Below are 252,892 nucleotides of genomic sequence, written 5' to 3'. Positions count from 1 at the left end.
TTCCACTACCTTCTGAGAGCAAAAATTTCATCTCATCTCTGCATTAGATGGGCGACCCCTTATTTTTAAACAGTGACCCTTAGTTCTAGATTCTCCCACAAGAGGAAATATCCTCACCACATTCACCCTGTCGAGAGCCCTCAAGATCTTAAAGATTTCAATTAAGTCACCCCTTAGTCTTCTAAACTCCAGTGGATATAAGCCTAGCCTGTCCAACCTTTCCTCATAAGACAATCTGCCTGGTATTAGTCAACTAAAGCTTCTCTGATCTGCTTCTAATTCATTTTCATCCTCTCTCAAATAAGGAGACCAATACTGTACACAGTACTCCAGATGTGGTCTCACCAGTGTCCTGTACAACTGAAGCATAACCCTCCCTACTTTTATATTCAATTCCCCTTGCAATAACCGATAACATTTTATTAGGTTTCCTAATTACTGTACCTGCAGACTAGCCTTTTGTGATTCATGCACTAGGACACCCAGATCCCTCTGAATATCAGAGCTCTGCTATCTCTCACCATTTAGATAATATACTTCTTTTTTATTCTTCCTGCTAAAATGGACAATTTTACATTTTCCTACATTATATTCCATTTGCCAGATCTTTGCCCACTCACTTAACCTATCCATGTTCCCTTGTACCTCCTTATATCCTTTTCACAACCTATTTTCCTACCTATCTTTGTATCATCAGCAAATTGTACAACCATATCTTTGGTCCATCCAAGTCATTTATATAAATTGTAAAAAGTTGAGGCCACAGCACTGATCCTTGTGGCAAACCACTCATTACATCCCACCAACCAGATAAAGACCCATTTATGGCTACCCTCTGTTTCCTGTTAGCTAGCCAAACTTTGCTCCATGCCAATATGTTAGCCCCTATACCATGAGCTTTTATTTTCTGCAATATCCTTTGATGTGGCACTTTATCAAATGCCTTCTGGAAATCTAAGTACAGTACATCCACCTTTATCCACAGCACATGTGACTCCTTCAAAGAACTCCAATACATTAGTTAAACACTATTTCCCTTTCACAAAACCATGTTGACTCTGCCTGATTGCCTTGAATTTATCTAAGTGCCCTGCCACATCATATTTAATATTAGCTTCCAACATTTCCCCTATTACAGGTGTTAGGCTAACTGGCCTGTAGTTTCCTGCTTTTTGTCTCCCTCTCTTTTCAAATAAAAGAGTTACATTTGCTATTTTCCAATCTAATGGCACCTTCCCAAATCCAGGGAATTTTGGAAACCAATGCATCAACTTTCTCACTTGCCACTTCCTTTAAGACCCTAGAATGAAGTCCATGAGGACTCACAGATTTGTTGGCCCACAGGTCCAGCAATTTGCTAAGTACCATTTCCCTGGTGATTGTAATTTTCCTGAGTTCCTCCCTCCCTTCCAGTTCTTGATTTACAGCTATTTCTGGGATGTTACTTGCATGAAGACCAATGCAAAATACCTGCACAATTCATCTGCCAACTCCTTATTTTCCATTATTAATTCCCCAGATTCACTTTCTATAGGACCGATGCTCACTTTGTTAACTCTTTTCTTGTTTACGTATCTATAGAAACTCTTACTGTTTGTCTTTATATTTCTAGCTAGCTTTCTCTTGTACTCTAATTTTACCCTTCTTATTAATCTTTTTGTTATTCTTTGCTGTTCTTTATATTCTGTCCAATCTTCTGACTTGTCACCCATCTTTATATGCTTATTATGTGCCTTTTTAAAAGTTTGATACTATCTTTAACTTTTTAGTTAACCACTGATGATGGATCCTGCCCTTGAAATGTTTCTTTTTCATTGGAATGTACCTATTCTGTGTATTCTGAAATATCACTTTAAATATCTGCCACTACGTCTCTATTGACCTATCCCTTAACCTCATTTGCCAGTTCACTTCAGCTGGCTCTGTTTTCATTCCCACATAATTGCCTTTATTTAAATTTTAAATACTAGTTTTGGACCCACTCCTCTCTACCTCAAATTGAATGTAAAATTCAATCATATTAAGATCACTGCTACTGAGGGGTGCCTTCACTATGAGGTTATCAATTAATCCTATCTCATTGCACAATACTAGGTCCAGTATAGCTTGCTTTCTGGTAGGTGTCAAAATTTGCTGTTCTAAGAAACCATCCTAAAAATATTCTATGAACTCCCCATCTAGGCTACTTTTGCCCATCTGATTTTTTTCGGTCTATATGTACATTAAAATCCCCCTGATTATCACCCCAACACACTTCTTTGGGTTGAATTCCAGTTGTCACTTTTCTGCCCACTTGACCAGTCCATTGATGTCTTCCTGCAGTTATCCTCCTGACTATCAACCAGGCAGCCAATTTTTGTGTTGTTTGCAAACTCTTGATCATTCCCCCTGCACTTATGTCCAAATCATTAATATATACCACAAAAAGCAGGGGACCTAGTATTGAGTATTGCAGAACTCCACTGGAAACAGCCTTCCAGTCACAAAAATACCCATCAACAAGCCTTGCTAAAATCCATGTAGACCACATGAACTGCACTACCCTCATCAATCCTCCTTGTTACATCATCAAAAAATTCAATCAAGTTAGTCAGACACGACCTTCTCTTAACAAATCCATGCTGACTGTCATTGATTAATCCATGCTTTTCTAAATGGCAGTTTATTCTGTCTCTCAGAATCGATTCCAGTAATTTGCCCACTACCGAGGTTAGACTGACTGGCCTGTAGTTATTAAGTCTACCCTTTCTCCCATTTCAAACAAAGGTGTAATGTTAACAGACTTCCAATCCTCTGGCACCACCCCTGTATCCAGTGAGGATTGGAAAATGATGGTCTGCTATCTCGTCCCTGGCTTCTTTTAACAGTCTGGGGTACATTTCATCTGGCCCTGGTGATTTATCCATTTTTAAGGATGCTAATCCCATTAATATTTCCCCTCTCCCTATGTTTATCACATCCAATAATTCACAGTCCTCCTTAACTACAATATCTGCATCGTCCTCCTCTTTTGTGAAGACAGACACAATGTATTCATTAAGAACCATACCAATGTCTTCGGCCTCTACACGTAGGTTACCTTTTTGGTCTTTTATGGGCCCTACTTTCCCTTAGTTATCCTCTTACTTTTAATGTATTTATAAAACATCTTTGTGTTCACCTTGATTTTGCTCGCCAATATTCTTTCATGCCCTCTGCTTTCCTAATCTCCCTTTTGATTTCACCCCTCCACTTTCTATATTCGTCCTGGCTTTCTGTAGTATTGCGTTCTCAGTGTCTGGCATAAGCTTTCCTTTTATGCCTTATCTTACCCTGTAAGCTCCTTGACATCCAGGAGGCTCTAGATTTGGCCTTCCCATCCTTTAGTTTGTGGGAATATGTTTACTCTGAATCCTTTGAATCTCCCCTTTTAATGTCTCCCGCTGCTCTGATGCTGATTTACCTTCAATTAGCTGTTACTAGCCCACTTTTGCTAAATCAGTTCTCAGCTTATTAAAGTCAGCCATACCCCAATTTGGAACTTTAACTCCTGTACTATCTTTGTGCTTTTCCATAATTATGTTAAAATGAACTAAATTATGACCACTATCAAAATTCTCCTCCACTGCCACTCCTTCCATCTGCCCAACTTCATTATCTAAAACTAAGTCCAGAAACATGCCCTCTCTTGTTGGACTTGCTACGTACTGGCCAAAAAGGTCCTACTGAATGCACCTTAAGAATTCTGTTCCCTCTATTCCTTTCACACTAAAATTAAGGTCATGGACTGTGGTGTGAGCACAGATTGTGAAGTTGGGAGTTTGTTGAGTGAGGAAGTTCGGTGAAGAGGGAAAGGTGGTGCTTCTTTCTTTGTCAACCTTTTTCAGCCTCCAGTAGTGGGTGAGTTTCCTTCCCTTGTCTCCAAGCTACTCAAGCTGCAACTCAACTCGTAATCTGATTGGTCAGTGAGTGAGGGAAACATGACTTTTGAACTGAATGGTAAGAAGTTTATCTGTGCTCACTCTGATAATGCTGCAAATAATTTTAAATGATTTTACAGCCAGGCTTAGTAACAGAGACTATTCGCAATGACCTGGAAGGTTTCTACAAGAAATGTGAGAAAATATCTGCTACAATCTTCTGTACAAGCGGTGGAATGGGAGGTATACATGCAGTTTAAACTATGGTGAGTAACATCCCACTGCACTTTCAATGTAACAACGCTGTCGTAATCCTATATTCAGGGTGTTTTTTTAGTTGTCCAATTGTTCAGGGGGTCAACCTTCTTTAATTTGTTAGTCAACCTTTGCTACTTTCCTTGATTGGTTTGCTACTCCTGACTGCTAAACATACGTTGTCCTTAGACCTCATTTCTCACTCCAAGTAGGAATTCCTGGTCTCTTGATAAATTAGAATTGCACCTGCAGCAGAGTACAATCCAACAATGAAGCAACAACACCAGCTAAAATCTGCAGCCATGACAGGGCAGTGTGGAATAAGTTCGGGAGGTAGAATGTCTCTGTGAGCTGGGGGGATTTGCAGAGAGAAAGATTGACGAGGAACTGAGGAGACAGAAGCAGCTGGGGAATTCCTTTTTGTGGGGGAAGCATGATTCTCGAAGTTGTTTTTGGGAAAGTGATGTCTGTTTGTGGCGCTGGATGTGAATAAAACCAAATGTCACTTCTTCTTTTCAATAACATTCAGAGATTAAAAATCTCTTGATTATTAAGTGACTGTGTTTAAATTAGATTAAAATGTTACCATTTTCCCTGGATTCCTAGAAATTTGTGCACCAGTGGATGTAGACAACAGCATTTGGAAGAATTATGTACAATTTAAATTTCCTGCTTACACCTCACCGTAATGTGCACAGTTTTACTGGTAAAATGATTGGTTTTGTTTAGTCTATTGCTTTACACTAAGAATGAACAACTGCATTGAATGATTCAGCATGTTCTGGATGGAATATGAGACCTGATGCAGGTTGAAACACTTGTATTTTACATACACCAATGACTAATTCTCTGTCTTGCACTCCACTATCAGACCAGCAGTCTCATTTACCTCAGTATTTTCTCAATGACTCTGAAATCTGCTCCCGTTCAATTCTCTTCTGGTCCACAAACGCTACTGCAGGCCTCAGGCATTTCCATCAACAGAAAAAGGAGTTAAACAGTCACAAAGCGAACTATTAAAATCACTGGGATATTACATTAAATGTGTATTGGAAAAGGAGGATCTGTGAATTAATTAGTCAAAAAGCAGCATGCTACAGCAAACTTTGTACCCACAGCTCCCCCTGCTGATCATTTAAAGAACGCAAGCCCACAACTGTCATTACAAAGATTGGGATAAATGTGGTGTCAGTGAAAGTGAAATCACACATCACAGCAATAAAGTTTTTTTTTACTCATTCAGGCGATGTGGGTTTCACTGGCTGGGCCAGCATTTATTGCCCATTGCTGTAGGTACACCAACAGTGCTGTTAGGGAGGGAGTTCCAGGATTTTGACCCAACGACAGTGAAGGAACGGTGATATATTTCCAAGTCAGGATGGTGAATGATTTGGAGGGGAACTTCCAGGTGGTGGTGTTCCCATCTCTCTGCTGCTCTTGTCCTTCTAGATGGTAGTGGTTGTGGGTTTGGAAGGTGCTGTCTAAGGAGCCTTGGATTTTAATGAATTTTATCAAAATAGAAATGACACCATTTTGCAATTATATCACCCACACTTTCAGCTTTATAAACTGAATATCTTGGGGCATGCAGAGAGCTGGGAGGCGCATTGTTAGATGCACTCATAGGAAGTTCCAGGATTTTGATCAAGCAACAGTGAATGAACGGTGATATATTTCCAAGGCAGGATTGTGTGTGGCTTGGAGGAGAACTTGCAGATGGTGGTGCTCCCATACATCTGCTGCCCTTGTCCCTCTAGGTGGTACAGGTCAGGGGTTTGGAAGCTGCTGTTGGAGTAGGCTTTGCGAGTTGCAGTTTGGTAAACACTGCATGTTGCACTGGTGAGAGGAGGGTGCGAGAGGAGGACATGTTTCTATTTGTTGGAGCAGAGGTCAAAGGAAAACAGCTCGGTGATTGGTGGGTATCTCTTCCGTGTCTCTTTTGATAGGCCAAGTGGTTTAAATCAGGACATGTTATAGTTGAAGAGTACAGTTAAGAAATTCATCTTAAAATATTTAACATCCAGATTAATTAATTAAATAGAATGGAGATGGTGGGCCAGGCGATGTGTAGTAGCTGCAGTATGCGGGAGCTGGTGAACACTGGTGTGATCCACAGTGACCACATCTCCAGCAAGTGTTGGCTGCTTGAGGAACTTTGGCTCAGAGTTGATGAGCTGGAGTCCGAGGTGTGGACACTGCGACACATCAGGGAGAGTTACCTGGACACTGCGTTTCAGGAGACAGTCAAACCCCTTAGATTAATTACATCAAGTTTGGACCATGGTCAGGGACAGGAGGGTGTGACTGTGAGTGAGGCAGGTATGGGGATCCAGAATTTAATTTTGGAGGAGCCTCAGCCAGTGCCCTTGTCCAATAGGTACGAGGTTCATGCTCCCGGTGTGGATGAGGGCAGAGACTGCAGGGAGGATGAGCGATCTGATCACAGCATCTTTGGAGAAGAGCACCATTCAAGTGAAGGGAGAAAAGAGAAATGCAGTAAAAATAGGGGATAGCATTGTTAGGGGAATAGATACTGTTCTCTGCAGCAGAGACACAGAGTCCCAAAGGCTGTGTTGCCTACCTGGTGCCAAGGTCAATGACATCTCTTCTGGGTTGGAGAGGAACATGGAGTGGGAGGGGAAGGATTCAGTTGCTGTGGTCCACATAGATACCAACGACATAGGTAGGACTAGGAAAGAGGTTCTGCTGAGGGACTACGAGCAGCTTGGGGCTAAATTAAAAAGCAGAACCACAAAGGTAATAATCTCTGGATTACTACCTGAGCCATATGCAAATTGGCGTAGGGTAAATAGGATTAGGGAGGTAAACGCGTGGCTCAAAGATTGGTGTGGGAGAGATGGGTTCCAATTCATGGGGCACTGGCACCAGTACTGGGGAAAGAAGAAGCTGTTCCATTGGGATGGGCTTCATTGGAACTATGCTGGGGCCAGTGTCCTGGAGAATCGTATAACTGGGGTTGTAGATAGGACTTGAAACTCATCAGTGGGAGGGAGGGTTCAATGAAGGGAAGTTTAAAAAATCAAAAAGAAATGAGAAAACAGAGGTGCAGGGTAGTGAAGAGGTGAACAATACTCAAAGTGTGACAGGAAGGGGCAGAAAATATAAGTAGAAGAGTGCAGCAGAAATCAGAACCAGAATGAGTAATAATGGTTAAAAAGTCAAAGCTTAAGGCTCTTTATCTGATTGCACACAGTATTTGCAACAAGCTAACTGCACAAATAGAAATAGATGGATATGACTTGATAGCTAATACAGAGACATGGTTGCAGGGTGACTGAGACTGGGAATCAATATTCAAAGGTATTCGACATTCTGGAAAAATAGGCAAAAAGGAAAAGGAGGTGGGTAGCTTTGTTAATAAAGGAAGGTATCAGTGCAGTGGTGAGTAGTGATATAGGTGCAATAGATCATGATGTGGAATCAGTTTGGGTGGAAATAAGGAATAGCAAGGGGAAGAAGTTATGGGTGGGAGTCGTCTATCGGCCCCTGAAGAGTTGCCTCACTGTAGGACAAAGTATAAATCGGGAAATAATGGAGGCATTTAAGAAGGGTGCTATAATAGTCATGGGTGATTTTAATCTGCATATTGACTGGACAAATCAGATTGGCAGGGGTAACATGGAAGACAAATTTGTAGAGTGTATCAGGGACTATTTCTTTGAGCAATACATCGCAAAACCTACCCGGGAACAGGCTACTTTAGATCTAGTAATGCGTAAAGAGGTGGGATTAATAAGAGATGTTATAGTTAAGGATCCTGTAGGGGGTAACAATCAAAATATGATAGAATTTCAAATTCAGTTTGAGGGCGAGCAACTCGGGTCTCAAACCAGTGTCCTGGAGAATTGATAATGGGGAACAGGGAAATAGCAGATCCTTTAATCCAATATTTTGCATCAGTCTTCACTGTGGAGGGCACTATAAGCATCCCAAAGATATCAGATAAGCAAAGAGCTAACAGGAGGAAAGATCTTGTAACAGTATCACGAGGGACAAAGTATTTGACAAACTAATGGGACTAAAGGCAGACAAGTTGCCAGGACCTGATACAAAAACAAAAATAGCTGGAAAAACTCATCAGGTCTGACAGCATCTGCGGAGAGGAATACAGTTAATGTTTCGAGTCCGGACAATGTCACATGAGATGGGACATGTTAATAGGAAACACATTAACTTTATGAAACTTTTTAAAAACGGACATGAAACCTCATCCCGCCAGTGTTATTGTACAAGGTAGGAGCTCATGGTATTTGGCGTAATGTATTGGCATGGATTGAAGATTGGTTAACACACAGAAGACAGAGAGTTGGGATTAATGGGTCTTTATCAGGTTGGAAAGACGTAACTGGTAGAGCGCCACAAGAATCAGTCTTAGGTCCTTAATTCTTTACTATCTATATCAATGACTTGGAGGAAGGGGCAGAGTGTAATAGATGTGATAGACAGATTTTTAATTAGTAGCGGGTTGAAAGGTTATCGGGAGAGGGCAGGAAATTGGAGTTGAGGCCGAAATGAGATCAGTCATGATCATATTGAATGGCGGGGCAGGCTCGAGGGGCTGAATTGCCTACTCCTGCTCCTAGTTCTTATGTAATGTATCCAAATTTGCTGATGATACAAAAATAGGTGGGAGGGCATGTTGTGATGAGGACATAAGGAACCTGCAAGGGGATATATATACAGGTTGAGTGGGTGGGCAAAAACTTGGCAGGTGGAGTTTAATGTAGGAAAGTGAGATTATGTACTTTGGTAGGAAGAATCAAAAGGCAGACTATTATGTAAATGGAGGGAGATTCCAAAAAAGTGCAGCCCAGAGGGATCTGGGTGTTCTTGTGCATGAAACACAAAAATGTTAGCATGCGGGTACAGCAAGTAATTAAGAAGGCACATGGGATTTTGGCCTGAATTGCTCGGGGGTTGGAGTTTAAAATTAGGGAAGTCCTGTTACAACTGTACAGGGTGTTGGTGAGGCCTCACCTGGAGCACCGTGTACAGTTTTGGTCCCCGTATTTAAGGAAGGATATCCTGGCATTGGAGGCAGTTCAAAAGAGATTCACTAGGCTGATTCCTGGGATGAAGGGGTTGGTTTATCAAGAATGGCTAAACAGCTTAGGCCTTTATTTATTAGAGTTTAGAAGAATGAGGGGTGATCTTATTGAAACGTACAAGATTGTGAGGGGGCTTTGACAGGGTAGATGTTGAGAAGATGTTTCCACTAGTGGGAGAATCTCAAACTAGGGACATGGTTACAGAATAAGGGGACACTCATTTAAAACTGAGATGCGAAGGAATTTCTTCTCTCAGAGGGTACTGAACGTCTGGAATTCTCTACCCGAGAGAGTTTTGGAGGCTAGATCACTGAAAGTGTTTAAAGAGGAGGTAGATAGATTTTTGAAATATTGGAGAGTTGAAAGCTATGAGGAGCTGGCATAACAGAAGAGTTGAGGCCTGGGGCAGATCAGCCATGATCTTATTGAATGGGGGAGCAGGCTTGAGGTGCCGAATGGTCTACTCCCCCTCCTATTTCTTATGTTGGTGGAGGGAGTGAATGTTTAAGGTGGTGGGTAGGGTGCCGATCAAGTGGGCTGCTTTGACTTGGATGGTGTCGAGCTCCTTGAGTTTTGTTGGAACTGCGCTCATCCAGGCATGTGGAGAGTATTGCTTCACACTTATGACTTGTGCCTTGTAGATGGTGGAACAACTTTGGGGAATTACTCATCACAGATTTACCAGTCTCTGATCTGCTCTTGCAGCCCAGTATTTATATGACTGGCTAAATTCAGTTTCTGGTTATTGGTAACCACCAAGATGTTGACGGGTAAGGTGAGTTTTACTCTAAATTTTATCCCTGGTTTTAGAGTGTTTAATGTGGACCCAGAATAAAACCACTCACACCCCCTTAATTCAATGAATGCAAACATTTACCTTTTTCAATCTTAAACATAAAATTAATAAATGGGCCATGTAGCCTCTGCAAATGTGTTTGATAAATATATATAGATCACTCATGACTTGTGCCTCCAAGTTATCTTGTCAATCTTACATGTAGTGCACACTGTGACATATAATACTGGGGCAGTCTGTTCCTAATGAACTGTTTCTGTCGTGGTATTAAGAAGGTAATAAATTGAGAAGTTAAAATGTGAAGCTAATAATTGCCTCTTTGATCATAGAGAGACCTTGTGGATAGATGACAGTTTGACAATCCAGTTGGCAGGATCTGTTGACACAATAATCTATTACTGTTCAATGCTAGGAAAATTATAAGTAGAAGCACAATGAGGGAGACAGCTGGTCATCATGGGTTTACACACATTGTTTATCTTTAATTCATTGTCAGCCTACTTCTGTAGACTTGTTAGAAGTCAGCTGACAGACATGATGAAAAATACCATTTCTGTCTCTCTGCCAGCATCACACTCAAATGTCACTGTACTTTTCCCCTGGTCAATACAATCTCGTTGGCATATTTTAATGTGAAACATTCATGTAGTAAATGTCAAGTTGCTTTGAGAAATACAGGACCAGACCTGTCGCAGGTACACACACACACACAATGATTCCAGTTACACAGCAAAGGATCAGCGCTTTTAAAATGGATAATACTGTACCTGGGTCCCTCTGGTAAGAAATCTTCCTTTCCTCACATAAATGCTTCCTTTCGTTGATTTGAGTTATTGTGGGAGTGGGTTTGGATACTCACTCATAGGGTGACAGTAGTGAGGAGAAGGTTCAGGTATAATGTATTGCATTAATAAAATGACCCCTAATACATTGTGTCATACTACACTGCAGACATTTTTCAACAGTAACTTAATGATAACTACTATATATAAATTAACTTGTATGTAGCACACAGTTCCATCTTTACATGCTTTTAAAAGTGTGGCCTATATGTGATCTAATACAGTATGGTCTATTTTGTGTCATGTTATAAAATCAGGGACCAGTAGTGGCTGTTCGTTTGGGTTGTAAACATTTGAATCCTCAACTCTAGTACATGAGAATGTAGCCATTGCAGTGAAGACATTGCCAACAAGTCTATGGCAGCATTTAAAGGTCGAAGACACATTAGCTCAGATTTCTGGATGTTTCTCTACATAGATTCCTGGAGAGTGATCCAAATAATCAATGTCTATTCCAGTAATAGGTGTTTACAGCTTACCATGGTAACCTGAAATCATTCCATGTGCTCAAAAGATTGCATTATCCAATAACTTGAATTAAACAACATAAGTGATGCAGCAAAATGAAAAGTTAATGCCAAAATTCAAATTAAAAGACTTTGAATTGAAAGTATATAAAAATCAAATCTCATATATCTCAAAAAAGTCCACAGATCTGTCTCAAATCCTGGGCATGCCACTGTTTGAAAGTCATGAACACATTACCCTCATTCATCACTGTACTGAAGAAATCCTACAGACAAAAAAATCTGTATCCAATACAATTTGTTGTTAGTACTTTTTTTAAGCAAAAGTTCTCTTTTCATATATATGTTATATTCAGAAACTAAATTCAATATCACCTCCTATATTATCCCTTGTGACTGCAGTATGTCCTATATGCAGGGCACACTGCAGCAACTCAACAAGCTTGCTGTGAAAGAACTTCCCAGCCCTGAGAACTCCATCACTGATAAAGAAAAAAGCAGAAATATTGTGGCAGCACAACTTTCTCTCCAATTCACACACCAACCTGACGTCCACATAGGTAATTTCTTCATTATTACTGGGTCAAAATCATGGAATTGCCTACTTAACACTAGAAATAGAGTGGTTCCAGAAGAAGGGTTCCCACCACCTTCTTAGGGTAACTAGATCTTTCTGGGCACTGATCGACCTTAGCAGGTACCTAGGTTCCCACCGGAACCCTAATAACCACACAGATGATGACCATTTTCACCTTGAAGGATAAACAATAGGGTAACCAGGACTGGACAATGGATGGACACCTGCTGAAGTTACCCACAGCCAAAGAAAAAACAAACAGGAGGCCTTTATATTATCCACAGTATGATTTATTCAGGGAAATACATTTCCACAATCCTGCAAGTGGCTTTAGAGAGCTCCTGACACTAAGACTCAAAGGAGATAATCAAGATCTATAAATCTATAATGCCTGATGGCAAACTTGTCAGCAATTGAATAAATGAGCATTTTAGCCTTGAAAGAAGGAACTTGAGATGGGCTTCATAGAGGGATACGGAGTAGTAAATGTAACAAAAAGATAAATGCAGAACATAATTCAAATTAAAAGTGTGATAGCTGGACAATGGTTCACAGATTCATACTGGTGAAAGGCAAATTTAAGGCTGATTTAGGATTCCTTCACATAAAGTGTGATCAAAATATGCAATAGATTTGTGGGTAGGTTATTAGGACAACTTGGAATAATTTGAGAAAAAATTAGATGGTGTTTTTCTCTCTCTCTGGTATTTAAGGTAGCTGGTCTTGCACTTCTATATCTATCTTGCACTAAAATCATTTTCAGAAGATAGATTTGCAACCCATGTTTAACTTATAAAGGAATTTAAGTATATCACTAGTTGAATTCTGCTTCTCCCTGCTATTTAGGGAATCTGTTCTCTCATTTCATCTTCAACAAGACTTGGGAGCTGGGGGCTGACTGCATCTGTATCTGCAGACCAGTTGACTCAGCTCAGACTGCAGATGGGTATTGCTTTATCCTCTTTCCTTTTGCACTTTAATTATTCTTTCATTTTCTGCTAAACCACCCCCCCCCTGATCCTGCAGTTTTAGATGCACCCCAGGGTTCTCCTGTCTGCTCTGCTTCACTGCCTGGCCACAAAAATAAAGTAGATTCACACATGCACAGAGTTTTGCTCCACAGCATCCAAATTCTTGCTACATTTTTTAATGTCAGAAGTGGCGTAACTTGTAAAAATGAACGATTGCATTTTAAAAATTCCCCAAGGTCTACTTGCTGTTATAAGCTACAGCTGATGTGGAGTCAAACAAAAGTGAAGTTATCTCTCCCAGATGATCTTGCACTGCTTGACAAGAATCAATTTTGATTAGCTTAAACACGTTATACCATACATTCTGGGATAATCTTGAGTTTGTGTGGCTGGCAGGAAGCATTTTGTGCTCATGTAAATTAATGAACAGAAAACATAACTGCATTGTTACAAAGTTAACTTTTCCACTGATGTAGAAATTCATTTTCAAGGGATAATTCAATGGGCAGCAGCACGGTTGCAAGTCCTCCTTACCATCAACATGTACTCAGAAAATTACCTCTTCTCTATTGATCCAAAGCCAAAACACTTCACATTGATGAAAATATATGGTATAACTTGTCTCCCTTACATGTGAAATTGCTGTGTTCTTGCATGTTATGCTGCATATTAATCTCCATCAGACCATGACCAGTGATTATTGGAATTGCAGTGTCTTAACCATTGTCAGTGTGTAGAGACCCTTATTTGGGTTGTGTAATCTACTTCCCTTAATCTAGTCACTATGTGTTACAATAATATCTAACATTTATATAGCATCTCCATAAAATGTCCCAATGTGTTTTATAGGAGTGTAGTTAGACAAATATCCACATTAGTCAAAGGAGGAGACATTAGAATGGGTAACTAAAAGCTTGGGCAAATGTATAGGTTTTAAAAGAGTGTCTTGAAAAAGGAAGTCCAGGTAAGGTATTCCAAAGCTTTTAGGGTCTAGACAGCTGAAGGCAGAGTTGCCAACTGGGCAAAATGTGTGCAGGGTGCACAAAAGTAGGGGAGTGGGGTTAATTGGATAGCTCTGCTGAAGAGCCAACACTGTGCCAAATGGTGTCCTTTTGTGCTATAAAATTCTATAATTCTAAGAAGCTAAAGTTCAAGAAATGACAGATTCTGGAGGGTTACATAAAAACATAAGAAATAGGAGTTAGAGGGCCATATGGCCCTAGCTCTTACTCGACTATTCAACAAGATATTGGCAAATCTTCTATCTCAATTCCACCTTTGCACACATTCCTATATTCCTTAATATCCAAAAATCTATTGATCTGTCATAAATATACTCAACAACTGATCATCTACAGCTCCCTGGGATGGAGAATCCCAAAGATTCACAACCATTTGAGCAAAGAAGCCATTTAACATATTTTGTGTCAAGTCCTTATTTCAGAGCTAAATGGCCAAACCCTTATTTTGAGTGTGTGACCCCATGGTTTAGATTTCCCAGCCAGGGACATTTTTTCAGTATCTACCCTGCAAGTCTCTTTAGAATTTTATATGTTTCAATTGGATTATCTATCATTTTTTCTAAACTCCAGGAATAAATGCCTAATCTACTCTACCTCTCCTCATAGGACAATCCCCTCAATTTAGGAACCAATCATCGAACCTTCATTGCACTCCCTTTAGGCAAGTATATCCTTCCTCGGGTAAGGAGATCAAAACTGTGCACGGTGTGACCTCTCTAAAATTCATGCATAATTTTAGTAAGCCTTCACTCTTATACTCCAACCCCTTTGTAACCGAAGCTAACGTACCAGGATTGTGGGACTTGAGATTCCAGAAATAGCAAGGGATGAGGTTATGGGGGATCTGAACACAGGGATCAGAATTTTAAAATAATAAAGCACTAAATTTCTAGAATATTTGCATACCTTAATTCCAATAATTTGGATAATTTTCTTTAAGTGGAAAAATTGAATGGATTATCAGGAGTGGCTTCTACATCAGGCTCATGAATATGAACTTCCCGGTTTTGTTTCCCAACTCATCCCACTAGGCCAAACAAATCATTTGCTATCATGTCCCAATTTTAATAAACAAATCTTTCAGAATGAACAATTGATTAACAGATGTATTGTACTGGTATAAACGATGCCTCAAAATAAACGAGATCTTGAAACAGTTGTTGAATTAAAAGGAATATGTATTTACATACGTCTTGTGTAAATTCCACATGAATGCCATTTTCACATTATTTTTTGATTTTACTGTTTGCAGTTTGGAACAATACATGCCATTTAACATACTTTGTGTCAGCTCCTAATTACAAAAGTTGAATAATTTAGACAAATCACTTTGTGCCTAAAGTGTAATTTTTCATAGTAATGCTATGCAACAAATCTGGACAACTAGTAATTACATTTTACCAATGTTAATAAATTAATAGTTGACGATATTAACAACATATGGTTGGAGAGTGGAGTGACAACCTGATACATTCAAAATGACACAGTTGAGATTAGTTAGTAACATCTTTAATTTTCAACAATTTGATACTATATTCTTCTTATCTTACATTACATAATACACTTGAAGGCACGTACTCTAGAATCTAGTGCCTGATAATGCATCTCTAAAATATTCGGCCTCTTAGGAAAAGTAACTTCACCAAAGTCACATTGTGGCCAAGCGGTTAGGGACTTGCCCGTCCTTTCACGAGATGCTCTACACCCCTGGAATCTCGGCCACTCGCCCGAAGAACTGCATTGCTCGACATGAGCTGCTTTGACACCAGGATTTCCAAAGGATGATACAGCTTTCGGAAGTAAAAAAAAAACACCCTGAAGCAGATCCTCTTTCAAAATTGCATTTGCCTCCTTTCAAAAGTCTGAGATAAGTTTGTCCATGCACTTTATTTTTAAAAGAGAGAATCTTCAAACATCAGTTTAGTCCTGCTACCCTTGGAAATGTAGGAGAATTAAGACGAGATTTACAAACTCCAGTGCCTGGTCCCAATACCTCCAGGAGTGTCTACTTATATGAATAAAAAGTGAGGATTACATTCCCACGGATCTGTTGGGAGGACGAGGGCATTAAAGGCCGGGGTGATCCAATGCTGAATGGTTCCCACTCTCTTGTCTCTTGCACACCCACCTCCTCCTCCCTTGCACTCCCCTCCCCTCCCCTCTCCCTCTCCCTCTTCCTCCCCACCTCCCAAAGTTCGGTCCAAACGAGCCTCACGCCGACGAGTTAATGTTTCCTGAGGACATCAGGGTCTCGGGGGTGCCGCACTCGTCCTTGTGCTGGTGGGACGAGTTGTCCGACTTGCTGCGGCTGAACTCGTGGGTGGCCACCAGCGGCGGCTTGTGCTGCCGGAGCCTGTGGGCCGCCGCCCGGCGGCACAGGCCGCAGAGCAGGCGGAAGAAGGCCCGCCTCATCTCCCGGCTGGTCAGCGTGTAGATGATGGGGTTCATGGCCGAGTTGAGGACGGCCAGGGCCAGGAACCACTGGGCCCTGTAGAGGACCGGGCAGCCCCGCACCTGGCAGGCCACGTCGAGCAGCAGCAGGATGAAGAGGGGCGACCAGCAGGCGATGAAGGCGCTCAGCACGATCATCACCGTCTTGAGCAGCGCCAGCGACTTCTCGCAGCTCTTGCCGGGGCGCACCGAGTACTTGCGGAAGGTGAGGCGCCGGGGGCTGCGGGCGCGGACCAGGGCGTAGATCCGGGCGTAGAGCAGCACGATGGCCAGCAGGATGAAGCTGAAGGCGGTGGTGCAGAAGAGGATGTAGTGCTTGTGGTAGAGGGGCAGCACGGTGGAGCAGTGCGGGAAGCGCCGCAGGCAGTTCCAGCCCATGGCGGGCAGGCCGCCCAGCAGCACGGAGAGCAGCCAGCAGCCGCTGATGAGCAGGAAGACGCGGGAGCTGCCGCCCGCGCTGTGGGGCTTCATCTTCAGCATGGTCAGGTAGCGCTCGATGGCGATGGCCAGCAGGCTGAGCACCGAGGCGGCCAGCGCCACAAACATGCTGCCCTCCCGCAGGAACCACTGCGCCGGGGTCAGGCTGTAGGTGTTGGAGCCCGAGAGCAGGATGTTGGCGGTGTAGGCGGCGCCGGCCAGCAGGTCGGAGAGGGCCAGGTTGCCGATGAAGTAGTACATGGCCCGGTGGAACTTCTTGGTCTGCCAGATGGCCAGCAGCACCATGAGGTTCTCCAGCACGATGCAGCAGCAGACCACGATGAAGACGATGGAGGCGACGGTCAGGTCGGTGCCCGGGCCGCCGGCGCCCACCCTCAGCTTGCCGGTGTAGTTGTAATGCTGCCAGATGACCTCCGAGCCGCTGTGGGGCACGTGCCGCCCTGCGCCCGCCTCCATCGCTCGCTGCGCTTTTTTCTTGTTGCGACTTTCCCGCGCCTTTTTGTTTCCTTTTCTCTCCTCCTCCTCGCCCGTTGCCGGAGCCGCCCGGCAGAGGGCGCAGCGATCCCGGAGCGGGAGCGGGGGCGGGGGCGGGGGCGGGGTGGGGGGGGTGGTGGCGGTCCGGGTGTCGAGTCAGTGAGCAGCCGCGGGGAGAACAGCCAGCAGGGCTTCTTCACTCTGCAAAGAACAAGAGCCACAACTTCAGCAAACGCCACAAACCAAACCCCTGCCTTCCAAAAAAAAAAGGTACCTTATCAATTCAAATTTAATTGCCCCTTCAAGATCTTTAAAAGAATAAACTGACGCATTTTCTTCTCATTTTGGAAATGAATTAAAAATAAATAATAATAAATAAATAATTCATTTATGTCTACATAACTAAAAATAAATAATAATAAATAATTCATTTATGTCTACATAACTAAAAATAAATAATAATAAATAATTCATTTATGTCTACATAACTAAAAATAAATAATAAATAAATAATTCATTATGTCTACATAAATGAATTATTTATTATTTATTTTTAGTTATGTCTACAGCTGAAAAAAATTACTTAATTGGCTGTGGTCGTGAAGGACTCTTTAAAAATATACGTCCCTCTACTTTTGACTAAATTGATTTAACGTTCAAAACAACAAAAAATTAAGAGATTCCCCAAAACGGAACGTGAAATCTAATTTTGTTTAAGTAAGTTTCAAACTTGTAGAAATTAAACTGAAACTGAATGAAAGTCGAGAATAAAACAACACGTTGCAACTTTGGTTAAGTTTTAAACGTTTTGTCAGTGGAATGTTACCTTTATTTGTTGAAAACGCAACCAACAGCTTAGAGGAGCGAAACCGTGAGAACAGGATACTCTCTCTTCGATTGGAAACAATGGGAAGCGGCGGACCCTTCACAATACTGTACAGTTTGTGAAAAGGAACGCACTTCTGTCCCAGACTGATGTCTGTCGCCAACCCAGCAACATCAAAATAAACTAAATTGTGAGACTGGGTGGCAATAAATAGAAGATGCACACAGCTGATAAAAGTGCAAAACAGGAAAAAGGCTGACGCAAAGGATCCAGGCCAGGAGTAGCCAGACAACAGAAGTTCACACTCAACAGTTAGAACCGCCCCACCACATACTTAACACAAAAAAATTGTCTGCAATTTCTGATTTCCTTTTTTTTTCGCACAAGGGACTGTCAAATTGTTGTCCTGAATTTCAGATTTTGCATTTAAAGTTCTAATAAATGAACACCTTGAACCCGACAGCAGCTCAGACTCAGGACATTACATAATTCAGGAATGAATAAGTGACATCTATAAAAGGTTTATTTTTTTAAAAAAAAAGTTGTAATTTTAAGTATTAGATATACAACATTTATCCCATAGAAGGCATTGATTTTCCGTCAGTTTGAATAAGACAGTGAGCTGAAATGTATTTGGATTCCTTACCCAGTGCAGGCTATCGGATGTTGCTGTGCAGTTTCACACGTGTTGCCAGGCTAAGCTCTTAGTTGTCACTGAGACACCGAAGAATCGAACGGTCTTTTTCACCGCCAGTTCACAGAGGCGGCCCCTTTTTCCTATTTGCTTCAGCGGTCTGCACTAAGCCAGCGAGAGGTGGATTCACTTGGCAGCGACCGCGTTTTGTACTGCAAATCACCGAGAATAGCGGGACACACAAAAGTTATTTCTAGCACATACTTGAAGCGCATTCAATTCATTCCGCTTTCTCCATCAAGCGAATTAACATAAAGTGAATTGAAACACAGGGTAGATTTCCAGGACATCCAGACATTGCAAGCACTTTATAAACACAGACATGCCACAGACAGGTCTTTTCAAACCCTGTACTCTTGAGTTTTCAGGAGTTAATAATCTTAGACACGGGGCTGTTTTCTGTACTGCCAGTTGTATGTTATTTATGTTTTTAAAAAAAACTTTATGCAAATTGGCTGCCACTCCCTTACAAACCAAACTGCATAGGTTTGAGTGCGGTGGAAATGCTTTGCACGCAGCCTCGCATATTATCGTTGCATGGGCACCAAAACGGCAAGTCCATGTCTGAAACCTCAAGGACTGCCTCGTGTATTTGCAATTGATATAAAAGACAAGGGGGGTGGGGGGAAACCCTCCTGATTACACGACTGAATGCCACAATCAGGGGCACTATTGAAAGGCGGTGATTCAGTCTCCCGAGAACCCCGTGTCATTAGCTGTTGGCTACAATTCCGACCAGCCGATTTGCAGTTACAAGTGTTGAGTGAAATGCGCTGAGGGCGGGGGTGAGGGGGGAGGGAGTAGAACGAGGACGAATTACCTCCAACTGTAATGGTGAGCCTGATCCTCACTCACTCACTGCCCAGAGCAGCTTGTTTTTCAGTGTAACTTGGATGTCAGGGAACTGCGCCTTTGCCCCCTTCACTATGGTCTGGACAGTCCGCTGTTGTGCAGGAAGTGGCTGCCGGAATCATTTGTGGTGAATGTAAGGCCAAGTGGGAGGGGTGCGAGGGGAGGGGAGGGGAAGGGAGGGGGACGGGGGAGGGGTGTGAGTGGAGAGATGGTGGGGGAGGGGTGTGAGGGGGAGCGGGAGAGTTGGGGAGGGGGAGATTCCGGTAACCAGCATGTAAGGACGGGTGGTTAATAGTGCTGGGATCCCGCAGGCAGCAGCAGCTGGCTGTTTCAGCTTCCCTGGCGCTCCTCAGCTCAATTCCCGGCCTCTCCATTGAAAAAAAGGACTAACTCACGTTATAAGGGGGAAGAGCTAATTAAAGCCGTTTGGTGCTTGTTTTAAAGGCCAACCATGGGAAAGTGGTGCACACTCGCCTGCCATTGGAGACACCTGGAGAGCAGAATATTTAACCCAAGGTCAGAGCTGGCGCCCAGCAGGCTCAGGAAGAGAATATTCTCAAGGATCAGGAAAGCAGCCAGTGGAGTGGATTGGAAGGAGAACTTTGCAGGCCTACAGCATGGGTGCAGCAGCCATTGCTGGGTTTCTCCTTGCAGAGGAGGAGGAGGAAGAGGAGCAGCAGCAGCAGCAACAGAGGCAGACAGTCCAGGAACGCCGAGGGCACAGGAGGATAACCACACGCCGAACCAACTACCCCAGGCACAGGGTGTTTCGGAACAGAGTCAGTTACTTAGGCTTGACGGAAGAGCAGTGCCTGAAGAGGCTCCGGCTCAGCAGGGAGGCTGTGACTGAGGTCTGTCGCTTGGTCCAAGGCGACCTACATGGGGAATCGATCATTCGCACCGCGCTGCCAGTGGCGGTGAAGGTCACTGCTGCCCTTAACTTCTATGCCACAGGGACTTTCCAAGCACCCACAGCAAACATCACTGGGATCAGCCAGTTTGCTGTGTACCGTTCCATTAAGGAGGTCACTGATGCACTGGTTCGACATGCACCCACCTACCTAAACTTCAGGACTGATGAAGAGCAGCAGCGACAACGGTACTTTTTCGCCATTGCTGGCTTCCCCAAGGTGCAGGGCATCATTGATTGTATGCAAGTAGCCATTTGTGCACCTAATAACAATCCTATGGCCTACCTGAATGCAGAAGGCTATTACTCCCTCAATGTCCAAATTATATGTGATCATCGCCAGAAAATAATGAATGTCAATGCATGCTTCCCAGGAGGCATGCATGATTTTTACATTCTGAAGCAATCTGAGGTTCCCTTGATCTTTGAAGGGGAGGGAAAGCTAAATGGATGGCTCCTTGGAGATCTTGGCTATGTGCTGCAACCATGGCTGATGACACCACTGCATAACCCTTTCACCGCAGCAGAGAACAGATACAATGTTGTACACGCACAAACCAGAGTAATCATAAAACAGACATTTGGACTGCTGAAGAAACGCTTCAGGTGTTTGGATCGATCAGGGGGAGCCTTGCGATACGCCCCAGAAAAAGTCAGCAAAATTGTAACGGTATGCTGCATGCTACACAATATTGCCATGGACAGTGGCCTTTCCCTGGATTTAGATGAGCTTCAACCCATTGAAGATGAGGAGGATCATGGTCCACAGCAGCCACCAGCACTGGATCAGCCACTACAGGGAGCAAGACAGATGCGTGAGGAAATCATCGCTCAGTTCTTCAGCAGTTGAGGACTAATGCTGTTCTTCGGGCAGATTTATAATCGGACTTGGCTCTTGTTTTACTTTTGCATTTTTGATGTACAACAGTTTTTGATATCTTTGCTACTTTTGTCACTTCTGTTCTGCACAATAAAACAATGGAACTATCATAAAAGTGTGCACTTTATTAAATAAATGTGTTTTTATTGCGAGTTAGTGGACTTACCCCTCCCTGACCTATGAATCTTAGTATGCTGCCTTTCCAAAGGTCTCCACCTCAACACACTCCCTGGATAGGGAAAATAACAATAAAGGATGGCTGAGCCCAAAAATGACAGTAACTGCTCTTGAGAAAGCAATGGTAAGCTGCCTTCTTGAACCGCCACAGTCCATGTGGTCCAGCTACACCCATTTTGCTATTAGGGAAGGAGTTCCAGGATTTTGATACAGCAACAGTGAAAGAACAGTATATGGTTCTAAGTCGGGATGGTCTATGACATGGAAAACTTGGAGGTAGTAGCTGTCCTTGTTTTTCTAGGTGGTAGAGGTCATGGGTTTGGAAGGTGCTGTCGAAGGAGGCTTGGCAAGTTCCTGCAGTACATCTTGTGGAAGGTATACACTGTTGCCAGTGTGCGCCAGTGGTGAAGAGTGAATGTTTAAGGTGGTGGATGGAGTGCTAATCGAGCTTTGTTCTGGATGGTGTTGAGTTTCTTGAGTGTTGCTGGAGCTGCACTCATCCAGGCAAGTGGAAAGTATTTCATCACACTCCTGACTTGTACCTTGTAGCTGATGGACAGGCTTTGGAAAGTCAGGGGCTGAGGTACTACCACAGAATTCCCAGCCTCTGACCAATTCTTGTAGCCACAGTATTTATATGGCTGGTCCAGTTAAGTTTCTGGTCAATAATGGTAATGCCATTGAATGTCAAGGAGAGATGGTTAGATTCTCTCATTGCAGATGATCAATATCTGGTACTTGTGAGGCATGGATGTTACTTGCTCCTTATCAACCTAAGCCTGAATTACCAAGGTCTTGCTTCTTGTGGGTACAAACCGCTTCATTATTTGAGGAGTTGCAAATGGTACTGAACATTGTGCAATCATCAGTGAACATCCTTCTGACCTTTTGATGGAGGGAAGGTCATTGATGAAGCAGCTGAAGATGGTATGGCCAAAGGCACTAGCCTGAGGAACTCCTGCAGCAATATCCTGGTGATTGACCTCCAAAAACCACAATCATCTTCCTTTGTGCTAGGTATGGCTCCAATCACTGAAGAGATTGATTCTCAATTTTGATAAGGCTCCTTGATGCCACACTTGGTCAAATTCTGCCTTGTTATTAATGGCAATCACTCTCAGCTCACTACTGGAATTCAACAACTACATATACTTCTATAGCACTTTTAACATAATGAAACATCTGTTCATAGGAATATTATAAAACAAAGTATGACACTGAGCTGCATAAGGAAATTTTAGGTCAGATGGCCAAAAGCTTGGTTAAAGCAGTAAGTTTTAAGAAGTGTTCTAATGGGGTAGAGGGAGCAAATTCCAGAGGTTGAGGCCTAGGCAGCTTAAGGTACAGCCACCCATGGTGGAGCAATTATAATTGGGAATGTGTGAGAGGCAAGAATTAGATGAGGGCAGATACCTCGGAGGGTATGGGGTTGGGGAAGGTTACAGAGATAGGGGAAAGGCCATGAAGAGATTTGAAAACAAGAATGAGAATTTGAAAAATAAGACGTTGCTTGACCTGGAGCCAATGCAGTTCACCAAGGATAGGGGTGATAGGGGGACAGGACATGCTGCAAGTTAAGACATGGGCAGCAGAGCTTTGGATGACCTCAAGTTTGCAAAGGGTAGAATGTGGGAGACCAGCCTGGAGTTTATTGGAATTCGATTCTAGAGGTAATGAAGGCATGAGTGAAGGTTTCAGAGCGAAGAGAGGGGTGAAGTTGAGTGTTGTTATGAAGGTGGAAATAGCGCATCCTAAAGATGGCAATTGAGGTCAGAAGCTGGTCTCAGGATCAAGTGTGACATCAAGGCTGGGAGCAGACTGGCTTAACCTCAGACAGTTGCCAGGGAGAAGGATGGAGTCAGTTGTTAGGGAATGGAGTTCGGCGCAGAGAGCAAAAGCAATGGTTTCAGAATTCCCAGTGTTTAATTGGAGGAAATTTTTGCACATCCAGTTCTGGAAGTCAGATAAACAGTTTGATATTTAGCAACAGTGGAGGAGTCAATTAGCTCATTTGTTCATGTTTGGACAAAGGCTGCAATGAGGTCAGGATCCAAGTGGTCCTGGTGGAACCCAAACTGAACACCCATGAGCTGGTTATTGATGACTAAGTGTCAGTTGATACACTTTTTTGACACTTTCCATCACTTTTTGGATGTTTGATAGTAGATGGATAGGCCAGATTAGATTTATCTTGCTTTTTGTGGACTGGACATTAGGGGCAATTTTACATTTTGTTGGGTACATGCCAGTGATATTGCTGTACTGGAGCAGCTTGTCTAGAGATACAGTAAGTTCTGGAACACAAGTTTTCATCACCCTAGCCAAATGTTGTCAGGATCTCGTGCCTTAAGTCAATTCTTGATATCAGGTGGATTGAATAGAATTGGTTGAAGGCTAGCATATGTGAAGCTGGGGACCTCAGGTGAAGGTCAAAATGGATCATCCACTGACCACTTTGGGCTGAAGACGGTTACAAATGCTTTAGCCTTGTCTTTTGTGCTGATGTGCTGGGCTCTGCCATTGGTGAAGACGGAGATATTGTGAAGCTTCATTCGCCATTAGTTGTTTAATTGTCCACTAATATTCGCAACCAGATTTTAAAAAATTCATTTATGGAATGTGGGTGTCGCTGGCAATCCCTAATTTCCCTTGAGAAGGTGGTGGTGAGCTGCCTTTTTGAAACGCTGCAGTCCATGTGGTGTAGGTACACCCACAGTGCTATTAGGGAGCCATTTCCAGGATTTTTATCCAGCGGCAGTGAAGGAACGGCGATATATTTCCAAGTCAGGATGGTGAGTGACTTGAAGGGAAACTTCCAGGTGATGTTGTTTCCATGTGTCTGCTGCCCATGTCTTTCTTGATGGTAGCGATCATGGGTTTGGAAGGTTCTGTCTAGGGAGCCTTGGTGAATTCCTGCAGTGCATCTTGAAGATGGTACACACTGCTGCCACTGTGCATCGGTGGTGGAGGGAGTGAATGTGGATTTGGTGCCAATCAAGCGGCCTGCTTTGTCCTGGATGGTGTCCTGGATTGAGTGTTGAGGCAAGTGGAGAGTATTCCATCACACTCCTGATTTGTGCCTTGTGGGCAGGCTTTGGGGAGTCAGGAGGTGAGTTACCACAGGATTCCTAGCCTCCGACCTGCTCTTGTAGCCAGTGTATTTATATGGCTAGTTTAGTTCAGTTTCTGGACAATAATAACATCCAGGATATTGATAGTGGGTGATTTAACAATGGTAATGCCATTGAAAGTCAAACAGCGATGTTAGATTCTCTCTTGTTGGAGATGGCTATTGCCTGGCACTTGTGTGGCGTGGATGTTACTTGCCAATTGTCAGTCCAAGCCTGGATATTGACCAGGTCTTGCTGCATTTGGACATGGACTGCTTCAGTACCTGAGGAGTTGCGAATGGTGCTGAACATTGTGCAATCATCAGCGCACATCCCCACTTCTGACCTTATGATGGAAGGAAGGTCATTGATGAAGCAGCTGAAGATGGTTGGGTCTAGGACACTACCCTGAGGAACTCCTGCAGTGATGTCCTGGAGCTGAGATGAGTGATCTCCAACAACCACAACCATCTTCCTTTGTGCTGTGTATGACTCCAACCAGCAGAGAGTTATTCCCCTGATTCCCATTGACTCCAGTTTTGCTAGGGCTCCTTGATGCCACACTCGGTTAAATGCGGCCCTGATGTCATGGGCAGTCACTCTCACCTCACTTCAGGAGCTCAGCTCTTTTGTCCATGTTTAACCAAGACTGTAATGAGGTCAGGAGCTGAGTGGCCCTGGTGGAACCCAAAGACTGCCAGTGAACAGGTTATTGCTAAGTAAGTGTCCCTTGATAGCACTGTTGATGACCCCTTCCATTACTTTACTGATGATGGAGAGCAGACTGATGAGGCAGTAATTGGCTAGGTTGGATTTGTCCTGCTTTTTATATACAAGATGTACCTGGGCAATTTTTTCACATTTCTGAGTAGATGCCAGTGTTAAAGTTGTACTGGAGCAGCTTGGCTAGGGGTGGAGCACAATTTTTCAAGTGACTCGCAGCAAACTCTCTTTAGGGTTAAATTAGAAATATAGTTTATACACATTCACACCCAGAGAATGGTCAAAACCTCATACACACATATAAGCACATAATACGAAGATAGGAAAGAAGAGTTTCTGCAACTATGAATAACTTAAAGAAAAAGCACCACAGATGTGGATATCAGTTCATGTGATTGCCCGAGTGCGGAAAGTCAGAATCCAGTGAGGGTTCCTTCATGGAGGAACTACAGTTCAGCTGGCTGAAGTAGGGTTTTTGCAGAATTCCTTTAAAATTGATGGTGGTGTAGTGAGACCAGGTTGCTAGTAGAGAGACTTGATCTGCTCGGCAGGTGACAGCAGGAATCCTCCAGAGAAACAGGCTCCAAGGAGGCTCAGACTTGATGCAGGCTCGTAGTCAGCCTAGAGTTCTGCTTTGATGTTTGCAGGCTGGAGTTTAAACAGCAGACTGAGCTGTGAGTCTGGAAAGGTAATGTTAAACCTTTACAAAGGCCAGATGCTTAGGTCATGTGACATTGCCCATTAATGAGTCAGTTGCAGGCTAACAAGCAATTTCTATGCCTCTGGTCAAAATCCATCATTCACCTTAGGAGATAATAGCATAATAAGCCATAAAACCATAGGATGTAGGAGCAGAAGTAGGCCATTCAGCCCATTGAGTCTGTTCTGCCATTCAGTGAGATCATGGTTGATCTGATAACCCTCAACTCCACTTTCCTGACTTTTCCCCATAACCCTTGATGCCATTACTGATAAAAAAAAATCTATCTATAAACAGTGGCTTTTAGCACCTCTGCAGGTATAACAAGTTCCAATGGCTTCCCCTTTGTTTTAGGACCAGGCTGTGGAGATGGATTGTCTGTTGGTCCCTGGTTTCATTGTTTGTAAAGTGTTCTCACAGTGAGAGGTGTGAGATTCCACAAGGATGCGGGTTGAGCTTTTGTCCTGTCATTGTTATTGAAAATTTCCAGAAACTGTAGCCAACTTGCGAATCATGTGATATGTAGTAGCCATCTTTTGGTTCAGCAAAGTCCACTTCTTAACTAAGCAAAAAGATAAGGTTTGATTTAAACTGTTTATGATCTCTTCATTCTGTTAGAGGCATGACAGAGTGCTGCTTCTGCTGTTTAGCATGCACAGAGCTTGTGTTGTAGCTTCACCTGGTTGGAGCCTCAGTTTTAGGTAAGCCAGATGCTGCTCCTGGCATGCTCTTCTGCACTCTTCAATAAATCAGGGTTGGTCCCCTGGCTTAGTGGTAAGGGTAGAATGAAAGATATCCTGGACAATGTGGTTACAGATTTGCAGGTGGGTGGGGGGTGGAGGGGGGTGGTGGTGGTGGTGGTGGTCAGTTCAGTTGGCTAGTGTGATGCAGAATGAAGCCAACAGCATGGATTCAATCCCCATGCCAGCTGTGGTAGCTCATGGAGGCCTGCCTCCTCACCTTGCCCCCTGCTTGCAGAATGGTGCCTCTCAAGCTATACATAACCAATTGTCTCTTCTAATGGGGAGAGATACATATAGTCCTTTAAGGGTTATGGCTAACTACAAGGTTACAGATTGTAGTTAAATAAATTCTGCTGTTGTTGATGGCCCACAGCATCACATGGATGCCTATTTTTGAGCTGCTAGATCTGTTCTGAATCTATCCTATTTAGTATGGTGGTAATACCACACAGCACTGCCCTCAGTGTAAAAATGGGACTTCATCTACACAAGGACTGTATTGGTCACTCCTACCAATACTGTCATCGACAGTGTATCTGTGACAGCTACATTGGTGAGGATGAGGTCCAAAAGGTTTTTCATATGAATATACATATGAATTAGGAGCAAATGATTCCCTCACCATTTGCCACAGGCCCAGTCTGATAGATGCATCCTTCAGAACTCAACCAGCTCAGTCAGAAGTAGTGCTTCCCAGCCACTATTGGTGATGGATATTGAAGTCTCCCACCCAGAGTACATTCTGCACCCTTGCTACTCTCAGTGCTTCTTACAAGTGGTGTTCAATATGGAGGAGCACTGATTGATCAACTGAGGGAAGACAGTAGCTGTAATCACCAGAAGGTTTCCTTGCCCATGTTTGATTGATGTTATGAGACTTCATAGGGCCTGGAGTCAATGTTGAGGACTCCCGGCGCCACTTGCCTCTGATTGTATACCACAATGCCACCATCTCTGCTGGGTCTTTCCTGCCTGTGAGGCAGACTTGTCCAAGGATGGTGATGGGGAGGAGTTTGGAACATTAGCTATAAGTTTTGATTAGGTGAGTTTGACTATGTCAGGCTGTTTCTTGACTCATCTGTGGGTAGCTGTCCCAGTTTTGGCATGAGTCTGCAGTTAGTGAGGAGAGCTTGTCAAAAGGGAAGGGTGTGTCTTTGTTGTTTCCTGTGTTTAGGCCAATGTGGGGTGGTTAATTCAGCTTTATTCTTACTAAATTTTTCTGTAGCAGTATGATTCTTACTGAGTGGTTTGCTAGGCCATTTTGGAGGGTAGTTAAAAGACAACCACATTGCCTGTGGGTCTGGAGTCACATGTAAGCCAGACTGGGTAAGGACATTAGTTTTGTGAACTAGATAAGTTTTTACAACAATCTGGTAGTTTCATGATCATTATAACTGATAGTAGCTTTCTGTTCTAGATTTTTAATTAATTAATTGAATTTAAATTTCCCACCTGCCATGGTTTGATTTGAACTCATGTCTCCAGCCATTGGCTCAGACCTCTGGATCACTAGTCCACGAACATTACCGCCATCCTGTCCAGCATAGCTGACCTAAGGACCTAGGCATCATCTATGGCTCAGTGGGTAACATTGTCAGAATTTTGCGTGATCAAGTCTCACACCAAAAACTTGAGCATTTAAGCCATGAGGTGCCATTTTCACTTGCCCTTGAAAATGGATGTAAACGATCCCATGCCACTATTTGAACAAGAGCTGCAAGTTCTCCTAGCATATTGACCAATATTTATTTTCCAGCCAACATCACAAACAGGTTTTCTGGTTGTTAGTTGTTGTACTTGGGATCTATCTGTGTGCAAAGTGGCTACCATATTTCCTATTATAACGGTGACTACACTTCTACTTAATTGACTGCAAAATATTTTGGGATAACCTGTGGCCATGAAAGGCACTATATAAATGTTTTTCTAATACTACTTCCTGTGACGGGCCTTGGTGCATCAACATTTATATCAGGCCTGTGCTTCTGTGTTTATAGAATATTTGCTTGTGCAGCTGAGGGCATAGAGCTGCTCTTGCTGACATTAAGGCTCTCCAGCTAATGTTGGATTGTGTCACTTCTGGATCACCCAATGAACACCAGGAAGAATTAGAATTGTATTTACATAGCATCTTTCACATCCTCAGGATACCCCAAAGTGCTTCACTGCCAATTAACTACTTTTGATGTGCAGTCACTGTTAGTGGAGATAATATGGCAGTCAATTTATACACAGCAAGATCCCACAAACAGCAAAGAAATCGGCAGTCAATCTACAATTTGGAATGGTCTTGATTGAAGGATAAATATGCCCAGGACACTGGGAGAATTGACTCTCCTGCTAATCGTTTAAAAGATCTTATATGTTGAGCTGAAAAGAGAAAAAAGCCTCTGTCTAGCGTTGCTTCCAAAAGACAGATTTATGTGCAAGCAGGTGGGCTTAAAAGAAGTTCCTAAATTCCTCCTTAATGATTGCCTGCATAATGGACTGGAACTATTAACACTTCTTAGATGTTATAAAGCCTCCATTTCAGCAGTGAAAGAATTAACATGCAATGTTCAAGTCATATCAAGGTCTGAAAAAGAGTCAGAAGGACTTGAAACGTTAACTCTGTTTCCCTCTCCACAGATGCTGCCAGACTTGCTGAGCTTTCCCAGCATTTTCTGTTTTTATTTCAGATTTCCAGCATCTGCAAGCCATATCTATGGTCTGTATAACTGTGATCCCCATGACAGACTGGCATGCAAACAAATAGTCATCCATTACATCACTTGTGTGGGAGAAAACACCCTTGATCCAGCTGCTAGATTTGCGATGACTTAGCGTCAATTGTCCTACTTCAAGGGACAGTTCACTGCTTGATACAATTTGTTGTACCAGTTTAATTTTCAAGCCAGAGCCGTTGAGGTGATTGTGCCAGATTTGGGCACCATAATGTGTCCTGTTACAAAGTATATCTATATTGTTAGCTTCTTCTATCTTAAATTCTGACTAGGTCAAGTATGTCAGTTTTTAATGTGGTTTTGTCAGTTGCACTCTGGAGGTGTTTCTTTTTTCTTTGAATTGATGTGGAAGGGAGTAAAGAAAATTCTACTTTTTGCCCCAGTAGGTTTTGAACGATAGATATCAAAATATTGCATTGTTTGAAGGTGAGATAGCCAGGACCACACATGGCCACTGATCTCTGGCACCTGGCCCTGATCATTCAGAGAACTCAGCCCAATTTGATTTAATGTTTATTCACTCATCTGCCCAATTAGAGTTTTGAGTGGCAGAAGGCTGCCTTTAACCTCTTGTTATCAGAACTCCAAGGTCAACTGGAATTAGCAACTTGAGATATACGGTTTACAAAGAAAAATCTTGCACACCTTTGCCATGAATAACAACGGTGACTTCCTTTGTAGATTCTGTCAGACAAATGTGAGTTTACATATTTAGTCATCGCAAATGAATGAAGTTTGACCAAAGCAAAATACCGCGGATGCGAGAAATCTGAAACAAAAACTAAAATAGCTGGAAAAACTCAGCAGGTCTGACAGCATCTGCGGAGAGGAACACAGTTGACGTTTCGAGTCCGTATGACTCTTCATCAGAACTAAGGAAATAGAGAAATGAGGTGAAATATAAGCTGGTTGAGGGGGTGGGACAAGTAGAGCTGGATAGAGGGCCAGTGATAGGTGGAGGCAAAGAAGAGATTGCCAAAGATGTCAAAGACAAAAGGACAGTGGTGATTTTAGCTAAGGAATGTGCTAATGGTGACATTAAGGGTAGCAAGCAGGACAAACAAGTGGCAGATGGCCCTAGTGGGGGTGTAGGGGTGGGGTGGGGGGAAGGGATCGAAATGGGCTAAAAGATGGAGATGAAACAATAGATGGCAATAAATTTAAAAATAGGTGGGAAAAAAAATATTTTTTTAAATTATAAATTATTGGAAAAAGGGGGATCAGAAAGGGGGTGGGGTTTGGAGGAGAGAGTTCATGATCTGAAATTGTTGAACTCAATATTCAGTCCGGAAGGCTGTAAAGTGCCTAGTCGGAAGATGAGGTGCTGTTCCTCCAGTTTGTGTTGAGCTTCACTGGAACATTGCAGCAGGCCAAGGACGGACATGTGGGCATGAGAGCAGGGTGGAGTGTTGAAATGGCAAGTGACAGGGAGGTCTGGGTCAAGCTTGCGGACAGACCGAAGGTGTTCCTCAAAGCAGTCACCCAGTCTGCGTTTGGTGTCTCCAGTGTAGAGGAGACCGCATTGGGAGCAGCGAACGTAGTAGACTAAATTGAGGGAAGTGCAAGTGAAATGCTGCTTCACTTGAAAGGAGTGTTTGGGCCCTTGGACGGTGAGGAGGGGGGAAGTAAAGGGGCAGGTATTGCACCTTCTGCAGTTGCATGGGCAGGTGCTGTGGTACGACTTGTTTCCACTTCTGTTCATGATTTTCATGGACACGATATCAAGGCATAGCCAAGGTATGGGGAGTAAGGATGTCTTGTTGCAACTATATAGGGCCTTGCTGAGACCACACCTGGAATATTGTGTGCAGCTTTGGTCTCCTAATCTGAGGAAAGACGTTCTTGCTATAGAGGGAGTGCAGCGAAGGTTTACCAGACTGATTCCTGGGATGGCGGTTCTGACATATGAGGAGAGATTGAGTCGGTTAGGATTATATTCGCTGGAGTTCAGAAGAATGAGGGGGCATTTCATAGAAACTTATAAAATTCTAACAGGACTAGACAGGGTAGATGCAGGAAGGATGTTCCCGATGGTGGGGGAGCCCAGAACCAGGGGTCACAGTCTGAAGATACAGGGTAGACCATTTAGGACTGAGATGAGGAGAAATTTCTTCACCTAGAGAGTGGTGAGCCTGTGGAACTCGCTACCACAGAAAGTAGTTGAGGCCAAAACACTGTATGTTTTCAAGAAGGAGTTAGATATAGCTCTTGGGGTGAAAGCGATCAAAGGATATGGGGAGAAAGTAGGAGCAGGCTATTGAGTTGGATGATCAGCCATGATCATAATGAATGGCGGAGCAGGCTTGAAGGGCTGAATGGCCTTCTCCTGCTCCTAGTTTCTATGAGTATCCAGTTTGGGGACATGAGGGTGGCATCTCTGCTGTTTGCAGATTATGTTGTGTTTCTTGCCTCATCTGGCTGTGATCTCCAGCACGCACTCAAACGTTTCGCTGTCCAGTGTGACACGGCTGTGATGCGGACCAGCATCTCCAAACCTGAGGTCATGGTTCTCTCCCGGAAAAGAGTGGGTTGCTCTCTCCAGGTGAGGGGGGAACAGCTTCCCTTGGTGGAGGAGTCCAAGTATCTTGGGATCTTGTTCGCGAATGATAGCGGGTGAAGCCTGAGATTGATCGCAGTTCTGTAAGCGCTCTACCAGTCTGTGGTGGTGAAGCGGGAGCTGAGATTTAGGACGAAGCTCTCTGTTTACTGGTCGATCTATGTCCCCATCCTCACCTATGGTTATGAACTGTGGGTACAAGTGGCGGAAATGAGGTTTCTGCACAGGGTTGCTGGGCATACTGTCTGGGACAGGGTGCAGAGTTCGGAAATCCGGAAGAGCCTTGGAGTGGAGTCACTGCTCCTCTGGATCGAGAGGCGCCAGTTGAGGCGGTTTGGAATTCTGATAAGGATGCCCCTTGGTGGGCTCCTGCTGGAGCTGTACCAGGCATGGCCCATTGGGTGGAGACTTCGAGGCCGACCCGGAACACGCTGGAGGGGCTACATCTCTCGGCCAGCCTGGGAACTCCTGGGAATCCCCCAGGAGGAGCTGGAATCTGTGGCTGAGGAAAGGGAATTCTGGTCGGCCCTCCTCACCTTACTGCCGCTGCAACCCTCACCAGGAGAAGCGGTGCGAAAATGGATGGATGGATTGTGGGGTTTTACTTCCACTTCAAACAACTTCCATCCCAACTTGGACCCACCAATCACCACTCTCCCATCCATTTCACACTCCACAGCACAACATTCCCTTGCCCAACATTCAGCAATAAAAGCCACCAATAAATACCTTCACAAAACATTTTTCAGCAAAAACACATATAACAATACAAACAATAAACTTCCCTTAGTATCTGCTTCGTGATGCCTTTGTTTGGCTTCATGCTCCCATGCAGTGTCACCTCAGAGGCTGCAGCATGGCTGGCAGAAGACTACTGACTTTCACCGCAGGTGACATCAAATGGCCTTGCAGGACGACCTTGAGCAGCTCTGAGCCAAAAAGGCCCTACTTTGATCTGCATCACCTTGGTATGGGTAGTAGCAGTCTGGGCTGGCTGGCTGAGAGGCACCAGCAAGGACACTGGCAGTAGTGGGAGAAAGGACAGGAGATTTGTGCTCCATGGAGCCGCTGGCATTCCTCGGGATGACACCTCTGCAATCCTAGTAATCTGCAGAAGGACAGATTCCTGGACTGCTTTGAGAGCCTACATGTCCTGTCAAGCACTGATATCTGCACCCATAATAGCAACAGTCTGAACCTCCATGGCAGTAGCCAAGGATCTCATGACATCTGTCTGAGTTTCCACGACAGCATTTGAGAGGTTGGAAGGCATCTGCCTGTGTTGCAGTGGAAGTTGAGCCAGCAGCCGTCAGGTGCTCCTTCATGGGTCAGCCCAACAATACCTCATGGGGCTGGCCAGCACTTTTGCAATGGAAGGAATGGACTGCACTGGCTGTGCAGTAAGTTCTGCCATGTTGGAGTCAGACTCCTCCATGGTCCTAGAACATAATTGAAGGTTACCTGGGAGGCCTGCCAATGCACCAAGTGCCTTGGTGTGCTCTGTCATCACTGTTCCCCGATCAAAGTCCTCAGCTGAGTTTGTAGTGGCAGAATTTGTCTATGATCTTGTGCTCCAGGATGCTGACAAATGAACTAATCTGTCCTCCTGGCCTTGCTATAGCCCACTCATGCTTGGTGACTCACCAAATGCTATTTGTGACTCTATAATACCCTCGAAATACCAGTATCAAAGTGCCAGTATCTGAGCTGATGACTGCTAATATCAAGTGATGTTGCCTCCTCATCACTTTCGTAGGGTATCGTTCTCTTCACCTCTCTCTTTCTCCCTCCCTCCTACATCTGCTGAGGCTGACCAGGTAGCAGTTCTTCTCTACCTGAAAGCAGAAGGGGAAAGTTGGGGCGAGGGAAGGGGATGGGAAGGAAAGCAGATTTCCTTGGTCACACAAGCTGAAGTTTCCATTTGATGCCACATCTGAGGATGAGAATGAGGAGGGAGTTAAAAGATGATAAGGTTGTTGTTTACCGTTTACCTGGGCAGCCTCTCCTGCATCAGATGTCATGGGCCGTCTTGCCTCCATCCCCATGATGCAAAGCAACATTTCCTCTAGGCAGCTCAGGAGATGGAGCTGCGGTGTAACCCCCTCCCTCCACCCGGCCTCTACTGCTCCCTGGTGTTATGGGCAACCTTTGCCTGAAGGAGAGAGTGTAGAGTGTCAGTGATTGTGTGGTACTGTACTTAGGTGATGCGCCTGCCGTAGCTGACTAGTTAGAGGTGTGTGGGGGCAGGGAGATGTGGGTGTGATGTTGGCAGCATTTGTAGATGTGTGTGGGTGAGTTGGAGTTTGTGAATGTTAGGCAAGAGTCCTGAGTGCCAGGGAATGCAGCTGGGTGAGTAATGGGGTGTGATGCATTGAGCAAAGTGAGAGGTTGTTGATGTGGTGGGCATGAGATGTACTGTGAGGATGCATTCACTCATCTATGCCACCCATGTGAAGTTAATGTCTTTTTTTGCTGCATTGCTTCCACAGCCATGGTGCAAGACTCTGGGAATTCGTCCTCCGAGTGACAGGGTTCTTGTTTTTTTGATGACTTCTTTTCCACTGGGGAAACAGTACCTCCCTCCTGGAGTACACTTCGGTGACCAGAGATTTTAGTGTGGTGTCGCTAAAGTGGGGAACCCTCTCCTTTGCCAACTGAGGCATCCTTATAATCTTGTGAAATGATTTTTCATCACTTGTGATTTCAGGTGTGCAGTCTCCTGTAATTGACAACGAGCCTTTAAAAGGAGCAGGCAGTCTGGAGCACATGGTTGCCAAACATTGCTGCTGGGCTCCCCACTCTGTGCAGAGGCTGCAGGCAGCATGGAGAGCGACAAAGCAGCATGGGAGCCACTCGGCCCAATGCTACTATCAGTCAAATGAGGTGGGTAGATGAAAATTGATCTGATGTAGGCAGGTCGCAAATCATGTGTCCTGCGCCCAAAAATCAGGGCAACGCAGTTGTTTGCTGCACATACCTTCCAAAATCCCTGCAAAGGTTCAGTGATTTCCTCCGTGTATATTAGCAGAACTTTTGGGGTTTGAGATTCACCAGTTGTTGCTCCTTGTACATTAAACTTTTCAAATGTAAGAAAAGGGGAAATTAAAGTGGGCAGGCGATTGACCTCATCTTGAGAAATACCTACAAAATATTTCTCCCTCCTGTCATAACTCTTATACTCTGATGTGTTTTAAATTACACCATGTTTGCCACATTCTGATGAACATCTATCCATTAACAATGCACTTCTGCATTTTTATTAACAATGTAACATTTATCCTGTTCTAAATTACAGGAATATTCATGCATTGCCTTGATGGTTTTTCCCAGGAATCCCTTACTTGATTCGCTCCAGTCAGGTTCTTGCCCAAGACTGAAACAGTTTTTATCAAAGTCATGAGTGACTTCCTATGTAACTTTGACAAAGGTAAACTATTCCTCCTCATATTTTTGAACATTGATGATACTCAGCTCTACGTCACCACCACCTCTCTCAACTCCTTCACCATCTCTAAATTATCAGCATGTTTACCTGATATCCAGTACTGTATGAACAGACATTTCCTCCAGCTAAATATTGGGAAGACCAAAACCACGTTTTTGGTCTCTGCTACAAATTCCGTTCTCTAGCTACTGACTTCATCCTTCTCCCTGGAAACTGGCTGAAGTTGAACCAGAATGTTCACAATCCTGGTGACATATTTGACCCCAAGGTGAGCTTCTGACCACATACTGGCGCAATCTCTGAGAATGCTTATTTCCAACTTCTGCAACATTACTCGACTCTGGTCTGCTGCTGAAACCCTCATCCATGCCTTTGTTACCTCTACACTTGATTATCCCAATATCCCACATTCTACTCTCGGTAAACTTGAGGTCATCCAAAACTCTGCTGCTGTGTCCTTATTTGTATCAAGTCCTGTTCACCCATTACCCTCATGCTCACCATCCTACATTGGCTCCCGGTTAAGCAATGCTTCGATTTTAAAATTCTCACCTTTGGTTTCAAATCCCTCCATGGCCTTGCCCCTCCCTATCTCTGTAATCTATGCCAGCCCCACAGCCTTCCAAGATATCTGCAATCCTCTAATCCTGGCCTCCTGAGCATTCCCGATTTTAATTGCTGCACCATTGGTGGTGATGTCTTCAGCTACCTAGGCCCTAAGCTCTTCCCTCCCTAAACCTCTCCAACTCTATCTGTCTTCCTATAAGGTGCTCCTTAAAATCTACCTCTTTGACCAAACTTCCTTAATATCTCCTTCTGTGGCTTGCTGTCAAATTTTGCTTTATAGTGCTCCAGTGAAGTGCCTTGGGACATTTTATTTTAAAGGTGATATATAAATACAAGTTGTGGTTGGTCTTTGCAGTGTGTACAGTCATTCCCTTCATTTCCTGCCAAATCCTTTGCATTCTTGAAATTGTAATCATCCTTGCAGAAGGGTGACCCCTTGTAAACTGCTTCCTGTAGTCCATTTCATTCTGACTTCTATACTCATGTGTTTCTATACACGCCTCATTCTCTGCCATTGCATAGTCGTACATATGCCTCATTCTCTGGTTATTTGGAGCTCTTTTATGAATATCAAAGCTATCTTCTGATACTCCATTACAGCAATGACAAGAACTGTACAGCCATTATCTCCTCCGATTGTAGATTCACTCCACAGCTGCATTAGTGAACGTGGAGAGATTTATGTCAGTTAAGTGACTCACTGGTTGCCTGTAAAGTGTCAATGGGTCATTTCTGTGGGTGGGTCCTGATTGTTCGACAATACTGCCAGCATATTTATGCATTTTCAATAGAATTGTACATGCATTCCACGATTCCATTGTGTATTCATTAGTATTTTGTACTTAAGCATAAAAAGAGGTCTCCTCCATTTAATGCTAAGTAAGCTTCAGCCCTTGGTTGTTCTGCACAGGGTGAGGCTACAGGCTTCTCAGCATCAGCATCAATTTATATTTATATAGTACCTTTAATATAATGAAATGTTCCAAGGTGCTTCACAGGAGCATTATAAAATAAAATGTGATCCTGAGCCATAAAAGGAAATATTAGGTCAGATGAAGTAGAGTAGTGGAGAGTCTTAAGGGAATGTATTCCAAGAGTTTAGGGTTTAGGCAACTGAATGTGTGGCCACTGATGGTGGAACTGTTAAAATTGAGGATGTTCACAGGAGGCCAGAATTAGAGCAGCATAGATATCTTGGAGGGTTGCGGGCTGAAGGATATTACAGAGACAGGGAGGGGGATAAGTTTCAGAGGGATTTAAAATAAGGTTGAGAATTTTAAAATTGAGGTGTTGCTTGACTGGGAGCAGATGTAGCTGGATGTGAGCACAGGGGTGATAGGAGAATTTGACCTGATGCAAGTTAAGACAGGGGCAGCAGAGTTTAGGATGACTTCAAGTTTATCAAGGGTAGAATATGGGAGACCAGCAATGATAAAAGGTACCTTCTCTGCCTTTATACAAGGCTAAATATTAAAATTAACTGCAACACATGGTTACAACTAAGAATAATGACTAACCATTAAATTAAAAAAGCTTTGAATGTGGGTAATGATTTACAAAGTTGATGAGGAAAAGAGAGTGGGAGAGATCCTGCCAAGTACCACAGGGCCAGCCCAGCCTCATGGGATGCATTGTTCTTCCCTTTTCTTATATATAAAGTAATATAAAAAAATGAGGCAGTCCAGAAATAACCTAAAGATAACCTTTTCAGTTCAATGTAGAAAACCCCAGAGGGGTTGCAAATGAGGAGCTCAGTAGCACCACTGAGCACTCATTAGAAAACTGCCAACTGCACTAAGCCAATCATGTGGTGCTGACTGTCAAATGCACTGTATGAAGTGTATAGGACCAACTATACCATTTGTTTTACTGCAATAACAATTTTTTATTGCATTTTTAATAAACATCCTCACGCTTTTCACAGTGGAGAAACAGATAATGATTTAATGAGTAGAAGGTGAATGAAAGCATAGTTTAAATAGTAGGTTTTCAAAGGCAGAGAGGTTTAGGTGGGTCACTTAAGCTCTGTCACCATTAGTGGAATAAGAAGCACTGGAGGCCAGAGGCTAAAAGCCATAAGTAAAGATGTAGGATTGGAGAGATAGGATGGGGTCCATCCATGCAAGAAATGGGCCAACAGGATTTGGTGCAATGGTGGAGTTTTGAACACATTGGTGTTTGAGTAGAGGAAAGTTTAGGTGCTGAGGAGGGCATTGGGGATATCAATTTTGGGAGTGACAAAAGCCTGGATGAGTTTCAGGAGTGGTAAATAAGAACTTAAGAAATAGGAACAGGGGTAGACCATTTGGCCCCTCGGTCCTGCTCTGCCATTCAATGAGATCATGGCTGATCATGTGCTTCAATTTCCACATTCCCATCTAATCCCAATAACCTTTGATTCCCTTGCCTAACAAGAATTTAGCCACCTCTGCCTTAAAAATATTCTATGACCCCACCTCCACCACCTTCTGAGGCAGAGAATTCCAAAGTCATACAACCCTCAGAGAAAAAATTTCTCCACGTCTGTCCTAAAAGACGACCCCTAATTTTAAAACAGTGCCCCCCTAGTTCTGGACTCACCCACAAGAGGAAACATCCTTTTGACATCCGCCTTGTCAAGGCCATTCAGGATCTTGTATACTTCAACCAAATCACCCCTCACTCTTCTAAACTCCAGTGGAAAGAAGCCCAGTCTGTCTAACCTTTCCCCGTAAGGCAACCCACTCATTCCAGGTATCAATCTAGTAAACCTCCTTTGAACCGCCTCCAATGCATTTACATCCTTCCTTAAGTAAGGAGACGAAAGCTGCTCACAGTATTTGAGGTGCGGTCTCACCAATGCCCTGTATAACTGAAGTGTAACATCCCTACTTTTATGTTCAAACCCTCTCGTAATAAAGGATAGCATTCCATTACTTCCTGTAACTTTTTGTGACTCGTACTAGAACACCTGGATCCCTCTGCACCTCAGAATTATGCAGCTGTTCTCCATTTAAGTAATACCCTGCTTTTTGTTCTTCCTGCCAAAGTGAACAACTTCACATTTTCCCACATTAAACTCCATTTGCAAGATCTTTGCCCACTCAACCTCTGTTCATCTGCAACCTCCTCATGTCCTCTTCACAACATACTTTCCTACCTTTCCGTCATCTGCAAATTTAGCTACCATGTCTTCACTCCACTCATCAAAATCATTGACGTAAATCGTAAAAAGTTGAGGCCCCAGTACAGACCCCTGTAGGACTCCACTTGTCACATCCTGTCAATCAGAAAAAGACCCATTTATACATACTCACTGTTTTCTGCCAGCCAGCCAATTTTCTTTCCATGCTACCCCCTACACTTTTACTTTCCGTAATAATCTTATAAGGTAATGGAAGAGGCTTAATGATGTTATAAAGACATATGACAGATAGGATATGGGATTTAAAACTCAGCTCAGGATTGAACAGAATATTGAGGTCACGTGCTTGATGAGCAAGCAGCTGGGGTGTGATGAAGTCAGGGACTAGGATACAGAATTTTGACTAGGAGCTAAATAAGATGGCTTCAGTTTATACAATCTACAATTGGAGAAAGTTCTGGTTCTTCCATAACGATGGACTAAATATGCTATTTCATCTGTGCCAGCAGCAATGTAGCAAGCATTCATAACTGAATGCTTTGGCTCTACTGGGATAAAAATGCAGCCCTTGCAATTATATAGAACAGGCGCCAAGTTCAGTAGACTAGGCATGCAACATTGCATAGACCAGCTACAACGTAGAACCAATTAAGCTAAGTGCATCACAAGAGCAAATTTTCAGGGCTGGTAATGCCAGTCATTTCAAAGTTTTGCAAGTGTCTGATCAGCTGACTATTAACACAGTTCCAAAACCCCAGTGTCCTAAGTTTCAAACAATAGTATGGCTACACAAATTAAGCCTTAATAAGTATCAGCTAATACCACATAAACAGTTATATGGCATCAGCTAATACCACACAAGCAGTAATATAGTACTGTACCAGCTAATAATACTAAAATATTAGATAATACTGTGAAGCACTAATATCAGCTAATATCGCGCAGGCACTAACACATCAACCCCTTGTTGGACAATTATATAATCGTGGCAAATTAATTCATCCAATGAAACAGAAGCTTAAACTTTGGAACTGAATTGGTCTCATATGTTTTAAAAATACCTTAAATCAGCTAATACTTAATACTGGAATTCGGGAGGGAGATTCAAAACTGCGCCTTCCCCTTGCTTCATGCCTATTTACTTATTTTTTCACTGACTTTTTACTGCCAATTTGCTTTTTTTCTGTCCTCCCCCTTGGATTCATTATCTCCTTTTAGGCACTTTGCAGTACCTTGTTCAATGAGTCCACAGAGTGAGTGCTGGCAAGCACCACAGCTGAAACCAACCTTGTTCTTACTTCAAAACAAAAACAGAATTACCTGGAAAAGCTCAGCAGGTCTGGCAGCATCGGCGGAGAAGAAAAGAGTTGACGTTTCGAGTCCTCATGACCCTTCAACAGAACTAGGTGAATCCAAGGAGGGGGTTGAAATATAAGTTGGTTTAAATGGGGGGGGGGGGGGGGGGGGGGGGGGGGGGGGGTTGTTGGATGGGGGGAGAGAAGTGGAGGGGGGTGGTGTGGTTGTAGGGACAAGCAAGCAGTGATAAGAGCAGATAATCAAAAGATGTCACAGACAAAAGAACACAGAGGTATTGAAGTTGGTGATATTATCTAAACAAATGTGCTAATTAAGAATGGATGGTAGGGCACTCAAGGTATAGCTCTAGCGGGGGTGGGGGGGGCATAAGAGATTTAAAAATAATGGAAATAGGTGGGAAAAGAAAAATCTATATAAATTATTGGAAAAAACAAAAGGAAGGGGGAAGAAACAGAAAGGGGGTGGGGATGGAGGAGGGAGTTCAAGACCTAAAGTTGTTGAATTCAATATTCAGTCCGGAAGGCTGTAAAGTGCCTAGGGAAGATGAGGTGCTGTTCCTCCAGTTTGCGTTGGGCTTCACTGGAACAATGCAACAAGCCAAGGACAGACATGTGGGCAAGAGAGCAGGGTGGAGTGTTAAAATGGCAAGCAACAGGGAGGTTTGGGTCATTCTTGCGGACAGACCGCAGGTGTTCTGCAAAGCGGTCGCCCAGTTTACGTTTGGTCTCTCCAATGTAGAGGAGACCGCATTGGGAGCAACGAATGCAGTAGACTAAGTTGGGGGAAATGCAAGTGAAATGCTGCTTCACTTGAAAGGAGTGTTTGGGCCCTTGGACGGTGAGGAGAGAGGAAGTGAAGGGGCAGGTGTTACATCTTTTGTGTGGGCATGGGGAGGTGCCATAGGTGGGGGTTGAGGAGTAGAGGGTGATGGAGAAGTGGACCAGGGTGTCCGAAGGGAACGATCCCTATGGAATGCCAACATGGGGGGGTGAAGGGAAGATGTGCTTGGTGGTGGCATCATGCTGGAGTTGGCGGAAATAGCGGAGGATGATCATTTGAATGCAGAGGCTGGTGGGGTGATAAGTGAGGACAAGGTTTCTGGGAGGGAGGAGAAGGCGTGAGGGCGGATGCGCGGGAGATGGACCACACACAGTTAAGGGCCCTGTCAACAACCGTGGGTGGAAAACCTCGGTTAAGGAAGAAGGAGGACATGTCAGAGGAAGGTAGCATCATCAGAACAGATGCGACGGAGGCGAAGGAACTGAGAGAATGGGATGGAGTCTTTACAGGAAGCAGGGTGTGAGGAGCTGTAGTCGAGGTAGCTGTGGGAGTCGGTAGGCTTATAATGGATATTAGTGGACAGTCTATCACCAGAGATTGAGACAGAGAGGTCAAGGAAGGGAAGGGAAGTGTCAGAGATGGACCATGTGAAAATGATGGAGGGGTGGAGATTGGAAGCAAAATTAATAAATTTTTCCAAGTCCCGACGAGAGCATGAAGCAGCACTGAAGTAATCATCGATGTACCGGAGAAAGAGTTGTGGGAGGGGGCCGGAGTAGGACTGGAACAAGGAATGTTCCACATACCCCATAAAGAGACAGGCATAGCTGGGGCCCATGCGGGTACCCATAGCCACACCTTTTATTTGGAGGAAGTGAGAGGAGTTGAAGGAGGAATTGTTCAGTGTGAGAACAAGTTCAGCCAGATGGAGGAGAGTAGTGGTGGATGGGGTTGTTCGGGCCTCTGTTCGAGGAAGAAGCTAAGGGCCCTCAGACCATCCTGGTGGGGGATGGAGGTGTAGAACTTGCCATCTAAACATGAGCCTTTCCAGCAGGATTTGTTGGATTCTAATCCGAAACGGAAACCCTGGTCAACTTTCCTCTCCCTAATTTGGGGGTCTTGAGGCCAATTACAGGAGATTTACTACCTCTAGCTGAGATCAGTTAACTCAACACTGATAGGTGATTGAACCTCAAACTATCCTGATCCATACAGCTCCACATATTGGGGAATCTAGTAAAACAACTGATTTGATTCAGCCCTAATACTTTTTGTGATAATTCTTATGCTGCATATCAACACAAATTAACAAATAGATAACTAGTGCTCATTTCACCACAGTAAGTTTATTAAGTAATTCCCACCGTTCTTCTTAAACCCAGCTCTCGGCTAGCAACATCGGTTATATAAACCGAGTTAAATGTACCCTTTAGGGAGGTCTTCAGTCAGCACCAAAGCATCAAATTTGTTGTCTGGCGTCAGAGATTTCCTTCTAATAATTCTCAGATTTACTGAACTGTAACGATGAGAAGCTGCTTGCCAATTTTGCCAATTGCACCTGCTGTGCCAGCTTCCTGTGAACATGTTATTGAACAACACGTCACCTATTAGTACCTGAAAGAGGAAGTTCTGGAGGGACCAATAACTGAAGTTTCTCAGTTTCCATATCAATTACAGAATGCAAAAAATGTTTCATGCTTAAATTAGTGCCTCAAAAAATGCTTCAATATATTCTGTGGAAGGAAGACAGAAGTCATGCCTTATATTTCTACATATGTTGCTATTAGTGAAGCCTGACTTTCTGCAATGGTGTATCACCATTCATTGCAGGGTCTCCCCCTTTAAAATCCTTTCCTTCAAATTTTGTTTTATAATTGAATCAATGCATTTAAATGACCATGTGATGGACTATAGTTGAAGGGAATTCAAGGGAGGCTACAGTCAGAATTGCAGAGGATGCTCACAGGCACAAAGAACTAGAGGTGGTTACAAAGGGGGCGAATTCAAATTGGAGAGACTTATGAACAAGAACAAGGATTTTGAATTCAATCAATTGTGGGATGGGGAGCCAGTGAGTGTTAGTAAGGATGAGGTGATAGGGAAATGAAACTTAGTGAGGAGGAGGATGCAAATTTTGGACAAGTTATAGTTTATGTAAAATAAAATTTAGGAAGCCAGCCAAAAGATTGAAAGTCAATCCTAGATGGATGAAAGTTCTCAAACTGGACAGGGAAACCAGTGGATAGTGTATGGGATACGGTGGCAATCCTGCTGGATTCTGTTTTATGGGCACTCCCTCAACATTCTTCCATGGGTTATTTCCTTTGTAATGACGTAAGTAATAGGTCCAAGTAAAAGGCGCTGGAGGATGCATTGTTATTCTGAAGAAAACAAGTAAGAATTCATTGAAATTTGGATTTGGATTCATTTTTTAAAAAATTCTCGTTTCTGTCTCTTGAACTTGTGCAATTTGTTTTTTGAGCTTTAAACCACAGAGATAATGACAAAGTTGCCATTCCTGCATGTGTCCTATCAAGTGTTAAAATAGCAATTTGGTGATGTATTGGAAGAAAGACACAATGTAAATTTAATAAAGGTCTGCAGTTACAAGATAAGATAGAAGCATTAATTTTATTCCCATTAAATATTTTCATGTCAGTTGCAGTACCTTTATCAAGCATCTCAGATCAAGAATAGCAAGCTCCTTATTCTATACCCAACAATGCAATTTAACCTGAAATTCGGAAGTGCACCTCTGCCAAAAAATTATGTTGTACCAACAAATTTTCACTTCCTTGAATCAAACGCTGGATCCTGGCATTGGAAGGGGTAAATTTTCTAATACCCACCCACTTACAATTATCATAGTGATTCCTGAAATACACAGTTGTGTGTATGGAATTCAAGTTTAGGTGAGCGCAGATAAACGCAGCGTTTGCAGTGAGTGAGATTCAAACACACCTGGCAGAGTAGAGCTGATTTTCAGACTGCTAGCTGTGGATTCTTCAGTCTCAGGTATTGAAACTGCATGTTACACACTCAGTACCGCTTTACTTTCTAACACATTTATATTTACCACAGTTACAAATGCAGTCCATTCATCTACAGTTCAAAGATCAGGGAAAATTAATCACTGATAGGAAGTTTGATTAATGATTCTACCCAAAATGTGAGACCATCGATTTGAGATTACAGACGAGCTACAGTGGATGTATGATGATGGCGCAAGATAGATGAACGTGACATACCATAACAGCAGACCTGCTGGTAGGAGTAACTACAAGCAGCAGCAATTTCAGGTGCTGACTGACCAGCTACGCAGTTGCAGTGTTTTTTTAGTTTTTATCCCTAATTCTCGAGTCTTTATGTAACTCATTCTAGTGCTATGTAAAAATGGTGATTAACTCTGCTAAGAAAGTGTGGGAAGCAATGTTTGAGCTTTCAGTAATCAGCAGGACACCATTTTCAGGGTCATGAGCCTGTAACTCTGTTAAACAGCTTTGCTGATTAGCATTATTTGACTGCTGCTATTTCGATGGGTAGGCGCTTGGCACTGATTTGTCACCTTCCCTGGATGCGTCAACTGGGAGCAGGATTCCAGCATAAAGATCGTGTGGGCATTGGCCCCACAATCTATCATGATCTGGCACTGTGTGCTGATTCTGTCATAGGAGAAGCAGCTAGCAAAGAAATAAAAAGAATCTCACGTTATTTACTGTAAGAAAAGCATAGATCCAGGTGTCGAGACTATTTGTCATTGCAGGATACAGATGTCATTTAGACCTATGCATTGCTGTTGTATTTTAGTATCACATGAAATTAAGGCTGTCAAATTTCTAAAATTCAAACCTAACGAAAGTCTGGTTTTTAAAACAGAAGTCTATTTTTTTCCCCATTTATTTAGTGATGTGATCTCATGGTGTGGATGCACTAGCAAGATTTCTAATGAATTTCAATAGCAAGAGAAGTCATCAAAATGCAAGCTAAACCCCCAGCCCTAATCTATTCCTCAGTATGTTTTGGACTTTGGAAAAGGTGACCATCTGAATTGCTCAATGGCTTTGTCATCATGCCAAGGTATTCATTAAAAATTTGGTATAAACCATTTTTAATAGATGCAATTATTCTACAATTTGATTACGTACACAAACATTTTAATTAAATATAAACACTTGCAATTCAAGTAATCAGTCCAGGATATTGTTACAGGCACACAGGTTTTTTTTACATGATTTGCTGGTTACTTTAAATACTTATCAGGAGTTACTCTCAGGCTTATCTCAGAGCCATGCCCCAGAAATTCCTATGAAAAAATTACAAATAATAACAAATTTGGGTTTGTTACACTTAAACATTCTATGCCCTGTTGCATAATTCAGATCAGAACGCCAGGTTAACCATAAGTTTAAAATGATCATGCGTCTCTTATTTCACTTTTAATTTCTCAATGGCCAATCCACACATTGGGATAAATGTAGCAATTGTTCTTTGCTTGTATCTGTAAATGGCAGCATGGGTTTTGCATTAGTAGCTAAAAATAAGATGAAAAGAAATGGAAAATATAAACAAATCAGCCACTGATATGGCACTGAGTGCCTGAAATAGAATAATCTTCAATTCTCAATGCTAAAAAGTAAAATAAAAGATGTGGAATAATTAAGATTCAAGGTTAAATTAGAAATTGCTTGACATTAGGATGCAACAATTCTACAATTTGAGGGCACAAACTTGACTCCCATAACGTTTTCCTGGAGTACTCCTTTAATGGAAAAGATAAAACTAAACAACTGGGGCATTGAATTGCAACAAAGAAAATAAAAATCCTCAATAAATGTGTCAATTTTGTTATACAACACATTGTAGGCATAGACAAAAACTGTCTCAACACATTTAATGGACAATAGTTGGTTCTGATCGGAATTCCTGTTCCTTCCATAAAGGGTAATTCAGCATGATCAGCTTTTTGGTATTCTTCAGTGAGTTTAGAAATATCATGTCTTCTTTGCTGAGTGAAAAATCAAAGACCTGTAAAACAAATCACAGTCATCTGTCCCATTGTATCACGAAAATACAGTCTGGAGGTTTGAAAAATAGCATTATGTGGGGCAGATGCAATTATTCTTACAAAGGCAACTGTTATAATTTAGCCAAGATTATTGCACTGTTCAGCTTTCTCATGTAATGCAAGGAAAGACAATTAAACTTAAAACTCATAAAATTATAGCTCAACAATTATACTATAGATTTTTGTAGATCCACAAAATCAGAGCATTAAAAAAATAGAAAACCATTCACTTCACACAAGCTTTGGGTGGGTTGTCCTTTAAACACTACTCTCTATGCATGTCACCTCTGCTGACGATTTTTCCCATATTACCCTCTGAATATTATTATAATATTATGTCTCTCTACATCCCAGGGTACTAAAGGAGGTGGCTGTGGAAATAATGGATGTGTTGGTTGTCATCTTCCAAAATTTGGTAGATTCTGGAACAGTCCTGGCACATTGGAGGGAGGCAACTGTAACTCCACTATTTAAAAAAGGAGGGAGGGAGAAAATGGTGGATTACAGACCCGTTAGCCTAACCTCAGTAGTAGGGAAAATGTTAGAGTATTATAAAGCATGTGATAATAGGAATTTAGAAAATATCAATGGAATTCAAAGTCAATATGGATTTATGAAAGGGAAATCATGTTTGACAAACCTACAAGCATTCTTTGAGGACGTAACTAGCAGAATAGATAAGGGAGAATCATGGATGTGGTGTATTCGGATTTTCAGAAAGCTTTTGATAAAGTCCCACATAAGAGTATAGTGTGTAAAATTAAAGCACATGGGATTGGGGGTAATATATTGGGGAGAAGTCGCCGCAGACACTGCGACTCAGGAGGGGATCGAGGAGGACCTACTGTCAAAGAACGGAATAGCCCCAAACATTACATTGCTGTAGTGTTTCCATCCCTCCCTCCTCCTCAAACCTAAAAAAAAAAGAGGAAGAGGCAGTGCTTTCAGGAGTGCACCAGACCTGTGGGGGCACTCTTCTGAAAGTGGATTTTAAAGAAAAAGCAGCTGATTGGTGAGTAAATCCTGAGAGCAGACTCGGAGGGAGGAGCACCGGAGCGGTGAGTATAAATCTAGCTTACCTTGGGGATTCGCGGCCTTGTCTCCAGGGAGCAGACTTGGAGGGAGGAGCACCGGAGTGGTGACCTCGGGGCACAGAGTAACTAAAGCCAAAACTGAAAAAGTGATATCACAGGAAAGCTGTGACCTGACTGGTTGGTAGGAAATCTGCACCAAATTTGAAAAAAAAACCGCTGCAAGCTAATTAATAAATTAATTAACTAAGTAGAGATGGCTGGGCAGGTGATGTGCTGTAGCTGTATGATGTGGGAGCTGGCAGATCCCACTGCGAGCCGCAGTGACCACATCTGCAGCAAGTGTAGGTTGCTGGAGGAACTCCGGCTCAGAATTGATGAGCTAGAATCCGAGCTCCGGACGCTGCGGCACATCCGGGAGGGGGAGAGTTACTTGGACGCTTTGTTTCAGGAGGCGGTCACACCTGGTAGATTAAGTACCTCAAGTTCGGTCAGTGGTCAGGGTCAGCAGGGTGTGACTGCAAGTGAGGCAGGTAGAGGGATCCTGTGTTCAGGAACAGAGGACCCTCAGCTCTTGGCCTAGTCCAACAGGTACGAGGTACTTGCTCCCTGTGTGGATGAGGAACAGGGCTGTAGGGAGGATGAGCCAGCTGACCACAGCACTGTGGCACAGGAGGCCATTCAAGAGGGGGCAGCAAAAAGTGGTAATTGTAGGGGATTCTATAATTAGGGGAACTGATAGCATCTTTTGTAAGCAGGATTGAGAGTCCCACATAGTATGTTGCCTGCCCAGTGTCAGGGTGAGGGACATCTCTGACCGGCTTGAAAGGATATTGGAGAGGGAAGGGGAGGATCCAGTTCTTGTGGTCCACGTCGGGACAAATAACATAGGTAAGACTAGGAAACAGGACCTGTTTGGGGATTATCAGGAACTAGGAACTAAATTAAAGAGCAGGTCGTCAAGGGTTATAATCTCCGATTACTACCCGAGCCACATGCAAATTGGCATAGGGACGCGAGAATAAGGGAAGTAAACACGTGGCTAAAGGAGTGGTGCAGGAAAGAGGGGTTCCATTTCGTGGGGCACTGGCATCAGTATTGGAACAGGAGGGATCTGTACCATTGGGACGGTCTCCACCTGAACTGATCTGGGACCAATGTTCTAGCGCAAAGGGTAAATAGGGTGGTCAACAGGACTTTAAACTAGAAAGTGGGGGGAGGGAAGGGTAAAAATTCTGACTAATGGGAAACAAAGCAGCAGGTTAGCATGTGGGGGGGGGGGTGGGGTGGGTGGTGGATTCCACTTCATGGAAAATTATGAAAAAACTGAAAATAGAGAGCCCAGGAGAGGCTATTAAATTCTCCAGAACACAAAATAGGACAGAAAGGGCTCGGAATCTAACTTCAAGCACATCAGATAGAGGACGTCAATGAGAAAGGAGGTGGGAAATACAGGACTGAATGTGTTGTATCTGAATGCACGCAGTATACAAAATAAGGTAAATCAGCTTGTGACGCAGATTGAAATTGGCAGGTATGATGTGGTGGGCATCACGGAGACATGGCTGCAAGGGGATCAGGACTGGGAGCTAAATATCCAAGGGTATACATCCTATCAAAAAGATAGGCAGGTTGGCAGAGGGGGTGGGGTTGCTTTGTTAGTAAGAAGCTGCTCAGTAAGATAAGAGCCCATGGTGTTAGAGGCAAGGTACTAGCATGGATAGAAGATTGGCTGTCTGGCAGGAGGCGGAGAGTGGGTATAGGGGGGTCCTTCTCAGGATGGCGGCCGGTGACTAGTGGAGTTCCACAGGGGTCAGTGTTGGGACCACAACTTTTCACTTTATACATTAATGATCTAGATGAAGGAGGGCATTCTGGCTAAGTTTGCAGATGATACAAAGATAGGTGGAGGGACAGGTAGTATTGAGGAGGCTGGGAGGTTGCATAAGGATTTGGACAGGTTAGGAGAATGGGCAAAGAAGTGGCAGATGGAATACAATGTGGGGAAGTGTGACGTCATGCACTTTGGTAGGAAGAATAGAGGCATAGACTATTTTCTAAATGGGGAGAGAATTCAGAAATCTGGAGTGCAAAGGGACTTGGGAGTCCTAGTCCAAGATTATCTTAAGATTAACTTGCAGGTTGAGTCGGTAGTTAGGAAGGCAAATGCAATGTTGGCATTTATTTCAAGAGGACTACAATATGGATGTGCTGCTGAGGCTTTATAAGGCTCTGGTCAGACCACATTTAGAATATTGTGAGCAATTTTGGGCCCCGTATCTCAGGAAGGTTGTGCTGGCCCTGGAGAGGGTCCAGAGGAGGTTCATGAGAACGATTCCAGGAATGAAAGGCTTAACATATGAGGAACATTTGAGGACTCTTGGTCCATACTTGATAGCGTTTAGAAGGATGAGGGGGGGGATCTGATTGAAACTTACAGAATACTGAAAGGCCTGGATAGAGTGGATGTGGGGATGGGTTTGGATTGAGAATTGGTTAGCAGACAGGAAACAGAGATTAGGAATAAACAGGTCTTTTTTAGAGTGGCAGGTAGTGACTAGTAGGTTACCGCAGGGATCAGTGCTTGGGCCCTCGCTATTCACAATATATATCAATAATTTGGATGAGGGAACCAAATGTAATATTTCCAAGTTTGCTGACAACATGAAAATTGGTGGGAATGTGAGCAATGAAGAGGGTGTTACGAGGCTTCAAGGTGACTTAGACAGGTTAAGTGAATGGACAAATACATGGCAGATACAGTGTAACGTGGATAAGTGTTTGGCATGAAAAACAGAATGGCAGAGTATTATTTAAAAAGTGATAGATTGGGAAATGTTGATGTACAAAGGGACCTAGGTGTCCTTGTACACCAATCACTGAAAGCAAGCATGCAGGTGCAGCTTAAGAAGGCAAAAGGTGTGTTGGCCTTCATTGCAAGAGGACTTGAGTACAGGAGCAAGGATGTCTTACTGCAGCTGTGCAGGGCCTTGGTGAGACCACACCTGGAGTAGCGTGTGCAGTTTTGGTCTCCTTACCTAAGAAAGGATATACTTGCCACAGAGGGAGTGCAGGGAAGGTTCACCAGACTGATTCCTGGGATGGCAGGATCGTTGTATGAGGAGAGATTGGGCCGACTAGGCCTGTATTCACTGGAGTTTAGAAGAATGAGAGGCGATCTCATTGAAACATACAAAATTCTGGCAGGGCTGGACAGACTGGATGCAAGGATGATATTTCCTTTGGCTAGGGGGTCTAGAACAAGGGCTCACAGTCTCCAAATACGGGGTAGACCATTTAGGACTAAGATGCAGAGAAACTTCTTCACTCAGAGGGTGGTGAGCCTATGGAATTCTTTACCACAGAAGGCTGTGGAGGCCAAGTCACTGAATCTATTTAAGGAGGTAACAGATAGATTTCTGGACTCTAAAGGCATCAAGGGATATGGGGAGAGTGCAAGAGTATGGCGTTGAAATAGAGGATCAATCATGATCATATTGAATGGAGAAGCAGACTCGAAGGGCTGAATGACCTACTCCTGCTTCTATTTTCTATGTTTCTATAAAAACGATTCCATGAAGATTGGTTGAAATGGTTAAATTAATTCTACAGTATCTGTAGTGGCTCTTCAGATCATCATTGTTTTTTCAGTGTCATTTGCTGCAAATAAGGTCTGCATGAGGAATCCTTAGCTTCACAGAAGTTACTGGTGGAAGAAAGAGTTTAGACCAACTTTAAAGTCACACAGGACATCAGCAATCAGATCTGGCATAGTTCAATCTAGATTAGGAAGAATGGGACTGTAATTGTAGCTAAAGTTGAATTAGCCCAAATAATAAAAACAGGGCAACTGAATAAACCACGAGTAAATGCAGTATCTATGGAGTCTGATGTGCAGACAGCATACCCAAGTTACAAAACAAAAATAAAAATACTTGGAAAATCTCAGCAGGTCTGGCAGCATCTGCAGAGAGGAACACATGTTACTCAAGTTACAACTCCAGCTGCACCAAGTCCTCCAGTCTCAACTTAGATTTACACATTAAGAATTGTCACTTGGGTGATGTCATTGAAATGGTCGGAGAGTTGAGAGAAAATTGCACCCTTAACCTGGAGGTTGAGAACCAAGTGCTTAATTGTTTAAGTTACCACAATATCTTCATTTATTGTTTAAAACGTATTAATGCATAGCTTTTTGAGCAATCATCAATATATTTTATGTAGGTATAGTATTCCTTTTCCATGCAGTCTTTCCTTGTTAACTTCAGATTATCTTTGTGCGTTGTCAATAACCAGTGACCTCAATTTTCTTAAGCTAAACAAGATCAGTAAATATAACAATGGCAGATTGTATTTAAGATTCGCATGAGTATTGCCATTTGGGTATCCACAGGGTACAATAAATATATTAAACAATAAATGAATATATTGTGGTAACTTAAACAATTAAGCACTTGGTTCTCAACCTCCAGGTTAAACTTGCAACTTTCTCTCAACTCTCTTAACATTTCAAAGACATCACCCAAGTGACAATTCTTAATGTGCAAATCTAGGCTGAGACAGACCAAGATCTCTGGTTAATGAATTTACGTGGGGAATCATGGAGTTAACAAATAGACTGTTTTGGTAAAGGGATCCTGCAGTCTTATTTAGCAATTTATTCACTGTAGTTTTACAATACCTTCTTTACTGCAGTCAGATTTTTAAATTGTAATTTAACAACCTGGATATGGATGATTGCTGTACTTTTGCTATGTATTTTTTTTTTATTCGCTCATGGGATGTTGGCGTTGCTAGCTGGTCTAGCATTTATTGCCAATCACTAATTGCCCTTGAGAACTGAATGGCTGGCTAGGCCATTTAAGAGGGCATTTAAGAGCCAACCACATTGCTGTGGGTCTGGAGTCACATGTAGGCCGGACCAGGTAAGAACAGCAGGTTTCCTTCCTTAAACAACACTAGTGAACCAGATGGGTTTTTACAATAATCGACAATGGTTTCATGGTCATCATTAGGCTTTTAATTCCAAATTTTTTTTTATTGAATTCAGTAGTGGGATTGATAGTTTTTTTTATTTTTAAAGATTAGCTGATAGTTAAATCCTTTGGTTTAGTTAATTTCCATTAAACAAAAGTGTTGATGATGATTTAAAATAAAACAGTATCTGTTATAGAGTTTAAATGTTCCTGCTTTAATCTGTTCATAAAATGAAGTACCGTAAGTAAATAAATGTAATGTAAATCGATGACGTGTCTAATTTGAAAGAAGTATCTGGAAAGGGACTGGTATTATGTGAAGGATGTACTTTGGGCAATTATCTATGTCAGAGTAAGAGGAATTAATACATTGTTTTCAAAATAAGTTGAATTTTATTTCTTGAGTGGTGTTTACTAATATAAGTCTGAAGCTTAAATTTGTCTGAAAACACAACAAATATGCCTGCCTGAAATGAGAAAAGGTAGATTAATGTTTCAGGTTGAGAATTTTCATCAGGATATCAGAGTGTCAATTTGAAACACAGACAGTGAAGGATGCAAAAAGTCTATTCAAGAAGACAATCTGTTCAAGGTCAACCCACTAATACACTAAAGCTTCCATCTTTGCATTTAGCTGCATTTTGGGTATTCTCAATGCTTTTGGGCGGAATTTTACAGCAGCGGGATTTTACCTTCCCACCAAAGTCAGTGGAGTTTAGAATGGCTCGCCACACTTTACAGCTCTGGCCCCGCCTCAACAGGGCTGTAAACCTCCGGCCCTTGTCTCTACCACGTTGTTATCACAGGAGATGGATGTGTGTGTAAATAATTTACATCTTCTCGGGTCAAAAAGAAATGTAGCTTTGCCAACACTACATATATCCTGACAACCAAATCTAATATAAATCAAATATGAATTACTCTTGAGAAAATAAATTCTTGATTCAATCCATTTTAAATTTACTGTTCACCAACTTCAATCTTTTGTCCTACTTTCTTGGCTTACTGGGAAATCATGGATATAAGGGAGTTCTCCTGGTGTCCTGGTCAGCATTTATCCCTCAAACAAAGTCACCTTAGGCTGAATTTTCCCCCCATCGGTGGGGAGGGGCGAAGTTGATGGGTGGGCGCTTGCAGCCGCGCTTCCGATCGGCGCCCCCAATCAGAGGCATGGCGCCATTTTACGTGGGCGGGCCAATTAAGGCCCACGCAGCATGACGTCTGCAGAGATGTGCTATGCGATCCCTGTGCGGGTGGGGGGGGAAATACCTATATCGAGAGTGCGTTCTTTCGCACATGTTCACGAAAGAGCACATTCATCTCCCTGAGGCTAAGTACTGGCTCAGGGAGATCAGCTCTACTTCCAACAATATTAAAAATTGAAAAAAAAAATTCCCTTACATGTCCCCTCAGATGGATAATGGCACATGAGCTGGGACATGTTCATAATTTCCATAACAACTTCATTAAAATTTTTAATACCCTACATGAAAGCTCATCCCGCCGGTGGATGAGGTTTCATGTTTTTTCTAGTTGCCGCTGGGGCTCCTGGCCTGCCCTAATTGCTTAATTGATCCTGTCGATGGCCTCAATTGGCCATTGACAGGTCGGCGGGCGCACAGCTGATTTTGCTGCGCCCCCACCTACCTGAAAATTTAAATGGGGCGCAGTGACATCGGGAGTTCCGCCCGACATCATCCCGCGTCACTTTACGCGTCGGTGAGCAGGCCCCACCCCCACTCGCTGACAGTAAAATCCTGCCCCTTAAATAAATTTTCTGCTCATTTACTTCGTCACAGCTCGTGGTATCTTGCTGTGTGAAAATTTACCACTATATTTCTCTACAATACGACAATGATTATACTTCAAAAGTAATTAAACGGTCCTGAAGTGTTTTGGGATCTGCTGAGGTTGTTAGATGTACTTCATAAATGCAAATTCTTTATTCGTATTCTGCAATTGTATCGGACTTTAGTGAGGTCACACTTGGAATCTTGTGTACAGTTTTGGTCTCTTTACCTAAAGAAGGATATAGTTGCCTTAGAGGGCGTGCAAAGAAGATTCACGAGACTGACTTCTGGGATAAGAGGGCTCTCCTATGAGGAGCAATTGAGTGGACTAGGCCTATACTAGGCCAACATTCTCTGGAGTGTAGAAGAAATGAAAGCTGTTTTCACTGAAACATACATCATTCTTAGCAGATGTAACAGGGTAAATGCTGAAAGGTTGTTTCCCCTGGCTGGAGAGTGTAGAACTAGGGGCCATAGCCTCAGAGTAAGGGGTTGGCCATTTAGCATGGAGATGAGGAGAAATTTCTTCACTTTGGGGCTGTGAATCTTTGGAATTCTCTACACCAGATGCCGTGCACGTTCTGTCAATGAATATATTCAAGACTGAGATGGATAGGCGCTTGTGCACCAAGAGAATCAAAGGATATAGGTGTAAGACAGGTAAGTGGAGTTGATGAAGAAGTACATGATCTTACTGCATGGTGGGGCAGGCACGATGGGTCGTATGGTCTACTCCTACTCCTATTTCTTATGTTCTTATGCAAGAAATGTGCCATGGTGTCCTCCCAGACTGGTTAATTTGTTAGGCAGATGTAAATGGGAATAGATTCCCTCCTAACATTATGAAGTGCCCAGGATGGGGCTAATGACCAGTTCAAATGGCATAGGGTAGAATTTTCCAGATGCCCCCTCTCTCACGGCGGCAGGTTTAATGGTAGGTGGGGGGAACAATTCAATGGGAGCTGAAAAAATCTATTTCCCGCTGACGTTAAATGACGGCGGGAATGTTTGCTTCTGCCCATCATGGCAGGTCGCCATTCTTGCCAGAGGCTGGCATCAAACCGTTTTGCATCCTGTTAATGCAGATGAAGACCTGACTGGAAATCCCCCACCCCGCCCAATCATCTGTGCTGCCAGTAGGATTTCATGCCAGTCCAGAACATGTCTGGACCAACGTGGCATCCGCACTTCAGGATTTACCAGGAAGAAGGTCTGGGAGAATGGAAGGTCTCCAGCAACCGCAGACCCTGCAACACCAGGTGCAGCAGTGGGTGGGTGGAGCATCAACCACGTGGATCTTCTTGCTGCAGCAGCTTCCAAGGGGTGGATCACTTACTGCAGCAGCCTCCAGGAGGTGATCTTCTAGCTGCATGAGGTACTGTTGGGAGTGATGGTCTGTGCTAGAGGTGGGAGGTATTAGACAGGGACGAGAGGAATGAAGAGGTGGGGTGGGGAAGGTTGGGGGTGGTAGGGGAAAAGAGAGATGCTTGAGGGGGATGTAGAATGGGTGAGGTGGATTGGAGCAGCAGGGTGGGAAGGGCCATGGTGGAGTGTCAAGATGGGGGGTGTGCAGGTGTGAACAGACAAGGGGGGCGGGTGCAGGTGTGAACAGGTATGGGTGGGGAAGAGTAGTAGGGTTCAGAGGGAGGGGTCTGTGGTGTCAACTGATAAGTCCTGGGGGGAATTGGGGAAGGTATGGTGAGGGTTAAAGGGGGCAGTGGGAGCCGGTAGAGTGGGAGGGTGAGGGTTCGGCTATGATGGGTGAAGGGGCGCTGACGGCTGGTGAAGGGGATACGGAAAGAGGAGCAGATTCTGAGGTTCAGCAGAATGGGGAGGGGGGGCAAATCTACTGTCACGTAGGTGGGCTCCTCAAGAAGGTAGGCGATATGAACATTCACTTGCACGATGTGGAGGGTGACGGGGGCAGATTGAAAGGTAACCATGGGAAGGCCAAATATTATACCCGATGGGGGGGGTGGGGGGTCAATGGTTATGGCGGGGAGACAGTGTGGGTCACGGGGGGAGGGGTAAAGGTACTGGACCGGACATTGAAAGTTATACACACCATGGCCGATTGCAACTATCCAGAGCCTCGTGATCAAGACCTCAAGATGCTACATGGGAGTTAGGTCATCAGGGGTGGGCAGAGCAGCATGACATCCCAACTGGAGAACTGAAGGGGAACCCCAGCATGTAGTAGTTACAATGCTAGGGCATTGGAACAGATGTCTGATGGGCAAAGGCTCAGCGTGCACAGGAGGCTTCTTGCACATGACTTGCAAGGGCCCTGGCAAATACTTCTGCCTCCCTGCACATGCATGATTCTGGGGGACATAGGTCCAACCTGGGATGTCCCCCAAAGATGGTGTGGGGTTGGGGGGTGGAGGGGGGAAGGGGGCTTAAGGATTACGAATCACAAATAAACCACATTATACTTCATTAAAGTGCATGTGTACTCTAATTACAGAAGTGTCATAACATTAACAATCATAGTCCCCTGTGCAACCACATGTGAAATCGAAACTTCTAATCTTGTGTTCCCTACCACTTCTTCTAGGTGCTCCACCGACACACGCAGCAGGGGTGGAGGCAGCCTGCTGACCAGTTGGCGCTGTTTCCTTGGCTGGCCTTGATAGCCATCCTCTGGAGGCCTGGAGGGCCCCGGCTTACTTCGGCTGTCTTGCTGCGGGCAGCTGCTCCCTCTGTGGTCACAGAGGATGAGGCTGAAGGGGTCACAGGCAAGTGAAATTCTGAAGGGCCGGACTCCTCAGAAAGTCCTGAGTGGAGGTTCCAGGGGTGTCCAACAACCGCTCCTCCTCCCTTTGGGTGCCCGAGGGCCTCTGCCTGACCCCTTGAGGGGCCGGGACACCTGGAGGGAGGTCAAGGTGCCCACCCCCCTCTCACATAACCATTGCAAAAGATCACCCATGGCTATAGTGATGGAGTGCAGGTCTGCGCACATCCCTGGCAGAAACTGGACGTTCTGCTGGACCAGTTTCTCCATGGCGTCTGCCACCCTCCCCATGGAGACCTTGATGTGCACACGCAGCACCACTTCATCAGAAAGGAGGTGGATGGACTCTTCCACCTCACGTGCCACTCTGTTGAGGGCCTCTTCCTGATGTTCTCCCGCCTCTTACAGCATCTCCAACATCTCATGCAGGAACGATCCCAGAAGTCTCGTCATCCAACTTGGATGTCACTGGTGCCTCTTCCCCAGCAGTCCTCCGAGTGCTGGTGAGCTTGGCTGACACTGCCTCCTCCTGCTGTAGACACGTGGTTGGGTGGTGACCACCAGAATGTCAGACACTGCCTGAATTACATCTAGCATCCAAGTGAGGTGTGTGTCTCTGTGCTGGTGGAGGGTGCAGGTGACTGCTGTGATGCTTCTACTCCTCCCCAATGTCCCCTGTGAGCTGGAGGAACTGCTGGACAGGGCTTCCTCTTCTTCCCTTGCCCTTGCCCTCGCCCTCATCCTACTGGCACCTATAAGTGAGAGAGAAGAGAGTGAGTGACTGCATGAGCAGCCTCCAACATGGAGGAACGCGTGGCCCTTAGGTTTCTATGCTACATGCAGAGGATGGGGTTGACAGCAGTTGGGTTTCAGAGACACCCATACAAAAGACCCATTGGATTGTGTGCCATCTGATTGACGTACTGCAAGTTGTCCAGAAGGGTTCTTGGCCAGCACCCTCCAGAGCGGTGAGTCCATGCAAATAGAAGGATAAGGCTCATAGAGGCATTTCATTAGCACGGCTTGCTGGTGCCCTCAATGCTTAACTCCCTCCCCCCCAACCCCCCCACAATCCCCAGGCAGCATCTGAGCTCTCTGTATGGAAGGCTCAGGGACCTGCAGTGGCCTCTCCACCTGCAAACTACATGGACTGCAGTGAGGCTATAAGGCATTATCTTATCATGCTGAGTAGCTCTTTTATGCATGGGCCACACAGATGGTGCCCTTGTCACCGAGGTCCACCTCCCCTTTACCATTCGGTGAGATGAGTGTGAGCAGGTGAGGGTTCACTTACCCTGGTGGAGCACTGCAGGGCAGTCCCTCTGGTGGAGGCCCTAGGCACTGAGCACCCTGGAGACTTCCTCCCATTCAGGGTTGGTCACATGGCTCGGCCTCCTCCTTCCATCCTCTGGGTACAGGACACCCGCTCCCCCGGCTTCCACTGCATTGAGCAGAAACTTCCGAGGAAGCATCACTGAATCTGGGAACTGGAGGTCCCTGTGATCGGCGGGCTATTTCCTCCTTCAACGGTGGGTAAGTTGATGTCCTGCCTTTTAAAGATAGCACCAGGATATGACAGCGGGTCCTGCCCCCCCCGCGTGAAATGTCGTGAAACTCCTGACTGTGTAATTAATTTGGCCATCACTGAGCAATTCGGTGTGAATTCCCAACGGCTTCCGTGGCTGGAATCACTTCCGTTGTCCGTCCTCACTACGGGACTTAGTCCTGGAATGGAATATTCCACCCATAGAATGACAACATACAAACACAACATGAGGGGCCATCAAATGGAGCAAACAAAGTATTGCAGAATGGCATTATACCAATCTAAAGGGGAGAAAATGACAACTCACAAAAATAAGTGGTATAATGTGGCTTTACCCCAGAGAGGGGGCAAAAGGTATCAGCACAGAATCATAGGAAGGACAGAGAGAACAAACCAATACACTTACACAAAGTGGCTGCACAGTACAGAACGCGGCACGATAATCTCACCAACTGCACAAAGATACAGTGGCACAGAGCAGCAAGCACACCAGTACACTGTGGTGCAGAGTGGCATTTCACTAATATTCAAAGTGAAAACTGACCATAGCATCATATTCATTCAGGATTAAACTTCACTGATTCCAATCTTAAACTCCAGATGTAGCTCTGACACAAATTAAATTTGGTATTTCTTTGCAACATATTTTGGTACAAAAAATACAAAAGGCCTGATAGAGACCTCAATTCCTGTGGTGAAACTATTATTTACTTTGCAGCAAACATTAAAGTACTATTCCAGTTATGCCCTGTACTGGGAGGTACACATATTTTCAAAATAGGTCTCTCTCTTATTTGTACATTTACTTAATCCATTTTCTTCTTTTTCAATGCCACAAGCCACCACAGGCAAAAATAGCAGTGACACGATCAGCTCTCAACTCTCACTGGAGCTGGTCTGAATCTGTCCCTGGGAAGTGTGGATCCCCAACAATTTTCCATGTGAGATTATGTCTAGCCTCTGGACATGACCTCCTGTGATGGTTTGGCTGAGGAGACCAGGCATCCACTTATATGGTGTGATGGATAATGGATTCACATCCTAATGCTCTCGTAGAGAGCAATGAGCAATGGTGCTGATGCCGTGCTGCTATACCATGAGTCTTCTACTCTGCACTGATGTAAAATGCACAATTAGAAGCAATACATCCCATTTTCTCCTCCCTGCGTTGCAAAACTTCTGTGGGGGAAGTTGTCTGTCTCTGCTGCAATTGTTTTGGTGGCTTATGCTTCAGGGGGTGTGTGAACTTTGTTTTCTTTTGTTACACTCTAGGTGTGGCTTTTTTCGCTATTGTCTTGGTGATGACACAGGATACCAGTATTCATCCGAGCATTTGCATATTTTATTCTGCACAATGGAATAAACAGTGAATCAAGACAAGACATAATTGAAAAACAGTTATATCTTTAGGGGTGTGGATTACATGTGCATATTGCGTCACTGTTATCCTAACAAAGGTACGATAAAGAGCATATTATGCCAGTATTAGTTTATATAGATTCGAAAAGTTATTACATGCAGATTACTGAATAAGGAAGTAGCATCTATAGATGCATGAATAAAATATGCAATTTAGATGAAAAGAGTAGTGGTTTAAATGTGAAGCCCACTTCAGAGATCCTATATATCTAGAGAGCTTTTGGAGAAGGACTCACATAAAAAGCTACAGAGATGATTTCCATGTTTAATTTCTTAATAATATTCAAAATTGGAAAAAAAATCTTTAAGTTATATCATCTTCAAATAGTGTTAGGATGTTTCTGGTACAAACCGTTGACTGTTTGAAAGATATTACTGTGCTTTCAGTCTCACTCAGCTGCAATCTTTTTTTACCATCTGCTATTTGATTATATGATTAATCAGCAGAAGCAAATAAAGGTCAGTTGGAAATCTGACTGAAGAAAAATGATAATCCCTAGTAATTCCTAGGGTATCACACAAGGAAAAGGGTGTAATGAAAGAAATTTGTAAATTACAGATTAGGAAGATCTGAGCAGTTCCAGAACATCAGTAAGCAACACCGACTCTTCTGAGAAAAATAAGGGACTTGGTCTGTTTTAAAGTGATGTGCCTGTATGAGTGTAAAATTCCCCCAGTTGTGCTCTTTCTTCCTGCACAGTTCTCACTGGGATATGCACTTTCTGCTGCTGAGAGGACAAATGGAGGGATTCGCCCAGAGCATTTGGTAATACTGATCTTCAGCTGACTGCCTGGAATATTGCAATAGCCCCATCATTGAGCTTTCCTTTGATATTCTTGCTCTCACTGCATCTGGTAAACTAAAACAGAATGTTCCTCCATCAGGCTAATCTGAATATGTTCCCAGTCCAGTGCAGCTTCATGTCAAAGAATCATAGAGGTCTACATCACAGATGTCATTTTGGCTATTTGCTAGAGCAACTCAAAACAAACCTATTGACCTTGTCTTTCTCCATGGCTCTGTATCTCCTTCTGCTCTAAATGTTTATTCCCTTTCCTCTTAAAAGATTTAATGATCTCTGCCTCAATCATTCCCTTGTGGCAAAGCATGTGTAAAGAACTGTCCCCTAACCTCTCTTCTCAGAGTGACCATTTTAAATTTATGAATTTAAATTTTTAATTTTAATCTGCCGTCTTTACCCATCTAGCCTATATATGACAGTAATGTGGTTACTCTAACTTCCCTCCAAAATGGCCTAGCAAGCCACCCAGCTGCACCAAACTGCTACCGGAAAGTCGAATAAGAATAAAACCAAAAGAATCACCTGGCAACAACCATGGCACTGGAAGTGACATAGGCACACCCTCCTCACTAGCATCTGGGGGGGCTTGTGTCAAAACTGGGAGAGCCTCCCCACAGATTAGTCAAGGAACAGCCATATCACCTGATCGTACCTGACAGCCATAGTCCCAGACTCCTCCATCACCATTGCTGGGCATGTCCTATCCCACTGACAGGACAGACCCACTAGAGGTGGTAACAGAATGGTACAATTGGGTGGCTTGCCAGGCCATTTCAGAGAAAGTTAGAGTCAACCACATTAATGTCACATGAAGGCCAGACCAGGTAAAGATGGCAAATTTCTTTCCTTAAAGAACATTAGATGGATTTTTACGACAATCTGCTGGTTTCATAATCACCATCACTGAGACTAACTTTTTAAGTTGTGATTTATTAATTAATTGAATTGAAATTTCCCCTGTCTGCTGCAGTGGGATTTGAACTCATGTCTCCAGGGCGTTCGTCCAGGCCTCTGGATTACTAGGCCAATAACATTACCACTATGCTACTATCACTGTTGAAAATTCTCTCAACTTTCCTATCGTGTTGGTCAAAGGTGATGATGCCATCACATCCTTTCCTCCTTGTCCTTTCCTTGGTCTTTCTTCTTTGTGGCCCAGGTGAAGTCAGGGTCTCAATGGTACATTTATCATGGTATATTCCATTTTCTGGCACGGTTTCATGCCAGAGATAGAAACCTAGTTGTAAGGAAAGACTTCAGACTGGGAACTATTTTCATTCAAGCAAAGAAGGCTAAGAAGAGATTTAATAAAAGCTTTTTTAAAGTTATCAAATGATTTAAAAGACTGAATAGAGAAAGTCTATTTTCACAGTCAGGAGGGAGTGGCTCTATCAGCCCTCAACATTGAATCTGGGTCCCATGAAGTCTCTTGACATCAGATCAGACATGGACAAGGAAACCTCCTGCTGATTACCACCTCCCACCCTCCCTCTCAGCGCCACAAACATCCCCAACCTCAATGATTCCAATGCAAAAGACAAGGCTGAAGAATTTACAACCATCTTTAGCCAGAATTGCCAAGCAAATAACTCATCTCGGCTTCCATCCAAAGACCCCAGCATTGCAGATGCAAGTCTTCAGTCAATTCAATTCACTCCAAGTTATATCAATAAACAGTTGCAGGCTCTGGTTACGGCACAGGGTATGGGCCCTGACAGCAGCCTGGCTGTAGTGCTGATGAATTGTGCTCTAGGACGAGCTGCGCTCTAGCCAAGCTGTTCAGTGCACCTATAACACTGGCGTCTACCCAACATTATGGAAAATTAGCCCGTTATATCCTGCCCACAAAAATTGGACAGATCTAATCTGGCCAATCACTAGTCTACTCTCAATCGGTAAAGTGATGGAAGGTATCATTGACAGTGCTATCAAGTGGCACCTAGTTAGCCATAACCTGCTCACCAATGCTCAGTTTGGATTCCAGATCTCATTACAGTCTTGGTCCTAACAAGGACGAAAGAGCTGAATTTCAAAGGTGAAGTGAGAGTCACTGCCCTTGACATCAAGGCAGCATTTAACTGAGTGTGGCATCAAGGAGCCCTATCAAAACTGGAGTCAATGGAAATCAGGGAAAACTCTCCACTGGGTGGAGTTTTACCTAGCACAAAGGAAAATGTTGTGGTTGTTGGAAGTCAATCATCTCAGTTCCAGGACATCACTGCAGGTGTCCCGCAGGGTGGTGTCTTAGACCCAACCAGGTTCAGTGGCTTCATCAATGACGCTCCCTCCAACTTAAGGTCAGAAATAGGAATGTTTACTGATTGCAGTGTCCAATACCGTTTGCAATTCCTCAGATTCTGAACCAGTCTGTGTCTGCATGCTGCAAGGCCTGGGCAAATTTCAGGTTTGGGCCAATAAGTGGCAAGTAAGGTTTATGCCACATAATGCTAGGTAATGACCATCACCATTGCCAAACCCGCCACTTTCAACATCAGTGAGTTACCATTGACTAGAAACTTAACTGGACTAGCCATATAAATACTGTAGCTACAAGATAGGTCAGAGTTTTGGAATTCTCCTGACTCTCCAAAGACCATCTACAAGGCACAGTCAGGGGTGTGATGCAAATACTTGCCTGGAAGAGTGCAGCTCCAACAACACTCGTGAAGCTTGCCACCATCCAGAACAAAGCAGCCTGCTTGATCAGCATCCTACTTACCACCTTAAATATTCACTCTCTCCACCACTGGCTAAGACCTATTTAAATATGCCACTGTACCACAAGAAATCAAAAGTCCTCACTTATGACAACTAGTCCCAAAATTTGCATTTGACGTTTCTGAGGTGTTACTTCCTGATGTTATATTTGCAGAAAGTTGCTCAATGCATTTTCACAAAATCAACCGTTATAAACTTAAACTATAAAATGTTTAACACACATTTCAATAATGAATACACTCTTCTAATTTATAAACAAATGAGTGTGAATAAAATTTTGACATACATCATTCGATATTTGTAGGATCCCAGGACACATGCAGGCCATTATGCATTCCATTTAGAACTGCAACATCATCCTCCGTAAGAGAAAAATGCAATACCTATGAGGTATATATGGTGTAGACTTTCATTACTCCTTAAAGTTAGCAACTCAGTGGGGAAAAAAAACTATACGAAAACATCTGTTTATTTCATTAAAAATATTAATCTTTAATTGAGTTCAATAATTTTCATATAAGGTCATTAATGGATGTATTGATGTGGCTTATACTAAACACAGCCTCAAAATTATCTTGTTGCCATCAATTGGCAGACTTTCAAATGCAATTCGGAATATGTAGTAGTGCACTCTGTTGGAGGTCCACCACACTCAGAGGCAGGACCTAGCTTTGTGTCTGCTATTCCCAACACCAGTTCCTGATCTCGTGAGCCAGCCATCAGATGGAGGGAAATTCCAACATCAGCTCCTCACAGAGAATTGCTGGCTCATCCTAGCCTGCTCTCCTATGCCTACTCATGACTGAATCAAGAACAGATGCTAAGAGCAAGTCATGTGTCTCTCTGTGTAATGAAGAAATATGATGTTATCGGTGTGACTTAAATAGATATACAGAAAAAAATCCTTTGGTTGTGCAGTAACATAGCTTTTGTGGTACTGAATCCTGATGCCCTTTTTGGTACTATAACGGTGTGTCAATGATTCTGATTTGCTGTTGCTAACACTTTGCACCAGTAATTCTGTTACTGTACTGCACCAACATTTTGTGCCAATGATTCTATTACTCATTCACACTAAAATTCTGCGGCAGTTTGCTGGTACTAACACTTTGTGCCAGTGAATAGATAGGAACAGGAATAAGTTATTCAGACTCTTGAGTCTAATCCACCATTCAATTAGAACATGGATGACTGTGCCTAAACTCCTTTTACCCGCTTTTGATTCATATCCCTAGATCTCCTCACCTGATGAAAATACATTAACAAACAGCCTTAAAAATTTCAATCAAACCAGCATCCACAGTCTTCTGGAGCAATGAGTTCCAGATGCTCTTTACCTTTATAAGGAAAATATGTTTCCTAATTTCACTCCCAAATGGCCTAACTATCCTTACTGTTCTAGACCCCCCCGCCACTTTGCTACATCTACCCTATTGAATTCTATTATCATTTTAATCACCTCAATTAATTAATTCCCAAACCTTCTAAACTGGAGGGAATACAAGCCAGGTATATGCAACTTGTTCTTATAATTTGACCACTTAGGCCTCAGCACATTTCTGGTGAATCAATCTCTGTAGTCCCATCAAGGCCAATACATCCTTCCAGTGGTACGGTGCCCAAAACTGAACTCAATATTCCAGGTGAGGACTGACCAAAGCACTAAACAACTGAAGTATAATGTACTCACTTTTGAATTCCAATTCATCAGGATAAAAGCCAAAATTCTATTCGCCTTTTTGATTACTCATTGTACCTGTACACTAACTTTTATTGATTTGTGTGATAGAATTAGAGTAGGCAACAGTAAGTCATTAGATGCGGTCAGAATCAGAGGACAAGATAAAAAAGCCTAAATCAGGGTTAGTGTGCATGTACGTGAATGCAGGGAGTATGGTTAATAAGATTAGTGCACCACAGGCATAGGTTGTCAAATGGAATTATGATATTATTGCTATAACAGAAGGGCAGGACTGGTTGTTAAATATTCCAGGGAATAAGGTGTTTAGTGGAGACAGGAAAAGAAGAAAAGAAGGGGGGTGGGCAGTGGCAGCATTGATTAAAGATGCATTACAGTACTGGACAGAGAGGATGTTTCAGAGCGGTCAAGGACAGAATCTCCCTGGCGAGAGATACGGAATGAAAAAAGGTGCCATAACATTGATTTATGTAGTATATAGACCACCAACTATTGGAAGAGATGTAGAGAAACAGATTTGCAAATAAATTACAGAGAGGTACAAGAATTATAGAGTAATTATAATGGGGGACTTAAATTATCCAAATATAGACTGGAATAGGAATAGTGCAAAGGGACAACAGAGACGAGGAGTTCCTGGAATGGTTTCAACATAATTTTCTGCAGCAGTATTTTTCCTGTCCAACGAGAGGGCAGGTACTGTTGGAACTGGTTCTGGGGAATGAGTTGGCCCAAGTGGATCAAATATCAGTGGGAGAGCATTTAGGCGACAGTGACCATTGTATCATAAGGTTTAGGTTGGCCATCGAGAAGGACAAGGAACAATCCAGAGCAGGGAAAATGCCAACTTCAATGGAATGAGAATGCATCTGGGTCAAGTGAGTTGGAATCAAATGTTGGCAAAAAAAATGGTGGCTGAACAATGGACCACCTTCAAAGAAGTTAGTTAAACATTGCAGACAACGTAAGGCATATTCCCTTGAAGAGGAAAGGTGGGACAAAGAAATCCAGAGCACCCTCAAGGACGAGAGAGATGGAGGTGAAGGTGTAAAAGAAGAGGGCACATAAAACCGATGCCATGTAGAAAATACATTGGAGAATTAAGCTGAATACAGAAGGGCTAGAGGGGAAGTGAAGAAACATAAACAAAGAGAGAGCATGAAAAGAGACTGGCAGCTAACATAAAAGGGAATTCCAATGTCTTCTATAAGTATATAAATAATAAAAGGGTGGTAAAAGAAAGATAAAAAAGGGGACTTGCACATGGAAGCAGGAGAAATAGCGAAGGTGTAAACGAGTACTTTGCATCTGTCTTTACAAATGAAGAAGATGCTACCCAGGCTGAGGCGAGACAGGAGGTAACTGGTAGACTAGAAGAATTTACAATTGAGAAGGAGGAGGTGTTAGAAAGGCTAGGTTTACTTAAGATAGGTAAGGTAGCAGGACTGGATGAAATGCATCCAGAGTACTGAGGGAAGTGAGAGTGGAAATTGCAGTGATAATCTTCCAATCTTTCTTAGACACAGGGGTGGTGCCAGAAGATTGGAGAATTGTGAATGTCACATCCTTGTTCAAAAAGAGGTGCAAGGATAAAGCCGGCAACTGCAGATCAGTCAGTCTGACTTCAGTGATAGGGAAACTTGTAGAAACTATAGTTCTGGACAAAATCAATAGTCATTCAACAAGTGCAGGATAATTGAGGAAAGTCAGCATGGATTCATTAAAGGAAAATCATGTTTAACTAACTTGCTGGAGTTTTTTGAGGAGGTAACAGAGGTTGATAAAGGCAATGCTGTTGATGAGGTGTATATGGATTTTCAAAAGGCATTTGGTACAGTGCCCCACAACAGACTGGTGAGCAAAATTCTAGCTCATGGAATAAAAGGGAAAGTAGCCACTTGGATAAGAAATTGGCTGAATGACAGGAAACAGAGAGTCGTGATAAATGGTTGTTTTTCAGATTGAAGGAAGGTTTGTACTAGAGTTCCCCAGAAGTCAGTGTTGGAACCCTTGCTCTTCCTTATATATATTAATGACCAATCTGTGATGTTCAGGGCATGATTTCAAAGTGCGCAGATGATACGGAGATTGGAAATGTTGTCAACTGTGATGAGGATAGTCATGAACTTCAAAAGGACATGGACATGTCGGTGGATTGGGCAGAAAAGTGGCAGATGAAGTTCCATACAGAGAAGTGTGAGGTGATTCATTTTGGCAGGAAGAATATGGTGAGACAGTATAAAATAAAGGGAGAAACTCAAAATCAGGTGCAGGAACAGAGGGGCATCTGTATATATGCTATTGAAAATGGCAGGCTACGTTGAGAGAACAGTTAATAAAGCATATAGTATCTTAAGCTTTATTAATAGGGGCTGTTAGGGATGGGGAATGAATGATGGGACTTGCCAGTGACACCCACATCCATGAAAGAATAAAGAAAAATAAGTTGAGTACAAGAGAAAGGAGCTTATGTTCAATTTGTCTAAGACACAAGTTAGGCCTCATCCGGAGTACTGCGTCCAGTTCTGGGCACCATACTTGAGAAAGGATATGAAGGCATTGGAGAGAGTACAAAGGAAATTCACAAGAATGATTCCTGGGATAAAGAACTGTAGTTATGAGGATAGATTGGAGCGGTTGGGATTGTTTTCCTTGGAGAAAAGAAGGCTGAGAGGAGACTTGATAGAGGTATTCAAGATCCTGCGGGGTATGGACAGGGTAAAAAGTGAGAAACTGTTCCCAATCAAGAAAGCATCGAGAACTAGAGGGCAGTGATTCAAAATAATTGGTAAAAGGTGTAACAGCGACGTGAGGAAAGTTTTTTTCTAACCCAGAGGATGGTTGGAGTCTGGAACAAACTTCCTGAAAGGGTGGTGGAGACAGGTTCGATCAAGGCATTCAAAAGGGAATTTGATTGCTATCTGAAAAGAGAGACTGTGCAAGGTTACGGGAATAAGGCAGGGGAGTGGGACTAGGTAGAATGCTTTTTCAGAGAGCAAGTGTAGACTTGATGGACCAAATGGTCTCCTTCTGCACTGTAAAGTTTCTGTGATTGTGTGTGCCTGGACACTCAAAGTCCATCCCTCCTCCAAGGGCCCAATCTCTCCCCATAAGAAAATTCTATTGCTCACTGAGCACTAACATACTGGGTCAATGATTCAGTGACTAGCAGGTACTAATCTCCTGTGACAATGATTCAGATTTGTTGGTGCTGTATTTGTAACAGTAATTATCTGCTTTTCATTGTTTCTATGATACAGTTCTAAAGCTATCTGTTAATAATTCTGTCACTTATTGACATGAACACTCTGCGCTAGTGACTGCTAATCATCAAATTAATGCTCTTTCCCATTGATTACGTAACTTGTTGCTCTAATAATACTCTTTGCCTGTGATTCTGTGATAACCACTACTGTGCAAGTGATTCTGTGGCTCATTGATACTAATGCTAAGTCACTGAGTAATTACCCTATGTGCCATTGTTTTCATTCATAGCAAGGGTTCAGCAGGAGATACTGACTGTTAATGAGGCACTTTTTCTACAAGGATTGAGGAAAATTAGACTTTAGTTTGGGGAGTGGTGCAGAAGGACCTATTAAAGACAATCATGTGAAGTGATAACATTAAAAATATTAAATTTTATGAAAAAACACCTTACCTGACAGTTTTCCCAAATCCTTTCTTTCTTTGTAGACTTTGGAATGGTGACAACTCCATTCTTGGTTTTAAAAAAAGACAGTTAATCACAAAAGATCAAAATAATATTTTATCCTGAGTGAAGAGTAATGAAAGAAATCATTTTGCTTCTCAGTCTCCTTACTTTGGTATCATTTAAAGAATAGTCTTTTCTTCAGCTAGTAGAAAGGAAAAGGCCTACTGATAGTGGACACTTACAGAATATTGTACATAAATGGCCATGATGTTTTGAGAGGTTAAAGTTATAAAAAAATAGAAGTTCTCAATATTTTTGTGAAGGAACAAAGATGTAGGGTGCTCTTTCTGTTTAATTCTCAGGTTATTACACTGCTAACAGCAGGCTTAGTACATTATATACAGTGGTGATATGCAGCAGGTATAGTACATTATAAACATTATTTACATATAGCAGTGTTAATACATGATAAACATTAGTTACATACAGCAGGGTCAGTAGATTATATTCAGTAGTTATACTGGGGGAGACTCAGTGGGCAGAAAACGACGCTTGGCATGCGGGCATGCCCCTGATATGTCCGAGCATGAAATAAAGCGCATTAATGTTGGGCAAGCGTGCTGACATCAAAATGCACTCTCGCAATAGTTAGGTTGGTGGGTGCACGCTGGAGCCAAAAGCGCGCCTGCCAACAATTAAAAGGCCTATTAAGGCCATTAAGTAAATAATTATCCTTAATTTTTCACTGCCCGTTCAACCTAACAGTTGGCGGGCAGGCGAAAAGGCCAAGCGGCCTTTGTGTTTTTTTAGGAAACCTCATCCATGGGCGGGATGAAGTTTCCTAAGGCAAATAAAAGTTTAACACTTGAATTAAAAACATGTCCCTGTTCATGTGATAGAGTCACATGAGGGGGGCATGTTTTATGACATTTTTATTTTCTTGATTTTTTTAAACAGCGCTTCATCTCCCTGAGGCAGCTCCATGACTCAGCGAGATTGAAGCACTCTTTCATGCGCATGTGCAAAGTTGGCACTATGCCCGTTCGCCCTCATCCTCCCCCCCAGCACAGGCAGCGCTGAGTGCTGCTGCTCACATTCCACACTGCCTGGGCCTTAATTGGCCCACCTGCGTAAAATTGTGGTGTGGTGCCAATCGTGGGCAGCAGTTGGCTTCCTGACTGCCCCCAACTACTTCCACCGAGCACCCCCGCCAAGGGCAAAATTCTGCCCAGTAATGGTGACATGAAACTATCACTGATTGTTGTAAAAACCCATCTGGTTCGCCAATGCGTTTTAGGGAAGGAAATCTGCCATTCTTTTCTGTTCCAACCGACATGTGACTTCAGATCCACAGCAATGTGATTGACTCTTAATTGCCCTTGAAAATGGTCTAGCAAGCCACTCAGTTCAAGGGCAATTTGGGATGGGCAACAAATACTGACCTTGGCTGCAGTGCCCACATCCCATGAAAGAATAAAAAAAGCAAGTTTAATATATTATATACATGAGTTACCTAAGGCAGAGTTAGTATATTATGTACAATAGTTACATACAGCAGGGTTAGTGCATTACAAACATTAGTTACATACAGCAGAGTTAGTACATTATATTCAATAGTTACATGAAGCAAAGTTGGTACATTATATATGGTTATACACAGCAGGGTTGTTACATTATATACAGCAGGATTGTTGGAAAGTATGAAACAAATAGTGGAAATGCTGTAAGATGAGTCTGATCCAGTCATTTACCATTAAGTAATAGCATCTGGAGTTTAGGCTTTCATCTTCAAATAAAGATCTGGATTTGACAGTGTAATTTACTGAGATATTTTTATGTTTCCTGACAAATTGTACACACAGAGGAAGTATATTTTTGCTGTATAAACCTGATGACATTACATTTAAAAAATGAACAACCAATATTTCTGATGAGGTAATTTGCAATTCTGAGTTACTTTACCAAGTACAGCGTTTGATTGTCTCCCACATTCCTAAATACTGAAAAACTCTGTGTTGAAAGTATCCCAAATTCATTCAGGATACCTATGCCAAATACTGAGAAAAGTCACAGTGTCAGGTAACGTATCATTTCCTGCATAGGTCAATGGTCGCACAACAGAACAATGGGATTTTGCACTGGTCAACATCTGTCTACTACTAAATATCACTAAACTACCACTAAATATCAGCTTCATTACAACAGAATATCACTACACACGCAAGAATGTGTAACTCATTATTTAAAAAAATGTCAGATTCAGAGGATGAACAACACAAGTAATACTCGTCTTTATTATTTAGTGACTGTGGATTAAAGAACCCTACCAGAAAGTGGAAATTGGTAGACATTCCAATGTACTTTCCCCATTAGTTACGGAGATTTTCTTTGCAAGCTTCTGGCGGAATGATTTTTTAAAAAAATCTGTTCTCATACTTATCAAAGTGACTGATGTTAGTGCTGTGGAATTGAAGATTTTAAAACCGGAACATCCAGGGTTAGTTGCCCTATCGCAAATATAGTGCAGTTGAATCCAGCTAAAACCTCCACTTAACCTGCCCCAATTGCAAAACAACATTCTCTAATACACAAATGTAACATTTACCATTTGAATGCTAGCCCTTCTAAGTAAGATTGCTAATTTAATGCTAATTTATAGACAGATTTACGCTATTGGCTCTTAGCCAAATTGGGGTGAGGCATCCCAAACTAATTTCAAGTTGGATTGTTATTCCATGGCTTCTGCAGTAGTTCACTAGTTCCTGGGGCCTCTGGAAAGGATGATATTCAGCTTGTGTAACATACATATGAGACTAACTTGCCATATGGATCTGCATCCAAGTCCCACAGCTGAAAATATAACTCTCCGAGATATCTGAACTCATCTAATTCTGGCCTTCTGTGCTTCCCCAATTTTAATTGCTCCACCATTTGTGGATGTGCCTTCAGCTGCCAACTGGAAGATCTGGAATTCTCTCCTGAAATGTCTCCGCCTCTCTTTCCTCCATTAAGATGCTCCATAAAGCCTTTATAACCAAGCTTTTGGTCACATGTCCTAATATCTCCTTAATACCTTGTTACCTATAGACTTGATTATTCCAATGTACTCCTGGCTGGGCTACCACATTCTACCCTCCAGAATCTTGAGTTAACCAGAACTCTGTCATCCGGTATCCTTATTTACACTAAGTTCTGTTTCCCTATTACGCCTGTGCTTGCCAACCTACATTGAATCCTATTAAGCAACACCTCAATTTCAAAACTCTCATCCTTGTTTTCAAATCCATTCATAGTCTCACCACTCCCTACCTCTTTAATCTCCTACAGCCCCACAACCCTCTGAGATATATGCGCTCATCTAATTCTGGCCACTCAAGCATCCCCAAATTTAACTGCTCCAACATTGGCGGGCATGCCTTAAGCTGCATAGATGCTTAGCATTGGAATTCCCTCTCTAAACCTCTCCATCTCTCTTTCCTCCTTTAAGACGCCCCTTGAAACCTACCACCTTGACCAGCTTTCTAGTATTTCATGTGGTACAGTGTCAAATTTTGAGTTATAACACTCCTCTGAAGCACCTTGGGGTTGAAGGTGTTATGAAAATACAGGTTGCTATTGTTCTAATCGACTATATCATCTAGGCTCCAACATTTTCAAACACAAATCCACTGTACCATCCAGGTTCCAATTTTTTAAACACTAATACACACACACTCTCCCAACTCCAACATTTTGAATGTGAAAGGCAGTCAGCTACCCAGGTCATGTCTGTGATATGAAGCCAGCTTTAGCAGGATTAATCATAATTGCTGGCACTGGATATTTCCAACCTTGCAGCAGCACCCAATATTCTTTAAATAATTACTTATTTTGAGGAATATCCAAAATATTGTTAACATTAAATGCAATTGGAACATTAAAAAAAACATTTTTAGTATCACTAATATTCTTGTTAAAACAACCAATGAGTTTTAGGTTAAAAACAGAAAATACTGGAAAAACTCAACAGATCTGGCAGCATCTGTGGAGAGAGAAACAGAGTTAACGTTTCGAGTCTGTATGACTCTTCCTCAGTCATAGGAACTTGAAATGTTAACTTTGTTTCTCTCTCCACAGATGCTGCCAGATCTGTTGAGTTTTTCCAGCATTTTCTGTTTTTATTTCAGATTTCCAGCATCCACAGTATTTTGCTTTTATTATAATGAGTTTGGGGCTGTGATTAAACTCCAGATATGGTTCTATCAATCTGACAAAAAGTTAACTGATGATAAATCATGACAATGTATATTAGAATTCTGACTTACTTGTATGCTCCAACGTATACAGATTTGAGCGGGTGAGCAGTTATATTTCTCTGCCATCTTGATAATGTCAGGATGTGACAAAGCCTGTCCTTTAGCTAGTGGGCAATACCCTTCAAAGACTATTCCATGGCTTCTGCAGTAGTTCACTAGTTCCTGGGGCCTCTGGAAAGGATGATATTCAACCTGTGTAACATACAACAGTTGTACAGAATGATAATGTAAAGCACGATGCATTGTCACATAGCCAGAGTTCAGGTCTACAAGTTAAGCCCTTAACCTTTGCAGAAAGTTGTGCTAACTTTAAATTTTTGTGATAGAAGTACAGGCTCCAATTTAAGTACAGTATATGAAAATAACCTCAAAATCCAATACAAGGTTGGTATTTTAAAAATTGTTTGCACAGTATTTTGTTTAGGTTTGTTTATTTGTTGCATTTCATTAGGTGCCTCCTTGCCACACACCATGTACAAGTAAGTAGAGATTAACGGCCTAGTCGTCAACCCTTCAATCCTGGAACAGTTTTTCTGTAACTGATTGATAGGGTGGATTCAAATGTGGACACAGGCAACTCCTGTTCTCTCCATGCAGAAGCACCTCACTGCTGCTCAGCTGAGTTGAGTAACTTGCAATGAAAAACATCACCAGCCTGAATTTGAATTCAACATCACGTGGAAGGACCTGCTCAGCCACTGTTACATTTCGCTGTACTTTTAATCATGACTAAGTGAGGACTAAATCCACTAAAGTATCAACCAAAAAAGTCATGAGGTTTACAAACTACAACAATCCAATATTTATCTAAATATACAAGGTGGATCCCTCATGCTCACAGCAAATCGGGGCATATAGTCTCTTACTTGTCCGTGTCGTTCTCAGGTTGCTTCTCTACCTCCCTAACTCTTCTGCTTTTTTCTCTCTCTTTTCTCCTCCTGCTCCACCTTTCATGTTTCTTATCTGCTTTCATCACTATGATCTTCTTTTCATTAATTACATCAGATGGGTGGCATGGTGTGGGAGGGAGCTGCTGAGGATGCAAGCCACATTTTCCAAAGGCAGGCATGAGTGTGGGTGCAAGGACCATGTGATTTGCAGGCCTCATCATCTCCCCATTTTCATCCTTGTCCACACGCCACTCATGTCGCACCAATCTTTTACTTTTTAAGTATTCATGACAGTCTCCTCTACGTGACTCTGCACTGCACCCTCACCCTTATGCACCAGTCACACCTCTATCATGATGTACTATTTTCCTGGTGTTCACTTGTCCATTTTTTCACTCTCCTCCCCCATGAGCCCACATTGCCTCCGCTTCAGCCACATCCCCCAACTTCCCCCTATGTTCCATCCACTCTTCATTTCCCCTGCCTTCCTACTCCTCTTTCTCTCAGTTCCTCATTGCATATTCTCCCACTCCACTCACCCCCAATCCATCCCTTTCTCTGCCACTTGCTCTTTCCCCATCCTCTCCCTACCATCACAGGCCATCATTCTCCATCTTATCCATTCCACCTTTCAATCTTGACCTTGTATTCTTTTTTTCTCTAGCACCTCTTTGGCCCTCTGACTAATACAAACTCACAGCACAAAACAGGAAATTGGCAAGTTACTTTTTAGAACCCTAACATTGCTTTAATCCAAGTTTAGTTCTGGAAAGCGGTAAAGAGAGAGCAAACAGTGGTGTTGGCTGGTCTAGACAGGCGAGCAATTCCTCCTACAGCCCATCATATTGCCCCAAAATAACATTCCCAACATCCATTATATTCCTTGTGTACCTCCTCCCCTCCACTCCCAGGCAATGTCCTGGTAAGGAATACCAATGTAGATCTGTTAGTTTAGAAGCATATTTTAAAATTCAGGCATACTGCAAAGTATCAAAACTCTGAATGCGCATAAAATGCCACCACTTCATTTGTCATTAGAAAGCATTTTACAGAGGATTTTAAAACAGGAGCATTTCTACCAATAACAAGCACAATACAAGAGGAGAACTGCAGGTAGATGCTTTCACGTTATCTTCTGCAGTTAAAGTCAGACTAAGAGAATGTAGTTTCTGTTGTTTATATAGCATTCATTTATTTACTTAAATGAAAGGAAACCATAACAAACCGTTTTAACAGGGATTACTCATTTCGGTTTCCCGTAATCTAGAAGGTACACTTTTAACAGTTTGTACTTGTGGTACGTGCCCTAGTCAGACACAACACTACTCAGTTACCACCCAGTAAAATGTATTTGTGACTTGAACAGCTAAATGACACATGCCATAGGAAATGTAACAATTTTTTGCCACATCACAGAAGTGGAGCGCTTGGCCAGAGAAACATCCTGTTTCCCATCTACAAAACATACTGTTCATCCTGACTACAATAATCTGGTCAACATTCGGTTTTCACTTACTACAAATAAAGAATTGAACAGCCAAAGGCAGGCAAGAAACAGGAGCTCAAAAAATATGTGCAGAAAAATAATTACTGGCAGGAAAAGAGTTCACAAAGCAGGCAAATCCAGGACAATAACCTTCCCGTTATTATGACTGGATTTCAGTGCAATATCAGAACTGAAGCTTTGGGAATCGGAAAAATGCTTGCTGGTGTCAGAGATAGATTTCCTCCCTTCTCACCATCTTCAGATTTATTCTCTTTCAAACTACATTCTCCAGGAAAGACACTGAAAACCGCCCAGGAGATTACATAGCTTCCAAATTGGATGGGGAGTTTGGGCATTGTGGTGCACAAGACAATCATAATTATATGGGACAGGCTGGATAGACCAGTCGCTCTTTTTGTCTGTCATTTTTCATATATTTGTCTCCCCAATACAGAAGATTGACTACAGAAATATACTTGGTGAAACAGGTAACCTGTTTCACTAGGCTCCTCCCATAAATAAACTAATCTCAAATCTTGACGAGCTGCAGGCTGTGTGGGCGACCCAAAGCAAGAGTGGCCATACCAATGAGCCAAATGAAGACGCACCAACCCCTGAAGCTTCCCCTCTCTCCCAAAGAAACATCAAATGAAACTGTGTATGATAAAATAATAAGTGAATATGGCCGGGATTTTCTGTGCCTACCAGCGTCGGGAGTGAGCGGACAATTTGGGGTGATCGATTTCACGATGGCGTGAAACCTGTTCGCGATCGTCCGCTCGGCCTGCATCAGCATTTCACTATTAGGTCTGCCCACCGGAATCGTCAGCACCCCCCCCACAACCCCCCACCGTTGGAATCGTCTCCACCCCGCTGGATCATCCACCCATGTCGGCAGGAAAACACGCCAGTGCAGAACACGTCTCGACAACTGTCACATACAGAAGTCGGGACTTGGCCGCCAGGGCTTTGCTCACATCGTGGACATCCGAGGAGCAGAAGATGCCGGAGCCTGACATCAACACATCATCTGCTCTGAAGATGTTCCAACTGGAGGAACATCCATGGCATGCTGGGTGGATTCTCATGGACATGGCTCTGATCTGAAGCAGCTCACGGAATTTGGATAGTCACTGTTGATGTTCACAAAGGGTGATGGTCGAGGGGGTGGGAGAGGAAGGGCTAGGATCGGCTGGGAGAGGAAGAGGTGTCGGGAGGGGTGAGGTTGGGGGGGCAGACTGAAGGTGTCAGGATGGGTTGAGGTTGGAAAGGGGAGGGAGAACGGGGGGAGGCTGTAATGTGGGAGAACACGACAACTGGGGAGGTGGGTGTAAGGGGTGGTGAATGTGCAAGGGAAAAAGTGCAGAGAGGTGAGGTTGTCCAGGTGGAGGGGGGAGGGAGTAAGGGTGCAGGAAGAAATAAGAGTGGAGGAAAGAGTCAGGAAGAGGGTAGGAGTAAAGCTGGAGGAAGAATTTGGAGGGGGAGGGACTAAGGGTGGCAGACGAGATAAGGGTGGAGGAGGGAGTCAGGAAGCGGGAGGGAATAAGCAGGGGTGGGTGGGTGGCGGGGAGTCCGAGGGGTGCGGAAAGGGGAGTGTGTCGGGGGGGGTTTGGGGATGGGGGAAAGGAGTGTGAAGAGGGGATGTGCAGGTGAATATGCATGGGAAGGGCCAGATAGGTCTACATCTGCCTCATGGGGAGCAAACTGAGGGTAAGTGTGGTATGAAGGAAGGATGAGAATGACCAAGAGCAGAGAGAGGCGGTAGGGTGGGAGGGTGAGGGTTCAACAGTAGTGATAAAAGGGATGGTGAGGGTGGTTCGTGGGGTTCCGGAGGCAGACACAGACCCTGGGGTGGGAAGGAAGAGGTTGGGGAGATGAACGTGGATGAGGGTGGGATTTTCTGGAAGGAAGTATATTAGACAATATGGGTAGAGCTCTAGAATAGGAAGGGTGCAGTCACAATGTTGGGGGTTTACTATAGGCCTTCCAATTGCTGGTGGGAGATTGAGGAACAGTTATGTAGGCAGATTTTGGAAATCTGTAAAAGCAATAGGGTTGTTGTGGTGGGTGATTTTAACTTTCCCTATATTGACTGGGAATCACTTAGTGCTAGGGGTTTGGATGGTGCAGAATTTGTAAGGTGCATCCAGAAGGGCTTCCTGAGACAATATGTAGATAGTCCAACTAGGGAAGGGGCAATACTGGACCTGGTATTAGGGAATGAACCCGGCCAGGTGGTCGAAGTTTCAGTAGGGGAGTATTTCGGGAAAAGTGATCATAATTCAGTAAGTTTCAAGGTACTGGTGGACAAGGATAACAGGAGTCCTCAGGTTAAGGTGCTTAATTGGGGGAAGGCTAATTATAACAATATTGGGCAGGAACTGAGGAATCTAGACTGGAGGCAGATGTTTGAGGGCAAATCAACAACTGACATGTGGGGGGCTTTCAAACGTCAATTGATAAGAATTCAGGACCGGCATGTTCTTGCTAGAATGAAGGATAAGTATGGCAAGTTTCAGGAACCTTGGATAATGAAGGATATTGTGAAATTAGTCAAAAAGAAAAGGGAAGCATTCGTAAGGGCTAGAAGGTTGGAAACAGATGAAGCCCTGGAGAATATAAAGAAAGTAGGAAGAAGCTTAAGCAAGGAGACAGGAGGACTAAAAGGGGTCATGAAAAGTCATTGGCAACCAGGATTAAGGAAAATCCCAAGGCCTTTTACACATATGTAAAAAGCAAGAGGGTAGCCAGGGAAAAGGTCGGCCCACTCAGGGACAGAGGTGGGAATCTGTGTGTGGAGCCAGAAGAAATGGGCGAGATACTAAATGAGTACTTCTCATCAGTATTCACCAAAGAGAAGGACTTAGCGGTCAATTTGTCTAGGGAAGAGTGTGTAGATAGCCTGGATCATGTTGAGATCAAAAAGAGGTGTCTTGAAGAATATTAAGGTGGATAAGTCCCCAGGGCCAGATGGGATCTACCCCAGAGTACTGAGGGAGGCAAGGGAGGAGATTGCTGGGGCCTTGACAGAAATCTTTGTATCCTCACTGGCTACGGGTGAGGTCCCAGAGGACTGGAGAATGGCCAATGTTGTTCCATTGTTTAAGAAGGGTAGCAGGGATAATCCAGGATATTACAGGCCGGTGAGCCTTACATCAGTGGTAGGGAAATTATTGGAGAAGATTCTTTGTGACAGGATTTACTACCATTTGGAAGCAAATGGCGTATTAGTGAGAGGCAGCATGGTTTTGTGAAGGGGAGGTCGTGTCTCACTAACTTGATCAAGTTTTTTGAGGAAGTGACAAAGATGATCAATGATGGAAGGGCAGTGGATGTTATCTACATGGATTTCAGTGAGGCCTTTGATAAGGTCCCTCATGGCAGACTGGTACAGAAGGTAAAGTCATACGGGATCAGAAGTGTGCTGGCAAGATGAATACAGAATTGGCTTGGTCATAGAAGACAGAGGGTAGCAGTGGAAGGGTGCTTTTCTGAATGGAGAGCTGTGACTAGTGGTGTTCCACAGGGATCAGTGCTGGGACCTGTGCTCTTTGTAGTATACGTAAATGATTTGGAGGAAAATGTAACTGGGCTAATTAGTAAGTTTGCAGATGACACTAAGGTTGGAGGAGTTTCAGATAGTGAAGAGGATTGTCAAAGGATACAACGGGATATAGATCGGTTGGAGACTTGGGCGGAGAAATGGCAGATGGAGTTTAATCCATACAAATGCAAGGTAATGCATTTTGGAAGGTCTAGTACAGGTAGGAATTATACAGTAAATGGCAGAACCCTTAAGTGCATCGACGGGCAGAGGGATCTGGATGTACAGGTCCACAGGTCACTGAAAGTGGCAACGCAGGTGGATAAGGTAGTCAGGAAGGCATATGGCATGCTTGCCTTCATCAGCAGGGGTATTGAGTATTAAAGCTGGGAAGTCATGCTGCAGCTGTATAGAACCTTGGTTAGGCCACACTTGGAATATTGTTTGCTATTCTGCTCGCCCCATTACCAGAAGGATATGGAGGCGTTGGAGAGGGTGGAGAGGAGGTTTACCAGGATGCTGCCTGGTCTGGAGGTTATTAGCTATGAGGAGAGGTTGGAGAAACTCGGGTTGTTCTCACTAAAGCAATGGAGATTGAGGGGCGACTTGATAGAAGTTTACAAAATTATGAGTGCCATTGACAGAGTAGATAGTCAGAAGCTTTTTCCAGGGTGGAAGAGTCAATTACTAGGGGACATAGATTTAAGGTGAGGGGAGAAAACTTTAGAGGAGATGTGCGGGGCAAATTTTTTATGCAGAGAGTAGTGAGTGTCTGGAATTCGCTGCCAGAGAAGGTTGTGGAAGCAGGTAGGATAGTGGTGTTTAAGAAGCAACTTGACAAATACGTGAATAGAATGGGAATAGAGGGATATGGACCCCGGAAGTGCAAAATGTTTTAGTTTGAGAAGCAATATGATTGGCGCAGGCTTGGAAGGCCGAAGGGCCTGTTCCTGTGCTGTACTTTTCTTTCTTTGAAGGCAATGTGCATGTTCACCTGGACATCTCCGAAGGAAAAAGGTTGGGGCTGGTAGTTAACAAAGGGGAGGTGGAATGTGAAGCTGGGGAGTCAACTGTGATGGGGAAAGAAAGTGGGTGATTGGGGAGGATAAAGGGACAGGGGAACAAAAATAAAACTGAATTAGCAACATGCTGTCCAAATTGAAAGTGAAACGAGAGTCGTGGTGGGCGAGATCATGTGCTGCATGGGAATGTGATCAGTGGGTGGGCGGAGTTGCAGGTCAGATCAGATGAACAACTGAAAGCAAACCCCAGCAGGCAGCATTCAAAATGCTCAGGACATTGAGATGAGTGTGAAACGTGAAGGATCCGCGTGCGTGGAAGAGTGCTTGCACGAGGCTCTGAAAGGTCCTGTCACACACACACGCTTTTCCCTCCAGAATCAACTGTGTACCACTGCTCCCTCTGTGGTGATGGGTCTTCCAGGCTGCTTATTTCCACCTCTTCACTGGAGGAGGAGTCCTCTTGGCTGCAGATGAGGATGTGGATGTAGCTGAGGGGCAGAGCTCTCTGTGAACCAAAGTAGAGATAAGTAGTGCATGGCAGCAGAGTCAAAAGCAGGAGAGAGAGCACCCACAGTTGCATTGAGGGAGGGATGATGTGGTCCAGGATCCTCAGGTGGGTGTTCGCCGCCGACCTCACCATCGCCTCAGGCAGAGTCCACGTCCTCACCAGTCAGTATGTTAGCACGCTCCTCAAAGTGAGCAAGGGGCCTAATGTGGGCCACTCCACCTCGGGTCTGGGTACTCTCCATGCTGATGTGAGCAGGCTTCTCCTTCATGAAAACATATGGAGTGAGCATGAGCAGGATGCAAGGCACTCTGTAGAATGTTTGTGTGGTGGTGGAGCCATGGACAGGATGAGGATGCGAGCTCAAGAGGATATGAGCCTGATGGAGATGTGAGGGTGTGTGAGAGAGTTAGCAGTGTTCTCCCTTGAGGTGTGAGATCCCTGTGGGTGTGTGATGGGTTTGTGAGTGTGTGAGTTGAGAGTGATGAGAAGAGTGAGTTACCCTGATTTAACAGATGAGACCATTCATCCTCTTCCTGCAGTGGGTGGCTGTCCTCTTTTGCAGGGCATTGGCCCTGACCACCACTGCCAGCGCCTCCCAAGCTTGGTTGGTAACGCCACTCCCCATCATGTGGCCAGAGCCGGGGTAGAGGACATTGCGATGGGCCTCCATGGTATCCAAAAGGCGTTCCAGTGACAAGTCACTAAACCTGGGGGCTGCAGTTTCTTGCCTTTCCTGGACATCTTCCCCGCAGTGGCCATGTCGTGGCCTGGAAGCTCTGAGATGTGTGCCCGCGGCTGGACTTTAAATATCGCACCCGGCGTGATGAAGCAGCAAGGTGACGGTGGGCGGGTTCGCCCGCCCGCCATTGAAACGGCACGTTTCCTGGGCATGCATAAATAATGTGCTGGATTTGGAACAATACGGCGTGAAAACCCGCCATCGCGGCCAGCAGGTAAAACGTCGTTCTACCCAGCCGCTATCACACTTAGTGCAAATCTGGGACGATTCTGCCCTACATTAACAAATAATCTTAGAATCAAAAAACCATCTCTATTTCAGAAACAAAGAAACATAGAATTGGAATAGAAAATGTGGGAAATACACAGCAAGTTTGTCTACAACTGTAAAGAGAAAAGACAAGTTAACATTTTGGGTTAGGACCCTTCATCTATACCCAAAATATCAATCTGTCTCCTCTCTTTGGCTGGTTGACTGGCAGTTTATTTTCACTATTTTCAGCTCTTATTTTTGCTGCAGTTATAACGTTTATACAGAGGCTAAGCACTTTTGCCAACCTGGTGGTTAAATTATTTTCCTTTATTTTGGGAGGATTTGAAGGTCTGAATTGCTAACTTCAAGATTCTTACAGCATTTAGTACATTAATACACTTATTCTAAGCTTAACATCAATGACAAGCCCATGTGGTACAATTAACAAACAGTATACACAAAGTATTTTTTGTTACTGTATAGTCAGATTGGTATTGATTTGATGCAATTGGATATATCTACAGAAGAAATACTGGGGGAGAAATTTGTTTGCACAGTGCCACTTATAGCAGTGTTGCACAGACTTATTTCACCTCTCTTCTATTTTTCCTTAGTTCTGTTGAAGAGTCATACGGACTTGCAACGTTAACTGTGTTCCTCTCTGCAAATGCTGCCAGACCTGCTGAGTTTTTCCAGATATTTTTATTTTTATTTTTGTTTTTGTTTTGGATTTCCAGCATCCAATTTTTTGCTTTTATCTTTGCACAGACTTAGGTTGATACCCCTGGAGCAGGCTGTCTAGCACTACTCCAAGTGGTGTATGCAAACAAATTTCTCCCCACTATCTTTTAGCTGTTAAATTCACCAGGTTTCAATTGCTATTGTAGAAGCTAGTAAAGCAGTGCCTCTAACTCAAAACACATTCTCAGAATGCTGCAGGTTATAATTCTGAAGCTTTTCATATTTGTCTAAAGTAAAACTTTTCAAAGGAGATGGTTCAGATACGGTACTTCATTAATACATTGTGTTAATTAGAATCTTTGAATGTTTAACTTGCATAAAGCAGATAATATCTGCAGGTATCCTTTGGCAACACATCAGTGTGAAGCACCCCTCCCTTTCCTTTTCCTCTCACTGACTCACTCTAACTGACACTTTGGAGCACAATCAAATTAACATTTTCTAAACTGAACAAATCGTCAGAAAGGACCAGAGAAAAGAAATTTCCCCTCCCCACCAATGTTACTGGCATAATAAAAGCTGTCCTGAACATGGTTCATTAACAGCTGCTTATCAGGTTAATGAAAAATAAACTATTATTTTGTATCATTTTTGTATAGTATGGTGTTGCACATAAAGATTCCGAAACAAGTGGAGTCATCTCCAAGGTGGACCAGGGTGCACAGATGTAATTTAAAGTTATACATTTTGTTCTTGTTTTCATTCTTCTATTATAAATTCCTATGTCTACATTTATAATGACACTATTCATGCAAATTTGGCTGTTGTTATACCCTCCTGCTAACAATGGCATTAATCAACAACAACAACTTGCATTCATATGTCATATTATAATAGTCAAACCTCCCCAGGACTCTTTACACAAAACCTGACACCAAACCACATAAGGAAATATTAGGGCAGATGACAAAAAAGCTTGGCCAAAAGGGTAGGTTATAAGAAGCACCATAAAGTACCAGAGAGAAGTAATGAAGCAGAGATGTTTATGGATGGAATTCAAGAACTTAGGGCCTAGGCAGCTGAAGGTATGGCATCCAATGATAGAGTGATTGAAATCAAGGATGCACAAGGCCAGAAATGGAGGAGCATAGAATTCACTGTTGGTTGCAGGGCTGGAGAACGTTACATAGATATGGGGAGGAGCAAATACGAGAATTTTAAAATTCAAGCATTGCCGGACCAGGGGCAATTTTGGTCTGTGAGCACAGGGCTGTTGCTGAATGGGTCTTGATGCGAGCTAGCATCAGCAATAGAGGAATCAGGTGTTACACCCCTGCTTCAGGATCTTGCAATCAGATAGAGCAGAAACTAGTTGCAGCATGTGCCGTGCCTCATTCTGTGTTACAAGTGTTCTCAGGCTTACATTCCAGTCCTTAAAGTATCTGCTTGAGGCAGCTGAAGAGATAAGTTTAGATTTTTTTTTACAGAACTCATGTGCAACCAGTAGGAGCTGGAGTTCTCCACAGCAATATTGCTAAAACCCACCCCTATTTTCAATTTCCTCCTGTCCACTCTAGTATTTACAAGCAGACTGGCACAGTTAACTGCCTAAATCTGAGAAGTCCCTGACTGGACAGCTGCCTCAGAACATCCAATTAGTTCACTGGTTTAAGGAAATGAAACCTGAGACCCAGTTTGGAAGCAGCCTTGAGCCTCAGTATATTTACTGTGAGGCGGTATTGTCACTGACTAGTATTAAAGCTCTGGGGACCCGGGTTCAAATCTCACCACAGCAGATGGTGAAATTTGAATTCAATAAAAATCTGGAATTAAAAGTCTTACGGTGACCATGAAACCATTAATGAACCAGGAAGGAAATCTACCATCCTTACCTGGTCTGGCCTACATGTGACTCTAGATCCACAGCAATGTGGTTGACTCTTAAATGTCTTCTGAAATGGCCTAGCAAGCCACTCAGTTGGGCCTAGCCAGCAACATCCACATCCCATAAACGAATATAAAAAAAAAAATCAGACACGTGTTCCAGACTCAGCACTGGCTTTGCACAATTGCTGGTGTAAAATTAATTCCTCAATCTACACGTCTCTCAATTAGGATTAGTTAAGGTAATTAGAGGGTGTTTGTTTCAAAATTTAAATCCTCTTTTTAGAAAATGAACCAAAAAAGAGGCGGGTTCAGAGGTGAGAGAACGTCTCGAAAATTGACATTGGGTTGGGATCCTGATGTGATCCTGCCCACTGCAGATTTTTCTGGGGTGGAATTAAAGGAGAGCAGGAAACCCGCTTGGATCTGTCAGCTAAATAATTAAGAAATGGTTGAGATTGTTCAGAAGGCAATTATTAGCTATTACGTGATATCATTAAATGGAATCTTAATCCGATTTCTAACGTCCTTCAGTCCTACAACCTGCATACTGTATCACAAAATAGTACAAAATGTTTTTATTTTTACAAAGAAGGTTGTTAGGGTATGGAATGCTTGAGTAAAAATAGAGATACAACCTAAATCCATAATAGGTTTTTATAAGGGAGCTCAACAAACATTTGGTAAAATAACATTTTAAATGACTATGGGAAAAGGGCAGGAAATAGGGCTAAGTGGTTAGATATTTCACACTGGGTTGAATAACCTTCTTGAGTGCTATGAAATTCTATAAAATAAGGATGAGAGAATGGATCAAATAAAGACAAAGCATAGAACGAAATAAAATCCGTCAGACGTATTGCCCCCATAGACCATATATAGTCTATCACTGGCCCTATCAAACTCAATTAACCACCTGAGGAAAAGTTCAACAAAAATTCTCTGAGGCAAGGCAAGCGTTGAATATCATCTACATACAATATCTCTAAGGTTAGAAAAAGAATCCTTTGGCCTCAATATTATGGTGTATAAAGGTTAGCATACAAATAGTTAACATGTTTTTATGCAAACCCTTTGCCTGTTTTTTAACAGATGCATTAATCAGTTTATTACAGATAAACACCTGACATTTCAAAATGCCACCTCAATATGCCCAAAGCAATTGTCCTTTATAAAGAAATTAAACTGGATTAGGAATGAAAGGCAGTCATTTAATACTAAAAACAAAATTCAAGCTTCTGAGAATTTGCAAACCACCATGACCAACAATTCACCTCCAGCTGACCAGATCTCCTTTCAACAATTGTACTTTATGGCCTTAAGGAGACTGGTCCACTTATACACAAATGAAACGTATCTTGCGTTACATGATTTAACACTCTTGTCATTGTAAAAGAGTGTATTACCTGATTTAGGGCAAGCAAAACCACTGAGGAGCTGCTAGTGTTATAAGGAATACTGATAAATCTAAATAATTGAATGCACTTTAGGAGCACAGTTCTGTAAAACATCATGAAGTGCTATGTCTGTATAACCACTGGACTATGGTTGAAATTTATTTAAAAAGTACAATGTAAACAGTGATGGAAAATAGTATAGCAGATTTAATTTGTTTATAGAACTTTTGACTTACACCTCCTCAGGACACTTTACTAACTGCCTTAGCTCTACTAAAAGCTGACATAACTTATATGTGAGGTTTCATTTACAAACCCGGTGTCTCCAGTCTTTTTTGATAGGCTCAGAGGAACTGGGAGAAAGCTGTCACATATATCCTCAAAAATGGCAGGTCTTGGATGCCAATAGATCGGGACCCTTGCTCCTCAGAAACTGCAGTCTTTCACCTGGTCTCAGGACAAAGCCAAGTTGTGGGAGCCTTGCTAGCAGGACTCCCTGATGTAACAATCAAGCTGCTTTAGCTCAGTCTCTGCCAGCCAGGTTAACAATATTAAATAGACTTGGCAAATAACCCTGACTAAGATTTCCATCTAGACAGTTGTGACCATCTGCCTTGAAGTGACATTTTATATACCGTACCAGATAACAAAGCGTACCCTCTCCAACGTAGAAAAATACAAGCCTGCAAGGCGATACAGAGAGCTGAAATTTTCTCTCAGCCTTCAGTAACCAAATTTAAAGTGACTAACTAGGCATCCTAAAAATGGGATATTAAAAACAGATACTTTTTTAGTTGAAACCTAACTAAACTACCTATCCATCACAAGCCCATTCTACATAACCAATGGTGTTTTTTCTGCTTCAGCTGATGTATAGTGACCTTTTGGGTAATTTCAACTGAATGGCACAAATCCTAAAAGTTAGAAAGTGAGATATTCTTATTGGTGTAATATCTCTTTCCCAATGGGGTAGGAAAGTGATTAGAATTCTCCAAAACATATGCTAATACTGATATTCACAGAAATTCGTAACTTCGTTAAATCTACGTGCAGGGAACATTTCCTAGTGACTATAACATTGGTTGGCCTGGAGATCTGCAATGCAGAACAAGTGCAGAAATGTTTTGAGGAGACCTTAAATGATTTTACTCTTTTAAAATGTATATGTGACATCATTTTCAGGTGTAGTCTGTCGAGGACAATGGGTCAGGGCTGAATAATGGAGATTTAGGAAGAGATAAATATTCTGAAGTTTTGATTGAGGATCTGGGAATAGCTTCCTCCAGATATTAAATTGGCTGTATAATGGGATAGAATTTACATGTCTGTGAGAGGAGGAAACTTGACAGTGTGAGTAGCTTTCTCTCATTCCATTCTTGCTTATTGTTCTGTGTTTTATATATATTTAAAATGCTGCAGCCTCTCACCTGATTGACATGTGGGATGATGTCACAATCTTCCTTCAGCTGCTCTAAATGAGAAACGAGGAAATTGCTCACTCCAATGGATCGACATATCCCTATGAAAAGCAATATGCCAGAGAATTAGTTACATGTCAGAGGATATCCTGAATGTAAAGTACTTTTCAGGATGACAAAGATGCAGCTGGAGCAGTGTCCAGATAATAGGAGTTTTTCAGAGAAGAGCAGGAACTCCATTAGTGAAAGCCCGAGTATACATCATATCTTAAACCACTGCTCCATCTAAACCACATCAGGAAATGGTTTTCTAATACAAACATACTGCAGCTCCCTGATGAATAAAAGCCTCATGTTGAGTGCTGGGAAAATCTAATGAGGCATCAGCAAAAAAAACAATCAGAAATGCGTCAGCATCAAAAGAAGGAAACTGTTTTGTGCAGCTTGCCAAACTTATATGCAACTGTAAGAATGAGGAACAAATGAGCGGGTCACAAACAAGGACAAAGAGTTCCTAACAATCACAATCCAATTGGCTGTGTGACAGTACTGATAGTGCTGGAGTATTGTATAACGTACAGCACAATCTTAGTAAGACTAGCATTGACAGCCAAGTATTAAGGCTGAAAGTTTAAATATAAACAAAAAGACCAGAGATTATGAAGGTAAGACTTTTACTTTTACATCTTTTACAACTAATTAGTAATAATAAAGCCAAAATTACTTTTTTTTTCAAAAAATGGCCAAAATACATTTTTTGGTGGTATTAATGAACAATATAGGGGAGATGGTAGCATAGTCGTAATATCACTGGATTCGTAATCCTGAGGCCCAGGCTAATGCCCAGGGGAATGGGTTCAAATCTCACCACAGCAACTGGTGGAATTTAAATTCAATTAATAAAAAATCTGTAATATAAAGCAACTGGTTCACTAATGTCCTTTAGGGGAGGAAATCTGCTGTCCTAACCTGGTCTGGCCTACATGTGACTCCAGACCCACAGCAATGTGGTTGACTCCTAAATGCCCTCTGAACAAGGGCAATTAGGGATGGGGTTGTCAGCCGGGCTCTCAGTGTGGTGCATTTGTGTGTACTGGAAGCTACATATATTAAAACACAGGGTCCTGTCCTTTGGAGACAGAAAGAACATGTACATGCATTGCGCCTGCTTCAGCTGAACAAAATAAGTGATTACCATTCACTGGTTTAGTCCTCAGGGCAATGCCTTGACCAACCAGAGTCAAGTTGGTTTAAATTTCAACCAATGCTTGACAGTTAACTGTCAGTCACCATTAACTGTTGCATTCGCCATGGCAATGCCTCTACCAATCAGAATCCACTTGCCAACCAATCAGCACTCTCTTCTCATAAAGTTGTTTCTTCCCTTGACATTGGTATTCTTGCGATTGTCCTGAAGAGTGCAAGATGAAAAACTTTGACAAAATGCCTTTTTTTTCAGCAAGGTTGAAATTGGCCATTTCCATTGGCTGTGAGGGGCTTCTTCCATTAACGGTTCCCAAGGTTTCTGCTTGGCCATTTTATATGCCAGAAAAAAGTTCATTCTCAGCCTGTGAAATGACCTCCTCTATCTGCTCACAGTTGATTTTGTCTTCCAGCTTTTAAACATCATGCTCCAATTTTATCAAGATGATCCGCTCAGTATTCTTCCTACAGGCTGCATCCTGAAGGATGGATTGCAGGATAGTAAGAATTCTCGAGTATAAAATTCTCAACATTTGTTCTGATACCCAACACAGTAATAGATGTTGATTTCTACATTTTGCACATAATTTATTTTGCAACAAAAGTGAAAAAACTTTTTTGTGCTTTACATAACTAGTGATGACACATTTATAGTCCAAAGGAAAAATTATTTACAAACTTCCTAGAGCTTGAATTCTTACTCAAACCATTAACTTATTTTTGTCCTTCAGGTGCCTACAGCTTTCTAGTTTAAACTAAGATATTTAGATATCACAGCAAATCCTATTATTGCACAATATTCGCATGTTTTTCTTTCTGGATTAATATTGGCATCCATTTGTTGTGCATTGCACTGAGATAAACTCACAACAGGCAGCCATTATTGAACTAACTTTATTTACACTTGCCCAATAAAAGAGAGGGCAGTTATTACAATATACTACATTTCCTTCCTATTTAAAAAACAACTTATACATTAAAATGTAACATGGGACATGTACATAAGTTTTAGGAATACAATATCATGAAACCAACATCATCAATATCTGAAAATTTAACATATTGGGTTGGATATTTATTCTTAAACAGATATGACCAGAGTATTCCAGAGCAATTTACATTTGAAGAAGTATTTTCTTAAAAGCAGCATGTCTTTAATAAAATATCAATTGACAAGAAAGAATAAAAAGAACAATTTATTTCTTCTTCCTTCCTACGTACTTTCAATTAACCTATTTGGCTTCTGTCTCTTTCTGTCTGGATATCTCCTTTTTTTCCATTACCATGACTCTGCTCTCTCAACATCTCTGACTATGTCAAACTTTGACTTTGACTAACAACTCCACTTAATAGTTGGGAATGTGATGTTCCTAGACAAAGATCCTGATTCATTTTGCTCCACCAGTGGATTCTGTAATACCAGCAAATAAGTTTCTTTTGATTTTCATTTTCTTTCTGACTTTCATTTTGGGCTGTAGAGGGAATTTGGACTAGAGGAGCTTTCTCACACTTTCCCTTTGTCAGATTTCCTCTTTCAAGTAACTGATCTACATGACACTGACAGAGTCTCTCTCTCCAACTTCACTAGATATGTGAATACACCTAGTCTCTTTACAACAACTCCAAACAAATACTTCTCCTCGGTGGTTTTTCACCATGACCTTCTGACCAGCGCTGAACTTTCTAAGTTTCATGCCTGATGTATCGTGTGTCATCTTCACTTTGTGTTGCTTTTCTTTTACTTTGCTATTGATATCAGGTTTAAACAAACCAAACCTTGTCCTAGGTGCACATTTAAACTTGTCAGATGAGCAATCTGTTGAAGATTGTGGAGTTATTCTGTAAGAGAAGAGAAAATTGTCTAGCCAAGTCAAAGAGAAACATGGAAATTACTGCCTAACTTGTCACCTAGCAAATACTTCTGCAAAGAGCTCTTCACAATTTGGACACTTCATTCTGCAGCACCATTCAATGCTGGATGATATGGCAGTATGAGAGCATGTCTGACTCCATGCTTACTCAGAAGTATTTCCAACCCTTCTGACGTAAACTGTGGATCATTATCTGACATCAACACCTCTGGCAACTCACATATTACAAACTAACTTCTCAAAACCTCAACAGTTTTGGCACTTCTCATAATGATCATAGACTCAACATTTATTCACCTGCTGTAGCTAATTTTCAGATACTGATGATGTTGGTTTCATGATATTGTATTCTTAAAACTTATGTACATGTCCCATGTTACATTTTAATGTATAAGTTGTTTTTTAAATGGGAAGGACATTCCCAACAACCAAAACAAAATACTCTTTCCCTTTCACATCAAAGAAATCAACATTACTTGTTCCTGTGGTTTTCTTGTGTTTGACCATGGAATGAAAGGAACATTGGTTGGATCATTTCTCATTCTGAGACACGCTTGACAACTTTTCACCAACTCTTCAATATCTCTATCTACCTTTGGATATCAAAACAGCTTCTTGCTACTGCTTTCATACAGAGTGCACTCTCGCTGAAGTTCCTTTAAAAACCTCTCTTTAAACCTTGGTGGAACAATGACTCTTAAACTTCACAGGAGACTACCTTGATCTACACTCAATTCATTTCTACATGTGAAATACTCCTGCAATTTCTCATCATCACACTTTTTAGGCCAGCCAACATGATATAATTGAGCACTTTACTAAGCGCCATTCCTTGCAAGTTACTTCACTATTTTTTCTGGAAGCCACTGGAATGTCATTTGTGTAGAGAAACTAATTCACAGGTAACTCAGTGGCTAGAAATGAATCATTTTCATGAGAAATCTCGAAAGAATATTCACATTAGCTGATCTACTGACTTGCAATATTTAATATTGGTCTAATGTCTCATTTTATTATTAGGTCCTCCCTGTTCAAAGACCATTTTGTGCTCTCTTAGCACTTCCTCAATGATAGACGTACTCTTACTGATCCCTACCGTAAATAAGTCATTCCTGTTTAACCATATCTTCTTAAGTCAATTCCTTCCCTTCAGGTAGACTTTGCTTCCTTCCTCCTACAACTACCAATGGCAAGTAAAAAGCTGAATATGATGATACATCCTAACCCTAACATGGAATAGACTGGATACTGTTATTGCAATAACTAGTCAGTTTCATACCAGTTTTACGTAGGGGAATGTGACTTACAGGCTTCTTTGTGCTCTCCTTCCATGCTAACAGACATGGCTGCAGCTGTATCAGTGATGAAAAAAAAATGTGAATCTCTGACTTTCATTTTTACAGTATGCACAGGAATTTTATCTTCAGCCCTATTACTCTCACCTTTCATCTGCTGTTTTTCTTTCTCTCTGTCTGAATACAACTTTAGACTCTAGTCTAGAATCTAGACTAGACTCTAGTCTAGACAGACTATTCTGTCTGAATGTAACTCAGGAATACAAACTTCCTGTTTGATAACATCAAGTTCTGTTTCCATATCTATCGTATGTGCATTCAAGAATTTCCAGACCCCTGAACTAGCTTTAGATCTACCATGACCTTGACCTGGTGCATACCTGTGGCCTGGAATTTTACCATGACCTGAAGCATTACTGTTTCCTCCACTGCATGCCATCTGAAAATGACTGATTTTCCCACAGCCATAGCACTTTGACTGGAAATGGGGGCATTTAAATGGCTGGTGGCTCCCAAGGCAGTGATAGCATCTATATTTCTGAATCTGAGATTGTGAACTTGGCTGCCGTGGTCTGGATCTCACTGAAATCCTGTGGACCTCTCCTGCCAGCTGAGGAAATGAACTCCCTTGCAATGTGTAACTATTTCTATGGCTGTGGCTTTATCACAGGCTTCTTTACACATCAGATTATTGCTGTTGCTCAAAAGCTTGACCTGGATTTTATTGTTTTTTAGGTCTCCTATGAACGTGTCTCTAAGGTTGACTTCTAAGTTTGCACCATACCCACAGTGACGAGAGAATTTATTGAATTCAATATTGTAATTTGCAACAATCTCAATTGGGACTGCTTCCTTGCAACTCTCAGTGCAATCTGATTCTTAGTAGTGCCATAATATGAGTCCAGAATCTCATTAATTTCAGAATTGTTCATATTACTGGGGTCTTAAACACCACCTCAAAAGCATCTGACCCCATTATGGTCAGGAAAGCATTTACTTTATCCTCACCACCTACTTCATTCACTTTTAGCCAAATGTGTAACCGTTATTCGTAATCACACCGGTCCTCTTTGTTAGGGTTGAATTCCCCCATTGTCCCCAAATATGCCTTCAGTGCCATTTTTTCAATTATGTACCATGTTGGCTCACTATGTACCTGAATATGACGCACAGACAGCAATCTTTAAAATCGCTCAAACTTCCTGAAACCCAACTTCAGAAGTTCCAAAAAGTATGTCACAATGTTCTTCAGTCCTTAATTCATTTTAAATGAAAAATGTAACAGAAAATTTAATCTAAGCCTTGTCGCCATCTTTCTGTTGCGTACTGCACCGAGATAAACCTGAATTTTCAGCTCAGCGGGCGGGCGCCGTTGGTGGGCTCGGGAGCGGCCAGGAAATGGCCAGCCGCTCAGCGCTGCCAGGGTGGGGGCGGGAGGAGGGCGGGCAATGACGTCAATGCAGGCGCAGGCGAGCGCTGACAGAAAGCTCCCTGAAGGCAGAGAGCTGCCTCAGGGAACTGAAGACCCAAGACCCAGGAAATAAAGGGCAGAATTTAGTCCTTGGCTGGCGGTCGGGCCCCACTGGCTCGGCAGCGGGAGGGCAGCCGACCGAAACGGGGCCTGCCGCCATTTTGAGTGGGCGGGCCAATTAAGTCCCGCCCAGCGGCCTGCCCGACAGGAAGCGCTATGCACTTCCTGTGCGAAGGGGTGGGGGGAGGAAATCTCCAGCTGTCAAAGTGCGCTCTTTTGCGCATGTACGCGAAAGACCACACTGCTCCCAGAGGCAAAGTCCTGTCTCAGGGAGTTTAGTGAAAGGTAAGTAAAGTCAAAAAATAGAGACATTTCAAAATTATTAACATGTCCCACCTCATGTGACAATGTCACATGAGATGGGGCATGTTGATAACAAACTCATAAAATTTATTACATTTTTACAAAACGGTAATGAAACTTCATCCCGCCAGTGGATGAAGTTTCATTAATAATCTACAGGCCGCCGGGGGCTCCTGTCCTGCCCGCCAGCCTTAAGATTGGCCGGGCAGGGCATTTAACTATCTGAATGAGCCTGACAATGGCCTTAATTGGCCACTGACATTTCGGCAGGTGGACAGCTGATTTCGCTGTCCGCCCGCCTTCCTTAAGATCTAAATGGCCCGGGATGACGTTGGGGGTTCCTCCCGACATCATCCCGCGTCATTTTCCCCTCGGCGAGCGGGCCCCGCCCCCAAATCGCCGAGGGGAAAATCCTGGCCAAAGTTTTTTGAAATCAGGAAAAAAAGTCCAAGCATCGCAATCAGGCACCTGAACCTAGAGATTATAAAAATGATTTCTATTTTTATTTTATTTAATAACTGAAACCTCACCCCGTCCCTGGATCAGGTTTGATGAAAAACGTAAAGGCCGCCTGGCCAATTTGCCCGTCCGCCAACTGTAAGGTTGGATGGGCTACGTAAAATGACAGGCAATTGTGCCGTTAATGGGCTTAATTGTCCGCTTACTTGTCGGTGGGCGCGCTTCCGACTTTTGAGCGCACCCACTGACCAAAATATCACGCAAGCATGGGATGACATCGGGGCACTTGCCCAGTCAGCGTAAAATTCAGCCCGCTATGTGGATTCACAGCAGGCAGCCATTATGAACTAACTTTATTTACACCTCCCTGACAGGATAGAGAGGACAGTTCTTACAATATACCACACCAAATTCTTTGCATTTTTGATACATTCTGGACAGATGTGGGCCTCATTTTATTGAAGAAGTCTGACAGCCTCTTGCTGCTTTCTGTTGCTTTAGGTACCAGTAAAATCTTTACCAAAAAACACAATTTCTGGGGCTCCTCAGTGGCTCGGCAGGAAGTGTGCCATGTTGTGTGGTACTGAGATAGATAAAGTTAGGAGGAGTCAACGCTGAACAGCATTGCAGTGACTGATCTCAACCAACACAGACGTGTCGATGCTACATCAGACCTCGGTGTTCCTCAGGAAGAGAAAAACATACTGCTCGGTCTCCCACTCCTAATAGCCATCTAGTGACCTATGCTGGAAAACTTGTGTGTGATGGTGGGATTTGGATGTGAAGCTTTCGATGGTTGACTAGCACATCTTGGCTTTGGATAAAGAATGATTCAGCTGAGATGCCAAACAGATGCGGGTTCCCATGAAATCATGCCTCAGTGGGAATTAGGACTTTCCAGTGAGACAGAGAGAGTATTACATTCAATTTTCTTGGGCTGTTCTGGTTTGGCATTCATCTTTTCTGTTCCCCAGATGTTCAGCCGATGATCAAGGCACACCCTTGGAAGTTCTAAGGGTTTTTGATATGTTAATCTCTGTTTTCACTTATTATGACAAGCCGGTTTGATATCTTTGTGTGACTTGTGAAATGTGGCAGTCATGCCATTGATTAAATGTCAAGTGCCATGTTCGTCAGTTAGGAAGACCGCACTAATGAAAAACTACATTACAGGTACATCATGACATTATCATAATTTGGAAATTAAATCACAACAATATTCCCATTGAAGTTTCAGACAGCAACCCACAGGTAGCCAAATGAACAAAGTAAGGGGGAAAATCTGTACCTTGTTCATTTTGTTAATGAAATATTCTGAATACAACTGATTGCATGGGTGATCCAATAGACTTAATCATGCAGTCCTTCAAGGAATCCAGCCTTTCAAGTAATTCATCAAACAAGATAGTATAACAATATTTATATTTTGTCAAGAGTGTATAAATCTGCATAGTGTTACACATCATACAGCTGCAGTATACTTCAGTCAGTACTTAAAACTATCAGCAGGTCATGATAGCACCTGGGGTCCTTGCACTGGAGCTAGAAAAACTACATGAGAATTAGGTTTCTATGTGTTGTTACGCTGCTTTTAATATGAACGGTATATATTCATAGGTTCTGATATCTAGGGAGTATGAATCAAAATTTTTTAAAAATTAGGATCTGGATTTTGTCAGAGGTTCATCCCACATTGGTTCGTAGGTTCTCTCTCTGGAGACTAAAGCCTCAGGGTGAAATTCCATGAGTGAAGACTGCTTTGAAGGGGTCCCTGCAAAACAGCCAAATCACTAGCAATGAATGTGCAATGAATTCTGAGATTCTCAAGACAATTTTAACCCAATCTGACTGGCATGAACAGCCGCCACAGCAACTGTGGTAGCCTCCAAATATTTTCTATCCTGTTCCATTTCCACCTGCTACCATCTTAATTTTCAAATGGACATGATACTTGAACAAAAATAAAAATACCTAGAAAAACTCAGCAGGTCTGGCAGCATCTGCGGAGAGGAACACAGTTAACGTTTCGAGTGCATATGACTCTTCAACAGAACTAAGTAAAAATAGAAAAGAGGTGAAATATAAGCTGGTTTGGCGGCGGCGGCGATGGGGGGGGGAGCTGGATAGAGGGCCAGTGATAGGTGCAGATAACCAAAAGATGTCATAGACAAAAGGACAAAGAGGTGTTGAAGGTGGTGATATTATCTAAGGAATGTGCTAATTAAGGGTAGAAAGCAGAACAAGCAAGGTACAGATAGCCCTACTGGGGGTGCGATGGGGTGAAGGGAAGGGATCGAAATAGGCTAAAAGGTAGAGATAAAACAATGGATGGAAATACATTTAAAAATAATGGAAATAGGTGGGAAAAGAAAAAAAGTCTATATAAATTATTGGAAAAAAAAGGGAGGGATTGGAAAGGGGGTGGGGATGGAGGAGAGAGTTCATGATCTAAAATTGTTCAACTCAATATTCAGTCTGGAAGGCTGTACAGTGCCTAGCCGGAAGATGAGGTGCTGTTCCTCCAGTTTGCTTTGAGCTTCACTGGAACAATGCAGCAGGCCAAGGACGGACATGTGGGCATGAGAGCAGGGTGGAGTGTTGAAATGGCAAGCGACAGGGAGGTCTGGGTCATGCTTGCTGACAGACCGAAGGTGTTCTGCAAAGAGGTCACCCAGTCTGCGTTTGGTCTCTCCAATGTAGAGGAAACCGCATTGGGAGCAACAAATGCAGTAGACTAAATTGAGGGAAGTGCAAGTGAAATGCTGCTTCACTTGAAAGGAGTGTGTGGGCCCTTGGACGGTGAGGAGAGGGGAAGTAAAGGGGGCAGGTGCTTCACCTTCTGCGGTTGCATGGGAAGGTGCCTTGGGAGGGTGTTAAGGTGTAAGGGGTGATGAAGGAGTGGACCAGGGTGTCCCGGAGGGAACGACCCCACCTACATCCGTGATTCCTCTGACATCCCACATCATATCAACAATTTCCAGTTCCCTGGCCCCAACCGCCTCCTCTTCACCATGGACGTCCAATCCCTCTACACCTCCATCCCCCACCGGGATGGTCTGATGGCTCTCCGCTTCTTCCTCGAACAGAGGCCCAAACAATCCCCATCCACAGCTACTCTCCTCAGTCTGACTGAACTTGTTCTCACACAGAACAATTTCTCCTTAAACTCCTCTCACTTCCTCCAAATAAAAGGTGTGGCTATGGGTACCTGAATGGGCCCCAGCTATGCCTGTTTCTTTATGGGGTATGTGGAACATTCCTTGTTCCAGTCCTACTGTGGCCTCCTCCCACAACTCTTTCTCCGGTACATCGATGATTGCTTCGGTGCTGCTTCATGCTCTCGTCTGGACCTGGAAAAATTTATTAATTTTGCTTCCAATTTCCACCCCTCCATCATTTTTCACATGGTCCATCTCTGACACTTCCCTTCCCTTCCTTGACCCCTAATCTCAATTTCTGGTGATAGACTGTCCACCAATATCCATTACAAGCCTACCGACTCCCACAGCTACCTCGACTACAGCTCCTCACACCCCGCTTCCTGTAAAGACTCCATCCCATTCTCTCAGTTCCTTCGCCTCTGTTCTAATGATGCCACTTTCAAAAACAGTTCCTTTGACATGTCTTCCTTCTTCCTTAACCAAGGTTTTCCACCCACAGTGGTTGACAGGTGGTTGCTGTGTCCGGCCCATCTCCCACGCATCCACCTTCACACCTTCCTCTCCCTCCCAGAAACGTGACAGGGTCCCCCTTGTCCTCACTTATCACCCCACCAGCCTCCACATTCAAAGGATCATCCTCTGCCATTTCCGCCAACTGCAGCATGATGCCACCACCAAACACATCTTCCCTTCAACCCCTGGCGGCATTCCACAGGGATCGTTCCCTCCGGGACACCCTGGTCCACTCCTCCATCACCCCCTGCACCTCAACCCCCTCCCATGGCACCTTCCCATGCAACTGCAGAAGGTGAAACACCTGCCCCCTTTACTTCCCCTCTCCTCACCATCCAAGGGCCCATACACCCCTTTCAAGTGAAGCAGCATTTCATTTGCACATCCCTCAATTTAGTCTACTGCATTCGTTGCTCCCAATGCGGTTTCCTCTACATTGGAGAGACCAAACGCAGACTGGGTGACCGCTTTGCAGAACAGCTTTGGTCTGTCTGTAAGCATGAACCAGACCTCCCTGTCGCTTGCCATTTCAGCACTCCACCCTGCTCTCATGCCCACATGTCCGTCCTTGGCCTGCTGCATTGTTCTAGTGAAGCTCAACGCAAACTGGAGGAACAGCACCTCATCTTCCGACTAGGCACATTACAGCCTTCCAGACTGAATATTGAGTTGAACAATTTTAGATCATGAACTCTCTCCTCCATCCCCATCCCCTTTCCAATTCCCCCCTTTTCCCCCCAATAATTTATATAGATTTTTCTTCTAATTTTCTTTTCCCACCTATTTCCATTATTTTTAAATGTATTTCCATCCATTGTTTTATCTCTACCTTTTAGCCTATTTCGATCCCTTCACCCCACCCCCACTAGGGCTATCTGTACCTTGCTTGTCCTGCTTTCTACCCTTAATTAGCACATTCCTTAGATAATATCACCACCGTCAACACCTCTTTGTCCTTTTGTCTATGACATCTTTTGGTTATCTCCACCTATCACTGGCCCTCTATCCAGCTCTACCCCATGCCCCCCGCAACCAAAACCAGCTGAATATATTTCACCTCTTTTCTATTTTTACTTAGTTCTGTTGAAGAGTCATATAGACTCGAAACATTAATTGTGTTCCTCTCCGCAGATGCTGCCAGACCTGCTGAGCTTTTCCAGGTATTTTTATTTTTGTTTTGGATTTGCAGCATCCGAAGTTTTTTGCTTTTATGATACTGCTGGATTCAGGCGAGTTAATACTGGCAGCACGAGGTCCTATGGTATTAGGACTTAAGATATTTAACCTCCGACACAGCTGCCCTGGTGAGTGAATGAGTTTCTTTAGTGGGGCCCAAGAAGAGTAGGATGCTCCTTTGGCCTCACTAAGGAAGTTTGGAATTCTGCTGGCACAGCATTCCCTGCCCAACCCCTAGAGAGCCTGGACTGCAAAAGCTCTGGTGAGTGAACCATCCACCAGAACCAAATACAACTCTCAATTTATAAAGGCAACATGAACTGTGCCCATTGGATGTATTTATCCTTAAGGTATGTGGGTAATAGATCCCTTGTTGAGGTTAAATCTCCCTGATTAGGTTGTAATGCACAAGTGAACACTTGAACACTGAATAATAACTGGTTTACACTGATACCATGGCTGCAAAATTGGTTTCACACTGAAAACCAATATTCTGGCCATAATCTGAACGGCATCTTGATTCAGCTCACTTGCTGAAACCTTCTCAAAGTCACCCAGTTTGGACACACAGCCAGCACACGGATTGGTCCTGGTGGGAGAGCGAATGAAAGGGTTGACCAGGGGCCAGCTGCAACCCAGATCATTGCTTTGGAGACAGGAGGATCACTCTTGCCCCCATTAAAGTAAGTAAAATAACAAAGACTTACTTATCCTTCAGTGGCTTCCATCAGTGCTTTGACAGCCACTAGTCAGACTGCCATAGATCCAGAAATTCTAAATAAGCGTTTGCAGGGGTTTTTGCCAAATTTGGCACTGAGGTCCTGAAGTAGGAGTTAGCCATCTGATTAGCATATTCAAGGGGCCTAAATACCTGATTTAGCTGGGTGCCCCAGGCACAAGGGATCACGCCCAGAAATTGGTACTCAACTCATTTTTCACCAAAATATAGGGCATAACAGAGACAAATTTCTCCTCCTTTGGCTTCCCAGGCTAAGTCTTCATCTCATTACTTCTCTCCCTGCCTTTAGAAGGCTCCTGAAAACCTCTCTCACCTACCAAACATCTCCTCGGCTCGACTCTCCTGCAGACTTGGTGTCCATCCCTCCTTTTGGCTGTAAAACACCTTGGAATGTCTTTTTCTTTACATTAGAGGCCTGGATAAGTGTAACTTATTAATAATTTTGCCTTCTGTACACTTGCCATGGCAATCTGATCAGTAAAGCCAGACATTACATGTTCTGCAACCTTTGTCTGTTCTTTTAGATGCATAAACTGCTTTGACCAGGTGTTGGTCAAAAGGGAAAACTTGGTGATTAGCATTCTCTGATCAAATGAAAAACCTGAAACACAGCATAAATTAAATAAAAAACCTAAATATTTTCAACAAACACTAACAGATTATAAAGTCAATGTAATGTGCTGCACTGTTTTCTTCAGTGATACAGCAGACATCTCAACCATGCTTTAACTAGAAGAAAAATATAATCTCAAACAGGAGAGTCTTGTAGAGCTATTATGAAGTGCAGGAGGCAAAAGCTTCAAATGCTGCACTGCAAAAGTATCCCTGGGATTTTTCCTGGTTACCTAGGGGGGCAATCATGGCGTGTGAAATATATTTAATAGAGAAGTTTCGCTCCTTTGGACATGGTGTGCCTGTTTCAACTATAAGCATTACTTTATCTTAGTTTGATGTGCTTTGAACAAAGTAATAAATTTACCAGATGCAAAGTACTTTCCCACCCTCAAAGTTTTTTTTTAAACATCAAACATGAGTTCTTATCCACTTTGACTGTTTGAAAGGTTTAGCTAACCATACAGCTTTGCTCCAAATCATACACTTTGTTCTCAGAATATTCCATTCTAAGAATTGTATACTTTGGCAGCCTTCTGTTTAGTTAATGGAGAGACTGGGGATTCCCTCTTCGCTTTATAAAAATTTAACCTTGTGCTTCATAAATTCAATCTCTCAATGCTATCACCTAAGCTTCAGAAAAATCATTGCTGTCCAAAATGAAGTTGGAGACCGTTCATCAGAATCAAATTTATTCATACAAATTCTGGCTAACAAGAAAGACACATTTATATAGTGTCAAAGTCCAGAACACTTTACAGCCAATTAAGTACTTTTTGAAATGTAGTCACTGTTGCAATGTAGGAAACAATTTGAACAAAACAAGGTCACACAAACTGCAATGAATAATGACCACATAATCTGCATTTAGTGATATTGATTGAGAGATACATATTGGCAAAGACCAGCTTGCAGTCCTGAGTGTTTTTCTTTCCCAAAGGAGGGCAGGAATAACCTGTCTGTAATCTTTTTGCAGCCTCTGTGTCCTCCTCACAGCTTACATTCTCACCTGGCTTTGTATTGTCAGCAAACTTAGATACGTTGCTCTCTGTCTCTTCATCTAAGTCATTAATATAGATTGTAAATAGCTGAAGCCTCAGCACTGATCCTTGTCGTACTTCACCAGTCACAGTCTACCAACTTGAAAATGCCTTGTTTATCCCTGTCCTTTGTTTCCTGTCCATTAATCAATCCTCTTTCCATAATACATTACCCCCAACTCCATGAGCCCTTATCTAGCATATTAACCCTTTGTTGGCCCCTTATCGAATGCCTTTTGGAAATCCAAGTATGTTACATCCTCTGAATCTACCCTGCATCCTCAAAACACTACTAAATTTGTCAAACACAATTCCCTGTTGTAGAACCATGTTGACTTTGTCTGATCTTACTATGATTTTCTAGGTATGTTGTTAAGACTTCCTTAATAGATTCTAGCAATTTCCCACTGATAGATGTCAGGCTAACTGATCTGTAGTTCCCCGTTTTCTCTCTTCCTCTTTTTTTGAACAGCACTGTTACATTTGCTAACTTTTAATCTGCTGGGACTGTTCGGCGGTCTAGGGAATTTTGGAAAATCAGAACCAGTGCATCCACTGTCTCTGCAGCTACCTCTTTTAGAACCTGATGATGCAGGTCTCAGTGCCTAGGGATTAACTGGATTCCAGCCCTAAAGTTTCTCCTATAATTTTTTTTCTGCTGATATTAATGATCTTAAATTGGTGAATCTTATTAGCCTAGGTTACCCTCTATTTCTGATATCTAATTTGTGTCTTCTACTATGAAGACAGAAAGAAAATACTAGGTCAACGTCTCTGCCATTTCCTCATTCCCCATGACAATTTTTCCTTTAAGAGACAAACATTTACTTTAGCTCCTTTCCTCTCTTTTATTTACTTGTAAAAGCTCTTACAATCTGTTTTTATATTCCTGGCTAGTTTACACTCATTCTATTTTTTCCTTTTTTATCAACTTTTTGGCATCTCTTTGCTGGTTTCTAAAACACTCCCAATCCTCAATCTTACTGCTATTCTTTGCAACATTACTAGCCACTTCTTTTAATCCAATAGTATGTCTAACTCCCTTTGTAACCCACGGATGGATCTTTCATGATAAATTTTTATTTTTTAATGGAATGTATTTTTGTTGAACATTTTGAATTATTCCTTCAAATATTTCCCAATATTTATTTATCGCCATAACTTTTAGTCTATTTACTCAATCAACCTTAGCCAACTCTCCCCCATACCTGTATAATTGGCTTTGTTTAAATTTAAGATTATTGTTTGGGATTGGAGTAAGTCGTTTTCAAACCTAATATGGAATTCAATTGTATTATGATTGTTTTTTCCCAGCTGATCTTTCACTGTGAGATTACTAATTAACCCTACCTCATCACACAATCCAAAATAGTTTTGTCTCTAGTTGGTTCTAAAATGCATTCCAAGAAACCGTCATGAAAGCATCATACAAACTCATTTCCCAGGCCACCTTTGCCAATTTTATTGGTCCAGTCGATGGGAAAATTAAAATCCCCCACAATTATTACATTGTCTTTGTTACAAGCTTCAATTATTTCTTGCATAATTCTCTGTCCAACAGTATAACTACTACTAGGAGGCCTATAACCTACTCCCACCAGTATTTTCTGACCCTTGTTATCCAAGATCCTTTCTCAACACTCTCTCCATATCATCTTTTACCATCATGGCAACGCCTCCTTTCCAATTCTGCCTGCCTTTTCGAAATGTTGTGTAGCCTGGAATATTTATTTTGCAATCCTGTAACCAAGTCTCTCTAATGGTGACAAGATCTAAGCGATTTATCCCTACTTGTGCCACTAGTTCACCTGTCTTATTTGCAAATGTTTCATGTATTCAGATAAAGAGCCTTTAGTCTTTTTTACCATTATTAGCACGGACCTTATTCACTGATGCACTATTATTGTTAAACTCTTCCTGTTTTTCCTGAAATCCTACACTGTTCTATTGTCTCGACTATTATCTTTAGATTTCTAAATCTCCCTTCACCTGAACGCTGGCCCCGCTTTTTAATTTAAAGCCCTATCCACAGCCCTGATTCCATCCCAAGATGATCCCATCCCAGTTAAAACGTAGCACAACCGAATAGTTCCCTCTTTCTCCGAATACTGGTGCCAGTGTCCCATGAATTGGAACCTTTTCTTCTCAAACCATTCTGAGCCATGCATTTAATTTGCTAATCTGCTTCACTTTATGCCAGTTGGCGCATGGCTCAGGTAACAATCCAGAGATTATTATGTTTGAGGTTCTGCATTTTAATTTGGATCCTAACTTCTCAAACACTCTCAGCTGATCATCATTCCTGGTTGTACCTATGTCTTTGGTTCCTACATGGACCATAACAATTGTATTCTCCCCCTTCCATTCCAAGTTTATTACTAGACAAGAGGAGATGTCCTTAATCCTGGCACTGGGCAAGTAACAAAACCTTTGGAACTCTCAACAGAAGTTTCTATCCCCCTGACTATACTGTGCCCTGTCACCATCACTCCCTCCACTTGAATGGCATCCTGCACCATAGTGCCATGGTTAATTTGCTCATCCACCCTGCAGTCTTTATTTTCATACACATAGGTAGCAAGTACCTCGTACCTGTTGGGCAAAGATAACTACATGCTGGATCCCCATACCTGCCTGTCTTGCAGTCGCACATAGAAAATAGGAGGATTAGGCCATTCGGCCCTTCGAGCCTGCTCCACCATTCGTTATGATCATGGCTGATCATCCAACTGAATAGCCTGCTCACGCTTTCTCCCCATATCCCTTGTATAAATTTTGAGATGCGTGCCTTGAAATCGGTAGTAATAAGACCAGCAAGTCTTGTAGGTTTTTACCAAACTAGATTAAACATTTATTAACAGAAAAAATGACTTTAAATACATACTCAGATCTACAAATTACTACTGTGATAATTTCTAAATCCCCTAACTTAACTAACTCCCAGTTACACTTTCATTAAGCAAGACACACAGATTTTAAAAGATCCAGGCAAAGAAACATGCCACCCTGAACAAGGCAACTTCCAATTGAGTTTTCTTAACTTCAGTCCTTTAAAGACAGCAGCTTGAGGCATAGATGCTGAAGGCTTTCCACACACTTGTAAGATCTTAAAAATGCCTTTCCTTACACACTCCTTTTGCTCTTTCTTTGTACATATCTTTCTCTTTGAATACAAATCCCCATTAGTTCACTATGTCTTTGGCCTTTATCTCCCTGACAAAAAAAAACCCTCTCATAGCACTAAGTTTTACCAGCAATCTTTGGAAAAAATAAACACACCATTTCTAAACTTCACCTGGCTAGGTGACACATTTCACCCTTCCTTTGAAAACAATCTACTATGGTTTATTTCAAAATGCAGATATTCCCTTGACATCCACTTTTATCTAATTAACATTTCAAACCTAACTTCTTTTCTTAGATCAAAGCACCCAGACTAGCTGCTGCTAATTCAATTAAATCTCATTCATACACAGACACATATAGACACATACACATCCCACTATTACTCTATTTTACAATAAATCCCAATAACGTTGAGAATTATTATATCTTCTTGACAAAAGTAATAGCAAGTTACAGTCTCCCAGCTTGGAGACAAAAGGAGAACACTCACCAACTACTGGACGGAAGACAAAAAGAATAAAAAGCAGCACCTCCTTCTCCCTCTGCATCAAATTCCTGACTTGGCATTTGGTTCACAAGGCAGCCCTCTGTTCCCAAATCATTTTGTGCTCCCCAGTCTATAAGCTACCTCACCTGAGCAGTTTAGGAGACCCCTTCCTTATCATTGGTGGCTGTAGCTTCAGCCTCCTAGGTTCAAACTTTTGGTCATCTCACCTAACCTTCTTTGAACTGGTGTCCAATTTGCCTTGCACCTCTATGAAGCACTTTGGGATGTTGATCTACATTAAAGATGCTATATAAATGCATGTTATTACTGTAGAATGTATTCATGTTATGTTTACAACTGTATCCAACCCAGATCAAGACTTCACTTTTGCATTAGAAGTTATTCCTCCACCCCCACCCTTATGATCAAAAATGCATCAAATCTCTGTCTACTATCATCCTTGACTTGACATGCTCTTAGCTTTTAAAAAATATATTACATAGGTTGAATGATAGAATGCAACCAATGTTAACTCTCGTGAGAACAGATGTACTGACAGAAGTTAATGGGAACACGAGAAGACTTAGGAGGTCTTGCACTTGGGCAGCAACAGGCAAGTCACAGATAGTGCAAAATATGCTCCAGCAACCCTACTTCCACCAGTGGTGGTTAACTGGAAACATGGGCCTGGATTTTCACAACTATGGAGAGCTTCGGTGTCATTGTGAAAATGGCAGAGGTGGCTGAAATCCAAAATCCCCCCCACCACCCTCCGCCCCCCAAACATGCACCTAACATTTTCACGGGGGTGGAAATGGGGCCGAGTCGGGATGTGTGCATGCGAGTCTTGTTGAGCCAGTTGCCTATATAAAACAGCAGCTGCCTTCAGTCATGTCTGATTTTCATTAGCCAGGAGTGGGAAACACAACATATGCAGATTAGACCAGGTGGGAGCAGATCTAAACTTTGTGCAGTCCTTTGGAGATGTCAGGTTCCCCTTCGGATGTGGTCCCAGTGACCTTCCCTTTGGGAAGGTCAAGTGCCTTTTTGGAGAGGTAAGGTACCCCTTTGGGATTGTTAAAAATGGGCATGAATGTGTGTAAGAAGTGCATAACTCATTGGAACTCTCAAAAGTGTCAAAAGGAACTGTAAAAAGGAATTCTCAAATGCAACTGTCATGCTGTCAAGGCACTTAAAACTCCTGCTCTCTACATCTTTGAAAAATCCACTTGGAGTGTTTAGAAAAATTATTACCTGCTATTTCACTGTGTTGATATAAGTCTGGGGGTATCATTATTTGATTAGTGCTGCATGACTGATTTCAAAACCTTCCATTAACACAGTGGGGTGTCTGCCAATTCACAGTTCTATGGATGGCTACAAGTGGTCATAGACTCTCTCAACTGAGACAATGAATTCCAATGTTTGTTTTGGTAATGGATTATGTATTTGAATGAAATGTGTGTTTTTATAAAGGATTAAGCACTTGAATGAAATGTTTGTTTTTATAAGGGATTATATAGTTGAAGGAATGTAAATGTAGTGAATGGGTTTGTATGAATAAAAGTATTTTTAAAAAAAAGTATGCAATAGACACCCACACTTTCTTTTATTTAATCTCAGCATTGGACCTCAATATGTCCATGGCGGATGCTGTGAGAGTTGGCACAGGAGGTGTAAGGGCAAAGCATAGGAGATGGGGGACATGGGTTGGCACAAAGTTGGCATAGGAGCTATAAAGGACCATGTGGGGTGGGTAGAGGGGCATAGTTGGCATGGAGATATGAGGGACCATGGGGGATAGAGGGGTGTGGGTTGGCATGGACAGTATGAGGGGCCACAGGGTGTGTGTAGAGCGCATGGGGTGCCATGGAATTGGATGGTAAGTGTGTTGGGGATAGAGAGGATGTTGGGGGTGAGGGCTGAAGAGCTGTTTTTTATTTTATTGCTTTTTAAAAAGATTTCTTGGACAAATTGCTGGAGCACCAAGGCAGGCCTTCCGCCCAGCCTGCCTCCCCACCCGGCAGTCTCTGCACTGTTTCCGGAGTCTCCCACCACAGCTCCCATTTTCACAACACCCCCACCCCCCTCCCAACCCCAGGCCAGGGTACTTTCTCACAGGTGGGGATGGCGGAGCTGGGAATTTTCCCAACTTTCTGTTCAGGATCCGGAAGCGAAAATTCAGGCCATGGAGTGCCTGGTGATGGCAATGTCAGTGAGTGAGTTTCTGAAGTAGTGTGTGAACGTTTTCCAGAAGAGTGAAATCCCAGGGGAGCTGCCTTCACATTTGGGTTAAGCAGAGCTCCGCAATAGCCAAGGAGGCCCAATCTGCCACATGTATGCATCTATGTAATCTGATATGTCTAAAAATGCATATTTTTCTGAATCAAATGCAGAATAAAAAACACGGTATAAGTGTGAAAAAAATCTTTATTCTATTTGTCCACAATTTACACAGCGTTGGCCTTGAAAAAGACCGGGTGTTGGCCTTAGGATTTTGCACTGGAAAACTCTCTAAACTTTTTCTGTGTAGCGTGCTGTTTTCAGGCGTGTGATACAGTTCACCATGTTGTCAATGGAGTCAAACATGTTTTCGGTGTTTTCGTGCTGAAATCTGGTGCATCGCTATAGCCCTCACAACATTGGCCAGGGAAAGTGGCGAGTTTGCAGGTGGGTATTCATCTTCAGGGTCATTGGCTTCCTTGGCCTCCTCAACTGAAGAACATATGATGACATCATCTGTTAGCTCCATCATGAATTCTATGGCATCATCCACATCTGTGTAACTTTCCACTATTGTCTCTGCCGCAACCTATACCGGCCTCCCATTTGCGAATGAAAAGTGCCTATTCATCAAGTTGATTGGCATCAACCTGCTCTTCCTCACTCTGGTCACCTTGTGCAACCATAACCTGTTTGAGCCCAGCATGGTTGAAGCAGTTTGCGATTGTAGATTCGTTCACCATCTTCCACATCTTTTTCCACATCAGCATGACCTCTAGTGGGATTGTACTCCTGCTTCTTCTTGATTGCCTCTATAATCCGAGAGATCAGCTGCCATTGGTAGAGTTTTCAAGTTCCTAATCATGCCACAATCCATTGGCTGGAGCTTAGCTATGGTCTTGAGAGGCAATCATGAGGCCAGCGATGTCAGGGTGCTTGGGACAGTTGTCCACGATGACGGCAACCTTCCTTTTCTTTCAATGATGCATTTTATTCACTTTCCTGACCCATGCCTCAAAAATGCTGGTGGTCATCCAAGCAGTTTTAATTGCCTCACACTGCACGGGTAGTGTCTTGACTTTGGCCAAGCACAGTGGCTTCTTGGACTTCCCTATCACGAGAAGCGGCAGCTTTTCAGTGCCATCCATGTTAGTGCAGACCAAAGCAGTGACACACTCCTTGCTCTGCTTTCCACCATGACTTGTCCCCCTTTAGATTGCCAGAGCAATCTGGCAAAAGATGGCAAAACAATACGGTTTCAGCCACGTTACAAATGTCTCTTTGTGCATACCCATTCAAGATGTGGATGGGAGCATTTTGGAGCCAATCATCTGTCATGCTGTTTTAATAGCAGGACTCTCAATCCTTACGGAGAAGAACAGAATGTCGTGCCTTGTCTTGAATTGGTCCAGCCACCCAACGCGGCAGGTCTACTGCATGTGCCCTAGCTTCTTCGCCATGGCGACTCCCTTTCCTGCCGGAACTGGGCACGTACTCTGCTCGGGCTGCCTTGACCCACATTACCAGAGCTTCTTCAACCTTGGGATAGGCAGCCGTTCTCAACCTCTTCCTTGCTGGAGAGAATGCCTGCTTGTCGAACTGTTCCAAGATGTTCTGCTTGGCTCTCAGAATGGTGGACAAACTTCTTGGTGGAATGTCCCACTCTTTTGCGATGTCCACTTTCTGCTTCATGCCACAGTTTTCCACTTGCTCTATCAGCTTCAGCTTTCCTCCGATCGACAACACTTTTAACTTTCTCAAATGTTTTGCCACACTTGCACGCTTTGCCAGTCACTTCACAGAGAAATTTGAGCACACTTAGGTCCAATCACTCCACTCTGATTGATCGGCATGGTTACATGACCCCTGATTTCGGCATTATTTCTCTTGCTGACGTTTGGCTAATTGGGATTGACCACTGCAGAATTTCAGCTAATCATGGAAATTTTTCTATAGCTTTTGTTATTCTGCCAGTGAGAATGGCTGGTACCTTCGCCATAAGCAGGATTTTGTGCATCTAATTCTTTGAGATTTCACTGTATATATTTGTTTAAAATTCTGTCAGTTCTGAGCATGAACAAGTTCACTGAATTACAGTGAATCTCCAAACATTTACTTCCTTTGTTATTTATTTAGATTTTGCTAAAATGACTGAATTTTATTGGACTGCATCATTTTACTGAAAAGTCACAAAATAGTCCGGGAGATGAGTCGGACACCGCAGTGGGTGGGAAGCTTCGGTTAAGGAAGACGTGTCAGAAAGCGGAAAGTAGTATCATCAGAACAGATGCGATGGAGGCAAAGGAACTGAGAGAATGGGATGGAATCCTTACAAGAAGCAAGGTGTGAGGAGCTGTAATTGAGGTAGCTGTGGGAGTCGGTGGGCTTGTAATGAATATTGGTAAACAGTCTACATTGATGACTGTTTCAGTCCTGCTTCATGCTCTCATCTGGACCTGGTAAAACTTATCAATTTTGCTTCCAATTTCCACCCTCCATCCCTCCATCATCTTCACATGGTCCATCTCCGACACTTCCTTTCCCTTCCTTGACCTCTCTGCCTCAATTTCTGGTGATAGACGGTCCACCAATATTCATTACAAGCCCACTGACTCCCACAACTACCTTAACTACAGCTCCTCACATCCTGCTTCTTGTAAGAACTCCATCCTATTATCTCAGTTCCTTCGCCTCCGTTGCAACTGTTCCAATGATGCCACTTTCCAAACCTGTGCTTTTGACATGTCTTCCTTCCACCTTAACCGAGATTTCCCACCCACTGTGGTTGACAGGGCCCTCAACCGTGTCTGACCCATTTCCTGCACCTCTGACCTCACACCTTCTTCTCCCTATCAGAGCCATGATAGGGTCCACCTTGTCCTCACTTTTCACCCCACCAGCCTCTGAGTTCAAAGGATCATCCTCCGCCATTTCCACCAACTCCAGCATGATGCCACCACCAAACACATCTCCCCCCCCCCCCCCCCCCCCCCATTGGCATTCCGTAGGCACCATTCCCTCCAGGACACCCTGGTCCACTCCTCCATCAACTCCAACACCTCAACCCCCTCCCACGGCACCTTCCCAAGCAATCGCACACCTGCCCCTTTACCTCCACCTTTCTCACCATCCAAGAGCCCAAGCACTCCTTTCAGGTGAAGCAACACTTCACTTGCAACACCTTCAATTTGGTCTACTGCATCCGTTGCTCCCAATGCAGTCTCCTCTACATCGGAGAGACCAAATGCAGACTGAGTGACCGCTATGAGGAGCACCTTCAGTCTGCCCAGAAGCATGACCCAGACCTTCCTGTCACTTGCCATTTCAACACATGCCCACACATCCATCCTTGGCCTGCTGCAATGTTCCAGTGAAACCCAATGCAAACTGGAGGAACAGCACCTCATCTTCCGACTAGGCACTTTACAGCCTTCCAGACTGAATATTGAGTTCAACAATTTCAGACCATGAACTCTCCCCTCTATCCTCACCCTTTTTTTAATCCCTTTTTTCAATTTTTTTTTAAATTATTTCTTATTTTTATTATCTACTTCTTATCCACTTATTTTTATTTTTATTTATTTATCTTCATTTTTATACATTGTTTCACCCCCACCTTTTATCCTATTTTTGGTCTTTCTTCCCACCCCCACAAGGGCCATCTGTTACTTATTCATGTTGTTCTTTTCAGAGTACTTACCCTTGTCCTGCTATTATCACATTCTGCTTTCTTACCTTAGTGCCACTATCAACACCTCCTTTAGCCAGTACCACTACCATTAACACCCCCTTTGTCCTTTTGTTTATGGCATCTCTGTCAATCTCCACTTTGCCCCCATCTATCGCTGGCCTTCTATCCAGCTTCACCTGCTCCACCCCCCTCAAACAGTGTACATTTCATCACATTTTTACTTCTCTTTAGCTCTGAAGAAGAGTCATACAGACTCTAAACGTTAACTCTGTTTTTCTCTCCACAGATGCTGTTAGACCTGCTGAGTTTTTCCAGCATTTTCTGTTTGTGTTTCAGATTTCCAGCATCCAGAGTATATTGCTTTTATCTTAGTACTTATATTTATAAGGTGCCTTTAAAATAATAAAAGTCCCAAGATACTTCACAGAAGTATTATAAGACAAAATATGACACTGAGCCTCATAACGAGATATTACGTTAGATAACCAAAGGTTTGGTCCAAGTGGTAGGTTTTAATGATCATCCTAAAGGAGGAAAGTGAGGTAGAGAGGGATAGGGGTATAGAGCAGGAGTTCCTGATCTTATGGCTTAGGCAACTGAAAGCATGGCCAACCATGGTGGGCCAATTAAAATTGGGGATGTTCAATTGGCTAGAATTAGATGAGTGCAGCTATCCCGGTGGGTTGTAAGGCTTGAGGAGATTAGAGAGATAGGGAAGGGTGAGACCATGGAGGGATCTGAAAATGAGGATGAGCATTTCAAATATGATTTGTTGCTTGACTGCCAATGTAGGTCAGCGAAATATTGGGGTGATAGGTGAATGGGGCTTGGTGTGAGTTAGGACACAGGCAGCAGAGTTTTGAATGACCTCAAGTTTATGGAGGGTAAAATGCAGGATTGCATTTGAATAGCAAAGGCTAGAGGTTACAAAGGCATGAATGAGGGTTTCAGCAACAGATGAGCTGAGGCAGGGGCAAAATTGGGCAATATTACGGAGGTGGAAATAGCCAGGCTTAGTGATGACATGAATATAGTGGAAGGAAAGGCAGCTGGCTGTAAAACCACCTGCCAAATCCAAAAAATATTATGGTTAATGTGAATAACGATCAACCAGCATTGCAGCGACCCCATGTAACATGGGAAAAGCTGAAAGAGAAAGGAGGGAAAGAAAGAAAGCGATGGCGTGAATATGTTGATGGAAGTTCACCTTGGGGTCAAGGTTGTGAACAGTCTGGTTTAGTCTCAGACAGTTGCCAGGAAGAGGGATGGAGTCAGTACAAGACAACTGAGTTTGGAGTGGGGACCAAAAACAATGAATTTAGTCTTCAAAATATTTATTTGGAGGAAATTTCTGCTCACCCAGTGCTGAATGTTGGATAAATAGTCTGATAAGTTAGCGACTGTGGAGGAGTTGAGAGAGGTGATGGTGAGGTGGGGCTAGGTAACGTCAACGTACATGTGAAAATTAACATTGTGCTTTTAGATGATGTCACCAAGGGACAGGGTGTAGGTGAGAAATTGGTTAGCCAAGGAAATACCCTCCAACAATGATCGCTCTCTGCAGTGGCAAATCATCAGGCCATTTACAGAGGATTTTCCTCATGAACAAAATGCTAAATTTAAGAAGGTAGATTTAATTAATTTTGGCTGTCTCCTCATCCCTCAACATATTGGACTTTAAAGATCCTCAGCCTTATCTACAAATTTCTCCACAGCCTCAGCTTCTTCCTATGTGTAATTTCCTCCAACTCCAGCCTAGTGTGTGTTCCCTTCTCCCTATGTTCAATTACTGGTGGCAAGGCCTTCAGTTATATCTGGAATTCTGCTAAGCTACTCTGCCATACTGCATCATTTCCCATCTTCAAAAACATTCTTCAACTGCACTTCACCATTCCCTCCTATACCCCTACTACTGCTGCTGTTGCTGGATCCAACCCGGAACTGTGCAGCACCTCAGGATGTAAGATGGAGGAGTTATAGAAATACAAGTTAATCTTGTTTGTGTAATTTTCCTAGGATAAACTAGATCTAATTTCTGTTTGCTCTTTCAACTGAGTAGGAGTAGTTCGAATTTTGTTTTAGTAAATGGGCTTAGTATGCATTATGTAGTTTCACATTTCAGAGTCAGTATAAGTGCTATTCATTTGTTTCCTGTGTCTCTTTCCTGTCTCCTTATTAACTCCCTCTGCTTTCCAAATAATTCCCCACTGTTTATTTAATTGTAAAAAAGACTAAACATTCCTGTTAATGCGCACAGCAGGTTTTCTTTCTTGCTAGTATTAATGCCAAGAAGGTCCTTAAGAACAGCGGTTCCCAAAGTGTTGGTCATGACCCCCAATGGGGTTGCAGAAATAACATTTGGGATTTCAAGCTCCCTCTCCTCCAAAGCAGCAATGAAGACTGTGGAGAGAAGGCTCTGGTACAGCCCTGGATTCACTGAATCAATGCCGCCAATGAGCAAAGGGGTGTACGGTGAGCCTAAAGCATCCTTTAACCTTAAGCAGCACTACTAGCGGCAAGTGCTGTGCAGACCTAGGATATTTGTACATTGACTTGGCGCAGGCCAAGGGCAGCAAGCATAACTCAGTCACTCAGGGAGGTCATGTGGCTGAGCCAGGAAGGTGAGTGGCACCTCCAAACTCAATTGTTTCTGCTCCTGTCTGTCTGTTGTACAGGCTCCTTACCATGGGCTGGCAATTTTGCTTCATAGGCACCAGCAACATACACAAAAGGAGGCAGATGGTTGGGGGAGAGAAGAGGAGCCAATTATAGTGTGTGGGGGAGTGGAACTGATCAGTGTGTGTGTGGAGGCGGGGAAGGGGAGAGAGGCTATTACAGTGTATGGGGTGGGAGGAGAAGGCTTTTACTATCTTTTGTCACTGGGCAAATGGAGAAATTGGTTGAAATCTACATGAGTACCTACAGTATTTTTACAAAGTACTTTAAAAACATAGATTTTCACATTTATATGATGTATTAAATGTTGGTCAATAATAAACAAACTCTAATGATTATAAATTAATGTTACTGTGCTGTTTTATTGCTGTTTTGTTTTTGCTGACGTCTGGCATCACATTATTTCTCAAATGTTAAAAGAAATGGGATCACACTGGAAAATTGTTTGGGAAGCACTGATTTAGAAGCCAAGTCCTATCTGTATCACAGTATTACCAGTTAGCTCACTCAGCAAAAATCTAGTTATTCTTCAGTATGACTACTGAGATTGTCCCCTAATAAACCTTAATATTTCCACAGTTCACCTAAAACTCAAGCACAGGATTTAATATCAATGGTAAAGTGTGTCTACAGCACCAGAGTGAGATTGGATTTTACTACCTGAACAAATGTTATCATTTGACACTGTATTAAAATTAAGAATGGTCTTAATGTGAAAGTACCATCCTATGTACAGGACAATTGTTAATTAACAATTTTATGGAGTTTTGAAGCAAATTATATTCAGTATAAATCAAAACCAGCAGGGAAATAACAGTGTAAAAGTACTAAAATACAAAGCATCAAAGAAAATCAATGAGTAAAAGTACAAAAATAGTTTAGGCATTAGCCAGCTCCACTGGGACCTGGTTCAAATCCAGCCCAGACTGACTGAAGTCTCCTGTCCCTGGGTGTCCCCTAACACAGACTTCCTCACCTTCAGGAGCATGAAAGTTCAAAAAGAGTGCATTACACTGCATAAAGTGAGCTGAAAGTGATTTACTCTCGAGTTTGCTATCGTTTGCAGAGCTGACTTCAAGTGCTTACTCAATTTAAACAGCTACCTCACCACCCTCCACTCCATTCCTCTGGTCCCCAGCTGGGCAGAAAAAGGTCAGGTAAGGGGTTAAAGTTTGAAAATTGCATTCCCTTCTCCAACCCACCATGTTCCCAGCAGCCGGAGGCCTACTAAACAAGCAAAAGTCATGGCCCAATGACATCATAGTGAAATATTAACGTCAAGCCTGGGGAGTCCCACACTGTCTGCTGCCCAGCTGCAGAATCGCAGCAGGAGCAGCTAACTGGCCAGAAAAGGCCAAGGGAAGTGTAGGAAAAGTTCCTTCAGTTTGAACTCCTTATGGACCAGGATCAGTAGCAGTCCTTGGTCTTCTCAAGCTGGCCAGTCCCAGAACCCAAGGTACTCCCTCCCTTCTCTTCTGCTTGGGTGGATGTAAAAGATCCCATGACGTTACAGATATCCCCCATTTTAAGCATGTTCTGATAGTCATTTTTGTTTTAGTGCTATTTGTAAGTTAGGGAACTTACCAGAATAGCGCTGTCGGTCTTGACCTCCATTTTCGTTTTAGCGGTTACTGTGCCTGCACCAAAAATTGCATTGTAATTGCTCGTGCTCGGTCTGTTTTTTCCCTCAATGCTTCGCTTGCTACCCCTCTTCCAAGCTCCTCACTCGCTTCTGCTTGCTGCTTCTCCTGACTCCCTCACTCCCTCCTGTTCGCCCCTTCCCTCTCAAACCTCCTCACTTCCTCCTTCTTTACCGTATCCCTTTCCTGAATGCTTCACTGTGAGCAAGGGCTTGGGAGACGGGCAGCAAGAAGGCAGGAGCAAAGGGGTCAGGAGAGGCAAATGAGGTGGCAAGAGAGGCAGCATGCAAAAAGCAACGAGGGAAACAGTGAGCGTGAGGGAGTGTGCAGGTTGGGAGAGGTGACAAGCAGGAGGAAGTGAGCAGATCAGGAGAGGGAGAGTGAGCAGGAGAGCATGGGTCAGAAAGTGGGCAGTGAGCAGGAGGAAGTGAGGGACAGCAAGTGAGGCAGAGAAAGGGGCAGCAAGTGGGAGGGAGTGATGGAGTTGGGAGAGGGAAGTGGTCAGCGGCATGAAATGAGGGAGCAGCAGGGAGGTAAGCAGAAAAAGTAGTAAGAGTAGTAATAAGCAGGAAGAGTAGCAAGTAAAAAGGTGATTTTTGGGTCAGTTAGTTTCAAGGCAGCCAACAGGCTTTTGATGTAAAAATCACAGGTCAGCAATGTAACTCACCCTTATTACATACTTTCTTATGGGAAAGTGTTTTTCGTTTAGTGCACTGTTTTGTCGGAACACATGGGGAGGGCTAAACAAGAGACAGCTGTATTTTGAAGAAAAGCAGCCTGGTTTCTGGCCAACATTGATCCCTTAATTAACATCACATACAAAGAAAACAGATTATTTGGTCATTATCACATTGCTGATTGGGGGAGTTTGCTGAGTACAAATTAGATGTCATGTTGCCTACATTACAATAGCAACTACACTCAAAAAGCACTTAATTAGCTGTAAAGCACTCTCAGACTTCATGAAAAGTGCTATACAAATGTAAGTCTTTCTTTTTCATATTGTAAAAAAGAATATAAAGGCACTGGAAGGTGCAAAAATAAATATTACAATTACAGAACTGAAAGTTTATGCCTACCAGGAAAGATTGGACAGGCTGGGGCTCTTTTCTCTAGAAAAGAGAAGATTGAGCTGTGACCTGATAGAGGTTTTTAAGATTATAAAAGGGTTTGATGGGGCAGATGTTTAACAAAGAAATGTTTGCATTTGCAGAGGAGACCAGAACGAAAGGCCATAAATATAAGATGGTCATTAATAAATCCAATTGAGAATTCATGAGAAACGTCTTTACCTAGAGAATGACACAGCATTACCTGCTTCTGTGTTGTATATTCCACGAGTGGTTAGAATTTGGAATTCTGTACCATAAGGAGAGAAGCGATTAACATTGATGCATTTAAAGAGAAGTTTGATAAACATGAGGGAGAGGAAATAGAAAGATAAGGGATGGTGGTTAGGCATAGGGTGAAATCGTCCCAGAAATCGGCAGAGTCTGATATTGGGCAGGGAAAGTGCCATTTGACCCACCGGTGGCAATGAACGCTTTTTCCGCCAAATCATGCGGCACTTTGTTTAAAAAATGCAGAGGCATGGGTTTCACGTCAGACCGCTGGCAGGGCAGCCTCTGATTCGCCTGCTCTGCCATGACCTCAGGCCTTCAGTAATCTAAGCGCCATATTTACAAGGCGCCCCTAAACAGAGCCAGCACTCACTAAGGGATTGAAACCTACTGGAAATTCATGGCTGCCAAGGGGAGTAAACATGCTTTCCCCAAATTTAGCGATGTTTCTCTTGAGCACCTATGGGACGCAGCAAAGTCCTCTACCCCCACTCTGGGCTAAGAGGACAGACAGCAAGCAAAGTTACCCATCAAGTATGGGAGGCGGTGGTCAGCGCCAATGCCCTGTAAAAGAGGACAGTCACCCAGTGCCGAAAGAAATAAATGATCTCCTCTGTTCTAGGCTAAGTCACTCTTCTCATCACTCTCAACTCACATACCTCAGGGGACCTAGTTCTAGAGTAGCCTTGGGGTAACAATCTGGTGAACACATTGCACTGTCTGATCCACAGGAGGCAGGGGCAGAAGTCTATTCAGTCCGAATCAGTTGAGTAGTTTCTGGACAACTGGTCATACCTCAGTTGCTGGAGCTGCAAAGGCAAGCTTGGGAACATCAGAAAGGGATGTCCACTGCACTCCTCAGATTGCAAGGCGTAATGGAGGAGTTCTCTGCCTTCAGTCTAAGGTGATAGCGCTGGCATGCCAATGCACCGAGTTCAACACTGGTAGGATGGCAGCTGCCATTGGTCCAGAACATCATTCCTGCACTGCTGCAGGAGCAGCACTCCATCACTGAGGCACTTCAAGCATCCATCAGCGTCAACTCAAGAGGGGTGAGGCATCTCAAACTCACTGCAGCTGCCCCTTCCTCTCAAGGGGTCAGCCAGGGGTCCTCAGGCACTCATAGGGAGGAGGATCATCAGGTGCACACCCTGGGGCCATCCACCCAGCTGACTCCTGGAGTATTTGGCCCATTCGAATCCCCTTTTCCTATGAACCCAGCAGCTCCAGCTGTGCAGGCCGAGGAGGATGCCACTGCCTCACAGCAAGACCCCAAAAGCAGGCCGGGGCCCTATAGGTCTCGGCCCTCCAGAGGACGCCTGCTAAAGTCATCACAGACAACAGGACGTAGCAGTCAGCAGGCCACCTCCACCTCTGCTGTGGATGTCATGAGAGCACCAAGAAGTAGCGGCAGGGTTGGAAAGGTCAAGATTTAGTTGCACAACGTGGACATGGGTGTCAATCAATTGTACTTAATGTTGACCATTGTAAATACACTCCCAAGAATGTCTCCTTGTCTATGCTCCTTGTTACGTTGAGCAGTATTCATGTCAAATCAGTTGTGAAACCTTGATTCTTGCACAAAATGAAGGCTGCTGTCGCAGTCCAGGGCCTCTCCTCTGTGTAGAGTGTAACCTTCTGAGGACAGTGATTGTCCAGCTTCAAAGTCACTGTCCAGATTAATGATGCGTGCACCTGCATGTGGCTTGTGTTAGCTGTAAGAATCTCATACCCAAACATCACTGGGTTTGTGTCCTGGATTTATGTTCTCTGTGTTCTGTCAGCACCTTAGAGGCAGGGCCGTCCCCCCATCTCATCGCCATTCCTGACCAGCGGTGTGATGCTGAAGGAAACAGGTGATGAAGCCTGCCAAAGGATCAAGTTGTCTTAAAGTCCATGTGGCCACTGTAGCTCTGCATCGTCTCCATGATATGAGCCTCATCACATCGTCTATGTATGCTGTCCTCAGCCAGACAGCTATCAAACGTTCCCAGATGCAATGTGAAGATCGCAGGAGTGTCCTCACCGCATCTCGTCATCATGCTCCTGGAATTTTGTGGCAAAGAGGGCCTCACAGCTATGCCTGCCTCATCTGGCCAGCGCAACAGCCTCATCGCCTGCAATCTTGACTTTCAGGACCCCATCACCCTCATCCCTTTCAACTTCCTCATCATCAGACGTGTAGCTCTTGCAACTCCTCATCATCCAGGTCCTCCACACTTTGCATCACCAGGTTGTGTAGCATGCAGCAAGCCACCATGATGCGTGATACCCTCTGGGGCATGTACTGCAGTGATCCACCAGATCTGTCCGGGCACCAGAACCTCATTTTCAGGATGCCTATATGCACTCAACCAAAACTTCAAGTTGTGGCATGAGCCTCGTTGTACCTTCTCTCACCAGGACTCTGAGGCCATCATACGGGGGTCATCAGCCATGTCCTTTGTGGGTAGCCTTTATCTCCGAGCAGCCAACCCTGCATCCACTGCGGTCCCTGGAAGATGTCAGGGATCTGAGATCTGTTGATGATGTACGAGTTGTGGAAGCTTCCGGGGTGTCTTGTACACACCTGCATGATCCGTTTGTTATGGTCGCAGACCAGCTGAACACAGAAATGTGGAAGCCTTTGCGACTCATACTGGACTGCTTGTTGCCGGGGAGATTTAACAGTCATGTAGGTGCAGTTGGGAATCCGGATATATGAATAAATCTCAGCCCTTGCTTCCTGGCTTGCCTGATCCCTGTCAAAATTGACAAAGGTGTGTGCCTTGGCAAAAAGGGTGTCCGTGACCTCCAGGATACATGTGTGTGTTGAGATTTGCAAAATCCCGCAAAAGGTCCCCAGTGGAACTCTGGAAGGAGCCATGGCCATAGAAATTGAGGGCAGCAGTAACTTTAATTGTCAATGGCAGCAGATGCCCTGAGTCCCTGTGGTGCCAAATCCTACAGAAGGTGGCATATATGCATGACCTGTTCTCTTGACATATATTGGCGACACAGGTTCTCGCTAATCTGCAGGAAGCACATGCACCATCTGTAGACCCTGGGTCTAGCGATGCGCCAGGAAAGATGACTCTGTGGGGTTTATCCTCTGCATGTGGAGGAGGCCATGCTACCCCTTGGTCTTCAGGTTCTGCTCCTCCCTTTGGTGAGCCTCCCTTTCTCTCCTGCCTATAAGCAATCAGGCAGACAGGGAGATCACCAGACTCCATGTTCCTGATGGTCTTCTCACTGCAATGTGAAAGAGAGAGACGCAAGAGTCAGCAATTGTCTCCTTAAGACCACTCTTGGTCAAGTCATCGCCTGCGGCTGCCTCTCAAGGCCACTTAACGTTTGCCAGAGTCCAGGCCACCGCATGGATGTCCAGTGTTTAATGCGCATGATGGCTCACCATGTCCATACCCAGCACCGTCTCACATCACACAGCTGACTCAGCCACTCGACTGCATCCTGAATTCTCATTTAAAGCACAGGCTTTTTCCTAACCTGGACTTGAAGGCTTCGCGGCTTGTTTGTACCATAAGGGTGACTTTTCAATGTCAACTGAAACATATGCAAGGGACTAGGAGAGCACCTCTCCGTCAGTGTTTGATGATGATCAACTTTCCCAACAGGATCCTCAGGTTTACCCAGTCATGCAGTTTGAGTTTGAAGTGTACGTGTGAGGGGTTTACAGTAGAGGAGCAATCATTGACACTGTGAGGAATTAGTGCTGCTTAAGGGGGCAAAATTGCTTGATTAAGCTGACTCCAAGCATGTCAATTGATTTTAAGCTAAACGTTCTCAGCTGCGGTGAAGTGTTCATCTTTGACATGTTTTGCCATTAGCCCAGCTGTTTTCTTCCACCCCTGCCACTGCATGTGTTTGTGCTCAAACTTCAGTTGGTGATGCCATGACCAGCCCTTGCACTGTTGCCCTTGCACCGAGCTTGCCTTCGCCCCCTTCCCCTTTTGCACTGTCGTCCTTGCCCCAGCATCACAAGCCAGCCATAAAGAAGCCACTGCAGAGATTTGCCTGTGCCCACCCCGCATCCCCGGAGCTGCTGGGATCATCATGAGTGCTGTGCAAAATCGTGTGCACTCAACTCAGCATTCCCCTTGAAGTTGAGATTGCCAGGTTCATGTATTTTTTAAGGGCAGTTATAAATCACGCTGACGGGAAACCACTCTGGTGTGGGGTTTAATGTTGACATGGGGGGGATGATTCCGGCGTGTGGCCACAATAATTTATTACAATTAGTTTCCTGACGTTCAACTGCCGAAAATGCAGCCCACCACTGATTGGCGGGTGGGGAAAGAGGGGACAATCGCGTCCTGGATTTACGTCGTCAGGAAACACGACTAGGGCTGTCTCGCAACATTCGCCGATCGCACCACCAAACACGCCTGCCGCAAACGGGTGTGGGAAATCTCAGCCATAGGGTGGGAGGAGGTTCACATGGATCATAAAAACCACTTGGACCTGTTGGCCTGAATGGCCTGTTCCTGTGCTGTAAATATCATGAAATACTACGGAAATTTGCTAAATAAACCATAGCGTTTGGTGAGAGGTGCTCAGCCATAAATTTACAATGCTGGAGGAAATTGGATCTGGTTGAACCTCTGTTACACTATGAGGAGGGTGTGCGTCCTTGGATGGTGGTTGGGGGTGGGTGGCATTTACAGTTTTACTGTTACTGAAGTTGGTGTGCAGATGTAGCAAAAAAAAAATAGCATATTTTCAGGAGTTGAAACATGAAATATTCTGTGATGATATATTATCACTGTAAATGGCCAATTTATTTTCAAGTTTTTTTTCTGATACCAACAGAGATCTCAACAAACACCGAATATTAAAATTGACCAAGTATCACAAAAGATTCATTGTCAGATTTTCAGTCATTCTCACGCAGATAATTTAAAGACACCTCCCTCTATCTTTCATTATCGTTTTCCCTGTTCACTCCCAAATTACTTTTTAAATTAATTTATAGGATATGGGCAAAGCTGGTATTTGTTATTCAGCCCTACTTATACTAAGATGGACTGTGGGCAATATTCTTGAACTAGTGGTTTGATACAATCAAGAGGCTTGTTATGCCACTTCATAGAATTATCACAAGTAAACCACACTGATGTGGATCAGCAGTCTCATATGGGCCAGACCAGATAAGAATTGCAACTTTCCTTTGTCAAATGGGCATTCATGAACCAGTTGTGTTTTTATCACAATGTGATGACTTCATGGTCACTTTTACTGATTCCAGCTCTTTATTTTCAGATTATTGAAACCGAATTTGAATTCTCAAACTACCATGGTGGGATTTTTTTTATTCCTTCATGGGATGTAGCCATTATTGGCTGGGGCAGCATTTATTGCCCATCAACTGAGTGGCTTGCTAGGCTATTTCTGAAGGCATTTAAGAGTCAACCACATTGCTGTGGGTCTGGAGTTACCTGCAGGCCAGACCAGGTAAAAATGGCAGGTTTCCTTCCCTAAATGACAATAATGAACCAGATGGGTTTTTTTATGGTCATCATTTGACTTTTAAATCCAGATTTTTATTGAATTCAAATTCCACCATCTGCATTGTCCAGTGACGATACCTCTACACCATCACTTCCCCTTTTCACTCACTGCTAAATATAACTGGTCTCACTGACCCGTGCAGTGGGTTTGGATGGGAAGGTGAAATTAGCTCTTGATTCGCTGCTGGAACATGCTACACTACTGGATATGAATCATATAGTAGCTGCAGCTGAGAGATTGGAAAGGTGCCTTGTTGTCAGTCTTTCATAATTCTCCTCCGAGTTGGCTGCTTAGAGAAGCAAAAATGCAGGTGAGGGGCAGCTGCATATCCGATACTTCGCTGTCCCAGGATTTTCCTAAGGACTGGCTTTTTGATCACTTCTTGAAGGAATTTATTCACTACTCCACCCATCCATTTTCGCACCGCTTCTCCTGGTGAGGGTTGCAGTGGCAGTAAGGTGAGGAGGGCCGACCAGAATTCCCTTTCCTCAGCCACAGATTCCAGCTCCTCCTGGGGGATTCCCAGGATTAACCAGGCCGGCCGAGAGATGTAATGCCTCCAGCCAGTCCTGGATCGGCCTTGAGGTCTCCACCTAATGGGCCATGCCCAGTAAAGCAGCAACGGGAGCCTACCAGGGGGTATCCTTATCAGATGCCCGAACCAACTCAACTGACCCCTCTTGATCTGGAGGGGCGGTGACTCTACTCCAAGGCTCTCCCAGATTGCCAAATTCCTCACCCTGTCCCAGAGAGTACGCCCAGCACCTTTGTTGAGAAGCTTCATTTTTGCTGCTTGTACCCGCAATCTTATCCTTTTGGTCATTACCCACAGTTCATGACCAAAGGTGAGGATGGGGACATAGATCGACCGGTGAACAGAGAGCTTCGTCCTAAATCTCAGCTCCCGCTTCACCACCACAGAGCAGTAGAGTGCCCAGAAAAATGCAGCCACCACACCAATCCACTGATCAATCTCACGCTCCCCAAGCCATCATTCGCGAACAACATCCTGAGATACTTGAATTCCTCCACTAAGGGAAGCCGTTCCCTGCTCACCTGGAGAGAGCAACCCACTCTTTTCCCGGAGAGAACCATGACGTCAGATTTGGAGGTGCTGATCCGCATCCCAGCCATGTCACATTCGACAGCAAAACATTTTGAGTGCGCGCTGGAGATCTCAATCGGATGAGGCAAGGAGCACAATATCGTCTGCAAACAGCAGAGATGCCACCCTCAAGCCCCCAAGCTGGATACTCTCCATACATCAGCTGCACCTTGATATCCTGTCCATGAAAATCACTAACAGAAGTGGAGACAAGGTGCACCCTTGGTGGAGTCCAACGCCCACCTTGAGCGAATTCGACTTCACGGCGAGAATGCAGACACCACTTTCACTCCGCAAATAGAGGAACTTGTTGGCACACAGAGGCGGCACCTCTTATTCCTGTAGCACCTCCCACAAAATATCCTGAGGAACACGGTTGTATGTCAGAGGGCAAAGAGCTGGTCCACTGTTCCAAGACCAGGACGGAATCCCATTGTTCCTCCTGAATCTGAGGTTCGACTAACGGATGAAGTCTCCTCTCCAGCATTCTGGCATAGGCTTTCCCAGGGAGTCTGAGGAGTGTGATCCCTCTGTAATTGGGGCACACCCTCTGGTCTCCTTTCTTAAAGATGGGGACCACCACCCCAGTTTGCCAATCCAGTGGTACTGTCCCCGCCTTCCACGCAACATTGAAGAGGCACGTTAACTACGACACCCCAACATTGTCCAGTGCCTTCAACATCTCCAGACAAATCTCATCCACCCCTGCTGCCTTACCGCTATGACACTTACTTTCTCCTGGCCTGTCAAGGACCTTTAAACTTCAATGGGCCTTTAACTTACTTGGTTTATGGCAGCTAGTGCTGTAAAAAAGGGGGTGTGGCCTCCTTCCGTTCTACTCAGCTGCACGTCCATGCTAGGCCCCAGGGACACGCTGCACCACCTGGATCTCGCCTGGCCTCAGTTGGAAGGTTGGGCAACATAGGATCGAAAAAAAATTAAGGTAAGAAATTGGGAACGGAATGGCAACCCAACACTGAATGCCACTCCAAAGAAGTTCAGGCCCAATATGTTACATTTCCTCAAAATAGTGCATCACGAAAGCATCCAGACTGCTCAGCTACCTTTTCCTTCTATTGACTTGCTTCAGACTGTGTTGCATCCGAAAATGAATTGGGGCACTCTGAGAAACAGATAGCTCTTCTAATTAGTGATGTCACCAATGTAGGTCAAGTGGGAAGGGTAGTACATACCAAGCAGATTCAAAAGAGCAAGAAATATGACTTTCTTTAAAAAAACAGAAGGATAACAAATATCTTTATAACAATGTTTACGCAGATATAGGAAACATACAGAGACCTAGACTTTCCTTAATAAGCAATTGTGCTTGTTGCAAATGATAAATTTAACAACAATGTGAGAATGGAATAATGCACAAGTAGAGATAATTACCATCTTATTATGTCACATTAGGACATGATATATTGGAGCAGATTTATAGTATGTTTCAACTTTACAATAAGCATTTCTACTTATTTTAGATGAAGAAAATTAAATACTGTAATGTCATGTTGTTGACACACCAATGAGATTATGAATCCCACTGGCACTCATTTCTCTGCATAAGAATAATTTCAAAGAGCTCCATGTACACTACATAACTAAATACAGGAGCAGAGGAGAGATATCAACATCATGTATCTATCCATAAGATCTGCAATAAACCTCACACAATACTCCTTCTCTGTGCAGGAGTCCTGTCCCAAGGAAGATTTGTATCTCAAGACATCACTTCCAACTGTAAAAATGGAAATTCTTGCTTATGAAATTGGGGTAATTGGAACATGCAGAAGAACACAGAAAGGCATTTGTTGAGCCCAGGCATCCCAATACAATTTAGCCAAGGCTTTCTGTCCTCTCAGGAACCAAGAACCATTTCATGAAACTTCCAAGCTTATTACACTTGACTCCAGTTACAGCAGGTTATGTCATGTAATCAATCTCTCTGGAAATGAATTGGAAATTAGATATTATTGAAAACCTTTATACAGTATCTATCAAGTGGTACAGCACCGAAGTAAATGCACGTTAGATTCTGTTTCCTTCTTAAACTATCTGTTCAGTTACTTTACCCTGTTGGAGTGTATCGGAAGTAAATAAAGTAAAATTTCTGTTCTCCGGCATCCTGCCAACCAGAATTCTCTATTAACTGGAATTCTGGGGTTGGATCTGTCTTTTGGCTGGAGATGTCAAACTCACTGGTAGTTGCTATCGATGGCCTGTCCTTGCTCTGGTCTCAGCCTCCCATTGTTCTGCAGCACCATCTCCCCTCAGCACCGCTCACTTGATTCGTGCGCTCCTGCACTTCTCGAGACCCCAACACCTGCGTGATCACCCTGGAGCTTTCTGATTGGATGAAAATGCGGAACTCACCTTGCATCTTAGTTAACCAGCATATTTGATTAACCAGCACCTCCCGTTCCCAGAGCATGCTGGATAACAGAGATTTTCCTGTAACTGTGAAGTGTTTAGAATTTACTCAACAAATGTTATTGAACCGTTGAATACCCTACATTAATTTCAAAATGCAGAATTCAGATTCATTCCATCACAGAATTTCTACAGGTTTTTTTTAAAACATAAACTCCTGATATGGAATGTAATACAAGAGCGTACTGAACTACAGACCATTTCCAAAATCTCAGGATTCTGTGGAAAAAAACCACTTCTCTCATTTATTCTTTCCCCTCTTTCAAGTTTCCTTTGTACTCCAAAACATCCCCAACCAAATGTATATGCAGAAAACACTGCTCTAGGCCTCTGCAACTGATATTCTGCAACCATCTTATTACATCTTCAGGAAATTCAGAAGCATCTAGCCCAATTATTAGCCTCCTCAGATGACCTATTGTAGGTCAGAAATGTATTATGTTGAGAACTGTGATAATGAACATCAACGGGGAAGATCAACCTGCCTCTGCCCCTTAGTATTGGGATGAACATACAAAAATGGACAGGCAAAGACTAACTTGTTCACTGACCCTGTCCTGTTCTGCCATAGTGTAACTTCTTCATAGCATCACCTGTATCTGCTTCCCCCGACCACCCTGCCCCCAAATCATGAAATCCCCCAGAATAGGCAAAGAGTGAAAAAAAAAACTCAATTTAGGAAAATACTCTGGAAAATTATATACAGATTAGTAGTTCAAGTCTACTATCACTAATTAAAGAATTAAAATAGTTTCAAGACACAAGAAAATAACAGCACAATATATTTTGCGAGTCTGCTCATAGTCTAGTTCATAACCACCGCTCACCTTCATCATACAGTTCTTCCATTATTTGCCAAGTTTCAGCTCGGAGTTCTCGATTTGTTTTGCCCAGGGCATTTCCATCAGGCCAGTGCATGAGATAAAGATCTGAAACAGGAATATATGTACCTTTATTTATTCACCGAAGGAAATATGAATCAAAACCAATGTTTAGAGAAATATATTAGCAGCACATGCATGAGTTGCTGATGTGAACAGCAACTCCCTGACTGAGCTCGGCAAATATTTAGTACAGTCAGATTCCCATACCCACGCAGATCAGAAAAGCATGTCCCAAAGAGCAAGCAATTCAGATGAAAATCTGCTATTGATTCCAGTGCTGTAAACCACCATGGAAACTGATTTGCTATAACATTAAATCATTATTCCTGCAGAGATGTTGAGTCGGTTAGGCAGGCTGGTTAATCAATCCACTTGCCTAGATTGTCTTCAAATAAATCGAAATTCCATTATATTGCAAGACCATTGGAGTTTTTTTTTGGAACGATAATTGTTACTGGAAATAACTGAGTTTACAGGTCTGAATATTTTCCTGTTGTAAAGAAACAGAAAATAAGAACAACTATTTTAATCTTTACGTCAGAAAAGCAAGGCTGCTGACATTTTCTGAACAGTTTTGCCAATAGGAATACTTGCCATTTTTTATATATATGACAATACAGTAAAGGTTAAGGAATAAAAATTACAAAAGAAATAGTATATTCTCATGTTACTGCAACATTTGTTTGAAAATACATGAAGTTTAGCTACTCCGTTTAAATAAATTTGACCACCAGCTGATTTCAAGCTGACACTGATGACAAGCACAGAGAGGCCTTTGAATTGCTACAGCTATCTTCCCAGGGAGAACAGGATGCATGATATTAATTAGTGTACAAAAAAAGGAGAAATTGGACAAACAAATGCAGATAGGGCTTCCTCTTCCTGTCTTCAATAAATTGAGAACTTTCATTTCAACGAAATGAAGCGCTGGTATAGTAAATCACAATCTTGAAAAATATAATTGGTTTCCACACATTGTTTGGTGAGTCATTTAAAGTCACAATGAAATTATGCAGACGCAGTAGCTCAACTTAATGCCTAAGATCTGATTGGTCTTCTTGTTTAATCACACTTAACTGTTCTTAAAGCCGGGCAAAATTCTACTAATTTTTCACTTTCCATGTCGATATTCTGCATCCAGTAGAGCTCCTTCAAATATTTTGATCCAATTTTTTGCCAAGTCTAGTAATTGCCTTAAGCAAAGAAAACTGCATGTTAGAAATCTGAAATTAAAATTGGAAATGCTGGAAATACACAGCAGATTTTTCAGCATCTGTAAAGGCAGAAAAGGGACATGGTGGCATAGTGGTAATGTAACTGGACTAGTAATCCAGAGGCCCAGGCTAATAATCTGGGGACATGGATTCAAATCCTGCCACAGCAACTGGTGGAATTTAACTTCAATTAACAGATCTGGAATTGAAAACTAGTTTCAGTAATGGTGCCTGTGGAATCATCATCAATTGTCGTAAAAATCCATCTTCCCCTTTAGGGGAAGGAGAAGGAAATCTGCCATCCTTACCTGGTCTGGTCTACATTTCCAGACCCACTCTTAACTGCCCTCTGAAATGGCCTAGTAAGCCACTCAATTGTAGCGATTAGGGGTGGGCAACAAAACGCTGGCTTTGCCAGCAATGCCGACAGCCCATGAAAACATTTAAAAAATGAAAACCCTCATTGCAACTTCACATAATGAACCAACCCCATATAATATCCAAAGTTGCCAGCTATACATAATAAAACCTCTAAAGAAAATGCTGGAAATACTCAGCAGGACAGGCAGTATCTAAGGAGAAAGAAACAGAGTCAATGACCTGATGCAAGGTCATCTACCTGAACATTAACTCTTGTTTTTATTTCAGATTTCCAGCATCCACAGTATTTTGCCTTTAGAATAAAATCTCTGCCAGTCTCAAACTTTCAAGATGTGAAGAAGTTCAGAATTTGTTGGACAGCGTCCTATAATTCAGAGCAAAGTGAAAAGGCAAACTGAGCAGCTGAAGGAATGCTAGTGCTTAATCCACAGGAATACAATACCTTGCCAGTTCTGCAATATATTGGGAGTTGTCCAATATCTGAGAAGTACTACTGCATTCGCAATGCAAATTCTGGGCACATAATGTCTAGGGAGCACTGTAATGTCTGGAAGTACAGTGACAATTCTAATTCAAAAGATGTTACTAAAGTAAAACATGAATTGTTTCTATTTGAGATAAATGAATACTATTATAAATATTAATAAAAGCAATAGGGCTACTGCATTTTTTGTACACATTTCTCATATAATGCCTGCACAAGCACCCGTGAATGAAAAGATAGTTCTTTGGTGACATATATCATGAAAATTATATACAATGGAAAGTGTATAGAATTTATTTCTTGATCAGAAATTGGAGATAATTACACAGGATTATTAGTAATTGTTTATATAAACTCAAGACAGAGTTGAAAAGAAAAATATCATAAAGGCTTATTTTGTATGAATAGTCAGACTTGGGTAGCAGGACTTTCCGACAACAGGAATTTTGTAGTGTGCTCGGGTTTATTTTTGGCACATGAATCCAGCCCCCAAGTTGGTCTCTTTTGGCCACATTTTAGTATGGTCAAGTGAGCATGTAAACTCCCAAATCTCTGTCAAAAACACTCAGAATGCTGCAGGAACTACAAGAGTGACCTGAGGACATCACTTCCTCATGGGGAAGCACCTGGCCTGTGCTCAGTATCTCCTTGCAGCAGCATGGGGAATTGAGTTGCATTCACAGAACCATCTCTTTCCATGGTAATACAACAACCATACTTTTTATGGTTGACTAGTGATTAAGGTTTTGTTTTGGCACGTTGTTTAAGGACAGGACAGTGTATCAGGCACACAGGCAAGTTGCAGCACCCTGTACCTCACATCATTCCACAAAGTGAGGGGCTAATTTAAACTTTGCAAAAGAAAAAAATCCACTTTTAAAAGCAAAACATTGGCACGAGAAGCTTGATTCTATTATTGAAACTTCTGTGATTGACAGATGGACACGTTCTCCTTAATATGAGAACAATATGTGGTTATTGTCAGCACACAGCTTATGCAGAAGGTAACCATTTTATCTCACCCTCACAGCTGCTTGGTCACTTTCCCTGCCAACTCCAAAACTGGTCCTACATACTTTCAGAATGATGCCAAAACACACTTGAAGTGTTTACAGGCTAAAATGAAAGATTACCTTATGGAAAATAATGACAATCCTGGAACTTACTGTGTGAAACTTTTTCAGTAACTCCTTATCAGTAACATTGGTGGTATAATTGCCAGCTTTCTCCCTGGTGAGGCTCTTACAAATTAAAAACAATACTATATTCTACATATAGCAACTATAGCTTGCAAAAGACGGAAATAAGCAGGCACATATTCAACAATGCAAATGGTGCATTTTGAAAGCTTGCCCTTTAAAATGATTACAACCAAATTCCACCGGTATTGTTTGTTCAGCTGCTCATTGCCAATAGTACAATACCAGCTTCCTAATTAAAACCCTTTTCCTGACATCACATCCTGTCTTTTAAACCAAACAAAAAGCAAGAGGGCGAGCATCAACTTTAGGGTGTGTCACTTGCAATAACCATGTTACTATATTTACGGAACCAGCAATAAATTTGGAAAAAAAGTACATTTACTTAAACTTCTGTAATCACAACTAAAAAGGGCAATATAATACAAAATTATTTCCTTTTCACTGTAGGTAGGTAGAGAGTTATTTTGGAAAATAACATTGTGCCGGAAATTATAATGCAATCATAGTTTAGAGTTATAATGTTGTATAACTGGACAAAAAAAAAAATAAAGCATTTATATGACACCTTTTACAATCTCAGGATATCTTAAAATTCCTTACAGATAATGAAGTACTAGGAACCACGGCACCCAATTTACACACATCAAAGTCCCACAAACAGCAATGACCAGATAATCAGAAAAGCAAAATACTGCAGATGCTGTAAATCTGAAATAAAACAGAAAATGCCGGAAAAACTCAGGTCTGGTGGCATCTTTGGCGAGAGAAACAGGGTTAATGGCCAGGATTTTCCATGCCCGCCAGCGTTGGACATGTTTGGTGGCGTGAGCAGGCAGTATGTCACAATCAGTTTCACGACGATGTGAAGCCAGTTGTGGGGGGAGGGCAAAGGCAGCCCTGCCGTTGAGGCGACTTGTGGGGGTGGGTGGGGGTCAAGGGCAGCCCTGCCATTGAATATAATGCTCAAGCATTTGGGGTGGGGAGGGGGGGTAGAGTGGGTGAGGGAAGTGGCCATGCATTAGGGAAGCCTGTATAAAGTGACCATTCCTCTGCAGACAGTTCGGGCGCAGCCACGTTGATACGATTGGCATCGGGCTTCTAGCTTATCTGTCCACTGAAGCAACGCAGAGGCACCAAAGTGCCACTAGGTGCTCCAGAGCTTTTCACCCCCCAGGCACAGACTGCAAAATCATGAGGATTTTAGTGAACTGCAGAACAGTTGGACGACTGCACACGTTGTACAATCTCCTTGCTAAAGCTGGCAATGGAGCAGTCACTGCTGGAGGTGGTCACAGCCCCTTGCCATGTCAGAAATCCTGTTTGGACTGTCTCCCCAATGGTTCCACTAACAGCGCAGTTTAAGAGAATGCCTGCGCCTGAGCTGAGAGCACAGCATGCAGTTCAATGGGCAAAACGGCCGCCAATTGATCAGGTGGAGTGGGGTGGAGGAGGGTGGGGTTTCGGGCAGCCATACAGTGCACTAATTTCTGGCCTTCCAAGTGGTGGTCAGCACTCTCCAGGAAGTGTTAAGGGGCCTTCCCACTTAACCAGGACAGGTTCTCAGTACACCCATGCTAACCACGTCTCTCTCTCTCTCTTTCATCCTGCAGGAGGAGTACATCAGGATCATGGAGCCTGGTGAACTAGCTGTATGCCTGATGGCCTACAGAGAGTGAAGATGATGGAGGAGAAAGCGACTGAGGCTCCTGGCTGCATAGAGGCACGAGCAACAACTTCAGGAAGAAGGGGCAGCTGGGGCTCTCATTCACCTCCCAAGAGCCACGACGAGCCATCGCTGGTCGGCGCCTAGTGACACCTAGGGTCTATAGGCACTGCCTTTCATCCCTGCAGATGACTGAGAACCAATGCCGAAGACTGCGCATGTCTAGAGAACCAGTTGGCCACATCTGCCAGCAGTCGCAGGGTTTGGCAGCACGGAGACATGGAGGGCATCCACTGCCAGTGGCCATGGAAGTGACCGCAGGGCTCAATTTCTAAGCCAGTGCCTCCTGCCAGGGTTCCACAGGGGACCTCAGTGCAATCTCACAAACCTCCACCCACAAATGCATCCATGAGGTCATGGATGCCATCGTTGTGCAGGCATACAACTTTGTGCATTTCGCCTGGGACCAGGACAGCCAGGATGTAAGGGCGAAGATAAAAGCAAAAAACTGCAGATGCCGCAAATCCAAAACAAAAATAAAAATACCTGGAAAAACTCAGCAGGTCTGACAGCATCTGCAGAGAGGAACACAGTTAACAGAACTAAGTAAAAACAGAACAGAGGTGAAATATAAGCTGGTTTAAGGGTGGGAAGGGGAGGTAGAGCTGGATAGAGGGCCAGTGATAGGTGGAGATAGCCAAAAGATGTCACAGACAAAAGGACAAAGAGGTGTTGAAGGTGGTGATATTATCTAAGGAATGTGCTAATTAAGGGTAGAAAGCAGGACAAGCAAGGTACAGCTAGCCCTAGTGGGGGTGGGGTGAAGGGAAGGGATCGAAATAGGCTAAAAGGTAGAGATAAAACAATGAATGGAAATACATTTAAAAATAATGGAAATAGGTGGGAAAAGAAAAATCTATATAAATTATTGGAAAAAAAGGGGGGATGGGAAAGGGAGTGGGGATGGAGGAGAGCGTTCATGATCTAAAATTGTTGAACACAATATTAAGTCCGGAAGGCTGTAAAGTGCCTAGTTGGAAGATGAGATGCTGTTCCTCCAGTTTGCGTTGAGCTTCACTGGAACAATGCAGCAGGCCAAGGACGGACATGTGGGCGTGAGAGCAGGGTGGAGTGTTGAAATGGCAAGCGACAGGGAGGTCTGGGTCATTGGAGAGACCAAACGCAGACTGGGTGACCGCTTTGCAGAGCACCTTTGGTCTGTCCGCAAGTATGACCTCTGTGAGAATGTCCCTGTCATGAAGACGCAGTGGAAGCCCTAATAGTTGCTTAATTGCAGGAGGATGATGACAACATGAAGAGAACACTCCATAGATCTTCACATAGCCTCTGAGAATGTCTGACTCCTGTCTGGCTGAGGGCAGCTCACTTGCGCTCTGTGATCAGGGTCATATCATTGATACACAGCCATGAAACTTTAGAAGCATCTGATCCTTTGTCCGCCTTCAGCACCTGAGCCCTTCAGGAGCACAGTGCCACTGGTCACAGATGCTGAAGAGATGGGGGCCAGCCCCACCTTAAAGGTGCTGAGAGCACCCAGATTGAATGATGGAACTCTGTGACGCCTGCCTACTGCACTCTGGCAGCAATGACAAGCACTGTCGAGGTGCAGGCGTCAGTACTGTGTCCAGGGAGTAAGAGGCCGGATCATCACTTTGACTTGAAGGCTGCACAGAGCACAGGGAAGAGGCCCTGAACTGAGACACCTGTCTTAATCTTGTGCAGAAAGGTTTCACATCTGAGTGACAAAAATACTGCACATCAGAACAAGGAGCCACAGGCAAGGAGACGTTCTTGGGAGTTTATTGACAATAGTGAACAGTGTTCTACAAGTGATTAACACCCGTGCCCAGGCTGTGCAACTAATTCTTCTTAACTTTCTTAACCTTGCCACTGCGTCTTGGCGCTCCCCGGACATCCACAGCAGAGGTGGAGGCAGCCTGCTGACTGCAACACCTTGTCTGTGATGACCTTGGCGGGCATCCTCTGAAGGGCAGAGACTTGAAGGGCCCCGGCCTGCTTTCGGGGTCCTGTTGCGTGGCAGTGGCATCCTCCTCAGCCTGCGGAGCTGAAGCTTACTGATATTATGACACAGCCAATGGTAAAGGCTGAGTTGCTGAAATCTCAGAGGGAAACAAAAAAACTGTCATAACCCATTTCTGCAATTTGTATGTTTCAAGATGCAGGCTTTGAATTCAGTAATAATAAGACCACTGAGTCTCAAGAGGTTGTTTTATAAAATTAAACATTTATTAATACAAGAAAAATTGTAAGCACATACATATGTCTACAAAATTACTACTATAATAACTACAAAAATCCACTAATTAATCTGACTCTCAGCTATACCCCCGTTAAGGCAACAGTAAAACTCATAGTTTTAAAGAAACACCTGGCACAGCACACCCTGGACAGTGGCATTCAAATTTAGTTTCTTTCAGCCCTGGGTTCTTGCAGACAGACTTGAGGTTTACAGGTCGGAGGCTTCTCACACTTGAGGGATCTTAAAATGCCTCTACCTTACACACAATCTCCTTTCCCTCTTTACACCTAGCTTCCCCTTTGAGTGTAAATTTTCCATGGTATCACTAGGCTTTTAACTTCACATCTTCTAACAATAGCATTTTACCTCACTAATTTTATTAGTAATATAAACACATTGCTTGGCATCTCCCAGCTAGGTGCAAGATTTTACTCCCGCTCTTGAATGCTTTATTCAACAAATGCAAATGTACACTTTACCTTTTAACTTCCTTACTGTTTGCCCAATTAACATCTCAAACTACTATACATCAAAGCATCCAGACTAGCTGGCTTTAATCCAATTAAGACACGCACAGTCAAACACATAGTCACAGACCCCACTACAACTCCACTTTAAAAATAATTTCCAATAACATTATAGACATTAATATCTCTTCATGACAGTTGAGGTCACAGGAAGAGGAGATTCGGATCGACTGGACACTCCTGGAGTCACCTGGATTAGTGGCCCACAGGAGTACATCTGCTGATCCTCCTCCCTTTGGGTGCCCGAGGGCCCCAGGCTGACTCCTTGAGGAGAAGGGGTAGCTAGAGTGAGATTGAGCTGCCCAGCATCCCTCTCGCATACACATTGTTGGAGGACAACTATGCATCAGCGATGGAGTTGAGCCCACACGGCAGTGCAGGAGCGACGTGCGGGACCAAGGTTTTCATGGCAGCTGCCATTGTACCAGTGTTGACCTCGGTGTGTTGGCATGCTGAGGCTATCACCTCAGAGTGAAGGCGGATTAACTCCTCCATCGTGCCTTGCAATCTGAGGAGTGCAGTAGACATCCCTTCCTGATGTTCCAGAGCTTTCCTTTTCAGCTCCAACAACTGGGACCTGACCCAGTCCAAAGGCTCATCATCTGACTGGGACTCGGCAAATTTCTGGCCTTCAGCAGTGCTCAGAGTGCCAGACACAATGGAAGTCCCTGCCACCACCTGCTGTGGATCAGACAGTGCGAAGTACTCACCAGATTGTGAACCCGAGACTATTACGAAGCCTGGTCCCCACTGAGGTGTGTGTCTCTGTGCTGATGGAGTGTGAGTGAGGGCTATGACGGGACTTCAAGGAGGTTGCCTCCAGATTCCTCTTCAGGCTGCAAAAGCAAGGAGAGATTAATTAGGGCATGACAATGACCTGTGAAACAGGACACACCACTCACAGCATGGTTGTCTGATGGATGTTGCACTGCACCGTCACCGTTAGCACAGGACTGATCCAGTTCATCGCCAGCCAGCTGGATGGCTCTGTTTTCAAAGTCTGTGAGGACCTTGATTTCAGGCATTCCTCCACTGGTCTGCGACCTCTCCCTCTTGTGTGCCAGCTTGTCCTGCATGAATAGAGATGGGGAAAGTGTAAGCAGGACACCTACCAGGCCAGATGATAAGTATGCCTTGCATGTGTGGGTGGTGAGTGGTCCCATGGATCGGATGAGGACAATGACGGTGAGTGTGAGAGAGTGAACGGTGATGTCCCTTGAACTGGCAGTGAGTGAGATCCCTGTGGATGTGTGATTGGTTTTCAGTGTGTGAGATGAGTGATGAGAAGAGTGACTTACCCTGATGGAACGAAGGAGATCATTCAACCTCTTGTGGCACTGGGCGGCTGTTTCATTCTGAAGGTTGTTGGCGCTGACCACCGCTGCCACCGCCTCCCAAGCCTGGTTGGTCATACTGCTGCCCATCCTGCGACCAGAGCGGGGGTAAAGGACAACCTGGTGGGGGAACCATGGCATCCAAACACGTTCCAGTGATGCGTCGCTAAACCGGGGGCAGCGGACTTTTTGCCTTTTGTGGACATCTTCCCTATCATAGTCGTGGGCAGGAAGCACTGAGATGTGTGCATGCGGCTGGACTATAAATATGGTGCCCGGTGTGATGAAGCGACGAGGTAATGGCGGGTGGGTGAATTAGAGCCCAGCCACCATGGAAACGGTGCGTTTCCCAGGAATGCATAAATAAAGTGGCAGGTTTGGAACGATACAGTGTGAAAGCCTTGTTTTACCCACCCACTACCACACTTAGTGCAAATGCGGAATGATTCCACCCTAGGTTTTGAGTCCAAAGAGTCATACGGACTCGAAACGTTAATTCTGTTTCTCTCTCCACAGATGCTGCCAGACCTGCTGAGTTTTCCAGCATTTTCTGTTTTTAGACCTGTTGATTATGTTTGGTGATGCTGATTGAGGCATAAATATAGGCCAGGACACTGAGACAGTCTCCCAGCTCTTCTTTGAATAATGCCTTGGGATGTTTTAAGTCCCAGGGAGGGCAGAGGGGGTTTTGGTTTACCATCTTTTTTAGGGAGTGGGAGCGACTGGATTGCTCTGTGGGGAGCTGGCACTGACTTGATGGGCCAAATGGCCTCCCCCGTGACTTTCTGACTCTGTAAAAATGACACTCCTTCAGCACTGCTTCAGTAACGCACTGAAATGTCAGCCTAGGTTACAAACTGAAGTGTCTGAAATAGACCCAGACCCATAATCCTCTGAATCCAAGGTGAGCATGCTACCACTGAGCCATGACAGACAAAGGTGAATATCTCAGGATAGATCTGTTAGAATCTTCTGCGGAACATCATGGTCTCTAGGCTGGTTGAAGTAAATTAACACCATCCCAGATAAGACTGCTGAAATTAGAAGAACAGTGTGGGATGTGCATTGGAGTGGATATACTGGAGTTTTGCACAATTTATTTTTGTGGAGGAAGTGAGGACAGTCACTCTTGTGCGAGACGTAATGGGTATGATACACAAAAGAGTGGACTGTATACAGCCTGAGGGTCTAGCAACTTGTTCTCATTCCATGTGTTTCTGATATTCTCTTGCAAGTGGTCTTCCTTGTGGGAAGCCTAGGGGTTGCATTACTTCGAATGAGTGATTCCAAAAACGTAACAAGCCAGGAGGGGAAAGTGTGAACAACAGTTTATAAACATCAGTAACTAGACTAAATTACTGATTTTAAACCAATTGTCATATTTTTTTTCAAAATATCACATTTTTAGCTCATTATTTAGGAGCCAAATTCACTAAAGTAGATCGTGCATACTATGATAGCAGAGGATCAGAAGTTAAATGGGATGACAAAACTGGCTGGGAGAGACAGTGAAAAAGCATAAAAGTTTCATTGTTAACTGAATATTACCAGCATTTCAGTAACACTTGCTTATGGTGGTTAAGGGTATTTCGTGTTTTCAGTGTTTTAGATATTTATCTCTGGCTCACATCATTTAAAAAGTACCTGGATGAGCACTTAGCACGTCATGACATTCAAGTCAATGGGCCAAGTGCTGGTAAATGGGATTAGGTAGGTAGGTCAGGTGTTTCTCACATGTCGGTGCAGACTCGATGGGCCGAAGGGCCTCTTCTGCACTGTGAGATTCTGTGATGCTGATTCATTGGCTATATTTAACAAGGGTTTTAATTAGACTGCAAGATAAATTGGATTTGGGTCAATTGAACTTGCATCATGAAAGTGAAGAATATTAAAGGAGCTGAATGGCTTCATTTGACATTGTTTGAGGTAAAGTTACAAATGTTACGATTCTGTCACCAAAAGTGGTCATGATTTTCTGGTCAGCTATCTTGTAAATGGGTGGCCTGAGAAGGAAGCAGCTGAAGGTTTCTGCACATCTGTACTCAGAACTTGATAGGCTCGCTGTTATAAATGTCAGTGCAGCTGACCTGCATGCTGAATGACAAGCACAAGAGGAGAAAGTGAAGGCTAGCTGGTCAGAAGGAAGATAGGGCCACTAAATTTCCTCTAACCGAAAAACTTATATTAAAAAATTAGTATCTTGATGAAAAATAAAAGTGCATCAAGTTCACATTTTTAAAAAATACAAACAGCTCCAAAACTTAAATCATCATTTAACAGAATCATATCTCTTAAACTTGTTTGGGTATTTGTTCATACCGATGTAATCCAGACCGAGTCTTTTGCAGGAATCCAAACAAGCTGCTTTAGTGGTTTCACAGCCATAGTCCCCAGGCCAGAGTTTTGTAGTTATCCACAGGCTCTCCCGATTCACGCCACTCTCTCTGATTGCTTTCTTCAGATGTGATTCACAGCCATATCTTTTTGCAGTGTCAATGTGACGAATGCCACATTCTTTTAAGGCATACACAACTGAAGAATGGGAATAGCCACCGTGATGTGATGTGCCTGAAAGAGAAAACAAAACAAACCATAAAAAACAACTTGGGTTGGTTTGCAGCAACTAAGATTTATAGAATGTTCAAAGTTTAACCAATTAGTTTCAAGAGATTTAACCTCAATGGCAGACCCAAATCTTTTTGTCAGGTCCCCTGGTTAAATGGAGCTACTTAAAAGATTGTTCCGTTCTTAGTCAACCAACATCAATAAAACAGGTTATCTAGTCATTATCTCATTGCTGTTTGTGGGAGCTTGCTGTGTACAATTTGGCTGCTGAGCTTCCTACATGACAACAGTGACTAAATCTCAAAAGTACTTCATTGGCTGTAACGTGCTTTGGAATGTCCTGAGGTCGTTAAATGCACTATACAGTTTTTCCTTTTATTTAGGTATGAGCACCCTGAACTGTGAGACACTTCTTTCAGGACTTTACACTTTTATTTTGTTGAAATTAATATCCCTCTAAATAAGGCCTGCAATTTAGCAAATTAGTATGGAGATTATTCACCTTTCAGTTATTGGTGTGACAATGTTCATGAGCATTCACTGAAGATGGAAAGCACACTAACTTTATGGCAAGTTGCCTGACACAGCCATTTGCTAACCATCTTCCAAACTATGCAGTGTGGCACTTGGAAACTTTAACTGTGAAGGAAACAGAAGATATGAATCCTGACAGTGAAACTTCAAAATAGGTAAAAATCAAACCTATAAATCCAACATTATTGAAAGCATGATTGTGGATGTTATATCAGGGCTCAGATGACCAAATAAATAATTTCAACTTTGCTTAATTGGTTAAGTTATAACTCAAGGACCTCGAATAACACATTTGCAGTAATTGTTTATTCTCTATTTGGCCTCTTTGTGAAAAGGATCATTGATTCATGTAAGTTTTTCTGAGACAGTGTGTAAAGATAAAAACTGTAAATTCTTGACTATTTGTACTTGCATAACATCTTGTAATCTCACATCATCATATAACGGTTATCAGACAAGTGTCAGAACGTTGTTTTAAAAGCTGAGGATGTTGCTTCACTCATGAAATTATAATCAACAGGGTTCTCACCCACAGCAAAATTATTTGATCTCAGTTTGCTGAATAAACACATTGCCATCTAAGGGGATGTTTTAAGATAATTGCACTTTGTTTCAGTGTCTCAGAAATATCAGCACAGGAAGTGTTTGCATATGCAGGATGATCAGTAATCACCTCAAAAATATCAACAATGAAAGGTTCTTCATGAAGAACCTCAGAGTTTTAGGGAATGAAGCTGAACAAGTGGAAGGGGCATCGGTGACAGAGGATTTTGCTGGTAGTAATTATAATTAATTGGATCTAGCATAGTTAAACCAGGATTTAAAGTTCTCAATTGGGATAAAACCTATTTTATGAAGGGATGGAATTTAGCAAAGGTGGACTGGAAATAAAAGCAAAATACTGCAGATGCTGGAAATCGGAAATAAAAACAGAAAATGCTGGGAAAACTCAGCAAATCTGGCAGCATCTGCGGAGAGAGAAACAGAGTTAACATTTTGAGTCCGTATGACTCTTCTTCAGTGGACTGGAAATAGTTACATGAAGGTAAATCAGTGTTAATAGTAGTGGGCGACATTCCAGGAGAGACAGAGGGTTTCAAACTAATGTTCCCATAAAGAAAAAAGCATAGGATGCACAAATTAAGTCCTTTGGGAGCATACTGGGTAGAACAAGGCAAAAAAGAAATGCTTACATCAGATGCTGTAAGCTCAATCAACAGAAAGCCAGAGGGATATAGAAAATGCAGGGGTTAAATAAACAAAAAAAAAACAGGAAAACAAAGAGAGGGCATGAAAATACTTTGGCAAGTAAAATCAAGGAAAACTCTTTTATAAACACTAAGAACAAGAGGATAACTAAGGAAAGAGTAGGGCCTATTACAGACCAAAATGGTAATCTGTGTGCCTAGGCGGAAGATGTGGACGTGGTTCTTAATAAATACTTTATTTCAAAAAAGAGGGTGATGCAGACATTGTAGTTAAGGAGGAGGACTGTGAAATATTATATGATATAAACATAATAAGGAGGAAATATTAAGGGATTTGGCATCTTTGAAAGCAGATAAGTTGCCAAACCCAGAGAGCTGGGAAAATTGAGAGAGGAAATAATGGAGGATCTGACTATATGTCTGGCTATAGACATGGTGCCAAAGAATTATACAACTGTATAGTCAGCCTAACCTTGGTAATGGGTAAATTATTTTTTAAAAATCCTGAGGGACAGTATTAATCATCATTTAGAAAGGCACAGATTAATTAAGAACAGTCAGCAAGGGTTTGTTAAGTGAAGGTCATGTATGACTAACGTGATTGTGTTTTTTGAGGAAGTAAAAAGGAGGATCGATAAGGGCAGCGTTTTTGGTGTAGTCAATATGAATTTAACAAGGTTTTTGACGAGATTGCGCTTGTCAGAAAAGTAAAAGCCCACAGGATCTAAGCAAAAGTCACAAGCTAGATCCAAAATTGACTCAGTGACAGGAAGCAAAGGATAATGGTCAGCAGGTATATGTGTCACAGGAAGGCTGGACATGCACTCCAAGGTATCTGCTCATCGACACTTCTCAGTATCCTGCCATTTATTGTTTAATCCTTGTCTTGTTTCCCTCTCAAGTAACTTATACTTCTCTGGAATGAATTCCAATCGTTATTTTTTTGTGGGGTTCTGTGGGGTTCAATACTGGGTCTCTTTCTTTACATGGTAATGATTCAGGCTCAGATGTAGGGGACGTGATCAAGAAATTTGCAGATGACAAAAAAATTGACCATATGGTTGATTGTGAAGAAAAAAACTTGAGACTGCAAGCAGATATCAATGGACTGGTCAAGTGGGCAAAAAAAGTGGCAAATGGAATTCAATCCAGAGAAGTGTGAAGTAATATATTTGTGGAATGTTGGGATGCTGTTGCTTATAGTCTTCCATATGTTAACAGCAAGTTTTTATTAATTACTTGCAACTACATATAAATATACAGTAAAAGGTACAGGCATGGAGTTATCTCCATCCTAGGTCTTAATGTGTCTCTGACTAACACCACACTGACCCTAGGTCTAGGTCATGTGCCTTCTTACATCACTGTGTGGGCAGTACTGAACTCAGTCCCACATTAAGCCTGTATATTCCAGACTCTTCTACTCCATCCCCGGCTCCAAATCTTTATCATATGGATTTAGAGTTACTTAAGTTTAATTAAATTCTTACATTGTTATAAGTCTTATGCACTTAACTTATTGTTACACCTTAATGTTGTTCTAAGATGATTGCTATTACAGTATTAGTATTAACAACATTCTCAGTACCCATATCTTGTTTGCCGTTTCATCAGGAGATTGGTAGGTTCTGTTGGATCTGGTTCTTGTAGTTGGCATGGAGGTTGGACTGGCATTTGAGAATGTTTTCAGTTTTTTCTTCTATTGCTTTATGCCGACTCATGCCTGGTTAGTTCAGCTGTTGTATCGATGCATGGTTGCTAATACTCTCAATCGTTTCTGGCAAGGTGGACAAAGATGGTATTCATCTCCTTGGTGCTGCTTTTTCTTCTTCTTTTTCGACATGGGCTGTCTGAAAGGCCTCTGAGGCTGAAGGAGAGCATTTCTGTGGCGAGAAGGTGGTTTAGTGGTACGCTCACCTCAGCTTTTTGTTGTTGAAGGTGATAAATTGCTGCACAGTTACGGCATCCCATGTGGTTGTGGCACGCTGGCTGGAAGTTGCAGTGATTAATGTGTTGATCAGCTGTACCTTCATCATGTACAGGGTTAATAGTTGGAGGTAGAGGCTTCTCAGACTGCTGATAATTCTCTGGTTCTACTTCTACCAGAGGTGCCATGGTAATCTTGTGGGCGATAGGCTGGTCTGACCATTGGAGACTTTTGTGACCTGGAACGATAATGAACAAACCTGCTCCGCAAACAGAGAAGAGAGAATGAAGATGAAATTGAGTCTGAATGTTCTTTAGTGTTTGAGCACTTGGTACCATGTTGTTCTGGCTGGCTAAAGACAGTGGTAGTCTTTACATCCTACACCGCCTGGATGAGATCCAGGGCTACACTGACACCCCTGCTCAGGAGAGAGAAAGGCTGGATACAGATGACATACATCAGCTCAAAGATTTGTTTGCTGCCATACCTCAGTGGTTCCAGGATCATGCTGATGACCGAGGGTCGAGCTCCCCCTGCTCTGTAAAGTGGAGCATCTGTTGCTTGAAGCCATGGTACCTTGTCTGACAGGACTGTCATGCTGGCACCCGAATCTAATTTAAAACTTGTTAGATGAGCATTTATCAGATGTCAGCATTCCAAAATGAAGAACCACAAGATTTGATCTCACCCAAGAAGCATGGCTGTGTGTCTTCTGGTTTTCGGTCTCGACCTCGTGGATTACGTTTGGGCTATCTGTGCGGTGCTGGAATTTGGACTTGAACAGTTTGCCAAAGTGTCCGTGTCTGTTGCAGTGGAAGCATTGGACAGTGCTCGCAGGACACTGATCTCTCCTATGAGGGTGTTTTGCACCGCAGCATTGGCAAGGTCACTCCACTGGGTGGTTCAGGAATTGCTTTCGCTGTCTCAGATTGTCCCTGTGTCTTCGTGATCCAATAAGCTGCGTTGAGGGTTGACTTCTGCCCCATGTTGTATTCTCTCCCCTTAGGATTGTACTGTGTTGTGCATGTAGCTCAGACAGTCTAACTAGCTGGGTTGCCTTGTCTAGGGTAAGGTCATCTTTACCTTGTAAGGAGGTCAGAGAGTGAATGGTCTGCAAAACCCACCAAAATTCTGTCTCAGGTGAGCTCAGACTTTAAATCCCCATATCCCCATATTCACACCCCTCTGCTATCATGTAGAGATCATTCATAAAGGAATCGACAGGATTCCCCCCCCGGCAGTTAGACTCTCTTATTGAATTCAGTTCTTACCATTAATTTGTTGGATCTCAAGTTGAAATAAATGTCAAAGGATTTTAAAACCTCAAATTTGGCGGATGACTCATCAATATCCTGTCATGGAATGATGTCATCTGCAATTGGCCCTGCTAAGTAGTTGTGTGTTTACTTGTTCCGTTATAATTTTTTATTTAAACCTGAAGCAATGTTGAATCTTAAAAATCTTCTCCCAAAAAAACTCCAATTTTGTGACTGTTCTGGGCCTTGGGTGAGTCCCAGTGGAGTTGGAAGTCTGGAATTCATGTTGAAGATTTTAATGGTGTGGGTACAGCTTTAAGGGTTTATAGGCTTCCAAGATGGCATCGCCTTTCCATGAAGAACAAAGGATTTCCCGTACTTGCCAGTTTTGATGGGCTTCGCAAAATGGTGCCAGCGTACTTCAGGAAGAAGCTTCAACAATGGCTGCATGGGTCGGTGGTGTGCCGGCTTGACTGAATCAGCAAGTTAGCATTGCAAGTGGTGAGACTTTTGAATGAACTGCAGGCTTGCTGTTTACGGATTGGATGGTGGCGAGGTTCCCAAGAGTTGAGTAAATTAATTATTAATTTGTTTTTTTCCGTTCAACTTGGAGGCCACATATTGAGACTGAGAGAGAGGGAATCAGGATTAGCGATGGGTTTAGTTCAAACTGAACTTCTGACTGAATTAGTAAAAGGGCTTCTCAGGACTGACTGCAGCCTGGAAATGAATAGGATTTAGCTCATCCTTGCAGACTATGAGCTTTGCCTGTTGAAGCTGGACTTCCAAGGGAGATTGTGTGGAGTTTTTTGCTGGAGCTTTTTCTGGTGAATTTTCTCAGCATGTGTAGCTTCATTAGGGAGATTCTTTCAGTTCAGAATCCATTGACAAAGTCCTTTTTCTTAGTCTTTCAGCATTTCTGTGAGGATGGGGCTTTTAATCCAGAGCTGCCACCATGTTGGGCTGGTTTGGCTGCAGAATGTGCCTGTTCAAGTCTTCACAATCTTTGCATGTTAACAGCAAGTCTTTATTAACTACTTGTAACTATATACAACTATACAGTAAAGGGTACAGGCATAGAGCTATCTCCATCCTAGATATATCTCTGGCTAACACCACACTGAGCCTAGGTCTAGATCATCTGCCTTCTTACATCACTTTGCTGGCGGTACTGCACTCAGTCCCACATTAACCCTGTATATACCAGATCCTTCTACTACAGGAAGGACAAACAAGGCTAGAAATACACAATAAATGGTAGGATACCGAAAAGTATAGATGAGCAGAGAGACCTTGGAGTGAATGTCCACAGATCTCTGAAGACAGCAGGACAGGTAGATGAGATGCTTAAGAAGGTATACAAGATACTTTCCTTTATTAGCTGAAACATAGAGTATGAGAGTAGGGCACTTATTCCAGAACTGTATGAAACACTAGTGAGGCCACAGGTACAGTACTGCATACAGGTCGGGTCACCACATTACAGGAAAGACGTGATCACAGTTGAAAGGGTACAGAAAAGATTGACGGGATGTGGCCAGGATATGAAGACTTTAGCTACGAGGAAAGATTGAATAGGCTGGGATTGTTTTCTATGGAACAGTGAGGCCAAGGTGAGATTTAATTGTGGTGTATAAAATCATGAAGGGCCTAGGTGAAGATAGGAAAGACTCATTTCCCTTAGCAGAGAGGTCAATAGCCAGGGGCCTAGATTTAAAGTAATCAGTAGAAGGAGTAGAGGGGAGCTGAAGAGAACTTTTCATCCAGAGAATGGTGGTGGGCAAGGGATTCTGGAACTCACTGCCGTAAAGGGTGGTAGAGGCAGAAACCCTCATTGCATTAAATGGCACTTGGATTTGCACCTGAAGTGCCTTAAGGCTATAGAACAAGAGCTGAGAAGTGAGATTAGGCTGGATGGTGCTTTTTCAGCTGGTACAGACAAGATGGGTGAATGGCTACCTTCTGTACTGTAAATTTCTATGATGCTATGAAATCCAGTTTTAACTGGTTGGAATTCACAAAGCATCTCTTTGCTCATCAGCTTTTAACTAACAATGTTGCTTAAGTGCACTGGTGTATTTACAAATAAATGCAACAACAGTTGCCGGTGTCACAGTCTCAAGAATGTCACGTGATCAAACTGGCAAGAATGTCTGCAAACACAGTTGGCAACTCTACTCCAATTAAAAAATCCATCAGCATTCTGAATACTGTATCCTTGACATATTTGGCTCCATGACTGCCTGAAAACTGTTCTTCATGTATTGCTTTAAATTTACCTTTCATTTATTTTAACCCCTTACTTTTACTCTTTTGGCTTACTTTAAAATAATACTCTGGGTCTAATTTGTCCATACCAAATAATATCTTAAATTCCTAATTAGCTTGCCCTAAATACAGAAACCAACGTGGAAGCACAGATGATAAAGAAATCATTTTTAATATTTGCTTCAACTTGTGGAAGTACCTGGATTTTCCAATGCAAGAGAAAATGCTATCTGCCTTTTCCAGTGCAGCTAAGTACCAGCTAAACAAAAACAAAAATTGCTGGAAAAACTCAGCAGGTCTGGCAGCATCTATTGAGAGAAAGGCAGAGTTAACATTTCAAGTCCGTATGCCTCTGCTTCAGAACGAAAGAGAAGTAGAAATGTGATGAAATATATACTGTTTAAGGGGGATGGGACAGGTGAAGCTGGATAGAGGGCCAGTGATAGGTGGAGGCAAAGGAGAGATTGCAAAAGGTGTCATAAACAAAAGGTCGAAGGGGTGTTGATGGTAGTGATACTGGCTAAAGAAGATGCTAATGGTGACACTAAGAGTAGAAAGCAGAATGAGCAAGTGACAGAGGGCCCTAGTGGGGGTGGGGGGAGGGGACGGTGTGGGTAAAAAGATCAAAATAGGCTAAAAGATGGTAATAAAATAATGAATGGAAATTAATTTTAAAAATAATAAAATTAGGTGGGAAAAAATATATATATAAAAATTAAAAAATAAATATTTGAAAAAAGGGGATCAAAAAGGAATGAGCATGGAGGAGAGAGTTCATGATCTGAAGTTGTTGAACGCAATGTTAAGTCCAGAAGGCTGTAAAGTGCCTAGTCGGAAGATGAGGTACTGTTCCTCTAGTTTGCATTGAATTCCCTGGAACAATGCAGCAGGCCAAGGACGGACACGTGGGCATGAGAGCAGGATGGTGTGTTGAAATGGCAAGTGACAAGAAGGTCTGGGTCATGCTTGTGGACAGACCGCAAAGCGGTCACCCAGTCTGCATTTGATCTCTCCAAGGTAGAGGAGACCACATTGAGAGCAGCGAATGCAGTAGACCAACTTGAGAAAAGTGCAAGTGAGGCACTGCTTCACTTGAAAGGAGTGATTGGGCCCTTGGACGATGATTGTGGGGGGGAGGTAGAGGGGCAGGTGTTGCACTTTCTGCAATAGCATGGGATGGTGCCATGGGAGGGGGTTGAGGTGCAGGGGGTGATGGAGGAATGGACCAGGGTGTCCTGGAGGGATCGGTCCTAGTTCTTGCTGATATCTCACCATTGTAATTCATCTGACAAATACTATACTCAGCACTGCGAGATTTAAAATTGTTCTTCACAATGATCCAAATTAATCTCAAACTGTAGTATACATGTGCCTACAATTACAGGCTGCTGCATGCATTGTAATTAGGTTTTAGAATTCATATAACTTTAAAAACCCGAGCTGCCCAACATGTATTTTGATGCATTTTCCTTCTAAAAGCAATGCTAAATAACAAGCAAGGTGCAACTAAATCAACATAATCCTAAAATAAAGGATTTTTCTGCCACTGTTTTTGTTCCAGTGATCGTCACAGCCCTGGAGGTACGCCCCTTTATAAGGTCAGGAAGGTTATGCTAAGTGATACACAGAGCCATATCACTCTAACACCAAAAATTATGATTCTTACATTAACATAGCCTCAGGTCATTCGGAGTTTAATTGTAGTTTGGTCAGGAAATTTAGCAAATTGGAATGTTCTCAACAGTCACAGGCTCCAACTCAGAAGTGCACAATTTTGTTGGACTGTTTCACATCTACAATCTGAAGAGGGGTATCTGCATTTGCAGATGTGTCATTTTCATTAAAGATAGACAATATATGCATCATTTTCATTATGTGCATGTACTTTGGTGGTTTCATCGCCTCAATTGGTGACACAGATCCAAAGCATAACAATGCTTGTTGCCACAACCACCATAGCCTCCCTACCCTTAAACATGCTTTAAATCACCTCCCAACTCAACTGAAATTAATGCTTTCTTTGCTGATCTCCCATTTTTCACGCCCCAGAAACTTCCAACTTGTGCAAAATCTGCTGGAAGCCTCAAAATAACTGCATGCCCATCACCCCTGCTTTAATTGACCTGCACTGGATCCTTGTTCCCCAATAGATTTAATTAAAAATTCTCATCATCTATAAATCTGTCTCTGTACATAGCCAAGCCCACCTGGTCTCTGCAATATCCTTTTGTTCTATAGCCTGTCCCGAAAGCTCTGTTCTTCTGACACTGTCTTTTTGTGCATCTTTTCTTCCCTTTACTTCAGCAGTGACAGGTGAGCTTTCTTCTGCCTTAATCTTATTCTTTGTAACTCCCTCCCAAGGTCTCCCATCTCTTTCTCTATCCTCACTTTTATAAAAATTCTCAAAACCCAGCTCTAAACATGTTTTTGTCCACTCCTCCTAATGTTTCTGACTCAACATCTATTTTCACTACACCTATTTGTGAAGCACCTTCAATTTTTTTTTTAAACACTATATCAATGCAAGTTCAAAGTGGTTTCATTCTAGGTCCATAAAAAGACCAACAATAACTGGAAGATTCAGTTCTCATGACTCCTTTCGTACAATATAAAGAGGTTTAAGTTAGCATGATATAAGAGGATGTAACGTTTTTCAACTCTGGTTACACAACTGGACTGCATGACTGGAATGCCTTTGCAGACAACAGTGATGTGTTTGTTGGGACAATTAATGAATGCGCTTTTAATGCAGTCAAATTTATAAAAGGCATTGTGGAACACACACAGGCAAAAGCCTTTGTGAATGTGCTGCCAGCTCACGAATCGTTCCTTTTCAGCTGATTCTTTCCCACCGTTGTCTAGAACATTTCCCATTACCAAACAAATTGTTTTCAGATGCTGTGTTCCACACAGCTTCCTTAGAAACCAATTTTTTTATATAAGGAATTGTGGCTTTCCTCAATAGAAAACTCCAGCTGTGAAAATGCTGCATTTCTGGCATATATTATACCCCATTTATAGGGTTCAACAAACCCTTTCTCTTTGGAATAATGTCTTGTGACCGAATCCTAGCTGTTATGGGATGCAAATGTGGTGCAAAGTACTTTTACAAAGTTCTGTCAACACTTTATTATTGCAAATGTTAAACAATATCTATTGTCACATTAAACCCATCAAAATAAGAGGAATGGCAGAGCAGATTTTATGTTTGATGAGTGTTATTGTTAAACACCACCATTGTACAATCTGTTACATCATGTAAATAACCTAACATTTCCAACAGGCCAATGTGAATAATTAATTTTGTGTTAATAATCCAGCAGGTGCTTATGGAAGATGCAGAGCTCAAGGATTACTGTGTTATTAAGTTCCACAACATATTTTCAGCATAGCTTCACGGAGTGACGTCTGATGAAATGCAAAATAAACAAATTAATCTCTAGAACTGCTGAATTCATGATAAGCATTTTAATAAGTCAATTTTTAAAAAAACATTAAAGTATCTTGCATCACAGAGGGGGTTTGAAGATAATCACCCAATCAGTTAAATATTATATACAACACTAAGCTCAGGTAGTCTCAAAAAAAGCTGCTCAAGTGTGTCCTAAAGTACAGTACAGTAATATTTGTAGGTCACAAAAATAGTTGGATCCACAAGTTTGTCTTTATTTCAGAAGCTGCTTTGTTTAAGGATTACTCAAAGTATCACACAGGAGGAATATTGAACAAAAGCCTATCCAACTCACAGATAGAAACCAGAGGTCGGTATGGCTGTGACCAATTCAAAATGGAACGAAAAGAATGCAAAGCTTTTCAAAGTGCTTCACAATATTCACTTCAAGAACAAAAGGGCTTTCACATTGGCTGTGAGCCTATTTCTGTTGCTATTTTTTTCCACAAAATGAAGTCTAAAAACAGCAGGATAGATAGCCCCTAACAGACACGATTGAAGTATTCAGTGGAATATTCTTAACAAAGCAACAAAAAATGTTCTCCAAGAGAACTGGAAACTATAGAAATTATGCCCAGGATGCAGACAGTTGTTGAAGGAAGGCTGCATTTAATGAGCTTACGAACTACCCTGTCCTGAGGAAGAACTGAGATGCAGCAGGAGAAACAACTCAAGCATGCAAGAGAAATCGTTAAATGGTCTATTTCATTCCAAGCAATGAAGGATGGCTTTCATAATTGATTTCCCCATATCATTTAACTAATAATCGTTCCCTGAAGTTTATGAGGAAATGAAACAATGAATGGGCGTTTCCAAAGGCAAGTGATAAAATTGCTATTGTTCATTTTCACCATTTGCATGAAAATAAAACTTAATATGACATCTGCTATATGGACTTTATACAATAGGGCCTTTTTCTTCACCACAGCAGAAGAATATTAGCCAGTCAATCTGATCTTGTGGCAGTATTTTCTCCCTTTTCTAGTTTTTTCTCATCCTAATTAGAAGGCACTGTCACATGCTGGGGTACAATTCCATGGGCACCAGCAGTCCTTCTCATACTTCACCCAAGCGTCCATTGTTTGTGCATGGGCTTTAACAGTGACTGTAAGTAAGTTTTCCAACTGGGGGTTTACTACAGGCAAGCCTGGTTATTTGTTAAGTCATGTTCAGGCACCTGTTTCAAGCAGGTGGTTACAGGACAGAAATCGGAAGCAGGAGCTCTGGCTGATTGTTTCTCCCCTCCATAAGTTGGGATGGTGAACGGCAGCACCCATACTGTCACCCTGGCTGGAGCCAACTAACTGCACAGACTAGTGATTGCACTTGGGATCTTCTAAACTGGCTGACCAGTACCAGGAAGACCATCACAGAAACTGTGTTCTCAACCTTTTAAAACAACTTTGTAAATCTTTCATGATGCCAGGAGGTGGACATAATGAAAAATATATTGCTGATTTCTCATCAACAACAAGTTGGAGTATCACTGGTGCTAAACCCTATTATTTAGTGGAGAAATTTGGATATGAAAAAATAGAAAAAAAAAATCAAATGTAATAATTTTATTATTATTGAGAAACCTAGGCAAAAGACACCACCGAGGTTCAAAACAGCATAAGAGGTGTTAGGTGCTGACTAAACTTATAAGAGGAATGAAAAAATAATGTATTTGAAGAAGTACCAGCTGTGCATTTAAGTGCAGAAATAGAGAGCACAAGTCGTTGTAAGTCATGTTTTGCCTCATGATATCAAATTATTTTAAACAAAAAACAAATTGAATTTTGAAAGCTTCTCAGCTAAATGCAAAGGTTTTAATTACCATCACCTGTGATTAACAGCCATACTAACAGTGTATAAGGAGCAGTACATAAAGCAAAATTGTTCTGTTTCCCCATTTCCTAGTGTCTATTACTCAAGCTCAAGCCCAGTGCTCTGCTCCCACCTAATCACTTCCCAAGTGGACACTGCCCACCTTTCACAATGATAACTGTCCATTACCGAATACCTTCTCAGCTACTCACTACCATTGCCAAATGTTAATTGCTAACAGCCTAAATCCTCCACCATTCAATATGCCTTGATCTCAAATACTCACTTTATTAACAACTCCCAAATGCTCACTACTACTACTATAACAAGAGATAAAAACAAAAAAACTGCGGATGCTGGAAATCCAAAACAAAAACAGAATTACCTGGAAAAACTCAGCAGGTCTGGCAGCATCGGCGGAGAAGAAAAGAGTTGACGTTTCGAGTCCTCATGACCCTTCGACAGAACTTGCGTTCGAGTCCAAGAAAGAGTTGAAATATAAGCTGGTTTAAGGTGTGTGGGGGGGCGGGGGGCGGAGAGATAGAGAGACAGAGAGGTGGGGGGGGGGGGGGTGGTGTGGTTGTAGGGACAAACAAGCAGTGATAGAAGCAGATCATCAAAAGATGTCAATCGTTGACTCCTCAAACCCCACCTACGTCACCTCCCCATGCATACGCAAAATATGCAACACCTGCCCCTTCACTTCCTCTCTCCTCACCGTCCAAGGACCCAAACACTCCTTTCAAGTGAAGCAGCATTTCACTTGCATTTCCCCCAACTTAGTCTACTGCATTCGTTGCTCCCAATGTGGTCTCCTCTACATTGGAGAGACCAAACGTAAACTGGGCGACCGCTTTGCAGAACACCTGCGGTCTGTCCGCAAGAATGACCCAAACCTCCCTGTCGCTTGCCATTTTAACACTCCACCCTGCTCTCTTGCCCACATGTCTGTCCTTGGCTTGCTGCATTGTTCCAGTGAAGCCCAACGCAAACTGGAGGAACAACACCTCATCTTCCGACTAGGGACTTTACAGCCTTCCGGACTGAATACTGAATTCAACAACTTTAGGTCGTGAGTCCCCTCCCCCATCCCCACCCCCTTTCTGTTTCCCCCTTCTTTTTTTTTTCCCAATAAATTATAAAGATTTTCCTTTTCCCACCTATTTCCATTATATAAAAAAAAACCCACTAGAGCTATACCTTGAGTGCCCTACCATCCATTCTTAATTAGCACATTCGTTTAGATAATATCACCAACTTTAACTTTAACACCTATGTGTTCTATTGTACTATTGTTGTTGACATCTTTTGATGATCTGCTTCTATCACTGCTTGTTTGTCGCTACAACCACACCAACCCCCTCCACCTCTCTGTCTCTCTATCTCTCCGCCCCCCACACACACATCTTAAACCAGCTTATATTTCAGCTCTTTCCTGGACTCGAACTCAAGTTCTGTCGAAGGGTCATGAGGACTCGAAACATCAACTCTTTTCTTCTCCGCCGATGCTGCCAGACCTGCTGAGTTTTTCCAGGTAATTCTGTTTTTGTTTTACTACTATAACAACTCTACCTCAACTAAGCACCGCCCCTCCACTACCCTAGGTACTCCCCAACCAGTCATCATTCTCCTAAACCTACTCACTCCTTCCTTAACAATTACTCCCTTCTCCTGCTCTCATCTGTTAGGTAACTCAGGTAGTTTGTCAATATAAGATTTCTTACATAATAAACACAAAAAAGTCTCCACATTCTTAAATTTACTGGCAATTTTTTTTACTATTTAAGGTCATTTATTAAAGTTTTTGTTTGGAGGTCCTTTTAAATACAAGAAAGTAGAGGCTGTAACACTTCTGTAACTGTTCATTTTGGGATTCACTATTTGTCTTATAATACTCTTCTTATGACATTTGAAAATTCTTTAATATTATTCATCCCACTAATTTGTTTTGGACATCCGTCTATGTCTAGTGCACGTTAGTACTGACCACAACTCCCAACCATCATAATATTTAATTTGACAGATTCTTTTAAAAGTTGCATATTTGCAATTTTGATCCCAATCACAATCTTTAACGCATCTAAAATATATTTTTTTCTCTCCATGGATTCTGACCTGTTTCTTCTCAATTGCACATGCAGACGCCCTGCTTACACTGATCATGTGATATTTTTACTTCTTCAAAGGTCAATGATTCATAAACACAATTTTTTTTAACTTTATATATTAAAGAGCTAATTTTAACAGGCACTGACTCCTTTCACAGATGGTACATGCACACTTCAATGGCTATTAAAAGGAGTTTAATATGGTAGAGGTATTTTCCAAAGTTCTCAGAATATTTTCTGATTGTACCTGATCATTACACACCATACAAATGGAGCAAATAATCATTGCTATCGCCACTGGTGACTGAGCTTGGATAATCTGCCTTGTGCATTGCCGACACATTTTATGTTTGTTTTGGATCAGTTCTATTAAAAAAAAGACTTCTGTGGATCGGGACAAGCCAGGTCAATAGACAGATAAGTACTAGATGGCATTCAATGGAGAAGTGCACAGTCATAAGATTAGGCAGAAGATTGTAGAATTACTGAAGGGAATCCAGAGGAAAACAATGCAGTTGCTTCTAAAACTTACAGCAAGGGTTAAATTTTGAGTTAAAATTGCCCCGCAAGGGAGTTTACTTCCGGCAGAAACAAGGGAGGAAGAAGGCAAATTTTATCTCCCATAGCATCCAGTACTCAACTTTTCACAGATTGCTAGAGCAATTGTCACAAGTAGCAGAAGATGCACTCTTCATTCCTAGTGATCCTCAACAGGACCTATGATTAGCAACACCTTGTTTTCAGTTCCCACCATAAAACTTGCTTTCTTACTGCAGATTTCATCTCCCTCCTCAGCCATGTCTCAGGCCGAACTAGACCATTCATAACCTTGGCATACTATTCGACCATCGGCCAGCATTTTTATTGCCCATCCTTAGTTGCCTTTGAGAAGATGGTGGTGAGCCAATTTTTTGAACCACTGCAGTACATGTGGTGTAGGTACACACACAGTGCTGTAAGGAAGGGAGTTCCAGGATTTTGACCCAGCGACACTGAAGGAACAGTGATATATTTCCAAGTCAGGATAGCGTGTGGCTTGGAGGGGAACTTGCAGGTAGTGGTGTCTCCATATATCTGCTGCCCTTGTCCTTCTACGTGGTAGAGGTCACAGGTTTGGAAGGTGCTGTCGGAGGAGCCTTGGTAAGTTGCTGCAGTGCATCTTGTAGATGGTACACACTTCTGCTACTGTGTGTGGGTGCTGGAGGGAGTGGATGTTGGAGCTGATGGTTGCGGCGCCAGTCAGGCAGGCTACTTTGCCCTGGATGGTGTCAAACTTCTTGAGTGACAATGGAACTGCACTCATCCAGGCAAGTGGAAAGTATTCCATCACACTCCTAACTTGTGCCTTGTAGATGGTGGACAGGAGCAGAGTTACTAGTCACAAAATTCCCAGCCTCTGACCTGCTGTTGCCGCCACAGTATTTATATGGCTGGTCCAGTTCAGTTCCTGGCCAATGGTAACCCCCAGGGTGTTGATAGTGGGGGTTAGTGAGATGAGACAAGAGTGACTGCTCTTGACATCAAGGCAGCATTCGACATAGTGTGGAATCAAGGAGCCCTAGCAAAACTGGAGTCAATGGGAATCAGGGTTTGGAGTTATACCTAGCACAAAGGAAGGTGGTTGTTCAAGGTCAAGCATCTCAGTTCCAGGAATTCCTCAGAGTAGTGTCCTAGGTCCAACCATCTTCAGCTGCTTCATCAGTGACCTTCCCTCCATCATAAGGTCAGAAGTAAGGACGTTCACTGATGATTGCACAATATTCAGCACCATTGACGACAACTCAGATACTGAAGCAGTCTGTGTCCAAATGCAGCAAGATCTGGAGAATATCCAGGCTTGGCTGACGGCACGTAACATTCGCGCCACACAAGTGCCAGGCAACAACTATCACCAAAAAGACAGAATCTAACCATCACTCCTTGACATTCAAAGGAATTACCATCAGTAAATCCCCCATTATCAACATACTGGGGGTTACTATTGACCAGAAACTTAACTGGACTATCCATATAAAGACTGTGGCTACAAGAGCTGGTCAGAGGCTACGAATCCTGCAGTGAGTAACTCACCTCCTGACTTCCCAAAGCCTGTTCATCGTCGACAAGGCACAAATTGGGAGTGTGATGGAAGACTCTCTGTTTGCCTGGATGAGTGCAACTCCAACAACGCTCAAGAAGCTTGATACCGTCCAGGACAAAGCAGCCCTCTTGATTGGCTCCCCTTTCGCACACATTCACTCCCTCCACCACCAACACAGTAGCAGCAGTGTGTACCATCTACAAGGTGCACTGCAGAAAATCAACAGGACTCCATAGGCAGCACCTTCCATACCCATGACCACTATCACCTAGAAGGACAAGGGCAGCAGAAACATGGGAACACCACCACCTGGAAGTTCCCCTCCAAGCCACTCAGCATCCTGACCTGGAAATATATCACCATTCCTTCATTGTCGCTGGGTCAAAATCCTGCAACTCCCTCCCTAACAGCACTGTGGGTATATCTACACCACAGGGACTACAGTGGTTCCAGAAGGCAGCTCACCACCACCTTCTTATGGGCAATTAGGAATGGGCAATAAATGCTGGCCCAGTCAGAGATGCCCACATCCCATGAAAACAAATACATTTGAATTCGCCAGATATACCTAAAAAATAAAATGAAGTGTCAACCTGCGGAAGCTACAACTCAGGGCTACTTTGTATGCCAAACACCGTAAGCAGCAAGTGATAGACAGAGCTACGTGATTCCACAACCAAAGGATCAGATCTAAACTCTGCACTCCTGCCATATCCAGTCGTGAATAGTGGTGGACAATTAAACAACTCACTGGAGGAAGAAGCTCCACAAATATCCCTATCCTCCATGATGGGGGGAGCCCTGAACATCGGTGTAAAAGATGGGGCTGAAGCACAACAATCTTCAGCCAGAAGTGCCAAGTGGCTGAAGGTGCTGGATACTGCAAAGGCTATGGGGGCCCTGACGATATTCCGGCAAATAGTACTTAAGACTCGTGCTCCAGAACTTACCGTGCCCCTAGCCACACTGTTCCATTACAGGTACAACACTAGTATCTACCCGGCAATGTAGAAAATTGCCCAGCAATGTCCTGTACACAAAAAGCAGGACAAATCCAACCCAGCCAATTACTGCCCCAAGTGTACTCTTGATCATCAGAAAAGTGATGGAAGGGATCATCCACAGTGCTATCAAGCAGCACTTGTTAACAATAACCTACTCACTGATGCTCAGTTTAAGTTCCATCAGGGTCACTCAGCTCCTGACCTCATTAAAGCCTTGGTTCAAACATGTACAAAACAGCTGAACTCCAAAGGTGAGGTGAGAGTGACTGCCCTTGACATCAAAGCAGCATTTCACCAAGTGAGGCTTCATGGATTCCTGGCAAAACTGGAGTCAATGGGAATCAGGGGGAAAATGCTCTACAGGTTGGAGTCATACCTAGCACAAAGGAAGATGGTTGTGATTGTTGGAGGTCAGTCAACTCAGTTCCAGGACATCATTGCAGGAGTTCCTCAGGGTAGTGTCCCAGGCCCAACCATGTTCAGCTGCTTCATCAATGACCTTCCCTCCATCATAAGGTCAGAAGTGGGGATGTTCGCTGATAATTGCACAAATGTTCAGTGCCACTCGCTACTCCTCAGATACTGAAGCAATCCATGTCCAAATGCAGCAACACCTGGGCAATATCCAGGCTTGGGCTGACGAGTGGCAGGGAACATTTATGCCACACAAGCGCCAGGCAGTGAAGATCTCCAACAAGAAAGAATCTAACCATTGCCTCTTGACATTCAATGGCATTACTATCACTGAATCCCCCATTATCAACATCCTGGGGGGTTACCATTGACCAGAAACTGAACTAGACTAGCCATACAAATATTGTGGTTACAAGAGCGGGTCAGAGGCTCAGAATTCTGTGGCAAGTAATTCACCTCCTGACTCCCCAAAGCCTGTCCACCATCTACAAGGCACAAGTCAGGAGTGTGAGGGAAAACCCTCCACTTGCCCGGATGAGTGCAGCTCCAACAACACTCAAGAAGCTTGACACCATCCAGGACAAAGCAGTCGCTTGATTGGCACCCTCTCTATAAACATTCACTCCTTCCACCACCTACACAGTGGCAACAGTGTGCACCATCTACAAGATGCACTGCAGGAACTCAACAAGTCTCCTTAGGCAGTACCTTCCAAACCAACGACCGCTACCATCTAGAAAGACAAGGGCAGCAGATACGTGGGAACACCACCACCTGGAAGTTCCCCTCCGAGTCACTCACATCCTGACTTGGAAATAATTCGCTGTTCCTTCATTGTCGCTGGGTCAAAATCCTAGTTCTCCCTCCCTAACAGCACTGTGGGTGTACCTACACCACATGGACTGCAGCAGTTCTAGAAGGCAGCTCATCACCACCTTCTCAACGGCAGTAAATATTGGCCAAGCCAGTGATGGCTACATCTCATGAATGGATTAAAAAAAATAATAGCCTAGAGCCGGAATATTGTGTAAAATCCCCTCCACGTGGATTGATTGAGTGCTCATGGGCTACAAACTACTTTCACTATGACATTTGAGACAAAATGTTATGCCAAATGCTCACTTCCAACCAGTCTGTCAAACAGCTTGAAAATATAAAGCACAAAAGAGGGTGAAAGCAGGCTATTGCCTGAAGGATTATGTAGCGTTTATGTAACAATAAATTTCTCTAAGAGTAGTTTAAGAGTTAAACAACAACCAAAAGAGGCTGTATAAAGCAGGATATTTAGATAATATTGTTGTAATAAAAAACACACGTTATCTTGAAAAATCTATGATGTTTTAGGTTTTGGATTAAATAAGTCAAATGTGTTAGTTACAAGTAGACAAATTTGCTAATGGAATCAAAGCTAAGAATGAGGTTTAGTCCAGTTTGTTCAGAACACCAAAACATGCAACAAACTGTGCCACAACAAAAACAACATTTGTTTGTGAAAGACACAATTAGGTCGCAAGATTAATAGCAGCTTAAATCTCATAGTTCCCATCCTTTCCCAGCAGCAGCTCAGCGGCACCTTTCAGTATGAGTTGCAGCTGTATTCTTCCACAGTACAAATCATAGCTGTATTCTTCCACAAACCAATCACCTCCCCACACCAACCCCCTCCCCGCCAATAAGTAATCCATTGATGTAAACATATTGCCATTTTGACATGTCTAATTATTCAGTGCATTTACAAGTCTATTCCCACTATGCTAATTTTGAAATGTTGAGAGAGACGTTCATTTAAAGGTACATGGTCATCAGGGAGAATGGATCAGGAATGTGAATGTAGTACAGGGTAAACATCCATATTCATGTCACACATTTAAAGAGCTTGGAAGCTTCTGTTTGTGAACTGCAAACTCTGAATAGAGGGCTGTTGAAAATATCATGCTACATGCAGACCTTTCCACCATTCTCGTAATATTTGCATCTGACAGAGTGTTTGATGTGTCCAAAGCAATCAAAATATTGGCTGCCTTATAGTAAATGTGAAATTTAATCCAATTAAAAAACACAAAGGACAAAAATTGTACAGTGCTGATTTACGGGGGTGAGGATCTCAGCACAATTACCCCAGGCCTGATCACAGCAATGCAGGAAGGGCACAAACTTTGTGCTGCCTGGTCATCACTATGATTGCAGCCTAACTCTAATCACTCTGCTGAAGGTTTGAGTCACAGATTACCCAAAAAGGGGGTCAAGCTCATAAGTGATTTTACAGTAGTTTATTAAGAGGCAACAGTTTAACTATAATGCATAAACTAAATAGGCAGGAAAAGCACATGATCCATGACAGGTTTTTACAACTTACCAGTCCCAGAGGGCCCAGATGAAGCAGATTACTGCAGTTGGGGACTGCAGTTACTAAAGATAAAAACAAAAAACTGCGGATGCTAGAAATCCAAAACAAAAACAGAATTACCTGGAAAAACTCAGCAGGTCTGGCAGCACCGGAGGAGAAGAAAAGAGTTGACGTTTCGAGTCCTCATGACCCTTCAACAGAACTGATTGAATGTTTCTTGTCGCAGAGAGGAACAGAACTTCTTCAAGGTAGGCATTTCTTGAAGAGGAGTGGCAGTCAATTAAACACAGATAAAAACAAATAACTGCGGATGCTTCATCAGTTCTGTTGAAGGGTCATGAGGACTCGAAACGTCAACTCTTTTCTTCTCCGCCAATGCTGCCAGACCTGCTGAGTTTTTCCAGGTAATTCCGTTTTTGACTGCAGTTACTTGTCTGTTCTGTTCACAGCTTTCTCAAACTAACCAAGGTGTTGGGAAGCTCTCTCTCCCAGTCTTCACCATCTGAAGAAGAGAAAAACTCTTTCCTGTCTGAAGCGATTTTACTTTTCTTGAGAGCCTGTTTTTAATCTTTTCCTCAGAGAATTGATTTATGTATGGGTCATGAGATGCAACCCTATCAGGAATGTCTGTGCCACAGACTTGTCCTTGGCAGAGATTATAGACCCAACTTGTGTTTTTCAGCCAGTAAACTGCCATGAAAGCTTTCTTCATAAGATTTCTATAATATTCAATAAGTTTCAGATTTTATAAGGTCATAATATCCAATGAATTTCGGATTAAATTCTCACAATTGATTTCTCGCTAACCTTGTATTTTCTAACTACAAGTTCATTTCCTTAATTTCTTGATTACATACTTTAGATAACATACTAAAATGACCGGAATTATCAGATCGCTATTGACTTGGATTGGCACTCCCCACCTGCAGATCACTTCACTCAATGATATTCCTCATCCTTTTGCAGGAGTGTTGCTAACTCTAAATCATTAGCTTATAAATTAAAGCAACAGGTCAAGCACAACTTAAAGATTCTCCAGCTCTGCACTCACCTTGTGGATAATTCTTATTAAGTATTATGCCTCCCTAGGCTTCAATTGTCCCAACCTAAATCTCTTTTACTTTAATTTTACTCCCTCTGATCATTACTATCTTGATTGTCTTAAAGTCAGTTTCTCCATTGAGTACGTGCCAATGCCTTGATGATGTAAAAATGCTTCACATTCTACTGGCCACATTAACCATTTCACATTGTTCTGTTGTCAGGTAGCTAAGCATGTCTGGGACCTGTTCAGTGCAGCTTCACTATGCACTTCACAGAATCACAGAATCTCACAGCCCATCGAGTCTGCACCGACACGTGGGAAACACCTGACCTACCTACCTAATCCCATTTACCAGCGCTTGGCCCATAGCCTTGAATGTTATGATGTGCCAAGTGCTCATCCAGGTACTTTTTAAAAGGATGTGAGGCAACCCGCCTCCACCACCCTCCCAGGCAGTGCATTCCAGACTGTCACCACACTCTGGGTAAAAAAAGTTTTCCTCACATCCCCCCTAAACCTCCTGCCCCTCACCTTGAACTTATGTCCCCTCGTGACTGACCTTTCAACTAAGGGAAACAGTTGCTCCCTATCCACCCTGTCCATGCCCCTCATAATCTTGTACACCTCGATCAGGTCGCCCCTCAGTCTTCTCTGCGCCAACAAAAACAACCCAAGTCTATCCAGCCTCTCTTCATAACTTAAATGTTTCATCCCAGGCAACATCTTGGTGAATCTCCTCTGCACCCTCTCCAGTGCAATCACATCTTTCCTATAATGTGGCGACCAGAACTGCACACAGTACTCCAGCTGTGGCCTCACCAAGGTTCTAAACAACTCCAACATGATCTCCCTACTTTTGTAATCTATGCCTCGATTGATAAAGGCAAGTGTCCCATATGCCTTTTTCACCACCCCACTAACATGCCACTCTGCCTTCAGAGATCTATGGACACACACGCCAAGGCCCCTTTGTTCCTCAGAACTTCCTAGTGTTATGCCGTTCATTGAATACTTCCTTGTGAAATTACTCCTTCCAAAGTGTATCACCTCACACTTTTCAGGGTTAAATTCCATCTGCCACCTTTCTGCCCATTTGACCATCCCGTCTATATCTTCCTGTAGCCCAAGACACTCAACCTCACTGTTAACCACCCGGCCAATCTTTGTGTCATCTGCAAACTTACTAATCCTAACCCCCACATAATCATCTGTCATTTATATAAATGACAAATAATAAGGGACCCAGCACAGATCCACTGAACACTGACTTCCAGTCACTAAAGCAGCCTTCTGTCATCACCCTCTGCCTCCTACAACTAAACCAATTTTGAATCCACTTTATCAAATTACCCTGTATCCCATGTGCCTTTGCCTTTTTTATAAGTCTCCAATGTGGGACCTTGTCAAAGGCTTTGCTGAAATCCATATAAACTACATCAACTACACTACCCTCATCTACACACCTGGTCACCTCCTCAAAAAATTCAATCAAATTTGTTAGGCATGACTTCCCTCTGACAAAGCCATGCTGACTATCCTTGATCAAACCTTGCCTCTCCAAATGGAGATAGATTCTCTACTTCAGAATTTTCTCCAATAGTTTCCCTACCACTGAAGTGAGATTCACTGGCCTGTAGTTCCCTGGCTTATCTCTACAACCCTTCCGCATCTTAGTTACTCCATACATAACAAATCACATCTGGGCAGTCACACTGTGTTAGTATCCCAATATCATGCTCATATGTGTCGGTTCAAGCCATTCTTAGACTTTCAGGTGATCTTATCAAAAGCTTAATGGGGGTGTCTGTCTGAAGATTCCCTCTGCATGGTCCCGATGCTTCGTGTGGTGGTCAGATTATTAAATTCAGTTCTCTTAAAAAGTTAATCGGCAAAGATGCAAAGAGCTCCAAGTGAAAGCTATCAATGTACTAGTCACATCAACAATTTCCTTTCACTAGAATGTACACTGAATTACACCTAGGGTGAGTTATTCCAATTCCCATATGCTGCTGTGATTTTCCTGTCTCTATCTCCTATCTGCAATCACTTCCTCTCCTTCAATTTTATACATCTCAGTAATTAACATTCTATCTCATTTATGAGCCCTGGAGAAACTGTCCAATGCAATATTCTCATGAAATCTTTAAAACAGAAATCAAACATTCCTATTTGAATCCAGCCATGAACTCATTTTGCTTGTCTATTCTTTATTTTAGATGATATTTTATCCCTCAAAAATAACTCGTTGCATTGTGCTAGCACCAATTAAAGCTGGCCTGCACTTCTTAAAGCCATTTTGCACCTTTTAAAGGAGAGGTTCATTCTGGCTGCAGGTGGTAGAACTATCTCCATTCTGCCAGAGGGTCACGTTTGAAGAGAAATAATGAAGCAGCAGGCCAGAGAGAGGGCTCCCAGATTCTCTGTTGCAATGCTGAGGGCCTTAGTCCAGAAGCTGGAAAGGGAGAGACATTATGTTTCTGCAGGGAACCAGGAGATTCTCAAGGACTGCACTCCAAATAGTATGGGAGCAGGTAGCCAGGGAGGACCATTTAAAGAGTGTGGCCCTGAGGATCTGGCCACAGTACTGCAAAAGGTTCAATGATTTCACACAAGTGGTCATGGTTAGTGAATACATCTTCAAATGTCAACCCCTACCAATACGTTACCAACATCACAAGTCACAGCCCCATCCCTCAACCATTAGCAATCTCTAGCAATCATGGCTTATGCCTAACATTAATATGCTTCACTTCAGGCTCACAAACTTATCCATGGTGGAAAGCCCCTTGGATGAGATGCTGCTGCGCATTATTGGGCCGGCAGTGACTGAGGCCTTTCTAACTGACATCACCGAGAATACCCAGAATGACAGTACATCCCTACCTTACACACCATCTTAAATCCCATTTCACCTTTATCCTGCTACCTAGCATGAAGTACAAGCTGCAGATGTATGCTTTCCACCCAAGCCCCCTTCCTTCACTTCAAAGCTGCCCTTCTGCATCTATGCTTTCAGGTACCCAGGAACTGCTGCCCTGCCAGCGCAGCCTCATGATAATGGGCGCAAGCAAGAGTACACATCTGATAAAGAAGCACTGTAACTTGTTCTGACATTCACAGCCATCTGCTCAGACACTGTCACTGCAAGTACTTTAAAAGAGTAGTATTGAGGTGGGATCACTAGGTGAGTCACCAGACATGAGTGGGGTGCAGCCAGGCCGGGTGGAAAGGATAGTATGTGTGCCAGCTCCCCAGAGGGTAAAGTTGCAGATAAGTTCTGCTGAGGAAGATTTGAATAAGGACTAATGGGACGGCAACAAGGCTGAAGGGCATGTACACAGAGATGTCTGATGCATTGGCAAGCTTGCCACAGAGCCTGTTGTCACTGTTGAGGGGAGTGGAGAGCTCGGAGCGCGAAGTTTTTAGTGGGGAAGTCCCCATGACAGCACTTGGGGACCCAGTGTCTGATAGCCGATGTCTCAGCTTCCATTGCTGCATTAGCAGAAGCCACCCAATATTCCCAAGTGCAGCACTGGAAACTCAGACTGAAATCATGAAATCTCAGCTTGATGCCATGCAAGCTCAAACTGCATCATGGCTACAGATACCAGCATCCAAAGGGGTATGCAGCTAACACAGCTGTTCAGTTAATCTGTTCAGCAGAATACTTGGAGGAGGTCTTGTGGCACAGTGGTAGCACCCCTTACTCTGATCCAGAAGCTCTGGGTTCAAGTCCCACTCTTGGACTTGGTAACCATGGAAGTTTCTTTTTATTTCTTCACAGGATGTGGTTGTGGCTGGCTAGGCCATCATTATTGCCCAATCCTAACTGCCCTCAAGAAGATGGTGGTGAGCCAACTTCTTGAACTGCTGAAGTCTGTGTGGTGTAGGTACACCCACAGTGCTATTAGGAAGGGAGTTCCAGGATTGTGACCCAGCGACAGTGAAGGCACGGCAATATAGTTCCATCCCAGGGTGGTGTGTGACTTGGAGGGGAACTTGAAGCTGGTGGTGCTCCCATCAATCTACTGCCCTTTCCCTTCTAGGTGGTAGAGGTCATGGGTTTGGAAGATGCTGTCAAAGGAACCTTGGTGAGTTGCTGCAAGGCATCTTGTAGATGGTACACACTGCTACCACTATGCGTCGATGATGAAGGGAGTGCTGGTGAAGGCAGTGAATGTTTAAGGTGGTGGATGGGGTGGCTGCTTTGTCCTGGGTAATGTCAACTTCTTGAGGGTTGTTAGAGCTGCATTCATCCAGGCAAGTGGAGAGTATTCCAACACACTCCTGATTTGTGCATTGTAGATGGTGGACAAGATTTGGGAAGCCAGATGGTGAGTTAATTCGCTGCAGAATTCCCAGTTTTTGATCTGCTCTTGTAGCTACAGTAATTATATGGCTGGTTCAGTTTCTGGCCAATGGTAATTCCCAGGATGTTGATAGTTGGTGATTCAACAAAGGTAATGCCATTGAATATCAAGGGAAGATGGTCAGATTTTCTCTTGTTGGAGGTGGTCATTGCCTCGCACTTGGATGGGGCAAATGTTACTTGCCACTTCTCAGCCCAAGCCTGAATGTTGTTTGGGTCTTGCTGCATATGGGTATGAACTGCTTCAGAATCTGAGGAGTCACATGGTACTGAATATTATGCAATCAGTGAGCATCCTCACTTCTGATCTTATGATGGAGGGAAGGTCATTGATGAAGTAGCTGAAGATGGTTGGGCTTAGGACATAACCCTGAGGAACTCCTGCAGTGATGTCCTAGGACTGAGATGATTGATCTCCAACAACCATCTTCCTTTCTGCTAGGCATGACTCCAACAGTGGAGAGGTTTCCCCCAGATTCCCATTGACTATAGTTTTGCTAGGGCCCCTTGATTCCACATTCAGTCAAATGCTGCCTTGATGTCAAGGGCAGTCACTCTCACTTCACCTCCTGCATCCAGCTCTTATATCTTACGGCTGTAATGAGGTCAGGAACTAAATGGCTCTGGTGGAACTCAAACTGAGTTTCAGTGAGCAGGTTATTGCTGAGTAAGTGCTGCATGATAGCACTGTCAATGACACCTCCCACCACTTTGTTGGTGATTGAGAATATACTGATAGGGCAGTAATTGGCCGGGTTGGATTTGTCCTGCTATTAAGAACAGAACAATCATGGGTAGTTTTCCATATTGTTGGGTAGATATGACTTTTGTAGCTGTACTGGAACAGCTTGGCAAGGGGTGCAGTTAGTTCTGTAACACAAGTCTTCAATACTACTGCCAGAATTGTCAGGGCCCATAGCTTTTGCAGTATCCAATGCCTTCAGCCATATCTTGATTTCATGTGGAGTGAATCGAATTGGCTGAAGTCTGTCAGGGGATTCAGCTGGAAGCCAAGTTGGATCATCCACTTGGCACTTCTGGCTGAAGATTATTGCAAATGCTTCAGTCTTTTCTTTTATATTGATGTGCAGGGTTCCCCCATCATTGAGAATGGGGATATTTGTGGAGCCTCCTCCTCCAATAAGTTGTTTAACTGTCCACCATTGTTCACAACTGGATGTGGCAGGACTGTAGACTGATCTGTTGGCTATGGGATTGCTTAGCTCTGCCTATCGAATGCTGCTTCTGCTGTTTGGCATGCAAGTAGTCCTTTGTTGTATCATCACTAGCTTGACACCTCATTTTTAAGTATGCCTGGTGCTGCTCCTGGAATGTCCACCCGCACTCTTCATTGAACTGTTCACAACGTGGCCAAGTAGATTGATTATCAACCTACAAATCTTTCCAATGCACCTATGGCAAGCAGTAAGAGTGGAAGAGCTGGTCAGCAAGTACTATGTGGTAGCTGCAGCCTCCCCACATTAAAAGACTTCATGCGTAGGTTCCTGCTCACAGGATTTATTCCATGGCAAGCATCCTCCTTGCTTCAAGGGATTACCAGAGAGAGAGAGAGAGAGAGGGAGATTACTCGGATAGCTGAGGTTCTGCCGTGGGGGAGTGACAATGGCTTCATGTTGTACAAACCAGCTGCCCCCTCTCAGGACCGTGCTCCTTGTTCTGCCACTATACCAGTGTACTGCTGATGCCTCTCTGCCAACCAACCCAGACTGCTGCCGATGGTGCACTTCGAAGTCAAACCCAGAGCTGCACAAGGTCATCCTGCAAGACTCACTGAAAACCAGCAGCCATGCACCAGCCATGCTGTAGCTACAGGGTTTGCACTATGCTAGGCCAGACAAAGACACCTGCTAGATAGGCACTAAGGGAGAGCACAAGGGTGTATACTTCAATTTTGCATTATTGGAAGTGTTATTAGATAAAGTTGTTGTAGGCTGCCTGGTTTTGTGGTGCATTTTATTTCAGGAATTTGGCCAAGGGGATGCTGTGAAAGTCTGTAACCAAGGATGGAAAGGTGCGTAATTGTGGAACAACAATGATGTGGTCAGGTTTTCAGGGGAACTAGAGTCTGATGCATCAGTGAAGGGCAACCCGTCTGGGGTTATGGTGGCCCGAATGCCTCCTCTCCCTCTTGAGGGCTGCACCCTCGCGAGAACCAGGCTGTACCACAAATTTGGAGACGAGCTTTGGCGAGTATTGTACAGCTCTGTTAAGCGGTCCAGGCAGCAGAATTGTTGTTTTAGAATGCTGATGATTTGCTCCACGACATTCCCGGTTGCAGCCTGGTTCTCATTGTACTCGTGTTGCCCACGTGGGGTCAGGGTTGGTGGGGAGTGATCAGCCATATAAAGAGCAGGTAGCCCTTAAACGCAAACAGTGGCAAACCGTGGTGGCTCAAAGGTAGTTGGGATGCTTGACTGGAATGGGATAAAAACATAGTGGCTGTTGCCAACATGATGGTCTCCATGGTTGCACACCTACTGCATGTTAAGGGAGTGCAACCATTTGTGTTTCCAGTACATCTCCCTGTTGAGATGCAAAGCCATGTGTGTACAGTTAGTGGCTCCCTGCGCCACTAGGAATCCTGGTACCCTGACAAAGACACATGTCTGCTTCTCCTGCTTCTCTCTGGTTAGAGAAAAAAGTTTTCTCTCTTTGTGTATAGGGCCTCTGTGATCTGTCTGCTGATGCATGGTAAACTGTGAGCTGTTGGCAATGTCACTGACAGGAAGGAAGCCAAGACATAGAAATTGAGGACAAGAGTGCCCTTGATCACCACTGGCAGCACCGTCTTCACCCAGCTCTGAGGGTGTGGTCTGACTGGAGCAAGTGTCACATTTCAATGATCATCTCCTTGTTGAATTATAGCTACTTCAGGCTCTGCTCCTTTGAGGTGGATGTAGGAGAAGTGCTCTCTGAATACCCTAGATGTGTACGGCCATCTATAGAGAGCCCTCCTCCACATCCCTCCAGGTATAACTTCCTCTCTCTGTTCCCTGTGTTCCAGCTCTCTGCTGTCCTCCAGCCCAAGAGTGAAAGCAAGCTTTCTGCTCAGATGCCTTCAAACTTCACTGAACTCCTTGGAAAATTCCAGCACCGCTTCCTTCTAATTCCAACAACACATTAAACTATACTTCCACTATCTCTACAGCAACAAAAGAAAGTCAAAAGCACCTCACCTGAAAGTCCTATAAACATATGTTCAGTGGAGAGTGTTTTAATTAGGGACCTGTGAGGTCCAAAATGGTAGGTCAAGCACCTAATCAGTGTTAGATGCTAAGTGATGTCAAGTTCTCTGCTCTTTATACGCTTCCAGTGCATGCACAGTAGGCCCACTCTAGCACCTTTACAATTGTGGCACACCACATTGACCACACTGGAAGAGATTCTCTGCCATTTTCAGCATCTCTGGGCTCCTGTAGCGCCAATGCCAACAATACTATGGTGTCCAATTTTGTGGCCATAGACAAAAAAAAATTTGAGTCCTAAAAATTGGAACATGTGATACACCTGAATTTTATTTCCTCCCAATTTCTCTCAGCAGCTATGCTGGCTTTGCATCTATTGCATTTTTTAAACCTAAGCCCAGAAGCTATAATACAAACATAAAAACTTACACAGGTGAAGAATTCTCTCTCACTAATTTTGGTACACATTGTGTTCAGGTCAGTTGCTGCTGATTGTTTCTGCACATTACACATTAGAGTCTAGCTTACTCTTACACCTCAGGACAAGATGAAGGTTTTGAACTTTGCAGTTTGATTGAAGTTAGTTTAGGGCCTATCCAACGGGTTACAGATTGAGGAATCAAGTAATCTCTTCCAATTCAAACCTCCTATGTGACTAACATCGTCAGGTTCTTTTGGGGTTAGTGGGTTTGATTGACAACTGTGTCTGCGGTGAACACAGTCTGGCTCTGTGAAAGGGGCAAAGCTAATCATTATTTGAATGCAGGTAGTCAAATATAAGCCTAGAATCCAGGCACTGTGCCATAAAACTGAGACTACAGTTTACCAATCTGAAATCAGCAGACACAGTTAATTAGGCAGAGGCTCTATGATGACATTTGTCATGCAAATACAGTAAAATAAGGGTAATTACAAAGGAATGAGAGCACAGTTGGCTGGAACGGATTGGGAAAGGAGTTTAGCAGAAAAGACGGTTAATGAACAATGGCAGACGTTTAAGAAAATAGTTCATGACTTACAACATAGATGTATCCCAGTGAGGAAGAAGGATAAACCAACCATGGTTAACCAAGGAAGTTAAGGATATTATCAAAGTGAAAGAAAAAACATACAATGTGGCGAAGCTTAGTGATAAGCCAGAGGATTGGGAACATTTTAAAAACCAACAGAAGATGACCAATAAATAAATAAATAGAGGGAGAAAATAAACTTTGAGGGTAAACCAGCTGATAATATAAAAATGGACTGTAAGATATAAAAGAAGAGAGAGGCCAAAGTCAATATAGGCCCCTGAGAGAATGAGGTTGGGGAAATAATAATGAGGAGCTGCCAGGAAATGGCAGAGTATCCATTGAATAAATTGCATCAGAGAAGCAAAGACCAGGTCAGGAATTAGCAACGGAATGGAGACTGATTGAGGAGCCAGGATATTAGGTCCTGAAATGCCACTGGTCTTTTAAGAGCTTTACCTATCTGCACTACTAATTCTTGTTTTTCCTCAAAAATATAACATTGCACTTCTTTTAACAATTCAAAGGCATTTGCCGCCTGTTTGTGGATTTCACTAACGTATGTCTTTTTGAAGTCTTTGTGGTCCTAATTACTATTTGTCAAACCTTCTACTTTTGTGTCACCAGCAAATTTCAATCTTGTGCTCCCTATGCCCAAGTCCATATCATCTATAAACTGAGAGCAACATTCCACCCAGCACCATACCCTGGGATACACCACTTCCAACCCTCATTCTAAGCAATGCACATTTACCCTATCCCTTTCTTTCTTCAGTCAAATAATATTCCATCCATGCTTCTACATTTCTCTTATACTGTATGATTGAAACTTGGTGCCAAATTCCCCAAGACATTTACCAAACAACATGTAAAAAATCCAGATCCATCCCGTATAATTTCTTTACCAATTCAATCGGTCATTTCTTTCAAAAACAATTACGTTTGTGAAACTTGACTTGCCCCATATAAATCCATGCTCACAATCCTTGATTAATCCATGCATTTCTAAAATTTCAATGTTTTTATTTCAGATTTGGATTCAGAAGTTTGTCCGTGATCAAGTTGATTTATAGTTATATGGTTTATATACATATTTGGTTAACAACGACTTGTTCATTTCTCTGATCGCTTAGTGGTTATCCAATCACAGGTAAACTCAAATAGACCAGGAGGGACCCCAAATTTGATCCCCAGTCTGTGCTAAGCCTGTTAATCTCAGTCGCACCCCAGGACCAGAGCAAAGAAAATTGCCCAAAATTGATGGTTGCAATGCAGTGGCCTCCGCTAGAAATATCTTACCAGTGGGAACTATTAATGGTACAGTTATGATGTGTCTCTTTCTTGGCTAGTCCATCAATAATCAACAACAAAGCATATATAAGGGGAAAATACTTTGGGAATATAATGCAATGCGCTGACTTTGGGAAAATAATGCAATGTGCTGGGTGTCCAGGGAATCACATCCTCTTAAGGAAAGATGAGGGGGAGATAATTGATGGAGAAAATATGTGTAGAGAAAAAAAATTGTCTGACAAAATCAATTCCAGAATAGAACTCCTGAAATAAATTGCATGTTATACTAAATAATCATAAAATATATAGTGTTGGCTTAACTCCTACTGTAACATATTGTATAAATTACACAGGAATGTAAGCCATCACATCTCTGTATATACAGGAAACCACATGATGCACAAAGGTCCCAGAAGTGGCTTTCCAAATATTTGCTATGAAGTCAAAATGAGAAAGTAATGCAAGATTAATAGAATTTTTCTGGCTTAGTGGACAGCAAATCAAATCTGACCAGCTAATGTGCAATCAAATTTCACATATCCAAAATATACCATTACCACTTCAACAAAAATCTATTTTAAAGCTCGGGTCTTTTTTTGCTCAATTAAGTTTACGCTCATGCTGAGAAATGTTAATGCTGGAGAGTAAAATGCTCCATTTCAGGAACTCTGGAGATGAGCACTGAGCAAAACTCCATTTTCTCAACCCCAACATGAAGTTCCAACCTTAGAAGAACACTTCATACTGTGCTAGTGTCACAAACAATGTTCCATTTCATACTCCAGGCATCCAATGGTTTGATCCACAGTTTTTTGGGCAACATGTTTGGGATAATGTGGCCACAAAGCAATCAATCTATGGGTGTACACCATGTATTATTCAGCATTCCTATCATGTGATCCAGGTCTCAGGCTACAAACTTCTAAATGCATTAAGTAAAAAGTACTATTATACAAATAAATCAGCAAGTTAAAAAAATAAACATTACAGTCCCCAATTTTCATAGTAACTTTTTTCAAAACCTAAATTAACAAAAATCTTTTGAAATGCTTTCATACAAGTGCACATCATTGTTCACAGAGTCCTACCTCAGTGAAATAATTTTATATGCAATTGAACCTGTCTAGCTGAAAAAAACCCAAGGAAGCTTGTTGTAATTATTCCCAGAAATCAGAAGTCAGAACAAAGTCACAAAGGCAGGTAATAGCTTGCGCATCATGTTGATTAGCACTAACATCCTACATCTACTTGAACTAGGAATGTTGATTCCAGCAGAGTGTGTTTTCAAATGTTCATCAAGTGCTTATTCTTGATGGTTCAACCATTCGCAATAATAATAGCAGTCTCCTCAGCTAGTGACAGCCTTACCTATATTAACATAACGCCAGCCTAAGATGTTCAGCCACTAATCTGGATCTGAGAAGGAACTGCTGACAAAGATATCGGCAAAAGGCAAAACAGGCTCCATCATATTTGAATAAATGACTGTTTCTGTGCGGCTTCATGCTCTCATCTGGACCTGGAAAAATTTATTAATTTTGATTCGAATTTCCACCCCTCCATCACTTTCACATGGTCCATCTCTGACACTTCCCTTTCCTTCCCTGACCTCTCTGTCTCCATTTCTGGTGATAGACTGCACACCAATATTCATTACAAGCCCACCAACTCCCAGTTACCTCGATTACAACTCTTCCACATCCTGCTTCCTGTAAGGACTCTATCCCATTCTCTCAGTTCCTTCGCCTCCGTCGCATCTGTTCTGTTGATGCCACTTTCCAAAACAGGGCTTCTGACATGTTTTCCTTCTTCCTTAACCGAGGTTTTCCACCCACAGTGGTTGATAGGGCCTTCAACCGTGTCTGGCCCATCTCCCACGCCTCTGCCCTCACACCTTCCTCTCCGTCCCAGAAACATGATAGGGTCCCCCTTGTCCTCACTTTTCATCCCACCATCCTCCACATTTAAAGGATCATTCGCCGCCATTTCCGCGAACTCCAGCATGATGCCACCACCAAACACATCTTCCCTTCACCCACCCTGTAAGCATTCCGTAGGGACCATTCCCTCCAGGACACCCTGGTCCACTCCTCCATAACCCCCAACATCTCAACTCCTTCCCTCAGTACCTTTCCATGCAACAGCAGAAGGTGCAACACCTGCCTCTTTACTTTCCCTCTCCTCACCGTCCAAGGGCCCAAACACTCCTTTCAAGTGAAGCAGCATTTCATTTGCACTTTTCTCAATTTAGTCTACTGCATTCGCTGCTCCCAATGTGGTCTCCTCTACATTGGAGAGGCCAAACTCAGACTGGGTGACCGCTTTGCGGAACACCTTTGGTCTGTCCACAAGCATGACCCAGACCTTCCTGTCGCTTGCCATTTCAACACACCACCCTGCTCTCATGCCCACATGTCCATCCTTGGCCTGCTGCAATGTTCCAGTGAAGCTCAACGCAAACTGGAGGAACAGCACCTTATCTTCCGATTAGGCACTTTACAGCCTTCCGGACTGAATATTGAGTTCAACAACTTCAGATCATGAACACTCTCCTCCGTCCTCACCCCTTTTTGATCCCTTTTCAAATATTTATTTTTTAATTTTTATATATATATATTTTTTTTCCCCACCTGTTTTTATTATTTTTAAAATTTATTTCCATTCATCGTTTTATCCCCAACTTTTAGCCTATTTCAATTTTTTACCCACACCGTCTCCTCCACCCCCACTAGGGCCATCTGTTACTTGCTCATTCTGCTTTCTAGTCTTAATGTCACCATTAGCATCTTCTTTAGCGAGTATCACCACCATCAACACCTCTTTCGACCTTTTGTTTATGACATCTTTTGCAATCTCTCCTTTGCCTCCACCTATCACTGGCCTTCTATCCAGCTTCACCAGTCCCTCCCCATTTAAATAGTAAATATTTCACCACATTTTTACTTCTCTTTAGTTCTGAAGAAGAGTCATACGGACTCGAAATGTTAACTCTGTCTTTCTCTCCACAGATGCTATCAGACCTGCTGAGTTTTTCCAGCAATTTTTGTTTCCATCATATTTGAAAATGGCCACAGAAACAAACTTAATTGTTAGCATAGTTGGTAAAGCCACAGATAGCAACAACATACATATATCACAGTATTATAAGGCAGATATTAGGTCAAGTGACAAAAACCTGGTCAAAGGGGTAGGTTTTAAGGAGTGCCTTGAAGGAGAAAAGGGAGGTAGAGACACAGAGAAGTGGAGAGAGGATATTATAGAGTTTGGGGTCTAGGCAACTGAAGGCATAACCATTAATGGTGGAGCAATTAAAATCAGGGATGCTCAAGAAGCTAGAATTACAGGAGCACAGATATCTCAGAGGGTTGTAGGACTAGAGGCGATTACAGAGGTGGGAAGTGGTGAGGCCATGAACGGATTTGAAAACAAGGGTGAGAATTTTAAAATCAGTACATTGCTTGATCAGGAGCCAATATGGGTCAGCAAGCACAGGGAAGATAGATGAATGGGATTTGGTGCATGTTAAGACACAAACAGCAGAGTTTTAGATTACCTTAATTTTATGGGGGGGTGGAATGTGGGAGACCAGCCAGGAGTGCATTGGAACAGTCAAGTCTAGAGGTAACAAAGGCGTGAATGGGGTTTTCAACAGCACCAGTTGAGACAGGGAAGAAGATAGGTAATGTTACAGAGGTGGAAATGGGTAGCCTTAATGATGGGGCAAATATGCGGTTGGAAGCTCATCCCTGGGTCTTGCATGACACCAAAGTTGTGAACAGACTAGTTAAGTTTCAGTCCGTTGTAAAGAAGAGGGATGGAGTCCGTAGATAGGCAACAAAGTTTGGTGCAGGGACGGAAAACAATGTCTGCATTTTTTCCAGTACTTAATTGGAGAAGTTTCTGCTCACCCAATACTGGTTGTTGGATAACAGGTCTGATAATTGAACAACTGTGAAGGAGTTGAGAGAGGTTGTGGTGGCGGTGTAAAGCTGGATGTTGTCAGCGTACATGTGAAAACTAATGCTGTACTTTCAGACGATGTTACCAAGGGACAACATGCAGATGAAAAAGAGGAGGGGCACCAAGGATAGGTCCTTAAGGTCACCAGGCATAACAGTGCAGAAGCAGGAAGAGAAACCATTGCAGTTGATACTCTGGCTATGATTAAGTAGATAAGAATGGAAGCAGGTGAGAGCAGTCCCAGCCAGCTGGTTAACAGTGGAAAGGTGTTGGACAAAGATGGTGTGCACAACTATGTCAAAGGCTGCACACAGGTCAAGAAGGATGAGGAGGGATAGTTTGCCTTTGTTACAGTCAAGGTGTCATTTTTAGTTAAGAGCCATTTCAATATTTTAATACAATATAAAACAAACCTGTCAATGGAAGCAAAGTCCCTACAGCCTGAATTACAGAGATTCTATCCCTTAATAACCATCATTCATAAATATAAAAGCAAAATACTGCAGATGCTGGAAATCTGAGAAAAGGTCATCGACCTGAAATGTTAACTTTGTTTCTCCACACTTGCTGCCTGACCTGCTGAGTATTTCCAGCAATTGTGTTTTTATTTCAATTTCCACCCTCTCTGGTGTTTTGCTTTTGTACAGTAAGTCTCCATTTAATGTTGCCCCATTTAATGTTGTTTTGCTTTAACGTCTGTAAGTTAATGGGGCCTTAATCTTGTTGAGCATTGCGAGATTCGTTTTAACAGTTTCCCAGGTGACCCAATTAGTGCCATTTTGGAGCAGCCCCACCTGTTCTCTAGCTCTCCGATTTACGGCCTCTCCTCGTGCCCAACCTCTGACTTGCAGCCTCTCTCCATGCCTGACCCACCCTCTCAACAAACCTCCCGCTCCCTGACTCATTCTTAAACCACTTCCCTGTCCAAGATCCAGATCCGATCCAATGCCAGAAGTCCAGGGTTGCAAAAGTGCCGGTCCTGCTGGTGCAGAAGTGCCGAGCTGGGGCTGTTATAATCCACGTTATGACTGGTGAAGCTACTCTTCCTGCCTCACTGCTCATCTCCAGAGCCCTCGTTCACAACAAGGGTTCAGGAGAGGAAGCAGCAAGTGGGAGAATTTAAAAAAAATTCACGGATTAGAACAGCCCCAGCTCAGCAATCCGATACCATCGGGACCTGCACTTCCACAACTCTGGACCTCTAGCTTCGGATCAGATCTGGATCTTAAACAGGAAAATGGGCTCAGGAGAGGGAAGTGGTGAGAGGGTGAGTCAGGGAGCAAGAGGTTTGGCAAGTCGGTGGGTCGGGGACATGGAGGGGGCCCAAGTCGGAAGGTCAGGGAAGGGGAAAGAGGCCACAAGTCGGAGGGTTTGGTGGGAGGGAATCTGCAGTAACCAGGAGGATCATGGAGGGAGAGGTTCAGGAAGCAGGATGGGCAGCAAGCAGGAGGTAAGTAGAAAGTTAAATTTAAAAATAGAAAAGTAAAATGTATTTTATTTTAGAAGTTATTTCATTTACCAGTGTAGGAATTTAGCAATGTAAAGTATTTCAACACCATTAACATTCCTTTTATCCTTTTGTTTTCGACATCTTTGTCAATCCCTCCTTTGTCCCCACCGCTGGCCTTCTATCCAGCTCCATCTGCACCCCCCCCCCCCCCAAATAATATAAATTTCATCACATTTCCATTTCTTTTCAGTTCTGAAGAAGGGTCATATGGACTCAAAACGTTAACTTTGTTTTTTTTCTCTCTCCCCAGCTGCTATCAGACCTGCTGAGTTTTTCCAACATTTTCTGTTTTTGTTTCAGATTTCCAGCATCCGCAGTATTTTGCTTTTATTTTATTATGATGTTATAATTTTTTTTTCCAATAAGGCGGGTCCTACAGAACCTAACTACAGTTTTATTATTGATTCCTAAGGGAACCCCTATGTTTGACTTATAATCATTTCACTTAAATTCACGATTTTCAGGAACACAACTACAACTTTAAGTGAGGATTTACTTTATTAGTGTTTAATTCAGCGCCACTTCTCTTCTAGGAATGCCAACTTTGAAGAGGTTCTGCTCTTCTCTCCAACAGGATTTCAGTTTGTCCCTTCTACCTTGTTCAGCTTTTTTGCTTTTTATTTCCCTTCTAGTGCTAAGAAGTTCTGATGAAAGGTCATCAATCTGAAACGTTAACTCGGTTTCTCTATCTAGAAATGCTGCCTGACCTGCTGAGTATTTCCATCATTCATAAATAAATGTTCACCTAAACTGGATTGTTTTGTCTATAATCAGACACACACATACACACCTACACAGAATCAGTGTATTTTCTTCCTAGTAACAGATACACACGTGTCCTTCCGATAACTAGCATCCGCGTAATCCTTCTCTCTCTTCAAAGTACTCAATTAACACACAGTCCCTACTGCACCAGACCATGCAAGAACAAAGACTTCCAAACAAGACCAAAATTCTATTCAGTATAAGGAAGTTGCTTTTTAAATGATTGCAGAAGTCTAACACATCCGTTGTATAAATAGGATATACTGAATGCAAAATTATTTTGCTGTTTTATTCTAGTGTGGACACTTCTGTAATTAAAGACATTATGGGCTGTATCTTATGGGACACCGCAGTTTCCACCTCTGTTTCTCCCCAACCCACCAACCCTCACAATGGGAGCAGTGTTAATTGTTGTAAGGTGAGACCTCTGCCCTTTCTCAGCAGGAAGTTCTGTCTTAGAAGGCTGCCAGCCAATCAGATGACCAGCAGTTCTGCAGTCCCAGTAGTGCCAATCAGAAGCAGTGCATTGTGCCGGGACTATAGGCAGTCCCACCACACCAAAGAGCCCAGATAAGTCTGAGGTCAGGAGTCTCAGGGGCCGGGTTCAAGAGGCCAGGGTGTAGGGTTTAAGAGACGATAATCTTTGGGGGTCGCAGTGCCTCCGATGGGCCCAAGGGGCCCACAAAGAAGGTCACTCCCCTTGCCTGACACCAGCCTGCACAGCTAAAGCTTTCAGGCTTCCTGCATGGTGTGGATCTCATCCCACCACTTAAAAGGCCTCAATTGGCCCAAGCCGCCTGGTGAGCTGACTGACACTTTAACACGTTCCCTGTAAAATTTCAGGCAAGTTGGAGTGGGCAGGTCACCTGCTGGATTTTACATGTCCTCCATTTTCAAACCTGCCACAAGGGAATGTAAAATCCAGCCGTATATCTGTTTTCCTTTAATTGTACAGTAATACACTTATCAACAACTTCAATTGCAGTAACCACCATTGTTACGATAAGGTGGGGGTGGGGCTGTGTGTCAAATGGCTCCCCTATTTTCCTTCTCCTCCTTTGGCAGCTACAGTTTTTTGTGAAAAGGATATACTTGCCAATTCAGTGAGTGTTTAACTGTTTATCACTGTGATCATAAAAGAATCAATCAGATTTGTTTTCTAAAGTTTAACAAAGAAATATGCTAGCTTTATTAACATAAACCTAAGTAAAATAATAAAATACACTCTGACTTTCACACACACACACAACATAGATTACAAAGTGGGAGAAATAACTTAATCAAATTAGGGGATTTGGCTGAATTTGGTGGTCTTGCAACTTTCCTTCAGTGGTCCCAATGCTTCTGATTTAAAGATGAAGGTGGCTGCTTTGGCAGCTGTGCAGGGTTGATTTCCTTCAAGGCATCTATCTGCAGCAGGGGTGTCCCTGGATGTTCACAGTCAGCAACCAGTGTTCACTTGTAAGGTAGGTTGGGGAGAGGCATGAACAAGGGACCCGACTCAGATCATCTCTCATCAGCATCTTAGCTGCTGGTCCTCTTACCGCAGAGAAAGCTGAGGTTTAAAAACACAAAGGGTGGGGCTGTCACATGACCATCACCCAGTGATTCCCGCCTTGTAGCTTAATCAGGTCATGTCTGGGAATCCTCTCTCTCAGCCAGTGTTCAAGTGATTGAGTTTAGCGTATTCCCATTGCAGCTTAATGAGTTCATGCCTGTTGAATATCCCATGTGATTGCCTTGATGCTTTGCTAATGGGGACAGGATATGTGGCTCAATCATATGCTCCCAAGGGCATTGTCCTTGATGGCTTTTTGCAGATGCGGTATTTCCATCTCAGTGGGTTGCAATGTGGAGAGTACAGCAATACAAATTGGGTAGCCATCTTTGTTACAAGCTCAAGTCACACTTTTAGTCCATGTTTTAAAAAGTCTCTGTTTTTAAAGGTTCAGTTCTGTTTTCCAGCCATTGGATTAAAAATCATTATTTGGTATAAAGCATGTTTTTGTGACACCATTAAATGAGCAGCAGTTATCAAAATTGCTTAGCATCAACATACCAAGCAGGGAACCAAGAGGCCACTCAAAACTAAAGTTTCCTGTACAATGGTGGTCTCACAGCAATTTTAAAGGGGCCACGCAATGCAACAAGCAGACTGCACAGAAAGAGAAATTTGAAGGAACACTGCTTAGTACACCCTATCAGCAGCATATAGGATTAGAATACAGCATTAAACACTTCCCAATTTCCCACACTGCACATTTATGCTATCTGAAACACTAAGTCAGCAAGTTCAGGTAGCCCTGTTTCACTCAAAACTCTAGGGAAACTGATGGATATCAAGATTATCAACCAGGTTAGCAATGCTTTAAATCAAACAAACTTTAAAATATAAAAACAAAATACTGCAGATGCTGGAAATATGAAATAAAAACAGAAAATGCAGGAAAAACTCAGCAGCTCTGACAGCATCTCTAAAGAGAGAAACAGAGTTAACGTTTCGAGTACACACGACTCTTCTTCATTAAGGGAGAAAACACCACTAGATCGAGTGAAGGAAAATTAACTGGAGGAGATAAGAGGAGCATGCATCAAAGAGCACTGAAGAAGAGTCATACGGACTCGAAACATTAGCTCTGTTTTTCTCCCCACAGATGTTGTTAGACCTGCTGAGTTTTTCTAGCATTTTCTGTTTTTATCCAGAAGAAACATGTTCCACTTGACAATAAGGATTAACTAGCCAAGAATGGGGTGCTATTGAATAATCACATGGGATAATGGAGAGGATAAAACTGAATCTAAAAACAGACGTATGCAAAGTACATAACCAATAAAGGAAAGGATGATAGAAGACAATATGATGATGAGCTCAGGAAAGTAGCTACAGACAAATGGATAGGAAAATTGGAAAAGTGAAATAACTATATCAAAAATAAAACAAAACTGTCTTCTATAAGCACATAAATAATAAAATAAGAAATAAGATATGGATAGAGCCACTATGTTTTTTTTATTCATTAACAGGATGTAGGTGTCATTGGCAAGGCTAATATTTGTTGCCCATCCCTAATTGCCCTTTAAACTGATTAGCTTGCTGGGCTAACAAAGAGGGTAAAGAATCAAACCACATTGCTGTTGGTCTGGAGTCACGTATAGGCCAGGCTGGGTAAGGATGGCCGATTTCCTTCCCTAAAGGGCATTGGAGAGGCAGATGGGTTTTTATGACAATTGATGGTAATTTCATGGTCACTTTTACTGAGACTAACTTTATAGTCCAGATTTATTAATTGAATTTAACTTCCGCCACCTGCCGTGGTAAGAGTTGAGCCCGTGTCCCTACAGCATTAGCCTGAGCCTCTGGATTACCAGTCCATAGACACTAACACTATGCCTTCAACTCCCCAACTCACAGGAGATGTACTGAAGTGGCAAGGATATCAAATTGATCCTTTTCCTCAGTTTTCACTGAAAAGTTTAACAAACAGAAAAAGACAATAGCAAAAGTCAAGAACTTCAGCAGTTCAGATCGAAACAGACACTAGTCAAACTAAAAGGTGCCAAGTTCAAATGGATTGCGTTCTCAGATATCCAAAGAAATTGAGATACACTCATATCCATATACAAAATCCAATAGAAAAAGAAATAGAGTTAAAGGACTGCAAACAGCAAATGCAATTCCTATCTTCAAAAAGGGAGATAGTACTAATCTTAGAAATTGTAGACTTGTTAGCTTATCAGTGGTAAGAAAGATACAAGAAACTTTTTTTAAAAAAAGAGATAACAAAACATCTGAAGACAGGGAACTTAATAAAAATAAAGCAGTCAGCATGGACTTCTGCCAAGAAGATCATGTTTCACCTAGAATCATACAATATAGATAGAGGCCATTTGGCCCAATGCATCTGTCCTAGTTCTTTGGAAGAGTTATCTAACTAGTGCCACTCACCTGCTCTTTCCCTTTAACCCTGCATCCTTACCTTACTGAATTGTTTGAAGAAATAACAGAAAGAGTAGCCAAGGACAATCTGCTGGCTGTGGTATATATAGATTTTCAAGAGGCCACAAGGGGCTCAAGACAAAAGTCAGAGTGGAGTCAGAGGCCAGGCAGCTGAATGAATTTAAAGATACCTATCAAATAGCAAACAGAGAGAAATTTGAGGCACTTTCTAAGATTAGTGGAAAGTAAGGCTCTGCAGGAATCTATGCTGGGGCTCCTGTTGTTCACCAAATACATGAATGATTTGGACTCTAACTGGAATATTATGTTGAGATTTGATGATTATGTCAAATTGTGGGAGTATAGCTAATACATGGAGGGCAGCACCAAAATATAGGAAAACACAAAAGGGCTTGCAAAGTGGGCTGATAAAATTAAACACAGTGAACTGTGATGTGATATATTTTAGGCGGAGGAATAAAAGGGTCTCTTAATCCTTGAAAGGCAAGAAATGAACTGGGGTAGAAGAGCAAAGATCTAGGGATACAGTTACATAACTTATAAAAGTAACATCACAAGTTTACAAAGCCATGAGTGCCAACAAAGTATTGAGCATCATTTCTAAAGAAATAAATACACAAAGGTAATGTAATGTTTATGAAGGATCTTGATAAAACTATACTTTGGGAACAGTGTGCAGTTCTGCTACTAAGAATGATATTGATGCACTGGAGAAAATGCAGAAAAGATTTACAAAAATGAAGAGGGTGCAACTATCAGGAAAGATTTAGCAGGCTAGGCTCTGTTCTATAGAAAAGAGGAGACCTGACTGAGGTCTTTAAAATTTTGAAGGGGTTCAATAGAGTGTGTGTGGAAAAACTGTTTGCATTTGTGGACAAGTCCAGAACAGGGGGTTTAAAAACAAATAGCCACAAATAGGTTAAGTAAAGAATTTAGGAGAAATTTATTTGCACACAGAGTGAGAACTCTCTGCCACACAGAGTAGTTGAAGCAAGTAGCACTGACACATTTAAGGAAATGGAGACGGGAATATGGAGGCAAAGTGGAAAGGGGTAATTTGAGCGGGAGGAGGTTTGTCTAGAAAATATTACTGGAATAGGCCAGTTGGACCGACAGGCTGGTTTCCTAGCTGTAGATTTTATATAATTCTACATAAATCAATTTCAACAACATAGGAAACAAAAACAAAGCCTGACGTTAAATGGGCAGTCCCAAAATTATTCTCGCCACAGAACCTTCAAAACTATTACAGTAACATAAAGATATAATTTAAAATATTATTTTTCACCCGCAAAGCTTCCAGGGCAGATTGCTCCTCACACTGGAGATACTAGCATTCCCTTCAGAAACATAACACTACAGGCTTTAGCTTGTACAAGAGCAATATGGGAAGAGCCACACCGAGTGACTACCTATTCCCAGAATAATTGTGACTGATGATAGGGGTTCAGTAGCACTGTTATGGGTAGCTGCAATAGTTCAGTATTTATTGAACTGCAAGACTTCAGTGCACTAGAGATTTCAAAGCAAAACACTACTCTTTTTTTGAGGTAAGTAAAAGTAAAAAAATTCTATAGCTTTTTGACAACTGGTTCTCAATATTTTTGTATAATATACAACCTTCCATCTCTTATAATCCAAGCAGATTTTCACATTGTGAGTTGGGCCATGACATGTAGCTACTCGTAAATGTGATAAAGTATTCAGCATCTCTTTATATACCTTAGCCAACTGCTCCATGTGCTGTGCAGTGTTCATGACACAACAGCAAGAACAGTTAACAGTCACAAGCTTTACCCAACTTATTTATGAGTAGGCAGGGGTCTTATGCCTACAAAAAGTCTGGTGCTGTAGGAATTGCTCTAAGGTTTCAACAGGAATAGGAGATAGTAAAGATGAAAAATTAAGTTTGGAAGATAGAGGCCCTTCAGTACACCTAAATTTTTCATCCACAGCAAATCATAATTATACCTGACACAGCAACTAAGAGCATTGTGAATGATTAAAAATTTACCTCTGCTGCCCTCTGAGAAACATTCCAGATATCAAAACCCCTTATTACTCTCACATCAATCCTGAGCTACATTTACTTCTTGGTACCGTTGTATTCATGGTTTAACTTGAAACATTGGCTGAGACCATGGGCAGAATTTAATGCCCTCTCCCATGGCAAGTTTGATGGCAGGGGTATTTAGTCGACTCCCACCCCATGATCCCCTCCCACCTGTAGCCTGGGTGGGTCTCTTGGCAATCCTGGACCTCAGGTGAATGCATGACCGGCAGCAGCCACCGCTCTCCCAGTGGGGCTGCCAAGCAATGAAAAACTACAGGCCTCTGATTGGCCAATAGCCTTTAACGGGCGAAACATCTGCCCTCTGGATGCTTGATAATCTTTTAAATGAAAACCAAATCAACAAAATTGGGAAAAATCAGGCACAGCCCCTAATTCAGGTCAGCTGTAAAACCAAGAACAAAGTTTTAAAGGAAACTTACAAACTTTAAATCAAAATGTGATTAAAGGGGTCAACAAAACACCCCAGTCCCCGCGGTGCCCACCGAGCACGGAAGGCCTCGAGAGTGCCAGCAGACACCGCGTGCTCCTTCTCCAGGGACATCCGGCAGCGAACGTAGCCGCGGAAGAGGGACAAACAATCGGGCGGGACTCCCCCGTCGATCGCCCGCTGCCTGGACCTGTTAATGGCCAACTTGGCCAGGCCCAGGAGCAGGTTCACGAGGAGGTCCTCCTCCTTCCCGACCCCCTTCCGCACCGGGTGCCCATAGATCAGGAGCGTGGGGCTGAAGTGCAAACAAAACATCAATAAAAGGTTTTTCAAATAACTAAAAAGGGAGTGCAGCCTACAACACCCTATGTATACATGGTCCACGGACTCCACAAGACCGCAAAAAGGGCACGTGTCCTGAGAGTCCGCTCTGGATGCTTGATAATCTTTTAAATGAAAACCAAATCAACAAAATTGGGATAAATCAGGCACAGCCCCTAATTCAGGTCAGCTGTAAAACCAAGAACAAAGTTTAAAGGAAACTTACAAACTTTAAATCAAAATGTGATTAAAGGGGTCAACAAAACACCCCAGTCCCCGCGGTGCCCACCGAGCACGGAAGGCCTCGAGAGTGCCAGCAGACACCGCGTGCTCCTTCTCCAGGGACATCCGGCAGCGAACGTAGCCGCGGAAGAGGGACAAACAATCGGGCGGGACTCCCCCGTCGATCGCCCGCTGCCTGGACCTGTTAATGGCCAACTTGGCCAGGCCCAGGAGCAGGTTCACGAGGAGGTCCTCCTCCTTCCCGACCCCCTTCCGCACCGGGTGCCCATAGATCAGGAGCGTGGGGCTGAAGTGCAAACAAAACATCAATAAAAGGTTTTTCAAATAACTAAAAAGGGAGTGCAGCCTACAACACCCTATGTATACATGGTCCACGGACTCCACAAGACCGCAAAAAGGGCACGTGTCCTGAGAGTCCGCTCTGGATGCTTGATCCTGAAGAAAGCCCACCACTGCCCTGATTGGCACTTAAAACAGCAGGCCTTCCGAACAGAAGCAACATGGAGCTCTCATTGGCTCTCCTCCAGTTGGCGGACAAGATTCCCATCACGTGGATTAAATTCTGCCCTAACAATTTCCATGAACCTAAGTTTCCCTGTTTTCTGCCTCTGTTCAAGGTTGAAAAGTCTGAACTTTTTGAGGCTTTCCTCAATAATCAGTCCTCTGGCATTAGAAATCAACTTTGTGATCCTTTACCCTACCATTTCTAGAGTTTGGAAGTATCCCTTTGGCCTCAATGACTAAATTTTGAAGGCAGAACTCAGATCCTGAACAGAGTACTATATAGCTTGAGGAAGAGGGCCTCAAGACTTATCCTCCACTGGGTTTTGCAATGTCACCTAAATATTCTTCTGGTGTCTTGATTACTACTCCATAATGAGTGAATATCTTAACTTTTGAGTTTACTTTCCCTGCCTGTCAACTTAATTATCCACCCCCCAAAAAATTCATATTATCTAGGAATCTGGCAGAATCCAAGCTGTTACATAAAAGTGATGCACACACCTTCCCAAACTGATGTCCTTTCCCCCCAGGCAGAACCCACAACCTGCTCTCCTTCAGCCAATCCCTAACCACCCCCAAGTTTGACTATAAGCTATTTTTCATGTGAAACTTACTACACGCCTGATTACATTCCATCAAATTGTAAGGCTTTCCAACATCCGCTTGAAATATTAGTCCTTTAAAAAGGTAGGTCACATAAAACAAGCCCTAATTGCTGATATAATCACCTGAGTTAATATTATGAACCTACACAAAGGCTGAGTGAAGCTAAAGCATTTACACTGCTGACACCTTTATTTCCTGTTTGCACATGTGGTGACATTACCCACGTCAAGACATGCAGGTGTTCTTCATTTTAACACCACTTCACAGAATGGCACATGTTCATTAAGTTCACAGTTTCAACTGAAAACCCGATATAGGCAGAGGATTAACCTGTTTTAACCTCCAATTTGTTGCAAAAGGCATTAGGATGCACAAAAAATATCAATATCACTAGCTTGGACGGCCATTTTTATTCATCTTAGATAAGGAGAATATCCACATCTTTTCCATAATAGTCTCATGCAGCAGGGTTCAGTGACTTTTTTTTAACAAAACAAAGTATTTCAACCAAACAAGCAACATCACACTGGAATGTGACCTGAATTAGGGGCTGTGCCTGATTTATCCCAATTTTGTTGATTTGGTTTAATTGCTTTCATTTAAAAGATTATCACACTGGAATGTCTGCCAAAAGAAAAGTGGTTAGCACTTTTCAGTTAAGACAGTGCCTCTCATTTAAAACCTTGTGTAAAGCACCTGACTGCTCATATTGTGAGATATTACAGAAAATGTTGGAGATGCACAATGTTTCAATCAGCATCTGAAATGATGCAGCCCATGGGCGTAGTTACTGGCTGCCTGTCTTGCTACTGTGCGTCCTGTAGGAGTGCAAAGTGTCAACCGGTGGTATACTTGAGGTCTCCCTTGACCAGTGTGCATCGCAGTCACTGGTGTGTATAGTCGACACAGAGATTAATATTAGTTCATTTTACATGTCTTCTTTGTTTTGTGACTTATTCCTTATTAATTGTGTTCCTCTAAAAGGCACATTTTTGTTTGTTTCATGTTCGATGCCATTGGGGCATGGGTTTATTAGAAAAGTGTGAAACAGGTGATCTTTTATCTCTACTTCTGAAAAATTAATTTTCATTTCCTTTTCAGACTAACAAACTGTACCTTACCAGCAATTATGATGTCTGTTTTTGAACATGCACAGATAATTATGTAGGAAATTATTTTTTTCACACTATAATCAGGCACTAGTTAGGGTATATAAAGAGCATCACCCAACTTCCTGGACTCTCAATGTTGGGGGAAATATTGTATTAATGGAACAGTATCATAGTCGTTATGTTATTGGACTAGTAATCAAGAGCCCTGGACTTGTGCTTCAGAGACAAGAGTTTAAATCCTACTACAGCAGCTGTGGAATTTAAATGCAATTCATTAAATAAAATTCTGAAATAAAAAACTAGGCTCAGTAAAGGAGATCATTAAGCTACCGGATTGTCATAAAGACACATCTGGGTCATTAATGTTTTCTTAGGGAAGGAAATCTGCTCTCCTTAGCCAATCTGGCCTACATGTGACTCTTAACTACCCTCTGAAACGCCCACAGTATTTTGCCTTTGATTCGATTGTATTAAATCACTGCAAATAAAAATAAAACTGGACAGACACCTAGCATTGACCTAAGCATGGGACATGACAAAGGTAAACCCAGCCCATTAACCCAGCAAGGTCCTCCTCATGAACATCTGGGGGATTTAAGGCACAGAGCTGTCCCACAAACTAGTCAAGCAATAGTCCGACATAGTCATACTCTCAGAATCGTACCTTTCCACCAAAGTCCCAAACCCTCCATTACCATCCCTGGGTGTGTCCTATCCCATTGGCAAGGCAAACCCACTAGAAGTGGTGGCACAGTGGTATACAGTTGAGAGGGAGTGCTCTGGGAGTCGTTAACATTGACTTCAAACCCCTTGACGTCTCATGGCACCAGGTCAAACATGGGGATGGAAAGTTCCTACTGATTACTACCCAACACCCCACCTCAGCTGATGAATCTGTGCTCCTCCATGTTGGACATTACTTGGAAGAAACACTGAGGGCACAATAGGCACTGACACTGGGTGGGGGACTTGAATGTCTATCAACAAGTGAGGCTTGGCACTGCCATTACTAAGCTGGCCAAGTTCTGAAGGACACAGCTACCAGACTGGGCCTGAGAAAACCAACAGTACTGACAAGCATTAAATGCTGGCCTTACCTATGTCACCCATATATATATATATATATCCCATGAATGAATAGAAAAGAATGTTTGCTATCAGGTGCTATGCAACATGTGGACCGGTGTTTATTTTGCAGACTTGGTACTTTAAAATTAGGTCACATATTTAAACTGACAGAAAATGTATCAGCAGGCTTGGTGCAATTGAGGGACAGGTTGGGGTTTTTTTTCAGGTTACAGTGAGTGAGTCAGTCTGCAGTCGGGAGCACAGACACATTCAGTAACTCACCGAGACCGAGGATTGGGATTTTCAAACCATTCGCCAGCTCCACGGTCCGAATCCCAGGCCCCTCTACTGTGTCCATTCCCGGATTTCCACTTGTTAAAAAAATAATATTTCACCCTTTGCCCATCAGACTCGAAAATCCCATCCCCCCCACTACCCTACTCCCTGGCCCCGCTCTCCCTCATTAGTCACAAGGTCGCAAAAACGTCGCCAAGTGCTGGCGGGTGTATGCCAGCACTGCCGTAAGCCGCGCTGTCGCCATGGTGATGGCGCTCGGAGAGCGTGCTGCGGACTGAAGCGGTTCCTTACCGACGTTGACTGGTTCGGGTTGGGTGGCCGGCCATTATACATATTACCGGAGAATGTTGTATTTGGTCGGCCTGGGGCTGGGGGATGCCCGGGACATCACAGTGAAAGGACTGGAGATCGTGAGGCGATGCCGCCGGGTCTACCTAGAGGCCTATACCTCCCTCCTGACTGTCGGCAAGGAAGTGCTGGTATGTGTGTCCAATACAGCCAGCACGTCCTTTTCAGCAGAACAACGTTGTTCCCAGTGAGCAAAATGATAGTGTGCCTGTATTATACGACTTGTGAGGGTTCTCAGTAATCCCCAGTATCAAATGATGATAACATACCGATGTACCATGACACACGTTTCCATGAAGCAGCAACAAAGATGGGAATTGTACTCTGCACTCTCAGCACCTCTCCCATTTATCATACAGGTGGCACAAGGGGGAAAAAATATATATATATCAATGGTTACCAAACATTACCTTCGCAAAGCAGAATTTTTTTTTTAAATCCAAATTAAGAAATTTCACACAAATGCAACAATTTTGTTTTTTCTTACTGATTGCTGCTTCGTCAGGAACAGGAAATGACAAAAATGAAGTGCTTCCCAAATCTCCAGTATGTAGGTAATTAAGGGTTCAAGGCAGAAATCTGATCTTTAGGTTCGGAAAACTGGTTTAAAAAGTTAATGGAGTTATCACGTGGAGCTGTAAATGAATTAGACATAATGGAACCCCTCAGTTTGATTAATTTTGTAATTACTTCCTGATATTCCTTGTAACTGTACTCAGTTATATAACAGCTTTGGAATGAAGATATTTTAATACTTTTGATCCAGTTCCATACTATCCACTGCATGTGTTATTTACATTGCAAGAGTGATCATAATGCTACCTGACTAGTTCTAAAACAAACATAGGCACTCAAGATGAATATAGTCTATTTCTTAGTTTAAAATTGCTTAATTTGAATTATGTTAATTAAAACAATTGGAGCAAAAACTGCTTTTTGTGCTGTTTTATTTAAATTAATTCAAATGACTGCACAATTCAATTTTTTTCAACCAAAAATGGCTGAATTAAAGAAGTAGACTGTATTGTGGTCATTTTCTTGAAATACCAGTTACCCTAGAGAGGATAGGCTAGACTTTATCATAGTATGACTAGAAAATTCTTAAATAAAAGCAAAATACTGCAAATCCGAAACAAAACAACAACAAAAATTGCTGGAAAAACTCAGCAGGTCTGACAGCATCTGTGGAGAGAAAGAGCTAACGCCTCAAGTCCAGATGAATTTTTGAGGCATTAGCTCTTTCTCTCCACAGATGCTGTCAGATCTGCTGAGCTTTTCCAGCAATTTTTGTTGTCGTTTTTGTTTAGAAAACTCTTAAGCTATGTTTACTCCTTTCTTCAGGTGCTAAATTGTGACCAAACTGTATCAAAAGAATTCTGCAGATTTCCTAATTGTTTAAATTGGTAAAATGCATTGAGCAGCACCAAACCGAAGTATGCAGACGATGCACATTCACATTCTGTTCCTGCTTTCTGCTGTTTTAGCTGTTCTCAGTGGAAAGGGCTAGGGAATATTCAGCTTGAGTTCCTGCTCCTGATTACTATTTAGTGAGCCATTTTGGAAGGTGAAAGGTGAAATCTGTACTGGTCTTTTTTCTGATACTCTCCCTGTTTTAATATTCTGCCGATTACTATCCTGTATATGATTTTTTAAACTGTTCCAAAACTACTACATGATGTTTGACCTCCCAATCGGAGCAAACTTCTCTTATTATTACTGAGGGTGGACTTCTTATGGTAGTGTCAGCCTCTGCTCTTAGGTTGGCAGGGTGCTAGGAATGCCGGAATCTCAGCTCATTCTGAGAAACACCACATAAATTACCACTTCACATGGTATGAAAAGAAACAACTTAAAAGTAATATTTTATTTTTTTCTTGTAGCTGATGGTTAAGTCAGTGAGTACTGCAACGTAAGACCAGAAAAGTCCTAGTTGGCATTCCCTATTCTGTACTAAGTTGATATCATCCCATATGGTTGTAAGAGCACAACAAATTGCTTGTTCTCCCTGGTCTAAGGAAGGTAGAACTCAACAGCATTCACAGCCCTGATTTCAGCTGGAGGTGATTCGACAACATTGATTATATTCACGCTGCTCAAAGAGCAAGCACATTCCAAATGTTGCTACATTAGACAGGCAAGTTAAGTTGACCGAGTTTTCAAACAGCATCATTGCCTGTTACATCCACAAAGCATTGGTGAAACTACGACCAATGGCTCTTTATTGAAACGCGATGCATGTCAGGCCAGAATTTTGATGACTTGTTTCATCACCAGATTATAGGAGCCAACCTATTTCATAATGAACATTTAAAAAAATGACCTCAGGCTATGGTGAACTTATTAGCATAACGATACATTTTGAGGCATCAGAACATCAATATAAGCACATCGATAACCAAAATGGAAACTATATGTTTCTTTTTAATTAGTAGGGCCTTATACTCAACTATCTAAAGGGATAAATTATATAGCTAATAGGAATTGAATTCTCTTTTATCAATAGGAGGAATTTTATGGCCGTGAACTCATCATTGCAGAAAGAGAGATGGTTGAACAAGAAGCTGATGAAATTTTAAAGGATGCTGTTGATAATGATGTTGCCTTTCTTGTAGTAGGAGATCCTTTTGGGTAAGCATTAGCTATTGAAGTTTTTCCGGAGATGTCTGCAATTTATAGTGTGGAGCAGGTTCAATGGAGAGCGATGAGACTGGTTTCTGGGTCAGAAAAGAAAGCTGTATTGGGAACAAATTGAACATTTTGTGTAGGAAGATAAGTTACACATTTCATTATTGATATAAAAAAGCAATTTGACAGCTACTCTTTGTTTCCAGTAGATTCCTTATCTGCGTATTTTGTGCACTAATTCGCTGAAATAAATGGTGCTGTATTGCTAGTAAGTGAAACAGAAAAGGGCAATTTAAAGTAGAGACTAGTCCAGGTTTAGGAAATGGTTTGGTCTGTTGGGCAGATGTATTCCCTTTATGAAATAGATGCAGGTAACAATGGCCTTTCAACCTACTTTATCTCAATGCCAGAATATCTTTCTGACTGTCTTCTTATTACTGCATTTAGCTTTTTTAATTAGTATGGTATCAAATACAGTTCCTGGCAATCTTATCGATATTTGTCAACCTGTGTAGATAAATACTTTCTGATGTCTGTCCTAATTCTGTCCTTTATAAGCCTAAGCCTCTGTTTCCCAATCCTTATATCCCGGCACAGCTGAAAGTATTGATTTGGGCATTTTACACTCTACCCTGTTAAGTATTTTATATACCTCAAAATGGCACCCTTCTGAAACATCAATTTCCAAGGCAAAAGAGCCATAGGATATCAATTCATGCGATTAACTCTTAATTTGGCTTTTAAAGATTGATTTTTAACTTTTTCTAATGCTATAATGTTCTGGGCGGGGCTAAGATTATTATAGTCCCTACCAATAAAATTATACAAAAATACTCAACTATTCTGAGTTTACTAATAAGTTAAAGATGTATTTCAGCATTGAAAGAGAATTTTCACTAAAACTACACAAAATGTTCAAATTTTTCCCCCTACAGTTCTCATTTCTGACCCAGAAATCATCCTCATTGAACCTACTCCAACTATGGATGTCCCCACAGGAACCATTTATACCTGGAGTTGATTGTATAGCCGAAACTATCCCAGACTTCATGATCACAGAACTATCTGGAAAGGAAAGTTTTTGTTGTATTATCCCAATACTGAAATACAACTTTAATAGACTGAGAGTAGCTGTCTATTTTTGTGTAACTGATATCTGCCAGGATTTTAATATACTTGACAGTATCCAGAATATTATGGCTGCATGGGAATACCAGTTATAAGCCAAGTTTTAAATACTAAATTAACAAGTGCTTTTGTGACTTGCTAAAAAAAGAGACATGCTATTAAGGTTTTGCGTCTTGCACTCATCAGGACAGACAAGAATGCAAAATTTCAAAGGGAGCAATAATTTATGCTACATGAAAAAAAAGGGTGCTGATTGATTGGCAAGTCGACTCTGGTTGAGGCATTGCCACAGAAAATGCACCAGGGAACTGTTGTCCCCCAGACTTTTGTTTCATTCCAAAAAAGGCCAAATGCCTGGACATTTTCCTTTTTCCTGCAGAGCACAGGTCCCTGGACTGAGCTATTTTTCATGCTGAATAAATAGTTGCTTCCTTTGAAATTTGGCATTCTTGCATCTGTCCTGTTGAATGCAAGACTGAAAGCTTTGACAGCATGTCTCTTTTTTCAGTAATTCTCAAGTTCTGCACTACCAAGCAACTTAAGTATTATTAAGTGTGACTATTTAAGTATTTTCTGTGTAAGTAGATATGATTTATATGTGGTGGTCACTTGTTACTTGAAAACTATGTGATCAGTAAATCTGAAAAATGAAATTATGCACTAGGTGATGCAATTGATTATGTAAAAAGAAAATTGCCAAACCATGTCATTTATTTTTGGTCAATGAAATGCTGCTTGTACTGACACTAATGAATGGGATGACTGTAAGTACACTTACTCATTTATATGAATGAAGTGTAATTATCTATGTGCATCTGTCCAGGATGTGTCTGGTATACCCCAATTACTGAAATGAAATTACAGTGTCTGAAACTGATAGTTTCACAAATTATGACTGACAGGTGCACAGTAGTAGATGATAGACTTTTTTTTTGAAAAACATACATGTTTTAGCATTCACCATTAGTTCTGACATCAGCATTGGAAGGGGCTGAGTAAAAAATCTTTGTGTGAAAGTGGACATTATGCCCTTTTAACAAATTTAGAAAACCAAATTCAGCACTGAAGCCATCCATGTAAGTTTTTTTCATAAGACATCTAATCCTTACTTACTGATTTACCTCACCTTATCCCTTAACCATTTCTTAGCGGTGTCCTGCGTTATAGTCCTTGGGTTTTTCTTTTAAAAATATAAGAAATAATGGAATGAAAAATGACCATTTCCCTACATGTGCAATCACGAATTCTATCCCAGCCAATTAATCTTCTGCAGAAAGTTCTGCTCAATACTCCTCAATTTCCAAAGATAATTCAAGCAAAATTGTAGAATATATGTAATATTCAAACCTAATCCAGAACACCAAAATCCTGCACAATTAAAGGCTCACTTGAATTCCTAATCTCATCTGTAAGGGAACACTGAGCATGGCCCAAGGAGTTCGCCAGAGGGAGGTGGAAGATGCTGCTCTCCTACTGATTTTGACAGAGCATTGGGAGGAATTGGGAACAGATTGCTTGCCTGTACACAGTGTGTAACAGAGGAAGACCGTCAGAAAGGAAAGGAGGCAATAATGTAGTAGTTGAAAAACCTTCAAAAGGGGAGGGGCACTAACCCAACTTGTATGAAACCCTGTAGTAGGTTATTAGCATAAGATGGATTAGATCAGGAACAGAGTGAAATCTTTTATAAATTTAATTGTGTCTCTATTACACTATTTAATTTTCAACATTCTCAATGTTCTCCTGCAGGGCAACAACACATAGTGATCTAGTTCTGCGAGCTGTAAAAGCAGGAATTCAGTACCAAGTTGTACATAATGCTTCCATATTAAATGCAATTGGATGCTGTGGCCTACAGGTAAAGCATTCTTAACTCTGCTTTCTCAGTTTAAAAAGTACTGTATGTATTGACTTTCTGAATTGCTCGTATCACAGATCAACATCCTTGTTAACACAAAAATATTGAAAATTTATGACACAGAAAGAGGTCATTCAGCCCACTGTGCCTGTTGTAGGTATCTATTTTTGTAGCTAAGTATTACAAGTCGAGATGATAGAGAAGATATTCTAGTTTTACTAAATAATGTTGTGTTAAAAGCTGGGTTTTTTAATACAGGTTAATCTTCTTCACCCACCCCCTCAAAAAAGAACTATGTATTCTTTTTCACTGCTCTTTGCTGATGACATAAGTAACTGATAACATTCTTTGTTGTATTACATCTGAATGTGAGGTTTCCGAGTATCAGACTCACATCAAAGTTGGTTACATGTTTGTGTCTTGCGTATAGATGCTAACTTAAAACCTGAGTCAGTTATCAGAGCTTCCAATCTGTAAGATTTTTTTTTCATCAAACATTGAATTTATTTCACAAACTGGTATGCTGTGGCCATTGTGTTTGTGTCTCCTCTAATGTTGATCTGTTATTTCAATAATCTAAACTTTTTCTTATGTTAAATTAACCTGATTAGTTATTTTTCTTAGCTTAATATTGCTTTAGTAAAAAATAATTTTTAATTGGACAAATAATTAAGATGGTCAGCCATCATCTTGGGTATGATTTTCAGGGCTTCATTCCAGAAACAGTGTGAATCTGTGGGGAAATGATACCTGTAGGAGGGTAAAAATCAGAAAAGTGATCAAACAGTAATTTGAGTAGAGGTGTGAACAGTATCAGGCAAGAGATTGCTTGGAACAAGTTCTCTATCCAGCATTGGGATAGAGAAGGACAATGGAACATTCCTATTATCCCTGCTGCATATCTTGGAACAGTATTAAAGCAAGGGAACCCACTCAATGTTTCTTTTATTCCTTGATGGGACGTGGCCAGCATTTGTTGCCCATTCCTAATTGCCCTTGAAGTGAGTGTCTTGCTAGGCCATTTCAGAGGGCAGTTAAGAGTCAATCACCTTGCTGTGGGTCTGGAGTCACATGTAGGCCAAACCAGGTAAGGATGGCAGATTTCCTTCCATAAAGGACATTGGTAAACCAGATGAGTTTTCACAACAATCAATGATAGTTTCATGGTCACCATTACTGAGACTAGCTTTATATTCCAGATTTATTCATTGAATTTAAATTCTACCAGCTGCCATGGTGGGATTTGAACCCCTGTCCCCAGAGCATTAGCCTGGGCCTGAGCCTCTGGATTACTAGTCTAGATTACCACTACACTACCATCTTCCCAAATGAGGACCGTGACTGAGAGGAAAGTGTTAAATTACATTGGGCAAAGGTTTCTCCAAATCCTTTGACTTCTAAAGACCACACAACACTGTTGGAAAGTTTCTCAGTATCCCAGGTGAACATCAGGCTAGATTTCTGTATTTTAAAAAAAACAACCAATTGTGTTGCGAAGATGCCCTGCATTATTATGAGTTCCCCCCTTAAGATAAACCTTATCTGATCAGGATGGATCAGCTTGTGAATCACTGCGCTGGAATGAGTGGCCAGTATCCTGATGTAAATATTACAATCGCAGTGACATATAATTCAAAGGGTTCTTGCCTCTCCAAATGTCAGGTTCAAACCACCTTCAGTAACTTTCAGCAATGAAACACATTTAGTAGAAACTGGGACCACTGTGGGAAGGAAGTCAGTTAGGTAGCCACTGGAGCCAGGAGACTTGCCACATTTTATCGGCCTAACAGCCAAGATGGTGATGGGAGAATCCATCAAAGTGGAGTCATCCTTATTCCAACCAAGAAAGAGGCAATAGCAGTAAGTTGAGGTACAACCTGAAATCTATAGAGTTCAGGGTAGAAATAATGAAACTGCGAGTTAATGCAAGCATTATGTGAATGTGAATTTCAAATCTTCCTTGCACCCCTTGGAAAACCCAATCACTCTACTGCTTATGCAAGGTAGGTGAGAAAATGACCTGATGCCTCGTAATGGTATTGGTCAGCAAAGCTGGAAGTTCACTTTAGATCTAAGAGAGCAATACCACAATGCACCTAACATCTGATGCTGCTTTTCTACATTCAAAATCTTGTTCCTTCCACTTTCCTAGCCTGACCCTCCATCATGCTACTGCCTCCACTCCCACCCAAAAGATTATTCAATTTTGTTTCCCAAAAGTATTAACTAACTAAAAACACAAAGTTGTGAATTGAGCAGGGGCCACAGCTTCAAAGAGATAATTTATTAGGGCGACTGAGTCTCATTACTGATTATCACCCCAAAATCATAATACCAAGTTCTCGGTTCTTCAGTCCTTCTTTTCCTTCACTGAACTAAAACCAAATAATCAGACAACTTTTCATTGCCTTGAATTGTTTGGCTTCAATTCTTTCACTTTCCAGAGGGATCCATTCATCACTGTTCTGTTCACTAGTGCACAAATTTTGAGGTGAATTTGAATTTTTAGTGGTGCATTAAAAGTACAGCTTTTTAGTGACAAGATTTTGAATGGTAACAATACAGCAAAAGCTATTTTCCTTTTTTATAAAATGAAGTTTTATTGTTTTACCAGTACTGTAGAGAATCTGTACAGTACTATAGAGAATGGTATATATAAAAAGATATATATATAAACATACATATAATGGTATATATAATCATATATAGTCTTGTATTTGAACAAAGTTAGATGTTGTGGCTGATATGAGGATTTCTGAACAGGAGGGGCTTTGTGATACTATTCATAGCATGTTTTTGTAGGATATTTGGGTGTATTATTTATTGTACGTAATGGGGGAAAATATGCTGTTTCCTTTTGATGTACAAAGTTAATTTGAGTTTTAAATCTGGACTTTGTGTTGACTTTGAGATTAAGTGTCTGTCCCTAAAGAGCATACTTGTTATCTTTACCATATCAGAATTCAAATCTACTCAAAATCTTTGATCATTTTCCACAGGTAGTTGGTAGTTTCGGGTTTTCCCCAGATTCTGGCAATCGATCTTCTTGTGGTTATTAATGCTTTTTGCAATTTTTCACACCAATATATAATAATTTTTGATCAGAATTCTAAGACTATTGCACATGATGCCGCAAGAATTTTTTTATGGGACAGTTATTGATGCCTGGCTCAATTTCTGAACCATTTCCAAAATATACACAAAGAACCCTAGAGGCAGGGTTCCTGTGTGCAATAGATGTAGCAAAATCAAAGCAAGTTTTTAATTTCGCTAGAACATAAAGGCAGTCCCTTTGCAGTATCTTATTACTTAATTTTTCTAGTTGGTGTAGAAATATGTTGTTCTGGATAATTTGGGTTTTAGGGAACCAGAGAAGAAAATGGGATGCCACGGTCCATTTCTCCCATCCATTAGAAATTTATCTTTGAAGTGCTGTGACTAATGCTCTTTGTATTTTAAATTGCGCTTTTTAATAATTCCATTAATTATGTCATAAAATTGGAGATAGTGGAGAACATTTTTCTCTGTTTTGTTTTGTGACAAAATCTCTCAGATTATTAAACAGCTTTTGTTACCTTTTTCTTACAGTGGTTTTTTGGCTGAGATTAGCATGCGGGGGAAAACACAGTCCATTTTAAGAGTTTGTTTACTTTATCTTAAATAAAAATGTCAAGGATTATAGATACCTGTAATGGTCTGTCTTTGATAGGTCAAAGGACGCAGCTTTTGGTTTGGCAGCACAGTTTTTCTGTCCGTGTCTGGAATCAGTCATTTCACCATGAAGGGAAATCCAGAGATGTAAATTACATCACTTTTCATCACTTTACTTTTTCAATAAATCAGTTTGTTAATTTAGTTTCAGTTCTTTATAACAAGTCTAAGGTATGTAATATATTTCTAAACTGAATACTTCTCCTTCTGCTTGTAATGTTTGTAAACATTTAGCACCTCCAGATTTAGCAAAGTATTGATTTTAGTAAATCAAAAGCTAGAAAAAAGGATGGAGATGGGTAACATCTGTGTAAAATCAAGGATTGAGATAGGTACAACTTGAATAAGATAACATTCATCCTGGTAGTGTTTCCTCTCAGGAAACAGCTCTTAATGATTTATTTTAAGGTCACTGTTAAGACAAAAGTTCGATCCACAGTTTAAAGATAGTTAACAAAAACAGAATTACCTGGAAAAACTCAGCAGGTCTGGCAGCATCGGCGGAGAAGAAAAGAGTTGACGTTTCGAGTCCTCATGACCCTTCAACAGAACTGAGAGATAGTTACTTGTTTGTGGATTAGACAAATAATTGTGTAATTGAAAGTATCAATGAAGATCCAAAACTTCAATATAAAGTTATATCATTTGGTTAATGTAGCTGTTCAATAATGTTTGCTGCACAAATGAATCCTATAAGAAAGATAGTTAGACCTTAGTGAAGCATCAGATTCCTATAATAGCTGTTATTGCTTTTTCTGTTATCTTAGAAGTCATAAGTTCTTAAGGGGGTGGTGGTGGTGGTTCATAGTGATTCTGATACAATTTAGCAAATGTCCTTGCTGGAATTTTAACTTTTCTTCTTTCTGTATTTCTTCCCTTCTTGATTCATTTTTATTTAAAAGCATCTCCAAATATTCCAAGTGACCATTTTATATATGTGAACCCAAACAACGAGAGGTGTCAAGCTATTTGACTGCAGTGCCCATCACTGCTGAACCCAATCCTGTCATTGTCCAGCAGCCACCTTCTGATAGCGATTAGAATCAGGAACTTTAGTTGATTATCCCTTCTCTTAATCTGAGACGTACTCAAAGATATTGCTGCAAAAGAAGTTCATGATATTCGTGAACTGGTGTCAGGGTGAGCCTGCTTCATCGTGTTGTAGATGTAGATCAAGTAACTTTTCTTCCTCAAATAGTTCTTAAGGTTAACTGAAGCATCCTGTCATAGTCAGATTCAGATCAGCTAAGTCAGGACAGACCAAGGATCAAACTGGAATGTATCTGGCCTTTATAGTGCACATATTTCCAGTCCGAACCAGATGTTATATTTTTTGAGCTCTTAGAATCTAACCGTTCTAATTTTAAGGAAACATGATTACAGATTACATGCCATATTGCCTCAATTGTTAGACAGGTTGCCTAATTGTCTCTATCTTTGTAGCATTTATGTTTTTTGTGACCAGCCGTTAAGTACACTGATACACAGAATCTCCTGGCAGATTTTCCTCTGAGCTATTAAGTTCATTCTATCTTTGTAGGAGTGATGGCCTCTGATTTGATCATTTTTGTGCCCTTTTTTGTTTGTTTCTGTTAAAGCTCTGATTTGTCCTTTGAAATCAAACTTTGATGCACCACAATGAACTTCTCCTCCATTTAGAAACTTCTTCAAACACCTGTTCAACCAAGCTTTTTGTTGTCCCATCCCAATTTCTCCCTTTCTGATGTAGTGACCCTGAAAAGCCTCTAGGAACAATTGTTACAGTTCAAGGTAATATATAAAGGTAAGTTGTTATTCCCTGGAACTGAGTCGCTTCTGCAGTGCTCATGATACTGTTACTTTTCTGTGAAATCTAGAAGCTGCACTCAGGTAACCAGCAAAGCGATTGCGACATTGTGTTGCTAGTTCTGCTAACTGGAGCATGATTAGGTGCAGAGACACATCCTATCACACTGTAGGCCACAATAAAAGAAAAATGTAACAGATCTACATGAGAATGTAAGTGCATAGGCGAGGAGGTGATGATAAAAGCTTTTGTATTTGTGCAGATTGAAATTGAAAGAGAGTTAAAGGCTTTCAAGGACTCAGTACTTCATGGTTGGGGTGTTTTGTTTCTGTGTTCATTAGCTTCCCAGTGTTTTATTTTTGGTGTCTCAACCCTGTTCCCAATGCTTTTACAGAACAGAAAAAATGCTGGCACTTTAAGCTCCAGCCTACATATCCAGCCACTGTAGAGTAAGAATAAACTGATCAAGAAGAACGCTGACTCTGTTCGATCAATAAGGTATAAAGCTAGAGCGTGGCAGATGGAAACTATGGTGTTGTGGTCAGACCACAACCAAGAGTGTATGTCTGGTTTAGTATCTGAGGCACAAGAGACATGTTCAAGCCTCAGATTTTGTGCAGAAAAGAGCCATAAGGCTTGACCCTTGTTGCCATGGGTTCAAATTATGAAAAAGGTCTGCAAAAATTGAACTTTTCATCCATGAAAAGAAGTATCTGAGAGTGGTTGTACTAAAAGATTAATCTGGCATACTAGCTCAAGGTAAATATGAGTGGCAGGAGAAGTATTTTCAAACCGATGTCAGGAAGTTCAATATTTTGAATGGACATTTTGGTAGGATAGTGGAGGCAAAAATCTTATAAGTCATTGAAGAGACATTTTGGAAACTGTGATCAGGAGTTTATTGGTTTCCTTAGGCATACAACTGAAAGGAACATGTTGCCTTATTCCTTTATATCCTGAATCAGTTGTTCTTAAACTGGGGTCCGTATAGACATTTTCAGACGTCCACGAAATGATATATGTGCTTACCAAGCAGGCAGAACCTTATACATGGACAGCCACTCAGAACATCGTGGTTAGGGCTTGGATCTCATCTTGCCACTGCATAGCTACTCCAGATTGCTTGCCATTCCTTAAAGTGCTGAGCTTTTTGGTTAAAAGCCTTTTGTAGAGTGATATGGAAAATGTTAACAGAATTTGCAGCATCTTGCATTGATGCACTGTCAAATCAAAGCACAAAGCTGTCAAACTAGTAGTCTTAGATGATCGTTCAGCCGGGGTCTTCGTGTTCTGTAGGGTACTGCTTTACTAGATTGAGTAAAGGGAGGCTCAGTTATTAATTATATGGAATTTTTATGGCTGTTTTGGGGGACCATATTCTGCAGTTCCATCCATTTTTCCTAAAAAAACAAGAAACATTGGCTTTTATATAGAATGCTTTACGAGAGTCATTGCCAAACATCACACTAGGATGGGCAAACTGCAGTGAGAAGCAGGCACATTAATTTCACTGATATCTGTAAATAAATGCCTGTTTTCTTATGAGCATTATTAAAACACTCTTTACATGCGACACTTACATATTATGAGTATGATATAGTATGATCTAAATTGGGGTTCATAATTACCTATCCATCTGAAAAGAAGTCCTTCAGACAAAAGAAGTTTAAGAGGCACTGTCCTAAATCACAACAAATTGGAGTTATTTGGCCTAATAACAGTGACAATTTTTGACCTGATGTTGGATTTTGGTCTGTTTGGAGCTTGAAGTACAATTAAAATTATTGCTGAAAAGAAATACATGTTGCTGAAGCTTTTTGTCTTGCACTCATCAGGACAAACGCAAAAATGCAATTTCAGCAACCACAACAAGCAAAGGGTGCTGATTGGTTGGCAAGTCGACTCTGATTAGCAGAGCCATTGCTATGGAGAAAGTAACAGAAACTATAGGCTCCCCAAGCTCCTGGATAATTCCAAAACAGTGCAAAGCTTGAACATATTCCTTTTGTTTACAGAGAATGGGTCATTGTGTATGACTATGTCGCTTTTAGCAAACATAAGTGAGCCATGTTACAAGCTCAACTGATTATCTTAAGTTGGTTGTTCGTGTAGCTATTAGTGCACTCAGATTGCTCAGCAAATGCCACGCAGAGCTAGGCTCACTCCCAACTTAAATTGGTGGGGGCCAGTAGGTAGGTGAGCTTGTCCACCTCTTCCCACCCCCAGCCTTTCTTTTCACCCCCCCCCCCCCCCCCAATAAAATGTTAGAGATCTGAGTTATAAGGATGGGAGGAAGTAATTTATGCTTATGGAAAGGAGGCATTTGAGATGCAACCTTATAGAGGTACGTTGTTATTATGACACAGCCTATGGTAAAGGCTGAATTGTTCAAATCCCAGAGGAAAAGTTGAAACAACTGTCATAACCCATTTTTGAAATTTGTATGTTTCGAGATGCAGACTTTGAAATCAGTAGTAATAAGACCACTCAGCCTCAAGAGGTTTTTTTTATAAAACTAAATTAAACATTTATTAGTACAAGAAAAATTGTAAGCACATACATATGTAATATGTACTATAATAACTACAAAAATCCCCCAATTAAACTGACTCTCAATTACACCCCTGTTAAGGCAGCAGTAAAACTTTAAAAAGACCACATGCAAAGCACATTTGACTGTACAAATTCAAAATGAGGTTCCTTGCAGACACAGTTGGAGGCATACAGGCTGGTTAGATCTTAAATGAGTCTGCCTTACACACACAAACTCCTTTCTGTTTATACCTTTGAATGTAAATTTTCCATTGTATCACTAGGCTTTAAACATTACATCTTCTAACAGTAACAGTGATGGAGGCAAAAGCCCATCTAATAAACCATTAATTGGAGAAGTGAGGAGAATCCAGGAGTGTAAGTTCTCAAACAAATCATCTCATAACATATGAGGAATGAGAGTGACATCAGAGTTTGTTCAACCTCCCTGCAGTGCATATTTTATAATTTAGCAATTTTGGACACAGCTGTAGCCAGACAAAGAAAGAAACGCTTGGCCCTGTTCTGTCATTGCCTGTCTCTGTTCTGTGACTAAGCTCATCGGCTGCAATGCCTCATACAAAATAAAAACAGAACAGTAGGAGGCCATTCAGCTCCTCAAACTTATTAAACCGCCCAGACCATGGCTGATCTGTATCTTAACTCCATTTACCCACCTTGGTTCCATATCTCTTAATACCCTTGCCCAACAAAAATCTATCAGTCTTAGATTTGAAATTTTCAATTAACCCAGCTTCAACAGCTTTTTAAAGGAGAAAGTTCCAGATTTTCATTACCCTTTACATGAATCAGTGTTTCTGACTTCACCCTTAAACAGTGAACACTTGATTATTTAATTAACCTTATTACTTAATTTTTTTAACTTCTTTCATTTTATTCGTAGTTCCTCTAGTTCTTAAATCCAGAGGCTTCGATTCAGTACAGGGTTAACCTGAAGTGTAATTTTGTAATATGCTGCATTTATATGGTACTTATCCTATTGAAACATCCAAGGCACTTTATGCAAACTAATTATGCTTGAAGTGTAGTGACCTCCACTGTGTAGGAAAACATGGTAGTTATTCTTCATTAGCACCTAGTAACTGTTTTTGCTGATATGAGGTGAGGATGGCTTGTCAGCCAGGAAACAATAACTCCTTGGCCTGGTTGACAGTTCAGAAAATTTATACTAATGTAAAAACTAAACACCATTCTAACACACCTTTGAATTTCTCAGCAGTAGTTTGTGAAGTTGTGCTCATGTTTCATCATAGGAATGGACTCTCATCTATCACTTCCATGCTACGCTTGAGTGACATTACCCACCAACTTGGTTTCAGCTTTTGCATTTCTATTAATGACACCAGCCTGTATTGCTGTTACTGTGATGGTCACAGAGTTTAGTGTCTTAAATTCAAAATAATATTTCAATGGGGGTGCTTTACAACAAACAATGTGTAAATTAATTGTAACCACTGTAACTCGATGAGTATTATTTGGTTCACAGTAACTTTATGTACTTGGGGTTGGTACATCTCCACCCCTTCACTTTATGCGCATGCTTAAGTGCAACTCCACCTTCCCCTTCCCCATACTTGCTTTGGTTATTTTGGTCAAATTTAAAATGGTAAGCTTTGGTAAGTTGCTTAAAAAAGAAAGACATACGTTTATAGAACTTTCATGACCTTAGGACATTACAAAGAGCTTCACGGCCAACAAGTACTTTTGAGGTGTAGCCACTGTGGTAATGTAGGAAACATGACAGCCAATTTGCAAACAGCAAAGTCCCACAAAACAGTAATGTCATAATGGCCAGATAATTTGTTTGTTGATTGAGGGATAAATATTGGTCTTGATGCTAGGAAGAAGTCCCCTGTTTGAATGGTGCCATAAGACCTTATTTTATTCCCTCAGTTCTGTACTGGAGCATCAGACCAGATTTTGTGCTGAGGTCCCTGGCAAGGGACTTGAACCCACAATTTTCAGGCTCAGAGGTGAGAGTGCCACCACTGAGCCACGACTAACACTTAAAACTGTGAAGCTGTTTATTTTCTGTATTTTAAGCTTTGGTTGTGATCTGGCCTCCTCCCATAACTGGTTTGATACCACTTCCCACAGTTGGACCAATAATTTAGGATCTTCAAAAGGAAAGTTTGACGACCATTATGCTGAGCACAGGGTCTCACTGGAAATAGCCAACACAGAATAATTTGCTTTGTTACAATAAAATGCAACAATACCACAGTTCACACATCTACATAATAGAAAAAGCTATTTTATCACCAAATGTGTTGTGGTTCACAGTGACCAATAACCCACTACCCCATGACTTTTTTTGGTAACACAGCAGTAACCACACAAGGAAAGAAAAGTCTGTTCCACTTTCATGGTTAATATTATGGGCTCTGTTGTCAGTGTTAAGTTCCTGTTCTTTAATTTTACCTTAGCAGTGTTTGTAAAACACATCTGTTTCACTTCACTGCATTATAAACAGCTGTAGTCTCTTTGTGGTAACCAGTACTATTATTTATATAGTTTGACGTGATGGACTACGTACATAGTATCATGGTGTTTACAGCCAGTGCAACAACATTCTATCGTAGCCTGCCTTTGCCCTGTTTAATCTCTTTCTTGATGAGAGTTAAAATTCTTTTAGGATGTATTGAGATACTTTGCATTTCTCTGTTGAAGCCTTTACATGTATTTGTAAAATAAAGGTTCAGTTCCCTCCTATAAAGCTTCGTGGAGCCTTAAATTCCAATATTCCAAATTCTAATAAGGGGCTTTGTAGAAATAAACATTGTTTTTTTCCCAACAGAAAATTAAAATAAAAACCTTGTAGAAATTATTTAGCACAACTGATGTATTAGCCTGTTTCTGGTTCTATTAATTTCATGTTCACACTTCAAATGGCCCTTGAATAATGTGCATATATTAATTTTTCTCCTGGTGATATTTACTAAGATCATAGCTAACATTTGCAAATAGGAAAAAACAGTTTATCGGCTGGATAAAAGCAAAATACTGCAGATGCTGGAGATTTGAAATAAAAACAAAGTGCTGGAAAAACTCAGCATGTCTGGCAGCATCTGTAGAGAGAGAAACAGAGTTAACATTTTGAGCCTGATATGACTCTGGAAGTTCCACTTGCAAAGAAGAGTCATATCAGACTCTGTTTCTCTCCCCACAGGTGCTGCCAGACCTGCTGAGTTTTTCCAGCACTTTCTGTTCTTATCTTAGTTTATCAGAAGGCACTATTCCAACCTCTCTGAGAAAAGGACTTTTATTTTTATATATCTACAATTCAGATATGTTTTATAATGGGTGGGGAAAACCACAATTTTTGGTGCATGATCTTTATGAAAGGCGAGCTTTATAACTTTAGGTGAAATCCTCAAAATAATTTACAACTATATAACAATTTAATTACATTTCATCAAACCTCAGATCACTCAACGTTTAATCTTTTCAAAGTGCGAAGGTTGAAACCCTACCACGTAGCTTGAAAAATATATACATTTTCAAACATGCAGGGCCAGAAATTGATTAATGCTGCATATGCTTTAGAGGGATGGGAAACAATAGGTGGTTAAGTGTCCAATATGGCAGGTAGCTTGCTCACAAATATTCCATGCCGGAAATGAGCAATTGCTATATTGGTTAAAAAAAAAGAAAACGGTGCTCTCGTGGCTGTACCTAAAACAGCTCCTTTACAAAAACAAATAAGGTGCCTAAAGCCTTTTCAAGGCTGCCTTTGCAAAATTTATTCCCCTTGAATGTAGCCCAAAGCCAGTTCAGCAGTAGGTTGCTTGGAGCATCCAACATGCAACTGCAACTTGCTGGTCTCATCCAAATGAAACTTGACACAAGCTGTCGGTAATCTGTCTCACTGACCTGGCTGATCTCAAATGAACTTCCTTATCGCCTTCATTTCTGCCTCCAAGAAGTTTAGATTCCTAACGCCACTTTTCCCCCACTAACACTTAACTCTGTTAAGTATTTTTGCATCATCACACTATTTGTTGAATTCTAGAACTTACTTGTCAGGTCTCTCTGACCTCTTTCCAAAGCATCAATGTTTTCTTTGAAGTCTGGGTGTCCAAAACTCCAAATGTAGCTGTGTCAGTTATCTGTGCGGGGTTCAAAAATGGGTTTTCGTTTGTAATTAAATGCTCCTCAAGATATTATATAGGATTTGATCGGTTTTATTGGTGGCATTGCTCATTGGCTGTACCATTGACCATAAAATCCTTTTCCAGTTCACGGTTATGCTAACAGAAACACAAAACATGCTGGAGTTTTCTCTGGCCATGTTCGCTGAATGAGTATGGAATCAAAATGGAACTTTGCCTAGGTTTGAACATGGATAACTGAAATACAAATTAAACGTTAAAGCAAAGTCACGCATTACATGTAAATATAGGGTTGGAGTCCTGCCCCACCCAAAACATGATTTTAAATATGCCCTAATCCACCTCTCCTATCTCCACATTCCAACTGCAAGCACAATCCATTTCTGTTTCTTCTGTAATCCATCCTCATGCACAGTCCATCTCTGACATCTCCATCATACTGAAGTACAATCCATTTTGGCTGTATTTTGTTCATTTAGGGGGTGTGGGCATCACCGGCAAGGGCAGCATTTATTGCCCACATGGTGTTGGAACACCTACAGGGCCGTTATCTCTAATTCAGAGTGCACAGAGTGACATGCATTGCTGTGTGTACAAGATTGACATATGTCCTAGACACACTGTTTGCTGTTGAGAAATTGTCTTTACTTGGCTGTTACTCCTGTTACCAGTTAAAACTATTGGAAGATAGAGGGTTATTGTGTAATTCAGTTTTGATTGCTAAATAATATAAATGTATCAAACACAATCAGAGCTTAAAGATGAGGAAATGAATTTCTAATAGTGAAAAGTTTAATTTTTTTCTTCAACCAAAACAGGAAACATCTTTGCTATCTTTTCTTGAAGTTGATATTCTGTCTGATCAGGTTATGCACTAGATGATACAAGTTGCGATATTGGAGACGATGCTTGATTACATCTGTCAGAACTAGAATTTTAAATTTGGGAAAATTTCTTCCTAATTGTTGTGACAGCTTGTGCTAATGATTTAGTTTTAAATCACAACTGTGTGTACCCTTATTTTCCATTTTCATAATTAGTAATCTGTTAATGTATAATACTTACTGTTAAACTGTTTTGAGAATTAGAGTAATATCTCTCCACTGAAACAAAATGTAACTTTTGTTTCAAGAGTATACTCAGATTATAGTGGAGAATACAGGGCAGTTTGCTGTGAGCATCTGGAGAAGCTCAGTACCGACTGAAAATGACCTATAATTCCTGTTGGCGATGAACGAAGACTAAAAGTACAGTGGCCTTTTGCATTCTCACAGTTCTAAAATGTTTTACAGCCAATAAATTGCTTTGAAAATGTCATCACTGCTATTTTGTAGACAAACATAGCAGCCATTTTATGTACAGCAATATCCCACAAACAGCAGTGAGATATGAGCAGTTATCCTGTTTCAATGGTGTTGGTTGAGGGATAAATGTATACTGGAATACTCATGCTTCTCTTCAAATTGTACCATGGGGTCTTTTGCATTTATCTGAACAGGAAGAACAAACCTTGGTTTAATGTCTCATCTGAAAGGCAGTATTTACAACAATGCAGCATTGCACTGATATGGCAACCTAGATATGTGCTCAAGTCCTTGGACTGGGTTTTAAATCCTTGACCCTTCCACCCCTTCTAACTCAGGAGAGGGTGTTACCATACCACTGACAGACAATAAGAAACAATTATTATTTACATTTTTAGAAACAGTAAGTATATGGGTGTGTTTATGCCTTGTGGTGAATCCCATCAGCATATAAAGCAAAGTCAGGGGGAGTATCATCCAGTAGTGAGATGTGAACCACAGTAAATCACTTAATTTCAAAATACAGTTACTATGAAGGTGCAAGGCTCTTATCCTTCTCTCTTCTAATAGCAGTCATTTCTACAGGGAAAGAAAAGTGTAAAATAAATGGTATATTAAGAACTAATTTATCTTTCTCTCATTATTGAGCCAGATTGTTCCCTGATTACGGATGCTCTACGTTTAGTTGCCAAATACAAAACTATTTTAGTTGGAAAAAGCCAAATATGGACTCATTACAAAAATAAGGCAGTGCATTCATTGTCTATTGGGAAATACAGTTTTATATATTTCTCATATTTTTAATGGTATGTTTTCAAAATATCCTCATGAAATGTCCCATGCAAACTATAGATTCATGCCTTAGATTTTAAGGCTTTATATTCACTGAAGTTTGTTGTCTAGTTTCCTCACACTTTAATGTCAGTTGCAATTAGTTACTCGCCATCTGATTTTTTAAAGTGAGAAATTTCAGGGCTTTGTTGCTTCTCCCACTCTGTTCTTTTTCCATATCAGCGCACTACTCTAAATACCTTTTAGTCCTTTGTATATTTTTGATGATGATATACATTAATCGGCTTTCTTTAGATTGCACACCCTGTTCATTCCGCAGTTATTGAATCACTACATCTTGAACTCCAGATCCTTAGGGAAATGGAAATTTTGTTTCTTTCAATTCCTAAGATACTTCTTTCATATTTCTCTCAATTCCAATTAGATGTTTACTTTTCGCTCCACCATTAATCTTTCTTCTATTAATAATCTTTGCTTTACTATCTCCTCTGCTCTCAATGACTCTTCCCTTTCCTTATTGCTAAAGCTGTTCGAAAAAGCATATTTTTCTCTTTAACTTCTTTTCTCTTTACTAACTCTGAGCCTGAGACTGGGATACTGTTAGCAGGACCCCTCTCACATGGTCTGGATAGGATACAAGAACAACATTCTTACCTGTCTAGCAACCTTACTTTTGCTTCTAGCCTCAGGCCCTTTCTGCATCACAATGATTTTTGACTCTATTGATATAACCAATGGTCGCTGCTTCTCTGAACTTTCTTTTGCTCCACTGAGCTCACAAACTGCCAAGTATTATTGAAAGTTATCCAAGCTGAGGAAAAATGAAATGCTTTTCAAAATATAATAGATAAACAAGAAAAGCATGTACCCAAGAAAAATAAGGATAAACTAAACAGTTAGTCCATAAAATGTATGAATAAGGCTATTAACACCACTCGGGGAAGACCATCACCACAAGGATTGCAGTGGTCAAGGTCAGCGCTTCAGGTTAATGAGGATGGGCATTAAATGCAGCTTTGTTAGTGTCTTACACATCCTGAGGACAAATTAAAATGGAAATAAGGCCGTCTGTACAAAACCTACAGGGAAATATAATGGACGAAACTTTGGGAATAGAGAGAAAGCTAGAATTCTATAGGGTAAGAATTATGAAGAATTGTCAACAATGAGTAAAAATAATTAATATTTCTAAAAGCATTTGTTAAAGAGGGATATTGCTAACTTGCCATTCAGTAATGGTTGCACATTAAATTTCATAGAATATTTTGAAATCTGTGAAGCAGAGATACTTGATAAAGGTATTGATATAGATTATGGTGACAGAAGACTAATAATTCTAGGACAGAAGGACTATATCAGCACCCCATTTATTCCTGTTATAATCTTCAGGGTGCTGAAAGAGACATAGGGAAAATCTGTAGTGGACTGACTAACATCATGAAAGAATCATTTACATTGAGAATACTCCATTGAACTGGAGCAAGCAAACAGACCTGACCAGGAATGAAAGATTAGTAAACCTCACAACAATAAGTAGTAAAATAATGGAAAAACATTATTTAATATTTCAAAAGTGAATTGAGTACATACTTAGAGGAAAAAAATTCAGGGCCTAGGGAAAGAGTAAAGGAGGGACTAATTGGAAAGCTCTTTCAAGGAACAGGCACAAATACAATGGGCCAAACGGCCTCCTAGTGTGTGTTAGATTCCCTTACTCTACATTCCAAGAAGTAGACTGGAGAAGTACCTGTACAACAATATTCTAATGACAAACAGCAAGCATGGATTTAGAAGGAGAGAATTCTGCCTAAACAGCAACAATTTACATTTATATAGTACTTTTAACCTAATAAAACATCCCAAAATGCTTTACAGGAGCATTATAAAACAAAATATGAACTGAACCTCATAAGATGATGTTAGGTCAGATAACTGTTGATCAAAGAGGTGGCTTCTAAAATGTATCTCAATGGAGGAAAGCGAGATAGAGGTGTAGGGAGGGTATTCCAGAGCCTAGGGCATAGGCAACTTAAGGTGCAGCCATCAACGATGAAGCAATTAACATCAGGAATACTCAAGGTGCCAAAATTAGAGCAGCGCAGAGACCATGAAGGCTGTGGGGCTAGAGGAGACTGCAGAGTTAGGGAGGAGCAAGGCCATGGAAAGGTTTGAAAACCAGGATGAGAATTTTTAAATCAAAATGTTGCTTTATCAGGAGCCAGTGTAGATTAATGTGCACAGGGATGATGGGAAACAGGACTTGGTGTGAATTAAGACATGGGCAACAGAGTTTTGGATGACCTCAAGTTTATGGAGGGTACATTGTGGGAGACCAGCTAGGAGTGTGTTGGCAGGAAGGATGCTTTGGCTAAGGATTGGAGCATGGATCAAGAACTGAAAACATGCTTCAGTCTTTCCAATATTTAATTAGAAGGAATTTCTCCTCATCCAATACTGGATGTCAGATAAGCAGTCTAATAATTTAGCAACAACAGAGGAGTCGAGAGATGGTGGTGAGGTAGAGCTGGAAGTCAGTGCAATTTGAAAACTAACACTATGCTTTCGTATGATGTCATCGAGGAGCAGCATGTAGATGAGAACTGGGAGGGGCCAAGGATAGACCCTTGGGGGACAACAGAAATAATGGTGAAGGAGCTGAAAGGGAAGCCATTACAAGTGATTCTGCAGTTACGGTTAGATAGTTCCAATTCTGGTTCCATTATTTTCTAACTGTGAGGACATTACAAGTAAACTAACTAGTAGATAAAATAGGCCTGACAGGGTCTGTGGAGAGAAAGACAGAATTAACGTTTCGAGTCCTTGAAGAAGAGGCATACGGACTTGAAAAGTTAACACTGACTTTCTCTCTTTCTCTCCACAGATGCTGTCAGACCTGCTGAGTTTTTCCAGCAATTTTTGTTTTTGTTTCAGATTTCCAGCACCCACAGTATTTTGCTTTTATTATAGTAGAAAAAATAGCTTGTTTGGACTCTCAGAGAATTCTTAACAGTTTTTATATGAAATATTTCTCATTAATCTAAGGCTTGGGAATTCTGAATAGAACATAGTGCTGAAGACATAATTAGTTAAAAGAAGCAGATAGAAATTACTTGTGATAGGAGTAGTATAAGATTGTAGGGGAGGTGCTGAGTGTAGTAAAGCTGTCTGTAGTTTTTCTAATCTACATATGCTGAAGACAATAGTAAATTTGTCAATTTTGTAGGCAAGGCAAAAATAGGAAGAACATTAAGAACATAAATTGCAGTTAGTGGTTTTCAAGGAATTGTGCAAGTGGACAAGCGATAAATCAAATGTGGATGTCTAACAAATATAAAACATTGTTCATTGGGTGCATTAATCTGCAATAAAAGCATTGTCACAGTGAGTCTTTGAAACAAATTTAGGAGTAACATGGCAAAGCTATTAGTAAAGTTAATACAATGTTGGAATATATAAGCAGACATTAGAATAGAATTAAGGAGGTTGGTACTGGTCTCAACACATCTGAATGACAATATTCGCTTGTAGCCATCACTACAAGAAGTACTAAGGTACAATGGAGAAGTGGGCAGCAAAGAGCAACAGGGAATTGTGTGTCAAAGGGATGATTTGGGATAAAGGTTGGAAATGCTCTTAAGTGCTAGGATTTAGAGATAAGGAGGTTAATAGCTGATTCTGACCCTTTCTGTTGGATGGATTTTGGAGAAAATATGCCCAGAGTGACACACTTTTACACATCTGATCTTGAGCTTGAATTTTTTGTTTTTGGCAAGCATCCATGATTAGCATTTATTAACATTGATTCCCTTGAGATCCATTCCCTTGTCTGTTAGGCCTGTCCCTGAGGGTGCAGGATCCACTTGAGGGTACAAGATTACACTGGTAGTGGCATGCAGATTGAAGACCTTTGCAACAGATCCCTTCTCACAAATGTTAGAACATAGCCTTGAAGAAGGAAATGGAGTAATGCCAATGAAAACATATTACCACCACTGGTCTCCAGTTGTACAGAAAAAATTGACTGAACCCGTTAACATCCCTGAAAGGGATTGAATAGGCCTGTTTGCCCCATGCAGCTATGCTGCCCCACTTGTGTTTGCTTATATCTTTGCAAGTGTGCACAATTAGGCTGTCAATAAATTCTCTTCTAAATCCCATGTTGAGAATATAAATGTTTTTTATCAGAACCATTCAATTTTTACTGGTTTGTCAATTTTAGCTAGTGATAGGTTTATTTGTAATGTTTAGTTTATTAAATTAAAATGGTGTATATATGTTAAAAGCGATCGAAATGGTATTTTTGAACAATTACTTTAACGTAAGTCAAGCTATGAGAAGAGAACTTTAAGTTTACACTTAACTAATTTACATTTTAATATTGATATATTTATTTCTTTGGCAGATGATAAATGCTTGCAATCATTTGTCAGACATAATAGAGGTCAGGATATTAGGGGAGTTGTACTGCAGAGATGAGCTTAAATGAGAAAAGTGGCATTTTCTTATCCTTGAGTGGTCTTATATGGTATCCTACAAGCTGTTCCTTCTCTCTGTTGAAATCCCACTGTTCTCCTACCCCTAACTTTGTCTTTAACAAGCCCTCAAAAGTGTCTGCTCTTGTAATCCACAGGCTTTTAAAATCTAAGATTAGTATCAAATAATCATTACTTCCTGATTTAACTAGACCCATTTCCTACTCTTTTCACCCTTGTTGGTATACCTGGATTTATCTTTCCACCCAGGTTCTTCCACATGAACACGAGAAATAGGAGCAGGAGTAGACAATATGGCCTGTCGAGCCTGCCCGCCATTCAATACGATCATGACTGATCTTGGGCTTATTCTCCATTTTCCTGCCTGCTCCCCATATCTCTTAATTCCCTGAGACACCAAAAATCTACCTATCCCAGCTTTAAATGTATTCAACGATGGAGCATCCAGAACCCTGTGGAGTAAAGAATTCCAGAGTGTCACAACTCTTTGAGCGAAGTAATCTCTCTCCTCTTAGTCCTAAATGATTGAGACTGTGTCCCCGTGTTTTAGATTCGCCAACTTTCCGTATATCAAAGCAATGAATGTGTATTTCTGGGAGGCAGCTAGAACGCATGTAAAGTATAATGTTACAATCAAACCTTGCAGTCCACCAAGCAGGTTTGTGTGGACTCAGTGCGACCCTTCTCCTAATACTGATATGCAAAGCCTCACTTCCAGTTTCACTTCTGTAATAGTGTTCTTATTTAATGAATCATTTGAGAGATAACAGTGCCCAGCTGAGGCTGGCAGCTTTGAATGACAGAAAGTTTTGAGTTGTCAAGCTATGGCCTTCTATTGGGAAGGGCACTGTTGTATTATAATGCTACCGAAATTAGTGCTGTAAAACACATTGGTCAGAATTTTACAACAGCGGGATTTTACGTTCCCGCTGTCGTCAATGGGATTTATAAGGGCTCGCCACATTTACAGCCCTGTACCCGCCAAAACAGGGCTGTAAAATTCTGCCCATAAAATGAAACTTCCCTTGAAAGAATCGTTAGAGCTATTGGAAGTGGCTTCAGTAATCAAAGCTAACATTTGTATTCAGTAGCTGACTTTTAATGTTAACATTTAGAAATATTGGGCCATAATTTGCTGTCAAAATAATGGTAAAGCTAATGGTGTTATTCCCATTATTCACTTGCAAATGCTACAGAAACTTGTGGCAAGGGTAGATGCGAGGTCGAACGTGGAAAACCAAAGTTGCTGTTTAGCTGTTGCTAAAGTGGGGCTATGTGTAATTTGATATTGCCATAAAGTCTAATTAATATATCAGCTGAGGTCAATTGTAAATTGTCTGATAAACAGACACTCGGTTCCTTATTGGAGTTTAGAAGAATGAGAGGTGATCTTATTGAAACTTATAAGATTCTGTGGGGGGGGGCTTGGCAAGGTAGATGCTGAGAGGATGTTTCCTCACATGGGGGAATCTAGAACTAGGGAGCCCAGTTTAAAATATGGGGTCTCCCATTAAGACAGAGGTGAAGAGGAATCTTGAACCGTAGAAATGCTATGGCACCGAAAGAGGCCATTCAGCCCAATGTGTCTGCATGAATTTCTTCTCTCAGAGGCTCATTAGTGCTTGATATTCTCTTCCCCAGCAAGCAGTAGAGGCAGAATCATTGTCTATCTGAGCCTTGAATAAATTCAGAGTTTTGATTGACAAAGGAGTCGAGGAAAGTGGAGTTAAGGCCATAGTCAGATCAGCCATGATCGTATGGAAGGGTGGAGCAGGCTCAAGGATCCTTATGGCTTTCTGCTGCTCCTATTTCTAATGTTCATATGTTCTTAATTCATGGTTACACTGGCAATTTTAAGTTGATAAAAGTTAATTGACCTGAAACTTTAACTCTGTTTCCCTCTACAGATACTGGCTGACCTGCTGAGTATTTCCAGCATTCCCTCTTTTTATTTTGCATTTTTAAATATGGTTTGGATCGTGAAATTAATTGAAGGCTTTTTTTTTTGCTATTGGGGTACTTTATAGTCCGAAAATGAATTATTTTTAAAATTATGCTTAAAAGTGAATTATTTTGACATAAATTTGCCTGTGTGATAATTAAGCATAACAGATACATCTCAAAACTTGTACAGAAGCATATATTTTACTTTGATTACAGAAATTGTATAACATATTCTGTACAGTTGAGGGCTCCAATGGCTTAACATAATACAGAATGTATTACAAAGCAATGCCTTGTGGAGGAAGAGCTGGCGGGTGTTGCAGCATGATGAGTTCAGAAAAGCATTTGGATTTTGCTCTTTTTATTTCTTTCCACCTTCTGAAGAAGAATTGACTTTATGAAATTAATGTACTTGGGTGCTGACACCTGTGGCTGTTTCACCCGATTGACCATTCTTCATTTGTGAATCTAGATTGTAGGGAGCTTTACAGCCTAACAGGATTTGGTCTTCTCCTAATATCCATCCAGGTATGTTTTGCAGTAGATGCTGACTAAAAGAAAGAGCCATTGCTAATTTCCTCCAGTCCCATAATGCATTAGCTGAGATTAGGCACCTCCACGAAGATTCAGAATCAAATGTGGGACCTTCCGACCTGCACAGCTTAGTACCAAATTATACTAAATATTTTTTTATAGGATGTTTATGATAACTTAAGAGTGTCTTTGCTGGTGTAATAAAATTACTGAAGCCACTGCTGCTGAAATTGAGAGTGAAAATGTAAGAATTAAAGGTATAGATTAAATTCTCATTGTACTTTAAGATCTACGGGGAAAACATTCAGCAAACCACAAATTAAACAATGTTTTAGTTGTAATTCTCACTGGGTAGTTTTGCTTTTCTTTAGTTATAGTTTTTAATTTTCAAAAATGTAACCAGCTTTCATCCTAATCTGTGGTTGACGCATGTTCTAAAATTGAAGTTAGTTTTTGTTAGTGACTGAGTGTTCCCTAAGAGAATTAGTAATTAATTTGCTTTGCTTAATCTGTTTTATTTCCAGTATGGCAATTTGTTTTTTGTGGAGGTACAAATTCAGCAGGGTTTCTTGGTGTGCTGCAGCTATTCTATGTGGATATGACATATACCATGAGGTTAATCTTTTGGCATTGAGTCCTTGCTAAACATATTACGCAGTCATTGACAATATTTGGATCATATTGTAATAGTTACTAAAAATAAAAATCAATAAATAGCCCTGAGATTTGGGACATCTGGATATGGTGTGAGCAATAAATCGAGTTGTTAATGTAGGAAAGCTGTGTCCTTTTCAAGTGGAGATCTTGGTGTGCCCTGCTCATAAAGTTGTTCCAGATTTGTCTCCTTTATTTTCCTTTTTTGTAAACATTTGCACCAGAGAAAGCAGATGGTAAAATTGTGCACATTTCATGCTTTGGATTGGACGTCATTTTTAAATTGAAAACTTTATTTTGTCTATTGAATCCAAAGTTGTGTTCCGGGTTAGTGTTTCTGAGAATTTTGTGAACTTTGTATAAAGCGCTTACATTACTGATCTGATTTTAATTTGGGTTTAAGTGTTTTCATACCCTTTTCCCCCCATTATTTTAAAACAGAAATCTGAAATAAAAACAGGAACTGCTGGAGATACTCAGCAGGTCAGACAACAGCTGTGGAGAGAAACAGCGATAATGTTTCAGGTCTTGAAGGATCATCAGAACCTTGAATATTAATTCCATTTCCCTCCACAGATGCTGTCTAGCCTGCTGAATATTTCCAGCATTTTCTGTGTTTATTTCGGATTGCCAGCAACTGCAGTATTTTGCTTTTGTATTGGGGAAAATATTTTTAGAGATGTAAAATGTATCCAAAGGAAAAATAGCAAAGCCCATGAAAAAGAGCCAGAGAGTGAAAGTAATTCAATAACTCTTTCAAATGGGCTGAATTGCACCCTGTAATGTTTGATTTAAACCACTAAAAACATTAGCTTTGTGGTATGTAATTTCTGCAACTATAGGCCACTGATGAACTTGATGTACTTTGCATCTGTCAACAACAACAATTTGCTTTTATGTAGCACTTTAACATAGTTAAACATCCCAAGGTGTTTCACAGGAGCATAAGACGTAGGAGCAGAAGTAGGCCATTTGGCCCATCAAGTCTGCTCCGCCATTCAATGAAATCATGGCTGATCTGATAATCCTCAACTCCACTTTCTCGCCATAACCCCTGATTCCCTTACTGATTAAAAATCTGTATGTCTCAGCCTTGAATATATTTAATGACTCAGCCTCTACAGCCCCCTGAGGTAAAGAATTCCACAGATTCACTACCCTCTGAGGGAAGAAATTCCTCCTCATCTCTGTCATAAATGGGTGACACCTTAATCTTAGATTATACCCTCTGGTCCTAGGCTCTCCCACAAGGGGAAACAATCACTCAGCATCTACCCTGTCAAGCCTCCTAAGAATCTTTTATGTTTCAATAAGGTCGCCTCTCATTCTTCTAAAATCCAATAAGTACAGGCCCAACCTACTCAACCTCTCCTCATAAGAAAATCCCCCTATACCTGGGATCAACCTAGTGAACCTCCTTTGGACTGTCACCAATGCCAATATATCTCCCCTTAGATAAGGGGACCAAAACTGTTCACAGTATGCTAGGTGTGGTCTAATTAGTGGCCTTTATAATTTTAGCAACACTTCCCTATTTTTAAACTCTATTCCCTTTGAAATAAAGGCCAACATTCCATTTGCCTTCCCTATTACCTGCTGAACCTGTATGTTAGCTTTTTGGGATTCATGCACGAGGACTCCCAAATGTCGCTTTCTGCAGTCTTTTTCCATTTAAATAATATTCAGCTCCTCTATTCTTTCTGCCAAAATGCATAACCTCATATTTTCGCACATTATATTCCATCTGCGAAGTTTTTGCCCAGTCACTTAACCTGCCTGTATCCCTCCGTAGACTCTGTGTCGTCCTCACCACTTGCCTTCACACCTATTTTTGTGTCATCCACAAACTTGGCGATAGTACATTCACTTCCCTCATCTAAGTCATTAATATATATTTTAAATAATTGTGGCCCCCAACACTGATCCCTGTGGCACTCCATTAGTTACAGGTTACCATCCTGAAAATGTCCAACTCTCTGTCTTCTATTAGTTAGCCAATCCTCTATCCATACTAATATACTACCCCCAACACAGTGGGCTCTTAATTTATTAAGTAGCCTCATGTGTGGTACCTTTTGGAAATCCAAATATATTACATCTACTTGCTCCCCTTTATCTATCCTGCTTGTTACCTCCTCAAAGAATTCTAATGAATTTGTCAGGCATGATTTTCCCTTCATGAAGCCGTTATCAAACAAAATTTGACATTGAGCCATATGGCAAGATATTGCAATAACAAAAGGTTGGTTTTAAAGAAGAGTGAGAGGCAGAGAGATTTAGCGGAGTAACACCAGAGCATACGGCCTAGGCAGCTGAAGGTACAGTGGCCAGTGGTGGAGTAATTAAAATTGGAAATGCACAAGGGTCCAGAATTGGGGAAGTGCAAAGATGTTAGAGGGTTGTAGGGCTAGACTAAGTTACAGTGATGAGATGGGGGGGGGGGGGGGGGCGGCAAGGCCATGGAAGGATTTGAAACCAGGGTTAGAATTTTAAAATCAGGCATTGCCGGACATTGAGCCAGTGTAGGTTGATGACCATAGGGGTGATGGATGAATGGAACTTGGTGCAAGTTAGGCTACAGGCAGCAGAGACTTGGATGAGCTCAAGTTTATGGAGGGTTGACCAGGAGATCAGTGGAATACTCCAGTCTGGAGGTATTAAAGGTATGGCTGAGGATTTCAGCAATAAATGAGCTGATGTAAAGTTGAAGATGGGTAATGTCCCACAGATGGAAGTAACGCAGCTTTGTTGATGGAGCAGGTGCATGGTTGGAACCTCAACTTCAGACCAATAAGACACCAAGGCTGCAAGTGGACAAATTCAGCCTCAGACAGTAGCCAGGGAGAGGAATGACTAGGAAGCAGAGTTTATGGCAGAGGCCAAAGGCAATGACTTTGGTCTTCCCAATATTTAGTATGAGGAAATTTCTGCTTATCCAGTATTACACGTTGGGTAAGCGGCTTGACATATCAGAGACAGTAAAGGGATTGAGATAGGTGGTAGAAGGGTGTTGCTACTGTAACATGTGGAACTTGATGTTTTGTTTTTAGCATTATGTCACCAAGAGATAGTATGTAGTTGAGAAATAGGAGGGGCTCAAAGATATAACCTTGACTTTTCAGCTCTGCCTTGACCATTGACACCTGGTATCCTGTTCTGAGGGGTGACACTTGCCCCGCCTCCTCCAACTCCAGCAAGTATATGCCTTCATAATGAGTCTGTGGGCTATTTGATCATGGGGGCTTTACAGCCTGGTTCTATCCTGTTCTTGTCCAATATCTGCATTCTTGCACTTGTGACAGAGTATATATTCTAAATGTGACCACCTTATCTCGATCATTGGTGAAGTCATAGCAATAATAATACCCAGTTTTTGTCTGTCCAGACTGGTCAGTTTAAGGGACATATCTGTTGGTGGGTTTATTTGGTGGGTAGTGCCTGGTGCATGCTGTCTTGTAGGACAGGCAAAGGACTGGGTACATTGGCCCATTCCAATGGATGGTGGGATTGAGATAGCATTGGTGGAGAACAAAAACAGCAGAAGATAACAACACCCAAGTTACTCTGGCAGGAGAAATTGTTTCCAGGATGCCTGGGATGGGATTGCTGGAATTGATGAGAGGAATAGGGATAGCAAGAGTGAGTTGGGGAATAACATTAGAGAGATGGCATGAGAAGGATGGAAAGTTATGTGATGGGGATGGCATGGGAGGGAGGTGATGGCAAAGGAAAGGTGGCATCGGAGGAGTTCATGAGATGATGAAGTGGTTAAATTTGACAAAATTATAGGGACACTTATTTGATGCAACTTATTATTTGAAAGCTATTCTTTGTGCTAAGAATGAAGATTCACTAGATTTGAATGAATGAGCTTTAGAAAAGTTGTCTGGTGAATTCAAAGAATACATCAGCCTTGATTCTGTAGACAAAGATGATGATAATGGTCTACACCCTTCAGAGTTTCTATACAGTCTAACTCCAAAGGACAGACCACTGCACAAACTTAGGCTCAAGGAAGGAGCACTTATAATGTTGCTACGAAACTTGAACCCTAAACAAGGACATTGTCATGGAAGATTGATTATTAGGAAGTTGTTTTCTTCGATGATGCTGAAATTTAACAGGCAGATTTCAAGAAAATAAAGGCCCAGATCTTCCAGTCTCCAGAGACCAGGCGTACCCCAGTAGATGCACTAGGGGACCTGTGAGAAGTCCCTACGCAAACACTCCATGGGAATTACCTGGGAGATTTGAACTTTCAATAGGCAATTCCTCTGTTCCCCAGGACCCTTCGAAAAAGTCTACAACTCTAAGCTAGAGTCTGAGATTTCGGACAGTTCCAACTTACTTACCCGCATAGTTACCCAGGAAATGTTAGACTGAAAAAAATCTAGTCTGACTCCTGGGTCACTATGCAACTGAACCACCATCCCCACCCAATCACTCTCACTGACCACCCTCGCCTCCCCCCCAATACCCCATCTCTCTCCCAACCCGACCTGACTATCCCCTGACCCAACCTGACTGTCCCCACAGCCCAACTCCCCACCTGACCCTCTCCCAGCTTGATAATCCCTGACCCACCTACCCAGCTCACTCAGCTGCCAAGGTTATCCTACCCACCTGCCACCCTACCCACCTCCCATCCCACCCAGCCACCATCCTAACCACCTGCCACCCTACCCCCTTACCCACTTGCTTACTCACTGTAACGCCTCACCCACCCTATCCGCTTACCCACTAACCTCACGCACCCTACCCCTTTACCCGCTTACTCAACCTATCCCCTTACTCACTTAACCTACCCACCCTACCCCCTTACCCACTTAACTTCCCTCCGTAGCTTTGAGACATTTAAACTCTTACCAGAATATGGCAGCTAGTGCCATAAAAGGGGTGTGGCTTCTGCATGGCTTTTCCTGACTGCTCCCTCCAAGGTTTGCTGCACTGCGTAAGCTCTGCAAGATCCTCCATTGGAAGGTTGGCTAGAAAAATTGGAGGAAGGTAAGTGTGTATTTTTTTGTCTGATCAGGGTATGAGAAAGGGGTTCCGATCCTGACAGGAAGCTCTGGGCCAGAGTGTTTATTCCTCAAGTAATATTGAGCCCATCAGATGTAAACTTGCCTTTTCAACTCAGGAGAAATCTATTCCAATTAGACTTTCATATTTTATGACTATAAACAAGTCCCAAGGCCAGACTCTTAACAAAATTTGTATTTATATTCCTAGGCCTGTTTTTACACATGGAAATTATGTAACTTTTTCTACAGTGAGAAGTTCTTATTCTGTTAATGTCTTGGATGAAAGAATAACTAGAAACCCTGTATTTAATAAGTACTGTTGCAACGAAGATACTAATTTGACCACGTATATTTTGCAGGTCTCTGCTAGTTTAAAATACTGGGTGGTTTTCATGCCTTGCCTTCAAAAGGACATTGATATCTTCAATCGAGTTCGTAAAAGAATGACAAATGATTCTGGGTCTGAAAACTAGGTTGTGTTGCCTAACTTTTTATTGTTGATGGGGAGGAGAAAATGAGCAGGGATATGACCTACATTTCTAAAGAGCTGAAGGGCATGGAAAGACCCTGAGCAGGGATTGGGAATTCCTTCACTGAGAAGGGGAAAATGAGAGGGACCGTCCAAATTCCTGTATTCAGAACAATTGCATGGATAATAGAGAAGCATTTACCTATTTCCTCAGTTGAGATTGATGTATCATATGGAAATCCTAAGTAGCAACAACTATTTGCACTTAGATAGCACCTTCAATGTAGCAGAATATCTCAAAGCACTCCACAGAGGCGTAAGGAAATAAACAGATGCTGAGTCATAAAAGATATTGGGAGGGGTGAACAAAAGCTGAGCCAAAGAAGTGGTTTTTGAGGAGGTCTTAAAGGAGGAAAGGGATATGGAGAGGCAGAGGGCTTTAGGACAGGAATTCTAGAGCATTGGGCCAAGCCAGCTTTAAGCACAGCTGTCAGTGGATTGGGTGTGATGGGTGGGGGTGTGCACTTCTCACACTGGAACAGATAGGGAGGGGCATGATTATGGAGTGATTTTAAACTCCATTTTTATCACATAAAAACCAGGATTCATAAAACAAATGAGTGACATGAATTACATGAATCTTGTTTAATTTAAATGAAGATTACAGGAGTACCATGCTTAAGTGCAAAATTAGAAGTTACAATGAGACTAGCAAAATTTTGTGTGGAATAGACTTCTATCACAGCCAGTTAATGCAACTTTTAAAGAAAAAAGAGCTGGAAAAGTACCTGGTTTAGAACAGGACTGAAGATTATTGGACATAAGTGTAGTTATAAATGATCAACTATTGCTCCTGTGCTACTGAGAATATAATCGGTGGTATGCAGCTGATGAGGTTGATCATGTTGATTGTAATCTTAAACTGTTATCTGGAAGATTCTGTTACTATTTTCAGGAGTGATGGGGCTTTCTTGAGAGTGATTAAGACCCTGATTGTTGTCCCACATCTCGGTCAGAAATTGGAGGAGCATGTCCCAACCTGTGCTTTTGAATCAATGAGAATGGCATTGCAGGAAATTGTTGTATTGCTTTCTAAAAGCAAAATTTTCCCCCTCTTCACCTGCAAAACTAAAACGAAAAGTTGGAGTATCAACTAAATAACATATTAAATTTTACGGTATATGTGAAGCTGGTGTGTGACTGAGTTGTGATTGTTTATCCATTCACAAGAATGCATCCTTGTCAATTTCATCCAAGTATTTATTGATATTCTTTCCTAGTTGTATAATTTTGGAGAAACCGTATCCATTGTGTTCTGGACAGAGACTTGGAAGCCTGAAAGCTTCTATGACAAGATCAAAAGGAATCGACAGACTGGAGTTCACACATTATGCTTACTTGGTGGGTAATATTTCTATCTTTTGCCCTCTGCCTGCATGCCCTTGTACATCCCAGAGGGAAAAGAATAAACGTAATTATTAGGCAAGTCAAACTAAGCTCTTGGATTTTCAAGTGTTGATTTACCAGAAATATTTTATTTCTCAACTTACTATAACTTGAGAGTTGAAGCCTTCATATGCACTAGTTGTTTGCCAAAGCAAATGCCCACCTTTGTCTACAAATGCAGATGCTTGGGCACTGAAGATGGGTGCATCCTAACCTTCCCATTCCCCCTTCAATGGTCCTTGTTTTCTTCCCAGTGCCTCACAAAGCAGATTCCAGTAGGAAATTCATTAATACGGTATTGTGACGACAGGGTAAAAAAGCATAAAGGCTCATGAAAACCAGGAACTAAAAAGCAAACAAAAAACTATCAACATTGGACAGAAAGTGACCTCATAACATACTTTATTCCTGGCATTTTAAATTGATCATATTTTGTTTTACAATGCCTCTTACGCCGTTTTATTACTTTAGAGGTGCAATATAAGTTGCTGTGGTTGTTATTACATGGGGCATTTAGTATCCCACAACCCTGGATACGCAGTTATTGAAGATTATTTTCAATTGGCATAGACACAGGAAAAAGATGCGGGGACCATCAGAATGACATTCATAAATGTTGTAATAAAACTCTGCATGTAGAATCTCCCTCTGTCCATGTGCTGACCCATTGGAAATGTGCATTATTCCCAAATGAATCTGAGACCTGCCACCCTTTTTTCCTCACTTCCCTCTTCTCCTAGAGCTCTGAAAATTGCCAGATATGTGATATTGGAATGAGAAAAATATCTTTCATTTTTGTCATTTTGAGTTTAAATTTCGCTCTTCCATTGCTGACTTTTGCCAAATTCAAACTATGGCAGTCACTAGGTTTCCCCACATGGTTTCAATTTTTTGCACTTTTGCATGCATGTGCACACAGATGTGTGGGGTATATTGTGAAATAGTAATATTTACTTGACAGTATTTTTCTGACCAAATGCAAATTGCATTATGTTTCCCAAATATTGGGGGCCGAATCTTGTTGAGGCATCAGGGATCTCACCAGCTGGCTGGAGAGCCGGTGACAGACTACCTCTTTTCAGGAAGGCCCGCTGGATCATAAGCCGATCAAGCAGTGGTGAGGCCACTGGTGTGCCTTCCCCTGGAATCAAGATCCCGAGGGCGGAAGTCTTGCCTACCAAGAGCTGCCGGCCAATCAGAGGCCGGAAGCTCTTGTGCTCAGCAGCACCACAGGGGAGGCAGTGACTGCTGCTGGAATGACAGGCTCCAGAGATTCATGACTGCAGAGTTTCCCAGGGCTAAGGTAAGTAATTTGGGAGTGTGGGTGCTCATAAAGGCTCATGAAAACCAGGAACCAACTTTATGAGAAAGGGGTGCATGAGGAGCTGGCAGCGAGGGCAGGGGGGATGACTCTTAGTGGAACCTCCTTCCTGATGCCAAGTTCCTCAATCGGACACTTGAGTGCCTTTGAGCGAGGGAAACCCCACCCCACCCCCGAGGTGACATGCTAGTTGCATGGTTGGGTAGCTGCCATTCACACCACATGATGACTGGCCTACCTGCAGCTGGGTTAATACCAGCAGCAGTGGGATGAGGCCATTAAGTGGTCATTATTTGGTCACTTACGGGCATTGAATGGTGGCAGGATGGGTAGGACAACCATGGACCTTCCCATAAGAACATAAAAAATAACAGCAGGAGTAGACCACACAGCCCATCCAGCCTGCTCTACCATTCAATATGATTATGGCTGATCTTGAGCTTCAATTCCACTTTCCCATGTGCCCCCTATATCCTTTAATTCCTGGGGAAACCAAAGATCTGTCTATCCTTTTTCAAGAAAGGAGGGAGAGAGAAAGCAGTGAACTACAGGCCAGTTAACCTAACATCAGTTAGGGAAAATGCTGGAATCTATTATTAAGGAAGTCCTAACAATGCACTTAAAAAAGCATAGTATGATTAGAACAAGTCAATGTTGTTTTACTAAAGGGAAATCTTTTTAGGCAAATTTATTAGAGTTTTTTGAGGATGTAACATAGTAGGGTAGATAAAGTGGAACCTGTGGATGTAGTATACCTGGATTTCCAAAGGGCATTCAGTAAGGTATCGCACAAAAGGTTAATAGGCAAAATAAGGGCTCATACTCCGGCTTTGAATACATTTACCGCTGGGATAGACAGATCTGTTTTTATATTTCTGGCTAGTTTACTCTCAGATTTTTTCCCTTTCTATTTACTTTTTGGTTGTCCTTTGCTGGCTTCTAAATCACTCCCAATCCTTAGACTTGCTACTGTTTTTTGCAACATTTTAAGTCTTCTCTTTTAATCTAATACTAACCTTAATTTCCTGAGTGAGCCACGGAGCCTTCTTGCTAAGTTTTTGTTCTTCAGTGAATATATTTTTGTTGAACGTTTTGAATTGTTTCTTAAATGTTTCCCACTGTTCATTTACCTCCATACCTTTCAGTCTATTTGCCCAATTAACCTTAGCCAGTTCTCACCTTATACCTATGTAATTGGCTTTGCTTAAGTTTAAGAATTTTGTCTGTGATTGGAATATGTCACTTTCAAACTTAACATGAAATTGAATGGTATTATGGTCACTATTTCCCGGTGGACCTTTCACTATGACACTAATTAACCCTGCTTCTTTGCAGAATACTAGATTTAAGATAGCTTTTTCTCTAGTCGGTTCCACTATGTATTGCTCCAAAAAGCTGTCACAAAAACATTCTACAAACCCATCTTCTAGAGCATTCTTGTCAATTTGATTGTCCCAGTCTATATGAAGGTTAAATTCCTCCACAAATTATCACATTTTCTTTGTTACAGGCTCCAATAATTTCTGGTTTAATGCTCTGCCCAGTGGTGTAGCTACTGTTCAGGGCCCTATAAACTACTCCCACCAGTGTTTTCTGACTCTTGCTATTCCTAATTTCCACCCATGCTGACTCTACTTCATGATCTTCAGAGGCCAGATCCTTTCTTACTCATGTCCTTATGTCATCCTTTACTATAAGGGCTACCCCACCCCCTTTGCCATTCTAAATGTCTTTCCAAAATATTGCATACCCTGGAATATTTATTTCCCAACCTTGATCCCTTTGTAACCATGTTTCAGCATTGGCGATTAGATCTAAATCATTTACCTCAATTTGTGTCACTAATTCATCTATCCTATTGCAGATGCTTCGTGCGTTCAGATAAAGAACCTTTAATTTATTTTTTTATTTCTGTTCACTGCAATGATCTTATTCACTGATGTACATTTTTTGTTCTGTCCCATCATGTCACTAGCATGGTGTTGCCAAGAAAAAGATTATCCAAGACACTTCCCTCCCCCAAACAAAAAAATCTTTCCATGCAATTCCTAATGAAGACAGTGTCTGATTAATTATTGGCTTAATTTCAATAATTGTGCATTTTTTAAAAGAAAATAAATTATTTAAGATTCTAATATTGGTATGTATGTTGGCAATCCACCAAAATATATATTCTCACAACAATGTGCTTCAGTAAATGCTCTGGGAGCAGAAATGCCAGAGGGGCCTTAGGTTAAATGTAATACAACTTTCACTTCAGCACTGAGCATAAGTATGAAATCTCATAAAGACAGTGTCTGGAATGCGACTCATATACAGAGGAAGGTCCCGGGTTTGATCTCTAGTCTGTGTGGAGTTAGCTGATTGCTTCAGTGTGTACCATCTACAATATGCATTCCAGCAACTCACCAAGTCTTCTTCAACAGTATATCCCAATCCCGTGACCTCTGTTCCTAAGAAGGACAAAGGATCTGCCTCATTGGAATGTCACCACCACCACGCTGCTTGTCATTGCATGCTGTTCCAATACCTCGACCTTTCTCTTTGAATTTCTAAGTCTCCCTTCACCCGAATCTGCCCAGAACTTAATTCTGGCAGAGGCAAGAAGGTGGCAGGGTTCAGATGCACCGCCACACTGCCTAATTAAATGCCTTTCCTGCCTCCAAGCTCGCTGCCAGAAATAGAAGATTCTGCAAGATTTCTCATGTATGTATTCAATTTAAAAAATACATAACTGTTGTGCCAGTGTGTACATGAATGGCACAGCCACAAAATAAAACTATAATTGGAAACCCAAAGAGTCCAATTTTCCAGAAATTCCAAAGATTGCTGAAGTGATGTTTTAAGCACTTTGTAGATAATGTAGAATGTTGTAAAATGGTTTTGACAGTTAGTTACTTTAACACACAATGTATTTCTGCTCATCTAATTTAGAATTGTGCTGAATAGTACTATTGATCTGTATATTAGGCAGGATAGGTTGTTTTGCAAGATAGTATCTGAAATATAAAGCAGATGAGTCATAGAGGCCAGTCCATCAGTGCAAATTTCCATTAAAGGACCATTGTCCTAAAGGAAAATTGTATTAACAAACTTCTTCAAGAGCAAAGTACTATGCGTGCAGGAAATCTGAAATAAAGACAGAAAATGCTGAAAATATTCAGTAGGCCTGGCATCATCTGTGGAGAGAGGTAACGTTTTGGATCGGTAACCCTTGGTTCTGACAATGAGTTAGCGACCCAAAACCTGTTTCTGCCTGCACAGATGCTGCCAGACCTGCTGGGTATTTCCAGCATTTTCTGTTTTAATTGGCAACCTTCTTATTGCCAGTTTGCAAATGCATAATGAAATTGAAATAAATTGCATCAACAGCTTTTTCATTATGTCACTAGCATGGTGTTGCCAAGAAAAAGATTATCCAAGACACTTCCCTCCCCCAACCAAAAAAATCTTTCCTAATGAAGACAGTGTCTGATTAAGTGTTGGCTTAATTTCAATAATTGTGGATTTTTTAAAAGAAAATAAATTATTTAAGATTCTAATATTGGTATGTTAAAATACCATAACTTTAAACTTGTGACATTGGCAATTTTTCCCACAATGCTGAAGATGACAGTCTCGCTTGCTTTATGTATGTTGGCGATCCACCAAAATATATATTCTCACAACAATGTGCTTCAGTAAATGCTCTGGGAGCAGAAATGCCAGAGGGGCCTTGGGTTAAATGTAATACAACTTTCACTTCAGCACTGAGCATAAGTATGAAATCTCATAAAGACAGTGTCTGGAATGCGACTCGTATACAGAGGAAGGTCCCGGGTTTGATCTCTAGTCTGTGTGGAGTTAGCTGATTGCACCCAGTGTGTACCATCTACAATATACATTCCAGCAACTCACCAAGTCTTCTTCAACAGTATATCCCAATCCCGTGACCTCTATTCCTAAGAAGGACAAAGGATCTGCCTCATTGGAATGCCACCACCTCCAGCTTTCCATCCAGATTATCAGCTAGTAAGTACCATTGGTTAGCGCTGTTGATAACCCTTTCCCTGGTGGTTAAGAGTAGGCTGATGATGAGGTAATTGGCCGGATTTGTCCTGATTTTTGTCGACAGGATGTACTAGGGCAATTTTCCCCTTTATTGGGTAGATGCCAACGTTGAAGCTGTACTGGAACAACTTGGCTAGAGGCATTGCTGGTTATGGACCACCTGTCTTAAGCTCTACAATTGCGACGTAGTCAAACCCATGGTCTTCTATATCCTGTACACTCAAGATTTCTTGATATTGCATGGAGTCTATCAGATTGGCTGAAGGCTGGCTTCTGTGATGGAGGGGATCCCAAAAAGAGCATGAGATGGATCACCCACTCAGCACTTCTGACTGAAGCTTTTTTATTGTTTGTAGTTTTGGCATTGCTGGCTAGGCCACTGTTTGTTGCCCATCCCTAATTGCCCTTGAGCCACCTTCTTGAACCGCTGTAAGTAATGTGGTGTAGGTTTACCCACAGTGCTGTTAGGAACGGAGTTCCAGGATTTTCACCCAGTGACAGTGGAGGACCGATAATATAATTCCAAGTCAGTATGGTGTGTTGCTTGAAGGGGAACTTGCAGTTGGCGTTGTTCCCATACATCTGTTGCCCTTGTGCTTCTACACGTTAGAGGTCGCAGGTTTGGAAGGTGCTGAAGAAGGAGCATGGATGAGTTGCTGCAGTGCATTTTGTATATGGTACACACTGCTGCCACTGTGCACCTGTAGTAGAGGGTGTGCATGTTACCAATCAAGCGGGCTGCTTTGTCCTGGTTGGTGCTGAGCTTGAGTGTTTTTGCAGCTGCATTCATCCAGGCAAGTGGAGAGTATTCTATCATACCCCTAACTTATGCCTTGAGATGGTGGCCATGCTTTGGGGAGTCAGGAGGTGAGTTACTTGCCAAAGAATTCCCAGCCTCTGACCAACTATCGTAGCCTCTCTAGGGGGAATTCATCAATGGTAATGTCATTGAATATCAACTGGAAATTATTAGATTCTCTCTTGTTGGAGATGGTCATTGCCTGGCACATGCATGGCACAAAAGTTACTCGCTACTTGTCAGCCCAAACTTGAATGTTGTCCAGGTCTTGCTGCATATGGACACGTACTGCTTCAGTTTTTGAGGAGTCATGAAGGGTGCTGAACATTGTACAATCTTCAGCAAACATCCCCACTTCTGACTTTATGATGGAAGGAAGGTCATTGATGAAGCAGCTGAAGATATTTGGGTGTAGGGCACTACCCTATAGAACTCCTGGAGCAATGTCCTGGTATTGAAATGACTAAACTCCAAGAACCACAACCATCTTCCTTTGTGGTTGGTATGTCTCCAACCAGTGGAGAGTTTCCTCCTTTTCCCCTTTCATTGACTTAAGTTCTGCTGGGGCTCCTTGATGCCACACTCGGTCAAATGCTGTCTTGATGTCAATGGCAGTCACTCTCACCTCACCTCTTCAGTTCAGCTCTTTTGTTTGTTTGGACCAAGGCTGTAATGAGATCAGGAACTGATTGTCCCCGGCAGATCCCAAACTGGAGTATCAGTGAACAGGTTATTGCTGTGTAAGTGCTACTTGATGATCGAGGATAGACTAATTCTACTGTAGTTGGCCAGATTGGATTTTTCCTGCTTTATGTGGTCAGGACATACCTGGGAAATTTCCACGTTGTTGGGTGGATGTCAGTGTTGTAGCTGTACTGGAAGAAGCTTAGGGTTGCGGCTAGTTCTAGAGCACAAATCTTCAGTACTACTGCCGGAATGTTGTCAGGGCCCATAGCTTTGAAGTATTCAGTGCCTTCAGGCATTTCTTGATATCACGTGGAGTCAATTGAATTGGCTGAAGACTGAATCTGTGATGCTGGGGACCTCCAGAAGAGGCCAAGCTGGATCATCCACTCGGCATTTCTGGCTGAAGATTGTTGCAAATGCTTCAACCTTGTCTTTTGCACTGATGTGCTGGGCTCCCTCCTTATTGAATACGAGGATATTTGTAGAGCCTCCTCCTCTGGTTAGTTGTTTAATTGTTCACCATCCACAACTGAATGTGGCAGGACTTGCAGGGCTTTGATCTGATCCATTGATTGTGGGTTTGCATGGCTCTGTCTATCAGAAACACTTAAGCCTCATCTTTTGCACTGGTGCTGGTCTCCATCATCATTGAAAATGGAGGTGTCCATGAAGCTCCTCTTCTCATTAGTTACTTAGTTGTCCATCACCATTTAAGACTGGATTTGGTAGGACTGGAGAGCTGATTTATCTTACCTTATCCACTGGTTTTGATATCACTTAGTTCTGTCTATAGCATGCTACTTCTGCTACCTGACATACAAGCATTTCTGTGTTGTAGCTTCACCAGATTGGTATTTAATTTTTATGTATGCCTGGCATTCTCTCCTACATTCTTCATTAAACCAGAGTTGGTTCCCTGGCTTGATGGTAATGGAAGATTAAGGAATATGCCAGGCCAAGAGTTTACAGATTGTGGTGGAATAAAATTCTGCTGCTGCTGGCCTGCAAAGCCTCATTGATGCCTAGCTTTGAATCATTAGATATGGTTGAAATTTATCCCATTTATCATGGTGTCTGTGTCACACAACATAATGGAGGGTATTCTTGGTTCAAAGACAAAACTTTATCTTCACAAAGACTTTCACTCCTAACCAATACCGTCAGGCAGAGATTAAGCAGGTTTTCACCCATGTTGGTTCCCTCACTTCCTGTCACAAACTTAATCTGGCAGCTATGGCATTGAGGACTTGGCCAGTCTGCCCAGTAATTGTGCTATCAAACCATTCTTGGTGATGGCTATTGAAGTCACTTTTACCAATAGATAGATGCACCTGTGATAGTTAGATTGATGTGGACAAGGTTAAATTGTTTTTACCCTCATGTCATTTCTCTCATCATCTGTTGCAAACCTAGTCTGACAGATATGACCTTCAGATTTGGCCAGCCAGGTCAATAGTGGTGCTACCAAGCCACTCATGGTGACAGAAGTTGAAGTCCCCAATCTCTAGCTTTGCTGCCCTCATTGCTTCTTTCAGGTGGTGTTTAACATGGAGGACTACAGATTCTTCAGCTGAGGACAGATAGTAGCTGGTAATCAGCAGGATGTTTCCTTACACATGATTGACCTGATGTCATGGGACTTCATGGGGTCTGCAGTCAATGCTGAGGACTCCCAGAGCCACTCCCTCCCACCTATATACCACTGTGCCACTACCTCATGAGGATCTGTCCTGCTGTTAAGACAAAACATACTCAGGTATGATGATGGAGGCACCTGGTGAGTTGACCGAAAGGTATCGTTCTGAGAATCAGACTGTTGGGATAACTTTCCCAATTTTGGCACAGGGTTTTAGTGAGGAAGACTTTGCAGGGCTGACTGGGCTGGGTGTGCCTTTGCCATGTACAAATTTGATGCCTAAGTCGATTCCGGGTACCGTCCAATTTTATCCTTATTATGCTTTGTTGTAACAGGTTAATGCAATTGAGTGGCTTGCCCTGCCATTTCGGAGTTGAGTTAAAAGTCAGCTGCTGTTTCAAAAACACTATTAATAAATAAAATTGCTGTGGGTTTGGAGTCACAGAATGGCAGATTGCCTTCCCCTTAAAGGGCATTAGTGAACCAGATGGGGTTTTATGTCAATCCAGTAGTTGCAAGGTCACCATTACTGATACTGGCTTTTTATTCCAGATTTATTTAATTAACTGAATTTAATATCCCCAGCTGCCATGGTAGAATTTGAACTTGTCCCTACATCATTAGTCCAAACATAGGAACTTAGGAGCAGGAGTTGGCCCCATCATTCAATATGGTCATGGCTGATCTGGTCATGGTCTCAGCTCCACCTTCCTGTCTGCCCATTGTAACTCTTGACTTCCTTGTCTCTCAAAAATTTGTCTAACTCAACATCAAATAAGTTCAAAGACCCAGCCTCCACTACTTTCTGAGGAAGAGAATTCCACAGACCAATGACCCTCAGAGAAAAAAATCCTCCTAACCTCTGCCTTAAAAGGTAGACCTCTTATTCGTAAACTATGTTCCTGAGCTTTAGTTTCCCCCACAAGAGGAGACATGCCCTGGGAATCCACCCTATCAAGTCCCCTCAAGATATTATATGTTTCAACAAGATCACCTCTCATTCTTCTAATTTCCAATCTGTTTAATCTTTCTTCATAGGATAAGCCCTTCATCCCAGGAATGAGTTGACAAATCTTCTCTAAACTGCTTCTAAAGCAATTATATCTTTTTTTTCAAATAAGGAGACCAAAACTGTACACAGTACTCTGGGTGTGGTCTTACCAAGGCCCAGTACAGCTGTAGCAAAACATAGCTAACTATGCTAGCATTCCCACTTTTAATTATCTCTAATCCATACAAGTAACATCATTTAGGTGCTTGTACCTGCTTCACTTTACACATCAAAACTCAAGAGTTCTAAAGGCAATAAAGTGTCATGGACAGGAGTATCAATTAGCTTTTTTCAAAACAACTTGCCTGAAATTGGTCAAACCAGCACAAAAGATGAAGGAATTCCAAATGCAAGTTACATCCAGCACAAGTTTAATTTCCATGATTTATCGCGGAAGTTGAAAAAGCATTACACTAGAAACTGGCCAAGCCCGCAGATGTAATTAATCATCATTGTGAGTTTCCACTAATTACTCGGACTGAGAGCTTTCAAAGAGGCTCTGAAATTTGAGCTGTTTTCTCCAGGATCAAGGATACTGATAAGCATGTTTTAAGTTTAAATTGTTTTTTAAATGTTCTAAGAAACTGACAACTGTACAACAATGCAACTGGTAAAAAGTTCTGTGTAACTTTTAAATATTATTTTTAGTTATTTAAAATTGGTTACTCACAGTTGGTGGGCTGAATTGTGATTAAAAGTTATTTTTTGTAATAAATCCATTTTCAGCTACCTTAATAAAACTGCACCAGATTAGCATTCTTAAAATTTTCAAGCAATATAGTATTACAAATTTTTTAAAAAAGTAATGTCCTGAAACATTGCACAAATACATTCGTTCCTGGAAGATTTTACTTTCAGCGATATGCAAATAAATTTGAGCGGAAACTTGAGCAAGAAGACATTTCTGAAATCTAGCCCAGTTTTGAGCACAATTTGCATCCACAGGGGAAATTCTTAGTCCATTTTTTTAATATGTAGCTATATTTGAAAGAACCAATGTATTTTCCCTTTATCACTGTTATTGCTCAAATACACTACTAATAAAACAGTTGCAGGTTTTAGTTGCTTTTTCTGTTAACTAACAATTTGCTAAGCAATTAGATAAAGATCTATTTTGCATAATGGCTGTATTTACTGCTGAACTGAAGTTCTTTTTTTGCAGTTTGTAAGTATTTTAATATCTGACATCACCTGCTCTTTGAATGTTTAAGTGAGAGGAGGTCACAGAGTTTCTCTTTCTTTCAAAGGTAAATGAGTCTCCTTACAATCTGGTGTTTAGTCCTTTGACGTGAACAATGAAAAGGAAATTCTCAAATACATGCATTAGGCTCCTGCTATGTTTTTGACAGCTGTTGAAATTCAGAATATCTTAAAGCTTTCCCATTTATTGGAGAGCAGATTGAATCTAAAGTGTAGATTTTTTTTACTAAATAATCTTTCCTTTTATACCTTCTATGCAGACATCAAAGTAAAGGAACAGTCTCTGGAAAATCTGATGAGGCAAGTTGCTCCTTTGTTTAAGAAGCAAATGATTATGATATTCTTGTATCCACTCTGGAGCTTCAACATTTACCCAATCTCCATTTTAATGTTTGAATCACCTGTTTTGATGCACATTAGACAGGAAGGGATCAGGGACTGAGATTCAACAGCCATATAATCCGGCACAGGTTTCCTGAAGGTGCTGTTGAATTGAGTGGCAGGACCCAGTTTTAATTTTTTGTATTGGTTTCTCAACCACAGCCAGACAGATTGAGAGATTAGCCGAATGTCAGGCAGGTAGGCCTGTGGCCCTTGGCGATTGGGAGAAACTTGGACATTAGGACGGGGTCAGGTTGTGGGGTGGTTTACAGGTGAGTTTGGAGGCCCCGCTTCGGTAGATAAGCTCTGGTTCCTTCATGCCTACAATTCGTGCTGATAATGATAATGTTCAACCTAACCGTTTTCACCTCCCTACAGCTGCCAGATTTCATGAGGACCAGGAAACTTGTCCAGCCAACAATAAATTTAAAAAGGTGATAAAATGTGAGGCCTTATTTGAGATATTTAAATTTTGGGCCTGCTTCTGAAAAGCAGCTCAGTTCCCTACCCACCGCCATTAAAGCTGGACACAGAGCTGGGCTGGGATCAGCTTTCTAATTACTTATTTTTTGAACCCAATTCATCCGGTGGATTAAATTGCCCCTATCGCTTCCCTAGTATAATATACACACTATTACGGTTGATTATTAGAAGCGAACATGAATGAATCAAAGTATTTTGTTAGATTTGATGCAGTTTTTCTTGTCAGAAAATGGCGTGGTCTTAAGTTAGTTTAGACATGTAATGACCAGCAGATTCACACCAAAGCTAAATTCAACTGTATGTTTTCAAATTCTTTTAAAAATCCCAGACAGACTGGGAACCATCCAGCAGTTGAAATGTATTTTTCAATTCTGTTTATTTTGGATGACAATCTAGTTAGCTAGCATTTTGATTCAGATCTAGTCTTTTAGCAAGAATGATTAATAATTTAAGCATTCGTTACAGATTTCAACTTCGATCTGTCACAAAATTATAAAATCTTCACTGGACAGAAGCAATTATTTTAAAAGTGATTAATAAAACTATTGTATTAGATTAGAAGTATTTTACCAAAGCTTTAAGTACCAATTAAGAGCAGCTGATAAATGTTTACAAAAACAGAATTACCTGGAAAAACTCAGCAGGTCTGGCAGCATCGGCGGAGAAGAAAAGAGTTGACGTTTCGAGTCCTCATGACCCTTAAATGTTTAGTTTGTTTTGTAAATTACATTTTATTTTCCCCACTTGGCTGTAAATCTTTCCCCTTTCTCCTCTTCTGAAGGGAGTAATTCACTATGGTTTTTATGGTTCCATGGACACTCGTAGCTCTCTGGTGCCTTACCTGAGTGGCCAGGTTTTTTTTGGGCAATGGTGGTGAGGTAATTACAGCTAAGCTCAATGCTGTGCTTCCTTTTGTTTCTCCCTTGTACTCTAACCAGGCTGTCTGGGTCCACTGTCACCCTAGCTAGGATTGCTTAACTCAAAGCAGATGACTAGGTCCTTTCCAATTTACATGGCTCAGAATCCCACATATTTGCCCAGTGAGCTACCAGGCCAGATATTGGTATCAAAAATTATAGCTTTACTGCTGAGATTCGGAAGCAATGATGAGATGAGGCCATGGTGTTCATTATTTGACATTTGCAACTTAATTTGATTATTTGTCTAAAGAATTAATTCCATTTTTCATTGAACTGTAAAGTTCATGTTTCTTCTTCCTTATTGTGGCAGCATGCCCCTTGTTTTTTTATTCATTCGTTTATGGGATGTGGGTGTCGCTGGCTAGGCCAGCATTTATTGCCCATCTATCCTTAATTGCCCTTGTTCAGAAGGCATTTTAAGAGTCAACCACATTGCTGTGGTCTGGAGTCACATGTAGGCCAGACCAGGTAAGGATGGCAGATTTTTAGTGAACCAGATGCATTTTTACAACAATCAACAATGGTTTCATGGTCATCGTTAGACTTTTAATTCCAGGTTTTTATTGAATTCAAATTTCACCATCTGTCATGGTGGGATTCAAACCCTGGTCCCCAGAGCATTACCCTGAGTCTCTGGATTACCAGGCCAGTGACAATACCACTACGCCACCAACTTCCCACCTGTTGTGTAGCCAGATTATTTATGTCTCAAATCCAGTACGGTATCTTGTAATATTTCATACAAGCCTTTTTATACCAAGGTGAATATTGAACTTTTGGAAAAAAATCTGATTCTTTAAACAAATCTATATTTTGAAAGCAAAATCTTAAACCAACCAAGATACTGCAGTGATCATTTTTCATAACTTTTTATTGACGAAGATGAGATGAATGAAGGGAGATAGTATTAATTAAGGGAAAGGGAGGGGAAATGTATTTTAATGGTGAATATTTATTTTCAGGGGGAAGAAGATCTTTGAGCCTCCCAGGTTCATGTCTGTAAATGAGGCTGCAGAACAACTGCTGGAGATCATTGAAAACCGAAGAGATAAAGGAGAGGAGCTAGGTGAGTATAACTGTTTCTGTGTTCATAATTGAGATTGTGCAGGAGCCCACCTTTGTTCAACAAAGTTAGAAAGATACTTGCTCTCTGCAGCTGCAAGATGGTCAAAGAAGAATTAAAAATTAATTCATGCATTATTTTCCCTTGGACATCCTCCAGGAACATCAGCCAAAGCTACAGTTTGTACTGTGATCTTGTGGCATTATGTATAATTAGCCTTTGAGGTAACAAAGTTCCCTGCACCCTGTGGCAAGTTTGGGCTGTGAAAATCTGTCCATCTGATTTGGTTTATTTTAGATCTTGAATGTCACACTTAAACTGTGCTTGAAATTTACTTTCTGAATTTACTGTGTTTTACTTGGGTCTTTATATATTTGGGCAATATTCACCATTTGGATGCTGTAATAGTTGTCAACATATGCATGTCAGAATCTAGATCCAAATAGAGGAAAGAAAGGAACTTAAAGCATTGTCACTATCTTCCATAGAACCGTTGCGTCAAGACTTCTGGCAATGTAACTCTATTTCCATATCATCCATCTACCTCTTTTCTGCCCTTACCCCCTTAAGAAATAGCAACATCTTGCATTTATATAACACCTGTAATGTAACAAAATAGCCCAAGGTTCCTTACAGTTAGGGGAAATAGAAGGGAGCCCAGGGGAGGCAACCAAAGTGCTTTCAAAGAAGTACATTTTTAAGGTGGATTTTGAAGGTGAGAGACATGTTTTAAGACAAAGAAATGTAAGGGAGGGAATTCCAAAGTGAGTGTAAGCTGGCTGAACACTTTGCCACTAGTAGTACTGGAGGTATTATAGCTGATCCCATGCTTCTGAATACCGTTGCTCAGGGCAATATATCATTATGGATTAGGAAGGAGTTAGCAATGAGCACTGGGGGTCCCCAGAGAAGACTGAGTACAGGAAAAGACATCATTGCAGTAGCTTTTCTGGCAGTGCTGAGACAGTTAGGAATAAAATCATATAATGACAATCCCACAGAGGAAAAATGGATATAAGATTGGTATGGTTAACTATGTCAAAGGCTGCAGGAAGGTGGAGGAGGAATAACACATTGTGATCATAGTCACACAAAATGTTGTTGGTGACTAGCCAGGTGGTGGGTGCATTGAAGCTGAATTTGAAGGGATTTAAATGGGGATTGGCAAGAGAGGTGGACATGGGATTGGGCAGGAGAGAGGAAAGGAAGTTTGGAAATGTTGCACAAGCTCCAGATGACAGAAAAACATTTCCACCCTGCCTCATTCCATAAAATCGTAAAATATATTGCCATTTAACCTTTCCTAGTGACTAAGAAGGTTGTGTGTGCTGACTCAAAGTTCATACAATCCTGAGTTTGATGGCCCTGGGTCTTGTCTGCATGAACTGATTTCACCACTGAAAGAACATTAAAGTCCAAAGTCAAGTCTCATACTTAGATTACCTACCATGTGATTTGTATCCCAGCAAAAAGTTAGGCAAGTAACTTTGCTCCCTGCACCTCCAGCAAAAAGGTACCCAGAACTCCACAATTCCAGTATCACATAACTTTTCACGAGGAGGTGCATTGGAGTAGCATAGGTATTTTGCCACTGAATCTTTTTCCTCTCCTACTTTTCTAACTCCCCAACACCATGCCCCCCCCCACACCCGACAACTCCTGAAGTAAGTAAGGATTTTTTAAAATTAATTTTGATCTATTATTTTAAATTATAATGAATACAAAGAAATCCAAAAACTAGGAAGAAACAATATGCTTTGATTTCTTTTTAAAAGAATCTCTAAATGTGGGTGGCCACAAATAATGCCCGTCCCCACTTGCCTTGAGGGCATTAAGTGTTGGGCGCTGCACCTGGAGTCACTGATCAGCCAGACTGCGTAATAGTGTCAGGAACCTGTTGGATTTTTATGACAGCCCAGCATGTTTTGTTATTATATAATCTGATTCTAACCCACAAGCCATCAGATTTTAATGATTAAATTTCCCACGGTGGGATTTCAACTCGCAACCCATTGATTGCTAATCCCAAACTACAACTACTAGGCTACTATTCCACATCAGACTTTATGAACCAATTACACAGATTAATAATTCAAAAAGCAATTTGGGAGATAGACTACAAGTTAATTCTTCATATAACCTGCCTAATTAGATAATGAACGAAGTTTCTGATTCATGCATTTAAATTGAAATTCTGTGTTCAAATGCCAGTCTCTTACTGTTCTCTCTAAACTGCACTGATGCTTAGCAACCTGAAAGTTCCCGCGCAGGCTGCATACAAGCCAACCCCTCTAAGTTAATGTGTGTGCATGGCCATGCAAAAAAATTAAAGGGCCCACGCACTTAAATGAACCAGCCATGCACTCAGAAAAGATAATTATAGAGGGTACATTGCCTGTCTTTAACATGCATTTAAAAAATTCTGCAAATCTGTATGTACAAATCTGTTTTTATCTGTCAAATATATCTACTCAATCTAGCATCTCTTCAAACGGAGACTGAAGTAAATATTGCATAATTTACATTAACAATTCAACCATAACCACACAGCAGATTTTCCAGCTGAATATCTTTACACCTCATTAAGAAAATGTCAAATGCTCTAAATACACTTGGTTGCCTTCACTAAATTGCACGAGGGCTCATGTACAAACAGGCAAACTCAACAGATGTCGTCTGGTAAAGCAAACATTGTATCTGCAATTGCAATTCACAGAAAATCTGTTTGACCTTCCTGTTTCCTCCCTTCCTCAGTACACCCAAGCTCAGAATCTAGTGCTGTGTCTACTTAGGGTCAAAATAATGTACTGGGTTTGGAATTCCACCCAGTTACTCTGAGCATTTTATATATTTTGTGTTCCCACCAACTTTGTCCTCTTGGAAATTTATACCTCCAAGTTTGGTAATTTTATTTATTCATTCATGGGATGTAGGCTTTGCTGGCAAGGCCAGCATTTGTTGCCCATCCCTATTTACCCTTGAGATTGCCCTTGAATAACAGTCTGTTGGGATGATTATTTTGTGATTTGCCTGTGATGGAAGATTACGGCCTTTAACTCCTGGTGTGATGCTGATCTCAAATTAAATCAACTAATCTTGCATTGAAATACGCTTATTTAAAAAAAGTATCCTTTTCGTCTAATACGCTTAACAATAATGTTTCCTCCATAAGCAGATTTTGATTACAAAGCAAAAAGAGAAACAAGAACTTTACGAGGTTTCTGGTGTGACAACCTTAGCTCAGTGGTAGCTCTCGACCTCGAGTCAGAGGTCATGGGACCCCAGAGTCAGAAGGTTATGGGTTCAAACTCCACTCCTGAGATATAGGACAGAATTGTAACTGCCAAGGAGGGTGGGAATAGGTAGTTAAATTCCCAAAAAATGCTGACATACCAGAAACATGGCCTGAGCCCACCCACTTCTGGGTGTCATTGGAGTGTGTTCCAGGTGAGGAGGAAAATCCCTTGGAGCTGTCAGTTCAGTCATTTAAATATTTAAATAATCAATTAATTGAGTCTTTAACCCAGAATTCTGGCTTTTAACAGCCAGCACATGGGTTGCTGGAGCTATGTGGAACTCACCAGGGCCAACAAGGCAAGAGCACAATGGGGAGTCATTAATCAATGAAATTGACAGGCTGGGAAAACCTTTAAACAATTAAACTATGTAAATGCTGCCTATTAGAAAGGCTTGTTCTCACAGCACTTGTTCTGAGAATGTGATTCCTTTGTTTTAAAGGTGAAAGTCTTCATCTACCCTGGGCTTTATTAAATTTAATCTGATCTTCCCTTCTGTCAGCCTTCACTGCAGCATGGGTGCAGTTTATGGAGCTCTATCATGAATCTGAGATGAGGAACAAGAGCAGCAGTACCAACACCAGTAGAACCTAGAGCAGCAGCAGCTCTAGCAGCAGGGCAACAACAGCTGCCTTCTCTGCAGCCACATGTCCTTCCACAGGACAAAGGGGATGGACACAGTTCCAGCTTGAAGGAGGCAATGCCTCCAGAACAGGGTATATGTTCGAAGGATTAGCTTCCGCAACATGACTGAGCAACAGTGCCCCAAGAGGCTCATGGCAGGTCAATGCTGACATCTGCAGTCTTCTGGAATACTTCCAAGTTGGCCAAGTGGGCACACATTGCCAGTGGCTGTCAAGATCGGCCAGCCCTAAATTTCTTTGCATCTGGCTCCTTCCAGGGATTTGCTGGTGACATCTGCAGGATTTCACAACCAGCATATCTCCCAGGTGACTGATGCCATGTTTGCCAAGACCGTCATTTATGACAACTTGGCACTGATGAGGCCAATGAGACAAAGAGTTTCTTTCTGCATTAACTGAATTCCCACAAGTGCAGAGAGTCATAAACTGTACATGTAGCAATCACGGCACCCACAGATAGGCTTTGAATATTTATCAATCGGAAGGGATTTCACTCCCTCAATGTTCAGCTCGTGTGTGACTACCAGAAGGTTATCATGCACATCTGTGAAAGATATCCTTGAAGCTACCATGGTTCTTTCATCCTGTGACAAGAGCTGTCTTTTCATGGAAATTTGAAGGAATTGTAAATGCAAGAAGTGTGGTAAATAAGGTTGATGAGCTGCAAGTTCAGATAGGCACATGGGAATATGAAGTTGTGGCGATAATGGAGACCTAGCTCAAAAAAAGGCATGACTGAGCACTAAATATTCCGGAGTACAAGGTGTTCAGGAAAAATAGGGAAGGAAGGAAAGGAGGTGGGGTGGCAATATCGATTAAGGAGAATATTACAGTCTTTGAGAGAGAGGATGTTCTTCAGGGGTCAAGGACAGAACCTATCTGGTTAGAGTTAAGAAACAATACATAAGATCAGGTGCCTGGGCAGATCTGGGGGCACCCTTCAGTATGCACCAGCAAGGGTGTCAAGAATAGTAATGATTTGCTCTGCCTTGCACAACATGACATTGCAAAGAGGAATGGAGCTGCAGGAGTAGGAAAGTACACTCTGCTTGACAACCTCAGATGAGAAGGAGGAGCAAGAAGAAGAGTAGGTGGAGTTTGATGTGGCCAAGGTGCCTGCAGCCAATCACCTGGCTGCCAGAGAGGCCCTGACAGATTCATACAGGCACACTTTAGATAATCTGAATGTATGAAGCCATGTGGCATTCCAATGTTAAACGCTCTGCCCCCAATCCGCCAATATTGTTTGAGAGAGAGAAACTGGAGAAACATGGCTGGCGGAAAAGCTGGGAAGGACCCGGGAAAGGTCAAGCCTAAAGCAATTTCCCGCTCTCCGAGAGCAGGATTACAGTTTCCTGTTGATCGTATTCATAGGCATTTGAAGACTGGTACCTCTAGCCATGGATGGGTGGGTGCTACAGCTGCAGTGTACAGTGCACCTATGCTTGATTATCTCACTGCTGAGGTGTTGGAGTTGGCAGGAAATGCATCTAAGGACCTGAAAGTAAAGTGCATCACGCCACGTCACTTGTAGTTGGCCATCAGAGGTGATGAAGAGCTGGATTAGCTGATCAAGGCAACCATTGCTGGTGGCGGTGTGATTCCTCATATCTACTAGTCTCTGATTGGGAAGAAGGAACAGCAAGAAACTACATAAAGCCCAGTTTTTAACTTACCCTCTTCCTCCCTACTGTTGTACTGTAATTCAGATAGAAGAAACCTGAGAATACTTGGCATTTTTTTTTAAAAGAGTAGTTAAAATAAAATGGGAAGAGTTTTAGGAGATGACTTTAGTGTTCAATATAATCTGAAAGAGCTGTTTGTCCTACAGTTTAGGTTTAAAGCTGTATGAAAATATAACTAGAAAATACAGCAGTTTGTCAACAATTATATTAGGCAAGTGTGTTTTATACAATAAAACTACACAATTTGAAATACATAATGACATTGACATTGCTATAAACACTCATGTGAATCCCTTTATGCTGCTAAGAAGTCTTCCTCTTCTGCTTTCTATTCTCCTACCCCTGGTTTCAACAGAGCTGGAGCCCAGCTACTCATTCTCCTGCTCTGACAGTACTGCCTGTCAATTTTTGATTCCTATTTACCTGGGGACAGACTCATTTTCATCCCACCGATATTGACTCTGACAGCATTTGTTCATTTCATCTGCCATTTTTTTATTATCTACTACTAACTCCCCATTCTCACTCTCTAGAGGACCATTTTACTCTAGATTGCTCCTTGTCCTTTTCCATTGCCGGCCTAAACCTTAAGATACTATGACGTTTGTTCCCTAAGTGATCCCCCTTCTGATACTAGATCCGCTGGACACTTTCCCAGAATCAGATCCAGCAATGCCCCCTTCCTCATTGAGCTGGAAACATACTGATCAAGAAAATTCCCCTGAACACAGTTCAGAAACTCTTTCCCTTCTCTGCCCTTTACACTATTACTATTCAAGTCTATTTTGGGATAATTAAAAACCTGCACAATTACTACTCTAGTTTTGCAGCTCTGTAATTTCAGTCAATGTTAATCCTAACATCACTAAAACAAATTATCTGATCATGTAACGTACTGTTATTTGAGGAATTTGGACCTGCTGTGTGCAGATTATCTGCTGCATTTTCCAACATGATAATACTGCAAAAACACTTCATAGGTTGAGATCATGAAAGGCACTGTGTAAATGCAGGATCTTTGTTTTCCTTCTAGAGTTTGCCTGTCTCACTAAAGGAGATGAACTTCCTTTCCAGTACATTAAAAACAGGAGAGAATGAGAAAGGAGAGATTCTAACTGTTTGACAGGCTATTAGTCCATGACATTTTTACATCCACCCACCACCCCTTCCCACCCTCAAGTAACTCAACATGAACTTTAACCATTTTTTCTCGGGGGCTGCTGTTGCTGAAGCAGACTTGCTGAGATAGGTCCCCATCCTGTTTGCTTATTTATAAATATTCATGCACCCCATCAGTAACCAACTTATTGCTGAATTGTGACCACACTGTGTGCCTGCCATCCACCTGAATTTCTTTAAAAACTGAAACAATGAGAATTATCCTTCTGGGAATCAACCCTTTGGTCAATAGTTTGTCATCTCAATAATTTTAAAATCACTTCATTAGGTTTTCCAACTTAAAAGTCAGTTTCCTCTCATTCTCTATGAAAATATGATTATGAGTTCTTATGGCTTAAGGGCTAAAGATATTACCTGGCATACTGACCCAAGTAGGCTGGAAGGATCCCATTATCACCCACCAGCACCCATAGTCGTAGCCACTAGTATCTCACCCTAATATTATACACCTCCAAGTAGTCTCCAGATATAACTAAAGTATGGAAGGTCATAATATCTATATTTTTACTGCTGATTGTTTTTCCACAGTTCAGATGGACATATGAAAAACTTCACATGTCCACTTTTAGAATTTACTGGCACCCCTAGGCGATGATCCCAGGACCAATGAAATGAACATCACCTGTGGTTAAGGGCTCCATGTGAATTGATTTCCAAACTGCCTCCAACTCAATGCAGTTGGTCATAAATAGTTTGGGAAGTGCTCATCGGAGATTAAATGAAGACAAGTTTTTGGGGCATTGCAAAGGGATTTTTGTTAAGTGTTTGCCCTGTGCCTTGCCTAAACTCATAGATGTTTACAGCACAGAAGGAGGCCATTCGACCCATCGCGTCTGCACCGGTTAACAACTAATCCCGTTTTCCAGTGCTTGGCCCATAGCCCTGGAGGCTATGGCAACGCAAGTGAATATCTAAATACTTAAATGTTACGAGAGTTTCTGACTCAACCACCCTTTCAGGCAGTGAGTTCCAGACTCCCACCACCCTCTGGGTGAAAAAATTTCTCCTCAACTCCCCTCTTAGCCTTCTACCTCTTAACTTAAATCTCTGCCCCCTGGTTATTGATCCTTCTACTAATGGAAAAAGTGCCTTCCTATCCACCATCTATGCCCCTCATAATCTTATATACCTCTATCAGGTCCCCTTTCAACCCTCGTTGCTCCAAGGAAAACAACCCCAATCTTTCCTCATAACTCAGACCCTCCAGCCCAGGCAGCATCCTGGTGAATCTCCTCTGCATCCTCTCCTGTGCAATCACATCCTTCCTATAATATGGTGATCAGAACTGCACACACTACTCCAGTCATAGCCTAACCAGCGTTTTATATAGTTCCAGGATAAACACCCTGCTCTTGTATTGTATTGTATATCTTGTATACAAGTGCCTCGGCTAATAAAAGCAAGTATCCCATATGTCTTCTTAACCACCTTATCTACCTGTCCCGCTACCCTCTAGGATCTGTGGATATGCACACCAAGGTCCCTCTGATCTTCAGTACTTTCCAGGGTCCTACCATTCATAGTATAATCCTTTGCCTTGTTAGCCCTCTCCAAGTACATTACCTCATATTTTTCCAGGCTGAATTCCATTTACCACTGCTCTGCCCATCTGACCAGCCCATTGATATCCTCCTGCAGTTTAGGCTACCCTCCTCACTATTTACCATCCTACCAATTTTCGTGTCATCTGCAAACTTCTTGATCATACCCCCTACATTTAAGTACGCCACGAACAGCAAGGGCCACAGCACCAAGCCCTGCAGAACCCCACTGAAAACAGACTTCCAGTTACAGAAACATCCTCCTACCTTTACCCTCTGCTTCCTGCCTCTCAGCCAATTTTGGATCCGACATGCCACTTTGCCTTGGGTCCCATGGGCTCTTACTTTCTTGATCAGTCTGCCATGAGCGACCTTCTCAAAAGCCTTGCTAAAGTCTATGTAGACCACATCAAATGCATTACCCTCATCAACACTCCTGGTTAGCTCCTCAAAAAATGTGATCAAATTTGTCAAACACGACCTTCGCTTAACAAACCGATGCTGACTATCCATGATTAATCTGTGTCTCTCCAAGTGCAGATATATTCTATCCCTCAGAATTCTTTCTAGTAACTTCTCCACCACTGAATTTAGACTGACTGGCCTGTAATTTCCTGGTCTATCCCTTCTTCCCTTTTTTTAATAATGGGACAATTGATAATTAATAATTAACAATTAATAATTCCTACCTGATTTAGGAATGCTTAATGCTGACACTAAGAAACAAAAGGTGGCATGTCCAATATCCCAAAATCAACAAATCTCACTTTTCTTAAAAAGATTGAACTTACACTTATTGCAGGAGATCCCAAAGTGCTTCACAGCCTTTTAACCTGCAGCTGCTGATATTGTGACTAGCATAAAATTCAGCAAAAAAAGTCTCTGCACTACACTTAGGTACTCCAGAAGTTCCAAGTTAACTCTGTAAAGATATTTGAAAGTGGGGAGGTATTTTTCTCTTATGTTTCAGCCCTTTCTCTCCTGAAAATGTTGATTTCTTGCTGAAATCTGGGTCCACAGGCACAAAGCTGGTGGATTTGGACTCTGCTATGATGGTTGTACCTGGGCTGTTCAGGGTTGTGGAGGGATATCTTTTGTTCCCCAAGCAGCCATCTTCTTACATTCTGGAAAGGTGGAGTAATGGGGATGGTTGAATGTCGTGAGATCAAAGTGTTGTGCCAGCTGCCTGTGAAAGTGGCACTGACTTACCTGATCCTTCTGTAGAGATCACAGACCAGCTGGACATTAATGAAAGTCTTTCTTATTGACGAAAACCTTCTGAGACAGGGAGATGAGTAATATGTCCCCTGTAGCATCCTAGCAGAAATCCAACACAAAATGTTAACAACAGTGGTGTCTTTGACATCCATTGGCAAAGCATGACAACCTGGCCCAACATGCAGCAAGTCTTATGTCAGGATTCAGTGACTGTGTATCTCTGTCATGCACTGTCCCACAAGGTACTCAGGAAAGTGACACTTAATCTGTTAATCTTGTGCACCTGCTAAGATCTTCTGCCCCCTCATTTGCTGTGTCCTAACAGGCTGCCTGCTGCTCTTCCTGGTTATGGAGGCTGCTGATAATCTTTTAAATGAAAACCAAATCAACGAATGGAGGCTGCTGATAATCTTTTAAATGAAAACCAAATCAACAAAATTGGGATAAATCAGGCACAGCCCCTAATTCAGGTCAGCTGTAAAACCAAGAACAAAGTTTTAAAGGAAACTTACAAACTTTAAATCAAAATGTGATTAAAGGGGTCAACAAAACACCCCAGTCCCCGCGGTGCCCACCGAGCACGGAAGGCCTCGAGAGTGCCAGCAGACACCGCGTGCTTCTTCTCCAGGGACATCCGGCAGCGAACGTAGCCGCGGAAGAGGGACAAACAATCGGGCGGGACTCCCCCGTCGATCGCCCGCTGCCTGGACCTGTTAATGGCCAACTTGGCCAGGCCCAGGAGCAGGTTCACGAGGAGGTCCTCCTCCTTCCCGACCCCCTTCCGCACCGGGTGCCCATAGATCAGGAGCGTGGGGCTGAAATGCAAACAAAACATCAATAAAAGGTTTTTCAAATAACTAAAAAGGGAGTGCAGCCTACAACACCCTATGTATACATGGTCCACGGACTCCACAAGACCGCAAAAAGGGCACGTGTCCTGAGAGTCCGCGAACCAATGCATCCTCTTATTATAAGGGACTGCTGCATGCAACACCCTCCAACCCAGGTCTCCGATAGAAAGGGGGAGGACACCTCCGTAGAGGGCCTCCCATCGGGGGCTTCCGCCGCCGGACGGCAACAAGGCACGCCAGGGCGTGTCCCGGAGGCTGCTGATGCTGCTGTTGTTCCTCCAACTATTCATTTATCTAATGAATCAATTAAGGTAGAATGGCACTGGTTGTTTATTTGGGTGAGTAAGGCAAACATAAGCAGAGAAAAAAATCTCCAAGCTCAAGGATCCTTTGAACACAAGATAAGTAACTTCCTATGTATCTAGTGCCTGCATTTGACTTCATGTTTAGATACTACTTCAGCCAGCTTCTGAAACTAATCCATTGGGGTTTTACTCAGCAGATTGGGCAGGACTGTCCAATTTTTCCAGTTTTAAAAGCTTGTTAAAGTCCTAGTTACACTATAAGACCCTGAATTGCTTGTATTAATCTGCCTGCTTCTGGCCAGTGATTCTAAACAAAACTCAACAGTTAATTCAGCATTGAGCAGGAGCAGGCATTAGGTGCACTGAAACAATTTTAACAGCATGACTACCCCATTTACACTGGGCAGGTTGGGTTGAAATCATTGGCTAGAAAGTTCAGTCTTGTTTAGTGGTGAATATGCTTAATACCTTTGATATGTCCAAATGTGTGAAGCTGTTGTTTTTCTTTTATGTAGCACTGACTGAAGAGACCCTGTGTGTTGGGCTGGCCAGAGTGGGTGCCAATGATCAGAAAATTGCAGTTGCAACCCTACAGCAAATGGTGAAGGAGGATCTAGGAGCCCCTTTGCATTCCCTGATCATCACAGGCCACATGCATCCTATGGAAATCGAGATGCTTAAACTGTTTGCTGTGGACAATTCAAGTTTTAATAAACTTATAACACTTGATGGATCGACATATTATTCATAACAAAAAAATAAAGTGCAATTTTAAGTCTTAATTTTCAAGTTTTGTGCTTCCTTGGAAGTGATGGAAAACTGGAGTGTCTGATAAGAGAAGTGAAAAAGGGCAATTCTGCTGAAGCATCAACTGGCCTGTTGTTTCCACAGATGTTGACTGACCTATTGAATATTTCAAGCATCTGCAGTTTCTGCTTATAAAAATGAATCCCTGAATACATTAGTTTTGAAAAAATTTTAAGGAGTAATAGTGGCTTCAGTACGTAAACTAAAAACAGTTAATCAATGTCCATTAGCATAATAGAATCATAGCGTTGTTATGTTACAGAAGGAGGCCATTGGACATGTCGTATCTATATGGCCCTTTGAAGGAGCAATTCACCTAGTGCCAGTCCTCTGCCTTTTTCCCATTGCCCTGCAATTCTTGCATTTTCAGATAATGATCTAATTCTTTTTTGAAAGCCTCAATTGACCCTGCCTCCACTCTCCGGCAACGCACTCCAGATCCTAACCGCTCGCTGCGTGAAGATGTTTTTCATTATGTCACCATTGCTTCTATTGCTAATTACCTTAAATCTGTGTCCTCGGTCCTCAATCCTTCCACCAATGGCAACAGGTTCTCTCTATGTACCCTGCCCCGATCCCTCATGATTTTGAACACTTCCATCAAATCTCCTCTCGACTTCCTCCAAGGAGAACAGTCCCAACTTCTCCAATCTTTCGACATAACTAAAGTTCCTCATCCCTGGAACGATAGTTTTAAAAATCTTTTCTGCACCTTCTCTAATGCCTTCACAACTTTCCTAAAATGTGGTGCCCATAACTGGATGCAGTACTCCAGTTGGGATTGAAGCAGTGTTTTATAAAAGTTTAACGTAACTTCCTTGCTTTTGTATTCTATGCTGCCATTGATAAAGCCCAAGAGGCTGTCTGCTTTATTAATTACTCTCTTAATCTGTCCTGCCGCCATCAATGATGCACGTACATACCTAGGCCCCTCTGCTCTTGCACTCCCTATAGAATTGTACCCTTTATTTTCTGTTTTCTTTCAGTGTTCTTCCTATCAAAATGAATCACTTCACCCTTCTCTGTGTTAAATTCATCTGTCACTTGTCACCTATTCTGCCAACTTGTCTATATGTCCTTTGGAAGTTCTACACTCTCCTCATGGTTCACAATACTTCCAAGTTTCATATCATCTGCAAATTTTGAAACTGTGCTCTGTAAACTAAGGTCTAAGTACTAAGTAGGAAAAGACACTGGTTGGTGCAACACTAAGCCATGCACACCAAAATCTCCCATGGTTTTGTGTGCTGAGTTGGCTTATCTCTTGAGACAGTGGATGTGATGATAGAGTTAACAGCAGCATCCTTTTAGGAGGGGTCAATCAGTGCTTGCACTCCTGATTACCATTTGGAAAGTCCTGCTGCATCAATGTAAGGCTGAGTATACACTGAAAAAGAGAAGTTTACATGGCTATCAGGAAAAAATAGAGTGGGCTACTTGGATAGCTCTTCAAAGACTGGAACAGATGTGATGATGTAAATTGCCTCCTTCTATGATTCTATGATATCAATAAGCACAGGGTGAGCCAGCCTTCACTGTTCAGCTTCAGACATGAAGAACTAAGCAATATATTGGAGATTTTCTGACAACCATTCAATTAGATCCCATAATTTATTGCCTTTGAGTGAAAGGGAGAAAATTGTTTGGAAGGAGAAGCAGCTAATCAAAGGAGTGAATACCACATGTATGGAAACCACTAGGACCAAAGCTTTACTGAAATTCAGAGAGCAGAGGACAGTGATAACAAAAATGGAGGTCAATCATAGTGATCGGACATAATGAACCAATAGTATGAGGTTGATTATTCAGACTCGAGATAGTTAAAGTCTTGTTCCAGTTCAAAGATACTGAAGGAATGTTACTAATATGCTGTTGAAACAGATTATCCTGAATTATTCTTCACTGGCTTCAACCTTGCATTGTCTATACATCGTGGTCTAAAATCACCAGCCTCTAATGCACTCCTCAGCTTCTTCCTGCTTTTAAGAAAATAAAATATGGAAGGAAGGGGTAAACTATTCAGTATCTTTTGGATAGTGTGGGGTCACACAATTTGCACAATATGTACCTTACCCAACTTCATCTCCTGAGTAATTGCAGGTAAAACTTCTAATAAGAGAATGAAACTGAAAATGTCTCCCTGTCTGCCAATAGGAATAGAGCAAAAGTCCTAGTCTATCTATTTAACATTAGAATCTAGAGTATTCAACTTGAACTGATTACATTCCACTAATCATATACCCATGATCCCAATAGCACTAGAACTAATCTTATAATATAATAGAACTAGAACTAATGGCTTTCTAATATTTGGTTCTTTGTCTATATTTATTCTCCAATCATCGCTGACATCTATGTAACACCTTTAATATAGAAAAAGATCTCAAAGTGTTTCACAGGCTTAATAAAAATTGGTCACAGCTAAAAAATAGAGATGTTGGAACAAATGATAAAAAGCTTGATCATAAATGGTTGGTTTTAAGAAGAGTCTTAATGGAGGCAAGAGAGGTGAACAGGTTTAAAGAGGTAATTCCAGAGCAAAGTCCCTTGACAGCTGAAAGCATAGCTACTGATGGTGGGACAAAGGGAAGGTAGATACACAAGAAACCAGAGTCAGAAAGACAAGAGTGTTTGGCGCAGGGGAGGGATTGTAGGGTTATACGAGGTGGCAGGGATTGAGATAGGTGAAGCCATGGAGGCACGTAAACACAAAAATGAGGATTTAAATTTGGAGCATTGGGGACAGGAACCAACGTATATCAATAAGGACAGGGATGATGGATGAATGGGCTGAGTGTAGGATAGGACACAGACAGCTTGAATCCTATTCTTAACCATACCTTCATTTCACTCCTATTAAAATGTTTAGTAGAAAGCATTAACTTTTTTTAAAATCACATTTTCTGTAGGAAGATGAGGTTAGAATAATCTAATCTAAATGCTTGGCACTATATGTTCTATCTAGTCTTTTGTAATCACAGTTCAAATTATAGAATTCACTTTATGTTTTCCAGCACTTTGAAGACTTTGACCACTGCTCAACACTTTCTGTAATTTGATTTTCAGTGCTGTGTGCCTCATAATTTAAAATATTGAATCCTAAAATCATCCTGTTACTCTTCTCTAAACCTTCTTCAATGAATCATGAACTTTTGAAGTTAGCACACCCAAGTTATGACAATAATCCAAATGGAGCCTTACCACTATTATATGTAAGATTCAAATACTCATTCAACTTATGATCAAGGACCCTCGTGAAGAAGGCTCAGAACTATATACACAAGGCAACTACAGGCAGACAATAAATGCCAGCCTTGTCAATGAAGCTCACCTCCCAAGAATGAAAGGAACCTAAACCCCATTACTCAGTTAGCTTAATTGATTGCAGCATATGCATTTAGTGAATGTTCAGTATTTATATCAAAGTATTTTCCTTAACCCTCAATAGGTACTTATGTTTCCTGTACCAGTGCAAGTAATTTACATTGATTCATCTTAAATTCAATGTGCTTTTGCTTAAACCATCCATATAATTTTGCCAAATCCCTTTGAATACTATTAATCCATTTTCATTAATCAGCTGACATTGTAATTTAGCTGTCATTGCTTCATGAATAAAGTGGCACTCCCTCAGGATTTATTGTTAAATTTCACAAGCTGTGTATTCAGAAGGCTAAACTTTCTGGGCATATACAGATCTATTTTTAAAAATACATATATATATTTAAGATTAATATCAACTACTATGTCCTTTAATCAGTAAGTTTTTATATATATATATATTTAATATATATAGCCTTAGCAAACAAAATACTGAGAAATTTAAACATTAAGTTAAGAACTTAGCCAAGCCTCTTGCTAAACCACTCAGCATTTAAAGCGAGCAATTTTAAAATAATCCTTCCCCCTTGACATCTCCCCTTGACATTCAGTGGCATTATCATCACTGAATCAACATCTTGGGGTTACCATTGAACAGAAACTGAACTCGACCAGCATATAAATACTGTGGCCACAAGAACAGATTGGAGACTGGGAACTCTGAGGTGAGCAGCTCACCTTCTGACTCCATCTACAAGGCACGAGTCAGGAGTGTGATGGAATACTCTCCGCTTGCCTGGATGAGTGCAGCTCCGGGAACACTCAAGAAGCTCAGCACTATCCAGGACAAAGCAGTCCACTTGATCAGCACCCCATCCATCAACTTAAACATTCAGACCCTCCACTACATTCAGACCCTCCACTACTGATGCACAGTGGCAGCAGTATGTACTACATTCAAGATACACAGCAGCAAATTACCAAGATTCCTTCGACAGCACCTTCCAAACCACAGCCTTGACCAGCTAGAAGGACAAGGACAGGAGATGCATGGGAACATCACCATCTGCAAGTTCCTCTGCAAGCCAAACACCATCCTCACTTGGATCTACATTATTCTATTTAGCAAATCCCCGACTGAAGTCAAGTGGTAATTTCATTATTTGCTGTGTTAAGGTGATTAGCCTGTCGCTTAGTCTGTAGAGGGGGCACTCCTCAGTAATGTGCAGCATTGGGCGGAATTTTTCCAGAATTGCACTAAGTGTGGTAGTGGGCAGGTAAAATGGAGTTCTACCTGCCGATGGAAATGGCGAGTTGAGTTTTCACGCCATACCATCCCGAGCCCAACTCATTATTTATTCACTCCCGCGAAACACACTGTTTCCATGGCGAGCGGGTTCTCATTCGCCCGCCCGCCATCACCACCAGCTCACCACCACTGCCCGGGATACATGGCCAGCAAAAGAAAAAGGCTTCAACAACGGCTCCCTCGAGCAACTGTGGTTGCTGTGGAGGCCCGCCAGGATGTACTCTACCCCTCGCCCCGGCTGCAGGATGGGCAGTAAAGTCACCAACCCAGCTTGGGAGGTGGTGTCAGCGGTGGTCAGCGCAAACGCTCTGCAGAGGAGGACAGCCACCGAGTGCCGCAAAAAGATGAGTGATGATCTCCATTCCATCACTCTTTTCATCACTCCCAACTCTCACACTCACAAGCCCATCACACATGCACAGGACCCTCACTCACTGCCAGTGTAAGGGACATCACCATTCACTCTCTCACACACACACCATCATTGCCCTCAGCCTGCCCACGGGACCACTCACCACCCACACAGGCCAGGCATACTTATCATCTGGCCCGGCAGGAGTCCTGATACACTCTCCCCATCGCTATCCATGCAGGACAAACTGCACACAACAGGAGGGAAAGGTCGCAGACAGTTGGAGGGATGCCAGACATCAAAGTCCTGACAGATTTCAAAAACAGCCATCCAGCTGGCCAGCAATGACCAGGACTGGTTCTGTGCTGATGGTGAGGTCAGCGCTGCTCTCCTAAGTGAGGATCCAGCAGTGCAACATCCATCAGACAACCATGCCATGAGTGATGTGTCCTGTTTCACAGGCCACTGCCATGCACTAATTATCTCCCCTTGCTTTCGCAGGCACATCTGCCAAACAGCCAACAGAGTCCATGACCCAGGGCCTCCATTAAGCCCCGAACAAAACCTCTGAAGAGGAATCTGAAGGCACCCTCCTCGAAATTCTCCACAGCACTCATCCACACCCTTCACCAGCACTGAGACACACACCTCGTTGGGACCTAGCTTTAGAGAAGCCTCGGGATCACAATCTGGTGAGCAGATCACACTTCCTGATCCACAGCAGGCAAAGGCAGGGATTTCCCAGGTCCCCAGCACTCAGAGGACTGCTGGAGGCCAGAACGTTGCTGAATCTGAATCCAGATGACGAGCCTCTGGAATTGGTCATGTCACAGTTGCTGTAGCTGCAAAGGCAAGCTCGGGAACATCAGGAAGGGATGTCCACTGCACTCCTCGGATTGCAAGGCACAATGGAGGAGGCCTCAGGCCCCTTCAGCCTCACTTCAGGCTGAAGTGATAGCACTGGCATTGCAACACACTGAGGTCAACACTGGCAGGATGGCAGCTGCCATGGAGACCTTGGTCCAAGACGTCGCTCCTGCACTGCTGCGTGGGCTTAACTCCATCGCTGATGCCATAGTTGGCCTCCAACAGTGTGTATGTGACAGGGGTGCTGGGCAGTTCAATCTCACTCCAGCTACACCTTCCACTCATGGAGTCAACCAGGGGCCCTGGAGCACCCATAGGAAGGAAGATCAGCAGGTGCACACTCTGGGGCAGTGTTGGGAAAATTAAGAAGAATTATTTGCACAGCCTGGGCACGGGTGTTGATCACTTGTACATACTGTTCGCTATTGTCAATAAGCTCCCAATAATGTCACCCTGCCTGTGGCTCCTTGTTCTGATGAGCAGTGTTCATGTCACTCAGATGTGAAACCTTTCTGCAAAAGATAAAGGCAGGTGTCTCAGTCCAGGGTCTCTCCCTGTGCTCTGTGCGGCCTTCAGACCACAGTGATGGTCCAGCCTCACACTCCCTGGAAACATTACTGATGCCTGCACCTCAGCAGTGCTGGTCATTGCTGCCAGAATGTCGTGGGCAGGCCCACAGAGTTCTCTTATTCTCTCTGTGAGCTCTCAGCACCTTTGAGGTGGGGCTGGTCCCCATCACACCAGCATCTGCAACCAGTGATGCTGTGCACCAGCTGCTGAAGGGCTGAGGTGCCGAAGGCGGACACAGCATCAGATGCATCTAAATTTTCATGGCTGTGTCTCTGAGATGGCCCTGATTATGGAGCGCAAGTGAGCTGCCCTCGGCCAGACAAGAGTCAGACATTCTAGGGGCTATTTGAAGATCTATGGAGTGCACTCACTATATGTTGTCATCATCCTTTTGTGATCGAGCTACTGTTAGGGCCTCCACTGTATCTCCATGACAGGAGCATTCTCACAGAGGGTATTGGCGCTGCCATAAGCCAGACTGGAGTCAAACGTTCACAACTGCAATTTGAGGAACTATGGGGACACCTCACTGCATGGCATCATCATCCACCACAAACCTGGCAGCTATGAGGACCTCCCGAGTGTGCCTTCCTCATCTAGCCAGGGCGAGAGCCCCATCCCTGTCATCGTCAGCACCAAAGACCCCCTCACCCCCATCCCCGTTTGCATTCTTCTCATCGGAGAAGACGTGCATCTCCCCCATCTCCTCCTCAGCTAGCTCCCCTCCCCGTTGCTGTGCCAGGTTGTAAAGGGCTGGTGACGATGTGTGACATCCCCTGCAGACTGTATTGCAGGGCTCCAC

At 42.2% G+C, this 252,892-nt stretch overlaps 5 protein-coding genes across 8 annotated transcripts; 3 read left to right on the top strand and 2 right to left on the bottom strand.

Annotated features, from left to right (window-relative positions):
• Window positions 1-15,058: 15,058 nt before the first annotated feature.
• On the bottom strand, window positions 15,059-17,380 carry s1pr1 (sphingosine-1-phosphate receptor 1). The gene has a single exon (XM_041208125.1). The coding sequence runs from the start codon at window positions 17,241-17,243 to the stop codon at window positions 16,110-16,112; it is 1,134 nt and encodes a 377-aa protein (XP_041064059.1). The 5' UTR covers window positions 17,244-17,380; the 3' UTR covers window positions 15,059-16,109.
• A 2,224-nt stretch (window positions 17,381-19,604) lies between these two features.
• On the top strand, window positions 19,605-21,521 carry LOC121289092 (putative nuclease HARBI1). The gene is made up of 2 exons (XM_041208124.1): window positions 19,605-19,615; window positions 20,078-21,521. The coding sequence occupies exon 2, from the start codon at window positions 20,251-20,253 to the stop codon at window positions 21,391-21,393; it is 1,143 nt and encodes a 380-aa protein (XP_041064058.1). The 5' UTR covers window positions 19,605-19,615; window positions 20,078-20,250; the 3' UTR covers window positions 21,394-21,521.
• A 22,480-nt stretch (window positions 21,522-44,001) lies between these two features.
• zgc:110366 (uncharacterized protein LOC550476 homolog) lies at window positions 44,002-185,953 on the bottom strand. 3 transcript variants are annotated; one of them, XM_041208835.1, is made up of 8 exons: window positions 185,762-185,942; window positions 137,357-137,605; window positions 125,895-125,996; window positions 86,948-87,039; window positions 73,127-73,309; window positions 68,829-68,888; window positions 63,758-63,854; window positions 44,002-46,414 (listed from the first exon to the last, which is right to left on the bottom strand). In XM_041208835.1, exons 1-7 carry the CDS (start codon window positions 185,835-185,837, stop codon window positions 63,759-63,761), a joined length of 858 nt encoding a protein of 285 aa, XP_041064769.1. In that variant the 5' UTR covers window positions 185,838-185,942; the 3' UTR covers window positions 44,002-46,414; window position 63,758. The 3 variants fall into 3 exon arrangements, with proteins under 3 accessions (XP_041064769.1, XP_041064768.1, XP_041064770.1); XM_041208834.1 differs by lacking the exon at window positions 63,758-63,854 and having other exon boundaries at window positions 185,762-185,953; XM_041208836.1 differs by lacking the exons at window positions 63,758-63,854; window positions 68,829-68,888.
• A 59-nt stretch (window positions 185,954-186,012) lies between these two features.
• dph5 (diphthamide biosynthesis 5) lies at window positions 186,013-245,646 on the top strand. Of its 2 annotated transcripts, XM_041207522.1 has the most exons (9): window positions 186,024-186,255; window positions 188,628-188,752; window positions 191,627-191,735; window positions 220,389-220,509; window positions 231,559-231,598; window positions 234,045-234,148; window positions 244,034-244,106; window positions 244,814-244,870; window positions 245,380-245,591. In XM_041207522.1, the coding sequence occupies exons 1-9, from the start codon at window positions 186,121-186,123 to the stop codon at window positions 245,387-245,389; spliced, it is 774 nt and encodes a 257-aa protein (XP_041063456.1). In that variant the 5' UTR covers window positions 186,024-186,120; the 3' UTR covers window positions 245,390-245,591. The 2 variants fall into 2 exon arrangements, with proteins under 2 accessions (XP_041063455.1, XP_041063456.1); XM_041207521.1 differs by lacking the exons at window positions 244,034-244,106; window positions 244,814-244,870 and having other exon boundaries at window positions 186,013-186,255; window positions 245,380-245,646.
• LOC121288792 (histone H2A.V-like) lies at window positions 239,356-239,630 on the top strand. Its single transcript, XM_041207523.1, has one exon. It carries the CDS (start codon window positions 239,356-239,358, stop codon window positions 239,617-239,619), a length of 264 nt encoding a protein of 87 aa, XP_041063457.1. The 3' UTR covers window positions 239,620-239,630.
• Window positions 245,647-252,892: the final 7,246 nt, after the last annotated feature.

The sequence above is a fragment of the Carcharodon carcharias genome, chromosome 16 (assembly GCF_017639515.1).
Source record: "Carcharodon carcharias isolate sCarCar2 chromosome 16, sCarCar2.pri, whole genome shotgun sequence".
Classification (NCBI taxonomy): Eukaryota; Metazoa; Chordata; class Chondrichthyes; order Lamniformes; family Lamnidae; genus Carcharodon; species Carcharodon carcharias.
The sequence above is the reverse complement of the archived record's forward strand: the minus strand, read 5'-3'. Positions and strand labels throughout refer to the sequence as shown.

Bases quoted from the DNA above. Each gene is read 5' to 3' on its own strand.
- s1pr1 (XM_041208125.1), bottom strand. From the start codon at position 17,243: ATGGAGGCGGGCGCAGGGCGGCACGTGCCCCACAGCGGCTCGGAGGTC.
- LOC121289092 (XM_041208124.1), top strand. From the start codon at position 20,251: ATGGGTGCAGCAGCCATTGCTGGGTTTCTCCTTGCAGAGGAGGAGGAG.
- zgc:110366 (XM_041208834.1), bottom strand. From the start codon at position 185,837: ATGGACACAGTAGAGGGGCCTGGGATTCGGACCGTGGAGCTGGCGAAT. The intron at 87,040-125,894 runs GTGAGCGGTGGT...TGCTTTTCATAG, and splicing joins GGAAGAACTGTATGATGAAG to GGATATGTCGATCCATTGGA. The intron at 46,415-68,828 runs GTAAGGTGTTTT...TTTGTTTTACAG, and splicing joins GGATTTGGGAAAACTGTCAG to GTCTTTGATTTTTCACTCAG.
- dph5 (XM_041207521.1), top strand. From the start codon at position 186,121: ATGTTGTATTTGGTCGGCCTGGGGCTGGGGGATGCCCGGGACATCACA. The intron at 220,510-231,558 runs GTGGGTAATATT...CCTTCTATGCAG, and splicing joins TCACACATTATGCTTACTTG to ACATCAAAGTAAAGGAACAG. The intron at 231,599-234,044 runs GCAAGTTGCTCC...ATTTATTTTCAG, and splicing joins TCTCTGGAAAATCTGATGAG to GGGGAAGAAGATCTTTGAGC.
- LOC121288792 (XM_041207523.1), top strand. From the start codon at position 239,356: ATGGCTGGCGGAAAAGCTGGGAAGGACCCGGGAAAGGTCAAGCCTAAA.